The 263,512-nt window shown below is 38.4% G+C and overlaps 3 protein-coding genes across 5 annotated transcripts; 2 read left to right on the top strand and 1 right to left on the bottom strand.

The window, feature by feature from the left end:
• Positions 1-23,736: 23,736 nt before the first annotated feature.
• Positions 23,737-65,334, top strand: ESCO1 (establishment of sister chromatid cohesion N-acetyltransferase 1; the record flags this gene model as incomplete). The annotated part of the gene is made up of 9 exons (XM_079718022.1): positions 23,737-25,284; positions 29,391-29,508; positions 31,093-31,153; positions 32,075-32,189; positions 35,391-35,522; positions 53,782-53,871; positions 56,397-56,540; positions 59,180-59,367; positions 65,135-65,334. 9 exons carry the CDS (start codon positions 23,737-23,739, stop codon positions 65,280-65,282), a joined length of 2,544 nt encoding a protein of 847 aa, XP_079574148.1. The 3' UTR covers positions 65,283-65,334.
• A 7,585-nt stretch (positions 65,335-72,919) lies between these two features.
• On the bottom strand, positions 72,920-202,108 carry GREB1L (GREB1 like retinoic acid receptor coactivator; the record flags this gene model as incomplete). Of its 3 annotated transcripts, XM_079717005.1 has the most annotated exons (32): positions 72,920-73,083; positions 74,314-74,452; positions 74,890-75,090; positions 75,931-76,072; positions 77,001-77,228; positions 78,205-78,370; positions 82,660-82,864; positions 83,007-83,168; positions 85,025-85,164; positions 85,436-85,591; positions 88,237-88,339; positions 88,545-89,116; positions 91,408-91,652; positions 92,342-92,457; positions 96,472-96,811; positions 100,687-100,820; positions 107,614-107,806; positions 109,687-109,867; positions 129,853-130,050; positions 132,644-132,778; positions 133,316-133,444; positions 134,482-134,808; positions 139,034-139,219; positions 140,799-140,936; positions 141,968-142,087; positions 142,689-142,805; positions 145,772-145,900; positions 178,140-178,262; positions 180,496-180,672; positions 192,973-193,149; positions 201,547-201,744; positions 201,952-202,108. In XM_079717005.1, the coding sequence occupies 32 exons, from the start codon at positions 202,106-202,108 to the stop codon at positions 72,920-72,922; spliced, it is 5,898 nt and encodes a 1,965-aa protein (XP_079573131.1). The 3 variants fall into 3 exon arrangements, with proteins under 3 accessions (XP_079573131.1, XP_079573132.1, XP_079573133.1); XM_079717006.1 differs by lacking the exon at positions 145,772-145,900; XM_079717007.1 differs by lacking the exons at positions 134,482-134,808; positions 145,772-145,900.
• LOC307061735 (tumor protein D52-like) lies at positions 122,083-122,490 on the top strand (the record flags this gene model as incomplete). The annotated part of the gene is made up of 1 exon (XM_079717008.1): positions 122,083-122,490. The coding sequence occupies one exon, from the start codon at positions 122,083-122,085 to the stop codon at positions 122,488-122,490; it is 408 nt and encodes a 135-aa protein (XP_079573134.1).
• Positions 202,109-263,512: the final 61,404 nt, after the last annotated feature.

Here is a 263,512-nt window from a genome sequence, read left to right as displayed (position 1 = left end):
GGTCAGGCCGGGGCTCCCAGGCGGCCGCGCGGGCTTCCGGAGCCCCCGAGGTGGCGTGCAGCCATTGCGGCGGCCGGGGAGGTGTCGGCGCCGGCCCGCAGGTTGCCCGGCCTCGTCCCCACCCCCGGCATTTTTCCTTCCGTGCGTCTCCTCCGAACCCGTCGTTCCAGCCCTGGCGGAGCTGCGGTCCTGCGGCTCGCTCCCCTGCCCGTCGCCCCCCGCTGACCCTGCGTGAACCCTGAGGCCTCTGCAGTCTGCGGGGCTGGATGTGGGGATCCTGGCCTCACGGTCCTTAGACTGGGAGGGGAGCGGTGGCCCGGGTCCAAGGTCATAGTGTGGTTCTGGTTGGACAGGACTGTCTGGGCACAGGCAGGGCTGCTGTGGAGTAGAAATTGGGTGTTTTGAGGGGCATAGTGAAGTTTGTAGAGATAGATGCGAGCAGAAGGGAATTGGGTCCTCGATTTTGATCACTATTCTTAAGATTGTTTTATAACGGGTTTGTTTTTCTCGGGCAGAATGGAAGAGATAGCAACTCCAAAAATTGGAGAACATTGCCACTCCCACACCCTTAACCTCCCCCTCCCTCATCCTCAAATGTTTTGTTTTGAAAACCCTGCACGTACGGTATTTTCCAGGAGTGGGGGCGGGGGAGGAGGAAGGAGTTAAATCCTTGAGGTTTTAAAAGTACTGTGCATCTTGTTTTCGGGTAGCCTTCGGTAGCTGAAAAGGGATTCTTTCAGCAGGAAGTACTTGTAGCACACAGTATTTGAATAGTATTATCAAACGATGTTTCAGTAAATAGCCTTAACAGAAACCAGTAAAAGAATGCTACTTAGTGCAAGAGTAGGATGTGGGTGTGCTTTGTTTTTTCCTCACCTAAACGTTATTAAAAAAAAAAAAAAGGTGAAACACAATTTCAATTTAAAACATTTTGGATGCCGTGAATTATGTTATATTCAGCCTCTTCTGATTAAGTCCTTAGTTTCTGCTTTACACAGGGCATCAAAACCAATGGAACTTTTTTAATTTGAAAAACTTAAAAAAATCTCACCGTGGAATTAGAAATGAGAGTGGGATAAAAAGTGCTTAATTTGGAATCTGCAAATTCAGACCTAGAGCATGTGCAGAAATGAGAAAGCTGTAACAGACACTTCCCCCTTTTGGGCAGAATGCAGTGTATGCCCCTTAGGTCAGATGTGTGTCTTTGGAAGTACCCTTCTTAGAACAAAACCTCCCCTATGTTATGAGCTTCTGCCCACCTTACTAATTCCCGGGTAAAGAAAATATGCTGTAATTTCTCGTTGATTAGTATTATAATTCTGTAGTTAAAAAGTAGTTTTTTTTAACATCAGACCCAAACAAGATTTTGTGCTAGGCCTTTAAATCGATAAATTATGCTTCCAGAAGAACTGAAAAAGGACCCTAATTAATGAATGTCATTAACCTCTTTTGCTGGATGGCCCTTTTTAGCCTGGTAATTCATCACAACACAAAGCTGAGTGTAATTATTCTAATAATGAAGGAGACTAGCATTGCACAATGGATTTTTTTAATAGTTAAATATTTTTTAGTGAGTTTTGTTAGCAGATTGATGTTACATGTTGAGTAATTTGAATAACCTCAGCTGAAGGTGATCAGAGGTTTAGATGGTAGGTAGAAACCAACTCCAGTAAAATTGTTACCATACATAATTCAATTAAGGGCTCTGTTAACCCCTCTGAAGCTCAGCCTTCAATGTTTTTCTGTGCATCCCTTTTTGTTGGCACAGTGAAAGTTCTTTGGCTCTATTTCTGCATAAGTTCTGTATATTAGCTACTGTGGTTACTTTTGACAATAACATCATTCTGTTTACTTGACCATCCTGTCTTTTTTGAGGGAGCTACATCTTAAGCTTAACTTCATTTTAGTACACCTGAAGAAATCAAGATTTATGTCATCTGTGCTCTTCAGCTTACTTTAAAGATTTATGGCTTCATATGTGAGATTCACGAGAGATGAAACTCAGAATATAAATTAAAAATGGGGTTTTAAGTATTACTTTAATTTTTATTTAATTAATTTATTTATTTTTGGCCTCACCTCACAGCTTGTGGGATCTTAGTTGCCCTACCTGGGATTGAACCCTGGCCCCGGCAGTGAAAGGGTGGAGTCTTAACCACTGGACTGCCAGGGAATTCCCTTAAGTATTACTTTAATATAGTGGTCTCAGACTTTTTGGTCAGGATCCCTTTACATTCTTAAAATTATGTAGGACTCCAAATAGTTTTTGTTTTATGTGTGTTATATCTATTCACAGTTATTGTATTTGAAATTAATCTAAGTATATTTATTAATTCATTGAAAAATGAATAATAAACTAATTGCAGGTTAATATAAATAACTTTTTAAATGAAAAACTATTTTCCAAAACAAAAAAAATTAGTGAAAGAATGGTAACTGTTTTACATTTTTGTAAATCTCTTTAATGTTTGGCCTAATAGAAGACAGCTGGATTCTCTTATCAGCTTCAGCATTCAATCTTTTTATGTTGTTCTGGTTGAAGTATATGAAGAAAATCCAGCTTCACACCAGTGTGTTGGGAGGAGTGCTTTAATAACATTTTCAGATAATTGTGATACTCTTCTTTGACTCTACAACAAAACTCAACAAGTGGTAATAGCTTTTTTTTTTTTAATAAAGGTGGTTTTTTTTTCTCTTAATATTTATTTATTTTGACTGCACCAGGTCTTAGTTGTAGCACATGGGATCTTCCTTGCAGCATGCCCGATCCTTTTTTAGTTGCGGCATGTGGGCTCTTAGTTGTGGCATGCATGTGGGATCTAGTTCCCTGACCAGGTATGGAACCTGGGCCCCCTGCATTTGGGATCGCTGAGTCCTACCCACTGGACCACCAGGGAAGTCCCAACAAGTGGTAATTTCTTAAAGGTTAGTTGCAATGTGGAATCTGAAACTGTATCTATATACTTTTCACACAATGTTGCATTAAATTTCATTGGTCCGTTTGCGCTTTGAATTGATCTTTTACCTGTGTATGATTTTGATCTCATGAACCCCCTGAAAGGGTCTCTGGAGGAATCCCCATGGTCCCTGTACCACACTTTGAGAACTGCTGCTTTAATGTAAATAATTTAATAGTTTAGAATTAATGTAATTATTGAAGCTGAAAGGGATAAAGGTAATATGGAAATAGAGTTGATAAGTAGTTAAGTGAAATGAGTAAGGTAAATTTTTTTTTCATGTTTTCTTTTCATCAAAAATATTATATCAGTAAATTAATAAATGCTTATGGTGTGCCAGGAACTGTTCTAAGGACTTTATATTAGGAAATGTTTCTATTGTATCAACTTTAGTGATGGTTAAGAGAAAGGCAAGTATAATTTAACTTATTTATTTTCCCTACAGATAGTACAGTCTTTCTGACATATCCTTTATAATGCAGATATAGTTCCACTTTAGAAGATATATAATACCTAGATAATTTCTCTGTAAGGTATTTGAGATAGAAAATATGCTGATCCCTAGCATCTGTCACTGTTTATGTTTAAAATAGATTGTTTTAGACTATATTAACCCATCAGAAAATTGAGTTATTAAATAAATACTAGTAGTTTTGATGAAGGATAATTCTGTTGACATGGAAATTTGTTTTATTTTGTTAAATCATTTCAACTAGTATTTGAAACTTTGTTGTGATCATGGTCACTAAATGAAATTTTTCTTCAAAAACAAAAATAGATAATTTTCATAAGACAAATTTAGGTTTATTTAAAAAGACAGATGCATATTAAAGTCTGTTTCATTTCAGATTCACTTTTTTGGTAATAGCTTTATGGAGATATAATCAACCCTTATAGAATACAACTCTGGGGTTTTCAGTATATTCAGAGTTGTGCAACCATTACCACTATCTAATTTTAGCATATTTTCATCATTTCAAAAATGATGAAAATACCTATACTAACATGTTATTCTTTATTTTCTTTTTTCCCTGCCCACTTACTACCATCAATCTGCTTTCTTTTTTTGAAGATTTGTTTGTTCTGGACATCTCAGATAAATGGAATCAAACAACACGTGGCATTTTGTGACTGGCTTCTTTTACTTAGCATAATGTTTTTAAGGTTAAACCATGTTGTAACATGTGTCAGTACTTCATTCCTGTTGATGGCTAAATATAATATTCCATTATATGGGCATACCACGTTTTATTTATCCATTCATTAGTTCATAGACAGTTGGGTTATGCCCACTTTTTGGCTGTTATGAATAATGCTGCTTTGAACATTTGTGTACAGATTATTGTGTAGACATCCAGTTTCACTTTTGACCTTTCCCAATATATTTTACATAGATATAAACACTATATAGTTTTTTTTATATGTATAAATTTATTCATTTATTTATTTTTGGCTGCGTTGGGTCTTCGTTGCTGTGCGCACGGGCTTTTCTCTAGTTGTGGCGAGCGGGGGCTACTCTTCCTTGCAGTGTGCGGGCTTCTCATTGCGGTGGCTTCTCTTGTTGCGGAGCATGGGCTCTAGGCGCGTGGGCTTCAGTAGTTGTGGCTAGCAGGCTCTTGAGTGCAGGCTCAGTAGTTGTGGCGCACGGGCTTAGTTGCTACGCGGCATGTTGGATCTTCCCGGACCAGGGCTCAAACCCGTATCCCCTTCATTGGCAGGTGGATTCTCAACCACTGCACCACCAGGGAAGCCCTATATAGTTATTTATTTCACGACTGATAAGTACATTCTTTTTTGATGTGAAAGATTCAAACATTGAATAAACATATAAGTAAAATGGGAAGGTATTTTAAAAAATTCTCTGTATACCCTTTCATCTCCATCTTTTACCACCCTACAGGTAAGTACTGTTGATGTTTTAGTGTGTATTCTTTCAGTGTGTTTTCTTTGTGTTAGAATACTTATATATGACACATTAATTGATCTCTTTCTTACAAAATTACTTTATGCAATTTATGTATTTCTTATTTCTAATGACTATCAAAATTCTACCTTGGCATTTTGTTTTTTTTCTCCTTTGGACATTTGGGCTGTTTTGGTATTTTTGCTAATGTAAATGTTACTGTTGTCATCGTTGCTGTCGTGTAAAATTTTTTTTTTTTTTTTTTGCTTTTATTTTCTTGATGTGGGTGGATGGTAGAATCATAAATTGTGGAGAACGGACATAGTGGAATGAACTGACTGTTAGATAGTTGAGTTTAGGGTGCCTTTAAGACATCAGGATGGACATGTCCAGTATGTTGTTGGATATCTGCGTATCACTAGGGATGGAAATTGTGTTGGGGATATTCATTTGTATGTTAATGGCTTACAGGTAGTAATTGAAAGTATGAATATAGATGAAATTATCTAATGTGTGTCTTTTGTGGTAAGAGAACAACACTTGGGGAATGTTAATTTGTAAGAGGCCAGTGGAAGAAGAGAATTAAAAAAATTAAATTGTCCATGTCTGTCTTTTTTAGAGTTTTAACTAATAATGTTGAGAATAATGTTGAGTTTTACTGAATATCTGTTATAAATCTAGTGTAATAGAGTTTGTCTTTGAATGTTTGGAAAAATCTATTTGGGACAATACCTTGTATTACTGTGTGTGTTTTTGTTGCATTCTGTTAATGGTTTATTGTTGCTTCAGTTGTGACATTTTACATGTTTTTGGTTAGTGGTAATTAGTTTATGTTCTTTAAAATGCTTTTTAGTCTGTAAGTATTAATTGGGCGTTTTAGAAGGTGAGAAATACTTGGATTACCCTAAATAGTGTGTGAATGGATTGGCAGGATACACAGAGAAATAAGCAAGAAGAGAAGACTATTTGTAGAGCCAGATCTTGTGCAAGGAAAATACAGGAATCACCAAACACTAGGCCTTATAGAAACCTGAAGATAATTCAGGACTCAGAAGGTTGCTGAGAAATTTCCTCTGGGGAAATTAAAACGAGGTAAGCCAAATGTTCAACCAGGGGTGATTTTTGCCTCCCAGGGAATATTTGGCATTGTCTGAAGATATATTTGATTGTCAGAACTGAGGGCAAGGTGCTCCTGGTATCTAGCAGGTACAGATCAGGGGTGCTGCTGTTAAACACCCTCCATGCTCAAGACAACCACCACCACCACCACCACCACCCCACCCCCAGCAGAGATTTTATTTTATTTTTTATTTATTTATTTTTTTTGCGGTACGCGGGCCTCTCACTGTTGTGGCCTCTCCCGCTGCGTAGCACAGGCTCCGGACGCGCAGGCTCAACGGCCATGGCTCACGGGCCCAGCCGCTCCGCGGCATGTGGGATCTTCCCAGACCGGGGCACGAACCCGTGTCCCCTGCATCGGCAGGCGGACTCTCAACCACTGTGCCACCAGGGAAGCCCCAGCAGAGATTTTATTTGCTCCAAAATGTTAGTAGTGGTGAGATTGGAAACCTTGCATTATAGTGACTGTATGTTGGCTGCTCTTCGGTCAGTAATCTCTTTGGGGGCATAGGGGCAGGAGTTTCAGAATATAACTGTTTATGAACTACCTAAGGGCCTCCACTTTTTTTTTTTTTTTTTTAAAGCAGGTACATGTGGGCATGGTGAATTTTCAGAAAGGCGTTATGAACTTGACAAGCCACCAGACTCAGATTTTCAGTGAATATTTCTCTTATCTCTTGGATGTGGCAAAAGGATTGTGTAGTTGAAATGGACTAAGAATTGGTAGGTTATCAGAGTTTAGGCGATTAAGAACCTTTGGTCATTCATGTGAATTTTAAAACCTATGATGTTTGTAATAGTTCGGTTTGAGAAGAAGATTATGCTTGAAGAGTTTTTGGTGATCAATAGATTACTATAGTGAAGAAAGAAGATATAAGAGCAGAATGGCATAAACCTTAAAAGAAAAGTGGAAAAAATTTTGCATGTGAGATGAAAAACTGCTGTGCTGGGAACACTGTAGGTCCCTTGATGTGATACAGCCTGCTTAGGAGGTGTATTAGTTTCCTATGTTTTCTGTAACAATTTACCACAAACTTAATGGCTTAAAACAACAAAAATTTATTTTTTCACGGTTTTAGATGCCCAGAGTCCGAAATCAAGATGTAGGTATGGCTATGCTCTCTTTATAGGTTTTAGAGGGGAGTTTGTTTTTTGCCTTGTCCAACTTCTGGTGGCTGCCCTTGCATTCTTGGGCTTGTGAGCACAGAACCCCAATCTCTGCCTGTTTTCACGTTGTTTTCTACTTTCTGTGTTTGTCTCCCTATGAGTGTCTCTTATAAGGATACTTGTCACTGGATTTAGGGCCCACCTGAATGATCCAGGATGACCTCAAGATTCATATTTTCACTGGGAAAGGGTTTATGTGGGCTTGCAAAGGAGAGGGTTAAGAAAGAGTGAGATCCACTGTGGAAATAGAGTCAGGAGGAAGATAATAAAGGAAACGATAACCGATATGAGGAGCTTGCATTTGGTTGGTGGATGTGCATGACTTGTAGGGCCTTTGAGACTGGATCTCTGCAAATTGAAGGTCTTCGGTGTTAGAAAAATGATGCTATTGATAGACATTTTAGTCTTTGCTTTATGCCAGGTTCAAACTGAGGATTGCTGAAAAGTTGTCCGGTGATCTCAGAAGCAAAATCTTTTCCAGCTGGTTGGATGGCTTTCTGAATTTGTACCAGTGTTTTATGGAACTGAAGAGACTTTTGAAGTAGTTGGGGAAATAGACCTTAAGTAAATTATTTTGGAATTGAGAGGTGTACTGAGCTGAATTCTGCAGTAAATCTTTTGACAGAGTTACTACACCTTGAGATGACTAGAAGTTTCCAGTGATGTATGAAATATCAAAAGCAGGTTGGGCAAAATAGTCCTAGGGTTGTGTAGAAAAAGGGCTGTTTGATTTTAAGAAGTGTTTTTCTGGTGGGCATGGGGGTGGTTACATTGAGGTGATAGGGTAGTTGTTTTTATTTGACTGGTTGATGTCATGTATTAATAGAATTCCTAAAATTCAGTCATCTCTGTGTTCCTTTTATCAATTTTACTTGGTAGTGGTGGACCACTTGGCTATGCCCATGTTGTGTTAAAAATGCTAACTTGTTTTAATTTAAGGCTTTCATGTATCTTTTTGTATATGAGATTAGAAATGTGTGTGTAGTGTGTGAGTGCCCATGCACATGTGTGCACAGTAGTTTTGTTATCAAGACAAATTTTGTATTATTTTGGGTAACTTGTTTTTTTGCTGCATTCTGGAACAGAAAAGTTATCAGTTATTTGAAAGCAGAGCTGTTCCTTCTGCCTGGAACACTTTTTAGTCTCAGGTGAGAATATGATTAATGCAGTCAAGGGATAGCAAGGGGGCCAAGATAACTGGAGCAGAGTGACCAGGGGAAAAACTAGGAAGTAGTTAATAGTTAATATGAGCCTTTGCTTTTGCTCTGATTGAGATGGGAAGTCACTGGAAGGTTTTGAGCGGAGAAATAATGGAGCCTGACTTAAATTTTAAAAGGACTACCTTGGCTGTTTTGTGTAAGAAGCTGAAGTGGGGGGGGGATGCAGGGGAGGGAGGAACAAGGCTGAAGGCACAGTTACCAATTAGGAAGCTGTTGCAGAAATCCAGGTGAGGAATAGTGATAGCTTGAACTAGGGTGGTAGTGGTTGAGATGCTAAGTGGTCAGATTTTGGATGTGTTTTGAAGGTAGGTGGGTTAATGATGGCTTGAGTGGATATGAAGTTTAAGAGAAAAGTTAGGGATGACTCCAAGGCTTTGTTCTAAACAGTTAAGGATGAACATGTCATTTACTGAGATGAGGGGGAAAATCCTTTGGAAGCTTTAGGTTTAGGAGGCAAGATTAGGGGTTCAGTTATTGACATGTTAAAGTTTCAGATGTTTAGTAGTTCAGTAAAAATCTCTCTATGAATAGTATTCCTGTGAGTTTAATTTTTTTGTATTTCAAATTATATTCTCTTGCATTTCTAGATGCTAGATTCTTTTTGTTCTCATTTTCTTTGACCTATTGAGTAAATTGGGATAAATTATTTTCAGAATTTCCATTTTGGTGAGATTTTAAAATACATTGCATGTGCATTCTAAATTTTAAAAAATGGTTAAAACCTTTATATGCCTGACCTGTTGAGTGTCAGGGTAAATGGACAGAAATGCAATAAAAGTGGAGAACTTACTCAAAAATTTCAAAGTAATACATGTACATTATTATTAAAGTCAAATTGCACTAAAAGCCTTACAGTGTTGAATATCATCCCACTCCTCACCTTTCTGCATCTCCCAGTACCTTTCTCCAGGAGCTGCCACTTTCACTCTCCTAGCTGTTTTCTTTATATTTAGCTCCATAGTTTTGGTGGTATGCAATAACTTCTATATTTTGATTGATCAACTTCAGATATTATTGACTTTTTGCCTCCATAGTTGAGAATTGGCTCTCCTGCTTTCTTCCCCATATACCTTAATAGAGTTACATTTCAGATTGTTTAAGCCAGTAGTGAGTGGTACTATAACTATGTAAATATTGTTTACTGCTGAGCTAAGTATTTTTCTGAAACTATATCCCCCTTTTCATTTTTTCGTGGAGTTAATAATTGCCTCACTTTTCTTTTGCTTAATTTCCTAAGATGCTAGGGTAATTTTTCTCCCCAAATGTCACATGTCTGACAGTATTATTTTTCGTACTCAAACAGCAGGTCCAATCCCTTCTCTAACCCACCCATACTACCTTGAAGGTTCCTTTTGGGATCCTTCATTCCATCTATTTCATTGTGTGTTGGTTGCTCTCTTGGCCTGTTCTCTAAAGTGTTTGTGCAGTTAATACTGCCACTGGCAGCAAATTACTTACATTCTTTGAATTCTCAGACTTTTTTGGGGGGGCCTGTCATGCAGCTTGTGGGATCTTAGTTCCAGGGATGGAACCTGTGCCCCCTGCAATGGAAGCATGGAGTCCTAACCACTGGACTGCCAGGGAATTCCCAGAATTCTCAGACTTTTAAATTTTAGCCCATTTTGGTGGTTTTCCATTGCCTTTTTGGATTTCTTTCTCTTTTCATCTCTCTTCCTCCTCTTTTTTTTGTGATGAGCTTGTTCAAATTTCTTGTCTGTTTTTTCCTTTGGTTGGCTATTTTATGGATTTGTAGGATTTTAATAATATAATCTGTACATACTAATCTTCTGTAGGTTATGTTTTACCTTTTACATTTTATATCTATGATCAGTCCATTTGGCATTTGCTTTAGTATATGGTTTGAGGTAGGAATCCAGTTTCACTTTTTTCCCCATATGATATCCAGTTGTCCCAGCACTATTTCTTTAAAAAATCTATTTTCCCAGCTATGGTATTGTATATCATAAACCAGTTGACCATAAACGTGAGCCTGATTCTGGGCACTCTGTTTTGTTTTGTTTTGTTCCAACATTTATTTATTTATTTGGCTTTGCCGGGTCTTAGTTGCGGCACTTGGGATCCTCGTTGCATCGTGTGGGATCTTTTAGTTGGCGGCATGTGGGATCTAGTTCCCTGACCAGAGATCGAACCCAGGCCCCCTGCATTGGGAGTGCGGAGTCTTAGCCACTGGACCACCAGGGAAGTCCCTGGGCACTCTGTTTTGTGTCATTGTTCTGTCCCATTGGTCTATTTGTCTATCCCTGAACCAATATCACACATTACTGTGGTTTTACAGTAAGTGTTGATATCTGGTAGGGCAGGTTCACCCACCTTGTGGTTTTCTTAAGTGTGATTTCTTATGGTTTATGTAAAATAGATTTTTAAAATTTCCAAACATCTGGGCATTTTCTACTTAGAGTTTTGTGGGTTATTCATTTCTAGCATAATTGCATTGTGATCAGAGAGCACTTGTGGTATCATTCCTTAGATGTTTGTGGAGACTTGCTTTAGGACTTGTATTTGGGGACACCTTTGTAAATGTTCTATGTGTGCTTGAAAAGAATATATTTTGCAATTGTTGGGATAATGTTGTGTATATATTTGTTTTTTTTAATTATTTTATTTTATTTTTTGGCTGCCTTGGGTCTTCGTTGCTGTGCGTGGGCTTTTCTCTGGTTGCGGCGAGCGGAGGCTACTCTTCGTTGCAGTGTGTGGGCTTCTCATTGCAGTGGCTTCTCTTGTGGCGCACGGGCTCTAGGTGCGCGGGCTTCAGTAGTTGTGGCTTGCGGGCTCTAGAGCACAGGCTCAGTAGTTGTGGCGCACAGGCTTAGTTGCTCTGCGGCATTTGGGATCTTCCCGGACCAGGGCTCGAACCGTGTCCCCTGCATTGGCAGGCGGATTCTTAACCACTGTGCCACTAGGGAAACCCTGTGTATATCTTTATTAGTTCAAATTTAAAATTACTTGTCTTGTTCATAATTCTGTATAATTAGTTCATAATTCTATACATTGAATTTTTTGTTCATTTGTTTTGTTTTTTTGTCTGCTTTTTCTATCACTTGCTGAGAGGGGTGTTGCCAAATCTCTAAGTTACAGTTTTGGATTTATATATTTCTCCTAGTAGTTCTTTTACTTAGGGGACTGTATATGTCAATTTGGGAATTACACGTTTTCAGACTATGTTTTTAGGTGTGTGCAGTTTGAAATTGTTACATCTTCCTGTTGAATTGAAGCTTTTATCATTAAGATATGACTCTTTAATATTGCTTTTTGTTTTAAGGTTCTTGGTTTTTTGTTTTGTTTTGTTTTGTTTTTTACCACACCACGCCATTTGTGAGATCTTAGTTCCCTGACCAGGGATTGAACCCAGGCCCTCAGCTATGAGAGCACGGAGTCTTAACCACTGGACCACCAGGGAAATCCCTTAACAGACTATTTAATGCTTTGGTGTGCTCTAGAGCAGGCGCTGATAAACTGTTTTGTCCCTTGGGCCAAATTTAGTCAGTTCTCCTCCTTTCCTTCATTCCTCAAAATGGTTTTACCTTTTTTTAAGGGTTGTAAAAAAATAAACAAAAAAACCAAAGAAGAATACGTAATCATCACTGTATGTGAGCTACAAAGCCTAAAATGTTTGCTATCTGCCTCTTTGAAGAAAGAGAATATCATGTGAGTCCACCCATGACAATAAATGGTCTTATCAAGCCTTATATTCCATCTTTGTTGGTTTATTACCTTTAGATTCACTCTTGTTCTCCAGACTCCTGTTGATGGTTAGTGTAGAGACTGTTTCCTCCTAGGACTGGTCTCTTATTTCTCTGGACTGTGTTGGGATCTAATTCTCATATGACTGGGGAGAATTGGTATGTATTTCTTTTTGAAGCACCTGCTCCAGGTGCAGTAACTGAAAGGATTTAACTCAGAAGGCTGTTTGGGGGTGGGTGTACCTTTGTAGGCAAGGGATTTGGGAGTTTATACCGTTTTCAGCCTCCCTGTGTCTGCCCTAGATGTCCCTGCATCTTTGTCTTGAGTTCCCATTTACTACCCACCTTGTCAAAAAATAGGAGCTCACTGGTAGTACTCAGCAGGGTGGGAACCTGTATCATTTCTAGCAGATATACACCAGAACAAATACTAATTTTTTATTCTAGTACCCTTCAATTTGCTAATATTTCTGTTTGTCCTTAAGCTTTGGGTGATTTAAGGAACATTCTAATCTGTACATGAATGTAGATGGATGAATGCTGCTGCCCCTGTTTACTTCCTGCTTTTGAGACCTGTAACAGAAATGATCATGACCCATTGAATACTGGGCACGAATCCAAGAAGGAGGCTGTTGGTGGAGGACACTCATTTTTTTTTTCCTACTGTGAAAATTCCACTTCCAAGTGCATCTTGTATTGCATAGGTGTAATGCACTGCTACTCTGTGTTCTGCCTATTTTAAGGATACAGAAATTGTAGTTGGATGGTCTGTTAATATCAAGCATAAAGTTCTCAAAATAGATTATAAACACAGGTCCCTCTGGTTAGGACCCCCTCCTCTTGTGTATCTGGAGAAACTGAGTGAAAATTAAAAATAAGTAGAAGCCTTGGGTTAATACTTAATTCTGTCTTTGGAAGCTACCCCATATGGGGCAGCTGGTTCACAGAGACTTTGCTTCTCAAGAATGAGAGATGGGATTAGAAGGATGGAAGCAGCTGCTGCTTAAGGTCAGTGTTTTTCTTGTCTCCATGAAATTTGGAGCAATATACAGAATTGACAGTGTGCTATAGAGCAGTTAAAGAAACTGCTGATTTGCTGTTGTGCCTAGAACTTAAAGGTAGCCTAGTTTGCTTTTCTCTTTTTTAAAAAATGGTTTTAACAAGAAAAAAAGGACTCAGGTTACTAATGTGAGGAATGAAAGAGGAGATATTACTAACACCCTCACAGAAATAAAAGATGATTATAAGGGAATACTATGAACAGTTGAATACACTAACAATTTTGATAACCTAGATAAAATGAAAAAATTCCTAGAAAGAGATTGAGTCAAGAAGAAATAGAAAATCCGAATAGACCTATAACAAATAAAGAGATTGAATTAGTAACCAAAAAATCATCCAAAAAGAAAAACTCAGTCCCAGATGGCTTTACCAGTGAATTCTATCAAGTGTTTAAAGAATTAACACCAGGCATTCCTAAACTCTTCCAAAAAATGCAAGAGGAGGGAATACTTCTTAGCTAATTCTATGAGGCCACTGTAAAACCCTGATACCAAAATTAGACAAAGACATCACAAGAAAAGAAACTATGGTTCAATATTTTTTATAAATACACACATAAAAATTCCTCAACTCAGTACACGCAAACTGAATCCAGCAACATACAAAAAGGATTATACACCCTGACGAAATGGGATTTATCCTAGCAGTGCAAAGTTGGTTCAACATATGAAAATTAACAAGGTGATATACCATGTTAATAGAATAAAGGGGAAAAAAATCACATAATCACCTCAATAGATGCAGAAAAAGCATTTAACAAAATTTAACATCTTTCATGATAAAAACATTCAACAAAGTTGCAGTAGAAGAGCATCTATGAAAAGCCTGTATCTAACATTATACTTACCGGTGAAGGACTGAAGGCTTTCCTCCTAAGATCAGCAATAAGACAAGGATATCTGCTTTTGCCACTTTTATTCAACATTGTACTGGAGGTTCCAGCCAGGACAATTTGGCAAGGAAAAGAAATAAAGGCATCCAGATTGGAAAGGAATAAGTAAAACTATATCTGTTTGCAGATGACGTGGTTTTATATGGAGAAAATCCTAAGGAATCCAAAAAGAAAAACCTGTTAGAGCTAATAAATGAATTCAACAAGGTTATAAGATACAAGAACAACATACAGAAAGCAATTGTATTTCTCTCTACTAGTGATGAACCATCCAAAAAGGAAATTAAGAAAACAATTCCTTTTATAGTAGAATAAAAAATAATAAAGTACTTAAGAATAAATGTAACCAAAAGAAGTGCAAGACTTGTACACTGAAAATTACAAAACATTGTTTAAAATTATTAAAGATGACCTAAATAAGTGAAAAGATATCTATGTTCAAGAATTGGAAGACATATTATTAAGATGGCAGTATTCCTCAAATTGATCCTCAGATTCAGTGCAATTCTTTATCAAAATCCTAGCTGACTTTTTGGGCAGAAATTGACAAACTGATCTTAAAATTAATATCAAAAAGCCAAAACAATCTTGAAAAAGAAAAATAAAGTTGAAGGAGTCACATTTCCTCATTTAAAAACTTAACTGAAAAAAGAGCCAATGGGAGTTCCCTGTGGCCTAATGGTTAGGGTTCCAGGCTTTCACAACACTGCGTGGCCCAGGTTCAATTCCTGGTCAGGGAACTGAGATCCCGCAAGCCACGTGGCGTGGCAAAAAAGAGAGAGAGAGCGCTAAGAATATACAGGGGAAAGGACAGTCTCTTCAGTAAACGGTTTTGGGAAAACTGGACAGCCACATGGAGAAGAATGAAACTGGAACACTATCATACACCATACACAAAAATTAACTCAAAATAGATGAAAGACTTGAGCATAAGATCTGAAACCATAAAACTCTTAGAAGAAAACATAGGCAGTTAGCTCCTTGACATAAGTCTTGGTGATGATTTTTTGAATCTGACACCAAAAGCAAAAACAACAAAAGCAAAAATAAACAAGTGGGACTGCATCAAACTAAACAGCTTCTGCACAGCAAAGGAAACCAACAAAATGAAAAGGCAACCTACTGAATGGGAGAAAATATTTGCACATCACGTATCTGAAAATACATGATGAATTCATATAACTCAATAAATAGCAAAAAAAAAAAAAAAAAAAACCAGTTCAAATAAAAAATGGGCAGAAGATCTGAATGGAATTCTTCCAAGGAAGACATACAGAGAGTCAACAGGAACATGAAAAGATGCTCAGAATCACTAATCATTAGGGAGATGCAAATCAAAATCACAATGCTATATCACCTCATACCTGTTAGAAAGGCTGATATCAAAAAGACAAGAAATAAAAAGTGTTGGCAAGTATGTGGAGAAAAGGGCACCCTTGTGTACTGTTAGTGGAAATGGAAATTGGTGTAGCCACTATGGAAAACAGTATGGAGGTTCCTTAAAAAATTAAAAATAGAACTACCATATGATCCAGCAATTCCACTTCTGGGTATTTACCTGAAGAAAATGAAAAACACTACCTCAAAAAGATATAAGTACCCCCATGTTCATTGCAGTGTTATTTGCAATAGCCAAGTTATGGAAACAATCTAAGTGTTCATCCATGGATGAACTTTTGTACATCAAAGGACTCTTATCAAAAATGTGAAAAGACAGCCAATAGAATTGGAGAAAAATATTTGTGGTTCATACATCTGATGAGAGTCTAATATCCAGGTAGAAAACTGTTTCAACTCAATGATAAAAGGAAAAATGACCAAATTTTTAAAATGAGGAAAAGATTCAAATAGACATTTCTCCAGAGAAGAAATACAGATGGCCAATAAGCACATGAAAAGATGCTCAACATAATTACTCATTAGGAAAATACAAATTAAAACTTCAATGAGATACTACTTTACACCTAAAAGGATAACTAAAATTTTAAAAATTAATAATAAATGCTAACAGGGATGTAGAGAAATTGGAACCCACACACATAGCTGGTGGGAATGTAAAATGTTGCAGCTGATTTGGAAAACAGTCCCTCAGAAGTTAAACATAGAGTTTCCATATGGCCCAATGGTTATATTCTTAGGTATATACCCAGGAAACTTGAAAACATGTTCACATAAAAACCCCTTCAGAGGGCTTTCCTGGTGGCGCAGTGGTTGAGAGTCCGCCTGCCGATGCAGGGGACACGGGTTCGTTCCCTGATCTGGGAATATCCCACATGCCGCGGAGCGGCTGGACCCGTGAGCCATGGCTGCTGAGCCTGCGCGTCCGGAGCCTGTGCTCCTCAACGGGAGGGGCCACAACAGTGAGAGGCCCGCGTACCGCAAAAAAAAAAAAAAAAAACCACACAAAAAACTCCTTCAGGATTATTCATAGCATTATTCATGATAGCCAAAAAGTAGAAACAGCCCATCTAACAATCCATCAACTGATGGATAGGCAAACAAAATGTGATTATTTATACAATGGAATAGTATTTAGCCATAAAGCACAAGATATTACTGAAACATGCTGCAACCCTGCTTGAACCTTGAAAACATTATGTTAAGTGAAAGAAGCCTACCACAAAAGGCCACATGTATTTATGATTTCATTTATATGAAACATCCAGAATAGCCAAATCCATAAAGACAGAAAGTGGATTTGTAATTGCCAGGGACTGGAAGGGGGGTGAGAAATAGAGAATGACTGCTAATGGGTTTGGGGTGGCAAAAATATTCTGGAACTACTGGCAATTGTTGTACAACTCTGAATATACTAAAACATACTAAATTGTACACTATAAATAGGTGAATTTTATAGTCCTATCTCAAATTACATCTCAATTATAAAAATTTTTTTTTTCTGACCACGCAACATAGCTTGTGGGATCTTAGTTCCTCATCCAGGGATTGAACCCAGGCCCTCAGCAGTGAGAGCACAGAGTCTTAACTACTGGACTGCCACGGAATTCCCGATTATAAAATGGTTTTAAAAAAAATCACTTTAGGGCTTCCCTGGTGGCGCAGTGGTTGAGAGTCCGCCTGCCGATGCAGGGGACATGGGTTCGTGCCCCGGTCCGGGAAGATCCCACATGCCGCAGAGCGGCTGGGCCCGTGAGCGATGGCTGCTGAGCCTGCGCGTCCGGAGCCTGTGCTCCGCAACGGGAGAGGCCACAACAGTGAGAGGCCCGTGTACCGCAAAAAAATAAAAAATAAAAAAATCACTTTAAACTTAAAAATATATTGGGTGATGTAATCTAAATATTTTAATGATTAAAATTTGAGTATATTTTATTATAATGTACTGTTGGGAAATTGGATGTACTCTTAAATTCTCAGGTACTTTCTAACATATCTTGTAAATTATCTTTCTATATAAATGTTATTGTGGGTTTTCTGAAGTGATCATTTTATGTTTTTATTTTTTTATTTTTGGCTCTGTTGGGTCATCGTTGCTACATTCAGGCTTTCTCTAGTTGCGGCGAGCAGGGGCTGCTCTTCGTTGCGGAGCACAGGCTCTAGGCGCACAGGCTTCAGTAGTTGTGGCACGTGGGCTCAGTAGTTGTGACTCCTGGGCTCTAGAGCGCAGGCTTAGTAGTTGTGGTGCACGGGCTTAGTTGCTCCCTGGCATGTGGGATCTTCCTAGACCAGGGATAGAACCCGTGTCTCCTGCATTGGCAGGCGGATTCTTAACCACTGTGCCACCAGGCAAGTCCCATGTTAAGTTTGATTATTGTTTTTTGGCCCCAATATTGATTTTATTAGAATTCTATTAATAAGTTGGCTCTGGGTTGTGGAGGGATCTTGTCAGTTTGTTAACAGGTTAGAGAACGCATTTCAGTCCTTGATTGCAAGATTTTATTTAATAGAAAGGGATGTTATTAAGTTGTATAATGCTAGGTTGATAATGATTTAACACGTAGGGCAAACTAAAGTGAAGTGATCTTAGCATACCTGAACAGGTGAGTGACAAGTACTGTAGATTTGTGTATCAGTTAACCTTTTTATTATGGTAGGTCCCAACTGCCAAATGTTAAAATATTTAGAAATTGCGAGGAAAAGAAGTAAAGTAAGGTAATTCATCATTTTTAAAATTAAAATTCTTGGCACTAAAGTAATAAAGGAAATTAAATGAATTTTCTGTTTTTTCAAGTTATTGTACCTCTGAGGCTTTATCTTGGGTAAATATGGAGCTTCCCAGAAAATTTAACTGCAGTATGTATTAATCAGTTATTGCTGAATGAGAAACTGCCCTACAGCTCAGTGGTTTAAAACAGCAGTTATTTTTGCTTATATATCTGTAGAGCTGCTGTGGGTTAGGAGACTTAGGCTTAGCTGTGGGTGTGTGGGTGGGCTTTAATTCTCCCTGTGGGTTGGGCTTGGCACCTCATTTGGGGTTTGGCCAAGTCTTACTGTTTGTGTTTCTTCTGGGGCCTAGGCTGAAGGGGCAGCATCTATCTGCTGAAACTCTTCTCATGGTGATGACAGAGGTAACAAGAGGGCAAGACCAACTGCACAAAGATATTTCAAACCTCTGTTTGCATACTTTCTGCTAACACCCCATTGGGCAAATCATCAGAGGCAAGGCTATGGGGGCAGGAGAGTATGCTCTGTCCACCACGAGGCCAAAGTAAGACATATGGTCAAGCTAAGCATCTGATGGGAAGGAAAATAATATACTCCTTACATGGAGGTGGAGTTTGGGATAGAAGGTAGTGGATATTTTTGAAGAAAAACCAAATCTATTACATGGTATAAAAAATGAGATGGTGACCATATTGAGTTGCATGATTTTTGTATGTCAAGTGAAAAATCGTCACTAGGCCATTGCTTAGTCTAGCTTAGTCTAAGTTGTTTTAATACTTAATAGACAGTTAATAGACAATACTGTTTTTGTATTCTCATGTTTTTTAATAGATTGTTTTACTTTAGCTATAGAATTCTTTTTTTTTTTTAAGATTAACAGCCAAACACACAGGAAGTTATTAGAAGCATCATTCATTAGAAGCATCATCCATCAACCTGAAGAAAAAAGTTATATGTGATTTTCATTTCAGGAAGGTAAGTGGCCTATACTATTACAATTCAGTGCCTTCAAAGATAATTGGTCAGTGTGCCAAATATACTTAATATATTCAGAGAAATGTAACTTTTTTTTAACAAAATTATATGTTTACATAATAAAATGGGGTAGTTAGTGAAAAGTAAGTTTTTTTTGGTCACACTTCTCACACTTGGTCCCGTAGTTCTCTTTCCCAGAAGTCTTCACTATTACTAGTTTCTTGTGTATCCTTCCATACCTGTTGTGTGCATAAACAGGCATATGTTTCTATATCTTTCCTTCCTCCCACTGTCTCCCTATTTTTCTTTTTACACAAAGGGAAGTATACCCTGTTATGCACCTTGCATTATTTGGCTTAACAGTGTTTCTCAGTTGTAGGTCCATATCAGTTACTTACAGTTCTATTTTTTAGACAGATTTATTAAAGCATAATTTATGTATAATAAACTGTACCCTTTTAAAGTGTACAATTTTGTGGATTTTGACAGATTTACACACTCTTGGAACCACCATCATAATCAAGATAGAGGTCATTTCCATTACCTCCAAAAGTCTCTCTCCCTCCACTCCTGACCCCAGGCAGTGACTCGTCTGCTTTCTGTTACTGTAGATAAGTTTTCCTTTTCTAGAATTTCCAAAAAGTAGAATCATAGTTTGTATAGTCTTTGTGTCTAGCCTTTTTCATTCAGCATCATGATTGTGAAGTTCATTCATGTGGTTCCAGTAGTTTGTTCCCTTTGATTGCAGAGTGTTCTGTTATATTGACATACCACATTTTTGTTTATCCATTCACCCGACTTTTGGGTTGTTTTCAGATTTTGGTTATTGTACACAAAGCTGCTTTTAAGATTTTTGGACAAGTTTTTATGTGGAATGAACAGGATTCCTTCCTAAAAAATCTTTGTTTACCTCAGAGTCTCAAAGATTTTGCCTTTTTTTTTCGTTTATAGTTTTACATTATGTCTGTGATCAGTCTCAACTTATTTTTGTGTGTTGTGTGAGGTGTTGATTTTTTTTTTTTTTTCCTACTTGGATATCCAGTAGTTCCAACACTGTTTTTTTCAGACTTTTCTTTCAACTAACCATAAATGTATGGGTCTATTTCTGGATTTTCTTCCATTGATCTCTGTGTCCCTTTGTCTTGATTACTGTAGCTTTTTAGTAAGTCTTGAAATCAGATAGTGTATTTCGAATTTTTTTTAAAGGGCTTTGACTATTGTATGTGGTTTTTTTTGTTTTTGTTTTTTTTGCTTTTTCACATAAGTTTTAAAATCAGCTTGTCAGTTTCTGTATAAAAAGCCTGTGGGAATTTTGCCTGGAATTGAGTTGAATCTCATCTCTGCTTTGACATGATTGCATGATATAGTATGAGTGTATCGTTAATTATAAAGCAGTTTATAATGATGGATGTTGTGGATTTTCAGTCTGTTGATCCAGTGTTTCAATGAATTTTGTATTTACTTGTGTCTGTGCACTTGTGCAAGTATATCTGTAATATAAAGTCTTGAAAGTGAAATTGTTTGATATTTAGCATTTATAATATAATATTGATTGATATTGACAAATTGTCCTGCATAGACATTGAATCACCTGCAGTAATATGAGAGTAACCTGTCACAAATCCTTGCTAAGACTGTGTTGTTAAACTTCTTGATCTTTTGCAAGTCTGATAGGTAAAAATTGGTATTTTGATTTGGTTCTAATTTGTTATTCTGTTATTATTTCACCAGCCATCTGTGGTTTACTTCTGGTGAATATATTATGGTGATAAGCTTATGCTGTTTCTTGCCAGTATTTTTCCCCCAGTTTTATCCCTCAAACTTGACTTCTGAATTTTGTGAAAAGGCTTGAAAGCCTTTCCCACTGTGAAGACAAATACTAAAATTCTCCCAAATTTTAATCTGTTTTTTTAGGGGGGGGCTGTTTTATTATTATTATTATTATTATTATTATTATTATTTTTGGCTGCACCGCGCAGTTCCCCAACTGGGGATTGAACCCACACCCTCATCAGTGAAAGCACAGAGTCCTAATCACTGGACCACCAGGGAATTCCCATGACAAACTTTTCAAAATCTTTTTTTATCCATTGTGCTAGATGCTTTGACCCTTTTAATCTGGACACTCATGTCTTTTAATTATAGGAAAATTTCTTGAATTCTTGATTTTTTTCAGTGCTTTTTCTCTGTTTTCTAAAACCAGAATTACTGGACTGTTCTCCATGGATGGTCCTTTTTCTTCTCTTTTGTCTCCTATTTTCCACCTTGCTGTTTGTGTTCTACTTTATAGGAGATCTCCTTACCTTTATCTTCTATTGCTTCTATTGACTTTTTAATTTCTTTATTATTAGTTTTAATTTTCAAGAGTTCCTTTTTGTACTGTGAACATTCTTATATATTTGTTTCATGAATGAATTAACTTATTTTTAGTTTTTGTCTGTGCATTGTTTTTTTCTTCCAAGCTACTTCCTCCCTGTTTTTTTAAGGTTCTCCTCTTGTATGTGGTGATTCTGGTTTTGCTTATGGTTACAAATGAGACACTAAAAACTGATTGGAAACTGTGTTTGGATGGTGGGTAGTCTCCTGCTGGTAGGGTGTGAGTGAGTGTGTGTATGTCTGTGATTAATGACTGTGGGCCCTATCAGTATTTTTTAGGTCTTTTCTCTAGTTTTGTCAAATTCATTAGAAAATGATCTTTTAGTTTCCTTCCTAGAAGGCATAGGCTAGGCTGCTGTCCTCTGGGAGTCTCTGAGTAGGCAAAGAGGGTTTGGGGTGGAAGGACTGGGTTTCAGTAATCAGTATGTGTACTGCTACTTACTCCCTCTGTTGTCAGTATGATACTTCCTCCCTCAGCTGTGACTGTTGAGCCCACAGACCAAAGACCTTTTGTTTTACTCCTTCCAAAAATTTATACCAGTCTTTAGGGAGTGATGCAGGGGTAGTCTTCTGGGTGGTAGTAATTGGAATGGCTGTGTGGCAGTCTTTCCCCTTTTGTGAGTCCCATTTTCCTCCCCATATCCCATCTCCTGGTACTGCCAATTTCTGCTTCTTGAGGGATTCTGTGGTTTACGTAGAGCTGCTTCTCACTTGGCTTTCCTCAATTTCTAGTTTAGGATCAGTTTTTTTTGAGTCTGGAGGTTAGTTATTTGTCCTTCTTTGTAGCTTCTGTACATTTAATTTTTATCATCTACACTTTTGTTCTTCATCCTTTGGGTTTATGGTTTTGTCTTGCTTCGTTTTAATCTGTTGCTTTTTTTTTTAGTGGGTATTACATGAGAGTAGAGGTAAATGTGTGTGTTTAAATCTGCCTTTTTTACTGTGTCACTGTTTTTCTATGAATATAGTTATTTGTACTGTTTTTCCTCAAAATCGGATTTTACTAGCTTAACCATTATATGTCTATATTATGAATTGTTTTTTGTATTTTAAAACTTTTTTTAAAACATAAAATGGATTTCATCAATGAAATAGAAATGTTGTATTTCATTGGATGCATGTACCATAGTTTACTTCAGGTTAGAAATACTAAAATTAAGTGCTATGTGTGTAAACTGAGCTCTGAAGACTAATGGTAGGATAGGATAAAATTATGGAGTATAGATTAACATGTTGGTTAATAGATTTGATGAGATGTAAATGAATGATTACATCTTTGTACCTTTTAAACATTTTAAAATATTTTACTTTTAGGTGCTGTGTAATGTGTTGAAAAGAAATTATAAGGAATGATTTTGTCAAATTTTTATGAGTTATGGTGGCTGAAAGATCAATTCTTTCTTGTGGGAAAGGAAATGTAAGTAACCTCAAGGAATAGATTGATTTTCAACTATTCTATGCTTACATAAGACAGGTTTTCCATTATTTAAAAGACTGTACTTGGGATACTTTTTTCTGTTAGCCTTAAGTATACAGACTAAATAATTCAAAAAGAGAAGTTAGAGTTTATGTAAGTCATGGTTATTTCTGTGTAGTATCAGCATTGCTAAATTTCTTGAATTGTACAAAATTTAATTTTTATTTTTTTATTTTTCCAGAAATGGCAGCACAAAAGGAAATCTATATTAATAGACTATTTTATTAAACGGAAGTGGTTAGATAAGAACTTTAAACGAACAGACTCAACAAACAAGGAAAGAAACGTGTTAACTGTAAGACATGTTTCCAGTGAATCAAAGTCCAATAACTGTAGACTTCAGAAGAAAAAAGTTTTCAAAAACTTTGTCAAAACAGACAGGTCAGTGATAAATAACTCCTCCAGTAATAGGGCTAGGCCTGAAAACTGATATTAATTGAATAAAATTAACAAAATAGGTCAAACTTGAATTAAAATTTTTTCATAAAAAGTTCTGAAAATATCAGATTAGATTTAAATTTTCCTCAAATTTCTATTGCCTCGTCCAAAGTAAAGCAAATATCTTTCAGCCTTCATGCCAGCTTTTCTCATGCCGTAAGGATGACAGAAATCTTAGCAAACTAGTATTTTTTTTGAAAATGTTTATCAGTATCAGTTGATTTTTAAGACCTGCTGCTCAGTAATAATACTAGACATTCAACATTTACAACTACCAGGACACAAAAATCTCAAAAACTACTCAGAAAAGGAGGACCTTACTCAGGAATGATGTCCATTCAGGAGAAATCAAAAGAAAATTCCTCCAGTGTTATTAAAAAGAGTGAAGATAAGAATCTAGAAACACAAATTCAAGGTTCTCAAAAGAATCTAGTAAAAAAATCAGGTTCAAAGGAAGCTATGAAATCACTGGTTAAATCTTCCAATGAAAATAAAGTCAATCAGCCTGAATTAGGAACATGCATGAGCACAAGGTCAGCATCCAGTGATAAAAAAGCTAGTAAACCTATTAATGAAAATATGGTGACTGTAAAGGGACATTCACAACAAGAATCTACAAAGCAGAAGAAATTATCTCAGAAAAAGTCAGTGCACAAAACCCCTAAATCAGATGAACAGCTTAATCGGAGATCACAAAGACTACAACAGTTAACAGAGGTTTCAACAAGGTCTCTGCGTAATAGAGACATTCAGGGTCAAGTTCAAGCAGTTAAACAGAGTTTGCCACCAACAAAAAAAGAGCACCGTAGCAATACTAAGAGTAAATCTAATAAAGTGAAAACAAATCAGAAACATGTGAAAAGAAAAGTACTGGAAATAAAGTCTGATTCTAAAGAGGATGAAAATTCTGTAACTAATGAAGTAATAAATTCCCCAAAAGGAAAAAAACGCAAAGTAGAGCATCAGACAGCTTATACTTGTAGTTCTCAGTGCATAAAAGGATCTGAAAAGTGTCTTCAGAAGAATACTAGAAAAGAGGAAACAAAATCTGTGCCTGTAACTTCTTCTGAGATAAAAAGATCAAAAATGGCTACTTCAGTGGTCTCTAAAAAGAATGAGATGAAGAAGTCAGTTCATACACAAGTGAATGCTAGTGCAAAATCCCAAAAAAGTCCACAGCCATCAGTGCCTGAACAAAGTATAGATAATGAGCTGGAGCAAGCAGGAAAGAGCAAACGAGGGAGCATTCTCCAGCTCTGTGAAGAAATTGCTGGTGAAATTGAGTCAGATACTGTAGAGGTAAAAAAGGAATCTTCACAAATGGAAAATGTAAAGGAGGAGAAGCCTACAGAAATAAAATTGGAAGAGACTGATACTGAAAGACAAATACTTCATCAGAAGGAAACAAGTCAGGATGTTCAGTGTAATCGTTTCTTCCCCAGTAGAAAAACAAAGCCTGTGAAATGTATTCTAAATGGAATAAACAACTCAACTAAAAAGAACTCCAACTGGACTAAAATTAAGCTCTCAAAATTTAACTCTGTGCAGCAGAATAAATTAGACTCTCAATTTTCCCCTAAATTGTGCTTATTACGACCCAGTTTTTCACTGCCTGCATTAGAAATGCATCATCCAGTGACTCAAAGTACATTTTTAGGGTCAAAACCACATGATGATAAAAATAAAGCTTGCCAGCAGGAAGAAATGAAAGAAATTAATTCTGAAGAAGTTAAACTTAATGATATTACAGTTGACATTAATAAAACCCCCAAAAAGCCTCCTGAAAATTGTTGTTTGGGTAATCAGATAAAACCACCTCCTCATCAGCCATTGGATAACCAGAAGAAAGATTCTTTTGAATCAACACCAGATAAGGTAATCTATTTTCATCATGTACATAGAGGTGTCTGAGTACTTTCTGATAAGATTTAAGTGTTTACAACATATTTTAACTTAAGAATTAAGTTGTAAAATGTTAAGGAATAGTATTTTATTAACCCAATCTTGTAGTGAGTGATAGAACTTACTGACACCTTTAGATGTCTCATATTTACATGAATGGTTGTCATTGTTTCCTTATTTTCGCCCTTCATTTTTATTTTATGTGAAGCATAAACCTGTTGAAGTCTAGCTTTTTCTTTTTCCTTTAACACACTGATTTGTTTCCTTTTTCTATTAATTGTAACCACAGAAACTATGTTTCATAGTGAGTGACTAAAATGTAGAACTTGAAGTTGGGCCCAATTCTGACCAAGTTGTTAAAATTAATTTCAGCTGGCACAACTCAACTTTCCCCACCAGATAAAATTAAAAAATTAAACATTTCTAATAGTAGAGATGCCTTTTGGTTTGACTTGTATAAAATGTCTGAAAGATGTAAATAATTCAGTCCTCAGGCTAAGAATAAAATTGTAGTGGCCAAGGATTTTTAAAATGGAAAAGTAAATTGAAAAACAGAATCTAAATAGCTGGAAGAAACTTAAATGATTATCTGAGAAGTAGTTTTGAAACCTTATAAAAGCAGCTGAGCCCATTTCTTTCCAAATTAAGTCATAGGTAAAATACCAATATATAAAAGCAATAGGCAGAAATTTTATATGTGTCAAACTTTAGCGCTGTATAATACGGGTTTTTAGAACTCCACCAATTTGTTTTAGTTATTTAATTTTATAATGAGAAAGCTGAGAGCAATAGAGGAATGTGGGTTAGGTCACATGTTTAGTTGTGCAAATAGATTTGAATTCAGGTGTTCTGATTCTCAGCCCATCATTCTTTCTACAGTGAGATACTCTGAATATTAGAAGATCATTTGAGAAAAAAATCGTGGGTAGAGAAGAAAGTCAAGTCACCTTAAAGTTTTAGGAGTGATTTAAAGTTCTCTTTTGAGGCATTTGGGTCTAGAAGCAAATTTGAGTAAGGAGTCAGGGCTTGTGTCAGAAGTCCCGAAAATAGATTATTGTCTACTCTCGTGGACTAAAATTGAAAGAACTTAAAGGGAACAGATACAATGTGGTACTCTTAGATTTTATTTTCTGTGCAAACGTGAATGAAAGCATCAATTAGAAGACAATTTTTCAAATAGTGATAGTAATTTAAGTAGTGAGTGGTAGAATGAATAATAAGTGTGGCCTCTTGCAGACAGAGTGGCTTTCTCTTCAGGGTGTGCCTTTCAAAAATTGACAGCTACACTCCAGGTGTAGTTGCAGAGTGTATCTTTTAACTCCTTGCTGCATAAATACCTGTGAAAACTCAAAAGGCAGATAGTTTATGGGGAATATATTGAGAAATAAGAAATCCATTCCTTTGGACTAACTACTAGAATAGAGATGTTTAGTTAGACTACATTATTTTGATCTTCTATAATGCTGCTTTTACTGAGATGTGCTTTGGATTTATGCAACACCTCTATCTTGAGGAATGTTATGAGAAACAGTCCTATGAAACTTGTGTTAAAATTTTTATTTACATACAAATTTACATGAGAAGTCTTGAGTTTCAAACGTTTAGAATACTACAGAGAGACCAACATTATACTTGTGTCTACCACCCAAATTTGACAAAAATTAACATTTTATTGACTTCAAGTCTTTTAAAATAAGAAAAGTACATTACAGATATAAAGACCATACTTCCCTCTACTTTCCATTCACCTCTCTCCCCAGAGTTAAATATGCTTCTAAAGTTGGTATGGATATTTTATATTTTTATTTTTGATTTCACTGTGTATGTATATATATCTATTATAAAGAATACTTAGCATTATTTGTATTTTAAACGTTTATATAAATGCTAACATAGTTTGTGTGTGTATATTCTATATATACATATTTTTTGCAACTTGATGTTGTGCAATCAGCACATTTGATATTTATTAATACATGGGTATTTTAATAGTTGTAAAGGAATATACCACAGTTTATTTATGTTTTCCTCTGTTAAAGCACTTCACTGATACCAACAATGTGATTACTATCACAGAGTGGTCAGGAGATGTGGTGGTGACCACACCATTTCAAGACATATTTGATTGCCTGCTGCATCTGAGACACTGTGCTAATAAAGCTACAGAAGATGATGTTTCCTGCCTTTAAGGAATTTACATTGTACTAGTCACTTAGAAATTTCTCTTCTTCCCATAAACGCTAAGATGTTTTAGTTCAGCCATCATAGTAGCTTTTGTTTAGTGAACACTGCCTCTTTGTTAGGCAGAGGAGAGCTTCATATAATTGTCACCACATTCTACAGCATGACTTCTGTTATTATCCATATATTACAGGTGAGGAGAGTGAAGCTTAGAGATTTAAGTGAGGCTTAGAGATCCATGTAAGTGATGGGGTCAGGCTTTGAACTGAGATTGGCTGGCTTCAGAATCTAGCTGGATTTATACTTGGGGAAATAGGAGAATGTAAAAAACAATGCTTAAATCATTTGAAAACTTCTGTGGCTGCTTGTAATTTTGCTCTTTTTATTATATGGTGTCAATCTCAGTACTGAAAAATGATGATGGTTGATAAGGCTGAGCATATGATAGCCCTTCTCTGAATTTTTTGGGCTGAATTTAAATTATTTGGATTTTATGAATTTTAAAGCTCAATTATTTTATGATTTGTTTTTTAAACTAGTAATTTACTAACTTCCTAATGGAGATTAAGTAGTAACATGTAATTGTTCTTACTGTTTTTAATTTTTCTGCTTTTTTTTCTTTTTTTCTTTTTTCTTTTTTTTTTTTTTGCTGTACGTGGGCCTCTCACTGTTGTGGCCTCTCCCATTGCGGAGCACAGGCTCCGGACGCGCAGGCTCAGTGGCCATGGCTCACTGGCCCAGCCGCTCTGCGGCATGTGGGATCTTCCCGGACCGGGGCACGAACCCGTGTCCCCTGCATCGACAGGCGGACTCTCAACCACTGCGCCACCAGGGAAGCCCAATTTTTCTGCTTTTTAATGACAAAAATAATGTTCATTTTTCAAAAATGTAACGTTCAAAAATAATGTTACATGTTCTTTGTAACAATCACAATACAGATAGATACACACACCTACATACACATAGAAAGTTAATTGTTCACCTCCTCATTTCCATTTCTTTGAGACAGCTAATGTTGATAGAGTTTGTAGTATTTTCCTTCGGTAGTTATTTAGTATCTGCTTTGACAGAGTTCTGATTTAGGGGCTCTTGGGAATACAAAGATAAATAAAATAATAATAGTCTTTGCTCTTAAGAGTTATAGGAGATTAATAAAAAACAACTAATTCAAAATAGGAAGTGATAAGGGCATGAAAGACAGAGATGAAGTAGATGGAAAGTTTGGGGAAAGGGGATGGGAAAACTTGGAGGAGACTTCATGGGAGGGGTTAATATTTAAGTAATGACTTGAGTTTATACAGGGGGTAAGGTGTTCTAGATTAGCGCTATCCAGTAGAAATATAATGTGAGCCACATAAATCGTTTAAAAATTTCTGTTAGCCACATTAAAAAAAAAAGAAATTGGTAAAATTAATAGATTTTATTTAACTTGTCATATAAAAATACTATTATTTCAGTGTGTCATGAATTTTAAAAACCGAGGTGTTTTACTTTTTTGTACTAACACCTCAAAATCTGGTGTGTGATTTATATTTGTAATAAATCAGTCATACTAACCACATTTTAAGTGCTCAGTAGTGAGATGTTACAGTGGCTATTAATGGACAGTGAGGTTTAGGTAGATGAAACTCAGAAAAAGTATAGAGCCAGGCAAACATGGAATATATCTGTTGGAGAGGTAAATTTTTTGATCTAGTGTGAAGAGGAATAATAGAAGTTGATGCTGAGAAGGGTAGCTTGTAGGGAGATCATAAAGAGACTTTTAAGGCATATCTGTGTGAATTACTCCATATATTAAATTTTCTTAGTATAGTGCTAAAATTCACTGAAAATATTGGGATAAGACCCAAAGGTTGATATAAAAGCAAATATTAACGTTTTGAATTATATGTGCTTAGAATTGCAGCCTATGTTTGGAATCTAAGCTTGAAAACAATCCAGTGGAAAATACCACTACTACTGTTTCATCTCTGCTCAGTCAAGCAAAAATTGATACAGGGGAGAGTAAATTTCCAGGTAATACTTCGAAAATATTGTTTGGATTTCACAGTGGTCAGACATACTTTTGTCAGCATAACAGTAGACTATATCCACTACCAAATAAGCCTGTTAAATCCTTCTTTTAACCATTATGTTTTTCTGATGTGTGATTATCACCATTCTTTGAAGGGGGAGAATTGCTTCTGTTGATTGGCTTGTTTACAGTACTTAAGATGATTCTTTGATTCCCTACCAAAAATTCTTTTGTTTTTCAATCTTTTGTTTGTGGACTTACTTTCTGGAGAAGTGTTACTTAATGAATTGCTTAAATTAGTGGTAGCATTATTTCTCAAGTATAAATGACTGTGCTTTACCACTTCAGGTTCTTATCTTTAACCCTTAATTACTCAGTTTTCCATCTTAGTAATTCTATCTTTGAATTAAGAATTTAATCAGTTGCTGCAGTTTGTCCACTTATACCATAAAAAAACTTTATTTTTGTAACCTTATGAAAAATTTGGGGGGAATTCCCTGGCAGTCCAGTGGTTAGGACTCGGCACTTTCATTGCTGGGATCCGGGTTCAACCCCTGGTCCGGGAACTAAGATCCCGCAAGCTGTGTGGCGTGGCCAAAAAAAAAAAAAAAAAATTAGGCAAGTATTATTTGAACTCTTGAATGGGGATTAGTGCACCTATATCGGATGAAGCACCAGGAGAAACAGAAAAGAAATTCCTAATTTCTGTTGTTTCTCTCTGGTAAAGGAAAGATACACTTGGAGCAAAATATTGAGTTCAGATAATTGCTTCCATTGCATGTCATTTAACCTTTTCTCTTAGTGGGGGAAGGGGAAGTATACTATGAACACAAGAAGTGCATTTATTCATTAGAAAATAAATTGATTATTGCATTATTTGATTAGCAATGTGATTAAAACTCCAGAGACTACAGGTTTTTTTTTGTTTGGGTTTGGTTTTTTATAAATTTATTTATTTATATTTTATTTTTGACTGCATTGAGTCTTCATTGCTGTGCGCGGACTTTCTCTAGTTGCACTGAGTGGGGTCTGCTTTTCTTTGCGGTGCTCGGGCTTCTCATTGCAGTGGCTTCTCTTGTTGCAGAGCACGGGCTCTAGGCTCACGGGCTTCAGTAGTTGTGGCTCACGGGCTCTAGAATGCAGGCTTAGTAGTTGTGGCGCACATGCTTAGTTGCTCCGTGGCATGTGGGGTCTTCCTGGACCAGAGATCGAACCTGTGTCCCCTGCGTTGGCAGACGGATTCTTAACCACTGTGCCACCAGGGAAGTCCTACAGGTTTTTTTAAACATGTTTTCATTTATTTCCATTTAGAGATTGTATAATTATGCAAGCATTTAAACAGTTTCCTTTATTGTTCGGTGCTAGTAATTATTGGTGAAACTAGAGACAGACTTGATCTACCATTAGATCTCTTCGCAGCTCTGAAGAGTAATTTCTAGGAAGGGGCTCTAATTTTATCAAATGGTGTTTATTAAAAATAAAGCATTTAGTGCACTGAGGTTTTGTCTTTATTATAATTTTTAACCATTAGATGGAGAGCTAGTACAAAGGCTTAGCACATAACCCATCTTTTGATTAAATCACAGGTTCAGCTCCCAAACAGCACAATATACTCACTAACCAAGCATCTAAGACCAGTGATAACAGGTAAGGTATTAGTTTAATATAAGTATAAATATGAGAACTTAAGGATTTTATACCTGTAAGTTTTGAGTTTGGGGTTTTTTCCCCCTGAAAGGTTGTGCTAGTAACCCTCGGTTTTTCACATAGAGGTGATACAAGTTCTCTTTTCATTTTAGTTTTTCCTATGTCTGTACATACTATTTCGTAGCTTTTATTTTTTTACTTAATGTATTATGGGCATCTTTTCTACATTCCTTCCTCATTCTTTTAAATTCTGCAGTAGATTTCATTGTGTGAATATTCCATTGTTTAACAGCTCTTTACTTTATAGAAACTTTGGTTGTTTCTAGTTTATTCCTATCAGAAAAAAAATTCCTGCAATAAACACATATATCTTTGTCCACTTATGTGACTGTATCTAGGATAAATTCATAGCTATAGGACTTAATCTGCATTGCCAAATTTCCCTGCAAATTGGTTGTGTCTTATACTCCCAGCAACAGTGTTTGAGAATGCTCCTTTTTCCCCAAAACCCCCATGATATGAGTATTAGCAACATGTAGAAGTGTTTTCAGTAGCTTAAAAGCTTTTTGTTGTCTTTAATTTCAAAATTAAATTAGTATGATTTTTTAGCTTTACTCATTACTGAAAACAGTATTTAGGACAAACTGTAGTGACTCAAATGGCTAAAACTATGAAATGTAAAACTTACTTATACTATAGTTAGTGCTGCAGTTTTTTGTTTATTTGATGCAAGTTAGTTGTTTCTTTGGGTTTCATTCCCTGTTTTGGTTTTTAAAATGTTATTTTTCCCCCCTTGGAATTGATATTTGTCAGTGTTGTATAGAAAATACGTTTTTTTTTTTTCCTACCAGTGATTTGAAGTGATGTGGATCTATAACATTTAATAGTTTTTGTTTGTTTGTTTGTTTGGTTTTTTTAAAGGGAGATACCACCAAATCATTCTTGGCCTAAGTGTAATTCCCATTTGGAGATAACAATTCCAAAAGAACTGAAACTAAAAGAAGCAGAGAAAGCTGATGAAAAACAGTTGATCATAGTAAGTATACAACTTGACCTTTTTGGTGAAATGTTATAAACATCTTATTTATGCACATTGTCAAGGAATAAATTCATTTTTTTCCTAAAGAGGTTTTTTGTCACCATAAGTCTTAATTATGGAAATATTCTTGGTATTACGACAGCCACCCCCACCCAGTGATTCCATCCTGTAACAAATAATAAAAATTCAAATTTCCATACTGCTAGTTTTATTTACAACAGATTGACACTTTATTTCACATTTGTTATTTCTTAAATGTGTCATTTGATCACTACCTTTTTTTAGTAGTTTAAATATTAAAATAACATGGAGCTTAATAACATGATTTTAAATATCTGTATTTTAGTGTATGTTATAATTTTAAAACTATATTTTACAGGAAGATAAACCAATAGTTAATTTGAATTAGAAAATAAGTAAAATTTGGTGGCAAGGTGGAAAAGAAGGAGATATTTTGATTGATTAAAAATCTAATTTGAGGGCTTCCCTGGTGGCGCAGTGGTTGAGAGTCCGCCTGCCGATGCAGGGGACACGGGTTCGTGCCCCGGTCCGGGAAGATCCCACATGCCGCAGAGCGTCTGGGCCTGTGAGCCATGGCCGCTCAGGCTGTGCATCCGGAGCCTGTGCTCCGCAATGGGAGACACCACAGCAGTGAGAGGCCTGTGTACCGCAAAAAAAAAAAAAAAAAAAAAAAAAAATCTAATTTGAGTGAGCACAGTATAAAAAAATGAAGAACCCAAAATAATAGGAACATTTAATGTAGTTCCAGTTAACATAATTAATAGGATTTTTTGGTACTAGATGATTGATTATAACTTTAGTATGGGAGAATAACTTTGTAAAAATTGTCTAGAAATTTTTGAGAAAGATTAGTGAGGGAAATAGTTGTTTCATCGAATTTAATAATGTTTTGTCAAATCAGTATGATAGTGAAACAGGATTAGACAAGTAGAATCTAGAGCTGCACTGTCCAATATGGTAGCCACATATGACTGTTGAGCATTTGAAATGTTGCTTGTCACAACTGAGGTATGCTCTATGTGTAAACATATATATTGCATTTCAAAGGTTAGTACAAAAAAGCATGTAAAGTATCTCACTAATTTTTAAAAATATTTAATACATGTTGAAATTATAACATTTGGGATATGTTTTATTAAATAAAATATATTATTAAAATTAATTTTACCTGTTTGCTTTTGCAGTCTTTAATGTGGCTACTAGTAAATTTAAAATTACCTTTGTGGATCACATTTCTATTGGATAGTGCTGGTCAAGAGTTGATGGTAATGATGATGATGTTAATGCATAATAACAGCTAATATTTTTGAATGCATTGTTCCATCTCCTCCACTTAATTAAGTTAAGCCTTATAAAAAAGTATGAGATAGGTACTACTATTATTTTCCATTTACCAGTGAGGAAACTAAGGTAGCTGCTTACTCATTACTGTGAAAACTGCCTTCTTGAAGAGATATTTGTATACCTGTGTTCGTTATTCACAGTAGCCAAAAGGTGGAAGCAACTAAAGTGTCCATCAGTGGGTGAATGGCTGAACAAAATGTGTTGTGTATGTATACAGTGGAATATTATTCAGCCTTTAAAAAGGAAGGTAATTCTGACATGTTATAATATGGTTGAACCTTGAGGACATTATCTAAGTGAAATAAGTCAGTCACAAAAAGACAAATACTGTATGATTCTACTTATATAAGGTACCTAGAATAGTCAAATTCATAGAGATAGAAAGTAGAATGGTGGTTTCCAGGAGCTGGGGGGGCGGTGTTGGGGAGCTGTTGTTTAATGGGTATAGAGTTTCAGTTTTTTGTTTTGTTTTTGTTTTTTTGGCCGCTCCTTGCGGCATGTGGGATCTTAGTTCCCTGACCAGGGATGGAACCTGTGCCCCTGCAGTGGAAGTGTGGAGCCCTAACCACTGGACTGCCAGGGAAGTCCCTAGAGTTTCAGTTTTGCAAAATAAAAATAATTCTGTAGATTGGTTGCACAACAGTGTGAGTGTACTAAATACTACTGAACTGTACACTTAAAAATGGTTAAGATGGTAAATACTATGTTTTATATCTTAACCACAATTTAAAAAAATTTTTTTAACTCCCTGAAATTTCAGGTAACATTTTGTCAGTAGTTTGAATCTTTTAGAATGAACTTCCCTTTAGTTTTTTATACAATCTTTTATTTACCATTTGATTTCTCTCTGCTCTGTGACCCTAGCTGTAAGGCACTGGCATACAGTTATCTGAGATCCTTTTTTTTCCTGTAATGAGTTGAAATTATACAGTTTTAGAGAAGGGAAAATAAAGGGATTATGCTTTTTTTAGTTAATATATTATTCTTAAAGTTAGATCATATTGCTGTAATTTTTCTTGTTAAATAAGGACAAGAATAGAAAACCTTTTGTAAACAATTACTATTCTACAGCACAAGTATGAATTACTGGAGTACAGGTGATTATAATCAGTCTTTCATACTTATTTGATATAAAGAAAACAGAAAATGTTTAATTTTACCTTTTCTCGAGTTTCTGGTGACATAAATACTCTTTTTAATATAACTAGAGCAAAACCAAAGATGTCTCTGAAACATTATTTCTTCTAAACTTTAGCAGTATAATTATTCACAGATACAAAATACATACTAGTTCTTATTTATAAAGTATTTGCTGTTTGGGGCTTTAGAACTAAGATTGTAGTGTTAAAGATACTTCTCAGTTCCTTTCAGTTGTTATTAAATGCTGTGGAGTGAGTGATTACTAAAATGGAAAACAGTTCTTAATAAAATTACATACAGATTTCAAAGATTAACATCTTAGTTTTTTGTTTGTTTGTTTTTTTGTTTTTGTTTTTTTTGTGGTACGCGGGCCTCTCACTGTTGTGGCCTCTCCCATTGTGGAGCACAGGCTCTGGACGCGCAGGCTCAGCAGCCATGGCTCACGGGCCTAGCCGCTCCGTGGCATGTGGGATCTTCCCGGACCAGGGCACGAACCCGTGTCCCCTGCATCGGCAGGTGGACTCTCAACCACTGCGCCACCAGGGAAGCCCCAACATCTTAGTTTTTATAATCAACATTGAATGTTATTTTAAACACTTCTCACTCTATGTTCATGTTATAGCTTTAGAGGCTGATGTTCTGGAATTATTCCTTTGGGGGGGAAAAAACCTTCTGTTTGTTTTTTATAAATAGGATGCAGGACAAAAAAGATTTGGAGCAGTTTCCTGTAATGTTTGTGGCATGCTTTACACAGCTTCAAATCCAGAAGATGAAACACAGCATCTGCTCTTCCACAACCAGTTTATAAGTGCTGTAAAATATGTGGTAAGTGGAATTCATGCCTTCTAGAATGCAGAATCAGATAATTAGAGATGAATTGCCAAATTTAAGTCATTGAAAAATTTTTGTCTTTAGGAAATGGTAATATATACAAAGCCCTTGTGGTATATATACAGGCTTATTTTAAAACAGAGCCAAACATAAAACCCAGCAAATTTATTCTGGCTGGTATATGTTGTGGGATTTTTGAATTTAAGTTATATTTTTAAAGTGTTATTGAACCTCTTCTAACAAGTAATGCTGTTCAACTTGAGTATTTAAAAAATTTCCTTTGATTTTAATAATTATTAACTATTGATAAGCCTGCTTAATATTCAGTATAGCTTGACACACTTTTTATTTGAGGGATTGTTAGTGCTGTATATTATACCAAATAGACTGGGGATTTCCTTAACTTCTCTTTGCTAACATGAGAGCTTTTCTTAATAAAATTAAAGAGAGAAATTCTTGATGGTTAAAACCTCAGAATTTGTAGTATACTTAAAAAAAATCCCACAAAGTAAATAAGTTTTAGTATGTATTTTTTGATGTATGTGCATTTGAGGCATAATGGGTATTACTGAATACTTGTTTTTGGAAGTAGCAAAATTTTAAATAATTTTGAACCATTTCAGATATCTTGTGAAAATAGTAATTTAATGTAATTGCTGTTTACCCATATCTGAAATGGAATTTATTTTTATTTTATACATGTTACCTTCAGTACTGTACACTCACATTAATAAGACCTCCAGGATATCTGAACTGAGATCACCAATTCATTTCATATAGGCACCAGATGTTGGATTATTTAAAGATCTTTATTGGCTTCAGTTAAATTTGTATCCTTACCTTTGGTTGAAGGATTTATGTTCATGGTTTTATTTATCCAGTTACTTCTTCCCAAGATAAGTGGGGTTTTCTTTTTTTGGTTCCCTTCTGTGATGATCCTTTATATTCCTTATTTCATCTGCTTTTCCACACATACACCCTCCTACTGCTTAACTAAATAAAATATAAGGTGTGTGGACATAGAATATCTATAGCTAGATATTGATTTGTCACTTGAAATTTGTACTTTTCCAATTTGACTGTATTAATATCCTTACAACTTGAAAAGAAAAATAGCTCTATCAGGCAGCTAAATTATAGAATACTTCTTTGGCAAAAATATTTGTTTATTTTACATATGTGAATCTGGTAGAAGTTAAAATGTGTTCTGCTCAAGTTACATTATCTGATTCTCGCAACCAGTTTCCTCAAATTATGAAAAGATTTGGTTTAAAAGACTTAATTCTTTATTTTAAAGGAAGTTCTTAATTTCTGACACAATCTGTAAAGAAATCAACCAGGAATTAATGTACTCTGCTCTTCCACAATACCAAAGGAAATTAGTTTATGGAACAAGGTGGAGTCATCACCTTCTCAACAAATTCTGGCTCTTGCAAAGCTGTAAAGCAGTAGAGCAACTTAGGGAAGACTGATCCCTGCCCCAGACCCCACCCCCACCCTCCTTGATGGGACAGAGCTATGGGTTATTTTATTTATTTTTTAAATAAGCTCAAGAGAAGGAATCGAGTTTAGCAGTTGGCCATCCTTCACTACCATCAAAGTTAATGTTCTTATCTTTTGCTGTTTTCAAATGTGTAGGTATACATAGATTTTAAGGTAGAAACTCCTCCAGAACATTGTAGCATTCTTTTCTAGTGTATGGAGAGAGGATAAAAACATACCTATGTTAAAGATACTCTGCTGTGATCACAACCCTGGATTTTGGGTTGTGACATGAATCATTTATTGGGCACCTAATATTGTGCTTTTGCATTAAGTATTCTTAAGTGTTTGATGAAACATCTAAGTTTTTAAAATGCCAGTTCATCTGTTGTGTATGATTCTTGGAGAGAAGCATATAGAAAAGAAGTCATTTCGTGCTCTGGCTTTTATTTATTTCAAATGGGCAGTGTTCAGCGATTGGAAATCAAGTTTTCTTCCACTTAGAATAAATTAGAATGAGTTATGCTTTTTATATTTTAATCAAACATTCTTTAGAAAATAAGTAGTTTTTCCTTAGGGTAAAAAGTTTCCCTTAGACATGGTAATAATCTATGACAGGTTAAAATGGCTGAAGTCTTCTTTTCAAAAGATTAAAATAACATATAAATTATATAGCCATAGTATCAATAGAAATTGATGCCACAGAGGCTACTTTTGGTTGACTAAAATATTTTCTTTTTCTTTTCCTTATCCTCTTTGGTTTGGGGTAGGGGAGAGAGTGATGGTGCTCTTTCTCTATTCCTTCATTGTACTCCATCTGCCTCATTGACACCATTTGAGGAAATGTATTTTATCTGACTTACTAGAAACTATTTAGGAAGGAGCCCCTTAAGGCCTCAGGGGGAGCCTGGATTCTGGTTTAGACCTAGGTTCATTTCAGTTTCCCTTCATGAACTAAGATACTGTTTTCCTAAAGGTGTGAAGAGAAAGCAGGAAAAACTCCCCCAAGAGCACTGAGCCATGTTGCTAGGCAAGGAACCTGTCCAGAACTCATCTGTATTTTGAGCTTTTAGTAATGCAGAAGAGGAATAATGTGTGGGTTCTTTGCAGAAAATCTCCTAACTTAATCTTTCTTACCTCTGTCTTTCCCTTATCTCCTTTGAATTGATTAACATTTGACTGAATGCTTTGTGGAGGACCTTACTCTCAAGGGTATTTGATATACCCTTGCCTTCAAATTTAGGAACAAAGTCTGAAAGAAATGAAAAGTTAACAATAGAAGATTTAAGTAACTATTAAAGCAATAAATCAATATTAACTATTTAAATTAAATTATAAAGCGAAAGAGAGGCATGGACATATATACAGTACCAAACATAAGGTAGATGGACAGTGGGAAGCAGCGGCATAGCACAGGGAGATCAGCTGGTGCTGTGTGACCGCCTGGAGGGGTGGGATAGGGAGGGTGGGAGGGAGGGAGACGCAAGAGGGAAGGGATGTGGGAACAGATGTATATGTATGACTGATTCACTTTGTTATAAAGCAGAAACTAATTTAAAAAAATTAAATTATAAATTAGCTTTGCAGTTTAGAAGTGATAATTACTTTGGTAGAGCAGTGATCAGAAGAGGGGTTTGTTTTCATGCCTTGATGACGAGAAAAACTTCGAAGAAGGATTTGACAGATCCCTGATTAGATGTACAGCTGCACTATCCAGTATGGTAGCACTAAACCACAGAAAGAAAAATGCTGTTCCTCAGTTACAGTAACCAGTGCTCAGTAGTCACATGTTGCTAGAGGCTACGTGTTAGTGTAGATGTAGAATATTTGTATTGTCACAGTGAGTTCAGTTAGGCAGTGCTGCTACAGAAAGCTGAGTCAGGGAAGCCATGATCCAGTAACCTTTAATTTCTTTTATGTGAAACTTGAATACATGTGAATTTACTTCTGCATACTTTTTCTATATTCCTTTTGAAGATAATTAGGACAAAGAGGAAACTGGGTGTGGAGCAGGAATAGGGATTTTTAAGTCTTGGGATTGGGAAAGGAATCCGAAGCAAAGTAGCATTGGCTCTTAGAACTGTACTCCGACATTGTTAGGGAATAGGGAGCCCAGGTATATTTGTAGGAGGAATTCAGAGAGCCGACTCAGAATTTGGTCTGAGTTTCATTGAGTTTCCCTGCTTAAAGGTTGAAAGTTGAAAGTTAAGAAGTAGTTTCTTTAGAAACAGGTAGGAATTTGTTACATAAAAATTACCAAATGTCTTATTTCAAGCATCCAAGTGTTTTTTCTCTCTTCCCTGACACACATTTTTAGTTTGTCTAACTTATTATATCTTAAAGACTTAAAATAATGTGGTGTATAAATGTAGAATGGGAGCAGTCAGAAAGTAATTTTCCTTTGGGATGTGAAGGCCATATATTGGAGAAAGAATACCTTTAGAATGAATGTTACATGCAACAAAATTTTACATTTTTTTAAATAAATAAATTTATTTATTTATTTATTTATGGCTGCGTTGGGTCTTCGTTGCTACGCGCAGGCTTTCTCTAGTTGTGGCGAGCGGGGGCTACTCTTCGTTGCGGTGCGTGGGCTTCTCATTGTGGTGGCTTCTCTTGTTGCGGAGCATGGGCTCTAGGCATGCGGGCTTCAGTAATTGTGGCATGTGGGCTCATTAGTTGTGGCTCGTGGGCTCTAGAACCCAGGCTTAGTAGAAAAGTGTTGACAAACTCTGGGGAGTATAGTGGCAAATAAAAACTTCAATCTGTTTTTCCTCTACTTTTCTCTATTCCAGAGATGGTACTGCCATTTACTCATATCCACAAGCTGAAAACTTCAGAACAGTCCTTCAGTTTTCTTTTTATTGTGCTTCTAACTCAATCTATTAGTGAATCTCACCTTCAAAATAGATTCCAAATACTCCCACTTTTGTCATGTCTACTGCTCCTGCTCTGAACCAAGCTGGCATCATTTTTTGCCTGGACCACTTGTGTAGTGCTTTCCTAACTGGTCTCCCAGCTTCCATTTTTGTTTTCCTTTAATCTTTCTCCATGTTGTCCATAGCAGTCTTTTAAAAACTTGAATCAGATTATGTCCTTCCTTTCTTTAAAATTTTCCAGTGATTTCGCATCACACATAGAATAAAATTCAGAGTACTTAACTGTGGCATCAAGGCCCGGCACACTCCCCCTTCTCTAATCACATCTCCTTACACTCTTCCCCTTACTTGCTGTACTCCGGTCATGCAGATCTTCCTTCTGTTCTTCAACCACTTCAACCACATTCCATTCTTAGTGTATTTGTACTTATATTACTTTTTCTTGGAGTGTTCTCTCAGATCTTCACATACTGGCTCTCTTCATTCTGGTCTTAAAGACACCCTCCCTGACCACCCAGTACAAAATAGCTCCCCTTGTCCCTCTTCTGTCTGTATAACTTACCACACTCTGAAAGTTTGTTGTGTGTATTCCCCACTAGAGTAGAAGCTGTGTCGAAGCAGAATCCTTGATAGTCTGTTTATCATGCTGAAGAGCATCTGCCAATGTGTAGTAGGGGCTCAACAAATACATTGAGTTAAAGAACAGATTTTGATTTGAAGCCTCAGAACAAGAGTGGTGAGTCTCAGTTTTCTCATTTAAAAATGAGATTAAACCAGAAGATTTCTCTGGACTTTGGCAACTCTGATATTTGTTGATATTAAATCATTGGGAATTAATAATATAAATATCTTCGGGGGACATGGAACATATTGTAAGTTAGAATAGTAACATACTTCAAAATATGTAAAGCAGCCCAAATTTGAATTCATTGTGGCAGTTAGAGGTTTATTAACTAGGTTTGCATATTGAATTATATATCTGACTGAATTTAGGTGCTAAAATCGTTTGTTCTTTGTTTAGAAAAATAGTCAAAGAAATTTAACTCTTTTTTTTTTTTTTTTTGCTAAGATGTAAGAGGTCATTATAGATTATTTTGTACCAGTGGTTTTTCTTCAGTTGTATTTAATTTTAATTTTCTGTAAGATAAATTTTTCTTTATATATAAAAATAATGCTTCTAATCCTTCTATCATAGGAATTAAATCTTTGAGAGTTTTAGTTTCTCTCCTGAAATTCTTCTTTCACGTAGTTTTTCCTCTTGTCCTTTAAAATCTTTAGCATACGTGTAATAGCAATTTTAAAGTTCTTTTCTGCTAATTCAAACATTTGGGTCACACTGGGCCTGTTTCTACTGACTTTTTCCCTCTTGATCTTGGATCATAATTTCCTATTTTCTGTCCATGGTCTTACTTTTTTTTTATAGACTTTATTTTTATAGAGCAGTTTATAGGGAAATTGAGCCTACGGTAGAGAGAGTTCCTGTATACTTCTGCCCCTACATATGCTTGACATTCCACACCAGAGTGGTACATTTGTTGCAGTTGATGAACCTACATTGACAAATTATCACCCAAAGTCCATAGTATATATTAGGGTTCACTCTTGGTGTTTTACATTTCATGGGTTTAAAAGATACATAATGACATGTATCCAGTAATGTCATACAGAATAGTTTTTCTGTTCTCCCCAGCCCCTGGCAACCACTGATCTTTTTAACTGTTTACAAAGTTTGGCCTTTTCCAGAATGGTATGTAATTGGAATCATACAGTATGTAGCCTTTTCACATTGACTTCTTTCACTTACTATTATGCATTGAAAGTTACTCTGTATCTTTTCATGATAGCTGATTTCTTTTTAGTGATGAATAATATTTTATTATCCTGATGTATCATAATTTATTTACCTATTCACCTACTGAAGAACATCTTGGTTGCTTCCACATTTTGGCAATTGTGAATAAAGCTGCTGTAAATGTCCATGTGCAGGTTTTTGTGTGGACATACCTTTTCAACTCGTTTTTGTAAATACTAAGGAGTGCAAATGCTGGGTCGTATGGTAGGAGTATGTCTAGTTTTGTGAGAACTGCTAAACTGTTTTCCAAAGTGGCTGTACCATTTTGCAATCCCACCAGCAATGAATGAGATTTTCTGTTGCTCCACATTCTGGCCAGAATTTGATGTTGTCAGCGTTCTGGGTTTTAGCCATCCTAATGGTTGTGTATTGGATCTTACTGTTGTTTTAATTTGCATTTCCATGGTGACAGAATAGGGAGCATCTTTTCATATGCTTATTTGCCATCTGTATATCTTCTTTGGTGAGGCATCTGTCCAGATCTTTGGCCCTTTTTTTTTCTTTTTTTACTTAATTAATTAATTTATTTATTTTTGGCTGCATTGGTCCTTGTTGCTGCACACGGGCTTTCTCTAGTTGTGTTGAGCAGGGTCTACTCTTCGTTGAGGTGTGCGGGCTTCTCATTGCTGTGGTTTCTCTTGCTGTGGAGCACGGGCTCTAGGTGCACGGGCTTCAGCAGTTGTGGCGCGCAGGCTTCAGTAGTTGTGGCTCGCAGGCTCTAGAGCACAGACTCAGTAGTTGTGGCCACACGGGCTTAGTTGCTCCGCGACATGTGGGATCTTCCTGGACCGGGTCTCAAACCCGTGTCCCCTGCATTGGCAGGCGGATTCTTAACCACTGCGCCACCAGGGAAGTCCCTGGCCCATTTTTTAACAGGTTGTTTGTTTTCTTATTGTTGAGTTTTAAGAATTCTTTGTATATTTTGGATGACAGCCCTTTATGAGCTAGGTCATTGTAAATATTGATATCTCCCAGTCTGAGGTTTGTCTTCTCATCCTCTGGACAGTGTCTTTTCCAGAGCAGAAGTTTTTAATTTTAAGCTTAATGAAGTCCATCTTATCCGTTCTTTCTTTCATGGATTGTGCTTTTGGTGTTGTATCTAAAGAATTATTGCCATACCTAAGGTCATCTGGATTTTTCCCTTTGTTATCTCCTAGGAGTTTTTATAGTTTTGCATTTTACATTTACATCTATGGTCCATTTTGAGTTAATTTTTGGGAAGGGTGTAAGGTCTGTGTCTAAATCCTTTTTTTTTTTTTTTTTTGCACGTGGACATATAGTAGTAGTTCCAGCACCATTTGTTGAAAAGACTATCTTTTCTCCATTGTATTGCTGTTGCTTTTTACCAAAGATCAGTTGACTATATGTGGGTCTGTTTCTGGGCTTTCTATTCTGTTTCATTGTCTCTTTGTTTCTTCTTTCACCAGTGTCACACTGGCTTGATGATTGTAGCTTTACAGTAAGTCTTGATGTCCAATAGTGTTAGTTCTCTGACCCTGTTCGTTTTCAATATTGTGTTAGCTATTCTGACTTTTTTGCCTCTCCATATAAACTTAAGAATCAGTTTGTCAATATCCACAAAATAGCTTGCTGGGATTTTGATTGGGATTGCATTGACTCTATAGATGAAGTTGGGAAGAACTGACCTGTTGACAATATTAAATCTTCCTGTCTTGCCTTATAAGTTTTTCTTGGACATTGGACATTGTGTATAAAAGAACACTAGCAACTGAAGTAGATAATCAGATAATTCCCTTCCCTGCCGCTGCCCCCCGCCCCCTAGCCAAAGCTTTCCCTTCTTTCTGTCTGGCAACTACGTTAAGGGGCTGATCTCTTAGATTTCATTAGGAGTTGAGTTGGGTTGAAATTTTTAGTTATTTTATCCATTTGGATTTTTAATGTCTTAAGGTTGGGATCAAGTGCCTTTCTCCAGCAGAGGTTGAGGATCTAAACTCCACAGTACACAAATCTCTCTATACCTCCTAGCCCCACTCAGCAGATATCCCATGGGAGAGAGTTGGTGGAGAATTACTTCTGTGTTTCGCGCTCCTCCAGATTTCAGACTTCCACGCCAGCTCACTTACGACCATTAAGAATTTGATTGATTTTTCCCTGTCTCAGTAAGAGACTTTTCTTGTCCCCTGCCTGTGGCAATCCTGCTCCTCTAACACACTGATTGGTCAATGTCTCAGGGGTAAAAATGGCTGCTGGTCTCTGCTCACCTAGGTAGGGCGGGTTCATCTCTGGAAATCAGTCCACAGCTCTTCATTGCCTTAAAAAAAAAAAAAAAAGAAAACAAAATATTTTTTAGTTTATTGGGTGTTTTCTTATTACAACAGGACCAGTGATCTTTTTATGACCTTCTTTATCTTAACTGGGAGTGGAACTCCCAAAGATACACGTTTAGAGAACATTTTTCAGTAATGGATTTGGGACTTGGGGTGGAGGGGAGTTTGGGCCATGAATTTTTTAAAATCATGAGTGAAACTGAAGAGGTCAGTAGATTTGCTCACTAAGCCCAGATGACCTTGAGATGAGACTGACATCAAATGAAATATTTCTTATATACTGGGAGATTATTGCTACAAGTTGAAAAGTGCTTAATTGATGAATCCTAATAAAGGGATGTTTTGGATTCCTTAGTATTTGAGAATGACAGGAGAGAAAAGAATCTCATAATTCTTCATTTGACTTTTAGTTAGGTCTGACCCGAGTATACCTTAAGATAAATATTATTCCTGTAGTAATAGATTTGATGATGTAATTACAGATGTTTTCTTAACTGACACAATTGGGAAAATTGGGTCAGTTAATCAAAGAAGTTGATTCAAGTGGAGATCCTTAGTATCAGAATACCCAACTAATAGTAGCTTAGATCATAAGGATACATGTTTTCTTAAGAAGAAGTCTGGAGGTACATAGTCTTGGGGTTGTTCCATTCAGCAGTTCAACAATCAAAAAAATGTTTTTTAAAAATACCCAACATGAACACTGGTATTTCTCCTTCAGTGCCCTCCTCTCCTTAGTGTGTTGACTTCTTAGCTTCATAGCTGTAACTTCATGGTCTATAAAGTAAACTCCTGTAGTCCAGGTACCATGTTCAGATTTAAAGCAGGAATGTTGGTTGGAGTGGGTATTCTTTCAAAAAGAGTCCCTCAAGTGGTTTTTTCCTTTTATCAGTGAAGAACAGCATTTTTCCAGAAGCTCTTGCAAAGTTCCCTATGTCTTATTCACCAGAACTGGGCCTGGTAGCTAGCTACCCTTAGCTGCAAGAGAGCTGGGAATGCAAGAATCTGTCAAAAAGAAGTAAGAGAATATGATTTATTATGCCAGTGGTTCCCAAGGTAGGGGAATGGGGTTTTTATTACATAACTTCTGTTAGGTAGCGTCTAGAAATATGTGGAGAGTATTGACATTTGGTGGGCAGGGTTTAGGGGTACTAAGCTTTTTGCAATGCATGTGACAGTTCCAAAGAAGGTAGAATGTCTAGCCTAAAGTGCCAGTAACAGCCCTGTTGAGAAACACTGGACTATTTGGAATTTATTGTTGGAAATACACAAATTACCACCCCAAACAAAATGGTTAAAAAAAGAATGGGAGAGAATGGCTTGGGATGGGCAAAAAGAACAATGTCTTCTATAGGGTCATTACATAGTTTAAACATTTTATTATAATTTGAAGCCTATCAATATATGTTAAATGTAATTGATGGGGGGAAGCTGTTTCTTTGAGTATGGATCTTCTAATTAGTTTAGCTTTGTCTTTTTCCTCATATAAATCACACCCATAGCCATCCTTTATGATGTACTTTTAAAAAAATAGAGGAAGAACTTAAATATTGCAGAGCAACCTGAGAATCTGGGTATAGAATTGTTCTTGTTGCATTTCTGATTTTTAAAAGAGACTTGGCCTATTTGCTTTTTTCCAGAATGTCCTACCTAACTTTCATTAAAACAACTGTTTTTGCACTCTTGTTTTTTAAAGAGGAGATGCAGACCCAAATACCTGTGCTTTTTTTTTTTATAAAAAAATAAGTTCATTTATTCATTTATTTTTGGCTGCCTTGGGTCTTCGTTGCTGCGTGCGGGGTTTTTTTTTTTTTCTAGTTGCGGCGAGCGGGGGCTGCTTTTCGTTGTGGTCCATGGGCTTCTCATTGCGGTGGCTTCTCTTGTTGCGGAGCACAGGCTCTAGGCGCGCGGGCTTCAGTAGTTGTCGCGCACAGGCTTTAGAGTGCAGGCTCAGTAGTTGTGGTGCATGGGCATTGTTGCTCCGCGGCTTGTGGGATCTTCCCGGACCAGGGCTCAAATCCGTGTCCCCTTCGTTGGCAGGCATATTCTTAACCACTGCGCCACCAGGGAAGTCCCTGCACTATAATTTTGGCAGTTTATTTGATTGCATTTTATAGTTAAAATAATAAATTGGCATAAACAAATAGGAACAAACAAATGACTCTTGGTAATCACGTCACTTAGTTTTGGAATTCCAAAGTAGTTGTTTACTGGTTGACAGTCAGTGTGCCCCAGGCATCAGCTTCTGTTACCCAGGGAAAACTAAGCATTGGTTAGTCCAGCAAGTTGATTAGGTGGACATCATTTAAGAAAGTTACTGCCATGTATTAAAAATATCTAATTAGCTGAGCTCTAGACTTTTTTCCTGAATTATAAATTGGGTGACCTTAATAAAAACCAGACTTCATCACTTCTGTTTCTTTTAGATTTTTGTTTTTCTTAATCAGAAGCTATTAAAACTCCAAGTAGTTTTAAGATTCTACCATTTTACCCATGAAAATGTTTTGGTGTTCAGAACATATTAAGCACCTCTCATAAAAACCTATTTCTTAGAACTTAGATTTTTCTCAGGAAGTGGTGAAAACTATAATTAAAAAAATATATATACAGGGCTTCCCTGGTGGCGCAGTGGTTGAGAGTCTGCCTGCCGATGCAGGGGACACGGGTTCGTGCCCCGGTCTGGGAAGATCCCATATGCCGCGGAGTGGCTGGGCCCGTGAGCCATGGCCGCTGAGCCTGCGCGTCCGGAGCCTGTGCTTCGCAATGGGAGAGGCCACAACAGTGAGAGGCCCGCGTACAGCACAAAAAATAAATAAATAAATATATATATATACACACATATATATACATACATATATATATATATATATATATATACACACACACACACACACATGACAGGGATCTTAGAGAAATGGAAAATAACTGTTGAAAACAGATGTTGCTCTGTAAATCATTGAGTTCCTTCCAAAGTAATTTTAAAAATTGTATTTCAGAATCAGATGGTCCTTAGTTATGAAAAGGCATTATTGAAAATTTTTTCTTATATACCATTATTGTATTACTTGCAAGAAAGAGCATTTAAATACTTCTCTTTTAACATGTACTTTTAAGGGCATTTGTTCTTCAAACCTCCATTGTGGAGAAAATTTTCCTTTCACATTTTTTTCCTTAGAAAGATTTTAATTTAGGTGAATTAAAGAGTGGCCTTCAAAGTTTTTATTCTTCAACTCATCTTTTATTTTTTTTATTTTTTATTTTTATTTTTTTTTGTGCGGTACGCGGGCCTCTCACTGCCATGACCTCTCCTGTTGCGGAGCACAGGCTCCGGACGCGCAAGCTCAGCGGCCGTGGCCCACGGGCCCAGCCACTCCGCGGCATGCGGGATCCCCCCGGACCGGGGCACGAACCCGCGTCCCCTGCATCGGCAGGCGGACCCTCAACCACTGCGCCACCAGGGAAGCCCTCAACTCATCTTTTAAAAGAAAATTTATAAAAGCAGTATGTATACCTGGAAATGGAAATTTCCAGAATTGTAAGGTATAAAATGAAAGAAAAAGAGCCTCCTTTTTCCCTACCCTATTTCCAGTCTCATTCTCCACTGGTTAAGCACTTTTGTCTTTTTCAGTGTTTCCAACATTGTATGTATAGCTTATATGTATATATATATATCTATATCTCAAGCTGTATATAAATGTGTTTTAGTAAAATCTTCTTTTCCCCGTTTTTACTAGCTATATTTTGATAGTTTTGTTGATTGCCTTTAATTTTAATATTTATAAATGATATTTGACTCCTTGGTGACTGCATTCTCCCCCTCCTTACCTTCCACATTCTGTCAGCTATAACTAAGTTTTGTAATTGTTCAGTAAGTATTATTTAATTCACTGTAACTTAGTGAAGTAGTTTTCATTCCTCTTTTATGGGTTACAAAACTAAGACAGAGAGGTTAAGTTCTTGGTTTTATGAATAGAGGCTTTAGTCCTTCAAGCACACTCCAGCGTTTCAAAAATATTTATTGGTTACTTAATTTTCAGTGCTATGACTTGGGCTATAGTGTGTGTCAAACGAAGTCTTAGTCGTTTTGGAGCTTATGGTCTATATTTATAGTAAGTCTCATTGTAGGCCTCAGCAGTCTAGTCATCCCAAAACTCCAGATCCCTGTAGCTTAATCCCTGGATCAAAGAAAATTGGTCGTAAGGTACAGGATACAGGATTTATCAAAACAGTTTTACTGGAGGAGTCGAAGCTTTTAGGCGTTCTAGCTTCTGTTCAGTTCAAATATTGCAGAGAATGAGAAAAGTACACTGGAGGAGATCCTGCTATCATAGCATACCTACAAAATGAAAAGTCTATAAAACATCTGTAGAACTGAGTCAGATTTTTCTAAAATAAAACAAATTTTTGTGTATATTCTTTGATTTCTGACTCACTTAATGAATTAAAAAACCCCACTGTGTCATGGGACTTTCGTTTTTCTGAATACCTCTTTAAAACTGAAAAATTAACTTAAACAGGTTGGCTAGCTTTTAGTGGTTAAGTCATTTAAAATGGGAAACCATGAATCTTGAAATAGTCTAGTAGTAATAAATATAGATAACAGATTTGAAGGTTAACTTCAGACAGCATTGTGCTTAATTTTGCTTTAATAGACTGATTATATCATTCATGCCTGGTTGACTGAACACAGATCAACATATAAGATATCTTCATGTTTTTTAATTCCCAGAGGAATTTTTTGGGGGTAAATAAATTGATACAAATTAATTTATTTTACATTTAGGAGGGAAAAGAAATGACATCAGTTAAGGTCTTTCTGTGTACCAGGGACTCCTCTAAGCATTTTACCCATATTAAACTCCTCTTAGTTCTTTTAGCAGATCACTAAGTAGTTACAATTAATTTATAAATGAGGAAACAGCAGAAAGAAGGATACGTATTTTGCGTGAAATCACACAGCTAGTGAGTGAAGTAGTTGGCTCTAGGGTCCATGAGTAATAGACTAGGTTCTTATTATTTTATCTGAATTTCAACAAAATATATTGTGTGTACAATAAATTTAGCTCAGAAATAATTGACCCCATCTTCAGTGCTTGTTCTGACTCACAGCTCCCAAAACCTTTGGAATTTCCTAAGTGATGGGAGAAAGTGTCTTTTGTTACCTTAAGGAGATGACCTTTGGAACTCACCCAAGGACTGGGGCTGTTTGCCAGTGGAGCTGACTACAGAGGGTTGGAAGTTTCAGTTCTCACACCCTGATCCTGGGGAGGGGAGAGGGGCTGGAGATTGAGTTCTGTTACCAGTGGCCAATGATTTGATCAATCCTGCCTCTGTAGTGAAGCCTCCAAAAAACCCAGAAGGACAGGGTTCAGAGAGCTTTTGGGTTGGTGAACACATGGAGATTCGGGGAAGGTGGTGTGCCTGGAGAGGGCATGGAAACACATCTTTATCATTATTGTTGTTAATACAAGATTATTTTTGCAAAGTATCCAAACATGAATTAAAACCAGCTGCTTGGGGGTAGTTATATATTAATACTTTTATTATAACATTTTATTAAAGTAGAAAAAACAGGAAATACAGATAAACTAAAAGGAAAAAAATTAAATCACTCAGATGACCTCTGTTTATATTTTGGTGTATGTCCTTGCTGGCTTTTAAAATATTCATAAGTACATATTTACGTTTAAAATTCATTTCAACAAAATATTTTTATATATTTCAAGAGTCTATAATTTGTTTCTCTTATGCAGTTTTTCTGCAGTTTTTTACGCTTTCTGCCTTGGGTACTGTCAAAAAGAGCATGTGACCAAATTTTGAATGAGCTAATTTTAATTTACTTTTGTTTCTGAAGACTTAAAATTTTTAAAACAGATGGTATTTAGAATATTCTATTTCAACATATAAAAAGTGTTAGACTTGCTGTCGAACTAAAAAATGTCTGTTTTTCAAATTCCTTTAGTAATTTTAAGTAAAATTTTAATTGAAATACAACATGTAAAGAAAGGTACCCACATAATGAGTGCTCAGCTTAATGGTGTAGTTGTGCAAAGTGAACACCCACATGACAAGAAACACCACTAGCATCTCAGAAGCCGCTCTGTGCCCCCACTGCAGTCAGTGCTTTTCCCAGCCTCAGGTCTAACCACTCTGCTGACTGGATTGATTTGACATTCATTTTTCACTTCTGCATAAATGGTATTTGAGCAGGCCTTGGGCCTTGGGCACAGTTTTGACAATGGGTGATTTGAACTTTCCAAAATAGTCTACCCCATCTCGCCCCCCATCCCCACCACCAAACAGTGAGTCCCCAGGTACTCATCACTTAGCTTTAACAAGTCACAGTTCATGGGGAATCTTCTTGCATCCAACCCTCCTAATTATTTTAAAGTGAAACCCAGGTGTCACTTATCATTTTAGTGGATATTTTTAAATATGTATTTTTAAAAGATGAAAAGATTACTGTTTTTTTTTAACCGTAAACAGGATTTAAAGAGTATAACCACACCTTTAAAATTTAATTCCTTAATATCAGATATTCCCTCAGGGTTCAGAATCTCCCCAAATATCTCGTAATTTTCTATACTGTTTGAATTAAGATCCATATGTTGTATTGGTTGGTATGTCTCTTAAATCTCTTTTCATCTAAAGGTTCTCCCTCTAGGTCTTTTTTTTTTTTCCTTGCCATATTTGTTGATAATTTTTTTTTTTTTTTTTTTTGGTGGTACGCGGGCCTCTCACTGTTGTGGCCTCTCTTGCTGCGGAGCACAGGCTCCGGACGCGCAGGCCCAGCGGCCATGGCTCATGGGCCCAGCCGCTCTGCGGCATGTGGGATCTTCCCGGACCGGGGCACGAACCCGTGTCCCCTGCATCAGCAGGCGGACTCTCAACCACTGCGCCACCAGGGAAGCCCTTGATAATTTTTTTGAAAAGCTGGTTATTGGTTTTATTTTTCAGGATATTCTTTCATGGGTGTTTCCATTCAACCTTTTATGAAAGTGATTAGTATGAACGTATTTAACTTGAACGCACAGATCTAAATGTTTGGTTGATGAATTTCAACAATTGTATACATCAATATATTCACCACCCAATGTATTTTGTTTTCAATTGTAATCTTTTTCAAATGGAAAAAGAGAAAAACCCCTTCCATTCTTTAGACTCTGAAGTCTAGAGTAACTACAATGGGGTTGGGGCAAAAAAAAAAATCATTGATTGCTATCAGCAGTGTAAAGCGTTCTGCTTTTCAGTAGCCGGATGGGTGAATTAAAAATATTTGGGGTTTGGAAAATACCACTTGCTAGCAGAGGGATATGTGTAACATGTTAGAGCTAAAGGTGAAAGGTGTAAATGCACTGCACTGAAATTTATATCTTTGCAAAAAAGCTGTGGCTATTTGGTTCTTCCTCTAAATTGCATTTACCCTTCCCAAAACCTCCACCTCTGCCTCAGTTTCAAGTAGCAGACACATTTCATCTCATCTAAGTATTCTAAAGATAGGAGGATCATGTGGTTATTGACTCCAGGAAAGAGTTAACTGCAGTTGAAGCATATAAATGTCTTTAGTGTCTTATTTGACAGATATTAGCCAACTTGGTTCTTTCATCTTTGCCTTGTCCAAGATTTGAATTTATTGTCGTATTTAACTTTGGAGACTTTATTAATTGTGTTTTCTTAAAGTAGTACATGGATTTTAGTTTGATACCATTAGGAAGGTAGAGTGGAAGTTACTAAGAGTTACTGAGTGGCTACTCTCTGTGAGGTATCATCTCTTAAATGCAGTGCTCTAAACTCCTAAGTAATGTATGTGATGACAGCTATTTTGTCCATAGCCTAGGTCAGGAAACAGAATGAGAGTTCCATTGATTTGCCCAAGACCATATAGCTAGTAACTACCAAGAAATGGGATTTAAACCCTGAACTTTTATTCCAGAACTCTTAAAAAGTTTTCACTTAAATATGCTGTCTTCATGAACATTAGAAACCTAAGCAGTAATAACTCTGCCCTTTGCAATTCCTGCTGCTTATACATGTACGTGAAAAAACAATCATATTTAAAACATTTTTTAAAATTGTATCAAATCCAATTGTGATAACATTTCCTGCGTGAACATGCAAGTCTCAACTTGTATCAAGAGGAAGTTTTGTACTAAAAAGTCAGTAAAGCAAAATAATTTATCTAGTGCCTACGGTGCAATATAATGACGTTAGACCAGTATTGTTATTTTTAAAGACAGTAGGAGAATAGCTTATCAAATTATCTTTAGGTAATTCAGTTCAGGACGTATGACGTTGTTGTAAGTTGGGGTTACTTAAATTCTAGCTTTTCATTGAATTTGTCGTTTAGTTTTTAAAATGAGAAGTCTCCATTTTCATTTTATGTGAAATAGATTTATTTTAAAAACTTTTCCCGAAAATAACATATTAATGTAAATTTGTTTTTAAAGAGGGTGATATCTTTTATTCCTTTTAAAAGCATTTTACCTGTATTCAAATCTGGATATGATTCAGATTTCGTTTCTAGTTTGAAAAAATGACTTCTGTGACTATTGTTTCTGCTCCTTTTTTCTTCTCAAATCTTGGGAACGCATTACCATCATAATTATAGTCTGAATTTTACTTTACCTTTGGGTGCTCTATTTTTTAAACAAATTCTGATTTTAAATACTTTAATCCAAATTGTGATTTATACCAAGTTTATTTCTAGACTTGTTGTCCCCAGCTAAGATCCTGCCCTCTCCCAAAAAGACCATTCTGGATTATTTAAGAAAATCAACCTCCTCTCAGACTTGCCATAGTATTTTAAAAAATATAGTTGCCTTTTTCTTGGTTTCATTGAGCTTTAATATTCTCAAACAAATCTCAGAAAGAAGATGCTGGTTTTCTTTAATAGAAGTACATATTGCTTCTTGAAAGGCATTTTTATTTAAAGTTGGTTGGGTAAGACAAATGGAACAACCAGTTAAGCTCATTCCTTCTGTACTTATTTTTAACTTCAAAGCTCCTAGTTTTAACCTCTGGTTCAGTCCCATCTTACTAGATTTAAGTGGCTTTTGTTTTGTTTTTTTTTTCATGCAGGTTCTGCTCATTAATCACCACGAGTGTGGATCTGAAGAAGAGTTTATTACCTCTCTTTTTTTGAGTATGTTTAACTTCAGATACACACAACGTAGCCTCTCCTTCCCTATTAGATTCTTAGAAGGTAGTTATATTTTTATAGTATCCTTCTTGTGACTTTGATAGTTGTGATCAATAAGAATAAAAACTATTCCTTACATATTGGGCTACTGCATGCAAATCAGTTCATTTAAAACCTCCTGGAGGTCTTTGGCATGCCAGACATAAAACCATGAGTGTTTGTTTGTGGAGGTAACGATGTTCCAAAGAAATTTAAGACTTTAATTCTCTTATCAAGAAACTGGGTGAGTTATCCTTTAGGTTCTGGGAATCACTGACCTTAAGGGGCTTGCTTTTGGTGTGTGGTTTTCAAAATTAATTTAAAATGGGAAATGATAAATTAGAAATGCTATTGTGGTATTAGATCTCTGAATGAATAGTAGAGAGAAATTAGCTTGTATTATACCTGTTATACAAATTACCTGATTTATCATGTCTGATTAAATATTAACGAACATATACTTTTCCATGTCTGTAATTTTTAGACACATTGATATATTTTTCTTATTGTACATGAATATGATGTACGAAATGTGATAAATAAAATTAATTCTTTTTTTTATATATATGTCTAGGGTTGGAAAAAAGAAAGAATTCTAGCTGAATATCCTGATGGCAGGATAATAATGGTTCTTCCTGAAGACCCAAAGTATGCCCTGAAAAAGGTAAATTTCCAGTGAAATTTCACACAGAATGAATAGTATAATTTTGCAGCTAATTTTAAGAGTATAATGTATTGCTGGCAGAACACATTTAAAAACCAATTCTGAAAACAAGATATAAGCATTTAGTCACGACCCAACTGAAAAATTATGCTTTAACTTTGTAGTGTATCTAGCATAAGTGAAATGAATTTTTAGTGGATTGATTGATTACTGTCTCATATTACCAGTAATTTGAGTGATGGTATGAAGACATAGTAATGAATAATGCCACATAAATGATTCCAAGAATCAAAATTAAAATAAAAATCTGAATCATAATTTATAAAATTAAAATTAATAAATGTCATTTTATTCTGAGTAAATTTCTAAATAAAAGCTTATTGCAGAAGGGGATCTAGTAGTAGGTCATAGTTATCCTTAAGTTAAACATGAAGTAATTGTAATGTTAAGGTACAAAATAAGATATATTCTGATTTATAAATGTAATGGAGAAAACTTAAAATCCTCTTATCTAGTGTGAGCCAAGTTATAGTCCAATTTAGGGTTCAGAGAAATGAACCAGAGAGATAAGTCTGGAACCATTTTATTATATAGAGTACCCTAAATATCAGGAGACCATAGGACAAACTTATTTTTAATGAATATATTCATTACATTTTCAAATAATACACTCAAAATGTTTTTCCTCCAGATGCTTTTTCAGAAGTACACCTCATAATGTAAAACAATGGGCCTGATTGTTTATCTGAAAAACTTAATTAAACTAGAGTGTTTTCAACATATCTAGAAACACAAGGAAAGTAGTTTATTTACTTTTCTCAGGTTAATAGTTGGACCTCTTTAAATTTAGGAATACTTCACCTGAAAGGAAGGTTGAAGAAAAACACTTTGAACCTGTTATTTGAAAATATAGCTAACATTCCACTTACAGATCCTTGAACAATGGTTGGGGGAGGCAGTGTTAATCTACATATAATTCAGCGTGCTAGGTTCCTCTGTATCTTCGGATTCAACCAACCACGGACCATGTGGTACTGAAGTATTTACTATTGAAAAATATCCATGTAAAAGTGGACCCATCCTTTTCAAACCTGTGGTGTTCAAGGATCATTTGTATAAGTTTATCCTGTGGTTCCTGACTTTTCAGGTACCCTGAATATATAACTGAACAATTCCTGATACTCAAATAAGCCCGCATGTTACCACTGCTGAACAGTATAGACAGTAGTAGTTAGAATGGCACATAAACCTGTCTTGTATTTGAAACATTGATCCTTGCACAGAAACAAATACTTGTTGAATTAATGTTGGATTAGTAACTGACTAAATGAAAATTAAATTATGGAATTTTTGGAATTCCAACTGTTATCATTTGGAAATGCACAGCGGGTACTTCGCTTTACTGCATGTGGCATCCAGACATTTCTTACCAAGACTCCACAGGAAATTCTAATTTCCTCATTTTCATTTCTCAGGACAGACTCTTAGTAACCTACAATTCAGTATGTTAATGGTTAGTAACCCATAATAGGTTAAAAATTAAAATCTAAGGAATTGTGAGTCATTTGCCTTTAGGAACTGAGTCAGGTATTGTGGGATATTGTTCTAGGATTAGGAGGACTTGAGTTTTCATCACTGAATAAGGGATGTATATTACATGGTATTCTGCATGTAAGAGGTGTGAGTACTTAACCCTCTTAGGTGTTATTTGCATTTTAAACTTAGTGTCACAAATGAATGTTTATTGGACTGAATATTTGCAGATTATTTTTTAACTGGGGAAGGAACTAATGTTTGGGTGCCTACAAAAATCTTGACTTTGAGAAACTATAAAAGTTTGAGCTTATCATACTTGACCTTGACCACAATTCTAGGAGGTAACAGAAAGAAGCAGTTTGATGCCATATTAACATTATAGGTTCAAATCCCAGAAATCCCAGCTCTTTGGTTCTAGGTGTCCCATATCTGACATGGGAAAGTTACTTTTGAATTTTATTTCTTCCATATGCAAAAGAAACTATAAGCCTCTAAGAGGTGTTGGATTTAAATGAGATAATATTGATAAAGTGCTTTGCATAATGTCTGGCCTATAAATGGTTGATAAGGAGTAAACATTTATGTCTGTCCTCTGTGTTCACCTGCATTTTACTGATGAGAGTACTCATTAAGCCTTGCGAAGAAGAAAAGTGTGGCTTGCCTGGCGAAGATTCCAGTGAAGTTCTCTCCAGCACTCAAACCCATGATCCTTCTAATGGGAAGTCTCTGTTCTTATTACCTATTGTAGGAGCTCTCACTGCTGTTGTTCCCAGACTGCTGGGCTTGACATTACTCTCCATTCTTTCCTCCTTTTGCAAATTGGTCCACAGGGCTTGAAAAACATTTATTGGTCAGGGCAGTCATTCAGAAGCACTCTTCAGAGGATATCCTGCTTGGAATAATATACTCAATTTATTGAACTGAAATAGTATATTTTTACATATATAAAATGCTTTGTTGTTAAAAAAATATTGTTCTTTATTTGGCAGGTTGACGAGATTAGAGAGATGGTTGATAATGATTTAGGTTTCCAGCAGGCTCCACTAATGTGCTATTCCAGAACAAAAACACTTCTCTTTATTTCTAATGACAAAAAAGTAGTTGGTTGCCTAATTGCAGAACATATCCAATGGGTAAGTGATTTTTAAAGAATGTTCGTATGTAGTATGGTGTTTAAAGAGTTACAGGAATAACATAATCCTGGTAAATTTTTCAGCATTTTATGTAAGGAAGAGTATGAATGCAAGAATTCCTGTGTGTAATTCTTTACTACAGTGGAGTTGTATCTTGCATGGGAATTAGTTTCTCAAGTCAGTATAAAGTATAAGAGAAAAATTCTATAAATCAAAAGTACTATTAAATTTTGTTCGGGAAGTTTCCTTTTGGCTGCTAACGTAATGTCTGTCTCAGTCCCTTCAGCACTGGAATAAATCAGGGGTTGGCAAATTACAGCCTGAAGGCAAAATCCAACCTGTTTTTTATAAAGTTTTATTGTAGCACAGCCATGCCCATTTGCTTACATATTGTCTGTGGCTGCTTTCACACTACAAAGACTGAGTTGAATAGTTGCAACAGAGACCAGGTATGCTGCAAAGCCTAAAATACTTATTGCCTGGCCCTTTATGAAAAGTTGCGCACTCCTGCAGTGGATCAGCACTTCTTTGGTTGAGCTCTAGATGAGGACTTGGCTTGTATTTAAGAGCCAAATTGTGCAAAAAAACAAACAATGGTATCTTTTAGTTGCCTGCAAGTGTATGCTTCATCATAAAATTTTCTAATAAAGTACAAAGTCGAAACAAATCTGCATGAGTTAATTTCCATATGTTAAGCTACATTTAAAAAATTCAACCTGAAATTGTGTAGTTTATGAATCTTGCTGTTTGTAATTACAAATTTGATTTAAATAAATAGCTGACAAAGTAGTTTGGATATACAAATTTGATATAAAATGACTAACTCATAGAAGCTTGCCATACTGTAATTGAGTTAATTTTTGCATAGTACAAATCGTGTGGGTTTATTTTTTCTTTGCAGTGGATTTATTCTTTGCTTTATCATTTATCCACTTGATAGGTCCCTGAGTCTTGATTGTCCCACTTTTAAGAGATATCAACAATGTCATGCTTGATTTTCCTGAATGCCAAAGTGCTTTCAGTGTGTATTGAATAACTGTTGTGTGTTTAAGAATTGTCCTTAGCAACTCACCCCCCTTAATTTCACTCCAACTAGCATGATTTACTACTCCCGAGGAGGGTTAATAGTAAGATACCGACTTGAGGGAAGTATCAGTTTTTAGACAAAATTGATGATTGAAACAAATGAAGATGAGGGAAATTAAATATTTGAAGTCAGATTTGTACAGAGTGACAAAGATTTGCAAATTTTATGATAGAGCATTCTTACATCTGTTTGGCAAATGACTAAGCATTAAAAGAAATTGCAGACATTTGTCTTGTTTTTGACTGTTTCTTACAGTGTTTTTTATGTGGTTGTTGTACACAATGAATGTTCTTTAGTAAACCCTTGTAGTTTTCTGGGTTGTTTTTTTTTTTTTTTTTTTGGCCTCGCTGCGTGGCTTGCGGGAGCTCAGGTCCCTGACCAGGGATTGAATCGGCCACAGCAGTGAAAACACTGAGTCCTAACCACTAGATATCAGGGAACTCCCCACCCTTGTGTTTTTTAAATTTTTATTCTACCTAGTTCCAAAAATGACTTGTAGCAGTGTTTAGATTAGAACATAGTTGTGTAATATTTGCTTGTTTGTTCTTTGTTAACTCTCAGTTGTGTTGTCTGATTGTTTTAACTTGTGTACCACATCCCATCAGAAGGCTAGCCATGTCCCTTTTTGGCCACTAGACTGGCAGAAGAGATCTATGTTTTCTTAGAGTATTTATTTATTTTTTAGAGGTAGGAGTGTAGGGAAGGGACTTTTTTTTTTTTTTTTTTTTGCGGTATGCGGGCCTCTCACTGTCGCGGCCTCTCCCGTTGCGGAGCACAGGCTCCAGACGCGCAGGCTCAGCGGCCATGGCTCACGGGCCCAGCCTCTCCGCGGCATGTGGGATCTTCCCGGACTGGGGCACGAACCTGTATCCCCTGCATCGGCAGGTGGACTCCCAACCACTGAGCCACCAGGGAAGCCCGGGAAAGGACCTTTTTAACTCTTGATTCCTCTGCCATCCCTCATCCTAGTTCCTGCACAGCTGTGAACCCTAGAACTATGGCAGCACGCCCAGAAACAGTTGCGACTGCCGAGTTCTTAACATGTCCTTTTGCTGGTCCTAGGATATGGGAGGTAGAGAAAATTAGCATTCAGTTCCTATTACGTGCCAGCCGTGATGGCAGGCTGCTTTGTATATATTTCCTTATTTAATCTTAGCAATTCTCTGAAGGAGGTGGTGGAGAGTTCCAATTTATTGGTAAGGAACCCAGAGCATAATTAAGTAACTTTATCTCATGGCCACATAACTAGTGATTTAGAACAGAACGTAGATCCAGGTCTGTTTATTTCTTAAAATGAGGGTGAAAGCGTAAGTGGTTCCCATAGTTTGTTAAGAAGCCAGACAAAAGTAGTGACCTCCTCACTAAGGTAAGTACTAGGCAGTTGCTTAATAATATTCCCACTTTAAAATTCTTGCCCCTCCAACAACGTCTGTGTGTATAATGGAGTCACTTGCCGTGCAGCAGAGACTGGCACAACAGTGTAAATCAACTATACTCCAATAAAAATAAATAAATAAAGTTTTAAAATGTCCCCCTATTTTGCTACATATAGGGCTACAGAGTTATAGAAGAAAAACTTCCAGTTATCAGGTCAGAAGAAGAAAAAGTCAGATTTGAAAGGCAAAAAGCCTGGTGCTGCTCAACATTGCCAGAGCCTGCAATCTGTGGGATCAGCCGCATATGGGTGTTCAGCATGATGCGTCGGAAGAAAATTGCTTCTCGCATGATTGAATGCCTAAGGTAATTTAAATGTAATTCTTCAAGTCATTTTCAGTAGTTTAGGATTTAAGCAGAGTTTTATATAAAGAATGGCATTTAGTTAATCTTAAATGTGTAACTTTTATTTATATTAATTTAAAATCTGCATTAAGATTGTCAGTATGTTGAATCTGTGAGTGCTTTTTATGTGAAGTTAACCTGAGGGGGAAGAAAGCACTATGGGTTAAGTATTATTAAACCATTTTAACTTTTTAAATTTGCATCTATGATATCAGGCCAAAATAACCCACTTATTTCAAATTGTGTTCAATATTAGAGAATTTTAAAGATAACCAAAGAAGTATGGGAAATTTCTTGGGAGTTTAGCTTTTGGGAAAATTTGTCTTAATTTAAGAATAGTATTTGTAAATAATCTAAATCTCTAATAGTTTTTCTTCTGGCTTTTATTGCTTGATTTTTAATCAGAGGTATAGAGGAGAAGATTCAGAAAATTACATGTTTTTTGCTCTTTAAAGCATCTTTGCTAAAGGATTAATGAAAGAGGTTTAAATTAATCATGCAAATGAGGTTTTTTAGGTTGTTCTACCTATCTACTACTACTTATAGGTATAGCTTTCAAAATAATCCATTATTGTTATCAGTGAGATCCTAAGACTCTGAAGTCTCTTAGAGCCTTACTGTGTTTCAGGTCTCTCTCCCTTATTTTTGTTTTATCAATGAGTAGTGATCCAGAAGGGCTTAGATCTACTACCCTTCTCTTGACAAGAGGCAGGTCTATTTTTAGCTCTTTCAGAACTAAACCTGGAAAATGCAGCTGATTAAATAATTGTCCTAAATGAGGGTATTGTCCCTCCTTTAAATCTTGTAAAACTTAGGTCTTGTCAAAACCATAAGATGGTTCTAGTTTATAAAAACATAAAACATTGTAGTCATTGTGTTTGTTCTGTGTCATACTGAGACTGCCACTCTAAGCTTCCTGTTAAAACCATAGAGGTTTCTAACTTTTTTCATTTATTGTTCCTTTATGTACCCATCTCACCTTGTTACAATTAAAATATGAAAATTCTACTAATAGTCTATATCCTGGCAAAATTTAAAACATTTAAAAATAACAGCTTTATTGAGATATAATTACATAGCACAAAATTTATCTTGTTTTTAATTAACCATTTTTTCTTCCAGTTTTATTGAATTATGATTGACATACAACACTGTATAAGTTTAAGGTATACAACAAATGATTGGGCCTACATACATCATGACATGATTATCGTGATAAGTGCAGTGAACATCCATCATCTCATATAGATAAAAAATTAAAGAAATAGAAAAATTTTTTTCCTTGTGATGAGAACTCTTAGGATTTACTCTCTTAACAGCTTTGATATATAACACACAGCAGTGCTAATTATGTTTATCATGTTATACATTACCTCCCTAGTACTTATTTATCTTGTAACGGGGAAGTTTATACCTTTTGACTGCCTTCACCGAATACCGCCCTCCCCAAATCCCCACCTCTTGTAACCATAAATCTGATCTCTTTTTGAGTTTGTTTGTTTATTTGAAGTATAATTGACCTACAACACTATGTTAGTTCCTGTTATACAACAGTGTTTCCGTATTTCTATACATTTCAAAATGGTCACCACAATAAGTCTAGATACAGATATGTCACCATACAAAGATATTACATAGTTATTGACTGTATTCTCCATACTGTGCGTTTCATACCATTGACTCATCCATCTTACAACTGGAAGTTTGTGCCTCTTAATCTCCTGCACCTATTTCTCCCTCCCCCCACGTCCACCCTCCCCTTCCCTCTGGCAACCACTTGTTTGTTCTGTGTATCTATAATTGTGTTTCTGTTTTATGTTTGTTCATTTGTTTTGCATCTTAGATTCCACATATAAGTGAAATCATACAGCATTTTTCTTTCTTTAACTTATTTCACCCTCTAGGTCCATCCGCGTTGTTATAAATGGCAAGATTTCGTTCTTTTTTGTGGCTGAGTAATATTCCGTTGTGTGTGTGTTTGTGTCTGTGTGTATGTCTCTGGTTGTGTGAATACACACAACATCTTCTTTATCCATTTATCTATTGATGGGCATTTAGGTTGCGTTCATATCTTGTCTATTGTAAATAATGCTACAATGAACACAGAGGTGCATATATTTTTTCTAATGTGTATTTTTTTTCCTTTGGGTAAGTACTCAGGAGTGGAGTTTATATGGTCATATATGGGTCATATATGGTAGTTCTATTTTTAATTTTTTTGAGGACTCTCCATACTGTTTTCCATAGTGGCTGCACCAGTTTACATTTCTACCAGCTGTGCATGAGTGTTCCCTTTTCTCCACATCCTCACCAACACTTGATATTTGTTGTCTTTTTGAAATAGCCATTTTGACAGGTGTGAGGTGATAATACCTCATTGTTGTTTTGATTTGCATTTCCCTGATGATTAGTGATGTTGGACATCTTTCCATGTGCCTGTTGGCCCTCTTTTTGTCTTCCTTGGGAAAATGCCTTTGCAGATTCTCTGCCCATGTTTTAATCAGGTTTTTTTTTTTTTTTTGATGTTGAGTTGTATGAGTTCTCTGTATATTTTGGGTATTAACTCCTTACTGGATATATCATTTGCAAATATCCTCTCCCATTCAGTAGGTGGCCTTTTTGGTCATCTTTTTAAAGTGACATTCCACTGGGTTTTAGTATATTTAGAAGGCTGTGTAACCATCACCACTGTCTAATTCTAAGATATTTCCTTCAGTCTCCCCAAAACCTGATACCCAATTTCCCCATTTCCTTCTCCCCCAGCTTCTGGCAACCAATAATCTACTTTTGTCTCAACAGATTTGCCTATTCTGAACTGTATTTTTTTTAATGTATGTTTATTTATTTAGCTGCATCGGGTCTTTGTTGTGGCATGTGGGATCTTCATTGCAGCATGTGGGATTTTTCGTTGTGGTGCATGTTGTGGCATGTGGGCTCTTCGTTGTGGCATGGGCTTCTCTCTAGTTGTGGCATGTGGGTTTTCTCTTCTCTAGTTGTGGCGCAGGCTCCAGAGTGCGTGGCGTGCAGGCTCTCTCGTTGAGGAGCGCGAGCTCAGTAGTTGTGGCGTGCGGGCTTTGTTGCCCCGCAGCATGTGGGATCTTAGTTCCCTGACCACGGATCGAACCCACATCCCCTGCATTGGCAGGCGGATCCTTAACCATTGTGCCACCAGGGAAAGCTGTGTATTTTTTTTTAAAGGATTTTTTTTTATTATGTGTAACACAGTTATTTAAGTCAATAAATTTTTAAGGAATTTCACATGTTCTGATTCTTTCCACTGCCAATCACCTTAGTTCCTCCAAACTCATAATCTTCAAGATAAAATAGCCCTTTCAAAAAGAAGTTATCATGTGAGTCAGCCCACAATTCTTTTAGTTAGGCTTCTTTGATCTCCAATGAAATATGGCCACACTTCAAAATTCCCCACCTGTAATCTTTGGGATCCAATTTCCTCTCAAGCAATTTACTTTAGGACCATGTTTAGGGTCAGGAGATGAATCTGCCTGGTTCTGAATTTGACACCCTCTAAAAATGTATTAGGTTCAAATCATATTCACTCCTAAGCCATCACACCCTAGAACCGTACAGATCATTGGGATATGCCAATACCTTTTTAAATTATCCAGACACTCTGTTCAAGATAAAAGCCTAAAAAAGAAGCTATCTTTGTTTCATGTCAACGTTAAAATTAGAGTACTAAATCAATACAGCTGATAATTTAAAAGCTTAAGATATGAGGAAAATTATCAGCTCTATAGTCCTGGAAGCAATCTTTATGTTTATCAATACACCCCCATCACTTGACTCTCTTAGTATCATGTTCCTTCTTATCTGTATCAAAACTCATACTGAACAATGAGTTCTGGGTTACAAAAGAGGATTTATTTTTGCACCTCTCTAGAAGTAGGCTGTGTATTTTTATTTCTCTTGGTAAATAGAGAAATACTTGCATATGCATATTTCTTTTGGTACATACGTAGGAGAATTGGGCCATATGGTAACCATATAACATTTTGAGGATCTGCTGAACTATTTTGCAAAGTGGCTGCACTGTTTTACAACTCCACGAGCAATGTTACAAGGGTTCTAATTTCTCCTCATTCTCACCAACACTTGTTATTATCTGTCTTTTTAGCCATCCTAGTGGGTATGAAGTGGTATTTCATTGTGGTTTTTGATTTACATTTCCCTAATAGGTAATGATGTTTATTGGCCATTTATATATATCTTCAGAGAAATGCCTATTCAGTCAATCCTATGTCCATTTTTAAATCGGTTCATTTGTCTTTCTCTTGTTGAGTTGTAATAGTTCTTTATATATTCTGGAGATGAGTCCCTTATCAGATATATGATATGCAAATATTTTCTACCATTTTATGATTGTCCTTTCATCTTCTTAGTATTCTTTGAAGCACAGAAGTTTTGAATTTTGAACTCCAAATTATATATCTTTTTTTCTTGTCACATATCTAAGAAACAATATCCTCATCCAAGGCCACAAAGATTTGGGCCTGTATTTTCTTTCAAGAGTTTATAATTTTAGTTCTTATATTTAGGTCTTTAATCCATTTTAAGTAAATTTTTGTGTATGATGTGAGGTAGGATCCAACTTCATTCTTTTCATTGTGGATATCCAATTGTTCCAGCACCATTTATTAAAGAGACTTTTCTTTCCCATTGAATGGTCTTGCCACCTTTGTCAAAAATGATTGATCATAAATGTGAGGGTTTTTGTCTGGACTCAGTTCTGTTGCATTGGTCTCTTATGACAGCAGCCCACTGTCTGGAATACTGTAGATTTGTTGTAAGTTTTGAAATAAGGAAATGTGAGTTCTATAAATTTGTTCTTTTTTAAGATTCTTTTCACTATTCAGTGTCTCTTGCATTTTCATATGAATTCTAGGACCAGCTTGTTAATTTTCACAGAGAAGCCCAGTATAGATCAATTTGGAGAGTAATGCCGTTTTAGCAATATTAAGTCTTCTGATTCATAAACATGGGATGTCTTTCTGTTTACTTAAGTAGCCCTTAATTTCTTTCCACAATGCTCTATAGTTATCATTTTTTAGGTCTTGCATGTCTCTAAATTTAATCCTAAGTATTTACTCTTTCAGTGTTATTGCAAATGGACTTGTTTTCTAAATTTCATTTTGAATTGTTCATTGCAAGTGTATAGAAATACAGTTAATTTTTTAATATCGATCTTATATCCTACAAACTTGCTGAACTCATTCTTTATTAGATCTAATAGTTATTTTGTGAATTCCGGAGGATTTTTGTATATAAAACATCATATCATCTGTAAAAAGAGATAATTTTACTTCTTCCTTTCCAACGTGGTTGCTTCTTATTTCTTTTGCTTGTCTAATTGTCCTGTTTTAATAGAAGAGGTGTGAGCAGACGTAGCCTTATTACCCTGTTCCTGATCTCTGAGGAACAGTTTTCAGTCTTTTTTTTACCATTAACTTTGATGCCTTTTGATGCTCTTTATCAGGTTGAGGAAGTTCCTCCTATTTAGAGTTGTTGGAGTATTTTTATCCTGAAAAGGTGTTGGGTAAATGTTTTTAAAACTATGATTGTTTTTATAAGACAGTTATTTTTAAGTTTCTAGAATATACAGCATTACCTAAAAAGTCTTTATTCAAATTTTGACAGGTTTTTCCAATTTTAATGATTAAAAATAATATACTTTTTTTTTTTACCCTTCTACTCCCCCCGCTTTTAATAGGAGTAACTTTATATATGGCTCATACTTGAGTAAAGAAGAAATTGCTTTCTCAGATCCTACTCCTGATGGAAAACTGTTTGCAACACAGTACTGTGGCACTGGTCAGTTTCTGGTATATAATTTTATTAATGGACAAAATAACACCTAAAATAAATTCATGCCTGCAGTCCAGAAGACATCTACTGAAGAGAATGGATTGGTTGCTGACTTTAACCAGGAACTAGGGCCATTTTTATTACAGTGAACTCAGGACTGGCAACAACTGTAAGGTTGTTCCATTTTCATAAAATTGGAAAAAATGCAGTAATTGCTTATTGTTGTTTTGTTTTTTAAAGAAGATATTTTATTATCTTTTACAGAAATTTATGATTGATGTATTTTATCTATAGTTATTTAGACATGTTTACATGCAGCAGATAATTGTTCATAGTGGACTGAAACTAATGCAAGGACTATGGTCTCAGTGATAAGTATATTTTGAAGTTCTTAATTATGGAAATATACCAGTGTAGCTTGGTACTGTATTTTTTATATTGATCTGCTGATACCAGTTATAGTTTTAATGGTTGTATTTTCACAGAATGGAAACCGATGTTTTTGCATTATTCCTCAAGGAGGGTGTGATGTTACCTGTTAAGGAACTCAAAGCTAATTCTTAAAGGGTCTGGCATATAATTTAAAAGAATCCTCACAAAAAAGCAAAGCCGAACTTTTTCTTCCATTTCTCTCTTTCCGCTTCTTGACAGCAGCAAAAAGTGGAAGGTGGAAAAGAATTGAGGCTTTCCTTCTTGGAGAGCTGTAAGTGACTAGAATTAGAATGGTACCCTCTAGTTTATTTATTCTTTCATTCTGGTTTCACTTTTTAAAATAAATGGCAACTGGCACACTTCAGCTATTAACAATCCCAAAGAGATTTATAAAAAACCTGTGGAATAGTTGCAAGCTAAATATGGAGGACTTGGTATCTGCTTCGTTACTCCTCAGAAATACTACACTGGGTATATGCCCTCATTATTGGACTTCATTTTGATACTTGTCTATCCTTCATAGTGCCCTCTACTTTTAAAGGGTTTATATGTTGAAAAACTGCTGTGGCCTTTTATGACCTGTATATAATGTAGAATAAAATAATAAAATACTTGATAGCTTTTTCTAAGTGATAAATGATGTATTATTATTGTGCTTTTTCAGGAAGTTTGTTAGTTTTGATACCTTGAAATAAGATTAAAACACTGGCTTCTTAAAAGGTAGTTTTCGGGCTTCCCTGGTGGCGCAGTGGTTGGGAGTCCGCCTGCCGATGCAGGGGACACGGGTTCGTGCCCCGGTTTGGGAGGATCCCACATGCCGCGGAGCGGCTGGGCCCGTGAGCCATGGCCGCTGAGCCTGCGCGTCCGGAGCCTGTGCTCCGCAACGGGAGAGGCCACAGCAGTGAGAGGTCCGCGTACAGCAAAAAAAAAAAAAGGTAGTTTTCACCAGTTTGCCATAGGGTAAGTATGTCAGTAACATCTCCAAAGACAAGGTCCTAACATGACAATTTTCTGCTCTTTCAAAGAAATAAAGAGCCATGGCCGAAGAATGAAGCACCACTGTGATTTAACATAGATTAATTTTATGAGCTGAAATTAAAACCAGCTAAAAATTAGGGCTTTTAAACTATGATTAACAGACAGGTATATATTTTATCACCCTTAGATGTGTGTTTTTAAAATTAATAGAGTGGTGTAAGGCTCTGTAGTCTTTATAGGGTGGAGTGGTAAGGCAGTGTAAATATTTCCCTCTGATTCATCATGATGGTCCAACTCTCAACACTGCTTTTCTCTTTGGGCTTGAGACTCTTCTAGTTATCCCTGGTCTCAACGTTTGCCTGACAGGGACTGTAATTTTTTAAAAACAGGATGAAAATTTCAGGTGTAGTGTAGACGTCCTAGTAACTGTTAATCTCATAATACAGGCACAATTTCCATAGAAGCAATAGTATGCTTCTTTGGGGAGCCAAACTTGGTGGTTTCAAGGGGACTTGGGAGTAGAGAGGCTATATTTATTGGTTGGTTTAAAGGTTACCATTACTAGGAAAATGGTTTCTTTTCATGTTTGTATTAAAGACACAGCCCCTCAAATAAGTTTTACAATCTAGCTATTTCTCTTAAGAACAGAATTACTAATAATATTTAACATTTGAATGTTTGCCATGTGTCATACCTTGTGTTTAGTGATGCATTATTTTATTTAATTATCATGACAACCCCATGAGGTAGAGTTTACAAGTGAGGAATCTAGAACTTAGACAATAATTAAGAGCTTACAGTAGCAGTCTTTGTGAAAGATGCTGAAAACTGAACTAAACCTATGATGTGTGGGTGAAGATGAGGAGACAGATGAACTCTGAGGAGATAAAACTGAAGAACTGATAGAGTTGATAACTGACCAGAGAAGGATCATGACAGGAGAATCTAGGGTAATTTTCATTTGGGTAATTGACTGAGAAGGGCATACTGGAGAACTAGGTTGGCAAGATTAGATGGGGAAGGATGAGCTCAGTTTTGCTTACAATTTTAAGGTGGTTGCAGAATCTCCAAGTGGAAATATCTATTTGGTATATAACTGAACATGTAGATCTAGAGTTTGGGAAGAGTTTGAACTAAGCAAATTTATTTAGTTATTTGAAGGTTTAGAAGAGATCACCACCCTGAGGTTTATGAAATGAGAGGGTAGGAGAGAGTATTGAGGAACACCTGAGAATGCATGTGCAAGGGAAGAAGCATAAGAGAGTGGTAGAAACCAAGACTCAAAGAACGGTCGACACTGTCACACCACAGTTGAAGGCTGAAGAGTGATGATAGAAGAACGGTCTCTATGGAGTGGTGGAGGCACTGGTGGACACAGTGAGTAAACACTAATGGCCACAGACATTGAAACAGGTTGATTCTGTAATTGCTGATTATATAAAGGTGCCTGTAAATTTTTTCTCAGCTACCCTTGAATAGTTGTTGGTCCATTATAAAAATGTCTAGTGTATGGACATTATAGGAACCACCAGTATAGACAGGAACCATGAGCTCTTAGGGGTTATGCCCTTGTCTGCATGGACATACAATGGTTTTATTTCATTTTGTAAGCATTATAAAAATCAGTATTTTACCAGTTCGTAACACGCAAGAGTGCATTTGGTATATCTACTAAAAGCATGTATCGTAAGAACAGTAAGTACAGTAGACATGCAATGATATTTTAAACTTTTTTTTAAATTAATTAATTAATTTATTTATTTTTGGCTGTGTTGGGTCTTTGTTTCTGTGCGAGGGCTTTCTCTAGTTGTGGCAAGCGGGGGCCACTCTTCATCGCGGTGTGTGGGCCTCTCACTATCGCGGCCTCTCGTTGCGGAGCACAGGCTCCAGACACGCAGGCTCAGTAGTTGTGGCTCACGGGCCCAGTTGCTCTGCAGCATGTGGGATCCTCCCAGACCAGGGCTCGAACCCGTGTCGCCTGTATTAGCAGGCAGATTCTCAACCACTGCGCCACCAGGGAAGCCCCACATGCAGTGATATTTTAATTGTTGCTTACTTTGCATGGCTGCCCAGCTAGGGTGTCTGGGTAGGAACACGGCCACATTCCTGCCTAGCTGTAGTTCATCAGCAGTTAAGATGGCTGAATTGATTTCTGGGATAGCAACTGCAGGCATACATATACCTTCTACCTGTTCTCATGGCTCTTGGGCCTTCTGGCAGATAAAGGGAAGATTCGGTCTTATAACAACAAAGAAGTAGTTAGAAAACTTTTTTTTCTTTCTTATTATTCCACCTGCTGTCATAATCACTGAAGCACAGTTGACCTTTGAACAACATGGGGGTTACCCCACACAGTTGAAAATCAGGTATAACTTTACAGTTGGCTCTTCATATCAGCGGTTTGCACCTGTAGACTCAGCCAACCATGGATTGTGTAGTATTGTAGTACATATTTTTTTGGAAAAAATTTGTGTATAAGTAGACCTATGCAGTTCAAGCCTGTGTTGTTGAAGGGTCAACTGTAGATGCTTTCCTTAGCTTACTACTTGACAGTTAAGACATAAGGAATTTATAGTTTGAATGGCTGTTTCCTTGGCCTCAGAGGTTCTTCCTGAAGTCATCTTTAGTGACGATTTTTTGGTTTCCTTTTTGGGTGTTTGTTTTTTTCAGGGAAGCCAGTATTTCATTGTTTTATCAGTATTCTCTTAGACTCAGAGGAAGCTTATGGGCCAGTTGCCATGACTGAAGACAAGCCTGAGGAATGTTTGTTCCCTCATGTTCAGCTGTACGTAGTTGAATACAAAGGTACAGCAGTCAGAGTTTCACAGCTGTTAGTCTTTCTAAGGCAGCTGCTTTGGAGCCTTGATCCTGAATCTGTCATCATACTTAAAATAGTTATTGCCCCTCCTGAGGTAACAGCCAGGGACCTCTGGCCCTGAAGAATGCTTTTATGGTTCTACATCAGTCTATTATTTTAGCACTCTTGATAATAATAGAACTGAAAGGCATTTCTTTTCCCCTGGAATAACAAGTTAACTCTCAAAAGTTGGTGAAATTAGAGTTTAGAAATAAATTGGAGAGTAACACCTTAGGGTTATACTGCACAGTTCTACCAACCCAAAGTCTGCTTCTCAGGACACGAGAGTATAGTTGCCATCTGTAAAATAAAAGATTGGGGATGTACCATGAATATTTCTAACATCTCTTTCATAATCATTTCTAGATCTGTTATTCATAATTGTGGCACTCTGCACATGGGCATGGTATGTAGATACCTTATACGTGTGTATCTTCTTTGGATAAGCTACACATTTTCAGTGAACAAATATTTACTTTCTTGGACTGTTACGCCAGAAGAGTATCTTAGAGTCATCCAACCTGTGACATGTGGACTTCTAGCCTTTCTTGGACATTGCTGTAGTCAGCTCATTCCATTTTTGAACATTCCAGAACATGTAAAGAAAACACACTTTCTCTTTGGGGGGGTGGGAGAGAATTTTAATACATTCACCAAATTAAAGGACAAGAACATACTGTAGACACAACTTAAGACAATTTAGAATCATAAACAAAATGTGAGGTAGACTGACTAGTGAAATTCACCAAATTTTGGTTAAGAAAATTTTACAGTAATAAAGTAACACAGGTGCCTCCTTTTCTAAAAATCACAAAAAGCATTTGCATAAATTACAGCCAAAAAAATTGAATACAACAATTCTCATTGTAATTTTAGTTTACATTCAGTATTAACCTGTGTGAACTGTCAATATGTGGCAAGGTTCAACAGGTCTATAGGTCAGTTATTATGCAGGCTTAGTGAACACATTCACACCACAATATTCTTAAGGGATGGCAAGGCTCGAAGTGGAACACACCAAGGTACGTATTAACCAATCATGGTGTCCTGTGCTTGTGCAATTTTATCCTTGCAGGAGAACGACCTAACATTCTCTAAAGAATTATACTGATAAGGTGATTTTAAAAGATCCAAACCTTAGCAAGATAGGCATTAAAAAGAATAGGCAGGTCAATTTGAATTCTCCATCATTGGGGTGATGGGCTTTTGGCTTTATTCTGGCATTTCTCTTCCCCAGAGTTAAATAGTATTTAAGAGATCATAATCATTTGATTTTTCAGAGTGCAGCCCTAACTAATATGGGGTCCCCTCAAGTAACTACTTTAAAAATTTTTCCTTAGACTATGAAGCCATAAAGCCTGAAGAAACCCTGAGAGGCCATCTGCCCCAGGTACAACTGTTTTAGAATTATTTCAAGTATTTTATTTGCCCTATATAGTAAATATTTTTGGAATATTGCACAAATAGTGGGTTTCTTGATATCGTCTGCATGAGGCCCTTTCAACAAAACAGGAACTGAGATACATTCATATCTAAATCAGCCTGCCTCAGAACGTACCTCTTTGCCAAAAATTCTGCTGTACTAAAATTGAGTATTTTTAAAGCATCTATAAGGCAGGTCCTCTTTCAAGGTCAGTTAAAAATGGAGTTTAAAGGAATTGTTCATTTCAAGAGACATTTAAAGCATCATAAGTAGCTATATTAAAACCAAGAGATCTGAAACCATTTTCAGATTAGTACATGCCATCTTTTCACTAGCTGTAAACTTCTTGTTATCACAAACTAATAAAGCTGGTCAGTTAACAGTATTTGTTCTAAGTAAATGCAGGCTTCAGGCCATAAATATATGGATTCAAGTTAAAAATGGCCATTTAAAGTGGGAATAAAGTGGTACATATGGGCTAATGAGAAAAATGTCAAGAGATTGTTTAATGATGAGAAGTGGAGTAATTTAAGAGTAAACTTCCAATAGACCTAGTTCTAGAACATTTTCTAAAAATCTGTTTTTGATTAAAATACGTGGTAAAAAATCTGTAGAAACTTATGCCTCCTACTGTTGATACTGAACAGAGACCCCCCTGTTGATTTTAGTGAGTCAAAGAGACTTACTGGCATCATCTTTAACACACGCGCACCCCACTGGTAGGATTAAGTAAAATAGCCTCTCTTTCTATGGCTCTGTTCCCCATTTCGGCAATTTCTGTGGTGTTGTCAGTATAAGGCAGCTAATATTCATTCAGTGTATCTTTTTTTTTTGCATTACGTGGGCTTCTCACTGCTGTGGCCTCTCCCGTTGCGGAGCACAGGCTCTGGACGCGCAGGCCCAGCAGCCATGGCTCACGGGCCTAGCCGCTCCGCGGCATGTGGGATCTTCCCAGACCGGGGCACGAACCCGTGTCCCCTGCATCGGCAGGCGGACTCTCAACCACTGCGCCACCAGGGAAGCCCCAGTGTATCTTTTAAAGGAAACTTTGCTTTAGTCTTTGAGAGGAAAGAAACTAGTTCCACTTCACACAGAAGCTAAGCCTGCCTGACATTTAGCTTTGCTGGTGCCAACTGCTAAATTCCAACCAAACAAACAGGGTGGGTGTGGGGTGACTGCTGAAAGCTTCTGAATTGGCTCAACTACTGAATCAGGCTCTCCTTGTGCAAGATTAATCACTGTTCATATTCTCACAGGCGTGCTTAAGAGACTGAAAACAAAGAATGGATAAAGCAAAAGAACTTAAGCCAGGAGAAGCTACATGAATACACACAATGCCTGCTCTGCATTTACTAATTTGTTTGTTCAGTTTAAATAGTAAACTTTTAACTCCTGTGGAAATTTTGCCAAAAGTTTCAATACATACAAGATTATACATCTTAAACTAACACTGCACAGAGAAAGACAAAGCTACTTCTTTTTTTTTTTAAATACAAATATCTTCTACATTCTATCATTTCAGACCCCTGAGTAATACTGTACCAAAGTACAGATCTGAAGAGAAACTGAGGGTTCAGGCCTCAAACGTTAATCTTCAATTAATTCCACACCAACGGTGTGCGTCTCACGTAACACATTCAGGCTAGCTAATGCTGAGAGTCAGTTTCCCCCCCGACACAGCATAGTAAAAAAAAAAGCAATGCAGACTCCCTGTGGCCTCTCCAAAGCATAATCCTCAGCCTCCCGTGGGCAGACCACATCTTAAGTAATTGCATAACTACCTAGGGTGGAGTTAACCTGAATTTAAGTCCTGAAATTGGAACTGAAGGAGAGTGATGCCCCCCAAGGATCTAGGTCAGATTTGGGGGGTTCTTTGGAGAAGAGACAAATATGTTGCACTTGGCTCCACAGTGATTGTACTTTAAAGGAAAACAAAATCCCTAATAATCGTTACTGCCCCACCTAGGCATCCCTTTGCTGGTTTTGGTCTCTTCCAAAGCTCATACATGACGTCCGGTAAGAAAGTAGAGGGGCTTGTCATCGGCGCTGTTAGCAGTTTGAAACTCATCCCGGAGGCGGAACTGCCACTCATCCTCTAGCTCTAAGCGGACAATCGTTTGGCGTAAGGAACTCCGGTCTTGGCAGATGACACACAGAGTAGCACCTTCAAGAAGAAAGCAGAAGTGTGTCTTAGGCTCAGGGATTGAAATGATAAAGAATCTTACCACCTCTCTCTGATTATATCCCCTAAACTAACACATGCGAGAACCAACATATAAAGTAACCTATCAGATTTGTTCATTGTACTATTTATTTTGAATAAAGTAGTTATTACAAATTCAAAAGTTTAAAAGAGTGTAAAGTAATAGCTCTCCTAACCACATCCCCCCTTCCCCTGTAGTAACCAGTGTTAAAACCCACGTCCTAAACGTTTCATGTGTCCCTGTAGAGCAGGTGTTCTCAACCTCAGCACTGGGGGCCGGACAATTCTACTGTGGGAGCTGTCTTGCTCTTGTAGGATGTTTAGCAGCGTCCTTGGCTTCTACCCCCCGTGCCAGCAGCACCCCGCCCTGTGACAACGTAAGATGTCTCCAGATATTGTCGAGCATCCCCTGGGACGCTCCCTCCCACCCCCAACGCACATGCACAGCTCCATATGTATTTTACATACATAGAAGTAAATACAGTTTCTCCTGTTCTCATAAAAATGGTAGCACGCTGTACACAGCATGATGAACCTTACTTTTTTTCACTGACCTCAGAGGTCATCTTGTCAGGATTATTTGTGATGCTTAATCTGCAGTTTGTTCTTAGGCAAATTTAACTTTGTATGGTGCATACTTATTGAAACGACTTTAGCTTCTATACCAGAATCATACCTCATTAACCTTATTTTTTTTTTTTTTTTTTTTTTTTGTGGTACGCGGGCCTCTCACTGCTGTGGCCTCTCCCGTTGCGGAGCACAGGCTCCGGATGCGCAGGCTCAGCGGCCATGGCTCACAGGCCTAGCTGCTCCACGGCATGTGGGATCTTCCCGGACCGGGGCATGAACCCATGTCCCCTGCATCGGCAGGCGGACCCTCAACCACTGCGCCACCAGGGAAGCCCAACCTGATTTTTATTAAAATTAGATTATATGAGAAGCATCACTTCTTGTATTGCATCATTCCTTTCTAAAATTACTAATGGCAAACATTTAATATGGTCACAAACCTGGCTATATTTATCTGCATTTAGTCTTAACACTCCCCCATTTAAAAAACCAGTGGCCTGGTTTAAAAGATTTAGTTTACTGGCAAAATGATTGTTAAAGAGCTCTTTTATATCTTTCCCACTGTATTTTGTCCAGTGGGAACTAATAGCATTCACGAGCAAGATGCTAAATTTGATTTACCTTTTAGAAACTTAAATTTCTTAAGAAGATCAGCACCTACAAAAGAGTCACAGAGGTACAAGAGGAGTCCACTGAAACACACCCCTTCACAGTTGACATTGCTGGAGTGGGGTCTGGAGCTGACATAGCATATGGCCACCTGGAACCATCAAGCAGAAATAGCACAAGCATTTCAAAAGCAAGCAAAACCTCTGCATCTTCAGCTGAAAGAAGTAGCGCCTTCCCTTTTAGCTGCTCATCTCAGGGTCAGGTAAAGGAGACACCTTCCGCGCCCACCCTCGACCCGGCACGTGGGATCCTAGCTCCCCGACCAGGGATTGAACACGTGTCCCCTGCAGTGGAAGTGCAGAGTGCTAACCACTAGACCGCAGGGAATTCCCAGACACTTTTTTTTAATTGAAACTTCAATGGGCTGGTTAGTTAAGCTTTGTACTCCCTTTTATTTTGTGTGTCAAGTTTTAACGTATTTAAAGCTTCTCTTCTTATTTCTCATAATAAAGGACAGTTATGAGAGAAATTAATAGAAGCAAAACAAGCCCCTCTATCTAATAAGAGTATCAGCCCCTTCCCCTTTACCTCTGGTCCAATGTTAAGGTAGCAGTCGATGGCCAACACGGGACTCTTGAAGTTGTGGATAGCTTTGGGGAAGAGTTTGTATGAGGCGTGCTGAAGGAACTTCTCCAGGAGAAACTGTGCAGGGGCTGCCAGTAGTGTGTGTTCACTGTCGGGAGCACAGACATACTGAAGGGGCAAGATGGGTGCTAAGCTCTCTGACACCTGAAATCAGAGCCAAGATGATCATGGGAAATGGGTCTGTCACTATGTGAAACTGGCAAGGAAAGCACTGCATTGCATCAGAACAATCTGCAAGTAATAGTAGCACAGAGACAGATAGCAGGCTCAAATGTTAAGTCTGTCATTCTTGGGTTCTGAAATTTTTTTCCCTTGGAAATAGTGCAGTTGGATTTAACAATTTATACACAACAAGGGCAGGAGCAAATGCAAAAGTAGGCTTCTTTGAAAGTTAGTGCATTTAGCATGTAGACTGTAAGAACCAACAGGCAGCCTTTTATAGCGCTGCTGGATGTGGATGGGTTAAATCTACAAAAAAAAAAAAAAAGCAAAGAGATTTCTAAGCTCCACTGGGGAGTCCACATACTAAAAATGATTAGATACCAGTAAATCTCTTAAACAGAAAAGGGTAGGCCCATGGAATTAACCCTTAACAGGTTTTGATGTGCCTTACTTTAAAAAAAGAAGACTGGCAAAGGACCATGCGAGCAGCTTGATGTACACTTCTTTTATGTGTTACATAAAGAATGTAAAAATGTTAACTTTGCCAGTTTAAGAATATAGAATACGTTTGAAACTAAAGCTTGGATGGAGTTAAGCCTTAAATCTAAAGAAAGGTAGTTTTGTTGAATTTTCAAAACTTATGTTTGGCTCTAGATGAGTCCTCAGTAAGGGAAAACAAGAGTGCAGATTTGACATTAAGAACAGACTCCCTTGTGTTACTTTCCAATCAAGTGGCAAGTGCTTAATGCCAGTACCTGATAACAAAGATATTAATGAAAGATCATCTTATTTTCAAAAGTAGACTCAAGCTTGCAAACTTACCATGATCTTTGGTTTAATGATAAAGTCCCTTTGCCCTCCAACCTGAACATGTTTCTTCATGAGACTGAAGTTATTAAAGCGGCAGATGAGCAGGCCACTACTGTTCGTTCTCAGGTTAAAGTCAACATCTTCACAGAAATACCTAAATTATAATCACAACGATAGGTTTCCTTGACTACCTGTCACATCTCAACTATGATAGTTACACACAGAGAAATGTGTGGCAGATATTGGGAGACAGCCTCAAACAAAATCAACCTTTCCCCCTCATGGAGCTGGCTCTCTTGACACTGGCCTGTGAACCTCTTGATTTGGGCATTAACAGCCATTAAGGAATGAGGGAGTGAGGTGACTGGTCCCAGACATTCCACAATGCCTTGCATTCCTGAGCTGAAATACGAGCACACATTCTGTATACTCTTGTGGGACCGGACTGCAGAGCTGCTCCCGGTTTTAAAATCCTGGCTGCAAACAGGATAAAGCATCTGCCAAATTTAAAACACAGAAGTGAAATAGCTACAGAATGCTCTAATAGCTACAGGGTTGGGGGTTGACATAAGAGGGACTTTATGGTCTGTGACATTCTTCCTTGGCCGTTTCAGATTTTCCAAGATGTGGGCATAATTTATTCAGGAGGCAAGGCCAGGGCTAGCTGGCTTTTCCCTACAGGATCCAGATCTCAGGGTCTTGCTAACATCTGGGGGAGGAATTACCTTCTGAGTTCTGAGGGTAAATGAAAGGTTAATCTTGAATCGGTTTATGGGTCCACACACTGATTTCTGTTGATAAAAAGTTTTGTCCCTGTTTCAGTTCTTGCTGAATAATAAGATGGCCAAAATATGTTTTCTAAGCATTTCATGTTGCAGCACCTATCATTAAGGGTCTGGGTCAGTTTGAAGGGTGATGAAGGGGCACTTTGGGGCTTATGATCCCCCTTTCACTGTCCGTATAAAGAGAGTCTTAGTTTCTCAAAGACACAGAGACAGGAATAAAAACATTGCTGAGGCTAGACCTGGGCAGAAACCATCAGTAAATGCCAGGATCACATACATCCAGAAGGCCTGACTTACCTGTTGAAGTCATACTGCACATTCTGAGTCAAGTCTATGTTGAGAAGAATGAAGTCATGCACATGGCATCTAGAGAACGGGGCCTTCAGGCTCTGAGAAGTCAGCTTGCTGCTCCATTTCTGTATGCCCAGGATTGCGTAGTGGATGATTTTCGGTGTTGCTTCAATATGCTGCAAGATACTCTTCAAGGACACATTCTTACTGGAAACTCCTGTTTCCGTGGGCTGGCTATGAAATGTAGAGTTAGTTTACATAAGATACCACTATTACTGAAGAGAGGGTCACTTATGAAGAGCTAACCACACTGTACAGTATTAATACCTGAAGGATACGATTAGCTGATTGACTTTATATTAGTCTGGAATGGAGAAGGATGTCAAGCCCGGTTTTCATGCTGCCTGTCACTGCTAACCTAGGGAAACTGCCTTCTGGGGGCCGGGCTGATCACTTCAAGGCAGAGAGTGAAATCCAGCCCATTTCAAAGTGAGTAATGAACAGGGAGTCACCAAAGAGAGGTAGCCAGAGATGAGAAGCACACAAGTATACTTCCCAGTTCTGGTAATTACGGTATAATAAAGGAATATTTGAAAACTTCACGGGCTTCAAAGCCACAGGGGAAATAAGGGCACAAAATCGTAATGCCTGAGCTGGAAGGGTCTAGAGACCATCTGGCACAGTGTTTCACTGGGGCTGTGAATATTCAGGGCCATTTACTGCATAGGACTTCTTCAGGCTTAGCATTTCATGGTCCTCATGGATTCCCATCACCTCTGTCCCAGGAGGAGAACCACTGATTTGGGCCCAGCCATAATTTTATATGTGATAGAATTGAGAGAGAGGTGAAGTAACTTTCCCTTTTCATCCAGATAGTTAGGAAGCAGAGCTGGGGCTAAAAAGCAGGTCTCCTGATTCAGAAGCCAGTGGTCTTTCTAAATAAACCATAGTGTCTTTCAACAGACTTTTATAGCAAACCTAAGCTGTGATGCACAAATGGTCCAGGAATTTAATGGCAGGCTGAGTGTCTACATTAAAAAATTCCTAAGCCACCACAAAATGTGCTAGTGAGAGTAGTCTCACAGATGATTGTTTTGCTCTGGAAAGCTGCACTTCCCTTATTTACTTCCCTGTGCAATGACAGCCCAGGAGAGTGTCTTCTCAGTGACACTGTGTCACACTCCTAGAGCTGCGTCGGAAGCACCACTACCTGCTCTGCTGCTGAACACTGTGAATGTTCCATAGGACACACGAGTCATCCATTACAACGATGAAAGGCCAGACACACTGGCGTTTAACTCCCAGCTCTTCCAGGCGGTTCCTCTCCAGCTCCAGGTTGTGATATGACAGCTCCTTAATAAGAAACCTGGCAGCACCTGAAAGGCAACACAACCAAGGCTTGTACATCCTTCACTCAGGCTTGGCTGAGGCCCTGCACACAGCTCACATGCTCTCCGTAAGCATGCGTGTTCACGTGGTGACCATGCACATGGATGGGGGTCAACCAAATGTTCAGAGCAGTGGCTCTCAACCATCCGTGTAGATAAGAATCACCCAGGAAGTCTGTTCAAAATGCAGATTCCTAGAGCCCACCACCAGAGGTTCACACTAGTAAGTCTGATGAGGGGCCAGAAACCAGAGATGTCTTTGCAGGTGATTCATGAACTACACTTCGAGGAGTACTGCAAGAATCCAGCTTCCCTGATACGACAAAGGATACCACATAGAGGAGATACTTACTACTGGTTTCTTAGAGCCATGATTAGATTCTCAGCAGCAGCCACTTGCGTGTCCTGCACTAGGGAGCCACCAGGGCTGCAATAGTGGGTATGCCACTTACACTAATATGTCCCCTGCTTTAGGTACCTTTAGGAAACTGGCAGCAGTGTCTTTGAAGAAGACTCTGGAAACTGGTATCCTTTCCCTAGGTCTGCTTTTTTGTAAGAGGCATATGGTACAGTAAGTAAGAGAAAAGACTGGAGCCAAGCTGCTTCGGTTTGAATTCTGATTCCACTGCTTTCTAGCTGTGTGATAGTGAACAAGTTAACTCCCCTGTGCCTAGGCTTCCCCACCTGTAAGAAGGCGATGATAATGTCTACTTCATAGGATTGTTGTTTGGTGCTCAGGACAGTGCCTAGCACTTGGTAAGTACTCAGTGAGTGTTAGCGATTATTAAGATGATGATCATCAGGAATTAGCCAGGTTTTATGAGTGGGCCACCCTAAAATGAAACAAAATGTAGATGATAATGAAATAAAGAGGCTAAAAAACCCCATTAAGTCTATGAAGGAGCCAGGAAAACAGTTTGAATAGGGTAATACTAGGATTTAGGAAAATCTATCTTTCAATAGCACTGTGTATAACAGTTTGCATTCTCAACATAAGGACCATATGTGAAAAGCCCACAGCTAACATACTCAATGCTCAAAGACTGAAAACTTTTCCTATAAGATCAAGAATAGGACAAGGATGCCCACCTTTATCACTTCTATTTAACATAGTACTGGAAATCCTAGCCAGAGCAATTACACAAGAAAATGAAATGAAAGTCACCCTAGTTGGAAAGTAAAATTACCTCTTTGCAGACATGATCCTATATGTAGAAAACCCTAAAGATAACACGCACACTTAGAATAAATGAATTCAGTGAAGTTGCAGACACAAAAACAATACACACAAATCAGTTGTGTTTCTATATACTAACAACAAACAATCTAAAAGGTAAATTAAGAAAAGTTCCATTTTCAATAGCATCAAAAGAAATACAATACTTGGGAATAAATGTTAAGCCAAGGAGGCAAAAGACTTGTACACTAAAAAGTACAAAACACTGGGCTTCCCTGGTGGCACAGTGGTTGAGAGTCTGCCTGCTGATGCAGGGGACACGGGTTCGTGCCCTGGTCCATGAGGATCCCACGTGCCACGGAGCAGCTGGGCCCGTGAGCCATGGCCGCTGGGCCTGCGCGTCCAGAGCCTGTGCTCCGCAATGGGAGAGGCCACGGCAGTGAGAGGCCCGCGTACCGCAAAAAAAAAAAAAAAAAGTACAAAACTGCTGAAATAAAGACACAAATAAATGGGAAGACATCCCATGTTCATGGATTAGAAAATGTAATACTGTTAAGATGTCAATATCACACAAAGCAATCCACATATTTAATACAATCCCTGTCAAAATATCAGGGGTTTTTTTTTCCAGAAATAGAAAAATCCAACTTTAAATTCACATGGAATCTCAAGGGGCTCTGAATGGCCAAAACAATCTTGAAAAAAGAACAAAGTTGGAGGTCTACACACTTGGCTGATTGCAAAACTAGAGTAATCAAAACAGTGTAGCAGTGGCACATAGACCAATGGAATAAGAATATAAAGCCCAGAAACATACACTTGCATATATGGTCAAATGATTTTTGACAAGAATGCCAAGACCATTCAATGGACAAAGGATAGTTTCTTCAACAAATAGTGTTGGGAAAACTGGATATCCACATGCAGAAGAATGAAGTTGGACCCTTACCTTATACTATATAAAAAAATTAAAATGGGTCTAACTATAAAACTCTTAGAAGAAAACATGGGAGAAAGCTTGTTGATACTGGTTTTGGCAGTGATTTCTTGGATATGACACCAAAAGCATAGGCAACAAGAGAAAAAAACTGGACTACATAAAAATTAAAACTTCTGCACAAAGAATGCAGTCAACAGTGAAAAGGCAACCTATGGAATGGGAGAAAATATTTACAAACCTTATCTGATAACAGGTTAATATCTAGAATATATGAAGAACTCCTACAAGTCAACAACAATAAAAACTTTACTAAAAAATAGATTCTCCAAAGAAGATATACAAATAGCCAACAAGCAAATGAAAAGATGATCAACATCACTAATCGTTAGGAAAATGCAAATCAAATCACAATAAGATACCATCTCACCCATTAGGATGCCTACGAAAAACAACAACATCAAAAATTCCCAGAAAAACCAAGTGTTGCAAAGATGTGTTAAAACTGGAACCATTTTGCATTGTTGGTAGGAATGTAAAATGGTACAGACATTATGAAAAACAACATGCCAATTCCAAAAAAAAATAAAAATGGCATTACCACGTGATTAAGCAATTCTACTTTTGGGTATATACCCAAAAGAATTGAAAGCAGGGTTTTGAAAAGATTTGTGTTCATGTTCATAGTAGCATTATTCACAACAGTCAAAAGGTGAGGAGCAGACCAAGGGTCCCTCAGTGGGTGAATGGATAACAAAAATGGAGAATTACCCTTTAATGGTACTGAGTTTCAGCTTTGCAAGATGAAGAGAGTTCTGGAGATTGGTTGCATAACAATGTGAATATACTGAACACTACTGAACCATACACTTAAAAATGGCTAAGATAAATTTTGTGTTTTTTTACCACAGTAAAAAAATTTAATTTGTGTTTATTTGCATATATGTTGGTTTCTCTGCCCAGATTGTTACAAAAATGGCAAAACTGGCACTAAACAAATTCAGTCAGATCTGGGATGAGGAAACTTTTTCTCCTAAAGGTCAGTTAGGCACAGAAAGGTATAGTTTGAGGGTCATATGCATATAGAAGAAGATTTTAGATAGTTTGGAGATATATTGTTTGGGGGAGGATAAAGGACTAGAAATATATGAAAGTCCTAAGTCATTTGATATTGTGATAAACATGGGAAATAAAATTGCATTCAAAAGAAACCAGTTTGGGAAAATATTTTAATCCCATATTAAGGCTAAAGTTTAAGGACATGTAAAGGAATGGAATGGAGAACAAGAAAGGAAGAGACCTAAGAAGAAAGGGAGAGAGAGACCTGCAGAGAAGGCCTGTGTGGATCCAGGGCACTACTCGGGTCCCTTCTGTGTTCACTCCAGCTCTGGGCTGGATGTTCTTCCTCTAAAGCTCTTGATCCTCAGCCCTCTGAGACTCTGCACTGAGATACCCACAGAAGCCAATGGGAAGTGAGTTAGATGCAGGGAGAGACCAGACAGTAGAGCTCTAGAACACTGGGTCCATGTGGAGGTTTCCTGCCTTCAGGAGGTAAATGAAGGAGCTCTAGACCGCTCTCTCCAGTTCCTCCCCAGCTCTGTCAATACACTCAACAACCAGGTGCTGCCTTTGAGAAATCAGCCCACTGCTCTTAAACTCCTTGGGGAAAAGCAGGAAAGACTTCTTCCAGGCACTTTTAAGATAACTGCCGTAGGCAGTGATGATGCTTCCAGTCCCCAGCTGTACAGAGCCCCCAAGAACTTGCTGTGCGCCTTTAAGATTAGTGATGCCCCTCAGAGATCCCTCCAGACCGGAGTGTGAACTACTAACTCCCCTCCTCCTCAGACTCTCCTCCTCACTGTGACGTTCCTGCTGCCAGCCTGCAGCGAGGAACACCTGCGGCCTATACTGGGAAGAGTCCCAATCCTTCCCAGGGTGCTCAACGTACCAGTGACTTCTTTGGTTACTAGTCCTCAGAAGTTAAAAATTCTGCAAAACTGCAGCTCAAGAGAAATGAAAACTCACTTAAAGAGGAATGAAAAGTCCTTTGGTTTGCAGGGCAGGACACTATCCAGGGGCAGGGGAACCTCTGAAAGTTCATGCCTGGGGAACGGAGCTTAGTTTCTCTCTCCAGCCCCTCCCCCCATCCGGGGGCCCTCTTACCCACGCCTGCGTTATTGAACATGCCAGGAAGCACCAGCATGATGTGGTTGGGCCAGTACTTGCGGTACAGTGGCATCTCATACTCCTTAACCACCAGTAAGTGCAGGTGGCTGGTGCCCTCCATGGCGTGAAAGAGGTTTAGGAGTCCGTGCTCGTGGCGACCACTGGAAGGAGTGAAAATAGGACTCTTGACCGAATTCAAATTCTGCTGAAAGAGAAAAAGAAAAAGGGAAAGAAAGGACCAGAGACCAAAAAGAGAAATTAGAACCCTTAGATATCAGAAGCTTAGAGAACCTGATCTAATACCTGAGGCCTGTCAGTCCTTGTGTCCAGACGCTATCACCCACCTTGTCTGAAACCAGGGGCAGCCGCATGCTCTCCAGGTGTTTGCCCTGCTTGCTGAAGACAAAATGACTCTCTTTGGATTTGGGAATGATGAAATAGAGCTGCACCTCTTCTCCCAGCATAGAGGAAGAGAATGTGAAGGCGTGAAGGGTGGAGTCGGACATCTGCGTTTGCAGAGAAGAAAGGGAGGGAATGTAAACTCACGGTTCTCAAACCTCCAGGCCACTTGTTAAGGCTGTTACTGAGAGAGGCAAACTAACCTGAACTTCTGCCTGCCACCAGACCTGCTGTGCGTGCAGTGTCCAGAGGGCTGGAAAGGCAGACACCTCATCTTTCAGTGGCTGCCGCTGACAAGAGAGCCAAGCATCTCGCCCCTACACAGCCTCTCCGTGTGTGGAGAAATACCTGTTGCTGGAAACTATCTGCATTTCTCTCCTTCTTAGAACCACTGCTGCTCAGTCCTACGGAGGTCCAGTATACCGAGGGGATGTCCTGCCACGTAAACATTCCCAAAGGTGCCCAGTGATGGGAGAAAACGATTCTGTGTGGGTCAGGTCAAATGAATATCATTTTTCTAAGTAAACTATAAAGACTGACATTATTAAAGTGCCTCTGTGGCCCCATCTTTCCTAGCTACAGTAGAAGCTGAAGATATCTGAACAGTCATTTAGCCTAGAACTCTGGCTTCCAGGAGAGACCTCTGACTCATCCAAGCCAAATATAAACCTAACCTATTTTTTAAATTGCTGATAAGTTCACACTCTCTCAGTAACCCATCTCAGTGAATGACTAAATAAAGGTCTTTAGAATGCAGACAATACTTGGCTTAATGAAAAGATACCATCACTTTTCAGCAGCCACTAGAATCCAGGTAGTTTTCCCAAGAGTTTTAACCTAAATATTACCTTCATAGAGAAATAATATTGTAATTCTTCCCTTAAATTCTCCTTCATTCTGCTTCGCAAGTATTGGAATTTACTACTTGGTACTGTAATCACACAGAAACTATTTAAATAGTGGGTTTTTAATAAATGTTCTAAAACCTGATGATTTATAGATCAGGGGACTTGAATCCTCTATATCCTATAAGGCATTGTGAGCTGATTTCAAACTAGCCCACCAAAAGTTTTCAATAACACAAGAAAACAAATGGGGTATGAAACGTAACTTGTACCAGAAGAGCAGAATGATCAGTATATCCCTCCTAGTACCCTGTGGGGAAAGAGTGAAGACCTGGTCCTCAAGAGCAGAAGCAAGTCTGGGGGGCATCCACTCATCACATCCTATAGGGAGGAAGAGTTGTTCTAGGTGTTCAGAGCCAAGTAATATAGAAGTCAAGAAGGTAAAGTAGGGGAAAGCAACATGGAGCTTCTCCCCCAAACAGGCGCTGGATATGACCATCATTGGTTGCCTTTCCCATCTTCTGTGCTTAAAGACGCTCCGGCCAATAAGAAGCTAAATGCTATGGGGTATTTGCTCCCCTTCTGTGTTCCCACCGCTCAGTTCTCTCCAAATAAAAAAGCAAACACTGACTCCTCTGTATGCCTATGGTCAAAACCATCACTCGCTGGTGTAAGAGGGAGACTAGGTCTCTGCAAATCAAGACTTGTTCACAGCTCAAAGGGCGCACCCTACAAATTTGTAGATAATAGCACCATTTTCATCAACAACCCAAAGGAGGGAAAAGACCCTTTTGCCAAACATACTGTAATATCCAGCTTTTTCGGAATCACAGATAGACACCTCAGCTACTTTCTAATCTAAACACGACACATGTAACCATTTTGATGAAGTGACTTAAGACACAAACTCAGTTTCTTTCACCCACCCTCCCCCACCCATAATCCTTTATTAGTAAACCCCAAATCACCTTAATCAATTACTTCAAGCATTTTGCTCACAAATGAGTGGCTCCATCTCATATATAAGCCATCCTCTGTCTAGGGCTTGAAACTGGGACTTTTCCTCTCTTACATACAAGATCCACATTGGGTAACAGGCAAGGGCAAAGGGGCTGCACCTGGGAGGCAGAGGTGAAGTCCATGTACTGGTGGCACTGCTCGCAGTGATGGAAGGTGTTGTAGGCCGCGTACTTGGTCAGCATCATGGACACGGCTTCTCGTTTCCGGGGCTCCTCAACTTTGGATTCCTTTATTGCTTCTGTGTATAAAGGGGCAAAAGACCTTCCCGTGATGTGCTTGAAGCCCCTATGCTTGGGAAGAAAGTCCCCCACTCCCCAGAAGGGCTTTTTCCAGGATTCTGTAACTTATGCCGAGAGGCAGCTATGAAAATGAAAAGGTGACATGTATGTGTGTAAAACGAGAGAAAAGCAGAGGAGAATGAATGAAGCCGCTCTCAAAGACTAAACTGCCCCAGGCCTCTTGCCCTCATTTAGGTGAACCCTTGACCTTTAGCCTCCACTTGCACTGACCTTGTTTGACCCCTGCCAGCTTCTCAGTGTATACCAGGCTCATCAAACTGTACTTGGGGTCATGCACACTGACATCAAAGGGCATTTTACTGAAGCTCTCGATGTCAGGCCAGGGCTCTCCCTCCGACTGGCTCACTTCACTGCTTTCACCGTGATCTAGGCCAAGAAGAAAGAAAGTGCACAGAGCAGGCAGACCAGACCGACTGGCCTCCCTCCTTCTCTCTCAAGTGTCAGGGATGGAAGGTTGTATGTATGTATGTTGTCCGCCCAGGTGGGTGGACAAAGGCCTTTCTGAAAAATGAGCTCCCTCCCATGTCCAGGGTAGAGGGAAGCAGACTGTCCCTTCAGACCCCCGCCGGGAGAGACGCTTGTCCTCACTGGTCCCCATCATTAGCCTCTGCACACCCAGTCCACAAACTTCCACAACTAGGAGATCAACTGGTCTCCCACCCCAGCCCCCCAAATTGCCTTAAAATTTTATTTAATTTTGGATGATCTGAATTCTGTCTTAGAGTTTTAGTTGTGGGGTTTTAAGATGTTGATGCTGAAGAGATTTCAGGGACGCACTGAGCAAGATTCAGTGTCTGCTGCTTATTATGAATCACTCAAAGCTTGTAAAATCCCTGTGCTCAGGCCACACTGCCCAGAACCTCCTTCATCACTCAGGCACCTATCGTGGTGTTTAAAGCTCCTTAAGTGGTTCTGACATGCAGTCCAGGTTGACAGCCTGGGGCCCTGGGTTTGAGTCCAGGCCCCACCACTTGTGACTTCACACCTGCAGGCACCTTCACCTCTCAGGGTCCCCTGATTGTTGTAAAGATTCCAGATGGCATATTGAAAGTGCTAAGACAGTGGCAGGCACATGGTGGGTGTCCAGTAGATGATATTTGTTATTAACACTAAAAACTATAAGATCAAGCTGAAGACAACGTTCAAAGGAAGAAACGAAGAAAAAAATTACAACAAAAAAGGCCTAAAGACTAGAATTACAGCTATTAGCTTTTAAACACAATACTGCTTATTTTTATATCCCTGAGCATTTTATTTAAAAGTTATTTTTTTAGGGGCTTCCCTGGTGGCACAGTGATTAAGAATCCGCCTGCCAATTCAGGGGACACAGGTTTGAGCCCTGGTCCGGGAAGATCCCACATGCCGCAGAGCAACTAAGCCTGGGTGCCACAACTACTGAGCTCCAGTGCCACAACTACTAAGACTGAGCACCACAACTACTGAAGCCCGTGCACCTAGAGCCCGTGTTCCACAAGAGAAGCCACCACAATGAAAAGCCCGTGCACCGCAATAAAGACCCAATGCAGCCAAAAATAAAAGTAAACTTAGTTATTTTTTTAAAGTTTTATTTTAAAAGTATGCATTTTATTTAAAAGTTAAAGCTTATTCTAGTTTTAAAAAAAGGTGTCCTTGTGCCTCTCCAGAGCACCACTGCATTCACCTGCACTAAAATGAGGGTGAAGGAATAAAGCCAAACTAACAGTGCTTCTCGTTACAAAGGCCAGGTTTGACTCTCACAGCTGTAGGCCCTGTAGCAGGATCTGAGGCGAAAAGTAAAGGCATCACTCTCCTGCAGCGCCAAGGAGCCTGGGGGAAAGTCAGCGGATGACGGCCCCTCATTCCTGTCTGCTTGGCTCTGCCCCTGTCCCTGGGGCCCAGGCCGCTCCATGCAGCCCAGGGTGTTTCAGTCCCCTCTGTGGTGGGCCTGGGGGTCTGGTACAGCTCAGCTGGGGACACAAACAAGGAGATGTGGATAGGAAGGTGGAATTGTGTGTCTGTGTCTGGAATCATGGATGTGAACTGGTGAGGATGGAAATAGAGCCAAAAGCCATAGTAAAATGATTAAATATGGCTGATTTTACCTAAGTCTTGTTCTGAACTAAACTAGTCTCTTGGGCTGGTCACAGAACAGATCCAACTATTCAGGAAAAGCAAGTGAGGGGAGGTCTCCAAGGGCTAATCTGATGGAAGATGATAAGGCCTTTCCCTTTTCTGGAATCATCTCTGAGGGGCTTAGGAAGAACCACCACTTCTCTCTCCTGCCCCTACCCCTCCCTGTTCTCCTTCCAGCACACGGTCATTCTGTTCTGAGATGTGAAGCCATAGTTTGAAGCCACACTCCCCCGGCTGCAGAGCTAATGCTGGCTGACCCCTGCTCATGCCCCCTTTCTGGCCTTGCTGGACGGACTGCATAGCAGAACTGCCTCCTTCACAGGTGACAGCCGGGGTGGAAGTGCCAAGAAGCTGGGCAGGAGGCACAGGCTAGTCTGTCAAGCACCAGCCCCTGCATCTTACTGCCAGTGCCAAGGGGTTGTTTACAGCACCAGGGTTCTGTTCTGCTTCTGGAAGTTTTCCTTTCGTCGTAGCAACCCACACACCTTCCCTAGGAGCCAGCAGGCAAAACATACGTCTACTCTGACGAACAACAAAGGCCTGGTTATCCAGAGTATAAAACATGCCCTGAACCCTTAAGCAGTAGGCCACTGCACTCGAATTTTAAACCTGGACAGTTTGACCATCTGAGCAGTGAACCCACCTGACAGGGCTTTATGAGATGCCTCTTTGCTCAGCGTCGCACAGGAAGGACACAGAGGGGATCGGGAGTCGAAAGAGGGGAAGACCCACCCCGACCTCAGGGAGCTCAACTCGGCCACAGCTTGCTTACAACTCTTTGCTGGCTCACGACCTTTAACCTCTCGAGCACCCTGGCCATGAGCGCATGTATACCCCCAGGAGGACGCGGGAAGCTCCGGCTGTGGTGTTAATACCCACGCTGCCGGCTCGGAACTCACCGGTGTTGATCTCTGCCTCGTCGTACACGTCCACCTCCAGGAGCCTGATGAGCATGCGGAAGAGGATCCTCAGGAACTGCAAGTAGGAACCAGTCTTCCCCACCTGGTGGAGAGAGGTTTAGGGAGGGGAGAGGCGGAAAAGAGAAAAGAGATTTCACACGTGGGCTCTTCCGCGTCTCCCTGCCGGAGTGGGGGGCCTCCGTGCCCCGACCGCCGGACCCCAACGCGAGACCCCCTCTTCCCCTCTCTGGCCCTTCCTCCGGAGACCCCAGCCCCCCCACCCCCACCCCCCCGGCACCCTTCCCTACCTGCGGGGGCCCGGTCAGCAGCAGGCGGCGGGGATGGCAGGGCCGCGCGCCCGAGGCGGGCTCGGCCTGGTTGCCGTGGTCGGCGTGGTGCGGCCGCGCCGCGGTCCAGCGGCGGTAGTAGAGGGACTGCTCCTCGGCGCTCGCGTGCCCGGGCAGCAGCGGCCGCAGGGGGCTGGCCCAGGCCACGTCGGGGTGCGGCAGCAGGGCCGCGGACGCCGGCAGCTTGCCGCCCCGCCGCGAGCCCAGGAGGCTGTAGGCCGCCTTGGACAGGATCACGACCGGGGGCAGCGCGGCCTGCGCGCCCCGGCAGCCCGGCGCCGGCTGTCCTGGCCACCGCGGCGCCCCGGGCCCCGGCGAGGAAGACGACGGCTTGGAGGTGGTGCTGCTCGCCATCTGGGGGCCCAGGGAGTCACACTCCTGCTTCAGGGTCTCTCCGGCTCCCGCCAGGCCCGCCGAGACCCCTTCGTCCAGCCCCACGCTGTTGGCCGGGCTCCGGAAGCTGGGGGTCAGGAGCTGCTTCTGGGACTTGTCGGCGGTGCTGGACGAGCTCACCCCGTTCTCCATGATGGAGCCTGAAAGAGGACGGACAACAGCCCGCCGCGCGCCCGCTCTGTCACCGCCGCCCCTGCCAGGGGGACCGGCCTGGAGGCCCGGGGGCCCGGCCGTGCGCGGACTACACAGCGTCCTGCCCCCCCTCCCCGGCTCCTGCGTGGGGTCGGCCAGTGGAGACGCCATAGGAAATCGGTACTCCCCCACCCCACGCCCCGGCTTCCTCCGGGGCCCATGTCTGCCCGTCCCCCCCACCCCCTCCCCGGCGTCTTCAGGGCGCGAGGTGGTCCGGGCCCCCTGGGGTCGACTACGCCATCTCCTGCTCCTTGGCTGCATCCTGCCGGCATATTCAACTCTCCTCAGGTTACCTCGTTTGGATAAGCCTTCTGATTCATTCCAGGACCCTGACCGACACAGGCTCACATCCAAGTCCTGCCCCAGTGCCACTCGCCTCCTTCTGGGGGTCCCAGGGCCCCACGCTTCTGGCTCTGGATACCTCCCCAGCGTGCAGCCCCTTCCATGGACGCCCAGACCAGCGTGGGAAGCGGCTCCGTGGGAATGGAGAACTTTATATCCTCCCAGCGAGATGCTGCTCTTGCCCAGAGATCCCTGCACCTGCGGCCAATTCACTTCAAACATGTTTTCCCCTCTAGTCCATCAGCCCCTCTTTGGCTTGAGGACAAACCAGAAGCTCATTACATTCAAGATTGCAGGCCCTCTCTGGCTCAGATCGGTGCTTCCCAGGCCTGGGGGTCATATCCCAACCTTGGGAGATCCTAGATGAATAGCCAGTAACCAGAGGCTCGTGACACGGTCACTCCACTGCTCATCTGACTTTTGTGTGAGGGCTTTCCTCTCCCTTCATCGGCCCTGGAGTCCACGGGCCTGCACACCTTGGGCAGTGAGCCCCTCTGAGGACTCTCAGAGTCACCCCAAGGCCGGTGGGGGGTGTGTGTGATTGTGTGATTGTGTGTGTGTGTGTGTGTGTGCAGCACATGCATCCTGAAAGCGGGCAAAACTCTAAAAACAGCAGAAGGCAAATCATTACCTTTGTGTGAGTTAATCAGAACAAGGCCAGAAGAGTGAGGCTTGTGGGGCTGATTAAAGAGCCACAGGAAGGAAGTCCAACGCTCATCACCATCCCCACCCCTACCTTCCTTGCCTCTCCGTCACTGATGCCGGTATCCAAAAGCTTCTAGATGTGATAGTCCCCCTCCCCTCTATTACCCTTTACACTCCTCCCAACCTCTCCCCTTTATTCTGACCTGGTCGCAGAGGCAGAACTGGGGAGCCTGTAGTGATGGGGTGGGGGAGGTACAGCCCTGACCCCTGACTGAGTGGAGCAGCTGGGAAGACCCCAAAGGACAGTCTCCATGCTCTTCCAGGCTGAGGGGCACCACAGAAAGTCAGAAAACCCCACAGATACCTGCCTTTCAGTTCTCATAGGGAGCCCATCTGACAGCAGCTGACAGAGTGAATAGAAAGATTGGTGCTGCTTTTGGCCATGAAATGGTGTGTGTGTGTTTGCGTGTGTGTGTCATGGAGATGAGAGAAGGGAAGCACGGGGGAGAAGGAACACAAATGGTGGTTCCCTCTGCTGTGGAGTTTTCATTTTTTATCTCTTCTCTATACCTCATTACCTTCTCCAAGTTTTCTATATGAAGCTTTATTATAACTTTCACAGAAAAAAATGGAAATAGTGCTGTATTTGCTTAATCCTATTTATCAGAAGAAAACTGATGCCAAGCACTGCCGTCAACCACACAGTAACACAATAAGAGAGTGGCTGGCAGGCTGCAGACTGGATCATCCATCAGTCAACCCATGGTCCCAGAGTAGCCTTCAGTATACAAACACTTGCCATTAAGTACTTAGAAAAGTCACTCATTCATTCATTCATTCAAACAAATACTTTGTGCCAGATACTAGGCCAATTAGCAAAAACTTACAGCTTCAGGATCTGGAAGGAAAAGAAGGCCTTTGTGCAAATATCAGATGCATAATATCTATGAGATGATTAGGGTGAGAGAGACTAGGGAAAATGGTGGCAGCTGGGGTTGATGAAATTTATTTTCTGTATTATTTAGCTTATTAGCAAGCTCTTCATTAAATGCTTCCCCAGGAACGTATCTTGTGGCTGCTCAAGAGTCATGTTTTCCAAGTATCTCTCCCGGAGAACCAAGGTCTGGACAGGATGCCTGAGTCACCCAAGGCTCTGAAAGTCTTGATGGGAGTCAGCAGATGCCTCTGCCTTCCATACTCCTGCCCCCCTCCTCACTCCTGCCTCTGATCCCTTGAAAGAGAAAGTACTGACCTGAGGTTCCAGTGACGGCACTGCTGTTGCTCTGGGGCCTCTCCAGGTCCATGAGCAGCTCCTCGGCACCGTTCTCGCCGACGGCGGCTCTCTCTTGCTCCTTGCCACTAAGGTCCAGGGCAGCAGTGGGCCCCCGGATGACCTCTTTTGAGACGTAGCAGCACGCCAGACCCACCTCCTGCTCCAAGGCCGTGCGAGTTAAATAGCTTGAATCAATTAACCGGAGGTCACAGTACTTCAAAGACCTGCACGAAAGTAAGGATATCTTTGGCGAGTCTGTCTTTGGTGAGGCACGCCATGTTTATGTGTGTCTGGGTGTCTGGGTGCGGCGCAGCAGTCAAAATCGTGAGCTTCGGTGCCAGGTAATGCCTGATGTGAACCTCAGCTCTGCCACCTCCTAGCTTAGGACCTTGGACTAGTCACTTCATTTTCTCCACATATAAAATAGAGTAACAGTGTCCAGCTGACCCAGTTACTGAAAGGAATGAATGGCACGACAAGGGTAAGGTATTTAGGACAATGCCTGACACACGGTAAGCATTCAGTGAGTGCTATGATTATTGGCGCTGTTGCCTTCCAACCTACAGGCCCTGGATCCTTGAGGGAACAGCAGACTAACAGAGACACTAACAGAGACACTTCATCCCCAAAACTCCTCACTGGGGACAGTGCTTTTCCTCCCTGCCCCTCTGGCTGCCCTGCTTCGATGCATAAACACTTCTCATGTGTGGCTATCTCCCATTCCCCAGATTGCTAGGCTATCTCTGGAAAGTCAAAGAAAGACTCAAGGAAGGCTACATTTCTTATATCTCCAAATAAAACAATTCTCTTCTCACTTGCCAAGTGAATGAAATGGGGGAGCATCAGCCAAGTTTTAACCACCAGCTCAGGTGGGCAACTAATGGAAAATAAAAACTAATGATTCACATTGTACCTGGGAAAGGTTTCTCCAAGGGGATCTTTGCCAGTTAATATCACAATACAAGGCAGACCTTCTAGATCTTGGTACGTCCGAGGGGTCCACTCTTCTGCTTCATTTCCTCTCCAAGTCTGTAGAGAGGGACCCACACAATAAAATTAAAACCCTTCATTTAAGTTCCCACCTTCTTAAAGGTTTCTACAGCCAGACTTTATACACATCTGTGGTTCCAAATGACTTCCAATAAGTGTGTTTGTGTGTGTACATATATTTTAATTACTACTAAAAAACATACACAAAGCACTCTAGAAGAATGTAGCCTTTCGTTTTATCGCAGTAGGATAAAACAGGAGATCTTGATTTATATCATACATTAGCCACACAGGTCAAAGAAACATACAATATGAAATATTCCACCGATGGTGCAAACCTTACAGAAATCCTAGTTAAACTAGTAGACTCAAGGCTCTTAAGTACACTTCCTTCATATAATAGACAGACTCTTCGGACTGATTGACTGAAAAAGACTATTTCAGTTGTAAATGACTAATAAAAGAATCTCAACAAAACTCACACGTAATCAACTTCTCATATATATTAACCCATATATACATATACACACACGAATATCTTTAATAAATGGAACATCAATCTTGAAAGCATGAATATATCAAGAGGAAGAAAATCCCAACTTGAAAGATGTTCAGAAGTGAAAAGATCTTATAGACTTTTCTGTCTGTTTTAGAGCAGAGAGAAAATAAACCATCTCTTAAGTAGATAAGGTGGTTTCTACTACTTTTTATGAAGTGTGTAGATCTAACTGTGCTTTATATCGGCTTTCTAGCAGGAGTTATTATAAGAAATGAACTGGCATTTCAGATAATGCTTTTGGGAACAAGGACTAAGAAGTGAGGTATTAAGTAATGCATACAATTTTATTTTAAAATAGACTGGTACTTCCTTTGCTAAAATCAGAATGGGATCAAAAGAAATATATCAGGCAAGATATGATATGATATAACAGAGTTTGTTTACTGATTTGTGTATGTCTAGGAAAACCAGTCTTTGGAATTAAATATACCCACAATTACTTCAAGTAAAATGTGTATAACTTGTAAAATTGGAAGAACCAACCTGAATCTTGTTGCCCAATCTTTTATCATATGTTTGCATGCCAAAGAGAACTCAGTGGATCTACGTAACTGTTTACAAGTTTGAGAGACTTTCTATGTCTTAGAAAATTAATCTGTCAAAATATTTTTTAAGATATTAGCAGAAAGTTTCTCCCCCCCAATTCAGTTTTCCATATATTTTCATGTCAAAGGGAACCAGAACATTACCTAATTCAAAGCAAATAATTCTGCAAATAGGAATCGTTTTACTCATAAGCCTTCACATTGGATTTATGATATCCCTGACACTGGAGTCTCCTCGAATATATTTCATCGTTCTATCGAGAATGAGGTTGGGTTATAATGATGGGATAACAGATATTATGTTTTATAAGGAGATTTATTTTCAAAAGATGATTAAACAAATTCCACTTTTACTCTTGACCAATCAGAGCTAGCTAAACCCCCTATAAAATGCTTTTCTGTCACATTGTTACTTCTGATGATTGATGGCTGCCATTCTTCTATGGATCTGTCATGCCCTCAGGATTTTCCTGCAGAGGCAGTTAAGACAACACAAAAGACTAGGAGAGCATTGACTTCAGGGATAATATGGGGTTCAAGGCCAAGGAAATCTAATGAAAGCTTCACAGGCCTTCTGGATGAACTGATTTATTTAGATATAAACCTTGTATCCTTCCAAAGTACTTGTTATCACTTATAAGTTAACCATGATTTCTAAAGGATAATTAGAGGTAAGCACAAAAATAAGACCATCTAATGGAAAAAGAGGCATTGGATTTTACCCAGCGTTAGAGATGAAAGGCACACTGGTGCTATCTCGTCAGTGGTAAAGTTGGTAATTTAGAAATAAACAGGTGAAAAAGAAAAAGAGTGAATGAGAGTCAAAGAATGCTACAATGGTTAATTAATTTAACAATTTTTACATGTGCCTCTTTTGTACCTGAAACTTCATTGGGTGCTATTCACATTGAGAGGAAAAGTCCTCATAGAAATTTCAGGCTATGGGGGTAGAAATACAAGCCAATAAACAAACAAAATTTTAAAAAAAGAAATAAACAGGTGAAACAGAGACCACCTGGCAAGTGGTCGTCTTTCTTAGGATGTGAACATCCCAAAGGGATTTCAAATTTTCACTTCCACACAAATAGAGAATATAAAAAGGATGGATTGATGTGATCGAGAGGTTTTGAGCGTATGGAAATCTCTTTTGTGTGGCTGGTGCCTGGCAGCGACTCATGAGAATTGAGATATAACTGCTCTGAGAAGTAATTACTTGAGACCCCCTTCGTGTATGGCGCACACTCCCAGCAGCCCTTTGGAAACCCTGCAGGTGATTCTGATGTGCTAGCAGCCAGGCTAGGAAGCTCAGGTCTTGACTGCAGTTTTCAAACAATGGCCCAGAGGGGCATATTATTTAGGACTGCTGATTTATACTGACTTAGTGATTGGCATTCCTGAAGGGTCCGAACAAATGACCTAAGACTCTGTAAGTAGCTGCACTTGGTCAGGGTCAGTGGAGACCCAGAGAAGTCCCTGCAGCCTCACATCCTTTTAGACCATCTCCCTGCAGTAGGTGTGTGAGACTTCACAGAGCAGTGCTGATTATCTGCTTTTCCAGATTCCTCATCATTATTAGCATTATTCAGATTATCCCACAACCTATGCCTCTATGAATTATACTGTAAGAAGAATTTCAGGACTCTGAAATTTGTTAGTTATCCCAGGAATTCTGCTGTAATGTGGTCTATGACTCTAAATTAATATTGTGAGCATTATATCTATATATCCATATGTGAAATGTAAATGTTACAACTTCCACTAAATAGAGGAGCTTCTATTTTTAGACAGATTTATTTGTTCCAGCTACGTATCAAGCTAATACAAGACATGTTGTTTGCATTTTGGATTATTCAAGATAGGTAATAGAATACAATACAAAGGCTTACATTTGCAAAATGCTTTATGAACACTAAATAATAATCCTCGAACTAGAGCTCTTAGAGATCATGCAGTCCAACACTCATTTTGCGGATGGTAAACTGCAGCCCAAGGTGGGAATGCAAATCCCCTAAGACTACGTGCTTTCTTTTCATACAGTTTGTGTCAAACTAGGTTTTTCTTCACCCAGTTTAGCTCAGTGTTTAGTGTGCAAGGTGCAGAAACCATGTCGGTCTACCCCAGACACATAGTACCTAGCTTAGTACCATATCTATGTGTACGCAGGATTTTATGAAATGCTGTCAAATGTCGGGGACACATTGGATTATAAAAGTCCCCAGAAAAGTCTGAGCAGGGCATGAGGTAGAGATTTAGGTTAGTTGATTAAGAAATTCTCCCCCGCCCGCCATGCCTGACAGGAGGGGTTCAGGAAAAGCAGTGCGTCCCTGGCCGTGCAGGGGGGCGGGGCGGGGGTGGAGGATGGGCGGCGCTTAGCCATGCACAAATCCCTCTGCAGGAGGCTCGGCTGAATCTCAGCCCAGCCCACGCCTCGGGGCCAAAGCAAATACAAAGAAACAGCAAACTGTTGGGGGATCCACATGCACGAGGGTGGGGACTAGTTCTCTATGAGCACTGAAGATGAAACAGGATACTTGACCCACTCTGAGCAGACAGACAGGCTACACGGACAGAAAAGATTCAGTGAACGGATGATACTTAAAGGCGTGCCCCACGGAGGTCCGAGAGAACAACTTACCTTTTTTTCTGAGAAAACAGATGGCCGTGGGCTAGATGCATCTCGAACAAGGTCAATAAACATGGGGTGAAATTGGGTCATCGCATTTTTGCACCTGCAGTTGGAGAGCATGGAAGACCAACTGCATGCATGTGCTAAAAGGGGGGCCGGACAGAATCTTATTAAACTAGGAAAGTGGACACGTCCCTTAGTTTAGCCTTAACATGGTCACGAAGATCACACTGACACATGTGCAAAACTCTATCAAACTCAGGCCTCTGAGCCACCTACACGGGAGTCCTAGAAAACAGAACAAACGTCTGTCCATTGCTAACCTTTAATCGCGCCACAAAGTGGGCTGCGACAGTGAGTTCAGAGGCGGGGTTCCCGAGGATGATCTCGAAGCGGTACTGCAGCCCCAGCTTGTCGCGCACCTCCTGCAGCCGCTCCTTGGCCAGCATCGCCAGCTGCACGGAGGGCACCCTGAGAATGAGCATGTGTCCCCTCCCACTTTTGTTTTTTCCTGGGCAGCTGAGGAGGTCATCCACGATGCTGAGTGTTTCCGGCGTGCTGTGGTCTCGGAGGGACGCCATGGTGGTGAGAGCCATCAGAGCCTCCGAGTACTGCTGGATGAGGAGGTAGCAGCGGACGACCATGCTGTGCAGCCTGGGGTACCTTCAACAGAACACAGGGAGCTAGCATCTGGGCGTGGGGCTCACTGGGACAGCGAGGTCTGTGCTGTAGGAATGCAGACCAAGCATGGCAGGAAGGGGTTCGTGACAGGAGTGGGGCTTGAGCTCTAGAATGACCTTGAAGCCCCCATCACTAGAAGGAAAAGGTGAGCTCACAAAACCTGCTAGGATAGGTATAGCAAGTTCACGAGGTTTAGGGACAGTCTAGTGACCCGAGCTTCTCCCAGTGCGGTCTCTGGACCAGCAGCATCACCCAACAGCAGCACCACCTGGGAGCTTGTTAGAACCGCCAAAGCCTCCCACCACACATGTACTGAATCAGAATCAGGCTGGACAAGGTCCCCAGGTGATTTGTATTACATTGCTTTTTTTGGGGGGGGTATAGTTTTTTACAGTGTTGTGTTAGTTTCCACTGTGTGGCGAAGTAGAGTTCCCTGTGCTATACAACAGGTTCTTATTAGTTATCTATTTTATACAATCACATTGCACTTTGAGAAGCACTGGTCTGTTCATATTTTCAACAGAGCCATAATGGATCATCCCTAGATCCTAACCTCTTGCTGGTGGCTTGGGGTTAGAATGCTTGTTAGCTTATTTCTCTTATACTTCAGATTACAGTTAAGGAAACTGAGACACTAGTGTAATGTCTGTGGAGTATCAGGAGTAAAAAGAGTAATTATTATTGCTAATTTGAGGTCAGCTCCTTTGTAGCAATAACAGTATCTTCCCATAAAGATGGAGAAAACTTGGAGCTGGCTGGAGAAATAGCACCCCCTAGTGGTGTGGCCTCCTATCCACCTGAGCCCCTGCTCGGTGAAGGGTGCCCAGCAAATAGTAGGGGTGTCCTTGACTCACCTCAACATTCCCCTCCCTCCACCCTTCACTGGACTGCCAAATTGGCAGTTTTTACGATTACAGAGCAGGCAGAAAATAAACCTCTCATTAATGTGCTATTCCTCAGAAAGCCAAGCCTGCTGACAGAATGAATACAAATGGGCAAAGAGGACCCACTTGCAGGCATGAAGAGGTGCTTGCAGGTATCAAGAAAGTAGGCATAGGCAAAGCAAGGCCCTGGACCCGAGCTTGGCCAAGCCTCTCGTGGAGCCTGCAAAACAATGGCGAGTCTGAACTTCCCTTCTGGATGCCAGCTGGTAGCACATGCAGCCGCCTAGCAGCTGGGTAGGCCAGTGGGGGATTTCACCTTTGCTCCACTTTATAATTCTATTTAAAGTGAAACTGTCATCACCAGCTTTACACAGAAAAGCCCAGGGTCAAATACCAGTTAGGGTCATCAAATGACTAGTGTGGTTCTGAAGTACTTAGAGCTGGAAAGGACCACAGATTCCCTGGGTTCTGACCACTCCACCTTCTCATAGAAGGAGGCTGAGTTAAAGGTTGGGAGAAATTCAGCTCCTTTCCCAAGATCATCCAACTGGTCAGAGACAGAGTGTGGATTTTATTCAGGTCTCTGACAATGTCTTCTTACGTGATAAGAATTTAGTAGATTGGGGAAAAGTAAAGAAATCCTTCAGTTCAATCAGTCCTGGGCCAATCCCTTCAAGTGTTCAATAAATCATAGCTATTATTAGCCTGGGGTGACTTGGCTAGAGGAATTGGGCACAGATGATCCAAGTTTAAGGCTTAATGCTTTTTGCTGGGCCATGTAGGAAAGCCAGAGTTAGATCAAAGAGTAACTTTGACATACAGGCATTTAAATTTCACACTGAAAGAGCTATGAATTTAGAAGTGAATAGTTTCCCTAGTTTTTTTTGTTTGTATTAAACTGTAACTGTAGTTTTGTAAGTATTACAAAAGTTGTATAGGAGTTGATGGGATCATCCATTAAAATACGAGTTATAAAACTTCGAGTGACAGCCATAAAAAGAAACGAAACTGAGCTATTTGTAATGAGGTGGATAGACCTAGAGTCTGTCATACAGAGTGAAGTAAGTCAGAAAGAGAAAGACAAATACCGTATGCTAACACATATATATGGAATTTAAGAAAAAAAATGTCATGAAGAACCTAGGGGTAAAACAGGAATAAAGACACAGACCTACTTGAGAATGGACTTGAGGATATGGGGAGGGGGAAGGGTAAGCTGTGACAAAGCGAGAGAGAGGCATGGACATATATACACTACCAAACGTAAGGTAGATAGCTAGTGGGAAGCAGCCGCATAGCACAGGGAGATCAGCTCGGTGCTTGGTGACCGCCTGGAGGGGTGGGATAGGGAGGGTGGGAGGGAGGGAGATGCAAGAGGGAAGGGATGTGGGAACAGATGTATATGTATGACTGATTCACTTTGTTATAAAGCAGAAACTAATAAAAAAAAATAATAATAAATTAAAAAAAAGAAAAACTTCGAGTGATGTTACTGGAAGAAAAGATAGGTTCCAAGAGGGCAGAGGGAACAGAAGGGTGGGAAACAAAGGGGAGACTCATGGGATGATTCTGGAAATCTAAGATCACATGTGCTGTGAAAGGATTAACATCTCAGTGTCAGTTAAGTCTTCTCAAATCCAACAGCTGCAAAAACATAAAATCCTACTCCAAGCCTGCTCCTTTTCCTGACACTGCATTATAACTTGCTGGGTAGGATGTATCCCCCTGTCCTCATTTCTATTTCTCTTTCTTTTTTCTTAGCAAAGTTATAGGGCAGCTTGTTAAATACATGGTTTGTGATCAATTAGAGCCAGTTTTAAGAACTAGAGCTACTAGGGCTTCCCTGGTGGTGCAGTGGTTGGGAGTCTGCCTGGCGATGCGGGGGACGCAGGTTCGTGCCCCAGTCCGGGAGGATCCCGCATGCCGCGGGGCGGCTAGGCCCGTGAGCCATGGCCGCTGGGCCTGCGCGTCTGGAGCTCCACGGCGGGAGAGGCCACAGCAGTGAGAGGCCCGCATACCGCAAAAAAAAAAAAAAAAAAACCCCAAAAATAAAGAACTAGAGCTACTAAAAATTAGAATGTGCCTCATCAAATAGTGCCCAACTGCCCCCATCACTGGATGATCAAACAGAATACTGTAGTGGAGGGCAGGGAGGGACCTCTAGTAAGCTAAATTCTTTTTTTTTTTTTTTTTTTTGGCCACGCCTCACGGCTTGCAGGATCTTAGTTCCCTGACCAGGGATTGAACCCAGGCCACAGAAGTGAAAGCTCCAAATCCTAACCACTGGACTGCCAGGGAATTCCCTATTATGTTAAATTCTAATGCCTCTGCCTATTTTTTGAGTCTATGGTTCAAGATCAGGGAGGAAAAAACCCCAGAAAAACCCTTTGCTCTTCCAGAGTTTGACCTGGAATTGGGGAAGAAAAAGGAGACAGAGAGTCATGAATCTTAACCCCAAGGTCGGGGATGGAGGAGGGCCACTTAGAACTGAACTCACTTAAATGATCGGTTTGTTCTTTAATTTTCTTCAGTCTACACTCCAAATCTCTCAGAGTAAAGTTTTGTTTTTACTGAGTGTACTTGCCTGTGGTGGACAGAGGAGAAAAGAGAGGAAAATGTAAAAGTGTGGGGAAGGCCAAACCTCAGAGGAATGGTCTTTAATAAGCAAATCCCTCTGTGCCCAAGTCATCTCTGGGTGCAGCAATGAAGCCTGCCTGGGAGACAATTCAGAACACAGAAAGTGGTTCTACCTCCCACTCTGAGTCACTGGTTTCCTTTGTTGGTCTTGGATGATCATAGAAAACCCATCTGAGTAAAAGGTCATCTTAGGAAAGGCTATTTTTATTCTGCCTTCACATGTCATTTGCACAGCCTGGGCTCCACCAAAATTCCCTGTGACACTGACACAAAAGACGTTTGGCTATTTCAGACATGCAAGTACAGCTGAAGAAAAGGTTGAAAGTCCTTATTTACCTCTCCAAGAGTGTGTTCACCATCTTTTCAAAAGTCTCATCACATCTCAGAAGTGGGCTCGTGATTCCCCACTGAAGAGATTTACTGTACTCGTTCATGCCGAAGTACAGCTTCTCCTCGCAGCTCATGTCCTCCTGGTTCAAAACAGAGCAAAACCCAGTGACGGCAGGATACAATGTGTCTTATTTTCTGGGGGTTGGGGGAGGGACCTGTAATAGGCTATTGCCTGGAACGTTAAACAAATTGTGAATAAGCAATTAGGACTACATCAAGCTAAAAAGCTTCTGCACAGCAAAGGAAACAAAATGAAAAGGCAACATACTGAATGGGAGAAAATATTTGCAAATCATTTATCTGATAAAGGGCTAATATCCAAAATCTGTAAAGAGCTCATACAACTCAATAGCAACCCGCCCCCCCCAATCCAATTAAAAAATGGGCAGAGGATCTGAATAGACATTTTTCTAAAGAAGACCTACAGATGGCCAACAGGTACATGAAAATGTGCTCAATAGCACTAATTATCAGGGAAATGCAGATCAAAACCACAAGGGGCTATCACCTTACACCTGTTAGAATGGCTATCATCAAAAAGATGAGAGATGATGTGTCGGTAGATGTGGAGAAAAGGGAATTCTGTGCACTGTTGGTGGGAATGTAAATTGGTGCAGCCACTATGGAAAATAGTATGGAGGTTCCTCAAGAAACTAACATATTTGTATGTGTGTGTATGTATATGTACATATATTTGGTGATGAATGTGTTAATTAACTAGATAGAAGGAATCCTCATCCTTTAAAAATGTATACATAAATCATCACAATGTATACTTTAAATATCTTTTATTTTTATCTGTCAGTTATACCTCAATAAAGCTGAACAAAAACTGTGTTTCCTTATATAACCTGATACCAACTCTACAATCATCTCTGAAGCACTAACTGAAATTTCCTTTCACTTCAAATGAACTTAGTATGTGATTAGTGGTATGTTGATATGCTTTCTTAAGGCAGATTATAACTACATCGATGGTTTGTTTTCTCTATCTTTTGTTCAGATGTTTTTAGAGGAAGAGCATTTCTTAGGCTTGTACAGTCAGCAGGTCAGATTTTTTTCCTTCTCGAAGCAGCTCTGTAAATTGATACATATGAGTTCTATAGAACTCGTTGGAGATCAAAAAACTCAAAAACGCCTCTATTACAGGAAATTTAACTTTTCTGATGTTACTTAATGATGGTGATTCTCTTGAACTTTTACAAACAAAATTCATTTTAAAGGTGAAATATATAGTTTTCTTCCTTCTAAAACAGAATACACAGTATTTAATCTATGCCCCTTCTTGATGTCAATCATCACTATGAAAATGAATAACTATTTTGGGATGTGACACAAAGATTTCCTCAGAGGAGCCTGACATGTGTGACAAACTGCTTGTCCTTAAACTAAGTAGCTCCAGAATAATCAATAAACTTTTTGAGTTCATGTATCTGGTGTTTTTTTTTTAACAGTTTTCCTTCCTCTGTTGTACACTATTTTTTCATAGTCATTTCTTCTTGCTGTCGTGTTGCCTGTGCATTTTATTCTCACTTTTATTTGTTATTTATTATGTACTGACATTTTTCTTCAAACACTCTCCAACTCATAAAGGTTACACAGCAGCTTAAAATATATAAGATGAAATTAGGCAATTAGAGGAAGAAAAAGCAAGGGTAAGAGCAAGGAGACTGGGCCAGGGATGAAGTTAGTACTCTCAAAAATGCACCCCAGAAGTTTCTGCCGTTTTGTTAGAAGTGGAATGTGAATTTGGTTCTGAGCTTTTAAGTAACCCATCCAAAGAGATGAGCAATTGTGTCATTTATAAGGTCCATAAGATAAAAATAAAATACTATAATTGGCGGCTTTTAATTTTTTGAGCCACCCCCCCACACCAGCTTATCCTGCTTATTGGAACAGGGTCTTATTTGAGAGTAAATACGCTTCATGGGAGGACTAGAGTATGTTATTATAAATATCAGAGCCTTACAGCAAAGATGGAGCGACATCTATAGTTTACTTGTTTGCTTGTTTCTTTCTGGATTCTTGGCTGCATTCTGAACAGCTGTGTCAAATAAGTCATTTCAGGATGAAAGAAGTCAGTCACCTGAGTTTCCCTCTTTATCTCGACTTGGCACAGAGTAAGGGGAAAAGCTTTATCTTACGTGCATGTGGTTTTCACATTCCTTCTCATCCACAGTCATGTTTCTTTGGGAAGATGTAAAATCCGACGCCAACCTGCTCCTTTTCCTGACAGCATTATAACCTGCTGAACAGGAAGCCTCCACCTGTTTTCATTTTTACTTCTCTTTCTCTTAGCAAAATGAGAGGGCAGCTTGTTAAATAGATGGCTTATCATCAACTGGAGCCAGTATGGTTTTAAGAACTAGAGCTACTAAAAATAAGAAGTGAATAGTTCCCCCTTTCTGTTGTGTTTGCATTAAACTGTAAGTGCAGTCTTGTAAGTTTTGTAAGTAGAAGTTAATGGGACTATCTTTTAAAATACGAGTTATCAAACTCAGAATGATGTTCCTCTAAAGAAACACACGTCCCCAAGTATCACAAATCATAAGTGATACAATTTATTGAATCCTTGTATCTTTGGGGATAATGTCCCTTCTCTTAAGAAAAATATCTCCCCTCCCAAAGTCTTGCCCTCTCAGTGACCCCCAGCTGCAGGCCTCCCTGTCCTTTCACTACCGTCTCTGCTTTTCCTCCAGCCAAATGCTCTGCTCTGTGGACACTGTTCCCTGGAAGGTCACCAAGGATTCCTGAGGCCAAACCCTCAGTCCTTGGCCTCACTGCCCTCTCAGCCATTCTCTTCATTACTTTCTTCCATGATTTTATCTACACTAGCTGCTTCAGTGATTAGCATTTCTGAAAACTATTCCAAATCCTCATTGTAAAGCCCTAATCACAACTCCCACATTGCATTTGCGACTGTGCACTCGTCCCAGTCTTCACTCAGCCCACATCGTCTCATCTGCCCTCCAGAGGTCCACCTTCCTCTTGACTTCTCTTTTCCCACTAAAGGCATCACCTCAAAGATATCTCTGACTCTTCCCTCTTCCCCAATAAATAAATCCTAGAAGATTTACCATTTCTTCCATCCTTTGTATTTCCAGGACCACTATGCTGATTTAGGTTCTTGTTCATTCTAACCTGAATTATCAGAAAAGCCAGATGACACATCTCCCCCTTTCTAATCACTTTGACCTGGCCTCTATAGTTGATAAATTGCCTTAAAATGCAGCCTCTTAGTAGCTACTAAAGCTGAACTCAGAACTCAGCAATTTCACTCTCAAATGTATAGCCAACAAAAATGCATACATATGTCTACTAAAATGCTTAAAGCAGCACTATTTGAAATAAGTGAATAGGATGAATAAATGAATTGTGGTGAGTCACCCAGCATAATCTATGTACAGCAAAAAGAATGAATGTTTTATGACTCATGCAAAATATAGAAGAATCTCACAAACAATGTTGAGCACAGAAGCCAGATATAAGAGAGTGCCTACTGCATGATTCCATTTATATAACGTTCAAAATGGGGCAAACCAAGACAGAAGAGTGCTTCCCTCTCGTGAGAGAGCGCCTGGCTTATGGAGTGGTGCTAGTGTTCTAGTTCTTCATCTGGGTGCTGGTCCCATGGGTGTGCTCAGTTTGTGAAAATGCATCAAGCTGTACATTAACATTGTGAATATAAAAAATAAAAGAAATATGTATATTCTGCTATTTCTTTTTTTTTCTTTTTGAATTTTCTTTTAATTTATTTTTTTATACAGCTGCTTCTTATTAGTCCATTTTACACATATTAGTGTATACATGTCAATCCCCATCTCCCAATTCATCACCCACCCCCACCCCCGCCACTTTCCCCTCTTGGTGTCCATACGTTTTTTCTCTCCATCTGTGTCTCAATGTTATTTCTTTTTTTTTTTTTTAATTTAATTTAATTTTATTTATTTATTTTTTTATTAGTTTCTGCTTTATAACAAAGTGAATCAGTCATACATATACATCTGTTCCCATCAATGTTATTTCTAATAATACTATGCCCTTGCTAAAATATCGTTCATGCCTGTGTAATAAGTGTAAGCTTTTCCAGCCTGGTCTCAAAGATTCCATACGTATATTTCCAGGTTTCTTTTCATCCCACTAAGTATTCTCTGAAAAATGTCTGATGCTTACTCCTCTGTGGTCCTGCCCGAGCTGTCTGCTGCCAGGAGTGGCTGCTCCCCGGTCTGCTCTGTCCTTCCTCTCCTCCAAGGCCCATCCCAAGGGCTCTGTCCTCTATGTTGCTGTTCCCTGATGCTCTCAAATGGGTGGGACTTCTCCCTCCTTTCAACCCACAGAGCACTTTGGTTTTCTGCAATTGTCTTATTCTACTTTGTTTTTATTTTGTTACATTTTTTGTTTTGTTTTGACAAATTGTATATATTTAAGGTGTACAACTTGAGTTTTTTCTTTTTTAAAAAAATTGACATAAAATTATATTAGTTTCAGGTGTACAGCGTAATGATTTGCTATCTGCATATGTTGTGAAATGATCACCACAGTAAGTTTAGTTAACATCCATCCCTCACCACACATGGTTATAATTCTTGTTTTCTTATGGTGAGAAATTTTAAGATCTACTCTCTTAGCAACTTTCAAATATACCATACAGTATTATTAACTATAGTCACCTTGCTGTACATTATTTCCCCAGGAGTTATCTATTTTATAACTGGAAGTCTATACCTTTTGACCACCTTCACCCATTTTGTCTACCCTCCAGCCCCCGCCTCTGAAAACCACCAATCTGTTTTCTCTATCTATGTCTTGTTCTACTTTGGAATAATAGTGGCTTTTATATGTACTTTGCTTTCTCCTTAAACCATCAGCTCTCTGTGTGTGCTTGGAAAGATGTAACACAAGCCCACAAGTGCTCACTAATATTTTTTGAGTCTACTTTCTTTGCTTTTCTCTATTATGCCTTCTTTAGGACATTGGCTTCAGGATAACTAAAGGAAGCTAATCACTAGAGCTTCGCCCCTAAATGTGTAAAGTTGTTGTAAATTAGATTCAATGCTTTTACCTTTTCTCCATGTTCCTCTCAATGTCATAGGGATGATTTTTTTAAAACTTTAATTAGAATATAATAACTCCCCACCCCTCAATTATTTTGAATATGATCCTGGGTATCATATCTCTAATCCACAAATACTTCACTAGATATCTCTAAGATTGGAATCCTTTTAGAAATATAACCACAATACCATCATTATACTTAAAAAAATTAAACACAGTCATAGGAATGACTTTTAAGGAAAATTATTTTAAGCTTGTTTCTCTATTATTTCACATCAGGAGAAGACAAAGGGCAGAAGCTATGAGCCCATCTTCCTATCACTGGAGTGATCCCTTCCAGAAAAAGACTGAACCAACTGTTCAGGATAGGATAGTTCTCCTTTTTCCCCCCTAACAATATATTCAACTTAACGTTTAGTTGGAGCCCTATCTGTTGGATTAAAAACAATGTTTCCTTTTATCAGTTCTACTGGCTATCCCATTCCATGTCAGGACAACTACTGGGGTAGACCCTAGGCACACCATACGGTTTTGGGTCAGAGGCAAAGGAACTCTGGCAGCCTTTTATCTCACCCATAACTTGCTCACCCAATTCATGGACAGAGCTAGGGTGGAGAAGATACCAGCAAAGTGAAAGCTCAAAGCAACCTCCTTGTGACAGTCAACACACCGAGACAGTTCTCACAAGGGAGGGACTGGTGATGCCAACATGAGTCAGGGACCTGAGCTTGCTTGACTGTAAAGGACACACCAATACTCAGAGAGAAGGGCTCCAAGTCTTCTTACCTACTTCATAACAGAGTGAAATGCACCGGGTTGAAAAATAAACAGTTATTCTTATGTAAGACATTTCTGGCCTCTTTTACTTAAACATGTTTATTTTAAAATATCTCACAGTTCAATATTTCTAAACAAAGGTTCTATTGCTTAACGGCTGATCTTTATTGTTTTTTAATAAAACTCTCATTTTTTTATTTGCTAATATATTTAGCGTACAGTTTATGGGTCACAGAAAATATCTTTTAAGTATTAGGGACTGGACCTGGATGTGTACAGTGCTGAGCTATTCTCAACGCATTAAATGATACTACTGAGTAATTTAGAGTGTTTTGTTTTGTTTGGTTTTGTCTGTGAAGTCCTAACCACTGGACCACCAGGGAATTCCTGTTTAAAGTCTTTTTTTTTTTTTTTTCTTCCTTTTTGGCCACACTGCACAGCATGTGGGATCTTAGTTCCCTGACCAGGGATCAAACTCGTGTGCCCTGTGGTGGAAGCACGGAGACTTAACCACTGGACTGCCAGGGAAGTTCCCTGAGTAATTTAGAGTAACAGTACCAGCATCTTCTGTTTCAACTAGAAGTCTGTGAGAACTGATTAAAAGGAAAAATCCAGTTGCTGGGAAGCATGAGAATAATTAACATATAGATATACTTCTAGATCAGTAAGACTGAAACAAAAGGACAATAAAATTTCCAAGTTTTAGATTGGAATGAATCATTTAAAGGCACAAAGCTAATCCAGGATATTGATGATGGTGTCAGCTGACATCACATTTTAGGGGGACAAATTATACTGGATAGGCAATTTTGTATCTGCGTGATAGCCCAAAAAAGAACAACCGAATCAAATTTATAGAGGACACTATTCACTAGTTTTTAGTGAATAATAATTGTAATTATATGGAACTTTTAGAAGAGAAAGCATTATGTTAGTTAGTTTTTTGCACTCTTTTGCCATGACCATATTTTATTACAAGATTCTGCTCCCCAGGGGAACTGAGAACATGACTGTGTATCAGAGGGTAGAACAGAGACTCACTGTGCTGTCCAGCTGTATCCAGTGAACCTCGTTGTTGGCGCTGATTCGGGACTGTTGGGTCTGCAGAGTGTATGGGCAGGAGGTGACCTGGAGCACCAGGAGGTTGAAAGCTTCCAGAACCTCTCTGCAGTTAATGACTCTGTCAGCCAATCCATGGCCAGGTTCACCATGTGACAAAGAGCCCGAAATGACACTGTAGAAATATTGAAAGTCACATTAAAACCTCCTAATTTAACTGATTAGATGCAGAATCAGATATCAAAATGGAGGTCATGTTTTAGCTCTTATTTTTCTGGTTCCTTTTAATTGGGGGCAGGAACAGAAGCAACCAACATTTGATTTGGAAGGGCAAAGAGGACCCACCTTCTTACCCCTTTCAGACAAATTTCAGGGATTTTTTTTTTCCTTTTTCAGTTTGTCGCTGATATACCTCAAAGTGTAAACTCAGTTATCCAAGCCAAGGATATCCAACTCCGTAGCTGAGGTGGATCACTTCAGTTTGAAAGCCCACCTGAATGAGGGAGCTCTCCATCACAATATGATGCTTATAACTGTGCAATGATCTGTACCCCCAGAGAGGCCCCAAAGCTACAAGGAATCCCCTCTGTGTTAACACGCTCTCCTTTCTCCCTTGAAGCTGCTAGACCTTGGGGAGGACTCCTCCAGCCTCCTCCCCACGACCAACATTTTCATATCTCTGAGTCATTTTCAGTTCCGTTCAGTGTGGAAGTACCAGGTTTCCATGCAGCCTCAAAACTCCCCACCCCCAGTCCCGCTCTCTCTCCCTCTCTCCCACCCCACCCCACCCCTCTCCCTCTCTCTCCCTCTCTCTCTCCCTCTCTCCCTCTCTCTCTCTCTCTCTCTCTCTCTCTCTATATATATATATATATATATATATATATATGTATATATATATATATTCAAAAAAGTAATCTCAAGGCCCATGAGAATTAAATACAGAGAGATCAATGTGTAATCCTCAGAGCTATTACCCCAAACTTTCAAAGATAAGGTATACAAGGTCAGTGAGCTATTTCTGCTCATAGAACATGAGCAGTAACTGAGCAAGGTGTGGGTAAAATTTCTTTTCTTTATCTCTCCTTCCTCCCTCTCTCCCTTCCTTCCTTCCTTGCAAATCTAACAAGTTATACCAGGTCTTATTTACACCTACATATGGCTCTGGACTTCAGATTATGGAGTACCAAACACATTGTGGCTTCTGAACAAGTGTTTTTGCAATTCTGACATTTCTACCACAGATCAAAAAAATTCCAGATGCCTAACCTCAGTGTGTCCTGAGGAAAGAAAATCTGTGAATGCTTGATGATGCCTGAAATTTCCCTCCCCCGACCTGGTGAGGACAAACCATGATGTGTAATATTTGACAACTATTTGCCCTTAAAAAAACAACAACAAAAAACAACTACTTGCTTTTTTCAATCCATAGGAACAAAGATACCCCCTACTAGATAAGTACTGTGATTTGATCTGACTCCGTCATACCACACAAACTGTTATTTCATTAACAAGCCCGTAAAGAGATAGGATGGTCTCTTGTTTAAACAGGTAGATTGCAGAAGGTTTTGGATCTGCTCTCAGATCATTGAAGTGGCATCTCCACTGCTGCTAAAGGGAAGAGGGAAGAGAGAAAGGCAAGAAAGAGGAGAAATGGCAGGAAAGGAAGGAAGAGAGGACAAGGAAAAGGAGAAATCGAGAAGAACCACGAGGAGGAGAGGGGTTGGGCAGGAAAGTACCTGGCCCTTCCGGGAGCTCACTCACCGCAACCCCCTTGTTGCCACCCTTTCGCTGAAGCAGCTGAGTCCCACAATGCTCTTAAGACCGGATTTTAACAGGAATTTGTGAATTCGCCCACAGTATAGTTAAAATAAAATCAACATTAAAGCGGTAAGAAAAGTTGAGAAAGCAAGGAAAGGGTGGGAATAAGTTAAACCATGAGAAGATGCCAACTGGTAGGGTCCATGGTCTTTCAAATCACCACCTTTTATATTATTTAGTACATGACCATTACTGCTGTAGAAGAAATATTGTATTTGCTCACTCTGAAGCAATCACCTCGTTAGTTCCACATGGGAGTTGTCATGAACTAGCACAAACAGTGTGTACGGGTTCTGTTTCACCCTTCTCATAAAAACTTCAAACTTGGTTTGAATCTCATTGTCTAGACGAACAACATATTTCTCTGCTCTCTGATAGGCTGTCCCATTTTCCTCCAGACCCAAGTCTACAAGGACACCTGCCAAGAAGAAAAAAGAGTTTATCTTTTTTACACACATGTCTATGAGATTAAGTTCAGTGTACTGATATACTGGGTACTAACCATATACAGAGATTTACAGAGCAGATAGCTTTCCTTCTCCATATTCCCCACAACAGTTTTGAGGAGGAAATATCAGGTTTCCTTTTCTTTAGAATAACACACCCCACCTCCCATACTTCATACAAATGACAACAGGGACTGACCTAATACATTAAGTAGAAGCTTGAATGTATGAGACCTCTGTCTAATTAAATTCTATTTATATGTGAAATATAAATATATATTTATATGTGAAATATAAATTTATATTTATATGTGAATTTAATTATGTCTAATTAAATTCTATTTATCTGCTAACAGCTACTATAGGCCACTTGGAAAAAATGAAGCTTTGGACCACAGCTCTTGGCCAAATTGATATAATCGTGTAAATCTTCCTTACCCCAAATTTAACGACAAAACACATATAAGAAAAAAGGAAAATAAAATCTGATGTCCAAAGATACATCGCTAGATCGTGAGCTTTTTTAGGTAGTATTTTACTCATTTTATATAGTGACAATGTTGCACAGTACCTAGAGTATGGGATGCCCTCAACGACTGTTGGATTATATACCAAATTAATAGAATGAACTGAATTACTCAAGATAAGTATATTCTCAAAATGTTAGAAACTGTAAAACTTGTACTGTATCGTTATCTCTGTCTATAGTAAAATTATTTCTACATACAAACATCTAAAATAGTTCTAGGCACATGAAGCTGTTGTTGGATAATTAAAACACCAAATCCTCCTTTAAAATGAAGAGACAAAGTGGCAATTATGTGAGGTGAAGTGTGTGTTAACTAACCTTATTGTGGTGAACATTTCACAATACATACATGCATTAAAACATCACACTGTATACCTTAAACTTAGACAATATGTTAATTATAGCTCAATAAAGCTGGAAAAAAACACTGCCCCCAAACAAGGGTGCACAACACTCCCCTGCCCAAGACACTCAGCCCTCTGAGAGGAGAGCCTTGTGACTCAAGCCCATGACCCTCCAGGCAGAAGGAACCAGAAGACTGATTGGGGTTAGATATGTCACATTTGGGGGTTAGATATGGTCCTCCAAGGATATCTATTTAACATCCAATATCAGCCACATCCACCAGTCCCAACTGTGTGGAAAAAAATTTAAATTAAAAAAGATAAACAAGTTAAGTGAAGAGACTTTTATGAATTATGTTGACTTAGTTTTGTTTGTCTAGTTTTTCTTTTCATATAAAACCAGACTAATTAACAGCTATATGCAATTAGCATCTAGATGCCATAATACTAATAGCTCTAAATGGTATAAAAGAAAATAGGAAAAATGTTTTACCATATGAAAAATTCATTATACCAGAAAAGGTAAACAGAAAGGTAATTTTGCTTTCAAACTTTTTTCATTAGGAGCCTTTACTCAGAGATTGTTTTCAATTTCCACCCACGTGTAGTCAAATGATGTTGTGAATATTTCCAAAAGCAATTAATCAAACATTTAATCTGGCAAGTAGTCTGATTTTTTTGGAATGTAGATTGCTTATAAAATTTATTCAACATTCGATAGAAATTTACTGAACATCCATTATATATCAGGTACTATGTCAGGTATTGTGCTCAGCCTGGGGATACACAGGAGGGCAGGACAAACAAAGATCTTAATCTCATGGAGCTTATGATGGAGAAGATGGATATTTTTGACAAGTGTCATGATGAGAGACAAAGTCCTCTGGTGTAGAGGAGGTGAGCAGAGGCACAGAAAGAGGACCTACTTAATCTCTGGTGGTTTCTGTTTCCTTATTTGTAAAATAGGGAGAGTAGAACCAATTGAAAATTAGTTTATATTTCCTAAGTTTATCCTTAGGAAATAAGCAGTGAGAGTTAGGAGTCTCTTAATATGATAAGACCATAAATAATTCACAAAGAGGAAAAATGTATCTTATGGATAATTGAGTTGATCACATTTCAAAACAAATGAAATGCTGACCAACTGTATGCCTTTGACAGGTCAAGTCCGTACATGCCCTTAATGGAAACACAAAGTTCCATGAATCTCAGAGGTCATTCTCTTAGACATAACATGGTATATTAGTCTATGCTGCCAGCTGGCTCTGCAGTGGTATATCTGGGTGGGGGGGAGGCACATCAGAGGTACTTGATTGTTTTATTTCTAATGGGGCATTTTTAGTATATCATCCTTACCTTTACATTTTGTTTTAGACTTGCTTTTAGTTTTAAGTTTTGTTTCTTTCCTGGTTATGAAAGTGATAGATACTCATCTTGGGAAAACTGGAAAGTATAGAGATATATTAAAAAAGAAAAAATCATCCATGATTCTTTAACTCAAAATAAGCCACTGTGAACATTTTTGTGCATTCCTTCCTTCATTTTAAATGAATATTCTGCTACCTAGCTCACATTTTATAACTGTATATCCTGACTTTTTTTACCTATAACTGTAAAGTGAGAAACAAAACTCTCCACAACCAGTCTAATGTTACAGTATTTATCCTTTCATAGAAGCTGGCGGTCTTACGCAGTGTATATTAAAATGTAAACAGAATATAATTTAATATTCCATTTTAATTCCTTTCTCCCTTCACAGCTTCTCCTTAGTAAATGTAAAACAAAAATGGATATGGTCTCTTCCTTCAGAGGGCCACTTTCAAGAGGTGTTAATGGCATCATTACAAGCATTTTATTTCAACTCAATAAAAATATCTTATGTTCTTACTATATTTAGATATAAATGGAACCACCAATTACTTAAAAAAAGAGAGAGAAAGAAACAAAACTATCACTATTTACTAATAATATATCTTGGTAGAAAACATAAAATAATCCACCAATAAATCAATTAAATTAATAAGAATTTAGTTCATTTGATGGATTCAAAATCAATTTATAAAAATTAGTTGTATTTCTATATACCAACAGCAAACAGTTAGGAAATGCATTTAAAAAAAACTATTTTACAATGACGTCAAAAAATATTATCTACGAATAAATCTTATAAAAGGTGTATAAGACCTTTATGGAGAAAATGATGAAACTATAAATGACACTAAAGAAGACTTAAATGAGAAGTATATCATAAACATATAGTTAAAATTTAAAATTGTTTAAAAATGTATATGGCAGAGCAAAGAACCAAGAATAGTCAAGACAGCCCTGAAGTAGAAAAGGTGGGAGAGATCTGCCTTACCGGAGACTAAGAATTATACAGCTGTATTAAAAAGACAGTGGTTTTGGCATGGAGCAAACCCTGGAAACACACCCACATGCATATAAAATGGAGATTTATGATAAAGCTTGCAATGTAGATCAGTGGTAAAGGATTGGCTCTTCAACAGTCAGCACTGAAGAACCAAGAAATTATATTGGATCTTACCTGATATGCAAAAAAAAAAAAAAAAAAAAAAATTCAGGTGGATTAAAAACTTAAATGTAAAAGACAAAACTCTAAAACTTTAGAAGACAATAAAGGACAATAACTGTGGCAACTCATAGAGGATTTCTTAAACAGAAAAGGCCAAATGATAGATAAACTAAACTTAAGAAGTTCTATTCATCAAAGATGTTATAAATAAAAAGACGAGCCTTCCAAATCTGTACCTAGTATTACTAAAAAGGATAAGTATTCAGAATACATAAATTACTCTTACAAATCCAAGAGAAAATGGGCAAAAAAAAAAAAACTTTAGCAGGCATTTCCTAAAAGAAACCCAAATGGCCAATAAACATCTGAAAAGATGTTCAGCCTCATTAATGATAAGGGAAATACAAATAAAAACCATAATAAAATGGAATAATACCACATAAATACAAATTTTAGAAAACAAGATAATTGTAAGAAAGAAGTGGATGAAAGAAAATACTTATGTATCTCATTTCTGCAAAACAAATTCAAGAAGGATAAACCACAACCTAAAGAGATTGGTTACCAGTAGGGGGATGGGTGGGAAAGGGGTGTAAAGAAGGGAGAATGGGAATAAGTAGGTAGAGGAGGGAGAGATGCTTCTCTGAATATACCGTTTTGTATAGCTTTGGCTCTTAGAACCATAGAACAAAGTTAATCAAGAATGGAGTGGGGGGGGGGCTGGACTTCCCTGGTGGCGCAGTGGTTAAGAATCCGCCTGCCAATGCAGGGGACACGGGTTCGAGCCTTGGTCCGGGAAGATCACACATGCCACGGAGCAGCTACGCCTGTGCGCTACAACTACTGAGCCTGTGCTCTAGAGCCCACGCGCCACAACTACTAAAGCCCGCGCGCCCAGAGCCCACGCTCCACAACAAGAGAAGCCACCGCAAGGAGAAGCCTGTGCACTGCAACGAAGAGTAGCCCCGGCTTTCCACAACTAGAGAAAGCCTGCGCGCAGCAATGAAGACCCAATGCAGCCAAAAATAAATTAAAAAAAAAAAAAAAAGAATGGAGTGGGGGGACTTCCCTGGTGGTCCAGCGGTTAAGACACTGTACTCCCAATGCAGGGGGCCCGGGTTCGATCCCTGGTCAGGGAACTAGATCCCACATGTCTCAACAAAGATCCTGCGTGCCACAACTAAGACCCGGTGCAGCCAAATAAATAAATAAATAAATAAATAAATATTAAAAAAAAAAAAGAATGGAGTGGGGCATGGGGGGTTGGATGGGAGGAGAGGAAGGCAACATGGAATCCAAATGGTAACAAATGAAACCTAACATAACCACATTGATGGGGGGTGAGCATGAAAAGAGCAAACCTCAGTAAAACAAACCAGTGTTTTGGCTGGAAACCATAAGGCTAAAGACCAAAAGAATTATACGGCAACACTTTAGCTGGCAATCTGTTTTCTCACAGGGGTGTGGGTTAGCAATTGTGTAACTTCTAGGAAAAAAAATCAAAGAAGTGAATATGTACATTGTAAATAACAAGAATCAGGTTTCTCCCTGTCAGAGAAAGAAGTTACAAATAGAGAAATGGGGAAGGACTAAAAGGAACCTTGCAGTGTTCATATGGAATTGGGGATAGTAGTTAAAGTCATGAAAAACAAGGTAAAATTGAAGGCATGTCCCAGGTTGCAGGAGACTAAGAGGACAAAAGAACTGAATGCAATGTTTGATCCTGGATTGAATCCTGGAACGAAAAATGACATTAAGGGAAAACTAGTGAGGTCTTTAGTTGGTTAATAGTTTTGTTCCAGAACTGATTTCCTGCTTTGATCATGGTACTATGGTTATATAAATTCTCAACTTTAAGCAAAGCTGGTGAAGGGTTTATGTGAACTCCCTATTTTTTAACAGCTTTATTAATATATAGTCCACATACATTTCACCCATATAAAATGTGCAATTCAATAGCTTTTAGTAAATTCAGAGTTGTACAACAATCACTACAAGCAATTTTAGAACATTTTCATGAAACCCCAGACACTTTAACCATCATCCCTCAATTCCCCCCAGTCCCCCAGCCCTAGGCAATTACCAATATATTTTCTTTCTCTATAGGTCTGCTTGCTCTGGACATTTAATGTAAATGGAATCATAACAATATCTGATCTTGTGTGACTGGCTTCTTTCACTTGGAATACCGTTTTCAAGTTTAATCCATGTTTTAGCATTCATCAATACTTCATTTCTTTTTATTGCTGAGTAATATTCCATTGTATAGATTACCACATTTTCTATATCCATTCATTATGGACATGATAGACATTTGAACTGTTTCCATTTTTTGGTTATTATGAATAATGCTGCTGTAAATTTTTGTGTACAGGTTTTTTGTGTGGACCTATATTTTCACTTCTCTCTCATTTCATATCTAGGAGTAGAATGGCTGGATCATATGGTAACTCTTTGTTTAACCATTTGAAGAACTGCTAGACTGTTTTCTAAAGTAGCTAAACCATTTACATTCCCACCAGCAGTGTATGAACTTCCAGTTTCTCTACATATTACTTGTTATTGTCTCTCTTTTTGCTTATAGCAATCCTCATGGGCATGAAGTAGTATTCATTGTGTTTTGTTTTTTTTTTTGCGGTACGCGGGCCTCTAACGATTGTGGCCTCTCCCGTTGCGGAGCACAGACTCCAGATGTGCAGGCTCACATGTCCATGGCCCACGGGCCCAGCCGCTCCGCGGCACGTGGGATCCTCCCGGACCGGGGCACGAACCCGTGTCCCCTGCATCGGCAGGTGGACTCTCAACCACTGCGCCACCAGGGAAGCCCCATTGTGTTTTTGATTTTCATTTCTCCAACTGCCTAATGGTGTTGAGCATCTTTTCATGTGCTCTTTGGTCATCTGTATATCTTCTTTGGATATGTGCCCATTCAGATCTTAATTAGGCTGTCTTTTTATTATCGAGTTATAATAGGTCTTTAAATATTATAGATATAAGTCTCTTATCAGACATATGATTTGCAAATAATTTCTCCCATTCCGTGGGTTCTCTTTTCATTTTCTTGATGGTGTCCTTTGAAGCACAAATGTTTTTAATTTTGATGGTGTCCAGTTTATCTGTTTTTGTTGTTGTTGTTGGTGGTGGTGGTCTTGGAATCGTATCTAAGAAATCATTGCTTGATCCGAAGTCACAAAGATTTACACCTATGTTTTCTTCTAAGAATTTTATTGTTTTAGGTCTTACAGTTAGGTCTTTGATCTGTTTTAATTTACTTTTTGCTTGTGAGGTAAAGGTCCAACTTCATTCTTTCACATGTGGATATCAAGTTGCCCCAGCACCATTTGTTGAAAAGATTACTTTCCCCATTGAATGGTCTTGGCACCCTGGTCAAAATTCAGTTGACCATAAATAGCAGGGTTTATTTCTAGACTCTCTCAATTCTATCCCATTGATTTATATGTCATCTTTATGCCAGCACCACAATGTCTAAATGCTGTAGCTTTGTATTAAGTTTTTAAATGGGGCAGTGAGAGTCTTCCAACTTTGTTCTTCTTTTTAAATATTGTTTTGGGTATTCTGGGTCCCTTGAATTTCCATATGAATTTTAGGATCAGCTTGTTAATTTATGCAAAGAAGTCAGCTGGGCTTTTGATAGGGAATGCATTGAATCTGTAGATCAATTTGGGGAATATTGCTATCTTAAAAATATTAATGTCTTCCAATTCATGAATGTAGACTATCTTTACATTTATTTAGGTCTTTTAAAATTTCTTTCAACAATGTTTTTTAGTTTTCAGAGTATAAGTTTTACACTTCTTTCATCAAATATATGCCTAAATATTTTATTCCTTTTGATGCTATTATAAATGGATTGTTTTTTTTCAGCCAGCATATTGTGATAATTTTATTTTTATTTTTTTAAACATCTTTATTGGAGAATGGAATTATTTTTAAATGTCATGTTTGGATCTCTTGTACTGCTTCTGTGACTTTTCTGAAGATATAAAATTATTTAAAAATTAAAAAAAACTGGGCTTCCCTGATGGCACAGTAGTTGAGAGTCCGCCTGCCGATGCAGGGGACACGGGTTCGTGCCCCGGTCCGGGAGGATCCCACATGCCGCGGAGCGGCTGGGCCCGTGAGCCATGGCCGCTGAGTCTGCACGTCCGGAGCCTGTGCTCCGCAACGGGAGAGGCCGCAACAGTGAGAGGCCTGCGTACCGCAAAAACAAACAAACAAACAAACAATTTAAAAAACTTAAAAATAAGCATGACCATATCAAACATTTGCAACTGAAACACATACATCACTAGTGGGAATGTAAATATAACCAACTACCTTGGAAAAAAATCAGCATTATTTAGTAAGGTTGAAAGTGTACATAACCTATGCCCCAACAATTCTTCTCTCAGAGAAACTCTTGTACATGTGTACCAGCACTGTTTGAAATAGTAAAAAGCTAGAAACAACCTAAATGTCCATCAATAGGAGAAATGATTTTTTTACATGTGTGTTATATTCATTTAATAGAATACTAAAAAGCAGTAAAATTAGTGAATTACAGCTATACACAACAACAGGATTAATCACAGGAACGTAATATTGAGTATAAAAAGTAAATTACAGACAAATGCACTTACAAAAAGGTTTAAAGTATACAAAATTAAACAATATATTGTTTAGGAGTTATGCACTATGGTAAAACTATAAATAAAACAAGGGAATAATAAATACAAAATTCAGCATAATAGTTACCCTTGAAAGAAGATGAATGTTAGCATCAGGGAGGGGAACAAGAGTCTTCAGTAAGTTATTTTGATGGGTACATGGGTGTTCACTATATTGTGATTTTTAATACCTCATAAAATTTATAAATTTGATCTATTCAATATTTAAAATTTCTTAAAAGGGGGGAAGGCAAATATATATCCATGTTTAAGAAACTTTTTAAAGACATTAGTAACTATACTAAATTCTATTTGATGGATAAAACATCAATGTACAGTGACTATTTTCCTGTCACTTTCTACTTTGAATACTATAGAAAAGTTGAAAGACTAGTGCAATAAATACCTGTATACCCTTCAATTAGTTTCACCAATTGTTAATATTTTGGTACATTTGCTTTTTCTCTTTATTACTTTTTATTCATTGTTGTTATTATTGCTGAATCATTTAGAATATATAATATTCACCCTTATATACCTCAATATGTATTTCTTAAGAGCAAAGGCATTCTCCTACATAACTAAAATGCCATTATTACATCCAAAGAATTGAACTAACATTGATATAATATTCTCTAGTACACAGCATACATTTGTTTTTTTAACTAATTTTTATTGGAGTGTAGTTGATTTATAGTGTTAGTTGCTGCTGTACAGCAAAGTGAATCAGTTATACATATACATATATCCACTCTTTATTAGATTCTATTCCCATATAGGTCAGTACTGAGTAGCGTTCCCTGTGCTATACAGTAAGTTGTTATTAGTTGCCTATTTTACATATAGTAGTAGATATGATTTTCTTGAATTATCCCAGAGCTGTGTTTTTTACTTTTTATTTTTAGGTCTAAGATCCAATCAAGAATTAAGCACTGTACTTGGTTGCAATGTCTCTTTATTCTGTATAATTAAAACAGCTCCCCTGTTTTTTTTCTTTTTTTTTTTTTTTTTTTGGTCTTTTCATCGATATTTTAAAAAATGCAGGCTAGTTGTTTTGTAGAATGTCACACAATCTGGATTTTTCTGATAGTGTCCTTGTGATTAGATTCAGGTTAAACATTTTTGGCAATTATACTTCATAGGTGACACCATGTACTTCCCCTTGTTCATAATGTCAATCTGTCCCATAATGGGAGATGGTGAAGTTTGATTGCATGGACATGGTACTGTCTACTGCCAGGTCTCTCCACGGTAAAGATGCCTTTTCCTCTTTGTAATTTTTAATATGTGGGATGACACTTTGAGACTGTGGGAATATTTGTTCCTGAATACATCTTACCCAATGGTTTCAGTATCCACTGATGATACTTGCCAGGATCAATAATTATATTGGTAGTGCAAAACAGGGATATCTTAATTCCATTATTTTCTTATGTTGATTAGCTGGTACTCTTTTATAAGGGAGAGCTTGCGTCCTACCCCTCATTCCTGCCCCTTTTATTTTTTTTAGCATTACTGTGGACTCGTGGGCTTTACAAGAATCCAGTAGGTTACAATCCACTGCCATCATTCCTTTAGATGCCCCAAATTACCAAGTTTGGACAGCAAAGTCTCCTTCAAGCAGGCTTCTGTGTCCTTTCGACATGCCTCCATCGATCTTTGAGTACTTTCTCACTTGCTGGAAACCAAGATTCCAGACTGTTCCTAACTCAGAGCTGGTACAATCGGGAATGGTATTTATAACCTAAGATCTAGATGCTAAATGTGCACACACACATTTGATACTAAAATATCATTTTATTTTTAAAGATTATTATGATGTGGACCATTTTTAAAGTCTTGAATTCACCACAACACTGCTTCCGTTCCAAGTTTTGGTTTCCCGGCCGCGAGGCATGTGGGATCTTAGCTCCTCGACCAGGGATCAAACCCTCACCCCCTGCAGTGGAAAGCTATGTCTTAACCACTGGACCGCCAAGGAAGTCCCAAAATATCACTGCCTTTAAAACTTTTCAGTAGACGGAGCTAAGAGACATTTAGTATTTTTCAAGTTATAAGTTTATACTTCTATCTCCAATTTAAATCTAAAATGAATATTTCTCCTTTCTTTCATGTAAGAACACTGGTTTTCAACATTAAAATATTTACCCATTTTCTCTATCCTGTGATATACACAAAATAGCTTAAGATTATCAGTACCACTTCCAACCACATACTGGTTAAAATTCAAGATTCATTTGCAATTCTTTTTGCCCTTAGGATATGATATATCACACTGAGAATGTTCAATAAGAAAACCGTGTTTAAAACAATCCTTGAATTAATTCTTTTTGGTGTGTGGTTATGTTATCAATTTGATATGCAGCTAGGTTCATTTATTTCTGTTTGCATTTAATATTGTTTTTTTCCCATCATCTTAATTTAATTTAATTTTTTGAACATGTAACTCATTTATAAGGGTCAAAGTCAAAACGATATTAAAAGTTACACTCATTCCATCCCTATCTCTTCCACCCCATATAGGATAACTTTTTCATTAGTTTCTGGTTTTACCCTCATGTTTTGTTTTGTTTTTCAAAAATATACTTAGAGGTGTGAAATCTGAAAATGGTCAGAAGTGCTGAGAAATGGCTGGTCTGAGAAAGGTCACTTTCTATATTCTTGATTATTTATCAGTTCTATAGGATTAAATAAAAGTTCATGTTCCAATAAATCATGAGCAAATCTCACATTTTTCCAACTCCACAATAAAAAATGGACATCAGCAGGGTCCAACTGGGATACTGATGGTAGCAGCAAGAGATTCAGGGCCATGTCTACCTAAATAATAAATCTTACTTTTTAACATGAATGGGAACTTAGAAGGCATCAGTAACTCTTCTTCTTTTATGACATTTTGCAACTTATTGAGTCCTAGAACAGAGCCAGTGGTGGTTGGGAATCACCTAAAGTGTCTGGTGATTGGTTGGTGTTCCCTAAAGGTGATTGATCTGAACGTTGGGAGCTGCCTTAGGTGGTGCCGCGGTCATGGACATCTTCCATGGAAATAACCAACTCCAAAGAAGAGGAACCTTCTTGGATGGACAAGGACTCCAAGGAACTAGACTGTAGCCATTTGTGCCCCCCCACTTTGGCTTTACTGAAGGCTATGGAGCCAGATGTGTTTAAGCATTAGCCTGAATTCCCCTTTATGGGATTAGAGAAAAACAATATCATGTCCTCCAAGGCCATTCCTCGCAAAACTTTAAAGGGGAAACAGCAATTTTTCAACCATCTAAGGGTCTTGAAGGGGAATAAAACCAAGAACACAGGCACCAAGTCCACAATATCTTGTGAGCACCAGTGTCAAAGCCATAGAGGTGAAAAGTCTGAATGAGTGGCCAGAACCCATCACTAGAAGGAGCTAATCAGCCTGAGTATCAGGTTAAACTGATAATAATCAGGGAAATCTAAAATGTCCAGGTATCAGTAAAAATGACCCAGTGCTCATCTCAATGCCCCATGGTACTGCTTATTTATTTGGAGAGAACAATGTGGTCTCTCTTGATGTTTTTTAATAAAGAATTTTATTTCTAAATTTTTTTTTTTTTTTTTTTTTTTTTTTTTTGTGGTATGCAGGCCTCTCACTGTTGTGGCCTCTCCCTTTGCGGAGCACAGACTCCGGACGCGTAGGCTCAGCGGCCGTGGCTCACGGGCCCAGTCGCTCCACGGCATGTGTGATCTTCCCGGACCGGGGCACGAACCCGTGTCCCCTGCATCGGCAGGCGGACTCTCAACCACTGCGCCACCAGGGAAGCCCCTATTTCTAAATTTTTTATTTCTAATTTTTATTTCTTGCTTTCCTGTCAAGAAGACATCCTAAAGAAAAATAAAACTACTCTCAGTTTTAGCTGTTTATCTTCCCTTGGGATCGAATTAATTTCTCCGAAGTTTTGGAATGCAAAAATATTCTAATGCTTAAAAGGAAATGAAAATCATGTTTATTTTTTAATTTTTGGCTGATTTTATGGGTTTGTTATAACTGCTTTTTTCAGCAAATAACCTGGGAGGAGGACAGGAGGAGCGTGGTGGGCGGGTAGGCCAAGCGAGGACTCGCTGCCGGTGGGCGGGAGACATGGATCGCAGCGAGCAAGGTCTACTGAGAACAGACCCAGTACCCGAGGAAGGAGAAGATGTTGCTGCCACTATCAGTGCCATTGAAACCCTATCAGAGGAGGAGCGAGAAGAACTAAGAAGAGAACTTGCTAAGGAAGAAGAAGAAATCCAGACTCTGTCTCAAGTGTTAGCAGCAAAAGAAAAGCACCTAACAGAGATCAAGCAGAAACTTGGGATCAATTCACTACAGAAACGAAAACAGAACATTGCCAAAGGGTGGCAAGATGTGACAGCCACGTCTGCGTTCAAGAAGACCTCTGAAACCTTATCTCAGGCTGGACAGAAGGCTTCAGCTGCTTTTTCATCTGTTGGATCAGTCATCACCAAAAAGCTGGAAGATGTAAAAAACTCCCCAACTTTCAAATAATTTGAGGAAAGGGTTGAAAACTTAAAGTCTAAAGTAGGGGGAACCAAGCCTGCTGGTGGTGATTTTGGAGAATTCTTGAATTCGACTGCAAACGCTAGTTCCACCACCACAGAGCCTCTTCCAGAAGAGACACAGGAGAGCCTGTGAGATTCCACCTTTGTTCTGCTACTCGCTGCCAGATGCTGCAAGCGATATCCAAGCACATCTTGTCAACATTCATTGCCATGAATTTCCACCAGATGTGCTTTTGTTGAACTTTACATATTCCTTTGACCAAATAGTTTGTGGGTTGAACAACGTAAAAATATCTTAACCTCTATTCCTGGGAGACACCCTTTCATGTGCATTTAAGGCCCTTTATTTAGGAAATATCATTATAAAAACACATATAGTACCTGGAGATCCTCACTAGAATGACCTAAGAAGCTGTGGGTTATCATAATTGCTTTCCTCATTTACAAAATTGCTCTGGATCTGGGATACCAGTTTGATTTTTGTCTTCTATACAATTTTCTTTTTTCCTCTTTGAATCTCTGTATATTTGATTCCTACATAAGATTGCTCTTTAAAATTTTCTGTATCCTGGTTATTAAAAGTTTGGGCAAAATGTTCTTTACCTCCAAGGGAAGAACTACCAGGTACAAAAAATATTTCGAACAGATATTGTTTTGGTATAAGTTATCTTATATCTTGGGTGTTTGAAGACACCAGACTAAATATTCAATTGGTTATAGTTTTGTAAGTGACAATATGTACAAGTAATTCAAAATCCTAGGCGACTTGAGAGTGGAGCCCTCACATCCTTGTTTATCACCATCTGTGACAGTAACCATTTTAGTGTCATGGTTATTATGCGTCATGGTTATTATGCCACTTATAGCTACTTATTTTTCACCAGATTAAAATTTTGGCTTTGGAGTAAATTGTAAGTTAACGTTCTGAATCAAGCATACTGTATTATCAATACGTTGAAATATGAACGCTCTCCTCAAATGTTCAGTTCAAAAGCCTGAAAGTTTTTTAGATCTAGGTAGCTGAAAAGTGCTAAAATCAATCACATTAGGGGAAACACTGTTGTCTTCATTTAATTCATTTAGCAGCACTTACAGTAAGTAGCACACCAAGTTATAATATAACTTGAAAAAATTTTATACTAAGGGGTTGGTGATAACTCCTCAGGATTTAATGCATTAAGAAAAATCAACTCATCATTTTCTACTTACTTGTTTTCAGTGTGTTAGAAATTACAAAATGATACTGTAGATATTGTCCCCTACTTTGAAAACTGAATGTCAGGCCTGAATGAACAAAAGCCTCTGGAAGTATCTGCATGGAGGCCAAGGTACTCTATTAATGCTAATGGCTACTTACTCGTCACCACTATCTTTTCTTTATGCTGTGTATGGTTATGGCCTACAATGTTGTATTTGTAATTTATCAAGTTGTGACTGTTTTATTATTGTTTAAGCCAAATGTTAATTGCCAAGCTTGGAGTGACCTAAAGCATTTTTTAAAAGCATGACTAGATTTACTTTGGGATAAATGATTTTATCCAAACCTGAAAAGCTACAAGTGTTGATTGTTATAAAATATTGATAACATGCTGCCATTCTTGATTGCTGGAGCTTTTGTTAGCACTTCAGATGCAACTGAAACTATGCTCTATTACATGTGAAAAGCTTAATAAATTCTGTATGTCAGCAAAAGAAAAATAAATATATAACCTGGGAATTGAAACGGCTGGTTAAAATTCCAGGTAATTGCTTTCGGTGCCCATTGCACTGGTGGTCCCACTGTTTTCTGGTGGTCTGGCTGGCTCCCTTCTGTCCTCCCAGTGGGAGAGAATTCTCCAATTTGGGTTTGGTGAGACTTCTCTGTGTGGGTGTATATGACTATTCTGTTTGTTTGGGTCAAGGAGGGAAGCAGCACTAGATCTGCACAAGAAGAGCATTCTGAACACACAGATACAACTTCAGAGCCCTTTGTGACTGACAGATACACCTGATACATACCCATCTTAAGGGCTTTACTCTTGGCCAAAGTAGGTTTGTGAAACATGGTTTTAATGGCTGAATTTGTTTTTGCCACAGGACTGCCAAATCTTAAATATTAATTACTTCTATGTCTTCCTCTTCTTTCTTTCTTTCTTTCTTTCTTTCTTTCTTTCTTCCTTCCTTCCTTCCTCCCTCCCCCCTCCCTCTCTCTCTTTCTTTCTTTCTATCTTTCTTTCTTTCTTTCTTTCTTTCTTTCTTTCAGCTGTGCCACATGGCTTGTGGGATCTTAAGTTCCCCAAACAGGGATTGAACCCAGGCCACGGCAGTGAAGGCACCAAGTCCTAACCACTGGACCTCCAGGGAATTCCCTATGTCTTCGTCTTATAATAGATTTTAACTTAAAATTCAACAGAATGTTACAAAACTTCAGTTCAACACATTTGTTAAGTGTCTCCTGTGCCTTAGACAAGACAGACCTATACCCTGAATATTTGTTTTCTAGCTGAAGAGAAAGGTCATCAATAAACACACAGCCACTACGCAGTCTTGAGTCTCAGGCTGGAGCACCACAGGGTACAGAGTAGCACTGGAGCATGACTTTTAGTAGGAAGGCTGGGAAAGGATGTGTCTTGGAAGCCAAAAGCACTGCAGTGCTTAAAGGAAGGAATGGAGGGCACCTGTGCTGTCAGGAGTCCAGATAAGGACAGAAAAGGTCATTGGTGACATTGGTGAGAATCCTAGAAGCGTGGCAGTGGGGAGTGGAGGCCAGTTTGCAGGGTGTTGAGTGACTGGGAGATGAGGAAATGAAGATGACAACAGACAACTCTCTCGGTAAGTTTGTCACTTAAGTCGAGGAGGATGAACTGGAGGGTTAGGTAGGATTAACAGAGGCTTGTTTTTTCTCTGAGAGAGTGGGGCAGGTTAAAACTGATGGAATGAGCTCCAGGAGGGAAGGAAATGGAAGGTGACAATGAGAGAAGAGATCATCAGAGTGTGAGGTCCATGAGAACGAGGAGAGCACGGCCTCCAGAGCAAGGTGGGAGAAGCAGGCTTACACAGAGGAGGGCAGCTCTTCACTGACCAGGAAGGAAGGGGGAATGACGGGTGTACATGCAGGTAGGTTTCCAGATTTGGAAGGAAGTTTTTATCTGAAGTTTTCTTCCTCTGGGGGTGGGGGAGGGGAGAAACAAGCGGCATGGTCCTTTGCTAAGAGAAGGATGAGGTCAGAACTGTGAGTGAAACGGAGTCTGCAAGAGCCAGTCACTGTGGAGAGCAGGAGAGAGAGCCAACTAAAGAACCAGAACGAATTTATGAGGCATCAGTCGGAAAGGTTGATTTTTTTTTCCCCACACAGTGTATGTTGCAAAGAAGTCTGTGGTCTGGTGTTGGGGTTGTTAGAATTTACGATTCCAGGATCCAGGAGCATCTGGGATATGACTAGGGGGCAGGCGCCTGATGAGCAGTAGAGGTAAATGTGTTTGCGGATGAGAGCTTAATGCAGAGAAGCTAGGATTTGGTGGGGTCGTCCACTTGGAGGGGAGGTGATGGCTGTGAGGCAGGTGCCAACGCTGTCTATAAACTAGGGGTGGGCAATGGGCAGCTACGACTTGGTTGGAAACTGACTTCACAGATGCTAACCTTAGGTACTTGTTCAGTTATATTTGTACAGAGGAATCTCTGGTGTTTCCTTACTCCACGTCAGGGCAGAGTGCTTTCCTAGTACTTTCTTCCCTGGGATCCCATTCCCTGCTGCCTTTCTCACTTCCTTTTTTCTGCTTACATTTTCTGCTGACTAACAAGGAGATATAAGGTTGATGAGACCAAGAAAATACATTTTAGAAAGTGAAATTGCTTTCCTTTATCTCTTCTCCTCTCTTAATCTCTACCACTGCCTTAAAACCTATCTACATATCAGCAGACAAAACTCTCTCTGGTTCTTTTATGATCAGGCATGTATCGAGGTGTCAAATTTATGTCATTCCCCTGAGCATGCATGATAAAACTTCCTTGACTGGATACTCGCAGATCTGCTCCCATTTGCTGGGGGCTCCCATGGATACCATTTTAAAAGCAGGGAGGAGGAAAATATGGAGTCACTAATCCTTCCTGTTTTCATTCTACTCATGTTGAGTTGAAAGTGGCTTGCATTTTGATCGCATTTTGATAACCTAGTATTCTAATTTATAGAATTTGGAGCTTCTTGAATTAGAAGAACTATGCTACAACATCAGTCTGCAAAAAAAATGACACTAAAACAAAAGAATTTCCTATGGTCTAAAAATTCCTTATGTTGCTTCTCCACTGATCACTGCAGCATTTACAAGTCCATCTGGGGCAAACTTAAAGATGTTTAACCCATTTCATTTCTTTTTTTTTTTAACCTTCCAATTCTTTCTGTAATGTTTTCTTTTGTCTTCTTTTCCTCCCTGCCTCCCTTTCTTAGTTAGAAAGTAAGTTAAGGTACCAAATGCTTCACCTTAGTGCTGAGTCTGCAACAACGTGATGGTTTCTATTTTCACCTTTTTCTTTCAGCCACACAAGGGCTGCCAAGGATGTGGCCTTTCTGCATGTCCTGGCTACTTCTCCCTGCCTGGTGCTTTTCCTGGCAGGCTGGCTGCTGAAATGCTTCCTTTAGGGAAAGGCAAATGGAACCAGAGAGCAAAGCACTTGGACACTGGTGTTCCCTCTGCCCATCCCTCCCCTTCCTCCCTCCAGCCCCAGCTCTCCCTTCCAACCTGAACCCATAGTTGAGCCCCTACTGGTGCCAGGCCCAGGAGAGGCAGAAATTAGGCACCAGGCACACAGAGATGAGAAAACAGTCCTTGTCCTCAAAGAACTGCCCTCTGGACCTTAGGGAAATGTAGCTCTCCTTGATTCACATGGCAAAATATGAGGAAACTGAGTCAGATGACTTCTTGAGAATCCTCTGTGTTTTCATAGCAATGACTTTTAAGAGTTGTTTTAGTGGAGAATCTCTGCTCTGGACAATCTCTTTACACCTTAAAATGCTTTTGGTCCTTCGGGTTCTATCAACTGTGATGTGTTCCAAAAATACAAAGGTATTCAAATAAAAAAAGCAAATAAATTTTGGTGTTGTTATGATACGGAATATCATATACATTCATTACGAATGATGCTTACAAAAGCTTAATGATGTGGAAAAATGTGCCTACTATAATATCAGACATAGGCAGAGAAGAGAGCCTGGAACACTAGGTATTAAGTCATTTTAACAGTGATTATCCTTTAGTGGTGGGATTATATAAGTGTTTAAAATTTCCTACTTTCTTTTATTTTTCAAAATAAAGAAAACCACAACTCTTTTTTGTATAATAAAAATGAATACAGTTATTTAAAAATATATAGAAGTGATTGTTTCTGCAGCAAAAATTTTCAGTATGTATGCCAAGGCCAGATGTGAATAATTTTAAAAATATGCTTTGCCTTGAATTTTCTGAATCTCTCTGTAACACTGATTTTCTTGGAGTCTAAGCTTATGTAATTAGTCAAATACCAGTCCTTTCTGAGGAATGATAATCTCAAAATACTCACTTTGGAAAAATCTGAGGGCGTTGAGAAGGGAAAAGAAAGGACCAATAGAGTTTCTCTATCTGTCAAAAATGCAGGGTTTTATTTAGGGTCTTGCATTGATTAAGAAAGGTGAAAATACAGGTCATCAAGAGGTTATTTGAGGAAAAGGCTCTGGGGAGAGCATAACCACTTGACCATGGATGATTTCACCCCTTGAAACAGGTGCTAAGATGACTTGGCTGGAGTATGACTGGGATATCAGATCACAAACTCAGGAAGGCCACAAATGCCCTTTGGTGCAAGTAAAAAACCTACAAGAGAAGGTGCTCCCTCCATAGTAATGAAGTGGAAAATCCACAAGAAGTAGCAAAAATCTGGTTAATGCCTGGTGTGACGAAAGCCCCTCCATTTCCCTCAATGGAGGAGGGCAGAAAGAAAATGACGAATGGCCAGTAGCTGAGGATGTCTAGAACTCACCCGGTTTCTGGAAGAGCTGTGAGAGAAGGCGTTTGACTGTCTCTGGCTAATTCACCTATAAGTCAATATTTCTAACAGGCCATTTTGTAACTTGTCATTCAAAATTTTAGAGGCTAAAACGCAGGTTGCACTGTTAACCAGGCGCTTGGGTCTTGAGGAGGCATGGAAAGACTTTACATGTCTCAGTCACAGCCACTAAGAGGTGTTAAAGAGGGAAAAGCCTTTTGTTAGTCAGCTCATCTGGCCCATGGAACTTAGAATGAAAGATTTTTTGTACAGCTATGCTAATCAAAGAGTGGTCCTCTGACCAGCCGCCCAGGTAGCCCCTGGGAGCTTGTTGGAAATGCAGAATCTGGAGCCCACCCAGACCTACTGAAGGGGAATCTGCATTTTAACAAGATCCCCAGTGATCTGCATGCACCCTAAAGTTTAAGGAGCACTGAATGACAGGTGTGGAACATATAAACTGTATTTTAAGCTCTTCTGAAGTTTCCTGCTTCCTGTTTTCAAATATATTGAAAATAAATTTTTTTACTGTGGCAAAAAGATTTATCCTCCAGTTAAAATCTGTGTATGTGTGTGTGTGTGTGTGTGTGTGTGTGTGTGTGTCTTCCCCCAACTAAAGTACTCAGAAGCAACTTGACATTTATAATTTCTTTTTCAAACCTAGTTTACAAAGGCAGGCATTTTCAGCAGTCTCAATTTTCTAAATTCCTTATTGCGTCTTGTAATTCTAAGCAACTTTTATGTTTGAGAGGGATGTTATTTACCACAGACTTCTAAAATATTTGCTCCCTACCTTTTCACATTTTCTGGAAAAAAAAGTTTTTCCTCTCTACTTATTCTCTTAAGGAAATTAGGAGAAATTCTAACTTTGAATTTTTTTTAATGAGGTTTCTCATTGCTGACACAGGGGATGGGGTCCTGGTTTCTAGGCTGAAAATCTGCTGGTAGTGTGCAAAAGGTACAAGAATTCTCCTATGAGAATGACTCAATGAGCCACAGAAGGACTTCAGGTGGCACAGACCCCGTCATCCCAGGCAGGGCTATCTTTGCCTTGAGGAAATTTCTCTTCATAAATGAGTGGCCAGTTTCTAATCCACTGGTGACATCACAGACTTAATAGAATCAGGCAAACATGCACATCAATTTACCCTTGACCTAGGAGGGAAAAGGTCAGAGTACTTTGAGGAAATACTCACAGATAAATTTGAAGTAATACTTAAAGTACTCCTGTGATATTTATTACTGTAAAAAAGGATGGAAGTGCCCTAAAAATGTTTGGATTAAGCCAAAGAAAGAGACAGAGGGAATCTAAGGCTGGATCTAGGTAGGGCCCTCTTTGAAAGTTCCATCCTACCTGATTGTCGAATCCGTTGAAGAGTTTGCTGGACCAGAACCTCTGATCTTGGGACAATGATGATGAAGTCCACTTTGCTGAAGTGGCCGAGGTCCAGGCTCTGGCTGCCGCTGTCTGCTATAGCACACACCTGGGACAAGAGTTTTCTGGCAACTGTAAGCTGCGGTTGATAAATCTGGAAGGGTTCATTATCTAGATCTAAAATTTAAGAAAGTCATAAGAACAAGATTAATTCACTTCTGTGATGGCCTCTATGAATCCATATAGGAACAAATAATACACATAGGGTAGAATGATGCTCTATCACCAAGAATCCTCACTTTCTATCCTCACTCTCTATTGACTTTTAATAGATTTGCCCACTTTCCCTGACAACTTGGCTGAAAGGATGTGCTCAAGAGTGAATGTAGTAGTTTTACAAATGTATTATTTTAATATAAATTGTCTCACAAGGCATGAACTCAGCACCCCTCCCCTGCCCAGAAATGGGGGGACAGACCGCACTCTTGCAGCTCGAGCCAGGACTCATCTCTGGAAAGGGGAAGAGTTTCCTGGTTTCTTTAGGAGTATCAGCACAGGTCAGGTGCCTGAGCCCAGACCCAGTTCAGAGCTAATGCCATAACCATAATCATGCTGAGTTCCTTTGAGCTTTTCTGGATGGCACTGCAGTAAACATTTCCTCTCCAGCAAGTCAGTTGTAACATGGCTTGAAATTCTCCTCCCCATGACACTAACTTCACCTTTCTTCCCACTTGACTCCACTTTGCCAGTGCTTGTGACCTACCAGGTCTGGGTGATTGTGGTCAACTCCCATGTGGATGCCTGTACTATCTGAAGAGACCTGACCCATGACATGGCCAGCTGGCTGCTCAATAGGTGACGTATTAGAAAAACATTGCCCAGATACTCTAAACAAGCCAGTAGCTTTTTATTACAAGTTATAATCAAGCGATCAATCTCTCTTACACATGCGTGCATGCACACACACACATAATGAGAGACAGGCTTAGTCAGCTAAACACCTGAGCAGAAACATTTAATGCTTCTTGAAAGGGCTGGTTTTTATCAGGAACACACGTGGAAGTCTGACTGGAACACACAAGGGCCCAATTAACCTGTGCTAATGAATGTTTTCTAAAATCAAGCTGCAATACTTCCCAGGCAAAGACGGTAGTCATGGGACCCCAGCCACCATGGAACCCTGACAGTGAGTGGAGATTTATACAGGTGGGTGTCTCCCTACTGGCTGAGAGAACCTACTAGAAAAGCCCCAAACTGCAACTTTTAATAATAGCCCAAATAGTTTTTGACCCACAAAGATTACCAATCAAAATTAAAATCTGTCTTTGGATAGTTAGGTTGTTGTTTCTTTCATTTTGCGGGTTAGATGAATGGGGACTAACACAGGGGATGGCATAACTTTGTAGAATTGAACTTAACAAATTTTGAAGTTGGAGGAAACCTAAAAATATCTTTAAGTAATGTTTCTTTTCTTTTTCTTTTTTTTTTAACCACCAAGATCTCTTATTTATTATTATTTTAAGCTTAATTTTTTTTTTTTTTTTTGGCCACATAGCTTGCGAGGTCTTAATTCCCTGACCAGGGATTGAACCCAGGGCACCAGGGAATTCCTGAGCAATGTTTCTTAAACAGGGAATCAAGGATATGTAAATGGGCATCTGAGAACTTCAAAATTTTAACTTTGTTCACATAACACATTTTAGATCATCTGGATGATCACTTTATTGTCATGCAATGTCCAGAAGTCAAAAACTTTTGCCTGAGCTGATGCCAAGCCATGCTACTTTTCTTGCTGTCATCCTAATGCACAAAGGATGCATTCCCATCAAGTGGAAGCCAAAAGGCTGTCAGCATCCACTTGTATGGATCTGCTTCGTATCCATCCTTCTCCTGTTCTCTGTTCTGTCCTTTCTTTCTTTTTTTTTTTTTTTTTTTTTTGCTGTACGCGGGCCTCTCACTGTTGTGGCCTCTCCCGTTGCGGAGCACAGGCTCCGGACGCGCAGGCTCAGCGGCCATGGCTCACGGGCCCAGCTGCTCCGTGGCATGTGGGATCTTCCCGGACCAGGGTATGAACCCGTGTCTCCTGCATCGGCAGGCGGACTCTCAACCACTGCGTCACCAGGGAAGCCCTGTCCTTTCTTATATTGTCCCTATTGAACAGGGAACTGGGGAAGGATCTGAACCTAAAGGAATCCAATCTAGCGATTGAACTCCTCACCCCCGGTCCCACCGTCCCCCTTGGCATTCTGCAAGCTCATTGTAGGTCAGATGATACGTCAGTGTTTCTGCTCCAGCTGCCAGGAAGACCTCGCTAACCCTAAGATTATGTGTGTTTTACACATTGGAGAGTAGATGCAGGGAGCAGAGAGCCAGGAGCCCTGCCCAGACTGTAGTCTAGATTCTTTCAAGTAGTTCTTTGAAGTCCTACATGAGCACCCACAGTGGTGAGCACAGCTGGTGGAGTTAAGGAAAGTACACCAAGGATCCCTGCTCCCCCCCCAAAAAAACAAAAACAAAGAGAGGCACTGCTTAAAATAAAGTCTTCGGCTTTGATTTTAATTCTAGGAGACATTTACTAAGAACAAAGGCATTGGGCCCAGGCCACAGGGTAAGGCATTTTTAACTTGAGCCAGATTTATCATGTAGATAATGAGGAGAGGCCTGTCACAGTCTGTGACTTGAAGACAAGACCTCAAAACCCTCAGAACGACTTAGCTTCTATGTCTGTCCTGAGGATTAGTTTCCTCCTTTTGGCCTGTGGTGACATTACCCAGGTTCTGCGTGGGGATCATAGCAGCAGCCTCCTGAGGTGACACACATTCATTAAGGTCTCCATTGAAAGGGGTCACCACACTATCTCCTCTTCTCTGTTGCATTTTTTCTAGCAGCTTGTCTAGGTCATCACCTATTACAAAATAAAGTGGAGATAAGAAAGTCACAAGGAATGACATGTTTGTATGTCTCCAAGTTGGGCAGTTACGCTGGGCTCCCGTCGAGATCTGTTGGTCATCCCACTTTTCACGTCGGAATTTACACTCAGCCACCCCTGTAGCAGGATCTCGGTAGCCAGAGCTACCCTCATTTGTATCGTGCTTACAGGTTCCATGCTCCCACATACTAAATCTCTCTCAGCCCCTATAATACTCAGAGCAGGCAGGAAGGGATCATTATATCTCCATTTGACGTATTAGAAAACTGAGATCTGGGGAGGCAGAGCGTTGCCCAAGGTCACACAACAAAGCAGGGGCTGAGCTGAGGCCTCACATCCTTGTGCCTGGACCCCTTTGCTGTGTCAGTAACAAAATGCTTGGGAGAAACCATTCCAAATGAGGGAAGATCAGCGGGCAAGCTTAAGCTCCACACTCAGCTCACACTAAGATTTAAATTCAGAAAATCACGCAGCCAGGGGCCGGCGGTGTTGCTGAATCTGACTGCCACTCACCTAACGATGTGGTTTTGAAATGCGATGCCAGGAAACTGACCTTTCCTGTGATGAGCTCATAACTAATTTCTTTCAAAAACTCACTTGTGGTGAGCATGCTCTCCGCCAGAGCTCTGGACTGATGCTGACCTGCAGAACAGAGGGGGAGACAACATGCCAGTGAACAAATGTTCACCGGGAAGTGATTTAGAACAGCAAGAACTGGAAACACAACTAAAGTATGTAGCTAGAGGGACTTGGCTAAGAAAAGTATGGCACATCAAAAGATGGGCAATTATACAGCATTTGAAATGACAGTTTCAAAATTTCATTTGAAAAGTTTATAATACAAAGTTAGGTGATCAAGGGAAAAAAATAACATACCTTATGTTTGTAATGGTGAGAACATACCATGCATCTATTTAAAAGACTCGGGAGGAATGTGAAAAACCTTTAAAAAATTGTGTCTACATGGCTATTATGAATATCAATCTTAAAAATATAAACTTATGTTTTTTTTACTAATGAAAATTAGAAAATGAATGTGTTACACTTTCTGATGAAGTTTTTTGAAAGAAATATGTATCACAGAGAGATGGGCAGGTGGGTTTGGTCAAAGCAAGAGGGCTTCGCCCCTTTGCTAGGAAGAGGTGAGAGCCATTCACTGAGAGGAGAAAAGCAAAATTTGGTCCAAATGGCAACTCAGGACGGTGCCTGATAGAAAATCAGCACCAGAAACAAAAATCCATTTTGTAACATACCAACTTTCTGAACGTTTTCTTTAGGGTCAATGTTATAACATTAAATATCCTCTTAGTGAAGAGGTGAATATATGAGCTAAGTTCCTGGCAAATATGATTAACTGGCTTAAACCACCTGCGGCAATGGCTTTATCACATGCTAGAGTGGTAACATTTCCAAAACATCTTAAGGACAGAAGTTACATGAGACAAGGGTATCTGTTACTAGGGTGTGCTTTGAAATAATGCTCCCACAACCAGCTGACAGGGACAACAGCCAAACTAAGGGCTACAAAAATCTGATCTGAGGAGCAAAGGAAAAGTTAAAATTAGGAGGAAGAACCCAAGTTGGAGCCCTTGACCAGAGATTAATTACATGGAAGCCTGAAATACCCCATTAGTATTATTCAAATGGACAGATGATGAATGAATGAAAAAGTTACTCACCTAATACTACCACACAAAACTCATTTCCTCTGATTTTCGATGCACAAATTGTCACAACATAATCTGGTAGTTTTTGATAGTGTCTCATTTCACTGAGAGTCCTCAATGTCTCTGAAATGCCCTCCGCCAAGGAGTTCTGGGTCACAATCACATGAACCAAGTCTTGAGATACGCTGGCAATTAATCTAGCCAGCCAGGGGAGTTGTCCTGGTGACACAGGTGTGCACTGACCACCCATCTGCAGGGCTCTCTCTCTCAGAGTAAATTCCTGCATAGCTTTCAGCATAATTTGCTCAAATTCTTCCCTGAGAGGTATCTGATCAGGACCTAAATTGAGGAGAATTACAGCTAGAATTTTTTTTTTTTTAATCACAGCTAGAAAAGACACACACACACACACACACACACAAACACACACATCAGAGTGCAGTCTATTCCAGCTGGCAAATAAGCTCTTTTTCCTGTAGTGGCCTCAAGTATACTGCCTCTACTAACCATTTTCCATTGCTAAATTACCTTCTCTCTTTTCTGTTTGCCTTGATACATGTTTTTTTAAAATGCAGACTTCTATTCTTGATATCTTTCAAAGAAGATGTGCTCAGAGACAGTATCAATTCCATTGTATGCCTTGGGAGATGGTCACTGAAGGTGGTATTTTTGTTGACATATTAAACTTGGCGTTACAGAAATAGTTAATGACTAACGAAGCAAGAAGCTCACCTACTTGTATATAATCAGCTTCAGGCTTCACTCATTTCTCATTTTATTCATAGGTACCTTAAAAAAACATTTTAATGTATTGCCTCTATACCTAATTTTGAGAATACTGTCCACGAGGAAAACTAAGTTTAATTATTTTTCACTCCCAATTTATATTTAGGCAGTTCCACGCTTTCCCCAGATAGAGAATGCTCTCATCACCTAGCTGTTCCCCAGGGTTCTGGGTTAAGAATGGCATGTGGCCCTCTTCCCTGGCCGAGGTTATGGTTAAGCTTACATGGGTGATCTGTGGTCCCTGGAATTAGAGGTATTTTGTTTCTCTTTAGAAACTCAACCAGTCTTTTTGTTTGTTTGTTTGTTTTTTGGCCGAGCCGCGCAGCTTGTGGAATCTTACCTTCCCTACCAGGGATCGAATCCATGCCCCCTGCATTGGAGGCACAGAGTCTTACTCACTGGGCCACCAGGGAAGTCCCTCAACCAGTCTTTAAGACAAAATAAGCAAGTCAGTGTCTGGCATCCAAGTGACACAAGTGAATTCCTACACTTAGTTTAAATTGAAACCGGCAAGACGATGTTCACTCCTGCTACTCAAAGGCATTTCTTTCTCTGTGCAGACCTGAGATTTGAAACTCATCCTCCTGAAACAGATATAGACCCCCTCAGTGTCTGTGATCTGAGATCAAGCAATAGCTTCAGAATCCAAAGCCAAAATCCCCTTGCAAAGAATACAGGGATGAGGGACTGGACTTCTGTATGGGAACGAGGCACCTGAGTGAGTCAGAAACCTTTCCTTCCTCTAACGGGGGTTTAAGTGGCCTCCCTGGACCCTGCCCATCTTCTCAGGGAAAGTAAAAAAAATGCAAGTTTAGTAATGGATAGGATAAGGAAAATTAAATAAAATATCATACATTTTAAAAGTAAACAATTTTAATTGGAAAAAAACAGTTTTTTCCAGGATTGGCTGGAGCCAGAGGGAAGCAGGAGAGTGAAGTCCTCACAGATTTTTCTCTACTATACATGGAAAGAGGGCAAGAAAATGGCAATGCTTACATAGTGTTTATGTTTCCGTGCTTTCCCCAGTCCCTTACTAGTGGATGCCTTATTATCACCTGGGAGCCACCAAAGCTTCTGATCTTCATTTAACTTTATCAAATTAGCACCACGGTTCGTGGCCACTGAGTACACACTTAGCAGTGAGCTCAAAGCGCAAGATCTGTACTGACTGCATGGAGAATAAGGGAAGATGTTCATGTACTTAAAGCTTTCTTCCATCAGAACAAATGACAGCTCAAAAGCATGTGGCTGTGACTTCTCCAGTTCCCTCCTGCCTCTCATAGACAATCTGAGGAGGCTGGTTAATAGGTGTGTCCATAAGGCCCCCTCCAAACCACCATGGAGTAACATTTTCTGTTAGGCAGCATAATTAATTCCAAATACAAAGGCATTCTGGGAAAATAAAATATCAAACATGTCCATAGCATTCTCGGTTGCCTTAAAACTCACTTTTACAGAGTTTTGACTGAATTACTGTTAGGAATTGAGAAATGGAGGAAAATGTATCAAAGTTTAAATGAGGTAAGAAACTTTTTAGAGTAAATTGCCCTGCTTCCAATCACCTCCCGTCATTTCTGCATCCTTAGCCTTTACAGCTAAATTGCAGGAGCCTTTTCTCCACTTTTCACAAGCTTGATAATATATAGTAATTTTTTTTCTTCAAATGCTTATCTCCAGTAACTCAGTGTAGCCCAGGCATCAGGTCTGAAGGCTTTTCAGATAGAGCCACCATAATAGGAAAAGACAAGGTTCCAACAGACTCAGAGTCCTCCAAGAATCTCTGGATTTGCTGATTTCATTATCTACTTCAAAAGATTTTCAGGTTGTGAAATAACAGAGACTTTTTTAAAAAAGTGATTGTAGTGGAAAGGTCTGTTCTTTCTGAAAAATCTTGCTTTTCTTCTTCTCTGTTACCTTCAGATAACTGAGCCATCCAAGTATTACACCTGTCCTTTTAGAAGTTTGGATTTATTTTTTCAAATGTCAATTTGTAATCTTTAGCATATGTGAAAATATTCTTGCTGCCTTCTTCAAAACTTCTGAAGGCAAAAAAAAAAAAAAAAAAAAAATTAAGGACTCCAGAACAGTTAAAGATAAGAGATGTCTCAATGTACAAAATTTAGATTAAGAAGAAGAAATATCTATTTATGTTGGACATTGAGAAACATAATTAATTGGTTGCAAGTAAAACTCTGGAGAGAACTGATCCTGCAGGGCAGAGAAGAGTTTTGTCTAATTGAATGGAGATTGTTCTATTTTTTAAGAAAGAGCTTTTACTAATTTAAGGAAAGAGGTTTTGTTTTGACCATTTAGTTCCTTTAATTAACTTGGACTTTGACTATTTAAATTGGTATTGAGATTTTTAAAAATGCTATACTGATAGGCTTGGTTAACTAAAATAGCATTACTTTATGTGGCCTTATATAACTGATTCTGGATACATCTAGAAGCTAGTTTTTCATCTTGGAACACGGTTGAAAGTTAGTATGTATCAATTAAAATTATGACATCAAATGTCAGACCCGGGTGATTTTTATAATTTTATTACCTACTAATAAAAATGATTAGCAAGTCCTAAATTTATCATGAAAGTGGCTCATGAGATACCTGAAGCCTTGCAAGTTTCAAAAGCCCGTGTCAAAGCAGATCCCATGTCAAAGTAGATTCCATGTCAAAGCAGGCCTTTGGGCTCTCAGGGTACTAAGAGTTGCAGCCATGATTGCTAGCTGATGCTCCAAAGACTGAAGCTGAAGCGTGTGTGTGTGTGTGTGTGTGTGTGTGTGCACGCGTGTGTGTGTGTGTGCATGTGTGTGTGTTTAACATTGTTTGGCCCATGTTTTTTATTATTTAACACCAAAGTATTTTAAAACATTAAAAAAAATTCACAAGAGTGTAGATAAAATTTTTAATGTGTAATTTTACATCTTGAATATTTTCCTAAGTAAATTAGTGGTTTGAAGTCCTGGAGTAGGTATATAATTAGGCTGCATATTAGATGGCCTACTGCAGTTTGCAAAATAAAGGACATTGCAATGTAAATGCTGCGGAGCCACTAAAGTACTGTCAGGGCACCTGCATACACCCACTGTGGGGCTCAGGAGGAGATATCAAATAGAGGAAGTGAAGGGTTCATGACCTAGGTATCCCCTTACCCTAAAGCCCAGAAAACCTTCCAGGGAGGTCCAAGTTACTACCTCAATGAAAGGAAGCAGTTTGGGACTACATCAAAGGGATGGAGCTGGAAAAGAAAAAAATGGGTGTAGGGGCAGTGGATAAACAAGATAAAAAGGCTAAGTGGAAAATTGGAAAATAATTGTCTAACACAATGGCTACATTTGCATTCCAGATGGTAACTGCACTTTCAGAAAGGTGGCTTGGCCTGACTCACAAGGGAGGTACCCATGGCACAGCCCTTGGACAGTCTTCCTACATCAACTACTTTGGAGACTTTAGGACCATTATGGCACTGGACACCAGGTGGAGCAATTTATCTCTTCTAGGATCCAAAGAAGCAAAGCCAGCAGCAAGGGAGGCTAGATCTGAGAGAAATAGGGGGGAGAAAAAGAAATAGGAAAGAGAAGGAAAGGAGTAGGAAAGAAATGGCGGAGAGGAAAGGGAAAAGCCATAGAGAATGGGGTTGAAGAAAAAGAATGTTAGACGTGAAAGAGGGGAAAGTAAGAGGTGGATAAATGTGAGAAAGTGGGTAAAAAAGGAAAAATGTATGTTCCAAAAAAGAATTAAAATCGTCGCCGTCAAATGATTATTGAAAATAGCTTACCCAGCCGCACGAGATACTGTATTGTCAGAAGAATCATGTTTTCCACGCTCAGGAGTTGGCTGCCAGTCAAACCTAACTGTTCCAAATCTTTGTTTTCCAACTGTGGAATCTTGTAGCAATTCACCAGCAGAGGACTCACAACAATGTCACCAACATTTCCATAGAAATAGGGTAAAGTGCCAAAGCCTGCCCCAATAGAAGCAGGTCAGTAAAGTTCAACATTTCTTTTTGAGGTCCAACCAGGTATATTTGCTCAACTAGGATCAACGATGCTTAACAAAGTTCCCTGCCCTCTGAGATGGCTACCAAACAAATCACTCAAATATATCAATCCCAGGGAATTCATGCGAATGCTCTAAATTCTAAATTCTACCCTTTCATTAAATTAGAAGAACAAGAAGCAAAATACTCAAATTATATTAATACTCAAACTATATTATATAAGAGACATGTTAATATTATATCTCTGCCATAGAGGACTGATGAGAGTTTGCAGAAACATCTCTGTACCCTTTGTAAAACTGCAAGAATAAAATGTTTTCAGATAAAATTCCTGATCAAGTTTCTTTTCAGAAAAGAAGTCAGAAAACAAACAAACAGACAAGCTACAATAACATGTGTCACTTCTTAAGGTTTTCTTTTAAAAAATTTAAGCTAAATTCATTGATCAACAGCAATATTCTTCCAGTTGCAGGGACTTGGAGGTTCTTACTCTTTTTGCTATCTTAGCCATTTTTGTTGTGTTCTCTTCCTAATTGTCAGTAAACAGCCTTAAATCATCTTAGAAGTAGATAGGACACAAATGTGTTGAAAATACACCCTGTATTGGTGGTATGGTGAAGAGAACAGTCCCTCTGTGAGTCTTTCTAAAAGGCAGACACCAAAGGGTCCTCATGTTTTATGTATCTTTCCAAGGCTTAGTTGCACTGTGCATGCAATTCAAATGTTCAGTAAGAACTTCCTGACTATATGGAATTTAAACAACTGGGATTCCCCCTAGTGCCTATAGGTCCAGGAGCAGTGGATAGGGCAGCCTGATAAAGAACAGGGCTCAAAGCGAAACCATCCATGTCTGGCTCAAGCCAACTGCAAGAAACAGATAACACCTCACAAAGACATACCATAAAGATCTAGTGGGCTTAAACACCCTATCTGTTTAGTCCCGAAGGTAAAGCCGGCAGTCTTCTTCTTCTGGCCTAGGCTAGCCCCCCGACAAGGGCACTCTTGATGTGGGTATGAAAGGCTCTAAATTAGTCATGGCATCTAGGGACCCCTACATTTCTACACCTCCATTTATAGAGAGCTTGGAAAGGCTCTCACTCCTAAATGCTTCCCCATGGTTTAGATCTGCAGCTCTGGGGCCTCTTGGTTCTCCCAAGTGGGGCCTCTTCGCTGGCTCAGCTTGTTCCTTTTTTCTGCCGTTTGGCTCCCTTTGACTGAAATGAGCCCTCCCCAACCTTGTCTGCTCTCATCCACCCCTCAGTTCCCCAGCTGAAACATCACCTCTGAGATGAAGGAGAGCTTGACTGTGAACCTCTAGAATGCCCCACTAAAGAGTGCTCCTTGTGGGCAAAAAGACTTTGCCTTATTCCCAACTTCTAGTCCCATGTTTTGGATATCATGAAGGAGCTGACCAATAAGTGCTTAAAGAATTAATAGATGGATCAATAGATACCTTCATGAACACATGAATAGACACGCAATGAAATGGAGGATTGTTCCTAGATTCCAGCAGACACAGGTAACTTGGAATTCCTTTCCTTACCTATCAGGATTACTGGTCTAACTCCTGAGTTACTCAGCAGATTTTCAGGAACAATTACAGTTTCCCCTGCAGGAATGGGTCGAGGTTGTAAAATTCCAGTTAATGGGGTCTGTGGAACTGGGGCAGATAAAAGGGACTCTGGAAAAAAAGTTGTTTGACAAGAAGGATTAGATAGGAAGGATAAATGAAATATAGTTGAAATCAACACAGCGTTAATACTTTTAATATGCAAGTTTTATAAGTCTAATGGCTTTTTTATTAAAGTAATTTGTGTTTATTGTATAAAATAAGAAGTGAGAAAAACAAACAAAAATATCAACCATTATCAAATCGTCTGGAGATAACTACTATTTAGCATTTTGGCAGTTTTTCCTTCTAGTTGTTTTTCCACATACAGTATTTTGGATTCTGTTTTGTATTTTATCTCCCCCCACCCTAGATTATCAAGGCATATCTACTCATTACAGAAAATGTGAAAAGTATAGAAAAGTGAGAATAAGAATAAATTAATCATTAATCAGTACTACCTAGAGGCAACCACAGTAACATACCGGCATAATTCTTTCTGTATTTATCATTTCTCTGTAGATTTTAGAATCATTTTTTAAACAAATGTAAATTTTTAAAGAACCCCATCTATGTCTTAGAATTGGTATATTTACATTTGTCTGTGTTTCATACAGCAAGGTAGATGAGCAGTTGAACATTTAATTGTAAGCACCAAATGGCCACAGCTTGGATATTATAAAGGAGAACCAGTTGGTTTTTCAGGATTCTGGTCACAGACTGAACCGTCCAATTCAGAAATAATAAGTGTAGGTCACATAAGGAACCAGATCACAGGAGGATACATCAAATACCACTATTGGCAAAGCAAGTTCATTTATGTTCTATAATGGCGGATTGGTAGCATCACGCCCTACATAAAGAGTGGTTTATTGATACTATAGTGTAAAACAAAGATAGATGGTGAATCAAGATCTTTCGTGATGGCACATGTGCTTATAGGGATGGCAGATGTGATGGGGACAAAATATTAGCTGCTATAGTACTGGACACAAAAGTTAGTTAAGGAAATTTATTTTCAAGGGTTCATGGAAAGAATGAGAGTAGCAGATACCTTTGTTAATTTAAGGAAACTTAAAACCCATCTTCTGTTGAAATCTTACCAGTTCTTGAAAGAGGGCGAACTGCAGGAATAGGTACAACTAAACCAGGTTGGGGGACAGGTGACCCAGGATACCATCCTCGGTGTCGTTTCTTTGGTGGTCCAGAAATGAACATGGTAGCTGAATACAAAAAGAAAGATGAGCCTTGTCCTTAGTAATGGAAGAAGGGAAAGAAGCCAAAGTAACATAGGACCTTTACTATGATTATACTCAGAAAGTCGAAGTCACTTTTCTAGAGGTAAAGATAAAGTTAGAAAAAGTCACACACTAACAGCACTAACAGCTGCAGGCTGTTTTACAATGTACCGTTTCACCCAGATTATTTCATCTGATTCTATCAACAATCAACAACCCTGTGAAGTTGTAGGACAACTACATTGTTATACCTGTTCTGTAGATGGTGAAAGGAAGGCTCACATTTACCCAGTCACACAACAGTGAGGAACTTTGAACCCTGTACTTTGGTCATCAAAGCCCATGGCTTTTCAAGACACTTCTTATATATTTGTTTCAATGTTATTTCCTAGGTAGGCCCACCCTTGTAGAATCACCAAGATATGTAATCATAATTGTTCATACCAATCATAAATTTTCACAACATTGTACGAGAAGCTAAGGAAAAACTGGGAGTGTGCTGCCAGATAATTAATCATTCCAAACTCTTTGGAGCACTTCTTCCATAATTAAGTGCTATTTCAAAATTCTAAGATGGGTATTGTACCTTGGTCTCCTGAGGCAAAGCTAGGTCTTGGTGACAAAGAGTAATTCCCTGGGCGGGCTGGAGTGGAGCTAGACGCACTGCTCTTTCCTCCATGGCTACTGTTTCCATTAGCAGCATCTGTAGTACACAAGAGGAGCCACTCAGAACAGAGTCTGGGCAGGACACTGCTTTCTGTGATGCTACAACCATATGACAAACCTCACATAGGATTCAAAGAAATCCCACTGACGGAACAGCCCAGTTGTACAGAGCCAACTACAACCATCAGAGTAGTACTTTAACTAACATGAAATGTCACCCAAAATAATTTTCTAGGACCCCAAGAGATCTTTCAGAATTATTTTCAGTGAAGTCTTTGGAGATGGTGGGTAGAAAAGAAGAGAAAACTTTTTTTTTTTACCTTTTATCATGGAAATTTTCAAACATATATAAAAGCAGAGAGAATGGTATATAAACTATGTACCCATCACCCAGCTTCAACATTTATCAACATGTGGCCAATCCTGCTTTATTTATACTCCCTATCTTTTCCCCCTACCCACATACACACATATGGGCTCTGGATTATTTTGAAGCAAACTCATTTGTCATATCATTTCATCCATAAATACTTTTGTATGTGTTTCTAAAAGAAAAAGACTCTTAAAAAACATAACTGTGATCTTTTTTATACTGAAAATTAACAATGATCAATAATTTCTTAATATCAAATAACCCATCAGTATTCAAATTTCTCCCAATCAGCTCAGAAATGGCTTTTTACATTTCTTGTTCAAACTGGGGTTCAAAAAATATCCACACACTGAATTTAGTTGCTATGTCCCTTAAACCTCTTTTAATCTATAGAATTCTTCTTCTTTTTCTTTCTAACAATTAATTTGCTGAAAACCTGGCAGAATTTCTCATTTCCTGTATTTTGCTGATTGGATATCCATGGTGTCATTTGATGTCTCCTCTAATTCCTAAACTAATCATTAGATATAGATGTTTGCTCAGATTCAAGTTTGATTTTTTTTGGCAAGAGTATCTCATAAGTCCTGTTGTATACTTCCATTAAGAGGCACATAATGACCAGTTTTCTCTTTTCTTGTGATGTTAAGATTCATCAGTGGGTTTAAGAGTTGTCAGCCTAATCTTCAAGTTACAAAGTTGTTCATCAGCCTCTCATCTGATGGTTTTAGCAATCATGATGATTACTGCCAAGATCCATAATTTCATTAACTTTTCTTCTATGCTCTAAAAACTTGGACTCAGTTTGTTCCAGTCTGTAATCTAAACAGAAGGCAGATTCTGCAAGAATTGTTGGACCAGAGTAAGAACAAAAGTGGTCTGGATAAATTATGATACCTAACTATTGGAAAGTTTCCAAGAATGATAGGTTCTCTTTCTCTTTATTTTTCTTCTACCTCTCTGACCATTTCTTTTTCTTAAACACTGAAATTTTCTACGGGTCTGCCTTTAGTTCATAGCTTGCCTTACCCTACATTTCTCCTTGGCTGACACTATTTACATGGTGATTTTAACCATATGCTGGTGGCTCAACTTTATACCATTAGTCCTGCTTTCCCCCTATGATAAATTAAATTACCGTTGAGTAGCTCCACTTGGATGCCTCATGGGTATTTCAAACTCATCATGTCCAAAATTGAACTCACAATCTCCTCCTGGGGAACCTGCTCCCCTTGCTGTATTCCTTATCTCAGGCAATGGTACTAACAATTAGCCCAGAAAGATGGACATCAACTGAGACCCCTTCTTCTGCTTTATGCTCCCATTAATCAGTCAAGTCTGCTCATTTTATATCCTGAGTAGTTCTCCAATCTGTCTCCTCCTCTCCAACCTATTTTCACCCTGGTCAAGGACCTCATCATTTCTCACCCAGACTATTGAATGACCTGCAACTTGTATTCCCAACGCTTTCTTTTTGCTGCCAAAATGATCTAGCTTAAGTTAAAATAAGACCACGTCACTCCCCTGTGCCATAAGTTATAGAGTAAAATCCATACTTCTTATCCTGACCTCCTATGACCTTTCCCTTTTCTGCCTCTTGCTCACCTCCTGCTACTCCCTGAGTTTTACATTGTATGTTTCTAACGAGTCCAAACTGCTGGAAGTTCCTGCACATGTCATGCTGCTTCTTTCCTTTCCTTTTCCTTTCAAGCTTTGCTCCTGCTTTTCCCTGAATTTGAAATGTCTTTCCCCTATTCCCTGACCAGGGTTTGAACCCACGCCCCCTGCATTGGAAGCATGGCATCTTAACCACTGGACCACCAGGGAAGTCCCCAAGAACTCGTTCTCGATTACTCCCTAACATGCTGGGCTAACCCCCCCTCCTCTGTGCTCCCCTAGGATATTATGTATTTATTGCAGTACACTGAAAATATCTTCTTTTAGGTTGATCTCCTCTGCAAGGTTACAAGTACATTAGAGGTCAGGGATTGAGCCTTATTTATCTCAGTAGCTATCCCCAGTTCCTCAGTATAGCAGGTATCCAAGAAATTTTTATTGAACAGAATCAAGCTGCTTTGTCTCCCCTGTGTGCCAAATGTCATTCACTGACTCTTCTGGATGTAACACAGAAAACACAAAGCTTTGTACAAAAATGCGTTATAGTAGACAGCCCCACTTTTGCCTTCAACTGGCGAAGAAGGAGCTTCTGTTTTCTTCTACCAAATTGTCAATTAAATTTCACACAAGTCTTTTATGGACTAGGTATTTACCAAATAAATATAAGTGAGGAGGGCTTCCCTGGTGACACAGTGGTTAGGAATCTGCCTGCCAATGCAGGCGACACAGGTTTGAGCCTTGGTCCGAGAAGATCCCACATGCCGCGGAGGAATTAAGCCCGTGTGTCACAACTACTGAGCCCGTGTGCCACAACTACTGAAGCTCGTGCACCTAGAGCCCGTGCTCCGCAACAAGAGAAGCCACCAAGATGAGAAGGCTGTGCACCGCAACAAAGAGTAGCTCCCGCTCGCCGCAACTAGAGAAAGCCTGTGCGCAGCAACAAAGACCCAACACAGCCAAAAATAAATTAAAAATAAATAAATTAAAAAAATATATATAAGTGAGGAAAACATCACCTGCAGCAAAAGTCTTCCCTACAACCTGCAAAGATAAAGCCAGTGGCTTCACAACACTCTTATTCCAGGTCAGGTCCTGAGCTCCACTTAAATTGATTGCAGAATTAGCTGGACTGAGAACCGGTGAATCTTTAAAATGAAAGAGGTTGTTCAAATTAGAAACTATATATGCAGGAAGGAAGTTAATTCAACAAGAGTAAGCTGAGAGAGACTATAGTAGACTATAGAATTTCAGTTTTTCCCTTGATCTATTTTAAGAAAGTCCATTTCTCTGTACATAGGTTTTATTTTCTTTTTTATGTATTTAACAAACACTCACTAGTGGGTACTATGTGTTAGGTGCTAGTTTTAAGTTTAAGCACTTTAAATATATCAATTCATCTAATGCTATATGAACTCAATGAGGTTGGTACTATTACCTTAAATAATGGTAGCCATGTAACTTGGTCAAAGTCATATGATGTGGCATCAAGGATATCATCATGTGCCATATTAAAACTGTCTCCACAGTTTCCCTCAAAGCCATATTTTAATGAGATATATTTATCTCTATCCAGATAAGTTTGTCATTTGAAAAGTGTCGTGTAAGCTAAGTCATTGCAATATAGGGGAAAGAACTTTTCTCTGAAGAAAAGTTGCTTTAATATTTGGAATAAACTAGAATTTTTCCCTATGTAATACCAGAGACATCCAAAAGAAAATTCTTATTTGGCAGAAAAACCATATGGCATTTCAGAGGCAGGTTATGGGAGAGATAAAGACTCCAGGCAACTAGAGTTTTCTGAAATGAATATAACAGACCCCAAATCCCTGACTCTATACCAGCAGAACAGCTTAATCAGGTAACACGGGAAAGTGTCAAAGGGACTGTTAAAACTCTGAGAGTTTGAAAAACTCTGAGAGTATCCTGTTCTAAAGCGCAGGATACTGATGGTGCTACATTAGAAATTATCTAAAATATTAGTGCTCATGCCACAATGTGATTCCTGATACATCTGATCAGTGCTTATCATAAGAACTCAAGGGGCTTCCCTGGTGGCGCAGTGGTTGAGAGTCCGCCTGCCGATGCAGGGGACACGGGTTCATGCCCCGGTCTGGGAAGATCCCACATGCCGTGGAGCGGCTGGGCCCGTGAGCCATGGCCGCTGAGCCTGTGCATCCGGAGCCTGTGCTCCTCAATGGGAGAGGCCACAACAGTGAGAGGCCCACATACCGCAAAAAAAAAAAGAACTCAAAAGACTGAAATGGTTCCCTACTGGCTCAGAAGAGTTATTTGCCTCCCTGAGGGACTGACTGACATCAGGGAGTGATTTTAAGGTCTACAGGAAGAATAGAGGCCAGCAACTGCACATAAAAACATTATAAAGTGACAGGAAACTGAAAACAACCTGAGTTTTTCACGTATTAACGGAGAACCTTACAGGACAGGAATTCCAGGTAAATTTTGACATGTCACCACACAGGTTGGTTATTACGTTTCAGGTCACAAATATGTTGTTTTGTGCAAGACCAGTAGCTTACTACACTAGCTTATACCTAGAATTTTAGCATATTTCTAACAGTCCAGGTGAGCATACAGGTGAAATCTGGTTAGCAAATTATAAAGGGTGGTAACCTTTTCAAGTCAATGAATTCAAATTAGCACAAACAAATATTTAAATAATAACAAAAGGGTACAAAATCAATGTACAGAAATAAATCTTCCTATATAAAAACAATGAACAACATTGTAGATTAAAGGCCTAGGAATAAGCTTAATAAGAAATGTACACAACTATATGAAGAAAAATTTATCATATTTCTTATCTAACGTCTGGGATTTGTTGTAACACATTGAGGGAGGGAGGGAGGGAGAGAGGCAGTAATACTGAAAATATGGCCATATGTTCATAATTATTTAAGCTGGGTAATAGGTCCACAGTGATGGTCCGTGATATTATTCTCTCTATTTTTAACTTTTCATATTAAAGATTTTTAAAAATTAAAATTTTTTTCTGAAGACCTTAAAAATAGGCCTGTACAAATGTTAAGACAACCAAGTTTCAGATCAGAAATATTCAATGTCAAAAAAATGCCAATCAATCTAAGTTAATATATAAATTTAATATGATCCTAGGAAAATACCAACAGGTTTAGATATTATTAGAATTACTATTAGAATTATTAGTAAGTAAGCAAATTGTTTAAGTAAGCAAATTGATGTAATGTTGATATGAAAAAAGTAAGCACACAAGAATAGCAAGAAACATTCTGAAAAATAAGAGAAATGACAAGAGGCTAATAAGATATAATAAGACTTATAAAACCACAGTCTATAAAATACTGTGGTCCTGGTGCATTAGTAGACAAACAGAACAATGAAAGAAAAAAGACAGTAAGAAGCAGATGCAAATACACATAAGAATTTAGTATAAGATAAAGGTAGCAGCTCAAAGCAGCAATGAAGATGAACCATTCAATAAACTGTGCTGTGGCAATTGGACATATAAGAAAAAAATTAAGTTGGATCTACAACTTACACCAAGTACCAAACAAAATCAAATGGACCAAAATTAGAAACTTAAAAACTGAAGATACAGAAATAGTAGGAAAAACATGGGAGAGTCAATTATCACCTTGAAATGGAAAAGGCCAAACTATTGTTCAAAATGCAGAAGCCATAAAAAATTTATATATTCAGCTACATAAAACTTAAAAAATTCTGTATGACAAAACACACTATATATGCAAACAGTAGACAGAAGAGAGCTGAGTGACCATACTAATACCAGAAAAAATAGACTTTAAGAAAATATTATCACTAGAGAAGAAAAAGGACATTTTATAATGATAAAAGTGTCAATCCACCAGGAAGACATAACAATTATAAAAATATAAACATATAAAAAACAGAGCCCCAAATTCATGAAGCAAATCCTGACAAAACTGAAGAGAGAAAAAGGCAATTTGATGATAACAGTTTGAGACTTCAGTACCCCACTTTCAATAATGGATAGAATAACTAGGGAGACAGTCAAGAAGGAAATAGAAGACTTGAGCAGCACTATAAACCAATTAGATGTAACTGATATCAACAGAACATTCCCTGAACAAAAGCAGAATATACCTTCTTTTCTAGTGCACAGGAAACATTCTCCAGGATAGACAATATGTTAGGTGATAAAACAAGCCTCAATAAACTTAAAAGAATTAAAATCATACAAAATACAATCTCTAACCTCAATGGAATCAAATGAGCGATCAGTAACAAGGAAATTTGAGAAATTCACAAATTTGTGGCAATTAAACAATGCATTACTAAATAACCAATAGATCAAAGAAATCACAAGGGGAATTAGATATCACTTTAAGATAAATGAAAATGAAAACATGACAATTGAAAACTTATGAGATACTGTTTAAAAAGTGCTTAGAGGAATATTTATGGCTGTAAATGCCTATATTAAAAACGGGGACTTCCCTGGTGGTCCAGTCAGTGGTTAGGACTCAGCACTTTCACTGCTATGGGTCCCTGTTCAATCCCTGGTTGGGGAACTAAGATCCCACAAGCTGTGCAGCATGGTCAAAAAAAAAAAAAAAAAAAAGAAGGAAGAAAAGGTAGAAGATGTAAATAGATATTTCTCCAAAAAAAGACATACAGATGGCCAAAAAGCACATGAAAAGATGCTCAATATCGCTAATTATTAGAGAAATGCAAATCAAAACTACCATGAGGGGCTTCCCTTGTGGCGCACTGGTTGGGAGTCCGCCTTCGGATGCGGGGGACACGGGTTTGTGCCACGGTCCAGGAGGATCCCACATGCCGCGGAGCGGCTGGGCCCGTGAGCCATGGCTGCTGAACCTGCGCATCAGGAGCCTGTGCTCCACAACGGGAGAGGCCACAACAGTGAGAGGCCTGTGTACAGCAAAAAAAAAAAAAAACCTACTATGATCCTCACACCAGTCAGAATGGCCATCATAAAAATGTCTACAAACAATAAATGCTGGAGAGGGTGTGGAGAAAAGGGAACCCTCCCACACTGTTGGTGGGAATGTAAATTGGTACAGCCACTACGGAGAACAGTATGGAGGTTCCTTAAAAAACTAAAAATAGAGTTACCATATGATCCAGCAATCCCACTCCTGGACATATATCTGGGGAAAACCATAATTTGAAAAGATACACATGTACCCAATATTCATTTCAGCACTGTTTACAATAGCCAAGACATGGAAGCAACCTAAATGTCCATTGACAGATGAATGGATAAAGAAGATGTTGTACATATATACAATGGAATATTACTCAGCCATAAAAAAGAATGAAATAATGCCATTTGCAGCAACATGGATGGACCTAGACATTATCATACTAAGTGAAGTAAGTCAGAGAAAAACAAATATCATATGATATCACTTGTATGTGGAATCTAAAAAAATGATACAAATGAAATTATTTACAAAACAGAAACAGACTCACAGACTTAGAAAACAATTTATGGTTACCAAAGGGAAAGGTACGGGGGGAGGGATAAATTAGGGGTTTGGGATTAACATATGCACACTACTAAATATAAAATAAATAATCAACAAGGACGTACTCTATAGCACAGGGAACTCTACTCAATATTCTGTAATAACTTAAATGGGAAAAGAATCTGAAAAAGAATAGATATATGTATATGTATAACTGAATCACTTTGCTGTACATCTGAAACTACCACAACATTGTAAATCAACTATACTCCAATATAAAATAAAAATTTAAAAAATAAATAAATGAAAAGGAAGAAAATCTCAAGTAAAAAAAAGTAAGAAAAGTAAACTAAACCCAAAATAAGCAGAAGAAAGGAAATAATAAAGACTAAAGCAGAAATGAATGAAGTAGGGAATAGAGAAACAATAGTAAAAATCAGCAAAACCAAAAGTTTGTTCTTTGAGTAGATCAACAAAATTGACAACACTTTAGCCAGACTGACCAAGAAATAAAGAGAAAAGATGCAAATTACTAAAATCAAGAGTGAAAAAGAGGGCATTGCTAGCAAACCTACAGAAATAAAAAGAATTATAGAGGAACACTATGAACAATTGTATGCCTTTGTTATGGACTGAATTGTGCCCCTGTCCCCACAAATCATATGTTGAAGCCCTAATCTCTAGTACCTTAGAATGTGACAGTATATAGAGTCCTTAAAGAAGTAATTAAGGTTAAATGAGGTCATAAGGGTAGAGTTCTAATCTAATATGACTGGTGTCCTTTAAAAAAGAGGAAGAGACAACAGGGATGTGCATGCACAGAGGAAAGGCCATGTGAGGATATAGCAAGAAGGCAGCTGGTTATCTGCAAGCCAAGGAAAGAGGCCTCAGAAAAAAAAAACACCCGCTGCACCTTGATCTTGGACTTGCAACTTCCAGAACTGTGAGAAAATAAATTTTTGTTGTTTAAGCCACTCAGTCTGTGCTATTTTGTTATGGCAGCCCTACTTAACTCATAAAGACATCAAATTAGATGACTCAGATAAAATGGACAAAAAGGAAATACTAAGGAATACACTATAAAACTACTAAAGTAATACATGAATTCACCAAAGTTGCAGGATACAAGATCAATATACAAGTCAATTGTATTTCTATGCACTTGCAATGAACAACACAAAAATGAAATTAAGATTAAAAGTTCCATTTACAATAGCATCAGAAAAAATAACTACTTAGGAATAAATTTAGTAAGAGAAGTGTAAAACTCATACTGTGAAAACTATAAAACATTGTTAGAAGAAATTTTTAAAGCCCTAAATAAATGGAAAGACATTCCATGCTCATGGATTGGAAGACTTAACATTGTTAATATGGCAATACTCTTCAAATTGTTCTACAGATTCAATAGATTCAGAAAGCCATAACAAAATTCAAGCTGGTTTCGTTGTAGAAATTGACAAGTTAATTCTAAAATTCATATGGAAATGCAAGGGGCCCAGAATAGCCAAAATAATCTCAAAAAAGAAAAGCAAAGCTAGAGGATTCATACTTACCCATTTCAGAACTTCATACAAAGCTACAATTATCAATCAGTGCAGCACTGGTATAATGAAAGATGTACAGATCATTGGAATAGCATTGAGAATCCAGAAATAAAACCTTATATTTAATGGGCAAATGAATTTTGAAATGAGTGAGTGCCAAGAAAATTCAATGTATTAAAAAATAGTCTCTTCAACAAATGTTATGGGAAAACTGGATATCCACATGCATAAGAATGAAGTTGGACCTCTTCCTCACACCATATACAGAAATTAACCAAAAATGGATTATAGATCTAAATGTAAGAGTTAAAACTATAACACTCTTAGAAGAAAACATAGCAGTAAATCTTCATGGCCTTGGATTAGGCAATGGTTTCTTAGATGTGACACCAAAAGTACAAGCAACAAAAGAAAGAAAAAATAGATGAATTGGACTTCATCATGATAAAAAAATTTTGTGCTTCAAAGGGCACCATCAAGAGAGTAAAGAGACAACTCATAGAGTGGGAGACATATTTGTAACTCATATATCTGGTAAAGGACTTGTATCCAGAATGTATAAAGAACTCTTACAACTCAATAATAGAAAGACCAATAACCCAACTGAAAAACGGGCAAATGATTTGTAATAGACACTTCTCCAAAGAAGATGTACAGATAGCCAATTAGCACATGAAAACATGCTCAACATCATTAGCCATTGGAGAAACACAAATCAAAACCACAATAAGATACTACTTTACACCCACTAGGATGGCTAAAACAAAACAAGACAGACAATAACAAGTGTTGACCAGGATATGGAGAAATTGGAACCCTCACACATTACTGGTAGGAATGTAAAATGGTGCAGCCACTTTGGAAAATAATTCCTCAAATGGATAGACACAGAGTTACCATATGACTCAGCAATTCCACTCCTAGCTATAAAATGAGAGGGAAGTGAAAACACATGCCCATACAAAAATCTGTACCCAAATGTTCATAGCAGGATTATTCATAATAGCCCCAAAATAGAAACAACCTAAATGTCCATGAACAAATAAATGGAAAAATAAAATATGGTATATCCATAAAATGGGATATTTCAGCAGCAAAAAGGAATGAAGTACTGATACATGCTACAACGTGGATGAACCTTGAAAACATTACGTCAAGTGAAAAAAGCCAGTCACAAAAGGCCATATGCTGTGAGCATGTAGTCAGGAAGCACAGTTAGGCATTAGGTAAGGTCAGAGTTAACTTTCCAAAATGTAAATCCTTTTATGTTATTCCCTAATCTTTACCACCTTGCGCATGCTTCTATTCTTGAATTTATCAGGTATGGTGACATTGGCATATTCAGCATTTAACACTAGTGGTTTTGATTATTTGGGAGCAGCCCCAATGTCCAAAATGCAATAGCCTGTGATCTTGCTCAGACATGAATCTGAACTGTAGGCTGTTGTGCAGAATCTGGTGCTTAGATAGTGAGTAAGCAGCTGATTGCCCAGCATCTGTATCTCACCAAGGCCTGATTATCTCTACTAGTGAGCTTGTAAGCACTGGAGGATTTGCAAACTTGGAAAATTCCTTGAGCAAGTCACAGCTCTATGCTCTATGTTGTAGGAGTTTGTAATTTCCTATTTTTCCCACTAGGTCATGAGCTCCTTGAGGGCATTCCCAGCTCCTGGCACAATGTCTGCCACATCATGGTTAAAGAAATAGAGTGGAAAAAGAGAAGCCAAAACGACTTCCTTATCCTCTTTATGCAATAGTTCAATAATTCTCTGTTAGTGCAAAATCACTGGGGGGGAAAACTTTCTAAAAAAGGGAGCAATGTGGACCTCCCTGGTGGCACAGTGGTTAAGAATCCGCCTGCCAATGCAGGGAACACGAATTCGAGCCCTGCTCCGGGAAGATCCCACATGCCGCAGAGCAACTAAGCCCGTGTGCCACAATTACTGAGCTTGCGCTCTAGAACCCACGAGCCACAACTACTGAGCCCGCATGCTGCAACTACTGAAGTCTGCGCTCCTAGAGCCTGTGCTCCACAACAAAGAGAAGCCACCACAATGAGAAGCCCACGCACTGCAACGAAGAGTAGCCCCCGCTTGCCGCAGCTAGAGAAAGCCATTCACAGCAACGAAGACCCAACACAGCCAAAAATAAAACAAAATAAATAAATTTTTTTAAAAGGCAGCCATTTAAGTAGCAAGTTGAAAGGATCTGAATTCTGGTTTTCTCACTTAATAACTCTTTTTTAAAAAAACCAAATATTAACCTTTTCTGAGATTCTGATTCACGATCTGCAAAATGGTCCTAAAACTTACCTCATGGTAGTGATTAACATATTTAGCAAGTGCCTAGAACACAGTAGATATTCAATAAATATTTGTCTTGCTAAATCTTAAGTGTTTTCCAGATGCTTGAGAGCTTAAATCTTTACAAGCTCTCTTTTTGCCCTTGGCACCTGTATTAAACTTAGCCTACATAATTTGCTTCTTTCCCGAGTAAAGTACTCTGCACCTATTTTCACATTCAGACTGCAATTAATGTTCTTCTAATAAGAAACAATATTTCTATTAATGCATGCTGAGGCTGCATCATCTATTTGTCAGCCATATTTCACTTTTGACTCAAAAAGTAGTATTTAATTAAAACATGATAATTAAAACACAATTACCCCTATAATTAATGTTAAATCAGGTATCTTCCTAACCTGTTCTTACACTATTCATTTTTTAAACAGCCTTATTGAGGCATAATTGACAATAAATAGCACATACTTAAGGTATGCAATCTGATAAGTTTTGACATATGTATATACTTGTGAAACCATCACCACAGTCAAAATAGTGAACACATTCATTACCTCTAAATCTCCTTGTCATCCCTCTTTCCTGTGTTTTCCTTGCTCTAAACAATCACTGATCTGCTTTATTTATTTATTTGGCCATACGGCTTGTGGGATCTTAGTTCCCGACCAGGGATTGAACATCAGCTCCCAGCAGTGGAAGCATGGAGTCCTAACCACTGGACTGCCAGGGAATTCCCTGAGCTGCTCTAGATTAGTTTGCATTTCCTAGAGTTTTATACAAATAGAATTATCTTTTTCTTTTGTCTGGCTTCTTTTGAGTGAATTATTGCCTTAATCATTTTGAAATCCATCCATATTGTTATGAATATCAATAGCTCATTACTATTTATTGAGTTGTATATAACAATTTATTTATCTGTTCACCTGGATAAACATTCACCTGGATGGACATGTGGGTTGTTTCCAGTTTTTGGCTATTACAAATAACGCTGCTATGAACATTTGTGCACAAATGTTTGTTGCATATACGCCTTTTCTCTTGGGTAAATATCTAGGAATGGAATGGGTAGACTATCTGGTAGGTTGTTTAACTTTTTAAGAAACTGTCAAACTGTTTCCCAAAGTGGTTTTACTATTTTACATTCTCAGCAGTGTACAAGAGTTCCAATTCCTCCACACCCACACCAACACTTGGTACAGTCAGTCTTTCAATTTTAGCCATTCTAAGTATGTGGAAAATCCCATTGTTGTTTTAATTTGCATTTTCCCAATGACTAATGGTGTTAAGCATCTTTTCATGTGCTTAATTGCCATCATATATCTTTTGCACATTTTAAAAATTAGGTTATTTTCTTATCATTGAGTTTTTAAAAGTCTTTTTCTGGATATGATTCCTGCATATGCTTTGCAGAGAGTTTCATCCAGGCTGAGGCTTATCTTTTCTTTCTCTTAACAGTGTCTTCTGAGGAGCAGAAGTTTTAAATTTTAATGAAGTCCAATATATCAATCTGTTCTTTTATGGTTTGTGCTTTTCATGTTGTATATAAGAAATCTTTGCCTAACCCAGGTCACAAGTATTTTTTTCTACCTTTTCCTTTAGAAGTTTTATAGTTTTCAGTTTTACATTTAGACCTATGGCCCATTTGAATTATCTTGTATGTGGTATGGATTGAAGTTCATGTTTTTTCATATTTACATCCAAGTGTTTCAGAACCACATGTTGATAAGGTTATCCTTTCCTCACTGTATTGTCTTCTGTCTTTGTTAAAGGTACATACACGTGTGTTTGTTTCTAGACTTTCTATTCTGTCCCATTGATCTATTTGTAGAATATCTTCACACCAGTACCATGCTGTTTTGATTACTGTCACTTTATAATAATCCTTGAAATCAGGTAGTGTTAGCCTTCCAACTTTTTCTTTCTTTTTTCAGAGTTGTTTTGCCTATTTAAATTTATTTGCATTTCCATATAAATTTTAGAATTAGCTTCTCAACTTCTAACAAAAGAAAAAAAAAAAGCCTCTGAGATTTTGGGTTGGATTGTGTTGAATCTATAGGTCAATTTGGAGAAAACTGACATCTTAACAATATTAGTCTTCCGAGTAATATTGAGAGCCGGAGGAAGATGGCGGAAGAGTAAGACGCGGAGATCACCTTCCTCCCCACAGATACATCAGAAATTCATCTACACGTGGAACAACTCCAACAGAACACCTACTGAACGCTGACAGAAGACCTCAGACCCCCCAAAAGGCAAGAAACTCCCCACATACCTGGATAGGTCAAAAGAAAAAAAGAATAAACAGAGACAATAGGATATGGACGGGACCTGCACCAGTGGGAGGGAGCCGTGAAGGAGGGAAGGTTTCTACACACTACAAGCCCCTTCGAGGGCGGAGACTGCAGGTGGCGGAGGGGGAAAGCTTCGGAGTAGCGGAGGAGAGCACAGCAACAGGGGTGTGGAGGGCAAAGCAGAGAGATTTTGGCACAGAGGATCGGTGCCCTCAGGCACACACCAGCCCGAGAGACTTGTCTGCTCGGCCACCAGGGCGGGCAGGGCTGGGAGCTGAGGCTCGGGTATCGGCTTTCAGTCGGAGCGCAGGGAGAGGTCTGGGGCTGGCGGCAGGAAGAGACCCTGAAGGGGTTAGTGCTAGCCCGGAGGGAGTCCGGGGAAAGGGTCTGGAGCTACCGGAGAGGCAAGAGACTTTTTTCCCTTTTGTTGCCTGGTGCGCGAGGAGAGGGCATTCCCCTCCCTCCCCTCTGCCTGAGTGAGCCAGAGCCCCCGAATCAGCGGCTCCTTTAAACCCGTCCTGTCTGAGCGAAGAACGGACGCCCTCCGGCGACCTACGCGCAGAGGCGGGGCCAGGTCCAAGGCTGAGACCCGGGAGCTGTGAGAGCAGAGACAGGGAAATCTCTCTGTGCAGCCTCCGAGGCAGCGGATTAAAGCTCCACGGTCCATTTGATGTGCCCTGCGTCTGTGGAGTGCATGAATGGACAGCGAATCATCCCAAATTGAGGAAGTGGACCTTGAGGACAAGATTTAAGACTTTCCCCCCCTTTTTTTTTCCCTCTTTTTACAACGAATTATCTCAAATTAAGGAGGTGGACTTAGCAAGATTTCAGACTTTTCGCCCTTTTCCTCTTTTTACAACGAATTATCCCAAATCGAGGAGGTGGACTTGGAGAGCAAGATTTTTGATTTTTCCCCCTGCTCTCTTTTTGTGAATGTGTATGTGTAATCTTCTGTGTAAGATTCTCTCTGTATAGCTTTGTTTCCACCATATGTCCCAGGGTTCTTTCGGTCCGTGTTTTTTTTCAATAATTACTTTTTAATTTTAATAACACTACTATATTTCATACTTTATTCTATTTTACTTTACCTGCTCTTTCTTTTTTTCCTCCCTTCCCTTCCTCCCTCCCTCCCTCCGCTCCTCCTTTCCTTCTTTCTTTTTCTTTCCTCCATCCCTCCCTCCCTCCCACCCTTCTTCTTTCCACTTTCTTTTTCTTTCCTTCCTCCCTCCCTCCCTCCCTCCTGTCTTTCTTTCTTTCTTTCCTTCCTCCCTCCCTCCCTCTCTTCTTCCATTCACTCTTCCTTTTGCTTTCATTCCTCCCTCCCTCCCTCCTTTCTTTCCTTTCTTTCCATCCTTCCTCCCTCCCTCCTTTCTTTCTTCCTTCCTTCCTTCCTTCCTTACTTCCCTTCTTCCTTTCTTTCAATCTCTCTTTCTTTCTTCTACTAATTATTTCTTTCTACTTTTTCTCACTGTTATTCTGAGCCGGGTGGATGAAAGGCTCTTGGTGCTGCAGCCAGGAGTTAGTGCTGTGCCTCTGAAGTGGGAGAGCCAACTTCAGGACACGGGTCCACAAGAGACCTCCCAGCTCCACATAATATCAAGCAGCGAAAATCTCCCAGGGATCTCCATCTCAACACCAGCACCCAGCTTCAGTCAACGACCAGCAAGCTACAGTGCTGGTCACCCTATGCCAAGCAACTAGCAAGGCAGGAACACAACCCCACCCATTAGCAGAGAGGATACCTAAAAACATAATAAGGCCACAGGCACCCCAAAACACACCACCAGACGTGGACCTGTCCACCAGAAAGACAAGATCGAGCTTCAACCACCAGAACACAGGCATTAGTCCCCCCCACCAGGAAGCCTACACAACCTACTGAAACAACCTTAGCCACGGGGGACAGACACCAAAAACAACGGGAACTACGAATCTGCAGCCTGCAAAAAGGAGACCCCAAACACAGTAACATAAGCAAAATGAGAAAGCAGAAAAACACACAGCAGGTGAAGGAGCAAGATAAAAACCTACCAGACCTAACAAATGAAGAGGTAATAGGCAGTCTACCTGAAAAAGAATTCAGAATAATGATAGTAAAGCTGATCCAAGATTCTATTTCCCAGATCCAAAATCTTGGAAATAGAATAGACAATATGCAAGAAACAGTTAACAAGGACCTAGAAGAACTAAAGATGAATCAAGCATCGATTAAAAACACAATAAATGAAATGAAAAATACTCTAGATGGGATCAATAGCAGAATAACTGAGGCAGAAGAACGGATAAGTGAGGTGGAAGATAAAATAGTGGAAATAACTGATGCAGAGAAAAATAAAGAAAAAAGAATGAAAAGAACAGAGGACAGTCTCAGAGACCTCTGGGACAACATTAAATGCACCAACATTCGAATTATAGGGGTTCCAGAAGAAGAAGAGAAAAAGAAAGGGACTGAGAAAATATTTGAAGAGATTATAGTTGAAAACTTCCCTAATATGGGAAAGGAAATAGTTAATCAAGTCCAGGAGGCACAGAGAGTCCCATACAGAATAAATCCAAGAAGAAATACGCCAAGACACATATTAATCAAACTGTCAAAAATTAAACACAAAGAAATCATATTAAAAGCAGCAAGGGAAAAACAACAAATAACACACAAGGGAATCCCCATCAGGTTAACAGCTGATCTCTCAGCAGAAACTCTACAAGCCAGAAGGGAGTGGCAGGACATAATTAAAGTGATGAAGGAGAGAAACCTGCAACCAAGATTACTCTACCCAGCAAGGATCTCATTCAGATTTGATGGAGAAATTAAAACCTTTACAGACAAGCAAAAGCTGAGAGAGTTCAGCACCACCAAACCAGCTTTAAAACAAATGCTAAAGGAACTTCTCTAGGCAAGAAACACAACAGAAGGACTATACCTACAATAACGAACCCAAAGCCATTAAGGAAATGGGAATAGGAACATACATATCAATAATTACCTTAAATGTAAATGGACTAAATGCTCCCACCAAAAGACACAGAGTGGCTGAATGGATACAAAAACAAGACCCATATATATGCTGTCTACAAGAGACCCACTTCAGACCTAGAGACACATACAGATTGAAAGTAAGGGGATGGAAAAAGATATTTCATGCAAATGGAAATCAAAAGAAAGCTGGAGTAGCAATTCTTATATCAGACAAAATAGACTTTAAAATACAGACTATTAGAAGAGACAAAGAAGGACACTACATAACGATAAAGGGATCGATCCAAGAAGAAGATATAACAATTGTAAATATTTATGCACCCAACATAGGAGCACCTCAATACATAAGGCAAATACTAACAGCCATAAAAGGGGAAATCGACAGTAACACAATCATAGTAGGGGACTTTAACACCCCACTTTCACCAATGGACAGATCATCCAAAATGAAAATAAATAAGGAAACACAAGCTTTAAATGATACATTAAACAAGATGGACTTAATTGATATTTATAGGACATTCCACCCAAAAACAACAGAATACACATTTTTCTCAAGTGCTCATGGAACATTCTCCAGGATAGATCATATCTTGGGTCACAAATCAAGCCTTGGTAAATTTAAGAAAATTGAAATTGTATCAAGTATCTTTTCCGACCACAATGCTATGAGACTAGACATCAATTACAGGAAAAGATCTGTAAAAAATACAAACACATGGAGGCTAAACAATACACTACTCAATAATGAAGTGATCACTGAAGAAATCAAAGAGGAAATTAAGAAATACTTAGAAACAAATGACAATGGAGACACGACGACCCAAAACCTATGGGACGCAGCAAAAGCAGTTCTAAGGGGGAAGTTTATAGCAATACAATCCCACCTTAAGAAACAGGAAACATTTCGAGTAAACAACCTGACCCTGCACCTAAAGCAATTAGAGAAAGAAGAACAAAAAACCCCCAAAGTTAGCAGAAGGAAAGAAATCATAAAGATCAGATCAGAAATAAATGAAAAAGAAATGAAGGAAACGATAGCAAAGATCAACCAAACTAAAAGCTGGTTCTTTGAGAAGATAAACAAAATTGACAAACCATTAGCCAGACTCATCAAGAAAAGAAGGGAGAAGGCTCAAATCACTAGAATTAGAAATGAAAAAGGAGAAGTAACAACTGACACTGCAGAAATACAAAAGATCATGAGAGAATACTATAAGCAACTCTATGCCAATAAAATGGACAACCTGGAAGAAATGGACAAATTCTTAGAAATGCACAACCTACCAAGACTGACTCAGGAAGAAATAGAAAATATGAATAGACCAATCACAAGCACTGAAATTGAAACTGTGATTAAAAATCTTCCATCAAACAAAAGCCCAGGACCAGATGGCTTCACAGGCGAATTCTATCAAACATTTAGAGAAGAGCTAACACCCATCCTTCTCAAACTCTTCCAAACAATATCAGAGGAAGGAACACTCCCAAACTCATTCTACGAGGCCACCATCACCTTGATACCAAAACCAGGCAAGGATGTCACAAAGAAAGAAAACTACAGGCCAATATCACTGATGAACATAGATGCAAAAATCCTCAACAAAATACTAGCAAACAGAATCCAACAGCACATTAAAAGGATCATACACCATGATCAAGTGGGGTTTATTCCAGGAATGCAAGGATTCTTCAATATACGCAAATCAATCAATGTGATACACCATATTAACAAGTTGAAGGAGAAAAACCATATGATCATCTCAATAGATGCAGAGAAAGCTTTCGACAAAATTCAACACCCATTTATGATAAAAACCCTGCAGAAAGTAGGCATAGAGGGAACTTTCCTCAACATAATAAAGGCCATATATGACAAACCCACAGCCAACATTGTCCTCAATGGTGAAAAACTGAAACCATTTCCACTAAGATCAGGAACAAGACAAGGCTGCCCACTCTCACCACTCTTATTCAACATAGTTTTGGAAGTTTTAGCCACAGCAATCAGAGAAGAAAAGGAAATAAAAGGAATCCAAATTGGAAAAGAAGAAGTAAAGCTGTCACTGTTTGCAGATGACATGATACTATACATAGAGAATCCTAAAGATGCTACCGAAAAACTACTAGAGCTAATCAATGAATTTGGTAAAGTAGCAGGATACAAAATTAATGCACAGAAATCTCTGGCATTCCTGTACACTAATGATGAAAAATCTGAAAATGAAATCAAGAAAACACTCCCATTTACCATTGCAACAAAAAGAATAAAATATCTAGGAATAAACCTACCTAAGGAGACAAAAGACCTGTATGCAGAAAATTATAAGACACTGATGAAAGAAATTAAAGATGATATAAATAGATGGAGAGATATACCATGCTCCTGGATTGGAAGAATCAATATTGTGAAAATGACTCTACTACCCAAAGCAATCTACAGATTCAATGCAATCCCTATCAAACTACCACTGGCATTTTTCACAGAAGTAGAACAAAAAATTTCAAAATTTGTTTGGAAAAACAAAAGACCCCGAATAGCCAAAGCAATCTTGAGAACGAAAAACGGAGCTGGAGGAATCAGGCTGCCTGACTTCAGACTATACTACAAAGCTACAGTAATTAAGACAGTGTGGTACTGGCATAAAAACAGAAAGATAGATCAGTGGATCAGGATAGAAAGCCCAGAGATAAACCCACGCACATATGGCCAACTTATCTTTGATAAAGGAGGCAGGAATGTACAGTGGAGAAAGGACAGCCTCTTCAATAAGTGGTGCTGGGAAAACTGGACAGGGACATGTAAAAGTATGAGATTAGATCATTCCCTAACACCATACACAAAAATAAGCTCAAAATGGATTAAAGACCTAAATGTAAGGCCAGAAACTATCAAACTCTTAGAGGAAAACATAGGTAGAACACTCTATGACATAAATCACAGCAAGATCCTTTTGGACCCACCTCCTAGAGAAATGGAACTAAAAACAAAGATAAACAAATGGGACCTAATGAAACTTCAAAGCTTTTGCACAGCAAAGGAAACCATAAACAAGACCAAAAGACAACCCTCAGAATGGGAGAAAATATTTGCAAATGAAGCAACTGACAAAGGATTAATCTCCAAAATTTATAAACAGCTCATGCAGCTCAATAGCAAAAAAACAAACAACCCAATCCAAAAATGGGCAGAAGACTTAAATAGGCATTTCTCCAAAGAAGATATACAGACTGCCAACAAACACATGAAAGAATGCTCAACATCATTAATCATTAGAGAAATGCAAATCAAAACTACAATGAGATATCATCTCACACCAGTCAGAATGGCCATCATCAAGAAATCTAGAAACAATAAACGCTGGAGAGGGTGTGGAGAAAAGGGAACACTCTTGCACTGCTGGTGGGAATGTGAATTGGTACAGCCACTATGGAGAACAGTATGGAGGTTCCTTAAAAAACTAAAAATAGAACTACCATATGACCCAGCAATCCCACTACTAGGCATATACCCTGAGAAAACCATAATTCAAAAAGAGACATGTACCAAAATGTTCATTGCAGCTCTATTCACAATAGCCCGGAGCTGGAAACAACCTAAGTGTCCATCATCGGATGAATGGATAAAGAACATGTGGCACATATATACAATGGAATATTACTCAGCCATAAAAAGAAACGAAACTGAGCTATTTGTAATGAGGTGGATAGACCTAGAGTCTGTCATACAGAGTGAAGTAAGTCAGAAAGAGAAAGACAAATACCGTATGCTAACACATATATATGGAATTAAAAAAAAAAAAAAAATGTCATGAAGAACCTAGGGGTAAAACGGGAATAAAGACACAGACCTACTTGAGAATGGACTTGAGGATATGGGGAAGGGGAAGGGTAAGCTGTGACAAAGGGAAAGAGAGGAATGGACATATATACACTACCAAACGTAAGGTAGATAGATAGTGGGAAGCAGCCGCAGAGCACAGGGAGATCAGCTCGGTGCTTTGTGACCGCCTGGAGGGGTGGGATGGGGAGGGTGGGAGGGAGGGAGATGCATGAGGGAGGGGATGTGGGAACAGATGTATATGTATGACTGATTCACTTTGTTATAAAGCAGAAACTAAAAAAAAAAAAAAAAAAAAACAATATTAGTCTTCCAACCCACGAACAAGAGATGTCTCTCCAATTTATTTAGGTCTCCTTTACTTTCAGCATTGTTTTCTAGTTTTCAGGGCACAGTTCTTTCATACCATTTGTCAGATTTATCCCTAAATATTTCATGTTTTTTTTGGTTTTGTTTTGTTTTTGTGGTACGCGGGCCTCACTGTTGTGGCCTCTCCTGTTGCAGAGCACAGGCTCCGGATGCGCAGGCTCAGAGGCCATGGCTCACGGGCCCAGCTGCTCCGCGGCATGTGGGATCTTCCCGGACTGGGGCACGAACCTGTGTCCCCTGCATTAGCAGGCAGACTCTCAATCACTGTGCCACCAGGGAAGCCCCTTTTTTTTTTCATGTTTTTAATGCTATTATAAATGGTAGTTATTTTAAAAATCTTAATTTCTGATAATGCATTGTTGATATATAGAAGTACAATTGATATTTTTTTTATTAGTTTCTGCTTTATAACAAAGTGAATCAGTCATACATATATATCTGTTCCCACATCCCTTCCCTCATGCATCTCCCTCCCTCACAATTGATATTTTTATATTGATCTTGTATCCTGTAATGTTGCTAAACTCACTTAGTTTTAGTAGCATTTTTGTAGATTTCATTGGATTTTCTCCATAGAAAATCTACTGTCTATGAATAAAGGCAGTTTTACTTCTTCATTTCCAAATTGGATGTCTTTTTTTTTTTTTTTTTTTTCTTCTCCTTGCCTGACTGCACTGGCTAGAACCTGCAGTACAATATTGAACAAAAGTAGTAAGAGTGGACATGCCTATCTTGTTCTGATCTTAGGGAGAGAGGATTTAGTCTTTTATCACTAAGTATGTTAGCTGTGGGGTTTTTTTGCAGATGACCATTATCAGGTTGAGGAAGTTCCCTTCTTTTCCTAGTTTGTTAAGAGTCTTTATCAGGAATAAATATTGAATTTTGTCAAAGCTTTTTTCTGCATCTGTTGAGATAATCATATGGTTTTAGTTTAGTTTGTTAATATGGTAAATTACATTGATTGGTATTCAAATGTTAAACCAATCATGCATTCCTAGGATAAACTCTACTTGGTTATGATATATTATCCTTTTAACATATTGTTGGGTTCAATATGCTAACATTTTCTTACTAAATTTTGTATTTATTTCATGAAGGATATTGGTTTGAACTTTTCTTATAATGTCTTTGATTTTGGTATCAATGTAATGCTGGCTAGAATGAGTTAGGAAGTAGTCCATTCTCTTCAATTATTTGGAAGTTGTGTAGAACTGGTATTATTTCTTCCTTAAAGGTGGAATCTACCAGTAAAGCCATCTGGGCCTAAAGGGTTTTTTTTTTTTTTTAAGGTTTTCGTAGCTATTTTATTTATTTATTTTTTAACATCTTTATTGGAGTGTAATTGCTTTACAACTGTGTGTTAGTTTCTGCTTTATAACAAAGTGAATCAGCTATACATATACATATATCCCCATATCTCCTCCCTCTTGCGTCTCCCTCCCACCTTCCCTATCCCACCCCTCTAGGTGGGCACAAAGCACAGAGCTGATCTCCCTGTGCTATGCGGCTGCTTCCCACCAACTATCTATTTTACATTTGGTAGTATATATAAGTCCATGCCACTCTCTCACTTCATCCCAGTTTACACTTCCCCCTCCCTGTGTCCTCAAGTCCATTCTCTACATCTGTGTCTTTATTCCTGTCCTGCCCCTAGGTTCCTCAGAACCATTTTTTTTTTTAGATTCCATATATATGTGATAGCATACGGTATTTGTTTTTCTCTTTCTGACTTACTTCACTCTGTGTGACAGACTCTAGGTCCATCCACCTCACTACAAATAACTCAATTTCATTTCTTTTTATGGCTGAGTAATATTCCATTGTATATATGCACCACATCTTCTTTATCCATTCATCTGTCGATGGACACTTAGGTTGCTTCCATGTCCTGGCTATTGTAAATAGAGCTGCAATGAACATTGTGGTACATGACTCTTTTTGAATTATGGTTTTGTCAGGGTATATGCCCAGTAGTGGGATTGCTGGGTCATATGGTAGTTCTATTTTTAGTTTTTTAAGGAAACTCCATACTGTTCTCCATAGTGGCTGTATCAATCTACACTCCCACCAACAGTGCAAGAGGGTTCCCTTTTCTCCACACCCTCTCCAGCATTTATTGTTTGTAGATTTTTTGATGATGGCCATTCTGACTGGTGTGAGGTGATACCTCATTGTAGTTTTGATTTGCATTTATCTAATGATTAGTGATGTTGTGCATTGTTTCATGTGTCTGTTGGCAATCTGTATATCTTCTTTGGAGAAATGTCTATTTAGGTCTTCTGCCCATTTTAGAGGGCTTTTTTTTGTTTGTTTTTCTTTTTTAGGAAAGATTTTAACCACATTTTCAATGTATTTAATAGATATTGGGCTATTCATGTGTATTTCTTCTCATGTAAGCTTTTATAATTTGTGTCTTTCAAGGAAATTGTTCATCTCATCTAAGTTGTCAAATTTATTGGTATAAAACTGTTCCTAACATTCCCTTATTATCCTTTTAATATCTTTCAAATCTACAGTGATGTCACCTCTCTCATTCCCGATATAGGTAATTTGTGTCTTCTCTTTCTTTTTTCTCTGTCTGGTTAGAGCTTTATCAATTTTACTGATTTTCTCAAAGAAGTAGTTTCTGGTTTTATCAATTTTTCCACTGTTTTTCTGTTTTCTGTTTCACTGATTGCCACTTTGATCTTTATTATTTCCTTTCTTCTCTTTACTTTGGTTTTAATTTTGTCTTCTTTTTCCTAGTTTTTTAAAGTGGAAGCTAAGTTCATTGACTCAAGAGATTTCTTCTTTTCTAATACAAGTTTAGTGCTATAAATTCCCCTCTAAATACTGCTTTAGTGGCATCCCACAAATTCTGATATGTTCTTTTTCATTTCCATTCCATTCAAAATATTGCTAATTTCACTTTTGATCGATGGATTATTTATAAGCACGTTATTTAGTTTTCAAATATTTAGAGATTTTCCAGAAATCTTTCTATTATTGATTTCTAGTGCAATTTCAGTTTGGGCAAAGAATATTCTTTGTACTATTTGAATACTTTCAAGTGTATTAAGACTTGTTTTATGGCCCATAACCATGATAACATAATTATTTCTGTTCCTCTGTATGTAAAATGTCTTTTTTCTCTGACTTGGAAAATGTTCTATGTGAACTTGAGGAGAATGTGTATCTTGCTGTTGATGCATGAAGTGTTCCATAGATGTCACTTGGGTCAAGTGGGTTGATACTGTTGTTGATATTCTATATCCTTATTGATTTTCTGTTTACCTGTTCTATCAATTGTTGAGAGAGAAGTACTGAAATACCTAGCTATAACTGTGGATTTATGTATTTCTTAAAATAATTCTATCAGTTTTTGCTTCATGTATTTTGAAGCTCTGTTGTTAGGTGCATAAATATTTAGAATTGCTCTGGCCTCTTGATTAATTGATCCCTTTATCATTATGAGGTTACCTCTTTAATCTTTGGTAATATTCTTTGTCCCAAAATCTATTTTGCCTGATACTAATATAGCCACTCAAGGTTTCTTTTGACTACTGTTAGCATGGTAGATTTAAAAAATACTTTTACCTTTTACCTGTTTGTGTCTTTTTATTTTAATTGTATTTCATGTAAGCAGCATAGAGTCGGGTCTTACTTTTTTCCAATCTGGTAATATTTGCCTTTGAGTGGGGGTGTTTTTTTTATTTAAAAAATTTTTTTAATTATTATTATTACTTTCATTTGGCTGCACCACACGGCTTGCAAGATCTTAGTTCCCTGACCAGGGATCAAACCCGTGCCCTCAGCAGTGACAGTGTGGAGTCCTAACCACTGGACTGCTGGGGAATTCTCTGAGTGGGGGTGTTTAGATCATTTACATTTAATGTGATTCTTTTTTTTTTTTTTTTTTTCGGTATGCGGGCCTCTCACTGTTGTGGCCTCTCCTGTTGCGGAGCACAGGCTCCAGACACGCAGGCTCAGCGGCCATGGCTCATGGGCCCAGCCACTCCGTGGCATATGGGATCTTCCTGGACAGGGGCACGAACCCATGTCCCCTGCATCGGCAGGCGGACTCTCAACCACTGCGCCACCAGGGAAGCCCTAATGTGATTCTTGATGTGGTTTGATCTGAGTCTTTCATCTTGCTATTCATTTTCTAACTTGTTGCATTTATTTTTTGTCTCCCTTTTCCTCTTTTCAGCCTTCTTTTGGGTTAATTAAGTATTTTTATGATTCCATTTTATCTTCCTTGTAGCTTATTAACTATAACTCTTAGGTTTTTTAGTGGTTGATTTAGGGTTTATAGTATATATCTTAACTTATCACAGTCTAACCTCAAGTGGCATTATACAACTTCATGTATATATAGTACAAGAATTTTACAATATATTCTATATCTCCCCTCCTGGCCTTTTGCTATCATCATGCATTTTACTTTTCCATACATTATAAACCTCATAATATATTATTATATTTGTATAAGTCAATTATCTTTTAAATAGATTTAAATAATAAGAAAAAATGTATATATTTACCCAGGTAGTTACCTCTCTCAGTGGTTTTCAATCCTTTGTAAAGGTTCAGATTTTCTTCTGTCTGGTATTATTGTCCATCTGTATGAGTGACTTCCTTTAGCATTTTTTTATAGTGTGAATCTGCTGGTGGTGAATTCTTTCATATTTTGTATGTCTGAAAATATCTTTATTTCACCTTCATTTTTGAAAGATATTTTTGCTGAGTATGGAATTCTAGGTTGACAGTTCTTAGCTTTCAGTACTTTAAAGATGTTGCTCCTCTGTCTTATTTATACTGTTTCCCATTAGAATATAATGTCATGTTTATTTTAGTTCCTCTGTACATAATAGAGGAATTTTTCTCTTGCTGTTTTTAAGATTTTCTCTTTATTGTTGGCTTTAAACAATTTTATTATGACATGTTTTGTTGTGGTTTTCTATATATTTCTGTGCTGGGGATTCATTGAACTCCTTGGATCTGTGGGTTTATAAGTTTCATCAAGTTTGGGAAGTTTCTGTCCTTTATTTCTTCAAATATTTTTTGTCTCCCCCACCCCCACTCTTCAGGCACTCCAGTTTCAGTATAAAAAGCTGCTTGTAGTTGTTCCATAGCTCACTAATGCTCTTTTCAGTTTCTTTTATTTTTATTTTATTTATTATTTTTTTTTTTTGCAGTACGCGGGTCTCTCAGTGTTGTGGCTTCTCTCGTTGCGGAGCACAGGCTCCGGACGCGCAGGCTCAGTGGCCACGGCTCACGGGCCTAGCCACTCCGCAGCATGTGGGATTTTCCCGGACCGGGGCATGAACCCGTGTCCCTTGCATCGGCAGGCAGACTCTCAACCACTGCGCCACCAGGGAAGCCCAGTTTCTTTTATTTTATTTTTTCTCTCTGTGTTTCACAGTGGACAGTTTCTATTACTATGTCTTCAAATTATTAATCTTTTCTTCCCTAATGACTAATCTGTTGTTAATCACATCCAGTGTATTTTTCATTTCAAGCACCATAGTTGTCACCTTGAGAAGTTCATTTTGGGTCTTTCTAATATTTTCAATGTTTACTTAATTTTTTGAAAATATGAGATATACTTATAACTGTTTTGACGTCCTTTTCTGCTAATTCTGACATCTGTGTCAGTTCTGGGTTAGTTTGATTGATTAATGAGTCTCCTCAATATTAATTGTGTTTCCCTGCCTCTGCATGCCTAGTAATCTTTGACTGAATGTCAGGCATTGTTAATTTTATCTTGTAGGATGCTGGATATTCCTGTAAGTAGTTTTTCTTCTTCTTCTAGTTTTATGGAGATATAATTGACATAGAGCATTGTGTATGTTTAAGGTGTACAGCATAATATTTGACTTACATACATCATGAAATGACTACCACAAGAAGTTTAGTGAACATCCATCAACTCATATACACACAAAATAAAAGAAAAAGAAAAAATCTTTTTCCTTGTGATGTGAACTCTTAGGATTTACTGTCTTTAAAACTTTCATATATATAATACAGCAGTGTTAGTTATATTTATCGTGTTGTACATTACATCCCTAGTACTTATTTACCTTATAATTGGAAGTTTGCCTATAAATATTCTTGAGCTTTACTCTGGAATGCAGTTAAATTACTTGGAAACAATTTGATACTTTTTTTTTTTTTTTTGCAGTTTTGAGGTAGTGCTCAGTCTAGGGCTAAGTATTCTCTATTACTGAGATAAGACACTCCTTAGTATTCCAACCAATGCCTGATAAATTGTGAGGTTTTCCTGTCTAGCTGGTGGGAACAGTCCCTGGCCCTGGCCCTGTGTGAATGTTCCCTCTCATCCTTTTGGGTGGTACTTTTTACCAGCCCTGAGTAGTTTGCTCACATGCATGCATCAACCAGTACTATGTTGAACATTTCAGGGGAACTTCTGGACAACTCGGGTTCTCTCTCTCTGTGCAGCTCTCTCCCTTCTGGCACTTGGTGCAATGAACTCTAGCTGCTTTGGTCTCCCTTCACTCTCAGTTTCTTCTACTCAACTTAGTGGACCTATTGGGCTCTACCACAGTTCCCCCTCCTGCATCATGGTCTGGAAACTCTCCAAGCAGTAAGCTGGGAAAATGGTTAGACTTACATTTACTTGTTTCCTGTTGATCAGGAATTAATGTCATTTGTTGCCTGATGACAGTGTCTTAAAAATCATTTTTCATGTAGTTTTGTCTTTTTTTTTTTTCTGGTTGTTTCAGGTGGGAGGGTAAATTTAGTCCCTTTTTATTCATTTTGGCCAAAAGTGGATATTGAGTTGATCTCTATGGATTTTTCAACCCTAGTGCTCCCCTCTCCTCTTCACATTCCTCCTGCCTTGAAATTTGAAACACAGGAACATTTTACATAATTCTAGGTAGAGATCAATATCACCTATGTATAACCCAGAAATTGCCTAATAAAATTGTCACTAGTGAGCAGGGAAAGTTCAAATTCTGGTTTTGTTACCCTCTAGCTGTAGCTTGGATGTGTCTATGTTATGTATTGGTTCTTTTTTTTTTTTTTTTTTTTTTTTTTTGTGGTATGCGGGCCTCTCACTGTTGTGGCCTCTCCCGCTGCGGAGCACAGGCTCCGGACGCGCAGGCTCAGCGGCCATGGCCCACGGGCCCAGCCGCTCCGCGGCACGTGGGATCTTCCCAGACCGGGTCACAAACCCACGTCCCCTGCATCGGCAGGCAGACTCTCAACCACTGCGCCACCAGGGAAGCCCTATGTATTGGTTCTTATTCCTACACAGCATTCCTATAAAGAATGTTGGAGATTGTGAAAATCAGGTCTTTTCTACTGACCTATACATTTGGCATAATCCTGAGAATTTTTAGTGCTTAACTATGAAAAATATGACATAAAGGAAAATTCAGAAGTAGAAACAAACATGTTAAAAGCTCACTTCTCCCACAAACCATTGTTTATTCTCTAGTGTATGCCCTTCTATGTTTTATCCATGTTATATTTTTTACATGATATAACAAAAATACCCATAGAGTTTTTTTGTTTGTTTGTTTTTTGTTTTCTTTGTTTTTTGCAGTGCGCGGGCCTCTCACTGTTGTGGCCTCCCCTGTTGTGGAGCACAGGCTCCGGATGCACAGGCTCAGCGGCCATGGCTCACAGGCCCAGCAGCTCCACGGCATGTGGGATCTTCCCAGACCAGGGCACGAACCCGTGTCCCCTGCATTGGCAGGTGGACTCTCAACCACTGCGCCACCAGGGAAGCCCCATAGAGTTTTAATATTACTTTTTTTACTTAACAGGATTATTTCCTATGTGGTTGCACAGTATCTTTTGACATCTTTGTCATGTGAGTATGCTATGATTTATTTGTTTCTATATTAAAAGATTGCTTTTCCTTTTATGCTAATATAAAGAATAACTGCAGTGAATATCTTGACTTTCTTTTAGGTTATTTTCTTGGCTAAGCCCTCTGAAGTGAAATTACTAGAGTAGAGGATATAACTATTTTAATGGTCTTGTTACATATTGCCAAATTGCTTTCTTAAAAGATCATACCACTGTTGACCTCCACCAGCCTGAGGTCTGAGATTGTTGGTCTTACCACATCCTTGCCAGCCCTGTATATTATCACTTAAAATAGAGTATTGTGGCTAATGCAACTGGTGAAAATGACTTTTCATTGTTATTACTTGCAGCTTCTTCATTTCTGCAGAGTGAGCCATTCTTCCTTATACTTGCTAACGAGTTACATTTTCTCTTTTGTGGGCAATAGGAGTCTCACAAGCTCATTCACTGGCCCTGCCTCAGAGGAGTATGGTCACTGGCTTTCTTCTCTCTCCCCCACCCATGCATTCACTCATCAGATGCTTATTGAGCCTCTTCAGCAGGCCAGATAGTATGCTAAGCTCTGGGGATAGAATAGGGGAAGAAAGCAAAGATACAATCCCTACCCAAGGAATATACAGTGTAAAGGAAGAGCTTACATGTTCTCAGTATCTGGTTGGGAGTGGGAAAATCTGCCAGCCAAAGGGTTCCCAACACATTTGGAAAAAGGAGACTGTGTTCTGGTAAAGTAATAATTTGAATATTCATGAGGAACTAAGCTTAGAAAAACCTGCTAGAGGAACTTTTGATTATTCTGACCTCAGGAAGTTTAGTGGCTAAAGGACAAATCAAAAAAAGAAAGGGACAAGCACAGTTACATTTTAGGGACAGTTAAATAATACATTCTAATGGAAACTGTTTTCTAACAGGCTGTCACCCTGGACAGAGGAATTGTAGTTGGGGGGCAAATGGAGACAAAATAGTAAGGCCCGGGTTGAATGTGGCACATCATGAAATATTCTGGACAAACAGAGGGCAGCATGAGAGCTCTGAACTCTTGGAAGGCAAAGGAGAGGAGGCCAAGACATTGCAGGGAGGGGAAAACACGAGCGCGTAGAGATTTCTGTCAGGGGTGGCTCTGTCCCTTCCCTTCTTGGAGACGGAAGTCAGCTGTGGGGCTGCATGCTGCAGCTCTATCACCACAGCAACAACCCCACAGTAGATTCAATGCAGTAGGAAATAGAAAAACTCAAAAGGACTGAAACATTACTATGACACCATAGGATCCCTGGCCTATGATACCACTTGTTCTCAAAGTGTAACACTGCATACCATACACATAGGTAGTTTGAAAGGGTAAATTTGCCCTTTTTCCCAATGAGATATATCAAAATACAGGCGAGTTCACAAAATATTTATGTATAGTTAAAAAATTAATTATAGAGGGCTTCCCTGGTGGCGCAGTGGTTGAGAGTCCGCCTGCCGATGCAGGGGACATGGGTTCGAGCTCTGGTCCGGGAAGATCCCACATGCCACGGAGCAACTAAGCCCACACACCACGACTACTGAGCCTGTGCTCTAGAGCCCGTGAGCCACAACTACTGAGGCTGCATGTCACAACTACTGAAGCCCTTGCACCTAGAGCCCGTGCTCTGCAACGAGAAGCCACCGTAATGAGAAATGAGAAGCCCGCGCACTGCAACGAAGGGTAGCCCCCGCTCGCCGCAACTAGAGAAAGCCCACGTGTAGCAGTGAAGACCCAACACAGCCCTAAATAAATAAATTAATTAATTAATTGAAAAAATAATTATAAAGCAAATACCTATGGAAATAACCACTATCCAAGTCAAGGGATAAAAACAAAACAAAACAGTGCCAGGGCTTCCCTGGTGGCACAGTGGTTGAGAGTCCGCCTGCCGATTGCAGGGGACACGGGTTTGTGCCCCGGCCTGGGAGGATCCCACATGCCGCGGAGTGGCTGGGCCCGTGAGCCATGGCCGCTGGGCCTGCGCGTCTGGAGCCTGTGCTCCGCAGCAGGAGAGGCCACAAGGGTGAGAGGCCCGCGTACCGCAAACAAACAAACAAAAAAAAACACTGCCAGCAGCCAGTAGCCTCCTTTGTGCTCTTCCCCATCCCTTCTCCTTCCATCTCCCCAGAGGCAACCACTGTGCTATGTACGTATTCCTAAAATAATTTAGTTTTGCATATTTTTGAACATAACAGAAATAAAATCATATTGGATAGAGTCTTCTGTAAGTAGATTTTTGTTCAACACTTTGGAAGATTCCTCCATCAGGATGCATGTAGGTATTACTTGTTCATTCTCATTGCCAAACGGTATTTTATTATATAAATACATCATAACCTATTTATCTATTCTATTGTTGATGAACATTTGAGTTGTGTTCAGTTTGTCATTTGCAAAGAACACTACTCTGAACAGTCTTGTACATATCTCTGGATGCACAAGTGTTTCCTTAGGGAGCGGAATAGCTAGATCATAGGATATGCATGTTTTCTACTTTTTTATGTATTGCTAATTACTTGCAAAGTGGTGCCATCAATTAACACTCCTATCGGCAGCATATGATGGTTTGTGTTGCTTGAAATCTTTGCCAACATCTACTGCTGTCACACTTCAAATCATTGCCAGTTTGGCATGTATATAATGGCATCTCACTGTATTTTTAATGTAATTTCCCTAATTACGAAAGTGATTAATCATCTTTTCATGTATTTATTGACCACTTGGATTTCCTCTTGCGTGAGGTGCTTGAAGTCTTTGCTCATTTTTCTATTGATGTGTCTTTTTCTTACTGATTCATAGGCATTCTTTATATGTCCTTTGTACTAGTCCTTGGTTAGTTTTATGTATTACATATCTTCTCTCAATTTATGGCTTGATTTTTAACTCTACAGCACCTTCTAAAAACAGCGAAACGTCAGTTTTTTCCCTTGTGATTGCACTTTTTGTCTCTACTTTTAAGATATCTACAATATCTAAGATATTCTACAATATCTTCTTAAAGCTTGACAGTTTTGCCTGTTGCATTTAGATCCTCCAGCTACCTGAAATTGATTTTTGTGTATAGAGTAAAATAGGGGTCCAGTTTTATTGTTCTTCCACATAGTATATCCAACTTCTGAGGACCATTTGTTGAAAGAAAAGGTTCTGCTAATGTGCAAGTCACTCTATACCCACATGTTATATGAATCTGTCTGGGGACTTTCTATTCTGTTCTGCTGCTCTGTGTCTATCCCTGTGCCAACTCCACTCTGTTTTTATTAGTAAAGCCTCATGAGCTTGATATATGATAGGGCAAATCCTTTCATTGCTGTTGTTCTTCCTTCTTTAATACACAAGCATTAGATGGTAAGGGGTTTACATTATTTTAAGCCTACTGTGGTTCATCCAGAGGAAAATCCCATTTCATGGGCAATACATGGCTCCAATAACAGGGCCAACTTCTCCATTAGGCATAGAAGTCAGTGCCTTGGGTCCACAGTGCTTCTAGGGGTTGACAAAAACGTTTTAATTTCTTTTAAAATCATAAGAAATGTTTTAATTTCTTTGTGTCTAACAAAGTATTGTAGCATATAGTATTAATATATTCATCTTTATACCAACACAGTCATAAAATACAATTTTAAATACTTTAGGCAAATGTGCCCAGGGCCTAAGAAAGTCATAAAGTCATATCAGGTCCTGCCTGATAGCATCTTCTTAAAAATTACACTATTAGTCACAGGGGCAGAGTTTAGGTGGCTCATCCCTGTCCTGCCCTACGGGCTAATTTTCCTCCTAATGGTAGATAAGCATACTATCTTCATTTGGAAAAAGAGTACACACCAGTAAGTTAACAATCCCCCAAATGCTAATTTAAAATTTAAATAAAAATGGAATTCAAATGACGTTTATTGGGAATTCCCTGGCAATCCAGTGGTCAGAACTCCGTGCTTCCACTGCAGGGGGCCACAGGTTCAATCCTGGTTGGGGAACTAAGATCCCACATGCCGCGAGGTGCAGCCAAAAAAGAAAAAACAACAACAACAACAAAAAACACCATTTATTTCCAGGCATTTGCCAGGTACTAGGGGGTATAGGGATAAACAAAATGAACTTACAGTTTCTAGCATATAAAAGAATGCAGATGGTTAACAAATTATTATAATTGGGAGAATGGCACACAAATAGAAGTATAGTAGCAAGGCTGAGCTAATCCTTAGTTGCAAAATAGGTATTGTTATTTTTAGCTGTACAAATGAGAAAACCAAGACATAGAACAATTGAGTGGCTTATCCCAAGCCTCAGCCAATATACATCAGGGGCAGTATTTGAATACCAAGACTCTGATTCCAAGTCCTGTGCAGTTTACCATCTGGTCTGAAACAGTGCTCATTCTGTAGTAGACACTCAATAAATTAGACTGGATTCAAATGAGGGAGAAACGTTGCCACTCCAGAGGATTTCACCTTTCTCTTAGAGCAGCTTTTTAATCTTTCCTCCCCAATCCCCAGCTTAAGGTATATTTTACTTATCATAGAATATACCCAATTCAAGTGTACAGTTCAATGATTTCTAGTAACTTGACCAAGTGGTGCAACCATTACCATGAATCAGCTTTAGAACATTTTTATCCCCCAGCAAGAAACCTCATGCCCACTTTCAGTTAATTTTCATTCCCACCCCTTGCCCCAGGCAACCACTATTCTATTTCCTGTCTCTACAAATTTGCTTTTTCTGGACATTTCATATAAGTGAAATCATATAATATGTGGTCTCTTCTGTCTAGTTTCTTTCACCTAGCATAATGTTTTTGTTTTGTTCTGTTTTTTGGCCGTAGCTTGAGGCATGTGGGATCTTAGTTCCCTAATCAGGGATCGAACCCAAGCCCCCTATAGTGGAATCTCGGAGTTTCAACCACTGGGCTGCCAGGGAATTCCCAGCATAAAGTTTTTGAGGTTCATTCACGATGTAGCATGTGTCAATAGTTTGTTCCTTATTATTGCTGCATGGTATTCCATTGTATGGATACACAATTTTGTCTATCCATTCACGAGTAGATTGACAGTCAGGTTGTTTCCAGTTTTCGACTGTAATGAATAATGCTTCTCTAGGAACATTTGTATGTAAGTTTTTGTGAGGACACGTCTTAATTTTTCCTGGGTAGATAGAATTAATACCTTATTATGGTTTTGATTTGTATTTTCCTAACAGCTAATGATGTTGAGCATCTTTTCATGTGATTATTGGCCATTTCTCTGAAGAAATCTCTGTTCTCTGAAGAAATCTCTATTCCAAATCTTTTGCCCATGTTTTGATTGGATGGTCATCTTATGACTGAGTTGTAAGAGTTCTTTGTAAATTCTGGATACAAATCTTTTATTAAATATGTGTTTTGCAAGTATTTTTCTAGTCCATCATTGTCTTTTCATTTTCTTAATGTTGCTTTTTGAAGTGTAAAAGTTTTGAATTTTGATGAGGTCAATGAAATTCACTGACAAAAAGACAGTCTGTTCAATAGACGGTGCTGGGACAATTGGATATCCACATGCAAAAAAATGAATTTAGATGCTCACCTCACACCACACAAAAAAATTAACTCAACATGACTCACAGACTTTAATGCAAGAGATAAAACAATAAAACTTTTAGACAAAAAACATGGAAGAGAAACTTTCCAGATCCTGGGTTAAGCAAAGGTTTTTTTCATCTATTCCTTTTTTCCCTTTTTTTTTTGGCCATGCCACACAGCTTCTGGGATCTTAGTTCCCTGACCAGGGATTGAACCTGGGCCCTCGGCAGTGAAAGTGCGGAGTCCCAACCACTGGACCACCAAGGAATTCCTGTTTTTTCATCTGTTCTTGTTGTGTTTGAGTGGATACTGGCAAAGCACATATGCTATGAAATTTGTGGGTAAAATAGCATTTCTCAAAAAACAACTGAACTGAAAAAAAATTCACAAATTCTTTTAAAATACTTTTTTTCTTGCCTAAGATATAACCTAGACTGGTTCTGAGTAATTTTCTCAAATACTATCTGCAGTTATCTTTTCAGTTACAGCCCTCCAGGCTTTCAGCCACCTGGAAACATTAAGTCCCCCTGGAGTCTTATCCTGACCTGAGTTCAGGCCTCTATACTGGAGGAATTTTCAGAAGCTTTAGACTAGTAACTCATCTGCTCAGTATCAGATCAGCCACTCTGCTGATCCAGCTCTGATACTGTAACCTAGTTTCAGGCACTAAAATTTTATCTGGTTATTTGTAACCAAGCTCCTATCTTGTACCACCTGAAACTAGGTCCTAGATTCTTCCACTGTGATCCTTCATCCTACTTTGGGACTTTACTTTGTATCCAGGTTGGTGTAATACTCCCTATACTGTTGAGCAAGCCTAGTTAGAGCCCTACTGTAGAATTCCAGTCTTCATGAATATGTCCCCAGTACATGCCACCTGATGGCTATGATGCAGATTTCTCTCACATCTGTATTTCTACTTATTGCCTCCTGTCAGACTCCTCTAGAGACAGGCCCTATGCTTGAACTAAATTCCCTACCAACTGTCAGTTCCTTTTTCCATGCCTTGCCTAGCATTGGCAGGGCTGTCGGGATTTGGGGTCCTGCTCCTCCACAGACTGATCCATCTCAATGCTGAGTTCTAATTCTAATAGTAATTCAATACCGCTATTTAAAAATAGGCCTGTTCAAACCAGCCAACAGTAAGTTTAAAATGCCTCATTAAATATACATCTGCCACTTGAAATTCCAAAAGAAAATACCCAATACCTGTCTGAATGAATCCTGATTTGTATCCATTAGTTGTGCCATTTTCTGGGGCCACGGTTGATGACACTGAAGAGTTTGGTTTAATAGAGTGGCAAATGGTAGAGGATTGTCGGCTTCTACATTCTAGAAAGGAGTAAGAATCACATTATGTAAGGAAAACAATATTCTGTTAAAACAGGTGAGGGAGACACAATCCATAAAATCTCTAAAATAAACTGCTGCTCCTCAAGTGGCAGCACTTTCTTTAACAGAGATTCCCCTTCCCCAACCTTGACTCCAACAGAATGTTCAAGCTGGTGAACACAATTCGTCTTCCTAGAGCCAAATGTCATGTTTGGAAGGCAAAGAAATAGTTACAAAGAACAATTAGACATTTGTTCCTCACAGACTAGTTCCCAGGAGAAAAATTACTCATAACCTATATAGTCATGTTAGTTTCATGGGTAATACTGAGGTTAAAATATCAATAATTTATAAAAACCAAATAAGCTTTCAAGCACCAGTTAACCTTCTGTCCAGGATTGATTTACGTGTAGAATAGTAATCTAGAGTCCTTCTAGGCTGCCTTCAACCTTCTCTACTCAACCTTAATTTATGTCCAGAAACAGAAGCAAAGAAAATATTATACACAGAGGAGAAAAATTAGAAATTCTCAAATTCTTATTATTCTCAGTTCTTATTAGAGGAAATAGGTAGACAATATTCAAGGTACTTACTGATCATACAAAACTAAGCTTCATTTTAAATGAGCCAATATTACTTGAGGCTTTGGTGTAATATTTTAATAATACTTTGTACTGATTTTCAGGTAGATAGCAAATACTGTGACAACCTGTGTCACAGGTTTTCGGGGCTCTAAATTCCAACCAAATTATACTATATGTTGTACTATATTAGTCTTTAAAGGTAGCATGTGAAAAAGAAATATAAATGGTTGTAAATGACAAAGTTAATTATAGTGGGTCCTTTAGAGAATTTCCAAGTTTATTGGATACATGCAAAAGTTAGAGGCAGTTTTCTATAACCTTCTATCTATGACGTTCCTTGAAGAGCTACTGTATTTTGACTGAAAAGGATATCTCCATGTTATGTATATTATATGCAAATATGTAGTTTGATAGGTATGTACATATATACAATTCCAATTCCAAACTAGAATGACTATAAATGTGAGGCTCCAGAAGCCACCCAGGATCATTGTATCACAAACTATTTCACAAATGTTATTATTTACCAGAAAGGTGAATTGTCACTGAGCACTAAATAAGAACTTAAAAATATTTTATGCAACCAAAGCTAAAAACAAAAGCTAAAAAAGGCAGTTAAAAGGCAGGGAGGTGATACCTATCCTATTTTTACTCTTTTATTAGGGCTCATGACATTTAAAATGATTTTTCTAGAGGAAAATTCTTTAGACTTTATCAGGATAAAGAGTTATCTATAATTTACCATGCTTACGATTTAGTGGTCACAGCACTGATCACAGTCCTGATGATCCCTGGCTCAGAACATGTAGCCATTTCCTAAGGAGTTATATAATCTCTCCTCAAATGCAACCAGGAGTCATTATGGTGAAAGATTCAGAAACAAATCTTCAGTTGTAATTTGGATTTACTATGCTAATTTTCATGGTCAGGCCAAAATCTTGCACAAACAACAAATAGAAATATTAAAGACAATTATTCTATTGTCTTTAACAATAGAATAATATGAATAATGGAGGGGAAATCTCAGCATCTAAGAAACTGCTCCAAAGAATAAGAATTAGATGTCCCACTACATTAAACAATGTACAGAACTTGTGGCAATTCCTATCAACCACAAGATGATGTGACATTTCAACTGGATTTATTTTCAAAAATAAGTTTAAGTTCTTCCTAACTGAAGAGGAACAAAACTTTGTCAACTTAATACTGCCTTTTCCCAGGTATTATGAAGAGAGCATTATTTATTCCAAAGTTTGCTTAGTTCTAACAGAAAAATGAAGACTCAAGAATTACCAAAGACCCTAAATAAAGTAGAAAGAGCATCTGACCAGGAAACTGACACTTTGAAGTCCTCTCTAAATGACAGAAGAGCTAGAAAGAGCCCATTTTCCCCCAAGAGCTGTATTCCACACCCCTAAGTGACAAATACAAGGAGAAATGCCCTTTCCCAAATTTCAATAGTTTCTGTTAAAAAACAAAAAGGAGCAAGTCAAATAACCTGCCAGAGGGCTTTACGTTTTTGGATTGTCTTCTGAACTTGGGATATTTATCTATTCCACACCTGGATTCTGAACCCCGTATGGGTCACTTATCAATACTATCGTAACATCCACATTCCCTTCCCGTTCCCTCCCGGAAGCTGACGCTACCTTTCCAGCAGATGAGAGGTCCCTTCGACAGTACACCCTGGGAGCTTCTGACTAGGTAGTACTTTAAGTGCTTCTGCTTCTTTGGCTGGGTGGTGAGCTTCAAGTTTATGTGGTTGGAAAATTCCGTGAAATACCGAAATCCTCTTTCTCCACAGCCGATACAGTTTCCAGAAAACCCTAAAAGGAAGAAAAACAAAGTTACTGGTGGCCTTGTATGTTGTTGCAGTACTTTCACATATAAAAAACATAGAAATATTCACTCTTTGGCTTGACAACTTCCTAATTTTGAGGAAATAATTCAAAGGAAAAAAACATGTACAACAATTTAGCAGTTATTTTATAACAGTGAAAGACTGAAAATAATTTTTAAATGCTCTAAAAGGATAATGGTTAAGGAAATAGAATAGATAGTATCATATGATAGAATTTATATAGTTAACATAAAAAATATGAAAAATTCTGGTCCTAGAGATATCTATTATTTCTTCCTTACATATTCCCTTCTTAACCTACTGGCTCTGGTTCTCCACCCTACCCACCATGTGGACTTAACTCCACAGGCACAATTGATTAGACTGTGGACCAATATTTGACCCAATCTAGGATAGTCAGAGTCTCTCTCCTGGAACGCTGAAATAAATACAAAAAGAATCAGTCAGATGGTACTGGACCCTCGATATTAAGGTTTTGTAAAGCTGGAACCCAAGTCAGGGCTATGCCATCTAGGGTGTGGGAGAGAGCAAACTGAGAATTGTGAAGAGGAAGCTGGTCTCCAGATAGGAGAGCACGAACAGAGATGTATAAACTCAGGGCATTGTCAGCTTCCTAGTTTCTATGAGATCTAGGGAACAGAAGTTCCCTAAGGGTCCCATTTCCTCTCTGTTCAACCCCTCTTTATTCAAACTAGCTCATTATTCCTTAGACTTAACATCCAAACAATTCTCACTCAGATTAATCAAACAAAATAAGACTTTCAGTGATCTTCTTGGAACAGAGGACATGGAAAGAAGAAGAAATGGAGAAGGCTGGGAGGATGAGAGGTCATGTTTTGCTTGACTGGAAATCGACTTTTCAATCTCCCTTATTACACAGAAGAAAAGTGGACAGTAAGAGAGTGAGTTCTTCTGGTTGTGACTTATGAGGACATAACACATGTATGGTCCTATTGGCAAATAAGGGCATTCCAAATTTCATAAACACAATATCTCTATATACAAATAACTAACTGAAAATAAATTCACTTATGGAATAATACAATCTTTTAAAACCACCAAACCAACCTGTTTTATAATTAACAAAGATATATAAGGAGAGTAGAGAAAGACCATGAGGATTAAAGACAAAATATCTCACAATGTCCCAATCTCAGGATGCTAACAATCAATTCAGAACATTTAGAAATGGGCATTCCAATTTATTATTATTTATTCAATAATTTTTTATTGAGCACCTACCTATATGCCAAGCATTTTGCTAAACACTGGAAAAACAGTGGTGAACAAGAGATAGTCCCAACTTCTGGTCAGTTACATAAAATTAATAATTCTATATAATTAGCTTATTACCATCACTTTATAGAAATATAAACATCAATATAATTTCATAAATTATTTAAAACATATTCAGTGATGGATTGCATTTGAGAGCATTTGGCTATTTGTCTAATACCTTGGAGCTGTAGGCCAAAAAAAGAAAGATGTCAATGACTGCCTAGTTCACCAAATTCCTAAAGCCAACCATCCATCTAACCATTCATCCACCCATCCACCTGTCCGCGCATCCATGAATGCATGCATCCATCCACTAATCCATGCATCTATCCACCTGTCCAACCATCCATCCAACAAATATCTGTACTCTACTATGTGCTAGGCACTATTTCAGGTACCAGGTTTTTAGCACTGAACAAGGAAGACAAAACCGCTGCCTCCACAGAACTTACTTCCTGATGTGATCATTATGCCTTGATAGAAAATTGGCTGACCTATGAGGCAGAAGCAACATACCCAAAACACAATAAAACTAAGAACCTTCATCTGAAATAGAGACAGTGTCAAAAAATGAGGCTTATCTGATAGGTCCAAGTAGTTCATCAAAGATTAATGTGAGAATTAGAATTAACAAATTACTGGGGTTAGATTTTATCTTTTATCTTTTCCTCTACCTGTTTTCTGAGGTGAAAAGCAAGACTTGAGTATGAAGAGGGAGAAAAGCAATGGATTTGGATAATCTTCAAAGAAGAGAAACTTCACATTAATGATGAGAATTAACAATATAAAAGAGTAAGAACTTTAGAGTCCAGTTTTAAAACTCTGTATAGTTTCTGTATTAACTTTGGTTCAAGAGAGATTTTATCTGCTCAAAGTTCTTGCTGTCACTATCACAATAAATAATATCTCTTACAGCCAAATTATCTTTCTAGTTTTTCTAGCAATCAGGTCTTTGAATTGCATGACAGATTTGGGGCATATGTGTGGCCAAGTGATTAATTTATTTTAAAATCAACTCCCTCACAGTCTTTGGAATCTGCATAATTTATATAAAAATTTAGACAAATTGATATTGGAGTCCACAGGGATTCTAGAATATTTTAAGCTTAAAAAATTTTCCCACTATATCTTGTTAAAATTTTATTTGTTTTTATATATATTTTTTTGGCCACACCGTATGGCTTGTCGGATCTTAGTTCCCCAACCAGGGATCGAACCCAGACCCTCCTCAGTGAAAGCGTGGAGTCCTAACCACTGGACCACCAGGGAATTCCCTCCACTATATCTTAATGCATACTAAAATCAACCATAATAAGTAAGAACTGTTAGATGAATATTAACTTTTTGACAATAGAGTAATGAACATATAAAAATCTCATTGTGCTTGTTCAAGAGAAAACTTTGACCATTTTACTGTACTACACTTTCACTTGGAGAAGTGGTTAATAGAAAATTATTAACAAAGTTCCATGTCTATAAGGGTATTTAATAAATATGACAGAATGGCAGAATAATTACCATTTAAAGAGCAAGTACTATATGCCAGGCACTGTGCTACTGGGTACCTTATAAACGTCATCTGTTTGATCTTTATAATCCTGCCAGGTGGGCATTATTGGCTCCTTTATATAGATGAGGAATCTGAGACTTCAAGAAGATAAGTAGCTTGCCCAAGTTCTTAAAGTGCTAACTAAAAAATCTGGGATTTAAACCCAGTTCCAATTCCAAAGCCCATGCTCTTTGGTTTCATATTCCCAATTACAAAGGATTATAAAATCTATTATTCTGATGGTGTTTTCTGTGTGAGTTCCATGATGTATTCCAAGAGGATTCCTCTAGTCATGAAGAATCATTGACCACAAAGACATTATAAGAGATTTTTCTATGTCTTCAGTCAGAGCCACATATGAACTGCCCCATTTGATAAAACTTTGATGCTTTTAAAGTGCTAAAAAGAAGTTTCCCAAAGTTGTTCTACCAGAGCCAACTAGGTTCTTAGCTCTGTGATGGAAAAGACTATGTCTTATCATTAGTGTGCCCACATATCATAACCTAACGTGATTTTTGGAACAAATACTGTTGAATGAATGAATGAATGAACAAACGAATCCTTGGATCTTCTTTACTAATTTAGTCCAATGTATAAACTTTACCGTAGGTGTCTATATTAAACCATCTGCTCAATTTTATGGAAAGAAAAAAAATGGATATTTTAACAAATGAGAGCCTAGGAAAATGAAAATTACCACTTCTTTTCCTATGAACCAAGAGAAGGCTTTGAACTGTAGTTTAAGGAACGTTTATTAACCATGTGCAGGATCACTTTCTGACTCAAGATATTGATCTATGTATTTCTAGACTTTCTGATGATGCTTTATAACTAGGAAGAATGCATCAAGCTAAACAAACACACAGCTCACTGTAAATACAATTCTTGAATTCTTTGCCCTCTTCTTTCTTCTTCATTTTTACTGATATTCGTGCTGAGGACATGTATCTGATTCTATCTACAGTAACAAATTCTGAGAAACAAAAGCAACTCCAGAGAAACACAGCAGCAAAAAAAAGTAACAAACCTCACATGCCCTCTTCTTTCTTTCTTTCTTTCTTTCTTTCTTTCTTTCTCTTTCTTTCTTTCCTTCCTTCTTTCTCTCTTTCTTTTTCTTTCTTCCTTCTTTCTTTCCTTCCTTCCTTCCTTCTTTCTCTCTCTCTCTCTTTCTTTCCTTCCTTTCTTTCTTCCTTCCTTCCTTTCTTCCGTCCTTCCTTTCGTTTTCTTTAGGCCACGCCACATGGCAGGCATGCGGGCTCTTAGTTCCCCAACCAGGGATCGAACCTGTGCCCCCTGCAGTGGAAGTGAAGAATCTTAACCACTGGGCTGCCCTGGAAGTCCTTACATGCCCTCTTATTTGCCTTTTTAATTATTAAAAGTTAATTTAAGGGGTTTGCATCAAGATGGCAAAGTAAGAGGATGTGGAGCTCACCTCCCCCCATGAACACATCAAAAATACATCTACATGTGGAACAATTCTCACTGAAAACTAACTGGAAACTGGCAGGACTCCTGTACAACCAAGGCTGTAGCGATCAGGTCGAGACCTGTGCCCCTAGAAGAAGACTCAGAGAAAAATAGAGATTATGCGGGTGGACACCCACCCTGTGGAGTGAGTGGTCTGAGCCACAGATTCGGTGCCCCAGTCCTGGGGTTTTACGTGGAGGAGACAATACCACTTGGCTGGTTGGAGGGCCATTGAGACAAACAGGAGGGCTGAGGGAAGCCTAGACTATGCTCATGAGGAGTGTGCACGCTGGCTTGCCCCCAAGCAAGGTGGAGAGAGGTCTGCTCTAGCAGCTGCCGGGTTTCTCACAACCACCTCGCCAGGTACCCCAGTCCAAGCTGAGCGAAAGCTCTGGTGCTGCTCACTCCATGTCACAGTGTGGCACAGTGTGGGATGTAGAGGTGACCTGGTGCCACAGCAGCGTCTGAGTGGGTTGGTAGCAGCCATCACTTACTCAAGCAGCATGTCAGAAGCGTTCCAGATCTCTGACGCAGATGTTCCACCATAGCCCATCCCCTGATACACACTGAGACTCCATGTGGGTCCCACTTGCACTGCAGAGCCTCGGGGCAGTGATCGGCTGTGAGGGACAAAGGGGACTTGTCCCAGAGGCTGCATTTGAGTGGAGCTGCAGGTAACTGCAGAGGCAGTGTATCAGACCTCTGTCTGTGGCTGACATGAGCCAAGAGCCTGCACAGGCCCCACTTGCTTCAGCACTCCACCCCTCTGGGGCAAGGGTCCCCACGCAGGGAGAGGAAAAAACACACACTTAAAGGGAAAAGAGCCAGCATGAGCCTGACCCTCATGGCTTCTGCTCCAGCAACTTGGGGTCAGACTCTGCCCCCGATACAGTGGTGATGGCCACCGAGCAGAGGGGAAGTCCTGTCTCACACCCCACTTCACCTCTAGCCACTCCATCTCCAGCCCCACCTCCTACCTATGTGACAGCTGCCAGCACACCCTGAGGAAGGATGTGACTTGCATCCGCATCAAATCCAGCTCTCCCAGCAAAGGCATAGGCCACATGCAGTCTGTATAGGGATGCTCCCACATAAGGACACCCCTTCAAGACTGAAATAAGTAACTGTTTCACCTGAATTCATAGAGGCAGGGAAAGCTGAGCAAAACAAAAAGACAGAGGAACTACTCTCAACTGAAAGAGCAAGAGTAAATCCCTGAAAAAATAAACAACAAGACAGAAATAAACAATTTACCAGATAAAGAATTCAAAGCATTGGTAACAAAAATATTAACTGAATTAGGGAAAAGAATTGATGTACACAGTAAACAGTTTAACAAGGAGCTGGAAAATATAAAAAAGACCCAATCAGAAATAAAGAACTCAATAGGTGAAATAAAAAACACACTAGAAGGAATGAATAGGAGACTAAGATACAGAAGAACTCATAAGTGATCTGGAAGATAGAGTAATGGAAATCATACAATCAGAACAGCAAAAAAGAAAAACAAATTTTAAAAAATGAAAACAGGGCTTCCCTGGTGGCGCAGTGGTTGAGAGTCTGCCTGTCGATGCAGGGGACACGGGTTCGTGCCCCGGTCCAGGAGGATCCCACATGCCGCGGAGCAGCTAGGCCCATGAGCCATAGCTGCTGAGCCTGCGTGTCTGGAGCCTGTGCTCCGCAACAGGAGAGGCCACAACAGTGAGAGGCCGGCGTACCACAAAAAAAAAAAAAAAAAAAAAGGAAACAATTTAACAGATCTCCAGGATATAATTAAGCATACCAACATTGTCATTATAGGGGTCCCAGAAGGAGAAGAGAGAAGGGGATAGAAAATATATTTGAGGAAATTATGACTGAAAACTTCTCAAACCTGAAGTTGGAAACAGATATCCAGCTTCAGGAAGCACAGAGAGTCCAAAAGACGATGAACTCAAACAGACCCACAGCAAGACATGTAAATAATATGACAAAAGTTAAAGACAGAGAATTCTAAAGGCAGCAAGAGAAAAACAAAGAGTCATATACAAGGGAATCCCCATAAGGCTGTCAGATGATTTCTCTGTAGAAACTTCACAGGCCAGAAGGAAGTGGCATAATATATTCAAAGTGCTGAAAGGGAAAAACCTGCAACCTAGGATACCAGCAAGAATATCATTCAGAATAGAAGGAGAGATAAAGAACTGCTTAGACAAGCAAAAACGAAAAGAGTTTGTCAATACTGAACCTACCCTAAAAGAAATGTTAAAGGGTCTTCTCTAAGTAGAAAAGAAGTAAAAATCTACAGAAAATGGAAAATCCCACTAGGAAAGGCAAATATATAGTAAGAACTGAGGATCAACCACTTAAATAAGCCAATACAAAGATTAAAAGACAAAAAATTGTAAAAACTATAACTACAATAAATGGTTAAGGGATAAACACATGAAGATGTAAAATATGACATTAAAAACACAAAATGTGTGGGAGGGGGGTAAAAAAAGTAGATCTTTTAGAATATGTTTGAATTTAAATGAACGACCAGTTTAAAACAGTAGATATACTTATAGGTCAACATATATGAGCCCAATGGTAACCACAAATCAGAAACCTACTAGAGATACACAAAAACTGAAAAGAAAGGAACTACTGAAGAAAATCATCAAACCACAAGGGAAGAAACAAAAGAAAGAAGAAATGAACAGAGAAGAACTGCAAAAACAATCAGAAAACAAGTAATAAAATGGCAATAAGTACATATCTATCAATAGTTACTTTAAATGTCAATGGATTAAATGCTCCAGTCAAAAGACATAGGGTAAAAAAATAATAATAACAAGAGCCAAACTTATAGTAGTAGAGAGTAGAATGGTGGTTACCAGAGGCTAGGATGTGGGGGGAAAGGGCAGATTAAAAAAATAAGGAAAAATGGTGGTTGTCAGGGGTTAGAGGGAGGGGGTAATGGGGAGTTAGTGTTTAATGGGTACAGAATTTCAGTTTTGCAGGATGGAAAGAGTTCTGTGGTTGGATGGTGGTGATGCTTGCACAGCAAGTTGAATGTACTTAATACCACTGAAATGTACATTAAAATGGTTAAGGTGGTACATTTTATGTTATGTGTATTTTACCACAATAAAAAATTGGACACACAGAAAAGACATAGGGTGACTGACTGGATTAAAAAATAAGACCTTTTTATATGCTGCTTACAAGAGACTCATTTCAGAGCTAAAGACGCACACAGAGTTTAAGTGAGGGGATGAAAAAAGATATTTCAGCAAACAAAACTGACAAGAAAGCAGGGGTAGTAATACTTACATCAGACAAAATAGACTTTAATACAAAGGCTATAACACACAAAAGACAAAGAAGGGCATAATATAATAAAAGGATCAATACAAGAGGAGGATATTACACTATTTAACATATATGCACCCAATACAGGAGCACCTAAATATATTAAGAAAATACTAACAGACATAAAAGGAGAAATCAACAATAACACAGTAATAGTAAGAAACTTTAACACCCCACTTACATCAATGGACAGACCATCCAGACAGAAAATCAATAAGGCAACACAACAGACCATTGGACTTAGTAGGTATCTACAGGACATTACATCCAAAAACAGCACAGTACAAATTCTTTTCAAGTGCACATGGAATGTTCTCCAGCAAAGATCACATGCTAGGCCACAAAACAAGTCTCAACTAATTTAAGAGGATAGAAATTATATCAAGCATTTTTTTCCCAAGCACAACAGTATAAAACTAGAAATCAATTACAGACAGAAAAATGGGGAAAGAACAAACACATAGAGACTAAACAACATGCTACTAAAAACCAATGGGTCAATGAAGAAATCAAAGAGGAAATCAGAAAATACCTCAAGACAAATGAAAGTGGAAACACAGCACTCCAAAGTCTATGGGATGCAGCAAAAGCTGTTCTAATAGAGAAGTTCATGGCAATACAGGCCTTCCTCAAGAAACAAGAAACATGTGAAATAAACAACCTAACCTACCACCAAAAAGAATTAGAACAAACCCCAAAATCAGCAGAAGGAAGGAAATAATAAGGATCAGAAAGAAAGAAATAATACAGAGATTTAAAAAAACAATAGAAAAGATCAATGAATCCCAGGAGCTGTTTTTTCTGAAAAGATAAGCAAAATTGATAAACCATTAGCCAGGCTCGCCAGGAAGAAAAGGGGACACAAATAAACAAAATAAGAAATGAAAAAGGAGAAATAACAAGTGATACCACAGAGATACAAAAAAGCTATAAGAGAATACTACAAATAGTTATATACCAACAAACTGCACAACCTAGAAGAAATGGACAAATTTCTAAAAACATACAATCTGCCAAGACTGAATCAAGAAGAAACAGATGATTTGAACAGACTGATCACTAGCAGTGAAATTGAATTTGTGATAAGAAAACTACCAGCAAATAAAAGTCCAGGACTGGACAGCTTCACATGGGAATTCTACCAAACATATAAAGAAGAGCTAACACCTATCCTTCTCAAACTATTCCAAAAATTGAAAAGGATGGAATACTTCCCAAATTCATTCTATGAGGCCGCCATTACCCTGATGCCAAAACCAGACAAGACATTATAAAAAAAGAAAATTACAGGCCAATATCTTTGATTAATACAGATGTAAATATCCTGAACAAAATATTAGCAAACTGAATCCAACAATATATAAAAGGATCATACACCATGATCAAGTTGGACTTATTCCAGGGATGAAAGAATGGTTCAATATTTGCAAATCAATCAATATGATACACCACATTAACAAAAGGAAGGATACAAATCACATGTTCATCTCAGTAGATGCAGAAAAAGCAATTGACAAAATTCAACATCCATTCATGATAAAAACTCTCATCAAAATGGGTACAGAGGGAACATATCTCAACATAATAAAGGCCATTTATGACAAATCCACAGCTAACATCATACTCAAAGGTGAAAAGCTGAAAGCCTTTCCTCTAAATTCAGGAATAAGACAAAGATGCCCACTCTTGCCACTTCTAGTATTGAAAGACCTAGCCACAGAAATCAGACAAGACAAAGAAATAAATTCAGATCGGAAGGGAATAAGTCAAACTGTCACTATTTACAGATGACATGATACTTTTTATAGAAAAACCAAAAGTCTCTACCCCAAAACTATTAGAACCAATAAACAAATTCAGCAAAGTTGCAGGAGACAGATTAACATACAGAAATGTGTTGCTTTTCTATACACCAATAATGAATTATCAGAAAGAGAGAGTGAAAAATAATCTAATTTAAGATCACATCAAAAAGAATAAAATACCTGGGAATAAACTCAACCAAGGAAATGAAAAACCTATACTCTGAAAACTATAAAACACTGACGAATGAAACTGAAGATGATACAAAGAAATGGAAAGATATCCCATGCTCTTGGATTGGAAGAATTAATATTGTTTAAATGGCCATACTACTGAAGGCAATCTACAGATTTAATGCAATCCCTATCAAAATACCCATGACATTTTTCACAGAATTAGAACAAATAATCCTAAAATTCATATGAGACCACAAAAGACCCTGAGTTGCCAAAGCAATCTTGAGAAAAAAGAACAAAGCTGGAGGTATCACCCTCACACTTCAGACTCTACAACAAAGCTACAGTAATCAAAACAGCATGGTACTGGCACACAGACACATAGATCAATGCAACAGAATAGAGAGCCCACACCTAGGTTAATTAATCTATGACAAAGGAGGCAAGAATATGCAATGGAGAAAAGACAGTCTCTTCAATAAGAGGAGCTGGGAAAACTGGACAGCTACATGTAAAACAATGAGATTAGAACATTTCCTCACACCATGTATAAAAATAAAATCAAAATGGATTAAAGACCTAAATGTAAGACCTAAAACCTAAAACTCCTAGAAGAGAATGTAGCCAGAACACTCTGACATAAATCGTAGCAATATTTTTTTTGGATCTGTCTCTTAAGGAAAAAGAAATAAAAGCAAAAATAAACAAATGGGACAAATGGGACCTAATTAAACTTAAAAGCTTTTGCACAGCAAAGGAAACCATAAACAAAATGAAAAGATAACCTATGGAATGGGAGAAAATATTTGCAAATGATATTACCAAAAGGGGTTACTATCCAAAATACATAAACAGCTCGTACAACTCAGTATCAAAAAAACAAAACACCCAGTCAAAAAATGGGCAGAAGACCTGAATAGACATTTTTGCAAAGAAGACATACAGATGGCTAATAGGCACATGAAGAGATGCTCAACACTGATGATTATTACAGAAACGCAAATCAAGACAACAATGATATCATCTCACACCTGTCAGAATGGCTATCATCAAAAAGGTCTACAAATAACAAATGTTGGTGAGGATGTGGAGAAAAGGAAACCCTTGTACACTGTTGGTGAGAAGGTAAATGGGTGCAGCCACTATGGAAAAGGGTAATGTTGGTTCCTCAAAAAACTAAAAATAGAACTACTACATGATCTAATAATTCCTGTACTGGGTATATAGCCAAAGAAAATGAAAACACTAATTTGAAAAGACACATGCACCCCAACGTTCATGGCAACATTATTTACAATAGCCAAGATATGGAAGCAATCTAAGTATCCATCAACAGGAAAATGGATAACGAAGATGTGATACACACACACACACACACACGCACACACACACAATGGAATATTACTCAGCCACAAAAAAGAATGAAATTCTGCCATCTGTTGGAACGTGGATGACCCTAGAGGGTATTATGCTTAGTGAAATAAGTCAGACAGAGAAAAACAAATAGTGTATGATATCACTTACATACGGAATTCAAAAAGTAATACAAATGAATGTATATAGCAAAACAGAAACAGACTCACAGATATAGAAAACAAACTAGTGGGTACCAGTGGATAAAGGGAAGGGGGCGATGTTAGGGGTCAGGGATTAAGAGATACAAACTACTAGTATAAAATAGATAAGAAACATGAATATATATTTCAGCACAGGGAATTATAGCCATTATCCTGTAATAACTTTTAATGGAGTAAAATCTGTAAGAATATTGAATCACTATGCTGTACATTTGAAACTAACATAATATTGTAAATGAACTATGCTTCAATTTAAAAAAGAATTAAAAAGTAAACCCGGGCTTCCCTGCTGGTGCAGTGGTTGAGAGTCCGCCTGCCGATGCAGGGGATACGGGTTCGTGCCCTGGTGCAGGAAGGTCCCACATGCCGCGGAGCGGCCGGGCCCGTGAGCCATGGCCAGTGACCCTGCGCGTCCGGAGCCTGTGCTCCACAACGGGAGAGGCCACAAGAGTGAGAGGCCCGCGTAACGCAAAAAAAAAAAAAAAAAACAAACAAGTAAACCCACTCTTTGTTATTTCCCATGATGTAGGAAAGCTATGTTGTGAAAAAAGTCCAAAGTAATACTAGAAAGTAAAACAATTCTGACATAAAGTTAAAATATTTTACATCATAGGTATATTCCTAGTTATCTTGATTGAACTAATGCTAAATATAAAATGAGAATCACATCAATCAAGTGTAGTTAGAAATAATGGGTGGTAGAGAAAAACTACCAATGACTTACAAAGTGGATAATCCACAGTTGAATAATTGAGAGTTGATTTGATATCAGATCCAGATCAAGGACTCTATGGAGAGTGAATCCTACTTTATTTCACAAAATATTTATTTTTGATAAATTGTATGGTGTTCTTTAATGCCTAGTTTAAAAAAGTCTCTTCATTAAGGTGAATGTTTTGAGAGTTAATAAAAAAGTAAAAGCTAATTTTTAAGAAGTTACTAAATGAAAAAGTGTTTCTTAAACTAATATGTAATCCCCAGCTAATTCTGTGATTTTAAAAATTCTGTGATAATTTAAAATAAACTTGTATTTTAACTCCTTTATCTCAGAAGGAATTTTATAGGTATGAAATACTCACCTAAAAGTGCATTTTTTCCATGATCATCTGGTAGAAATCGCTTGTCTACAGCACACACTAGGATGTGTTCAGGAAGATTGGGAGACTTGGCCCCCACCAGGAGGAATCCTGCTGGGATGTCGATTTGTTCCATACACAGAGATACCAAACGCAAATCCTTTCCTGCTTGACAAAAACCTAAAAAACAGTAAAGAGGACACAGTGGAATGTTTAGAGAGTTTATAACTCCTCATCACCCATTTGGAGAGTTGATTACCTGTGGGAATCACTATTAAGGACTAAATTTAAAGTCCATGTACTCCAACCAAAGACACATCTATCATATGTGCTCCTCTGAGCAGAGCTAAAAAGACACTAAAAGGAGGTATTTCCAACTGTTTTAGCCAACACTGATGACTTTATATTTTCTGATCCCCAAGTAAGCAAATGATAAATACACAGCAAACTCTGAAAAACATATGGAATTTTTATGTGCACATAACATAGTATTTTTACTTTCAATGAAAATTCACTTCTCTAAATGGGGACAGTCATAGAATGCAGATGTTCTCCATTTCATATAGGAAGAGACTAAAGCTCGGAGTTTGGTGAATCATAAATGAATGGATCAGAACTAGAACTCAGAACTGTTTAGGTTACTTGCACTAGGTAAGACATGACAAAACCTTACATATCAATTTACATTCCCACCAACAGTGCAAGAGGGTTCCCTTTTCTCCACACCCTCTCCAGCATTTATTGTTTGTAGATTTTTTGATGATGGCCAGTTAAAAAAAAAAACAACCTTACATAACCACTTTGTAACCATAATGTATTACATTAATTCGTTAGTTCGTCATTTATTTAAAACGATTTGCAACAGATGCTGTCCTAAGCCTGGGGATAGAGCTGAACAAAGTATACCTTCCTCAAAGAACTCACTTGTAGTCAATTAGAAGAACGTATAAGGAACTGATAGTTACAAAACAATATTACAGAGGACAGCTATGTTCTGCTACAAAGCACCAATCTCCACATTTTCTGGGAAATGATTCCCACCACTCTAGTTATGTGATTTCCCTGGACAGCTGTGATATTCCAGATTGAGCTGGAGCTGGCACCCAGTCCAAGATGGGCCACTGGAATATCCCACCTTTCTGGTCATAGCTGATCAGTCCAGGTGGGGGTACCCGACATAAACCAGGACAATGGAGGATGGACACCTAACTCTCACACACAAACCTGAGGAGACCACCATCATTATTGCCCAATACAAAGTGGGCCAGAACCATGCTAGGTTCTCCCAGCATCAATTCATATTATGATGTTAACCAAATGCCAAGAAACAGTTGGATGCCATCAGTTAGTATATGAGAAATAAAAAGAAAACAGCATCCAAACATTGTATGAAGCTATGGTGCATAGGAATCTGCTGCATGGTCTGGATAATTAAACCTCAAAAGCAGACACAATGAATTACAAAAAGCAAGAAATCAAAGACTAGAATGATAAAGACACTGGGCTTCAACCATTTCAAGCTTGTAGATCCCCTTTTAACATTAAAAAATTCAAATATAACTTCTAGTGTTCACAAATTGAGAAAAATAATATCAAAATGTTATTGTGAATTCTTTAACACTTTAAATGAATCTGTATTTTATTATTCACAATATCATCTATATTTATTTGGACAATAGTCATTTATACATGTGAGTCGTATTATTTATTCAGTTTACAAACATATTTTGGAGGCTATAGACACATAGAACCCTTAAAAAATCTGCTGTCCCCATCCCCATTAAGGGACAAAACTCACAGGTTTGAAAGTTGGGAGATGAGGATGATGATGATCATGATGATGATACTAGTGGCAGTTAAAATTTATGGAATGCTTAACATAAGACAGGTACAGTGCTAAACACTGCAGAGATTTTCTCATTTAATTCTGTCAACAACTCTAGCTAGATATCACTATCTCTTTTTCATATGGAGAAAATGAGGCTCAGAAAGGTGAGAGTATTTGTCCAAGGTTACAAAATGAGTCCCATAATGTCCAGTGATGTAAGATATGGAAAGTTTGCTATATAAGAACAGGTAAAAAGCGTATTATTCAACTTGGCCAAAAAAAGTGCTTAAGAATAGTTATAATCCAGAGCTAAAACCTGGAGAGGTGAACACAGACTTTTTCATGAAATTCTGAAATACTAAATCTAGGGGCATTTTAAAGTCTTAAAAGAAGCATTAATTTTTTTAATCAAAGGAATTATTAATTTGTGTAGAGACAGTAAACCTAGAAACATATCTCCCCTAGGAGGTAGCACCTTTATTATGACTTTCTCCAAAAGGCAAAACATAAAATACCCTCCCAAATAGTGTAGAAAATTCAATGATGAGAGGTTTATGATTACCTATTGTGGAAACAGGATGCTTGAGGAGCTTTCTCTGTCACTAAGAAGTAGTACTACAACCTTTTTAAACTTTCAGTCATTCCATATTAGAAAGAATAGAAAAGTCTGTACCAATCTGTACCAATTTGCAAATTATTACAAGCTTTTTAGAACATCAGAGTGATATGGAACCTCAAGGTCATCTGATAACAGGATTTTCCAACAAGTAGTTATCAAAATCCCAGAGATTCATAAAGGTATTCCATGATACTTGGGAACTATAAGTGAAACTAAAATAGATAACATTATCAATTTCTGAAAACTAATAAATAATTATTCTAATATCCTACTTCCACTTTGTTTATTATTATTATTTTTAATAACTTTATTTATTTATTTATTTTTGGCTGCATTGGGTCTTAGTTGCTGTGTGCGGGCTTTCTCTAGTTTTGTCAAGTGGGGGTTACTCTTCGTTGCGGTGCACAGGCTTCTGATTATGGTGGTTACTCTTGTTGTGGAGCATGGGTTCTAGGGCATGTGGGCTTCAGTAGTTGTGGCTCACGGGCTCTAGAGCACAGGCTCAGTAGCTGTGGTGCACAGGCTTAGTTGCTCCGCGGCACGTGGGATCTTCCTGGACCAGCGCTCAAACCTGTGTCCCCTGCATTGGCAGGTGGATTTTAACCACTGCACCACCAAGGAAGTCCCTAATATCCTACTTTTAAAACAGAATGTTCTAAGGGCTTTCCATGCTACACATGTAGGGGTAGTGGAAATCAGCTGAACGAACTCAGGACTCACTCAGCTGAACCCCATATCAATGTATGGTTTTGATTATTACACATTTTAAAATTGATTTTATTATCAATCACATGTATTGATGTGTTGCTTAATTTATATACCCATAATGGGCTGTTGGCTAATAATGGGAAGCTTAGGGAACACGGATTTGATGGACACAGTCATTTTATAAATGTACCTAAGATGCTCTCTACTAGATATGAAAGTTAGATTCAACCGCAACCCCACTCATCAAATTATAAAATTATATAAAATGAGGCTTCCCTGGTGGCGCGGTGGTTGAGAGTCCGCCTGCCGATGCAGGGGACACGGGTTCGTGTCCCAGTCCGGGAAGATCCCACATGCCGCGGAGCGGCTAGGCCCGTGAGCCATGGCCGCTGAGCCTGCGCATCCAGACCCTGTGCTCCGCAACGGGAGAGGCCACAACAGTGAGAGGCCCGTGTACCGCAAAAAAAAAAAAAAAAAAAAAATTATATAAAATGCACCAATATGTTTCTGGGGCACCAAAAAAAAAAAAAAAAAAAGCAATGATAAGGTAAAATTTTAGTGATTATAATCCAATTTGGCTTTTCATGTAAGAGGAAAAAGGCTACCTCTTTCAGCAGCATGTTATTTGTAGAGAAATTCTGCAAACAAAAGCCTGAAACATTTTCATCACGTAGAGCAAAAATTATAAAAACAAATTAGTACATCCTTTTAATTCTAAAACATACAAACCCCAAAATTTGGGTATTAAAAGTAGATTTTGAGTCTTTTTTTGATGCTCGGAAATATTTAAATACACTTGGCTCCCCTTCTCCACCCCCCCAAAAGTATAACATTTTATTTTTGAATTTGTCAACAAAACATGCTTTTCCTTACACAACCAATTTAAAGTAAATTAAACAGCAATGACTGAATGATAAAATGTAGGCAATATACTCTGATATTATTCATGCATGAGAAAACATTAATATACTAATCTAAAATAAATATTTTCTACTTAAAATCTATTCTTTATCACATGCCATATAGTGACAGAATTAGTTTTTAAATTCCTAAGGGGTTCAAAAGATTATGTATTACTATGAGAGATTTGTAAATCAAAGATTGGGTAACACTAATCTATCCCAATCTCTTTAGTATGTAAATGAGGAAGCTAGGGCCCATAAAGGTTAAGAAAACAGCCCAAGGTCAAATACCCAGCAACCCACCAAGTTGGGACCCAGGTCTCTTGACTCCAGGTTACAGGCTCCTTCGTCCTCGTTAACATCGCTCTGACTCACAGAATGCTTCACCTTCCCTGGTCTGATGTAGGACCCTCTCCTATAGCTTCTTCCTTGCCTATCCTTGCTGAGTCTCATCACTCAACTTTCCAGGCTGAATCCTGGGGGTTACTTGACACAGTAGCCCCTGCCAGCCATGGGCTATGTCAGCATCCACCTCTCTCACACCTGCTGATGAATCCTTAAAATTCATGGTTTTGAAAGTCACAGAGGTGTCCCTTGATTAGAGAGTGACATTTCTGATGAGCTTTCTCAAAGCAATACATTGCAGCCAAAGGGAGATTAAGGGGGAAAAGTACAATTTCAGTTTTGGGCTAAACAGGGATAGAGTAGAGAAGACACAGTCAGTGTGGAAAATATCTGAAGAAAGCAGGATTTTCTCTGGAAGAAAGATGATTTCAGAGTGATTTCTGTGGTATAATGAAAACTACACAGTCCACTCAAATTAAGAAGCACAAATAGCTTTCAGTGCTACAGCATTTGAAGGTTTTCCCATTTATGATATGAGGACACCTAGAGGTGAAAAGTAATAATTACTAATGACGATTCTAGGAGAAGAATGTTTTTCTCATAGAAGGAGGAAACAAACCTCCTCTTAAAATTTTTTTCAGAAAGTGCTTGTGACAATGAAAAGAGAAAATGTCCTATTTTATCCTAAAAAGAAAACCGTAATCATGGGAGCATATAAAAGGGGCACAGGAACCAACTGAAATTGCTACCAATGGCCAAAACTGGAAAAATTGGAGCAAAAAAATAAAATAAAGTAGTACTGGATTATAACCCAAAACATAAAATAAATATTCATAAGTGTATAATGATATAAATAAATGACTGTATAAATTAATAAACAAGGGAGAAGGGACAAATTTCCATGCAGTAGAATTCCAAATAATGTATTAGATACTCTGCCCTCAAGGATGTGGAGCATAACTCCATATTCCTTAAGTGTGGGCTGAGTGCAGTGACTTTCTTCCATAGTATGGTAATGGGGGCGGGGCGGGGGGAGAGTGGAGATAACACTATCTCAGCCAGGTGATCAAGGTCAACATCAATAGTCATAAATCATGTTGATAGTACGTACCCTTGATATAGTATGATTAAAATGGCACTTTACCTCTGTGATCTTCCTCCCCCAAACCCATAACCCCAGTCTAATCAGGAGAAAAAGATCAGACAAACTCCTATAGAAGGTCTGCTAGAATATACCTGATCTATAATCCCCAAAACTGTCAGGGTCAGCCAAAACGAGGGAAGTCTGAGAAACTGTCACAGCCAAGAGGAGCCTAAGGAGACATAACAACTAAATCTAATGTAGTATCCCAGATGGGATTCTGGAACAGAAAGAGGACATTAGGTCGAAGCTAAAGAACACAAATAAACTACAGACTTTCATTATTACTAAAATTACTAGTAATGTAACATGCTAACAATAGGGCAAACTGTGGGGATATACAGAAACTCTGTACTATTTTAGCAATTTTTCTGTAAATCTAAAACTGTTCTTAAAGTCTGACAAAGAACAGACTTGTGGTTGTCAAGGAAGGGGGAGGGATGGATTGGGAGTATGGGGTTAGCAGATGCAAATTATATAGAGAATGGATAAACAACAAGGTCCTACTGTATAGCACAGGGAACTGTATTCAGTATCTTGTGATAAACCATAATGGAAAAGAATATGTGTGTGTGTGTGTGTGTGTGTGTGTGTGTATATGTATAACTGAATCACTTTGCTGTACAGCAGAAATTAACACATCATTATAAATCAACTACACTTAAATTTTTTTAAAAGTCCATTTTTAAAATGTCCTGTTTTATCTTCTTGCCTTCCAGTTAATCACCAGCACAAGCCACACAGGTGATTTAATTAAGAGGAAAGAGAATAGGTGAGAAAGAAAAGGCAAGGCTGAGTCCAGAAACAGGGTCACGAAGAAATCAATCCAAGGCCAGAAATGGTTGCAAAGTCAAGGAAAAGTTCCTGAGTTCACTTTGTAGTTAGTTTGAGAATATGCTCACAAGGGTCTGGACTGTTTCCTCCAAACCTTCATTCTTGTGATTCAGGTCAACTAATTATATACAAAATATATCATCAGGGATCCCCAGTTAAGAAAAAAACATATTATGCAAAGAGCAATATTTAATTTAGTTTTTTTCAAAGATTGAAAATAAGCTCTGTGTGTCTCTAAAGAAGTAGCTAAAGAATCTATGAAATGTGATTATATTTCAAGACCTATAGGATCCAAATATCTGGTGTAGCAGGTAGTTCAATTTCCCCACTATTAGAAACATGTCAGAAAATTAATATAATAAATATTAAATCTCAATTAAAACCTAAGATAAAATAAGAAGTAACCTTATTACTCCCCTCTAGGGTAATTTTAAATTATATCTGAACTAATCCTGAAAGAAACATAGGATCTTTCTTTTAGAGGCTACTGGAGGACCTGGGAAAAAGTACCCTAAGGGAGGGGCGGTGTGTAAGCCTATTTACTGTAGTCAAGGAAAGAAAAGTACGTTATGGGGCACACAAATAATTTATTTGACAAACTTGCCCCTACTCTCAAACTCATTTTCTGGGAGTAAAACTGACATGCTGCCTTAAAATCAAGACTCTTGCAGCAAGTGATTTTAATTTTAAAGGGGAGCCACAGTACAGAGCCCTTCTTTGTAAACCTCATCTGCATTTCCTTAATAGCCAAGGTTTTCACTTCACAGAACCAGATTTTGCATTCTCCAATTATCTCCAGCTTGAAGGTTACAGAGTAATCTAAATGGGGGAGGGGAAGTTTACTGAAACAGCTGTAAACACAAACTAATCAAAGCAGTATTTGGAGGCCTAAAATCTGGCGGCCCTTTACCCCTTTAGACGATCAACTGCCTCCCAGCAGGGTAGGAACCTACCAATAATTTACATAAGAAATTAGCAACCAGAATTTACATCTGAATGGCACCCCCAGAAGCCCATGGGGTGTTAAGTATCTGCTTATCTAAATTGCCTCTAAAAATAGCTTTACCTTCCTTTAAGTCTTAGGAGTCTTAGGTAAATAGAGGATTTCCCATGAAGAGAAGGTGGTATGCTGAAACAAAACCAGGCACTGTATATCCCTATTTCACTGTCATTTTCATAAGGAAAATTTCAGGGCTGTTCTGCCTTTGAGGGAGGGAGGACTCTTAGAACTACCTTAGAATGAGCCAAGCTGGAAGAGCTATGGGCAAACTATAAACGATCAAATTATGAACTAATTAGAAATCAGGCTGGGATGGCCAGAAAACAGCACCGTATACCACTAAATGGAGGTAAGTGAGTATAATTTAAGTTGTTACATCACCAAAACCATGAAATACTGAAAACGGTTTATGTAGGATTTTCTTTTTAAAAGTGTGGTTAAAGCCTTGGTAGAAGAGAAGGTTGAAGATAAATAAAATGGGATTATCAAAATATGTTCATTTTGGGCTTCCCTGGTGGCGCAGTGGTTGAGAGTCCGCCTGCCGATGCAGGGGACGCGGGTTTGTGCCCCAGTCCGGGAAGATTTCACATGCCGCGGAGCGGCTGGGCCCGTGAGCCATGGCCGCTGGGCCTGCGCGTCCGGAGCCTGTGCTCCGTCCGCAACGGGAGAGGCCACTACAGTGAGAGGCCCGCGTACCGCAAAAAAAAAACAAAACAATGTTCATTTTAATCTTCTAGAGATAACAGTATACTGGATGAATGTTCAAAATATATGGAAAAGGTAAATATTAAAACACCTGATATCTCTATAATTGTTTTGAGAGTGGAACAGAAAGACGTAGGAAGAGAGATCACTAAAATAAAGTTTCTGAAAGAGTCACATTCTTGCAGGAAGCACCTGGAGCATTGAAAAAGTCTTGAGCTAGGTCTAGGCTTGCCTCTGCCACATACCATCTCAGAGAAGTCATTCAATTGCTGTGAATCTCAGTCTCCTCATCTACAAGATGGGGTGATAATGCTTGTCTTTCTTAATAGACACCTGCTATGAAATCACAGGCAATAATGTGAGTGAGAGCATAATCATTCCTCATTCCTTTCTGTAATTACTGGTTTCCAGCCTTGAGCACCCCATGCAATGATTGGAAACTAGCCAGACAATATTAGAGGAATTGGAAAAAAAAAAAAAAAAAAGGAAACCCACCATCTGTAGTGCAAGACCCTTCGGGGGCAGGTTTTTGTGAATAGGGAATTGGTGGGCTATTTGAATCAGACATTTCTTCATCATCTTCATCATCTTCCATTTCATTTACTGTTAGATTGTTAGAAAAATCCAGGCTTCCATTTTGAGTGTAGCGATGTACCAAATCTTTATCCAGGTCCTCCACCTTGGGTTTTACATCTGGGTAAGCAAATAAATCATAGCAAACTTAATAAAAATGTTTGTGGGAAAATAACCAAAAGAAAAATTCATAGTTCTGAAAAATATCTGAGGACAGGGAGACTGGCATTGGCTAACATTTAACCCATTTATTTCAGATATCCCCAGATTTGGAGATCCCACTTCTATTAGAAGGAGTCTAGAAATGTGTGGGACTGAGAAACTTACCTGCAGATGAGAAAGGATGCTGGTCAGGGTCCAAGTAAAGCTGGGAAAAAATTGGTCTTGGTACCACACTACTACATCTGAGAGAGGCTTCTATGGAGTTGTGGAGAGCTTCTTCAAATCGAGCAGATTTCAGTTGCCCAGCATATGAATTCCCCATGGTCTACACTACCTCCCAAGGAAAAAGAGAAAGGAGAAAATTGATACAATTAGAGGGCCATATGTCTGCAAAGTACACAGATAGCTGATATAAACTATACCCATATATCCTAAGATTGGAACTATATGAACTTTACCTATATTTCTGGAGACAAATTATCAATTTATCTGTTACATCACTTTTGCTTCTTGTCTTTAGAATCCAAAGGGGCTTTCAAAAAGCCCCTTTAAGGGATCTTGTATCTGAGGATCAAACCATAATAAGTGCTTTAAGTGAAGGTTCTCCAACTAGTAAATCAAGATTGGCCTGTCAGTCGTGAAGCCCAGCATGGTGACAATGGGGCCACATCTTCTTAAACTGGTGGGCTGCCAAAACCCCATAGGAACACTATCAGTGGTTTCAGAGTAAATATCAAATTACTTCTCTCTCTACTAAGATCTTATTACCCTAGGAGGGAAAAAGAGTCTTCTCTGGAAAAAAAATAAAAGCTTTATGATAATATATTTGACAAATTCCTGAAAGCAAGATTTGAGCCTTTTAAAATTCAAAGAATTTGTTCATGTATTGTTAGTATTTATTTGAAAAACAATGTTATTTCTTTTGCTTAGTTTGAATCACAGTCTTATTTGGGACCCTTTAGGAAAGTACAGAACAAGAAGTTTTGAAGTAATCGCCTTTACTTCTCATCACTAGTTACAAAAACTTCCATATATATCAATAATAACTAAATTTATTGGGTGCTAAATGTTGGCTATGCTAACGATTGGTCTGAGGTCCCCAAGACCCTTTCTGGGTTCCATGAGGTCAAAACTCTTTTCAAACTATTACTAGGATATCATTTGCCTTTTTCATTCTCATTCTTTCATACGTTTACAGTGGAATTTTCCAGAGGCTATATGATGTGTGATATTGCAACAGATTGAATGCAGAAGCAGACAGACTACTCTTTTCACTAACTTTTTTTGGGGGAAATACAGTTATTTTTCATGTTATTTATGTTGCTATATAATGGGCTTATTGTTAATTTTTTAAATTAATAAATACTTTGAAATTTTCTTAATTCTAATAAATATAATATACATAAACAAAACTCAATCATTTTTAGGAGTATAAAGGGGTTATGAGATGAAAAGTCTGAGAACTGTTGGGCTAGACAGTATACCAAGCACTTCCCCAAAATTACTTTATTTAATCCTCAGTATTCTGAAGTAGGTATGACCTCTTCCCACTTCATAAATGAAAAAACTGAGGCTTGGAGAAGCCAAGTGACTTGCCCACTATCACCCCACTGGTAAAGGTCAGAACCAGGACTCAATATCCAGATGACAAATTTTGCACTCCTAGAGGATGGGCTCAATTTGGGTAAATCTCATTTCAAGAAACGCAATTTTTAGAATATCTTAGCTCCACTTTCCCCATCAAGGAGAGGGGTAGATATTAAATTTCATCTGTATCTCCAACTCTGACTGACTCCCTGGAGGACTATTTGAGAGGACCCTGAGCATGCATCAGGCTCAGCAGGTAAAGTGAGCCAAGATCCAGTGGTGATGACCCATGAGCAGAGAAGGGGTGATGCATACCACATCTCAACCCTCCTCTCAGGTTTCCTAGATCACACAAAGGAGCTCCATAGGAGATTTTGGTGGCCCTGAACTGCTTCTATATATAGCAAAGGAGGCTTCTTACATGATTCCTGGTAGCAGTGAATAGTATACAGAGATTCCCATCAGAGGGTCTTCAAAGCTTTGTTGGAGATTCCTATGATTTGGAGGAAAAGCTGTAATCATATTTTAACAACCTTTCTCAAAGTAGGTAATAAGAAACCAAATGCCATGGATTTAAATTACTAGGCTCCTCTTCACAAGAAAAACCTATTTTGTAACTATGTGAGGTGATGGATGTTAACTAAACTAATTGTAGTAATAATTTTGTAATATATACACATATCCAATAGTTATGTTGTACACCTAAAACTAATACATGTTATATATAAGTTACATCTCAGTAAAACTGGAAAAAATTACTAGGTTCTTTCTTACAATAAGTACATACACAAAAGTATACATATAATATCCAATTCAAAGTTGTAAGTGGCAGAAAATCAACAAAGCCTGTCAAATGAAATTTTCCTGAAATACCAAGTTTTTGCCCAAGCTTCTAAAACCCCACCAGTACAACTATAAACATTTAACTTTTCTAAAGCAATTTATTTTTCAACAGAACCACACATAATCAAAACAGGGTGTGGGTTGGAAGAGAAATATGCTGTGTCACTAGTTTATGCATCTAAGTCAAAATTGAATAGCCATTTTACCTTTCTTCCTTGTTGAAGGGAGAAAAATACCAGGAACTAGCACAGTCAACCATGGGATTTTTTATCCGTGGAGAACAATGGAATAACTTCAAAGGTGGACCTTTAGCCTTTCTCCAGAGCACCAAATGCCTAGAAATCTTGCCTCTTCTTAATCTATTACCTGCTCAACAAATTATCTTCCTTTCATCATTGAAAACCTACATTCTCCAAGAGATCTTTTTAGTTGAATAAAGAAGTGCCCAATTATACATGGAAGATTGCATGATCTCAATCCCTTCAATTTAAGCATAGTTTAAGGAGTAATATGACAGCTATATCAAATGAATATTGTGCTGATTAAAATATTAAAGTAACATAAACATGGGCGATCCAGTTTCACCACCATAAAACATACACATAATCCTACAACAGCATAATCCTGAGCAATACTCAGATGAAGACAACTGGAAGTACCCATGGAACAGCCTTGGGAGAGTAAAAAGAAGGGGCTGACTATTCCAGATGAAAACATGACTGGGCAGTTTTAAAAATGATAATGATAAGGTGAAGAATGACAAAACTGACCCCAAACTTTTTTGGTGCTGAGTATGGAGTTCTTCACTGACAGTTCAATGCTACCCAAAGATGGGCAGAATTCAAAGGAAAAAGCTTTTTTAGTGCAATGTATTCTTAATATCATATGCTGTAATATTTAGGGTCACTGAAATCATTGGCCTTATCCACCTAGATTACCAGCCTTCCTTTCCTCTGAATCTCAAACAGCCCCCAGGGCCTGCAATGACATAGCATCCTACTAAGAGTCAGCGTGAATAAATCTAACTTCAGGTCAGAAAATGGAGAAATACTTTTTAGAAACAGTTGTTAAATGAAATACAAAAAGAACAGACTTGTGAATTCTGTACATATGCAGATATTTTATGTCTCTGGCTGACATTAAGTTTGTGAGACTGCACCGTATTGCTTTTCCATGTTTTCTTTTATTACTGTGAAATTACACAGGGAAAACTATATTAAATGTTTTGTTATAGTACTACGGACCTTTGAGATGCAAATAGGCACTCTTGGGGTATTGAGGAAATCTCTAAGAAAGGGATCGTACCCAATATGAGCTCTTTCTGCACCATTAATTAATTGCTCAAAATACAAGTGGAATCAAGTACAAACCACCATGACAGTGTGGTTTGGTGCCTCTCTGCTCTAGCCTTTTCTCTTCTCTACAGAAAGACAGACAAAAGAAGGGCGGAGTAGAACAGGCAGCTTCTATCACTGGTGGCTTTAGGAATAGGGACTGGAGCTGTAAGGAAAAGAGTAGCTTTGGAAACAGGTGCCTGCTAATGCCTCCATCACCTCTCCTCAACTCTTTTTCTGCTGAAAATGGAAAGGAGAAGCAATACACACTGCAAGAGGCTACAACTTGATCAGTAATGTTTTTATTCCCTTTTTGTCAATGGTTTCATATTTAATAATTACTGTATTATTAATGCAGTAACTACTTTTATAGTAGTTATTAAGTACACAGGAAACAAGGAGAAAATTTTCCTTTAACCTAACTCTCCAAAGGCTTTTTTAAAGCGTCAGATCAGATTTCAGAATATATACATATATATATTCTGATTTTTCAAATGTTCAGTTATATGTGAAGCACATATCACAGTGGTATGCACCTAGCAGGCAGATGATATAACTGCTGCTGTCATTATTATTCTTACTAGTGATGGTCATAGTGGTGATGGTAGTAGCAGTAATTGTCATCATTGTTATTGTCAAGAAATGTGAAAGGAAACATTCTTTGTTGAACCATTATAATAATAGTAACATGGAGAACTTACTAACCACCAGGAAAATACTGTTACTGCCCCCATTTTTAGGAGAACCAAGGCCTAGAGAAGTTAAGGAACTTGCCCAAGGTCATACTATGAGAAAAGGCCAAGAGACAGGAGTGGACCCTAATCAGTTTGTCTATAGCAGCAGCTGTCTTAGGCTATCTAATCATGTATGCCATTCAGTTGTTGAAACACCTACAATAATGACCCAACTGGGAAATGGATACTCCATAAAGTACTCCTAAATTGGCAAGCCAAGCCAAGCCAAAATAAATAAATAAAAATCAAGGAAGAAGATTTTTGTTTGCTGATTTGTCCTTGTCTATATATATCATGGCTGCAAGACAAGGCTGAAAAGGGAGTTTGAATGTAGGATATGGGATGAATAGACACAAAACCAAGCAACAATTTAAGAAACTGAAACAAAATAAAAACACCACCTCTCTCTTCAATTAAAAAAACCCAAACCTCACTTTAAATGTTAGATGAAAGGTAAAAATGAACAAAGAGTAAATTACTTCACAAAGAATAACAAAATTGCCCCTCGATATCTTCAGGGATTTGGTTATAGGACCCTGGTGGGTACCAAAATCGGCAGATGCTCGAGTCCCATATATTAAAAGGATAGTACAGTCAGCCCTCCGAATAGGCGGGTTGATTGAATCTGTGGATGCAGAACCCTTGGATACAGAGGGCTGGCTGTGCACACATACAGGAGAGGAAGCACAGGCCTGCCCCTAGACTCCAAAGCATCAGATCAATTGGCATCATGCCCCCTGACTTTGGGAATTCTCTTGCTGATACCCGTTTGTCCCCATTGTTTTCAACTTTAGAAGATGCAGTCATGTTTCATTAATTCATTATGTGGCAAATCTAGAAATCAAAAACATTCTTATCAACTCCCTAAAATATTGGGAATGTTTACATAACTCGTCCTATCTTCCTCCAATCTTTCCCCTTTCTAAAAGAAATTTAATTTTTCTAGTGAAGACAAGAGTAAGTTTTCTAAAGAATGATAAAAAGAAATGAATTTGAGACTGTATCTTCCTTGTCTTTCTTCTCACATCCATGTAAAAAGAAGTAGTAGATTTCAGATATTGCCCAATCTATTACTGTTAAAAAGTTAACACAATTTAATTTCAATTTCCCTCATTCATCCATGGTGGGACACAATTTAGGTAGGTAGAAGTCACAAGAAAAAGACTACAATATTGATAATATGATATGAATTTACTAGAAGTTTCATAAGTACATTTCTTCTTGTAAAGATAATATCAATGCAAGCAGAAAAAAGTCTAGAAGTACATAAATAAACTATTAATATTTATCTATTGGGGTGGAGTTGGTTTGGTTTTTTTTTTTTTTTTTTTTTTTTTTTTGTGGTACGCGGGCCTCTCACTGCTGTGGCCTCTCCCGTTGCGGAGCACAGGCTCCGGACACGCAGGCTCAGCGACCATGGCTCATGGGCCCAGCCGCTCCACGGCATGTGGGATCTTCCCGGACCGGGGCACGAACCCGCGTCCCCTGCATCGGCAGGTGGACTCTCAACCACTGCGCCACCAGGGAAGCCCTGGAGTTGTTTTTAAATGATCTTTCTATTTCCTTATTGGTATCTTCCAATTTTTAAAGTAGTGAACAATATTATAACAATAAATGAAAAGGAAAATATCATATAGCAACTGAGTTAATCCCAACTCTATGACTATCCCTGAACAAGTAGTTTTAAAAATAAACTTATTACTCAAAGAGACAGTAAGAACAATGGAATTTGCAACGTGCACACCCCCACCATCTTCCTGGTACTTTAGGATTCCAGGGGAAATAAAATTCATTCCAGTGTTTAGACCAAGAAACTCCCATTAAGAGTTGGCATTTCTGGGCCTCCCTGGTGGCGCAGTGGTTGAGAGTCCGCCTGCCGATGCAGGGGATACGGGTTCGTGCCCCGGTCTGGGAGGATCCCATATGCCGCGGAGCGGCTGGGCCCGTGAGCCATGGCTGCTGAGCCTGTGCATCCGGAGCCTGTGCTCCGCAACGGGAGAGGCCACAACAGTGAGAGGCCCGCGTACCACAAAAAAAAAAAAAAAAAAAAAAAAAAAAAAAAAAAAGAGTTGGCATTTCTACTACTACCTTCTAGCATAAGACTCCAAAGCACTTTTTCCCGGTTATGATACACTTGTACTGACCCAACCATCTCCCTCAACAAGTTCTTTTGACCAAGTAAAAATATTTTCAAGGTACTGCACTTGGGCTATTAATAAAGGTTGACTTTTAATACCAACTATCTGGAGAAGGTAAGCATTAATTTTTTTAAAAGTAGTTTCTAAAAGGTTTCATCACAGTTAGTGACTAGTAAGAACAAGACAAACTCTGATTTTCTTTAAAAAAATCATGTACAGTTGGCCTTTGGTAGCAGCGGGTTTCTGCACCTAACCATGAAATCAGTCCTCAGTTGGTTAAATCCGAGGACGCAGAAGCCGGCAGATGCGGAGGACCAACTATTCTAGCCATTTTAAATAAGGGACTTGAGCATCCGTGGATTTTGGTATCTGCGGGGTCCTGGAACAAATGCCCTGTCGATACCAAGGGAGAGCTGTAGGGTGTAAAAGAAAAAGAACTGAATCTAAGACACTAGGGTTGCCTGGTTTTAATAGCAAATTAGGTTATGGAGCAGGTAGATGGGAATATATATATTTTTAGAAGGTTTCAAATTTGTAGTTCCAAGCTTTGTCTACTGAAAAGTCCCAGAAGCAATGACAATTCAATAAACAGTAAGCACTTCCTAGTACCCTGTGGTTTCCTACTAGCATAGTCACTGAAAAGAATCAAGTCTCCTTGAAGGCTCCAATTCCAGGTCTGGGGCAGGAAATACCACATTTGGAACTACACACTATGTGGTTGGTTGAATCTGTGGTTACCAAGGACTGACTATGGGACTCGAGCATCTGTGGATTTTGGTATCTGCGGCAGGTCATGGAACTGACCCCCCCAGTGGATACTGTGGGACAACCGTATACACTATGATCCTTGAACATCTTGTGCCAGAAAGCAAAGAAGCTATCAGAGACTAATTGGTCATGTCAAAAGACATAGGAATCAACATGAAGGGTTCCCATGGGCCAAAGATGAGAGAAATTGAACATAAAAGAGAATAAATGCAATGGACTGAAGCACATTTAAAATATAAAAATGCACAAATTAATTTTGCCTTTCAAGTAGAAAAAGAGAACTCCTCTTGGGAAAAACAAACAAACAAAGCACCTGATTTCATGCTGCTAAAAGGAAAAGCAAAGAGTGAAACATTTATCCTGCTCTTCCTATACTCTGAAGAATCCAAACAGCCCTGGTTCTTCAGAGTTTTTATTTTTTTGATGAAGAATTCCAATTAATAAATGTAGAAAGAATGACAGAATTTTAAGATGATCACTTCGCAACCCTTAATGCAAAATTCATTTAGGCAATGAGAATAAGCGAAACCATTAGATAAAAGGTTGATGCGGAGGGGTCTGTCACCTCCTGAACCACTGAGCAAGTTTAGCATCACTAAAAGTGAGGCAATGAGACACCGTGTGCCTCCCCATGGGAGACAATATGAAGCACACACACTACCTAGGACGTATTCCTGCCAAAGGGTGTAAGGAATGTAGTCAAACTCTAGAGCTAACTTCCATTTATAGGATGGAGGACCAAGTTAAATGAAACCAAGTGGAAACAAGCAGATTCAGAAAGAGGGACAGGTAGACAGAGCAACTGATCCAGTTTCTGCAAGGAGACAAAGTTATCTAGTTTGTAGGTAATGGAACTGGAATTCAAATTTAGACTCAAAAGCCCATGTTTCCCTCCCCCCCGACTAAACCAAGCTATTTGAAATAGAAAACAAGGTGAGAGTGAAAATGATACATTCTGTTTGTGTGTGTGTGTATGTGTGTGTAGTTGTCTTCAGTTTGAATTTTTTTTTAAGGCACAATTTATTGACTGTGCCAGGCATAGTACTAAATAGACAACTTCGTATAACTTGTCAGTGGTTTGTTATCTTTTTCTCTATAGATGTTGTCACCCACTTTCCAAAGTTTAACAATCATCCACCCAGGCAGGCAGCATTTATAGAAATCCCACCATTGAAGTGGTTAAGCACACAGGCTCTGGAGTCACGTGACCTTAATTCAAATCCTGTACCTACTACCCTGCATGATATTGGGCAAGTTACTTAATCTCTCAACTGTAAAATGGGGTAGTACAATCAACATCATAGGTTTTTGTGAGAATACATGAGAAGTTATACACATATAATATTTTTAGAATAGTGCCTGGCACAAAATAAATGTGCAGAAAATGTTAGAAGTAATATGTGGGGTTTTTTTAAGCTTGTGCTACATCGAGGATACTAAGAAAAGTTGAGGCACCTCCTTGTATGTGTTGGGCACAGCAGCAGATTTGAGGGCGTTGTTCTGGGAACAAATGACCAGCAATGTAAAAGTTCCAAAAGCTGGTATTTGGTGGTATATACAATTCACTTATTAAGAAATTTTACAATCATACGTACAAATCGTTACTGTCCCTTATAGCTATCAGATTCTTTGACTTCATATAAAAAAGTTACTTGTTATAGGCATTACTGCTTACATGTCCTTTCTCTGTCAAAAATATTCACTGATGAGAGTGATAATGTGTAACTACTAGAGCAAGAAATCAAACATGGTTCTTTCAAGTTCTCAAAGAGTCTATAATTCAAAATTAAAAACAAGCATTTATTCACAGTTCTCTCTTTTGTGCTTTTTGCATTTTATTTATTCTTTTAAATTGATATTTGTTGCTCTTAATTAAAATTAGTTGGGTCTAGTATTTGTCTGACTCCCCCATTAAATTGCAATCACCTGGGGGAAAATATTGTGTTTACAGCTGGAGTTTAAAAAAAAAAGAATACATTGAGCTTTTTTGTGTCTTATCCAATTATACATTAAACAGGTTTGAAGAGGTACTATCTCTTCCCAAGCACATTCCAAAAAAAGCACAAAATTAATGATGCATTCAAAGCAAAAGTGTAATATTTCATTTTTATTCATCTTACTTGCTGAAAATCTTTAGAAAATGCAAACAGATTAAAACACAAAGACTCCAACCTTTTTTTAATAGTTCTGTACATTTAAATCTGGGTGACTTTCTTTTGACAGTTTCTGAAGCCAAAAGTATTTTAAGTACTGAAATAAAAACCTAGCCCTAGTAACTTTATTCTAAAATTAACTGTTTTTACCAATATACTTACAGATATGCAATACGTCTTAAATTGCCATAGAAATAATTACTGTCATATGCGAACTAATTTCATAATGATTATGTAAAAACTGTCAAAATTAAAAGATAAAGGACAATGCTATTTTTCCTTTGTGACAAGGAGTTACGTGTTACTCCTGGAAATTTTACTTTCTTCCTTGAAATACCAGAAATTCTTCTGTAAAATAAACACATCTCATCAAGACTCTCTGGAACTAGTATAATTACCAGAGGCAATTGCTGTGTTAGATCAAAGAAGCAAAACAATAATAGGCAACGTGTGACCTCTACCATGTCACCAGAGACCAATTTTTCAACAGGGAGAAGAGTCAATAATCCAGAACAGAAAACATTAAATAACCAGAAATGCTTCCAAAGTGTGGCTTACCACATCCATCAAGGCTGCCACACTCAGAGAGTTAGGAGTCTCTATGGTTTCCCAGAGAACAAACTTCTGGGGATTTATCACAACAATCATTAAAATCTGCATAAAGCACCAGAGGCAAAAACCAATTTCCCAAATGCAGAGTAGAATTTCAAAAGATACTACAATGATTTTCCAAATTTCATAGGATGCTTTAACAAGTATAAGGGGAAGAACACAGATGATTAAAAAATTTTCATATAACATTCACCTAATTTTTCTTATTTACCTATCCCCACTTAATTTTCCTAAGAAATTGTTTGGAAATCAGGCTATGAACAGTAACCAGATAAATATAATTAGTAAGAACACATTAAAGACTTCTGCAGGTTTTTTGTTTTGTTTTCATAATAATAAAACAAAACAGGGCTTTGGTCTCCTTTGTAATATATGTAGTTGACTAATAAGAATTGTAAGGGTGCAAAGAGGGGTAAAGAAATTCCCACTCTCAGTAATTACAGTCAAATAGAAATACATTTAAAATTGACTTTTAAGAAGCACCACAAATAAAACTGTGCCTTGGAATCAGCAAAATCTGACTGATTTTCTTAGCTGCTACTGCTGTCTTCTTTCAAAATCAGATGTGAGTTAGGGACTGAACACACGTATCTGATTTAACCTGCAAACACCCATTCAGCTGGTAATTCAGAGAGTAGTAAAAGAGGGGCTTAGCTTAAAAGAAAAAGCACTGGAAATTCAAAGCAACTGTGAACATTCTGGTCTTATAGGGATGTGTTATTCCTGCTGCCTTCATCTTTCCACTTGGTCATCTGCTCCTGTCTTTCCATCTTCTTATCTTATTAACATTGCTAATTGTATTTGTCAGTTTTGCCACAATTTCAGTGCTACTTAAACAGCTGTGGGTTTTCTTTAGGCAATTATCAGTCACTACACTTAGGTTTCTACATTAGTTGTTGAAAGGCACTTTAACCTTGAAAAAATAGACACAGAGCACACTGCACTATTAAGCCTTACATTTATGTACATGTGGCTTTAAAATGAATAATTATTTAAAAGGAGTTAAAAAATCACACACACAAGTAATTCAAACTTATTGTAAAGTTATACATTAGCAAGAAAATGCTTAACAAAGCCTATTCTATACTACTCATCATTTTATCTTTTCCTCTTTACTATACATATTGTAATACACACATTCTATGTCTAGGTACCTGTATATAGTATATAAACTGGGCCATCAAAATACTGCCAAATTCCTCTACCTTTTACTACCTATCTGCCAGGCAACACCCTTCGAAAGTCTTCACAATCATATAAGTGGTATCTTGAAGTCATAGGCTGCATGGCAAAGAGTTCTTACCACATGCAGATTGCTCCACTTTCTCCATTTCCTTTCAAAGAGAAAATTATTTATTCTATTTGTTTTTCTTATTCTCTATTCTTGACTCTGACATTGTTTTTCTTCTTACTACTACAAAATGCACAAGAAACACAAGTCAGGGAGAAACCCAAGTTTTAAAGTTATTCATCAACTGATACCCATTTCTATGAAATACAACTAAATTAAAAAAACAAAACTTCTGTAATCCAAAAATAAATGGCACATGAAGTGCCATGTATTCCCTTTGTATGTTAAAATAAAGTCAAAGAACCTTCTAGAGTTAAGTTTTGGCATTTTTAAAGGTTTATAATATCCTGCTTTGGGGTCAGTCAATAGCTTGTTAGAATAATTTTAAAATTAATGTAAGCTCATTCCTTACCCACCTCCCCTCCCCACCCCAAGACCTGCCACTTTCTGCTCCAAGGAAAGAAAAAGGTGGTATTTCAACAGTGTAAAATTCTTCACTGAGAGACAAACATTAAAATGATAAACATTTTGGAAAGCAAAGTACACTTCAAACCCTAACTGTTCTTTCAGACCTATATTGACTCTTATAGTAGTTGCCAACATTTGGTAAGGATTATCCTTCCATTAGACAAAAGCAAGCATTCCTTAGATAAATCAGGAGTTTTTGCCATGAGACTCATAAAACCTTTTCACAACACAGATTTTCAAGAGAATCCTTTAAGGTTTTAGGAGGCTGCTCCTTTTACTCAGTAACAAAATACACCCCATGGTGTCTCACTGACCCCACTCAGCTGTCCTTTGACCTCTTCAATTGTTGAAGCCTAACTCCAGGGCCCGCAGAATTTGCCTCCCATATCAAAAAGGCAATGTTGCTTCCTCCTAGCACCTGGTGTAACAAAACGCAACAGTTCTCCCTCTCTCTGTCTCCTCTTCTCCTTCTCGGACCATTTTCCAGATGTTCCAGGCCCAAATGTTAAGCCAATACTAGGTTTCAGGATCTGCGTGGTCACCATGAAGGAACAAACAGGGACCCGGCTAAAGTGGCAATGACCCTCTTGTTCTTTTTGGCCTCAAAAGGATACGATGGGTCATAAAAGAGGAAAAGATCTTTGGCCTCTTTTGGAAATGCCAGGCTATTGAAGCACGTTTTAACTTCCAAAAGGAGGGAGCCAGTCTTGGGTTATGCCCTGAACAGACAAGAGTTACCTAAACAGTATCCCTAAATTCTAAATTCTAAGCAAACTTTTGATTTTCTTTGACATAGGAGGGAAAAAAAGACAGTATCACCATTTTTTTCTTTTCTAAATTAAAAGGCTTCCAAAAATAGAAAAAGAAAACTTTTATAAAACTTTTAAAACATACATCTCAGGATACTATTATAAGATAAAAAGTTTAAATATATGTGGTCACTAGACATGGTTTGGGTTTTTCTGCAGAGGCCAATAATCTAGATGTCTCTCTTGTTAAACAACTTGAAAGATAAAACCACAATCAACAAAGAAGAATTGAGAACTGAACTCTTATTGTCTTAATTTAGGTATACAGGAAATATAACACAGAGGCTGTTGTAAGGAAAAAAAACCTTAGAGCTGAGAAAGTGTTTTGTTTTGGGTGTTTTTTTTGTTTTTGTTTTTGTTTTTGTTTTTTTTGGTGGAGAGGATGGGGGAGGGGAGAGGAAAGCAGGGAGGAGAGGAAACAGAAGGAGAGGAGCTCTTAGAAATATCTGCTTCATCAGTTTAAGTACCAAAGATAGTAGCTTTATCTAAATTCTAAATATATTCCAAAAAATATTTGATCTTAAAAAATTTGGAAGGGGGCATATTATAATTGTACAATACCTTGGTTTATTTATTAACATTTTTGAATCACGTTCATGATTAAGTTGGGCTGTCAACACTTCAGGGAGCCTGTTGCCTAGATTTTACTTGTTTAAAGCTTTTTTGTACCTGCAAAAACATAAAAAATAATATATACGTAAAGACATGAGTTAATTTCCAAATGCATTATATTCCACAATATGTTAATTTAAATATTTACAATTCTACAAAAATTCCAATTAGAAATGGATTATCAAGCTCTTACACAACTCCATATATGTCATAAATGGCAAATACAGATATTCCTCCTTCTTAAATACTCCCCAGATGATCACTCTTTATTCTATATACTCAAAAAGAATTTCTTTTCTGAAGAGTTCCCCCTACTAAATGTAAGTTGAATAAATCTGTTAAGTCTGCATTTTGGACAGGTGTTACCATAATGCTTAAAGCCCAGAGACTATTTTTATTTTCAGAAATGAAATTAGTGAAAGGTAATTTCCTTACCCTAAGGAGTTTGAGTTTTATAATCTTTGGTGCTTGACCAAAATTTACCTTCCCAAAGAAGTATCAAAAATTTAAGACATAACTAATATTGATTAAAATTATTTTTCTACTTTTTGAAATGAATGCTTTAATAATTTCCAAGGAAGAAAGACTGCAAGAATAAAAAGAACTACAGTTTCCTACCCTTTTCAGTGGTGTATTCTTAGAAGAAATTAAAGTAAATAATTATAATTACATATAACTGGTTGAAAATTACAGTGTGCATATTATTCTCTCTGCTAGATTATAGTCAATATAAACTATTGCATGGAAAAAATAGAAAATACAGTTATAAGGCATCAAGTGAAATAAAAACTATTTGTCATTGTTTTTTACATAACTTAGAAGTGTTTCTATTTTGTAACTGGGTCTAAAAAGAAAAGAGGATTTTCCTAAGAATGTTCTAATTTCAAAATGTATATTTATGGCACTAAAACATTTAAAGTAATATTAACGTATATTTCTAAAAAAAAGCTTTCATTTTATTCTCCTTTTATGCCAACTTGAAAGAGAGAAAAGAACCATTTTAGATTTTGAAATAAAAATATCTTACCTCTCTTACTGTCAGAAGAACGTCTTCAGGCAAAAGAACAATTAAAAATGCAAGTCGCAGATTTTCAATCTCATGTATTTTGCATCCACCCACCCACAAATAGACATCTTTTTGTAAGTCAGGAGTCTTGCTCCCTCCATCCGAACCCAAGATTACCCCATATGGTCAGCAAGGTCAAACTGCATTACTGCCAATGAAACTATATGACTCCACAAGGACCTTAATGATTTTAAAAAAAGGTCAGTAATCCAATTCCAATTGCTTCAGAGTCTAAAATTGCTAATTTTTGGCCACGTGCTGCACACTTCACCTGCTAGTAATGACATTTTTGTATTTTCTTCTAATTACACTCAAAGCTAAGACCTTTGGCCCCGGGCCACAGACCCCTACTCAGGCTGCACACATTCTCTTAAACGACCTGATCCTTTGTTGTCACTCTTACTCTTTCATCTATTATTTACACCCATAGAGAAGGAAGATACTCCACCATTTGTATAGCTTAAAGCTTCTAATCATCTTAATTTCTTTGCCTTTCAACCTATGGTCTTTTTCATAGACGAATGCCAAAAAGTTTGACAAAATCATTTTTTTCAACCCCATACACACACCACCTTCCCCTGTCTTATTCCCCGGCCAACCTCCTTCCTGTTCCTTCTCTACTACAGAAGGGACTTTGTATCAGCTGGGATTCACAAATTTTGACTTTCACCAACAAAATGAATTTCTAAATATAATACAAAATCTCTGCCTTGTTCTCACAGATCGATAACGATTGTATTTCTCTCATCAAAGAGCCTATTAAATTAAGTGGAAGGTTACTTAAAATTACTTAATGTCTGCCCCCCAGCCTCCCTAAGGCATAAGCATAGAATTTTCAGAATTCCACTGCAAAAATATCAAAGAAACTTCAGTAAACAGTAAGGATGTTAGTTATGTAGCTGAAACTTTTCAAATGTTTTATTATCTACAGATGCTCAAATGCTTACAAGAAAAGAAAAAAAAGGAAAAGAGGAAGGAAAGCATAACAAAAAATACATATAAAGAATATTTATCTGTAATATATTACAGATAAAAGAATTTGTAAATCTTTACCACATTTTAAAAGACTAGTTCTCCAAATAGCAAAATCCTTACATAAAACATTCTATATCTTTGTAATTTCCCAACACTTTTCCCACACTTAAAAAAAAAATGTCCAGACACATTTTGAAAATCCAAAACACAGAATTGTTTACCATGATGCAGATGTCCCCTTCAGATCACGGCAGCCACCCCAAGACTCTGATTTCCAAGATGTTTATAAAAGGACATATGATCCATCTTTGCTCTCTCTTCCTCTATTGCTCAGCTTACTCTTGATTTCTAACAGTATTTCCTTGTTGTCTGTCCTCTCTGCAGACCCTGAAACCCCTTGTCTTTTCTTATTTTCACCATTTGCTTCAACCAGCAGTTCACTGGAGACCCATCCATCTTGTAATGCCTAAAGTGACAGATGCTCTCAGGAACCACCACACTGCTGAGTGAACAAAAGATAACATCACCTCTAGGAACTCCAGAGAGAAATACAACTGTAACCTTAAGACAGGGGCTGACTTGACAGACATTGGACCATAAACCTCTTCTAAGCAAAAAAGAAAACAATTGCCACACACACACAAAAATCTGACACAATCAAAGGCAGAAAAGAGTGATTATTTGTGGATTGCCTTTTCACTCTGCAGCTCACTTTTCCCCCCTCAACGCTTTTATATTGGGGCAATTCACTTGCCAAGAGGCAAGAGAAGGTCTTGGGGAAAAAAGCCTTCCTCAAGTATCTTCTTTCATTCAACAATATTCAAAGTGAAATTCATTTACATGTGTGTTTCAGTAAATCTAAGGCTTATGATACAGCATCCTTAAGGCTGACCCATCTCGTTTGCATAAAGCAATATCTAGACTCAGAAATGCTGGCTCAGTTCTGCCGCTGTGAAAGGCATATGCATACTTTGCAAATTAAAAACACGTTAGAAATTAAAAAGCAATACATAACACAATGTCAACAATATGTGTAGCTCATAAAAGAAGCTCATCATTCATTCATCAGACAACCTCCAACTTGGGTTAAAGAGACGGTTAACAAGAGGATTCTGGGAAGGACTACAGCTCTTTTTTTTTTAACAAAGAAAAGGTCATATTAACATCTCCCAGCAACAAACTAATGACATGGATGCTGTAGATGCAGGGGACTCTGCTTGACGTCATCTAGGTTTTTTGGGGTTTTGGTTTTCATTTTTTTAAGCATCTTACTTAAAATCTTCATGCAGCTAAAGGCAAATTTAAACTCTAACATTTAAATTTAATTTTAAATTAACTCTAACATTTAAATACAGTGAAGGGAAATTTTAGAAGAACAGAAAAACAACTGATTTGGAGGGCAATTAAGAACATTGTGATCAATGTCAATTATGAGGATTAACAACCCGTTTTTATAATAGATATCAAGGAACACAGAACTCTGCTGCAGCTAAATTCATTATCATTTTCAAACAGGGTAAATGATACAAATATCTTTGTTAAATCTAAAATAAAGAGTCAAGTGCTCAAGAAAAGTTCTGTCAACCTTATTTCTAAGAAGAAATGTCAGCATTTACAATGGCATTTCTTCAGTACAAATATTTTAATTTTTCTTTAAAATTTCTGCACAAAAAAAGAAAAATTTTCAACTTGATAAATCAACATATCTTTTTCTTAAACATTGTTTTATGTTTCCTTTATTTCCTCAAACTCTTCAGTGTATCTGTACAAATAAGAAAATACAAATATTTCACAATCTCAGAATTTTCTGGTTTTTATTTTAATACTGGCAAACATAATGCATATAAAATAATTAAATGAATATATACAATTAGGTAACTCAATGGGGAAAAGATTAAGTAATTACAGACTGCTTATCAATATATAAAGGACTTGTTCTAATATGGACTTGATCTTTAACTAGACAACTTTGTTTAATACATATTGACCTTAGGTAATCCCCCCAAAACTCCTGGTCCAAAAGCACCACATCGTTCAATACTCTCAAACTTTGGCATTAATATCAAGAGAGAGGCGTGACCTTGAAATGACAGTTCCATTGCAAAAACTCAAAAAAAGACCCAATTAAAAGATCTACTTTAAACACAATAGGATCAATATTGCATGCAAGAAAAGTACACCCCTGTGGAAAGTTCTTATTATCTGACTGATCAAAAACAAAACAAAACTTTTCTTTTTTCAGGGCCTCCTCCAGATCACAGTCAGTGCCAGAAATCCACACAGGAAAAAAATCCATCAAAATGAAACCCTAAAAGGGTTTACCCTTCACCATCCTATTTGCACTTCAAAACCCTGTAAGGCCTTCAGTTAAAGCCCAGGGCTGAACCATTTCAATAATAAGAGAGGTGACCAGCAGTAATTTATCTCCCATTTGGCCTCTGGACAGAGCTGTAATGTCTAGGAAGCTTCCCTTCCCTGACTCGAACCCTCCCCCAAGTCTCAACCTTCATTTGTGCAGCTTTGGATCTGCAATACCTTATAAACAACTCATATGCCCCTTCCAATCAGATGCAAGAACAGTTTGTAACTCAAGATTTGAGTACATTTTCTTGGCAATGCTTTCACAAAATGGAATGCTGCTGAGGTAATCAGAGCATTGAAAATACCAGGTTAAATTTCAGGTTCTCTTTGTTGTAATAAGTTGGAGAAGAAAGAAACTTCCTTAACTTCAGCCTTTTTCTTCTCACACATGTTGATTGTTGTCAGAACTTCTTAAACTTTTTCCAATTTATACCTTGATATCCTTTACATTTTGGGCTACATCAGCCAACTTCCTGCAGTGATGTTCATGTAAATTTAAATCCTTGCATTGTAAAATATCTTAACAAATCCAAAAAAGTGGAGATTTCACAGGTCACAGACTCCTGGGTCAAAAAGACCTTAAAAACAGATATCAGACCACTATGACTCAACTGATTTATTCTACATTTGTTATCAAATTTGAACAGTAACTGTCATCACACGCACTCACCCAATTTTCCTCTAGTAAAATAAACACCAAACAATGTCAACAGTTATTTAAATTGAAATATAGGTCCCAGAAGTTATCATATGGGAAACAGTGAAGTTACTCCTTAAAAATGGAGAACATTTTGTCACTAGGCATGAATTTTCTATTTTAAAATTATGTTCATATGCTTGCTAGTATACAAAGAAGATGAAAAATATATGCACCCTTTCCCCTACCTGTTCATTTTTTTCTGTTTTCATTTCAATGACAGGAGTTTGTTTTTCTAATTGATTCTGATAAATTCCATCTGAATGCCACATTAACAACTTGCCCTAAATGATTCCACTATAGTGATTCTGGTTTTATAAGATGAAAACTTTCAAGTTATTTCATCAACTTTATAAATTTAGAGACTCCACAGGCAAATATAAAAGCATTTCATTTAAACCTAATATCAGTTAAGAGAAGTTTAAAAGAATAAAATTAAATATATGACTGATAGTTGAAAATACAAGAAACACAGATTTTTGTTAATTCAAAGAAAAGAATTATTTATGTTTTGGTGATATTTATCAATAAAAAATATTTTCTTCCATTAAAAAGGTACAACTAACTATCCTTACACCTTGTTAGCAAATATTTTTCATTTTCAGATCTCCAAATACCACAAATTCTAAGAAAACCGACTCTCAGAGCCAATGACTTTACTGCATGCTACCAGGTCAATGAATCTCAGATTTGTGTATGAGATAACATAAAAATTCAAACTGCATATATAAACCAAGAAAAATAGATAACTGAAAAAACCTACAGGACATGAATTTTTATATAACTGAAACAAACTCTGTCACTAATAATAATATTCAGGAAAACAAATTTCTTAACCTACCACATGACATTAAAAAAAAAAAGCTTTCCTCAGAGAGTCAACAAGAGTAATTGATCCACCACAGAGGAAATATTCAATCTTCATTAAACATTTATTCAGTGCAATAGGTTGTTAGATCTATTTAGACCTCAGAGAAGAAATAGTTCCTGTCTGGTAGGAATCAGGTCTTGGGAGAATTGAATGGAGATGAGAGGCAGTTCCTCAAGTCATGACACTATATTTCAAAATGACAACGCTAAAAACTGGAGGTGTGCTACAAAATGTATGCTGCTACTTTGAAATCAGGGACTTCCCTGGTGGCACAGTGGTTAAGAATCTGTTTGCCAATGCAGGGGACATGGGTTCGAGCCCTGGTCCGGGAAGATCCCATATGCTGCAGATCAACTAAGCCCCTGCACCACAACTACTGAGCCTGCTCTCTAGAGCCCTCAAGCCACAGCTACTGAGCCCGTGTGGCACAACTACTGAAACCCGCGCACCTAGAGCCTGTGCTCCACAACAAAAGAAGCCACCGCAATGAGAAGCCCGCGCACCGCAACGAAGAGTAGCCCCCGCTCGCCGCAACTAGAGAAAGTCCACACAGCAACAAAGACACAACACAGCCAAAAATAAATAAATAAATAAGTAAATTTATTTTAAAAAAGCAATCTGATACAAAGAAACTGATACTTTAAGGGAGTATTAATTTTAACAAGTTTCAACTGGGTAAGTGAGCAACTTGATTTCCTATTAATGTAGCACAATAAGATTTGGATGTCCAAGATCTGCGGTTCCCAACCCTCCGACCATAGACAAGTCACCTGTCTTCTCTGGGCCTGTTTCCATATCCATAAAATGAAGGATAAAAGTAATACATTTCCAGATCAAAAACACTATGGTTCTAATGGGGCAAGGGAAAAGATCCCATTCACAATGGCAACAACAAAAAGAACACTCAGGACTCATCTTAATGATAGACCTGTGATAATATTTTTTAAATTGCCAAAGTTGATTTGGGTGATTTAGTGAAAATTTACACACAGAGAAATATGCTGAGTAGAGAAGCCTAATTGTAAAATTACTTGTTTCTCAAACAAAATAATAAACAACACAATTCCAATCAAAATAATAGTAGAATTTGGGGAGAACATTATGAAAACATCCATAAATTCATAAGGAAGATTATCAAAGAAAAGATGGGAAAAACATCTTTTCAAAAAAAGTTATATATAAGGGGAGGCGAGTCAAAATAAATGTTAAATTATAACATAAGAGCTTTTGGCCATTAAATCCATGCCATTAAATCCAGTGAATATCTTTTGGTTCTCATCTAACATTCCTTCTGAGTATATTTCTTGAAATTTCCTTTCCTTCCACTGGATTTCACCTTACAACTTTCTGGCTTTCTCCCTTTCCTATGCTGCTTTTCAATTTCCTTTGCACTCCCATATTACACTACCCAGCAATGAAATGTTGGCATTCCACTGAGTCTAGTCTGTGGTAGCCATCTTCCAAGATGGCCCCAATGATTCCTGCCTCCTGTGTAATCCACTCCCACATCAAATCAGGGCTGACTTATGTGATCAATAAAATATGGAACAAGTGACAATGTGTGATTTCCAAGGTCATAAAAGACATTGCAGTTTCTGCCTTGACCTCTTGGATCACTTGCTCTAAGACGGGGCAACCACTGTGTTGTAAGGACACCCAAGCAGCTCTCATAGGTCCTCGTAGGTAGGAACTGAGGCCTCCTGCCAACAACCAGGACCAACTTCCCTAGTTGCTCTCCTTGCCTCCTCTCTGGCACCCTCCAATCACTTCTCTGCATCACAGTGCAAATATAATCATGTCAACTCTTTGCTAAAGACTTTTGAAGTTTTATACTGCTGAGGATAAAAATCAATATTGGAAATGTCCCTGCCTATCTCTCCAGCCTTATCTTGCACTGTTCTCTTCCTAAAGGCGGTGCTCCAGCAACACTGACCAACCTTTAGACACTTATGTTCCCACTGCCTGTGATACCACCCATCCTTTTACTTTTGCCTACTTAAGTCACCTCATCCTTTAGATCCCAACTGAAGTACTGCTTCCCTAATCCCCTCAGCCCTTTGCTGAAAGCTCTCATAGAAACTTATTCATCTCCTGCTTAACTTTTAATTCACTTTTGAGCTATATAATTTGTATGATCAATTGTTTTAATGTTTGCCTTTCTTCCTTAATTCTAAGCTACATTGAAAGTAGGGACAATGTTTTTGGGGTTTTGCCTATTATTGAAATCACAGCACCTATTGTGGTGTCCTCCTACATAGCAGGCACTCAAAAATATTGTTTGAATAATTTAATAATTTAAAATATAGGGCCGGCACATGAATGAGAAGCTCATTGGTGACAGTCCAAAAAAACCTTATTATCTATAAGGACTCTTATATGATAATTGAGGCATTATAAAACAATAAAGGGAAGGAGGAATTGTTCATTTAATTATACTGAAGTAATGATCAACAATTTAAAAAGTAACAGCTAACAAACAACTTAGAGTAGACACTAAAAATAAATACCAGAGAGACAAAAGATTAAATTTAAATATCTACACCTAAATACATTTATATGCCTACCCACATAAGACCATGTAAAAACTAAGAGGAAACAGAATTAAATATTTTTTACACTGATATTTATCATGTACCAAGATTTATTATGGTATCATAGTGAGAATTTAGCTTTCTAAGCCTGGAAATCACAAAGGATAAGACTGACAGGTTTGACTAGTGAACATATCAAACTTCCATATATTTAACACCTAAAACAAATAAAAAGAAAAACTTTTCTAGCTAATGAAAAGAGTTAATGTCTACTATGTATATAATAAAGTAGAACATTAATATCCACACTCCTGGGCACAACTTACTATTCCATCCATAGGGAAAGAGTTAAGCACATTATAGTAACAGCAACAACCACTACCATTTACTGAGTACCTACCATGTACCTCACGTACATTGTCTCATTTAACCTCACAAATCCATCCATAAATGGAATTCTATAAAGCTATAAGAAGTATATTTTTGACATAGAACTATGTTCATAATATATGAAATGGAAAATATAAAACAGTAGGTTCCCATTTCAATGAGGAAAGAAATACATAAGTAACCTATTAAGATAAAGAGCTAACAATATAAATCCAAACAATGTGATGTAAATTTAAGACAACCCTCAGAATGGGAGAAAATATTTGCAAACGAAGCAACTGACAAAGGATTAATCTCCAAAATATACAAGCAGCTCATGCAGCTCAATGTCAAAAAAACAAACAACCCAATCCAAAAATGGGCAGAAGACCTAAATAGACATTTCTCCAAAGAAGACACAGGGAGGGGGAAGGGTAAGCTGGGACGAAGTAAGAGAGTAGCATTGACACATATACACTAGCTATCTGTTTTACATAGCTAGTGGGAAGCAGCTGCATAGCACAGGGAGATCAGCTCAGTGCTTTGTGACCACCTAGAGGGGTGGGATAGGGAGGGTGGGAGGGAGACGCAAGAGGGAGGGGATATATGTATACATGTAGCTGATTCACTTTGCTATACAGCAGAAACTAACATAACACTATAAAGCAATTATACTCCAATAAAGATGTTAAAAACCCCACAAATTTATGTAAAATATATAAATACTGGGTGATGTGTTTATAGAATGTAATTTTTTTCTTCATGTTTATCTTTATTTTCCAATTTTCTATAAGAAGTGATTTCAAATTTTATGCATGCTGCAACTTAACTAAGCTCTGTTTTCTTTTATTATTATCAACATCATCACCATTACTATCTTCAATGACTTTGAACATTTGATATTTGCAAAATATTGACTTTCTTATTTGACAAGTAATACCTTTCCACATTATAGGTTTATTGTAGGCAAATAGACAGTGACAAATACAGTTTTATGAATGTGCACATAGTAAAGACTATAAATAAATACAACTTGTCCTAATACCCCATAAGATATCATTTTTACTATCATAAGCCAGTGAATTTGTTAAATTTGCTTGCTTATGTGGAACTTTGAAAAAATTTTCCATGACAATATAGGAAATAGTCCAAAACTGAAAACCCCTAAGATGAAAGACAAAGTTCACAGGAAAACGTGTCAACTGGGTTTTTTTTTTTCCCAGTACAGATGTTTTTAGACTTTCTCCATTCATATCCCAAATTCCCACTCCTAAGCCTTCCTCTACTTCCTATAAATGTTCCACCTTTCTTTAGTCCTACTTGGAAAACATGGGATCTAATCAGTTGTTAATTATTGTCTTTGCTGGTGACTCTTACATCTAAATCATTGGTCATAAAGTCTTTTCTTCTGAGTTGCTGCTCTCCCCTCAACCTCAGTATGACCATTCATTATGTCTAAAATTAATGTCTAAAACAAAACTCATTAAAGTAAAAGCTATTCCTATTTTCCAATTTCATTATTTTCATTTATTCACCAAGAGAGTACTGTGAACTGTGCTAGAAAGGATGATAAAGGCAGTCCTTAATCTCAAAGAGATCCCAATTTAAAGGTGAAGACATCTGTACATGCATAAATGTTTAGTAGCAGTAAGAACAAAGTACTATGAAAGCACAGAGAATGTAGCAATACTGTTTAGAGAAATGAAGAAAATATCAGAGAAGAGATAACATATGAGTGTCTTTAAAGGATAAAGTAGGAATTCACCAAATAGAATTGGGAGGACCTCCCAGAGCAATATAACAGAATGTCAAAGGCATGGTATATTTTTAAAATACGGAAAAGTTCATTGTTGGAGGGCACTGTGGCAAGAGAAGAAAATTTAAAAATAGGTTGGGGCCAGCCTGCAAGGGACCTTATATCCCAAGTTAGGAATTTGAATTTAATCCCAGACGCAGGAGAAAGCCAATGAAAGTTTTCAAAAAAGGAATTAACATAATCGGATTTTTTTTAAAAATAGAAGGTAACTCCGGTGACAGTGCAAAAGTTGGATTAGAGATCAGGAAAGTTGGATTGGAAACCAGATAAAAGGTTCTGCAAGAGTCTAGGAAGTGGTGATGGAGACTGCCCACAATCAGGGCAGAAGGAACAGAGAGGAGGGGCCCTTTCAGTAGGCAGTTAGGAATTCGGGACTCAGGAGTGGGGACTGAACAGACAGATCCTGGAGACAGACAGCTGCCATACAGATAACTGAAAGCAGTACTGGTGAGATTTCCTAGGGGCTGCGTCTGTAGAGAAAGCATGTGGAGTAAGAGGGTCAATGAGGGAAGCCTGAGAAACATCGTCATTTCACTGTCAAGCAAAGGAAGAGGAAAACCCAGCAAAGCAGGTGGAGAAGGAGCAGTAGGAAGGAAACCAGGAACCAACGGGGTTGTGAAAGCCAAGGGACAAAAGGGTTTGGAGAAATGGGAGGTGGTCAACAGTTTCAACAGGTAAGAGAAGTCAAATAGGATCAAGAATGAAAATGTGCCATGGCGTATAGCAATGACTCTTCCAAGAAGTATGGTGAACTAGGATTGAAATAAGTTGGCAGCTGTAGGAAAGGTAAAATGGCAGGGAAGAGTAATTAGAAGGAGGGATGCTTGTAGGAGGAGATTCTTCCCTCAAAGAAAAGGGAGAGGTGACAGTACAGAAGAGAGGAGATGATTAGTGGAATAAGGTCCTAAAAGGGGTAGAGAAGGGAGAGAGGAACAGGATGGAAGCCACCCATACATGGCAGAAGCACAAGACAGGAGCCTGGGTCCCTGATGACAGCAGAGATGCTTTATCAGCCTTAGACAATTACCTCCAATCTTTATGTGGGAAAGAAATAAACTTCTAACTTGCTGTTTAGTGTATCTTGTCATTTGCAGACAAATGTAATCCTAACTGATATAGGAGAGAAGGGTGTTGAAAAAATAAGCAAGCACCTCTCAAAAGCATGAAATAGCACAGTATATACAGAAGACAAGACCAATCTGGCATTACTAGACTACCAAGTGGGAGAGAGGGAGGGGGAGGAAAGGAAGCCATGTTTTTAATCACTTGACCATGTTATCCTTCATGCAATTACATACAATGTATTGAAGGCCCAAGTGTGAGGAGTTGAGACTGGATCCTGTAGATAAAAAATAGCCACACAAAAGGGTGTTAAGCAAAGGAATGATATGTTCCACATTTTGGCTTTGAATAGATTCCTCGAGTGTCAGACTGGAAGGGGATCATGAGAAGGCAAAACAGCATGCTGTGAGAGTGCTGAGAAACCTCTACTATAGTCCTGGGGAGAGATTATGATGCCTGCATGGGTGCAGTGATGGTAGGGTTAATACTTAGGAATTAAATAATTCCTAAGGAATTATTAGGAAATACTTAGGAATTAAATCATTAGGAATTGGTGACTAATGACATGGGCAAGCAAATCAGGATGAAGCTTAGGTCTCTACCTTGCATTGTTTTTCTCCATCGCCACTGTTAGTGCTTCAATTCAGGCATGACATGACCTCATGTATTCATTTAACAAATATTTATTTAGTGCCTTTTATATGTCAGGTCCTGCAGATACAATGGTGAACAAGCTAGAAATGGTCTTTGTCCTTGTAGATCTTAGTTAGGGATACCAGTGCTGAAAGCTTCGTAAGTGCTATCTCATTTCATCCTCAGAACACCCTAAGATATTAGTATTATGATTGTCTCCATTTTTCAGGTGAGGTAACCCAGTCTTATAAAGTTTAATCATTTGCTCAAGATCACATGGCTAGTCGATAAGTGGTAGTGTCAGGAATCAGAGCCAGATCCATCTTACTTCAAAGCCATGTTTTTAATCACCTCACTAGGTTATTTCTCATGCAATTACATATAATGTATTAAATAGTATGACAAGCAATACAATGGTTTGGATCATTGCAGCCTCCTAACTAGGACACTCTTTCAGCATTGGCATGTTCTGGCCAAAATAGTTTTTCTAAAATGCAAATTGGGGAGGATGATGGTGTCCTCCCTGATTAAGGGCACTCTGAGGAGGAAGATGAGGTTTTGAATGGAAGGTGATGCACTCAGGTCTTAGAAATATTGATTTTGAGATGGCTGTGAAATATCCAAATGGAGATATCCAGCAGTCATTTGATAGATGAATCTGAAGTTTAGGGGGAATCAGGTTGGAGATAAAGCACTTGGCATCACTAGTTCTTAGAGGTCAGCTGAAGTCAAGGCAATTACTGGGACTCTTTAGGGGCTCCTAGAAGTGAGAGGAGCAGCCTGCTGAGAAAAGGGCAGTTGGGTAGAGGCTAGAAGAGAATGGAGTAGATTTGAAATAATTACTTAAGAAAAAGGAGACAGACTCAGTCAAGGATAGTCAAAGGTATAGTTAAGTTGTATTTAGAGTTACGGAGAACAAATTTATAGGGATATCAATCTGAGCGGTGGGAGGATTTTCTACCATAGCAATCACTAACTCAAGAATAGGAAAACTTGCCAAAATTTCATTATTTTACTAGTTTCTTTCTTTTCTCCCAGTGTGAGTTCCTGAATTGACTTGCTAATGAACACTTGACCTGTCAGGTTCTATTTAAGTCCATCTCCCCTTTGGACTTTGAAATTTTCAAAAAGTCCTTGGAGACTTGGAAAACCTTTTTTAAAAATCGTTTTTATTCCTAGCAACTTGCAAAGCATTGTGTGTATACTTGTTTTATCTGCAGGTTGGACTATAAGGTCTCTAAGGGCAGGAACTGTCTCACGCACAGTATGTCCTCATTAAACGTTTGTGAGATTGGAAAGACTTTAATCTGTAAACCTCAATGTAGAAACTAACCAACTGTCTATTACTATCAAGCAGTGATTTTTAAGTTTTCAGACTTGGAATAAACAATCGCTCCCTTCAAACTTTCATTCTCTGTTTTTCATCAAGAGGTAATTAGGATGCCTCTACCCTAGTACGTGCTATTTTGTCTTTGGAGTTTGGGTGGGCCCTGCTAGAAGCTCTTTAGGCTCTGTGACCATGGATGAGTTACTAAGCATTTCTTGGCTTCCTGAATCCTTGTTAGTAAAACTCAAGAGATTGGACCTGATGACTGCTGATGTCCCTTTTCATTCTAAAATCCAGAGATTCCATGACCCCTGGAAGACCTTTAAACCACACCTGAGAACCACTGTCTTATAAAATGCAGTTAAAACACGGGCTCCATGTTTTACCATCGGAAAATGGGCAAATAAATCTCTCTCCCTATAAAACTGGGTTATAATCTACAATGCATATTACTTCTAAAATGAAGACACTGACACTTTATTTTTAATTATTGATTTGACCACTGGTTAAAACATTTTATCAGATGCACATTTGTGTTTCAATGTAGGTTTACCCAAAAATCAAATAAAAGGGCACTTTGGTAATAAAAAGAGAAGAAAGCTGGAAAAATATGAAACATCATCTTGGATCTCATGTGCACTTTGGTAACATTTTCCTTTTTTTTTTTTTTCAGATGAGAAATCAAAGAGTGTGACTCAAGATTATAGAAGTACTAAATGGCAAGGCTGGCACTAGAAACCAAGGCTCCTAATCATATACTTTTTTTTTTTAAACAACCAAATTGGTCAAAAATCCCTGAAAGACAAAAACAGCTGAAGCTGAAATGCCAGTTGGTTGAGTTTAAACAGAGGCCCCACTTTGTTCTTTCTAGGTTCGATAATAAACAATTCTAGTGATTAGCATGAAGGGCTGGCAGATGAAACATTCTGACTCCTAAAAAAAAAAATTTGTATTTTTGCACCACAGTTAGTAAATCAATTGTAAAAATTAAAGTAAACGGAAAACAAGGAGAATTAGCAAACCCAGAACACAATTTTCCTTCACTCTTTTGGAAGACAGATTGAAAAAAACAAAACAAAATCCCCATGGCTCCCTTCATTAGCAGCCAGGGTGGTGAGTCCCTTTGTAAATCCCACATATAAAGGCTCAGGGCTACCTGCAGAGCCTAGGAGTACCAATCACATTAGTGAAGACACCAGATGACCAAAGGAAGCCGTGAGGGTCTGGGAAAGCTAGTAAACAAAAGGCAGCATTCCAAATGAATGCCATTGCTAGAGCCTGCATTGTAAAATGCCTGGATTTAAGAACCCTAAAGCAGATTAGCTTAAGACAACAAAAGATTCAAGTAAGATACAAAGAACTCATTTTGACACATTAAGAAATTGTCTTCATTAGATCATCAGGTACTTAAGAGTAATTATTAAAAAAAATAATTCCACTTAAATTGCGTTTGAGGCAGTGAGGCCTAGAAGAACAGGGTTCAAAAAATGGTTCTTGGATACGTGTTCATGACCAAAATTCATGAACCAGACACATGGGCCTTTTCCCTTTTACTCTTCCTGACATTTTAAAGGGCTATAATGACTTTAAAATTTGTTGTACACATAATTTCAATTTTACCACTCTACTTACGAGTGCTACTTTAAATACCAACTAGAAAAGCTCAAATCTCTCCAACTGTGAGTGACTTTTCTTCCATGGTGTTACCTCATTTACAAAGAAAATACGTAACAATTTTGGGGTATGAATGGTCAATAAGAAGCAAAATATTAGGCCATGGTACAATTTCCTGAATATTTTCCATCACTTTACATGCTTGTTTCACTTTTGTTGCAAAGTTTAAACTCAGATGCAATTTAGATACTTAAATTTGAAAATGTGGAAGGAAAACTTCCATGTGGAGAAGGCTGAGATTTGCTGTTATTTGTTTTCTTATTGGACAGGGGGGCAATTAAGAAATTATGTTAAATATATTTAATAACTTCCACTATTGTTTGCTATTTTATTCACTAAAGAATCCATATTGCTAAGACTAATAACACTGATGTAAAATAGAAACAATTACTTATTGAAAGTCCTGTAAAAAGACATGGCCACATATGTGTAAGATTAGACAAAATGGCCTTCCACTCAACATTTTCAGGTGTTCAGACCATCAATCAGTCTGAAATTGTACAAATGTATTTAGAGACCCCCTTTATCAGTAGCAGATAAGCAGATGGGCAAAAGTGGTTCTGATAATTTAAACAGTCCTAAAATCCTACAGCCAAAATTGAGATATAATAATGATAACTTTTCCCTGTAAATTTTATTTTTTGAAAATTAACTTCTCATCATCAGTTTTATTTAATTATAATAGTCAACCCCTCACCAAAAACAAAAACAGCTCAGCTCCCACTTTCCCACTTTCCCTTTGAGAGGCGCTCCCAGTGTTTTTTTTTTTTTTTTTTTTTTTTTTTTATTAGTTTCTGCTTTATAACAAAGTGAATCAGTCATACATATACATCTGTTCCCACATCCCCTCCCTCATGCATCTCCCTCCCTCCCACCCTCCCCATCCCACCCCTCCAGGCGGTCACAAAGCACCGAGCTGATCTCCCTGTGCTCTGCGGCTGCTTCCCACTATCTATCTACCTTACGTTTGGTAGTGTATATATGTCCATGCCTCTCTTTCCCTTTGTCACAGCTTACCCTTCCCCTTCCCCATATCCTCAAGTCCATTCTCAAGTAGGTCTGTGTCTTTACTCCCAGTGTTTTGTCAGACCCTAATAGGGTCATAAGCAAAGCTGCACAGACGCAGAAGGAAACAGTTTACACCTAATGGGCTGGTATCACCTGAAGCTTTTAGGCCAGGTGAAAACTTTTAACTTCATTTGTGTTCAAGTGTAAAAACATTGGAAAAGGTCCATGAGTCTGAATTCCAAAAAGCTTTTTGGCTTCCCCACTCTTCTAGGTTTAAATGTTATGTAATCATCATAATAAAATTATAGTAAGGTTTAAAATTCTTATAATATTTACACAAATAAATAATCAGCCAACCACCCTTATATGACAGAGGAAAAAAGAAGTAGGGAGATAAAGGGACTTGTGGTTGAGCCACATTGCAAGTTGGTTGTAGTAGATGAGGACCCTGTCAAGTCAGCAACAGTGTATTTTCTCAGATGGCTCCTTATTTGCTGCCTGCATACATGGAGAGTCTCCTTCATTTTCTCATCTATGCCTTCCCTCTCTCCTTGATACTCAGGAGGTAGGACCAAGAAGGCCTGACCTGTGCTGCTCCTAAAGCAATAAAGAAAGGCAGTGTGGTGAGTGATAAATCTGATTCAAATCATGCTCTGCTATAATACTTTACAATCATGTGGCTTGAGGCTAGTTATCTGCAAAATGGGAATAATATCTCCTACTTCATAGGGTTAAAACAGAGAAGATAATATATGCAAAGCACCTGGCATATATCCGGCATATAATGTTAATACCCTTCCTTATATAAATCCCTAACCATAGGAAGAATAATGCTTCAGAGTTCTTTCATGCATGTATATTATCTCAGTTAATTTCTGTATGATCACCACATTCATAAATAGCCAAATTTATGGATGCCCTCAAATGCATGTCCTCTGACTCCAGAACTAATGTTTTTTTCTATTGTGCTGCTATGTGAGGGGTTGTGCTGGTGGAGACCACATTACAGTCCTTTATCTTCAGCTCCTGCAGGTGGGATAAGGAGCATGGGCTGAACTGAGAGAGATCTTAGAAGCAAGCAAAGGAAGTAAAAAAAATACAATCTAACAAACCCATGCCACTTAGGGTAGTTGCCAGAGGGATATACTGCCCTTGAAGTTCATCAATAAAGTATCTTTTATTGGTAAAAAAGGCAATGAGAACAAAAGTAAAACCCAATTGTAATGTCCTAGGTTCCAGATCTTTATAAGAACGTGATTATTTTAGGTTGGCCAAAGAAAAGCTCATGAAAATAATAGACCTTGCCTAAAATCTTGCCTAGGTCTCAGGTTGAGAAAGATTTCCTAATTGTCATTAGATATAACCAACAACTAAATTAACCAAAAATTTCTAAACAACACCTCAGAACTATACAGGGAACATGGATACACTTTACTTCATTTAATCCTCACAGTAACATTCTAAGATACATACTATATTCATTAAATACAGACTCTGAAAGATTGAGTAATTTGTTTGAGAAAATTTGCAGCCCTGAGATTCAAACCAACAACCTTTAAACCCTATATGTCATGCTCTTCAAGCTAAGTCACACTGTGTTCTCTATAGCAACAGAAGAGAATATATGAAATGGCCCAAATTGTTATCAAAATTGTTAATTAAAACTCAAGAGAGAACTAACAAATTTTAGCTGGTTAAGCATGAGCTAACTTACACAAACTGTGAAAATCCCTATTTAGAGAATTCTGAGGTTAGAATGACATCCATAAGGAATTGCTTTAGATTTTAAAACAATTTTAAAAGTTATTCCTGGTTTACTACAGAAGTCAGACTAAAATAAAAAAGGGGGGGATTCCCACCTCACTCTTATATGACTACACAATTAAGTACATTTTGGCTCTACTAGTTGCATTTTTTTAAACATCAAATTTTCTAATAAGATAAATTTAAAACAACCCAGAATGACAATTTTTCATCAAGGAATATGATCTTCACTCTCCCTCATAACCCTTCATTCTATTACCTACCCTGAGAAAATCTTTGTTGAGAGGTAATACATATGGAACTTCCTAATGGACTCGAGGAATGTAGAGCAATGGCCTAGCTGGAAGGCAAAGTGTTCTTTATTTTTGATATAAAGTAAAGAAACTATGGAGAATCCTAGGAAGAAAAAGCATGGAGAAAAGTGATCACAGCTATGGATGGAGGCAACCAAGAGCCAAGTGAGGTGGAATGAATCAGTCCTGCTGACCTGAGGGCCCAGAGAGGTTCTGAAGGTCATTCTGCAGGTCAGATGGTGATGGTGGTAGAATGAGAAATCAGGAGGCACAGTGAGGAAGAACAGAATGGATGTTCCCTTTTGTTTCAGCAGCTGCTGCAGCATGGGCTATACTTGACCTGAATGCAAAATAGAAAACCTAGTTGGATTGACTACTGATTTTCCTGATGAAACCAGTGTGGCCACTGAGACACCTTTAAGCTCAGAATCCTTTAGATGAGTTTTTCACAAAGTCTAGTTCAAGGACTACAACAGAATCACCTGAAGAACATGTTTACTCTGTACATTCCTTATCTTCTCCCTCTGAGATTTACAAGTCACTGGTTCTAGGGAAGGACCGAGGAATCTGAATTTGAACACCCCAGAAAGCACTGCCAAATTTAGCAAATAGGCAACCCTAACCCCACATGATTCTATGACATTAGAGTTTGAAAACCACTTATTTGAATCAGAAAAGAGATCAAAAGTGTGTATGACTGTTAAACAGGATGCTTACTTGTAACAGTTAGCCAAATACATTGAAAAGAAAATTTAAAACTTTGCTGCCTGATCTTAGGGCTGGATATTAGACTGTTTTGTGCTTCAATCTCCTCCTTTGGAAAATGGAAACAAACTAGTGATGGAGCCTGCTAAGCCCCTTGCCATTCTGTGGTTATGCTCAGATGAGGTACCTGAGGGCAGAAGAGAGTTAGAAAAGGCCATTTTGCCAGGACAACAAAAACTCGCCCCAGGGATAATCATCAGGTCCACCCCGCCCACCATTTCTTGGATGCCGGTGGCATTTGACCTTTACCATTTCCTCTCAGGCTGGCCCTAGCAGGGAACAAGAGTATTAAAAATAAAAATTATAAACACTGTTTATCCACTAGGTTTTTAACTATAATACCTAAAAAAAAAAAATCAATCAATTGTAACACTGAAAACAAATAAAAGAATCCCAACAACGTCCTGGGAAGTATTGTTCTCATAAAACTTCATAAACATCATTGGGATAAAATATTATGCTTAGGATCCAAAGGAAAAAACTCAACTCCTCTAGGTTTTGTATTCCACTTTTCCTTCCAAAATGGCTTCTAACCAAACTTTAGGTAATAACTGGATTCTGCATTAGATGAAGGGTATATTTCTAAAGAACACTGTGGAATGTTCAACTATGAAATAAGAGGCATCAAGTCTGTGGCATTCTGAGGTAAAGGAGGCTGCAAATGATACTCCTGTTTCATGGAAAAGTTCAACAGAAAAATTGCAATATTATTAAATACCAATTATTAAAGTATTTCATTAGGGAAAGACAGCCAGAAAGAAGGGGAATCCTCAGAAAGTGGTCCAGGAGCATAGGAGGGTGGAGGTGGGAATAAAAAGACATACTGGAGAGTCTGCAAAGATAAATCTTGACCACCCACAGTATCCTGGTGGTTAGTAAATGCCAGTGTGCCTCAGAAATCATGGTACTGCTGCCTGTGACATCTTGCTCGCCACAGTTGTTGTATGCCATAAAGGGAAACAAATGGAAAAATTAGTCACATTAAGTTGAGCTCATGCACACAAATAAGTATAATCTGACTCAGTGTAAGGGGTACCCAGCAGAATTTGTTTGCTTACTTGAGATTGCTGGCCGTTATCACTGTCATAAGGTCCTGTCAGTTTACTACTAACAGGTATGTGGGAGCTTGGGTCAAACAACATCTGATGTCATTCCCAGTGCTGAGGGCTTTATTTTGTTTGTTTCTATATAATGATGTTCTTGGACTGTGAGAGCAGCCAGGGTCTTTCCTTATTATAGTGACACAAGCCACTTTACAGAAGGAAGGAAGACACCTGATTCACACAACCAGGCATGGCAAAGGGAGCATGTGAACTTTCAACAAAAGAGGAAGCTTTGTACCAGATGTGAAGAAGTTAAGTTTATTTTTCCATTTAGCTTGTTTATTTAAGTAAGAAGGAAGGAGACAGTGCCTGCTTCCCATTCCAAACTGCTCATGGAATGACTTCTCTTTTTTTTCTTAATAAATGAACAAAGTTGGCTATTGCAGTTTCCAGAGGGACCTGGAAAGAAGCCAAGTCACTAATGATTACACTTCATCTATAGCTAGTTTAACCTTTGAAACCTGCCAATCTACAGAGAAGATCAAGAGGGGAGGTCAAGGCAGCCTTGCTCATCTAGCATTCTCTGTTCAGATGGAAAACGATTTATTAACGAAATTATTTTAGGAAATGCAAAGCACATTATAGAGACTTTATTCAAGGTCTCACAAGATTCATTTGAACATCTAACAGCTGAGAAACTCTCAAGTCTTAGTCTATTATCCCTTTTAATCATTGTGTACAAGAAGCAGAGTGATAGAGCTTTTACATTTAAAACAAAATATCCAGAGAAAAACATCTTTTGTCCTTGATTCATCTATCTTTTCACAGTAATTTGGTCTGGCACATCATTTGTTTCTAAACTGAAGATCTTCTTGGTATATATGCAAAGACACGTGCTATCTTTTTCACAAATTGTTGAAACATTCCTCTTAATGCTGAAGTATGATATGCTACTAATAAATAATATAAAATATGCCACAAAACAATCATTAGTATTTCAATCATGTATTCATTATCAAAAAGGCCAGGCTACAAAATATTAAGTGACCTTCCCTTATTATCTGTTTACATATCCATCTTTTAAAAAGCTGACCTCCTCTCCTTCCCCCATAGTATCCCCTCATCCCACTTCTGGCAGGAAAAAAAAGAACATCATCACTAAGATTAATGGAGCATCAGTAAAGTATTTTAGGTACAAATGACCCACTTTTATGTACTGCCAGAACAACTCAGCAAGGGTTTAGGAAGGAGAAAACCTGAAGTTGTTTTCCATTGAATTTATGCAGCTGGTGGTGCTGAATTGATTGTTTTCCTTTAATGGCAGGGTCAGAAAGTCAGAGAGAAACATAACTGGCTATATTTTATTAATTAGTAAACTGGTTTTTTTTTTCTTCAAATGTTCTATGTCATTGAGATGAATTATCTCCAGTTTTAATTAAAGCCCTCTCAAAGGTTAACTCATCCTGCTAAAAGAGAGGGCAAGAGTGGCATAACAGAATGATTTTTCTTGCAGAAAGACAAAACACAAAATATTCTCTTTATAAAGGAAGGAGAAAAGGTATTCCATCTATTCCCCAGATTTCTATTTCTTAGAATTGTTTCTTAAACATATGTATTCAAGAAAATCATCACTTTGGTTTATCAGCTTCAAAAACTCAAACTGAAAATAGACTGGTAATACATCAAATTTTAGATCCTGCCTGAAAGTCAAGAATCCCAAATTTTGAACTTAAATCTATTCATCTAAGTATGACTATCAACTGTGAATTAAAATAAAACTCACTTAGTCTTGGCTATGAACTCTCACAAAGATCTGAATCTGGTCCTACAATTACTACAGTTACTACAAAACTTACAATTGCTAACATCAGCTAATATTTAATGCTCAGTTTAAAGATTTTTTTTTGCCATGCAATCTAGTAGTTTTTTATTTAAAACCATGGTGTAGTTACCATTTTACAGCATTAGTGTTGGGGTCCCAGGAAAGGTAGGGAAGAAGTGTCTACAGTGAGATGGTCACTGCAGATCTATTCTTAAGGCTGGGATATAACAGCCTGCCACTGGTGATACACATTCACAGAGCCTCTAAAACAATACATTATACACAGTATCAATATTTGATACAATTAGTAAGTAAACACATGCATATGTGCATGTGTATGCCTGTGTATACATGTGGGTATGTGCATGTGTGTGTACACAGTAATGCCTCCTTCCAGACATCAGACTTCTGGGAATCCTCTCCACTTAGCCTAGAACCAGTCACGTAACCAGAAATAAGAGAAAAATAAAAATTTACAGCAATGTAATAAAAGCAATGTAACTGGTTTGTATTGTAGGTACAGGCAACCCTCAGGTATAAAGTCAAAGAGCAGTTTACCAGCCACATGATGCACAGATTCCAAGGAGAAGTAATAACTTATCTGAAGGGAAGAGACTCCATATCTATTAAAAGTAGACAGTAAAAATAAAAATATGGCTGCTCAGGCCATTTAGTGTAGAGGCAAACAACTCTACACTAAATACTTCAACAGTCACTGAGGACATCATTGTATTTCAGTGCAGCACAACTGTAGGTCTTCATAATCAGGACCCTGAGTAAGTTAATGTGCATTATTTAAAAGACAGAGTATTAAGTAATGTATTTTAAGGAAGATCTTTCACTGAAACAATTTTTTTTTAAGTTTAAAGCCTTCAGTTATCTGGAAAATAAAGTTATCTGAAACAATTTTACTATTGTAATATTTTATGCAATGTATTTTGTCTCTAACTTTCAAAGGTTTTTCTGAATACTGATTTGTCAGGCTCAGAGAGGTTTCAAGAAAGGTAAATATCTTAAAGAGTATCACTATTTACACTATTTAAAGAGTATCACTTATTGTATAAGTGATACAATAAGTATCACTTATTGTATAATAAGGAGTTGGTTTTTTTAAGGATACCTTTAAATAAGGAGTTGGTTTTTTTAAGGATAACTTTTCAGATTATAGAATTATTTGCCCCGTTAAAAACTGTGTTTATTAATCTGTTATACAAGTTTTACATTGTACTGCAGGGTCTCTTCTACATTACTATAACAAGATGCCATTCCTAGCTTGTAATAAGTTATCACTTGTACTATTATTATGTTATTTTAGAATCTGACGCACAAACTCTGGTATTAAGGCCTCTGAAGAGATCTGCATGAGGAACAGGAGGAGGGGTTGCTTAAAGCAGAAATTCCTGATTCATTAATTACTTGTTGAGTATCACAATGTCATGGATGTAATCCAACGGTCCTGGAGGATGCTTAGAAGGCAACAGAATAAGAAGATTTCAGAGTAGCCGAAATCTTTAACTCTCTTTCTTTGAAAATCTTCTGTCACAAGTCAGAAGGATAATGTCTCTTTTCACCCAATGAGAAAGCTGTTCTCACACGAGCATAATTAATCTTCTGACACCATAACAAAGAAATTCCTTAAAAGGATTTCTCCGATTTCCTCTCAAGACAGAAGATTGTCTTTATCCATCATCTGTTCTTCCTGATCCCTTCTTTTTGAATATCCACATCAGCAGAATTGTCCATCAGAAAGGACAGCAGGAGGGAAATCTCTGCATGATTGATAGGGCCCCAATGCTCCACAGGCCTATTTAAGTGTGAGCATCTATTGTTGCAAACTTACTTTACAGCAGTTAAACAAATATAATAGTCACCAATTCAACCATTGTGCAGCTTAGACTTGACTAAAACTAGTAAGCGAAGTTTACTAATGACAAGGCACTGATTTTGAAGCCAGATAAAACTTTGCAGTTAGCCTGATGTCTACTTACAGAAAAGAAAACTCTCAAAGTTATGCAACAGCATACATATATTAGAAAGTGTTATATACTATACTGTATGTAGATGGACATTCCCATTAAAAAACAAGAAAACTCTGATGCTTCTTATCCTAACAGTCACTCAGTACTTCTTACCTACATCATGGTTATCTGGAAAGAACTCCCCCCAAATTGCATGTGTCATCATCCAAGAAAATCAAGTGTGGCAAAGAAAAAAGTACTACAGAAAACGTCCTTAAATTTTTTTTTCAGACTCATCTCAGTAAAGTTTTTTCAAAGAGAGATGTAGGTATGTCTATGTGTTCTTACTCCCATCTGTGAAAGAAAACCAAAGGCCATTTGAGGCTCCTTGTGAGTACCTGCTACTTCCTTGAGTAGAACTAATGAACCAAAGTACCATGGGTCAGTTCCAAGTAGAGGAGCAAGGCATCCTGGGCAAAGGCCCTACCAAGGACAATGCAAGCCTGGCTCCACTTACAAAGCGACCTACGTGAAATGGAAACAGATCTAGAAATCTCACTAAGCTGTAAGAGGACACCCAATATCAACAGCAGAGGTTACGGCATGCTCTGTGTTCTTTATAGATGCTGCCAAGAAAGGCCACTTAAGCCCAGACACCAGGACACACTGACACCATGTGTTCTGTTTGCACCACAGTGACCTTGACTACTCAGTTCTGGACGCACCCTGTGAAAATATTTGTTTATCCTTCCAATCCCCAAACAGTGAGGCCAGCCCATAGGCCAGGGACTCGGCTCATTGGTGCTCCCCTGGGCATGGCTAGAAGGACAGGCTGCCACTGCCTGACCCACCATGAGGCTTCTTCTCCAGCTGACCTGCCTCATCCAGCGAAGGACAACAACTGACAGGTGGCCCAAAGCCAGGACCCACGTGTTCTGCAAAGAGCGGCTTAGTTTCGGTTTTTCTTAAATTATAGGGTTATGTTCAGGACTGGTTATCCTTTTGAAGATCTAGGAAAAAAGAGCTCTATCCAGGATAAAGACCTAGGAAAATCCTTGTGGATAAAGACTCTAAACAATTGGAATATAGAATGCAGCCCAAAGTCTGAATGTAGAGAAGCTGGAAGTCAATAGAGAATGAGCTGGTAGTAAAAGTCACCCAGGAGAGAGGGCCAGATCGGAAAGGCAGGCAAGCAGCCCAGAGGGGACTCTGAAACGTTCCCTCACCAGCCGAGGACCCACAAATCTCTCAAGGGCTCACATCACCAAGAGCTAGCTCCACTTTGTTGGTCAGTAGTTCTTTGGTGAACAACTTGTCTTTGCAACAAGATTGTGTGTGTTGGAGAGGAGGTTGGGGGCAGGGAGGGTAGCCAAGAATCAATCCCCATCACTTTGTTTGCCAATTATATATTGTACAGAATCTTGTCAAGATCAATAAACACTAACTGGTTAGAATGGAACTTGAGTAACAGGCCATTAGTGGTGCCCAAGGCCAGGTGTGTAGGATGCAGGACCGGGACAGGCAAATCTTCCCATACACTCTGGGTGAAAAAGCAATGAGGTCCTTGAGTTTAAGTCCAAGTTCAAGATAGAGAAAACAAACTAGTGGTTACCAAAGGGTCGAGGGAAGGCACAGGGAAAATTAGGGGTAGAGAATTAAGAGATACAAACTACTATGCATAAAATAAATAAGAAATAAGGATATAGTGTATAGCACAGGGAATTTTAGCCATTATCTTGTAATAACTTTTAATGGAGTATAATCTCTAAGATACTGAATCACTATGTTGTACACCTGAAACTAATATAATATTATAAATCAACTATACTTCAATTTTAAAAAGTCCAAGTTCAATAGGAATATCCTCTTTCCTATAATGAACCTTGGAGTTAAATCCTTGATAAGAAAACCTACCAGTGTATATGGTAAATCTCTGTGCCTTCCTCTTAATTTTCCCATGAACCTAAAACTGCTCTAAAAAAATAAAGTCTTAAAAAAAAGAGCCCCAAACAAAATAAAACCCACCAGTGTTCACAAAAACTAAAGGGAAAACAAACATTTCATTCTTTTGCCCTTCAGAGATATCTTTGTAAGATGAGGATCAGTTGTAATGTGGTCCATTACAAATATTTAAGACTAATGTTCACAGAACTGCCTTTAGACTAAGACATGCATTGACTGGATCCAAGCTCTCCCACTTCCAAGGGTGCACACGATTCAGTCTCTCTTAGCCTCAGTTACCTCATCTGTAAACTAGGAATAATAATGGTGTCTATACCTTACAGGGTGTTGTTGTGAGGATTAAATGTAAAACCTGATGCTTGGCAAACACTCAATACAAAACAATGGATTATTTTACATTCTCTGTTGCACTTTTTCTCCCCTCATTCACACAACTCTCTAGGTGGGCACACCCAGCTCTATTTCTGGGAGTTTATCTTCACACACACACACACACACACACACACACACACACACCCGCGTGCGCGATATAGTAACCTTTAGTCCTAAGGAAGGAGCAGACCCAATAGATTGAGCTAAATGGACACTTTGGAGCTGTTGAGAGAAAGGAATGAGGAAATTAGGCAGAACAAGCAAAGAACAGAGCAGGCCAGGGTGACACGGGGGCCAGCAACAATTTCTCAGGATTCTTTTTTTTAAGAATCAATTTTATTTACTTATTTACTTTTGGTTGTGTTGGGTCTTCGTCGCTGCACACAGGCTTTCTCTAGTTGAGTCCAGCGGGGGTTACTCTTTGTTGCGGTGCGCAGGCTTCTCATTGTGGTGGCTTTTCTTGTTGTGGAGCACAGGCTCTAGGCGCGCAGGCTTCAGTAGTTGTGGCGCACAGGCTTAGTTGCTCCGTGACATGTGGGATCTTCCCAGACCAGGGGTCGAACCCATGTCCCCTGAATTGGCAGGTGGATTCTTTAACCACTGCGCCACCAGGGAAGTCCCAATTTCTCAGGATTCTGAACTACTGCGGGCCTGTGTGAGCCTAATTCTGCTTTATCCAGCTCAGCTTCACCACCTGGTTTCCTGGTTATCTTGGCACTGTTTTCAGGTTGGGGTCTTACTGAGATACACAAAGCACATTCTGTACTTGTTTTTATTTCCACTCAATTCAATGAATACTTATTTTGTTCCTATTCATTGTTCCTAAGTTCAATGAATACTTATTTTGTTATTTTGTTCCTAGTAGTTGCCAAGCATCATGACAGATGCCGAGGATACACCTGGGAATAAAACAGTACCATCCAGCAGTTCACAGCTCAGGGTGACTGACGTGACAATTACATACAGTATTAGACAGAACATGCATAGTTTTCGAGAAGCCTGGAGTGAGGGTGGAGGCGGCACGTGGTTAGGATTTCAAAGATGAGCAGGAGTTTGCATGACAGAGAAGGGGGGGTTTCACATAAAGGAACTGTGGGGTGAAAGAAGTAGGTGTCACATCGTATGTGTGTCCGAGTGGTGGAGCGCATGAAGGCAAAATGCCAAGAAGTTAGGCTAGAGAGTGAAGCTAGGCCAATAAAGGCAATTAGGCTTGTAAAGAAAAAACATTTAACAGATACAGGGCCTCCTTAAAGACTGTAGGCAAAAGAGTGACACAGTCAAATTTGTTTTTCAAAAAGTTAATTCATGGAACCAAATGGAAGACATTGGAATGGGAACAGGAAGAGGAACAGTCAAAAAGTAGAGAGCTTGGTAAGATTAGAATGGTCTGGCAGGAGACAGTTAAGGGCTAAGAAGGAGAGTGGAGATGAGATGTCATTTATTCAAGACTTATGTAGGATGCTGAATTGATCGGGTTCAGTGCCTTACTGGACACAGAACGTGAGGAGGGGAGAAGCCCTGGATAACTGGAAAATTTCTAATTTGAGCACTGGGGTAAATATCATGCCATTAATTTGGAGGGGTGGTAAAGGAAGAGTTGCCCTGTTTCTGTGTGTGTGAATTTGTAGAATAACATGCCTGAAGGCCTTTTATTTTTCTTATTTAACATCACACTGCAGATTAATTTATTGATTAGTTTTTGTTTTTGTGTTTTTATGGGTTTAATGTGAATTCAGTTTTTTTAATTTTTAAAATTGTATATATGTGAAATATAACATTGTGTAAATATAAGGTGTACAATATGTTAATTTGATACCTTTATAGACTCATATGATTGCCTGAAGGCTTTTTGTTTGCCCTATGTCACTAACACCTGGACTCCCCAGGAGAGAATTTAAGAATAGATTGAAACTTGAGGAAAATAACATTTCTCAATTTGTCATTAATAAGGTATTCCTTTACTTCTACATCCTTTCCAAGGGAATCCTATGACACCCACTATTAATTCTAATTTTAACGGTTGCCCCAGAAATTCAAAGTTTCATGGTTTATTTTATAAAATGAATGGCTCAATGGGTTTTGTGGCTAGACAAGTCTGTTAGAATGAGACAACTAGGCAAAAAAAGAAAAAAAGAAGAGCAGACATCTGCCAAAAGGCTATATGTGCCAAATGGGAAATGAGAGGACGTTTGGAGAAAGAGGAAGAAGGAACAACAGGCCAGCTGATACCTTCATTTTACTGCTAGGGAAGTTTCTAAACTCTGATCATTGCTTAATGATCAGTTTCAGACATTAGAGGTCCAGGCCAAACATGGGTACTTTTCAGAAGGTAGCAGCAGGCTTAGTCTCACATTATAGTTTTGTGAGCTACATCAGATTAAAAGATGATTTGTATTAACAATTAACTAAGGTGTTACAAATGTAAACAAAATGAATGACATTTTAATGAAAAGCACTTTGGTTTATTCACTACACTACATGATTACCCAGCACATTCATTTTGATAAAAAGAATATAAAATTACTACTGAGAGTGGGGAAGGATTGTGGACCAGATGTTTGGAGCTCCAGCATTCAGATATCTTGGACCATGAGGTGTCTTTAGGAATGGAAGGCATAGTCGTAGAGCAAGAGATGGAAAGAGACTGGGACCATCTCAGGCCTAGATGATCTCCCCTGGGAGTTCCTAAAAAGTGAGAGAGAAATAAATTCTATTTTATTTAAGCCACTATTTCTTAGCTCTTTGTTGCTCATTGTCAAACCTAATTCCAGTAGAAACAACACCTTTTAACATTCTTCCTATATTATCTTAGGGGCTTTTTTTTTTTTGGTTTAGTTTTTGTGTATGTGTGTATAATGTCTCTCACAAAAAAGTAGGTATTATATTGTACACATGGCTCTTTTAAAAATCAATTTATGATGTTACACTAAAACATAATCTATGACAATCTTTGAAGATTATCATAGAATTCTACCATATGAATGTACCATCATTTATACAACCATTTCTCTGTTTCAGGACATTTAGTAAGTAGTTTTACTTATCAGTGGACTCTCTCAATTTATTAAGCTTATTGAGGACCAAAAATTATATGGCTATATCTTCACCATAAGCCAGCACAATAAATATTCTCTGCCATATAGTGTTGAGCTGTGTGGCCATTATTTCACTCAATTCAATTTCTGTCTAAGTTGGATTCAAGCACAGAAGAGAGGTACAGAGAGAAATGAGGCAGATATTTAGTTATTTATCCACCAAAGATGAAGAACAGCACATACTGCTGCCAACCTATATAAACTTATGATAATATTTTATCAAAAAGTTTCGGAATAGAAGGTTCACCCCCACAAAAACATTTTCATTATAAGCTCCTTTATGACAGCTTCCCTAGCCTAACTGGGCAGAAATAGATAAAACTTAGACAGAACTTGTCTACTAATTAGGTGACATTAGGAAGCTCAAAAACTATAAAATTATGTCTAAACTTGACATAAAGATCAATAAAACAAACCCTTACCAGTATTTTTATTCAAAATCATTCTCAAATCCCAGTGAGCGTCCTAAGAGTGATGAAAAGTTAGTCTTGTGTATTAAGTCATCAGAATCTACAACTCTACCACGATGTAGTGACAAGTGCTATTGAGAACTGTGACTCTAGGAGCCCCAAGGAGTCCTCATATGCACCAACTAGCTTCTGTCAGGTATGGTCTCCTTCTAGAGCAGGAACATGGACTAATTCCCCTTGGACACATTTTCAATAGTAAGAGTTAAAACAAAAATTTTCTTCTGGTTGATTTTTATACAAAAATTGCCAGTTACCTGGCACGAAAACAGAAATATAGATCAATGGAACAGGATAGAAAGCCCAGAGATGAACCCATGCACATATGGTCACTTTATTTTTGATAAAGGAAGCAAGAATATACAATGGAGAAAAGACAGCCTCTTCAATAAGTGGTGCTGGGAAAAGTGGACAGCTACCTGTAAAACAGTGAAATTAGAACACTCCCTAACACCATACACAAAAGTAAACTCAAAATGGATTAAAGACCTAAATGTAAGGCTAGACACTATAAAACTCTTAGAAAAAAACATAGGCAGAACAATCCATGACATAAATCACAGCAAGATCCTTTTTGACGCATCTCCTAGAGAAGTGGAAATAAAACCAAAAATAAACAAATGGGACCTACTGAAACTTAAAAGCCTTTGTACAGCAAAGGAGAACATAAACAAGATGAAAAGACAACCCTCAGAACGGGAGAAAATATTTGCAAACGAAGCAACTGACAAAGGACTAATCTCCAAAATTTACAAGCAGCTCATGCAGCTCAATATCAAAAAAACAAACAACCCAATCCAAAAATGGGCAGAAGACCTAAACAGACATTTCTCCAAAGAAGGTATACAGATTGCCAACAAACACATGAAAGGATGCTCAACATCACTAATCATTAGAGAAATGCAAATCACAACTACAATGAGGTATCACCTCACACCAGTCAGAATGGCCATCATCAAAAAATCTACAAACAATAAATGCTGGAGAGGGTGTGCAGAAAAGGGAACCCTCTTGCACTGTTGATGGGAATATAAATTGATACAGCCACTATGGAGAACAAATACCATATGCTAATGCATATATATGGAATCTAAAAAAAAAGAAAAAAACGTTCTGCAGAACCTAGGGGCAGGACAGGAATAAAGACGCAGACGTAGAGAATGGACTTGAGGACATGGGGAGGAGGAAGGGTAAGCTGGGACGAAGTGAGAGAGTGGCATGGACATATATACACTATTAAATGTAAAATAGATAGCTAGTGGAAAGCAGCCACACAGCACAGGGAGATCAGCTCAGTGCTTTTTGACCACCTAGAGGGGTGGGTTAGGGATAGTAGGAGGGAGACACAAGAGGGAGGGGATATGGGGATATATGTATACGTATAGCTGATTCACTTTGTTATACAGCAGAAACTAACAACACAACATTGTAAAGCAATTATACTCCAATAAAGATGTTAGATAAATAAAAAAAATATTCCACATCAGAGAAATCGCATATAATTTTCTCCACAGATGTTGGAAAGGCAATTTGTAAATTCGACAGAGGCCCTTGAATACTCCTAAAAAAATAATAGGAGATGGATACTTCAATCGCATGATACACTATTCCTTTGCATGTTATATAGTACTATGTGTCTGACTCCAAACCAGCACCATGCTTAATGGGGAAATATTAGAAGCATTCAGAATAAAGGTGTTCACTATTATCAACTTGATTTATCATCATTGTGGACCTCTAGATAATGCAGCTGGAAAAGAAAAAGGGAAAAATATTTTTAAAATAGAAAAAGAGGAGGTGAAACTATCATTTTTCAGATGATGTGATTACCTCATAAGCTTATGAGAATCAACTGAAAAGGTATTAGATACAATGAGAGTTCAGAAAGTGGCTGGATATATAATTTAAAAGTGGAAGTAAGTAGAGGTTATATGTATATGCAAGCAACTAACTAGATGACATACCAGAAGAAAAGATATCATTCAGATTAGCAAGAAAAGGAAAAAACAAAAATACTTGGTATGAAACTTAAAGAGAAGTATGCTTGATCTAGATCAGTAGTTCTCAAACTAGAAAATTTTGCCCGCCCCCCACCGCCTCCAGCCCACGGGACATCTGGCAATATCTAGAGACATTTTTGAATGTCCAGTGTCAATAGTGCTGAGGTTGAGAAACCCTGATCCACTTGAAAAAAACTTTGAAATGCTACTTAGGTCCACAAAGGAAGGCTAATCATGTTCTTGGATAAGAAGTTCCAAAATGGTAAAATATAAAATTTCCCTAAATTAATATATAAATTTATGAAATCTCAATAAAAATTACAAAGTGATTTTTTTGAACCAGAAAGCTGATCCTAAAGTTCACATGTAAAATGAAGCACGAAATTCAAAAAACATTTTGAGTAAGAACAGTAGTGGTGGCCTTCCCAGGTGGCGCAGTGGTTGAGAATCTGCCTGCCAATGCAGGGGACCCGGGTTCAATCCCTGGTCCGGGAAGATCCCACATGCCGCGGAGCAACTAAGCCCGTGCGCCACAACTATTGAGCCTGTGCTCTAGAGCCCATGAACCACAACTACTAAGCCTGCGTGTCGCAACTACTGAAGCCCACGCGCCTAGAGCCCGTGCTCCACAAAGAGAGAAGCCACCACAATGAGAAGCCCGCACACCACAACGAAGAGTAGCCCCTGCTCGCCACAACTAGAGAAAGCCCATGCACAGCAACGAAGACCCAACACAGCCAAAAATAAATAAATAAATTTATAAAAAAAAAAACAGTGGTGTGGAGGACAATCTCAGATATTAAAACTTATATATGAAGCTATGACAAATATAACATTGAAGTCATTATAAGAGGCCCAAATACACACTTGAACTTAGGATATAATAAAGAAGACCTTTCAAATCAGAGTGAGAAAGTTGCATTATTCAGTAGATGGGCTTAAGTTAATTGGATGAATTGGAAAAGAAAATTATCCATGTTCTATATCTTATACCATAATAAATTACAAATGAACTAAATATATAAGTATAAAAATTATAGGAGTAAACACGGGAATTTTTCCCTTAACCTAAATTAAGGACTTTTCAAGTTTGAAAATAAAAGACTGATAAATTCAACTGTATAGAAATAAAAATTGTATAACAATATAGCTGAAAGTCAGAAGACAAATGATAAACTGGAAAAGTATTTGTAACTCATGTGGCAGACAAAATGGCTAGTTCCCTTAATTTGTGAAGAGTGTTTCTACATCAGCCAACAAAAAGTGGAAAAATGGGTAAAGAATATGAACACACATTTCATAGAAAGGAGCTTAAATTGTTCTTAAACTTGAGAGAATGCTTAACCTCACTCATAATAAGAGGAATACAGATTAAAACTGCAGTGAGCTATTGTTTTTCCAGTTTGTTTTTTCATTTCAATTTCCAGTGAAATAACACTATTTTTTCAGTTCAATTTCCAATTGAATAATCAGAGCTCTAAAAGTTATGATTCTGTGAGTAAAGGTATGGTGACCATAACAGGCTCTCTTATACATTGTTGGTGGAAATTAATATAATTTCTGTGAAGAGCAATCTGGCAATATCTATCAAAATTTTAAGTGCATATACACAGAAATTCCACTTGTAGGAATTTATCTTACTGAGGTACATGTTTGAAATGGTTGTGTATACAATTAATCATTGCATCATTCTTGGTAATAGCCAAAGATTGGATACTCACTAGTGAACTGGTTAAATCAATCATGGAATATTACTCAACCAGAGAAAAGGATATGGAAGCACTTTATATTCTGATATGTAAAGATGTCCAACAAGAGTATTTGTAGTATGCTACCATGTGTGTCAATACATACATTATATATATATGATATATGTACATGTGTGTATTTATATTAGTTATATTCCATCTTCCCTCAGAAGAATAAATAAGAAACTGATAATAGTGGTTGTCCCTAGGGAGAGGTATTAAATGGAAGAAAAGTTACTTTTAATTCTTTCTCTATATATTACTGTGAGTGTACGTTGCCTACTAAAATCGTATTTTTTTTTTTAATTTTAAGAGAAGTGTATAACCCACATCATTGGGAAATAAAGAGTTCCTGATTTTTCCAGAGAATCATGACTGTATAGAATTTTTTTGCTGTAAAGGACCTTTGAATTTATTCTCTGAGATGCTTAGACTTTTTAAAGTATCAATTTTTAAAATAAATTTATTTATTTTAGTTGTTTATTTTGGGCTGCGTTGGGTCTTCATTGCTGAGCACGGGCTTTCTCTAGATGCGGTGAGTGAGGGCTACTCTGCATTGCAGTGCACAGGCTTCTCATTGCAGTGGCTTCTCTTGTTGCGGAGCACGGGCTCTAGGCGCGCAGGCTCCAGTAGTTGTGGCTTGCGGGCTCTAGAGCACAGGCTCAATAGTTGTGGCGCACGGGCTTAGTTGTTCCGCGGCATGAGGGATCTTTCTGGACCAAGGCTCGAACCGTGTCCCCTGCATTGGCAGGCGGATTCTTAACCACTGTGCTACCAGGGAAGCCCCTAAAAGTAACAATTTTATACACCTCTTTCAAAAGGTTATTATAGATTATTAATTGCTTAATAAGTGTAACTTTATCAATTATTTTGGCTATTTTCAACATCTTAGTTTTGGGCCAAACTATAGACTAGAACCATGTACTTCTCATCTAAGTGTCTTCAGATTGTTGTGTATTTTAAGTTCTCCTTGTCTCCTTTTGAAAATTATTTTTGTCTTCATTGTCAGTGTCAGATTTAAAGCTTCACTTTTTTTTTGTTGTTTGTTTTACTGTCATTGTCCTTGCCCCTGGCATCTCATTCCTTTTATTCTGTCAAAAGCTAGGAATCATATAAGCAAACTTCCTCCAACTGTGTCTAAAATGAGAGGAAACGAATTTGGGTGAGTGCCTGAGTGGCTCCCCTTGAGTGAAGTGCAAATACTTTCAGAATGTGAACTTTGTGCTGTCTGTTGTGTCTGTTTGTATACTTGTTTGCTTACTTTTAGACACTGGACTGTGTTTCCAGTAGTTGGTAATTCTGGGTCAGTGACCCCTAGAGAGAGAAGTTGTTACTGTATTTGAATTGTTGGAAAATTTGGGTGTGTACATACCTAATGCTTCTTACAAATACTGTTTAATGAAATGACTACACTCAGCACACAGATGTTCGGTTCATGTTTACTGAACCTAACTGAAGAAGCACTATATTATCCTGTTATTCTGGACAAGAGTAAAAGCTGCATTAGAGAACTTGGTTGGTGAGAGGTTGAGTGCAGATGCATCCCTATTTCCATGGTGTACTAGGGGAAAGTTAAATTTTGATTAAATAGGAAAGGTATTATTCATATGCTAAAATAACAGGTAACTAGAAATATTAGGTAACTGGCAATTTTTTTTAACATCTTTATTGGAGTATAATTGCTTTACAATGTTGTGTTGTTAGTTTCTGCGGTATAACAAAGTGAATCAGCTATACATATACATATATCCCAATATCCCCTCCCTCTTGCGTCTCCCTCCCACCCTCCCTATCCCACCCCTCTAGGTGGTCACAAAGCACCAAGCTGATCTCCCTGTGCTATGCGGCTGCTTTCCACTAGCTATCTATTTTACATTTGGTAGTGTATATATGTCCATGCCACTCTCTCACTTTGTCCCAGCTTACCCTTCCTCCTTCCCATGTCTTCAAGTCCATTCTCTACATCTGCGTCCTTATTCCTCTCCTGCCCCTAGGTTCTGCAGAACCTTTTTTTCTTTTTTTTTAGATTCCATGTATATGCGTTAGCATACGGTATTTGTTTTTCTCTTTCTGACTTACTTCACTCTGTATGACAGATTCTAGGTCCATCCACCTCATTACAAATAACTCAATTTCGTTTCTTTTTATGGCTGAGTAATATTCCATTGTATATATGTGCCACATCTTCTTTATCCATTCATCTGTCAATGGACACTTAGGTTGCTTCCACGTTCTGGCTATTGTAAATAGAGCTGCAGTGAACATTGTGGTACATGACTCTTTTTGAATTATGGTTTTGTCAGGGTATATGCCCAGTAGTGGGATTGCTGGGACATATTGTGGTTCTATTTTTAGTTTTTTAAGGAACCTCCATACTGTTCTCCACAGTGGCTGTATCAATTAACATTCCCACCAACAGTGCAAGAGGGTTCTCTTTTCTCCACACCCTCTCCAGCATTTATTGTTTGTAGATTTTTTGATGATGGCCATTCTGACCAGTGTGAGGTGATACCTAATTGCAGTCTTGATTTGTATTTCTCTAATGATTAGTGATGTTGAGCATCCTTTCGTGTGTTTGTTGGCAATCTGTATATCTTCTTTGGAGACATATCCATTAGAAAATTTTTTTAACAATTCTAGAATCCCTAGAATAAGCCCCACTTGGTAATATTATCTCATTCTTCTACAATGCTTTTGAATTATCTGTAGTTATCCATTTTGTACTATCTTTGTTGGTTTTTGATACCACTGTCATGATAGTACCATAAAAAAATAATTTTAAAGCTTTTCAGGGTTTCCCTGGTGGCACAGTGGTTGAGAGTCCGCCTGCCGATGCAGGAGACACGGGTTCATACCCCGGTCTGGGAAGATCCCACATGCCGCGGAGCAGCTGGGCCCATGAGCCATGGCCACTGAGCCTGCGTGTCCAGAGCCTGTGCTCTGCAACGGAAGAGGCCACAACAGTGAAACGCCCGCGTACGGCAAAAAAAAAAAAAAAAAAAAAAAAAAAAAGCTTTTCAAATAGTTCAGATGTAACTGAAATTTTTTTAATTTATTTATTTATTTATTTTTGGCCACGTTGGGTCTTCGTAGCTGCGTGTGGGCTTTCTCTAGTTGGGACAAGCGGGGGGGCTACTCTTCATTGTGGTACGCAGGCTTCTCATTGTTTTGGCTTCTCTTGTTGCGGAGCATGGGCTCTAGGCGCGCAGGCTTCAGCAGTTGTGGCTCGTGGGCTCAGTTGTTGTGGCTCGTGAACTCTAGAGTGCAGGCTCAGTAGTTGTGGTGCACGGGCTGAGTTGCTCCGCAGCATGTGGTATCTTCCTGGACCAGGGCTCGAACCTGTGTCCCCTGTGTTGGCAGGCGTATTCTTAACCACTGTGCCATCAGGGAAGTCCCTGAAATTTTTATTTCTTAGAAATTTAATAGAACTGTCCCATGAAAACATCTGGGAGTTGTGTTCTTTTGAAGAGCTCTTCAACACTTTTTTCTATTTTATTTATTGTGATTGGTAAGTTTACAAACTCTCTGTCTTCTGAGATCAGGTTTGATAATTATATTTGCCTATAAAGTTGTCTCTTCCATTCATATTCTCAAATTTATTTGTATAGTTGATGAACATTATCCTTTAGGATTATTTTAACCACTCTTTTTTTTGTGTGATTGTTTCCTTATTAGCATTTACTTTGTGATTTATATTTTCTTCCTCTTTTTGTACTAAATTTTTTATCACAAATCTTATTCCCCCTACTCCTGCCAAAGATCAAGTTCTTGCATTACTTTATTATTGCTGCCTTTTGTTGTTTTCTAAGTTATTTATCTCTGCTTCTACCTTATTATGCTTTGATATGCTTTCCTTGTGTTTATTTTGTTGTTGTTCTAACTTTAGTTGGTTGCTTAATTCACTTATTTTCATTCTATTTTGTTAACTAATTTATGCATTCTAGATAATAAATGTTTCTGTGAAAGCTGCTTTAACTGCATCTAGGGCTGTCCTGCATAGCAGTTAAGAATCCAAGCACTGGAGCTAGACTACGTGGATGCAAATCCTATCTACTTCATTTACCAGTGGTAAAATTAGGAAGCAAGTCACTATTCCTTGTTGTGGCTCTATTTTCTCATCTATAAAATGTTCCTTTACTGAACAGTTATTATGAGGATTAAATGGGTCAATACTTAGAGCAATTCCTGACAAATGGTAGGGGTGTTAAAAATAGTTCTTGAATAATTAATTACATGATGGATAGGTTTAATCTCAACTTTAAATCATCTTTTATATGATGCTTTCTATTTTTCTTGTTTCTTTTAAAAATCATCTTTTACGATGTGAGCTGTATTTGCTTTCTGTATGTATGTATGTTTTTTCCTGGTAATTTTGAAGTGTTTTTGTGTTTGGTTATTTATAACTTTATAGATTACATTAAATCTTCTATTTCCTTATACATTATCTACTGACTCTATACTGTAATGACAAGTTTAGTATATTTCTACTCTTTTCTTCCACTCTTTACTCTTCCATCTGGTTTTATTATAATATTTTTTTCTGAGTTTTTACCCTCATAGTTTAAATTACACTTATACCTCTATTCTTGATTTAAATCATATTTTTTGACCATTGGCTATAAAAGATGAGGAAATCAGCGTTCTTCAATTGTCTGCAACATTCCTTCCCCGTTTCCCCTGAATTTTTTTTTATATCAGTTATGTTTTAAAATTTTATTTCTCTTTCCAGATATTTTAAAGTCTTATTTCCAGAGTTAAATGGGTTCAATATACTCCTTCAGTTGATCCTGTGACAGTTTATTCAATAGTCACAAAAGACTCATGGGAGCTATATTCCTGAGTTCTTGCATGTTTAAAAATGTTCATCTATTACCTTTAAAGGTTAAATGATAGTTTGCCTGAGTATGAAATTTGGGGGTAGGAAGACACAAATTTCCTGGCCGATCTATAATATGTCACCTATCTTTTAGAATTGAATACTGCTGTACAGAAGTCTCAGGCTGACCTAATTTTCCCCTTTCCGGATGAGTTGATCCTTTTGCCTTTATCTTGAAATTCATTCAGTTCATTAGGATATGTCTTTATGCTGATTATTGTGCTTTAATTTTTTAAAATCTGGGAAATAACATTTTCAATCTGTTGATCAAAGATTTCTTTAGATTCTGATAAGGTTTCTTAAGTTATATCTTTAAATATTATTTTTCACCCTTTAAAAAAAATCTTCTTTAGGGACCATAGTTATACAGTTCTGTATTAGACTTGGCAGATGTGGAGGACACTGGTGTGAGATTTGGGAGGTGGAAATGAGGAAACAGCCATTACCAGAGTCCAGAATACTTCTAGATTTTTAGGGTCCTCCATCAATATCTTTTACAGAACTTTCACCACATCTATTTCAACAGGAATTGTTTTTGGTAACTCACCTTTACCAAGTCTGCCCAAATTGCTTAACATAGTTTTCACAGAAACAATAACTGTCTTTGTTTTTTTTTAATCTATATTTCATTGGTTCTTTAATGTCTAATTAAAATGTGCATTTATAGTAACAACTGGCAAGTACATGTTTGGGAACAAATAACTCCTGGAAGGAGAAATGCATGGGCTACCGGATAACAGTCGTGATTATTCAGCTATTGGTGTGCTACCCATGGGTATCTGGTAAGCGCATTTTACATGTGTGATGGAGAACCCTGGTTACTCCTACGCAATTAAAAGAGTTATCACTGGGCTTCCCTGGTGGCGCAGTGGTTGAGAGTCCGCCTGCCGATGCAGGGGACACGGGTTCGTGCCCCGGTCTGGGAAGATTCCACATTCTGCGGAGCAGCTAGGCCCGTGAGCCGTGGCCGCTGAGCCTGTGTGTCTGGAGCCTGTGCTCTGCAACGGGAGAGGCCACAACAGTGAGAGGCCCGTATACCGCAAAAAAAAAAAAAGAGTTATCACTATCATCTGAATCTGTCACATCCCACAAATCGTTTTTGGAATAAATCTGTCATGTTTACTTATCATTTACTTCCTCTCTATGAAAACAGAAAATAGAATATGCACAAAAAAGTATATGAGTTTCATAATCATTAGACTTACATTATTTTGAGTTTTCTAAAGTTTAGGTATTGAAAGGTAGAGACCGATTATGACTGCGTTTTGACCCATAGATGTGGCCTTGTTAAGGTCACGCTAGTTCTTTGGAAGAATCTTGATCAGATTCTTATAAGAGGTGTGTAATTAAAAGAATGTAGAAAGGATAAGGTAGAACTTTTAAGGTCATTTGCTGTCTATATTTGGGGATAAAAAAAGCAAAAAACCATCCAAGACACCCTAAGGATTGTGGAGTCTTCATCTGAATTTAAGAATTAGTCCACTATTACTTTCAGTCTTAACCTTCCTTCTTTTGCTGCGGCCTGATCAAACGATAAATCTAAAGATTCTCTAAACATTGTTGAATACTTACTACATACCAAGTTCTGAAATGGCTATTTTCACAGGTACCATCTCATTTAACGCTCACACCAATCCTGGAGGACATGATTTATTCCACTTTTCTATATGAGGAAACAGGTCAGCAGGGTTGGGGACTTAACCAAGGTTACTCTGATATAAGCAGTCAAGGTGAAACTGACTCCAGGTCAGCTCAATGGCTTTTCACTTCAGAGCTGGAAAGAATATGAGTAGGAGATCGTACTTCTTAGTCCCGTGAAATACAATTGCTAAACTTATATTTGTTTCACAACTACAAAATTATTGTGTAATGAGTTTGCAATTATTTTTTTAAACATTATATAACTTGGGATGGGGGATTTAAAAAATGTATTAGGAAAAGGGTCCTATCTCAATAAACTGTCTAATTGCCAAGAAATGATAATAACAAGATAAATTTTTAAAAGTCATAGTAATAAGTGATGTAACTATAACTTTGTATTTCCATTCTCTCTTTTCAGCAACTTAAAACAACTTCTGGAGACATTGCCTACTATCTTTCACAAGACTCCAATAGCAAGAGGTGGTTGTTACTGTCAGTTAACATGGGAGAAAGCAAGCTCAGAAAGTCCCAAGAACATAAAAGTATGTGGCTAAGGCAGGAATAATCATCTCACTGCCTGGTGTTCTGTCCATTAATACTGTCTACATCTCTTCAGCCACCATCAAAATGAGTCACTACCATTTGGCAGAGACAAAAAGATCTGGGAGACAAATTTCAGCTGTAATCTTAAGAGTATTCTAAACATCATATTGCACCTTTTCTGATTTTCTGTAATTTGAGTCAGACTTCTCTCTTAGACAATGACTGGAACAAAAGGAAATTGCTCATGTCCCAGTTTTGCTGAAGCCTTCAATAACACAAATGCTAAAGGTGGAGGATTTGCTTCTTGCTTGTCACAAATACATGCTTCCCTGGTTTACTGCAATAAGCAGGCTGTAGCTAGGAACTTACTCTGCAGTAAAATTAATAGCTACATTCTCCACCCAGCCTCTCAGTGAATTTTGAAGAGATGGGTCTGGATAGAAAAGGATGTGCCTTTCTATCCAGTTAACAAAGATACCCAAGATGATGGAAACTCCAGTCATAGTCTCTGGGGAGTTCTGGGTTTAAATTTTTTGGTTTAAGTTATCTTAACATCTATGCATAAACATCAAAATAAATTATGAAACTCTCACCAGACCCAGAAAAAACGAATTGCCAACAGCTCCCACCACCTCCAAACATGTTTATCTTAGTTTTACTCTTTGTACTTAGATTTTGTTGTGATAATGTTCTCTAGCTGATCATTCTATGCTTTATGAGTTCTCTTTCCCATTAATTTGCAAACATCCCAAGAGAACAGCACTTCTATCTTTGTTCTGCTCCTAGCTCACAAGTCATAGAAAGGGGGAGAGGCTGGTACAGATAGCAAAGTAATACTGATGGCCCACTGCACACCAAGTCCTCTTCATGTGCTATTACTTTGACTCCCCACAAACATCTTATGATTCAGCTATTATTTACAAAAAAGGAACTTGAGATTCAGAGGAGATGAAAGATTTCACCAATGTTACAGAGGTAGTAAATAGTCAGGATAAGATCCAAACCAAGATCTCCGCCCTCTCTTCCCAATGTCCCACACTGCCTTCCTCTACACATTTTTAAGAGATCCTTCATGGTAAGACTTTCATCATAGAAAGGCAATGAATGCTATTTTAAAGATAAAAAGGAGAAGAAAAATAACTTTTTCCAGCCTCCTGAGAACTATGATAAAGAAAACCAGTTATTGTACAACTATGCTGCACTTATTAACACTCTTGTCAAAATTTCAGAGTGTTTTATGTTATTTTTCCCCTGGTTATCAACACAACAGCATGCTCACTGTAGGAAATAACAGATGATCCCTGACTTACGATGGTTCCACTTATGATTTTTTGACTTTACGGTGGTGAAAAAGGGATACTCATGTGGTAGAAACCATACTTTGAATTTTGATCTTTTCCCAGGCTAACGGTAACCCCAGGATGCTCTCTGGTGATGCTGGGCAGCGGCAGTGAGTGTAGCTCCCGTCGGCCACATGATCACGAGGGTAAACCCTGATGTGCTTACAACCATTCTGCACCCAGACAACCATTCCGTTTTTCACTTTCAGTACAGTATTCAATAAATTACAGGAGATAGTCAAAGTAGGAGGGTGAAACATAGTCTGGTACCTCGATTTATAGCTTTTAAATATTTAGACGTGTTATGTGAGCCTCCATTTTTCCTCCTGCCCTAGGCTCCAAACATGTTGTGGCAAATATATTTTTTCATGGGTGTGTATCATGATACACCTAATCCTTCTCCTAATGTAGAACATTTAAGTGGTTCCTAAATTTTTATTTTAAATGACATATATTAAACATCTATCTATATATATATATTTGCCTTCATTACTGATTGTTTCTTATGATACACTCTGAGAAGAAAAATTACTGGGTCAAAGGGTATAAACTCTTACTATCCAATATCTTAAACTAATGGTTAGATTAATGGGAGACCTCACTGAATGCAAACCCTACCTCTCTCTCTACCCTCTACCTACATACCAATTCCGCTGACTTCCATTAATGGTTACAGAGACTATGCCTATTTTTAAATACTTTTATACATGGTAATTTTGTTTCAAGATAGGATGCTGACTCGCAAAGTATCTTTTTTTTAATTGAAGAATAATTGGCAAATAATATATTACTTTCAGAGGTATAACAGAATGAATTAATATTTGTACCTATTGTGGAATGATCACCACAATAAGTCTAGTTAACATCCACAAAATATCTTTTGATGTTCTTCCAAAGTCCATTAAATTTCAATCCTTTAAATCAGGAATGGGCAAACCACGGCCCTTGGGCCAAATCCAGACTGCACCCACTTTTGTAAATAAAGTATCAGTGGAGCACAGCCTTGTGCATTCATTTCCATATTGTGTACATCTGCTTTCTCACTACAATGGCAGAGCTGAGTCACTGCAACAGAGACCATATATGGCTGGCCTACAACGCCTAAAATATTTCTGAGTCTTTAGAGAGAAAGTTTGCCGACCCCTGATCTCAGAATACAAACCATGAAACAGGGAATTAGAGAATACTGAGTAGTAGTAAATCTACAAGAGTTTCTTCCCCGTTTTACAAATCAGGTCCTCTGGCCTGAGCAGGCATGGCATTTTTGTTTTGGTGTTCCTGCTAACATCTTGATCAAGCTGCTGCTCTTTCCTCTGCTTCGCAAACATTTATCAAGTGCCTACTATGTGTCAATCAGACTTTGTACCAGGTCCTGAGGGCTCATGGAAGAATAATTCCCCATTTTGGGGCTGCAAGGAGATGACTGGTTTTCCAAGTGCATGTGTCCAAGCTTTCATAAAGCCAACGGGATCATTCTAATCTTCCTAGACCATCTCCTATCACCTTGGAGGTTCTAAGAATGAGTTGTGTAAAGAGCAAGTGTTATAAAGAAACTGGCAGAGAGCAGAAGCACCTTTACTGTAGCAGCTTGGAGTCTGAACTGCAATAATTAAGCCACCTTGTTGAAAAATCACTGATAGCAGACACAGGAAGAGCAGGCAAACAGGCAAAACAAACAACTCTTGTATACCAAGTAATTCCTCCTGCATAAATTCCTTTGATGTTTCTGCCTTAGCCAGTCAGGGAAAAGAACTGCCCACTTTTTGACATTAGGATGAGCAAGAGATTGATAAACTGTTATTCTGTTTTACTCAAAAAATTAAAATTCCTATTTATAAGAAAGAGCCCATACATGTGTAGTGAGGAAAGAGAAATAAAAGAAGCCAGCACTATTGTTTTGCTCTCCATAAAGATGGGGGCAATAACAGAGTAATTTAGCTTTGGGAAAAGACAAAAACCTGAGCCAAGTATTTCAGAAGATTCTAAGAAATGTGGTTTGGATCCAAGTTTGAGGGACGTATTTTTTGAGTTTTAATGAAAAAATAAAAGGGAGAAATTATTTACAACCCAGATACTTTCTCACTTTTTGTTGGCACAATTAATTTGTCATAAAATTATATTAGAAAACTACAAACCAAAAGCAAATGTCTTGAGGGACTTCCCTGGCGGTCCAGTGGTTAGTATTCTGCGCTTCCACTGCAGGGGGCACAGGTTTGATCCCTGGTCGGGGAACTAAGATCCTACAAGCCATGTGGCATGGCCCAAAAAAAGCCAATGTCTTGAATGACATATATTAAACATCTATCTATATATATATATTTGATCATGTCTTGGATCATCACTGGTACAGCTATCCTATATCACTGGAGTAAAAGAGAGAAGAGTCTGTGTCTGTAGACTTGCTCTCCTCTTCTGCCTCTTATTAGGTCAACCTTGTGTAAGTTTCCTCACTTCTCAGAGCCCCGTCCTCTGCAAAATTTTGATAATAACACTTACCTTGCTGAATTCTCTCAAGGACTAAGTAAGGTAACATGAGTCAGCTCATAACACAGTTACTGGCATTTATTTGCTGAATAAAATATATTTCTGTTGTAGTCATCATAATTTACAATATATGTTAAAGCCCCCAAACCAGACTTCACAGAGTTCGTGAGGTAGGCACTTGCCTCTGTGGTTTGCCTTGGCAATTACCTGCCTGGCTCCCATTTTTCTTTTTCAGTCACTAAAATTCTACTAACAGAGATGTCTTCCTTTGGCTATTGAAATCTTTTCTCCCATTGAGCCTGGTCAGCAAAAATGTGTATGCCTCCTCATGCTTGACATCTTGACATGTTATCAGCTGAGCCATCTCTGGGGATTAGGTGGTATCTAGCTGAACATAATGTCTTCAGGATAAAGTTCCCTTGTTAAGCAGCATATGTGCCTGGAGAAGGGCAAGAAATATTTAGCAGGCAGGTGGGTGGGTGTCACTTTGGGCATAATTTATCATTTTGCCAAGGATTTATCTCCAATGGCTTATTTGTGTAAATATGCTCATTTGCCAAGAGGAATACCTATCTGCAAAAGGAGAGACCAGTCCTCTGGGTTCATGGCAATTCAGAACCATTAGAATGACTTGTTCTGACCTACTTAGAATAAACAAAACTCCATGCAACTATTAACTATTTGCATTGCCCAACTCTGTTATAAAAACACAGTTCTCAGAATATCTCCAAAGTCTCTGCCAAGGCCTTTGTTTTGTTTATTTTGCTCTTGTGAGAGAAGTCAGAGATAACTAATACTTGCATTACCAATTGGCTTCTGTAAAGTATCTTGATTATTACATTCTTTTTCAAGTGCTTCAAATGTCCCCTCTACCTAGTCTTTGCCTGGCCAAGAAAATCAATTATTCTCCTTCTGTCCCTCACCAAGTATTAGAGCAGTTTGTCTCGACTTCCTCCTCCTCCATCACTCCCCCCTCACTCCTTGTAAATGTTACTTATATATTCACGGCTTTATGGATTTTGCTTTCTCAAAGTTTACCCATTCAGGCCCTCTACTCACCAAACCCAAAGGCCTCATGTCCATCTTCATCCTCTACAACAATGGGTCTCTAATAAGATGTGTGCTGTGCAAGACAATACTTGGGGTGCAGAAAGAAAAAAAATTTTTAACTTTTATTTTATTTTATTTTTTTTGCGGTACACGGGCCTCTCACTGCTGTGGCCTCTCCCGTTGCGGAGCACAGGCTCCGGATGCACAGGCTCAGTGGCCATGGCTCACGGGCCCAGCCGCTCCGTGGCATGTGGGATCTTCCCGGACCAGGGCACGAACCCGTGTCCCCTGCATCGGCAGGCGGACTCTCAACCACTGTGCCACCAGGGAAGCCCCTTAACTTTTATTAACATTTAAAATTTTAACCTTAAAATTTTGACTTTGTATATTTTTTTTACAGAGACTCTTGGGAGCATCTGAGATCCTTTCAGGGCATCTGCAAGGTCAAAACTGTGTTCACAATAACACTAAGATGGAATTTAACTTTTTCACTCATTCTCTCATGAGTATAAAGTGGAGTTTTCCAGAAGCTACATGACATGGGATATGGCAACAGATTGAATGAGGAAGCAGATATGAGAACCCAGTTGTTTCTATTAAGCCAGATATTAAAAGGATTTGTAAAAATGTAAAACATTGATGTTCTTGTCACTAAATTTTGTCCTGTTTTAGAAAAGTTGTTTTTCATAAAAGTGTTATTTATATTAACATGTAATGAATGGTTATTGCTATATTTAAGTGAAATAAATATTTTAAAATCTTAGTTTTAAATATCAATATGGTAAATATCAATAGATATATTGATACAATGATGTGTTGGAGCTGGCTCCTACCAGTTTGCAAGAGAGCTATTCATAGCTAGAAATAGTCCATGGTGAGAGTTTACACCACAGAAATCAGCAAATGCCACAAATCAAAGCTTTTGTTTTGAAGAACTGGTTTACCAGCACACCACTGGATATAACTCACTTAAAAATTCTTTGGGATCCTTAATAATTTTTAAGAATGTAAAGAGTTCCTAAGACCAAAAAAGTTGGGAACCTCTGCTCCAAAGCATCAACACTGTTAATAGCTACATTCTTTTTTTTTTTTTTTTTGCAGTACGCGGGCCTCTCACTGTTGTGGCCTCTCCCATTGTGGAGCACAGGCTCCGGACGCGCAGGCCCAGCGGCCATGGCTCACGGGCCCAGCCGCTCCACGGCACGTGGGATCTTCCTGGACCGGGGCACGAACCCGCGTCCCCTGCATCGGCAGGCGGACTCTCAACCACTGCGCCACCAGGGAAGCCCAATAGCTACATTCTTGATACTCTTTCCATACCCCCACCTCCCTCTTCACACCGGGCACAGCACAGAATCCCCTTCTGCTCATCTCATCCTTATTCTTCACTCCTCCCATTTCCCCTCTAACCTGACAGAGCACCAGTCATTCTCCTAAATTAGTCTCTGAAACGTCTCTCTGCTAAAATATATTGCTTCTCAAAGTGCAACAAAATCACTTGGGGGTGCTCATTAAAAATGAATATTTTTAGGACAATTGTATTGACCCAAACCCACTGAAACGCAAGTCTCTGGAGAGGGTAGAGTAGTCAACTTTTTAATACCCAGGGGTGATTCTTAGGATGACCCTAAGTTTGAGAAGCCTCTAGTCCTCTCTCTAGTCGTCTCTTTGGGGATCTCACCCATTTCCATATTCTAAACAACTCTTCTTTGTTTTCTAGCCTCAGCCACTCTCTTAAGCTCCAGACATACATCTTGAAATGTTCCTATGATATCTCCATAGATTGTTTTGCCACCACTTCAAGTTCAATATGCGGTACACATAACTCCTCAACTTCCCAAGCAAATCTGCCACTCTTCTGTTGTCTTTCCTTAGTCAATGACACCACAATTATCTCAACTACTCAGATCTGGACTATTGAAATGATGGTTACCTGTTACTTCTTCTCCACTGCTCCCACATTTAACTAGGTTCCCAGGCCTATACATTCCATCTCCGAAACATCACTTGCTTCTCTCCCGTCCATTTCCAACCTAGTCTTGGCCTTCTTAATTCTGCCCTAAGTGATTAAATCACCTTTCTCTTTTGTCAAGAAGTTCAAATTCTCAGTGATTTGAAAACCAATACCTTTTAGTGCCCCTATGGCTTCTAATGCCATCTGCTGTCAGGTAAATACTGTAAAACAGTCTTGGAAAGTTCTTTTGGAGATTGCTGTGTGGTCATTCATCATTCACTCTATCACCGGGTATAGGTGCATGGCTGCTTCCAGCACAGAAAAACCGACCTCAAGATGGACAGAAGCAGGGCTTTGGTATGGGACAGAGCCTGAGATTCTGCTGCTAGGCAGGCAGAGCAGAAATACTGAGGAGTCATCCCAAAGGGTTAAAATGCCAATACTACACATGCACTTGGGGGAAGGACAGACTGGAGTTAACAAGAGAAGGCTGAGTAACAGTGGGAGAAAAAATTACACGTAAGGCCAGTGAGAAGGGAAAAAGGTTGAGAAAAAGAGCAGACAAAGTGTGCTGGATACCTCCTGTTCATCCCTTTGATCCCACCTGTCCCCATCTCCACCCTGCTCTGTGCTGGGAGGCTGACCTGCATGCACCACATCCACTGAGGTTACCTGTGCTCTGGCTTCTGGCTGGGGTTGGCCTAGGGGAGCCCTGGAGGGAGGGAAAGTATAAGGAAGGGGGAGAGGGAAGTCAGTATTTTCCTATGAACCAGCTTACCTGTGGCTGGCTTAGTCCTCCACTGAAGGCTG

Source organism: Hyperoodon ampullatus, assembly GCF_949752795.1.
Source record: "Hyperoodon ampullatus genome assembly, chromosome: 13".
In the NCBI taxonomy this organism is placed as follows: Eukaryota; Metazoa; Chordata; class Mammalia; order Artiodactyla; family Ziphiidae; genus Hyperoodon; species Hyperoodon ampullatus.
This window is presented reverse-complemented; position numbering and strand designations above follow the sequence as displayed.